Consider the following 280,822-nt stretch of genomic DNA (forward strand, 5'->3'; position numbering starts at 1 on the left):
CTAAAAGTAAAACTAGATTTAAAAAGATTACACTTCTTAAACCTTAAAAAGGGTATATGCGATTTTAAATGTCATTCAAGAATTTGAGAAGGAAGTATTTAGACAATTTAAAAGAGAGAATTTCCTATTTATATTATGTTATATTTATATTATATTCTTAATATGATATATGTATAACGCAACACATTAAATATTCTAAAAGGGCTAAGAACAGCCTAATTTACTATGTACTTTCTTAAAATATGTGAAATGTTTATGATGAAAAGAAAAAACTTTAATCGAAACTTTTTATTCTTCGAAACCTCGTGGAACGTTTAATATTCCTTCTTTGATATCTCCAGGCGACCAAGTTCAGACATAAATTTTCTCCCAACTGCACGTAATATTACGGTAGCGAAACGATTCCCCGATTAACTTCTTGAATTGCGCTGTAATTGTACGTCACTTGAATCGCTATTAAATAACGTTTCACTGATGATACTTATTAAATTATGCTTATTTAATCGTTCATATTATGATTATTGTGCTCATATAATTACACTTAAAACAAAATCATTACTTCAACTCTCAATTCTTCCAACAATGAATATCACATAATTGATTCATACGACAAAATTTAGATTAAAAAATGTCTCATCTATAATCAATATTCTCTTATGTATTTTATTTTTTATGTTTTACTTCCTCGTGTTTGTTTCTTTCATTATTTTGAATGCTTTATTTATATAACTGCCCTAAGCTTGGAAAAAAGCGAGTGTAGATAAAGCAAAATGTTTACCATTAAATATAATCCTGCCATAAGAATTTTGTAAAACTATATTATAAGTACTATATGTCATCCGAAAGAGAAGAGACGTGATTCCATTCTTGTGAATCGATTTGGACATAGATAATAGAAGATAAATTTTGACAGTGAACATGAAAAAGCAATTCAGAAGGTCCAATATATACTAGAAAATAATAACAGCGACATCGGGTAATTAACAGCGGGTAATTAATTTACTTATTCTGTCAAAAGAATCATCTGCGAATAATTTTATTATATTTGTGAGAAAAAGTTGTAACATATTATTCTCACGCGCAATAAAAGAAAGAACTTTTCATTACAAACAATTTGCTTAACTATTCGATTAAAAAAAAAAAAAAACAATTGAGATGTATTTAGCGTAGCAATTACTCAAAATTAAATTCCTGATCTATATTGGGAGCGATTATGTAATTTAAATTAATGAGTAGTATGCGTGATTTCTACGTCTGGACTCCCTTCTTTTACATAAGGTACAATACGTATCATCGAAAATACAGTAAAAAATACGATCAAACCATTTTAACCATTTAAACTGGAAAAATTTCGTGTCGATTATGGATACTTCATTTTCTTTGTTTGTGGGCGTGGCATCTACGTATGACATCTACTTATTGACATTAATCTGTAATTTTTGTGGTAATTATTGTTATTTAATGTTATAAACTGATGAAGGATATATTAATTATTATTTATTATTAGAATATATACATATAATATACGATACATGTAAAATTTCGATTATTTAAAATTTGCAGTACTCTGTACAGTATTGTATTTCGTGAGACACTTGATACGTGGTAATACTTAGCCGCTTTTACGGCTGGTGGCAGCACGAATCGGCATTACTCTGTCGGTACAATTTTCCCTGCCTTACCGACTTCTCAATCGGTACGTAACTTAATTTAAAGATTGCTTCTACCCACCAAGCAGAATATATTCAACAGTAGTTCGATGATCGCCCGTAACGCGCTTTATGGTTTGTTTTTATCGACGTGGTTATATAGTAACTCACGACCTTCCTGTTTCTCGGCGTGGTGAGTCGAAATCGACGCGACGCGCCCATGTGCGCGTATGTTAGTATTGGTATTAGTGATATAAAAGCGCGCCGCTGAGTCTGCAGGGCTATTCACATTTTCCCCGCGAATGCATTCCCGGAGCTATCGGTCAATAATCCAATAAACTCGACTCGCAGTTCCATGAAAAGGAAATAAAGTACCAACGCTATGTGATTTTATTGCGTAGTAAAGCGTGATTTCGACAGATCGATGCGCGATCACAGCCTCCTCTTGCACGCGTTCGCTTTCCCACTCGCCAAACGGGTAGGTCAGGGATCTTTATTGGCTGTAAAGGAAGACGTTTTACGATCCATAAAAGCGTTTATAGCGCTCAAGTAGTCTTACCTCGGTTCTTACATCCCGGTTATATCCATTACCCCTTCCGCGGCCTTTCCAAGGGCGGCCACTGGCACGCGTTCTCTCTCTCGACTGCCTTTGAGATTTACAGGTTACGCTCCCGGTAACACCTCGTAAACTTGGCTTAATGACTTTAACCGGGCCTAACTACTTCCTTCCTGCAATCAGACCCTGACCTACCTTACATGTCGTCCTAGAAAAATTCTGAGATACCTATTGCGCGTAGCACTGTGATTTGAATAATGTATCGAAAGATTTTAATACGATTTTTTATTCATCCAGATATGAGAATAATTCCGCGCAATTTGATTTTAGAATATTTATACAGATATATAATTGTTATATATTTTAAATATTTTTGAGTAATATAAAGGTATTGTATATTAAACAACACTTGTAATGTAACTTAAAAGTTCTGTGAATTAAAAGTGAATTAAAAGAATGTAGATAAGGAAAGCAAATATTACAAGAAAACATAATATTACAAGAAAAAGACTAAAACTTTTGTGAACTCTCTTTGCATATTTCTACTTTACCTTTTATAAAGTTTATATAGCCTAACAACTCGCGCTCATCAGCATGATTTACCCGTCTGGAGACGGGTTAAAATATCTTCCAGAGTAGGTCCTGTCTGTCATAAGAGGCAACTAACTTATCGGCTTTGTAGTAATCATTATAGATTGTATTATAGTTTATATTATATTTATATTATAGTTTGTTTTGAAAAAGTATTGTGGAATAAAATTCTGACGAGTGGTATCAACTTGATCGTGTATCATGTTTGTTACAAATAATAATTCCGAGTTTGTCATTGGCTATATCGAACTCGGAGGAATAGTAGGAATCGGAGCCATTTTAGAAGAAGAAAAAGAAGAAGACCAGCATGACTTTACAAGTAGTGTGCTCGTAACTAGGACGAGCATAGCAACACGCTGACCTTAATTTCCGCCATTTTACAACAGTATAGGCGCGCACATGAAATTATGCATATAATGTGACATAAACAAAGCGAAATTGGAAGGGTGCCGACGTGTTATGTAAAAGGTTGCAAAAGTCGCAGTGACCAGCGAGTAAAATATAAATCAGTAAGATTTTTTCATTTCCTAAAGATGAAAAATATGGACAAATATGGTTAGAAATGTCTCGTGCGAATAATATCGACTAAAATGAAAAGATGAATTAAGTCACGATGAGCAAACTGAATAAAAAAAATGAAAGCAGTGGTAAGAGTATGAATTTGTAAATATGTATATGTTACTACTGCAATTAATTGTAAGCTATGGTTATCCTTCATAGTAAAATATGATTATCCTTAATTGTAAAATATCTTCATCTTCATTCAATATTATCCAATATTTATTAAAAGTCTGAAACTGAGTTTTATTGGCATAATACGCGTATTGAAATGAAAGAATATTTATTTTATTGAATTACCGCTAACAAATGGTCGAATAAAAGACCAACCTCTGATTGGCTTTAATGCAAAATATAATACACAAGAACACACCATGTCTTGCATCATAACGTAGAGTATATCATGATTAGCTGGTACTTTTAATCTTCTACTACCATCATGCACGTATACTTAACTTTTCTACATATAAAATCTTTTTTCTTTATATATACAATCTATAAAACCGATACTAACAAATTCAATAAATTTTTACGCTTTACTTCAATATTGTAATAAGTAAATAATACTGTTATAGCATTATCAGAAATTTGTAAAAGTACACATAAATACATTTTTCGAAAGATATTTAATAAATTATATACTTAGATACAGAAATCATTGAGAATAAATTATAATTTTTTATTTGTTCTTGACAAAAAATTGAATTATAAATAAAATTATAAGAAATTATTTAGTATCTCAAATTAATACAGAAAATAATACAGAAACACACACATTATTTTATTAAAAAATTTTTACTACATATTAAAGCGACAAAATTATTTAGCAATAATCATAAATAACTATCTATCTATCTATATATATAAGCCAAATACCACTCACTCACTGACTCATCAACGTGCAGCCCGAACCACTGCACCTATCGACTTGAAATTTTAAGGGTGTATTCCTACTATCACGTAGGTGCTCACTAAGGGAGGGTTTTCCGAAATTCCACCCCTAACGGGTGAGAAGGTGTAAAATGTGTTTTTATTTAATTCTATACATAAATATCGCGGGCGAAGCCGGGACGGGGGATGCTAGTATGGAGAATATAATTGTAATTTAGAAAGATGGAGAAAATGAATGCCTAATCATTGTTGTTTTTCATTGGAGATGAAGTTACATAGTAGGAGGTGTTTTAAGGCAGTGAGTTTTGCCCTAGCTATACAAACTTAAGAAGTAGATGCGAAAAGGAGGGGATATAGCGGCAGCATAGTTAGTTATATGCCGTGCATGTTGGCAACAGCGCCGGTGTGTTTTTCATTTTCTTTATATCACCCTTGACGCTCGTAAAACCATTACCCATGACCGAGCGAACGCAACTTCTGTATAAGACCTATCGGTGTGCGCGTATAAACGCAGAGTCGAGACACACTCTTTGATGATACTGAAACTTCTTTTACTTGTGCACTCCTGTAGGTCCGTAAGACGAACCCAATTTCCTCGGCGACGGCAAGTCGACCCCTCAGATTTGTCCGACATGCCCACGGGAAGAATTCAGTTTTCTTCTCGGCGATTGGTTACATCTTCTCTTGGCTATTATCCTTTGGTAGCTCCTTGTTATCAATGATTTCATTGGTAGTAATTTCATTGGTATTGATCCTTGTTATAAGAATTTTATAAACTTGAAAATCATCGACAATTTTGTCATACTGACTGTTCTAATTCCTATTTAGGTATTAATTTGTTATTATATGTTTTTTACATCTGTGTGTTTTTGTATTTGTACAAGTACTTTTAACAATACTAAACTATATTTGACGAATACACTACTACATTCAAGTATAGTTAATGCCTAAAATCTTCAATATACAAGTGCTGCGTCACGCGTGGACCCAGGAGAACGAGTTGAATACTCTGATGTGTAGATAAGTCAGTTAGCGACTCGCTCTAGCGCGTTCCGATGTCTTTTTTGCATCTTTTTATTGCTTTTTCTTTTCTTTCTCTTTCATTCTCACTTCTAACAAGTGATACATCATCGGCGTTGCCTTCTCTTCTTTCTAGATGTCTGGGTTGGGCTGTTGGTCCCTGGATTTTTCTTGTTTTTTCTCTTCTATTTTCATTGCTTTAAAACTGCTTTAAGTATTTATTTCACTTCTACATTGGAGTTATATTAGTACGTAATTTTATTATAACTATGTTTTTAATATTTTAATTACTTTATCATTTGTATCCGTTTATTGCTTAACATTTTAATATATTTTAATCTATTGCAAATTTAAATTTTATTTAGACATTACAAAAGTTTATTTATTATATTAGTAGAATCTGCGATGTAAACACAGCAGGGTTAGAAACGTTAGAAGGAAACGTTTGAAAATCAATTTTATAATTATATCTTATTCAGTGACAATATTATATTAAATCTTCAAATGGGTGGAAAATGCATATTCAAGGTATCCATGCATTTTCATCAGTACCGAAGAAAAAGCGTCGTTCGTCTCAAAATGTCCACCTTCGGTCCGGAAGGTAGGATTCCAGTAATTCGGTCATGGAATGGATGGGCGACGATGAGAGGGAGTGAGACGAGATGAAGTGGGTCGGGTAAGGGGAGCAATGTAGGGATGGAAGGGCGTTCCACGGCACCCTGCATGGGGTAGCTTGCAACCTCACGCGACACTAGAGCCATCTATATCCTCGGAGATTTATGAGTTCCTGGTGCAGCGGCTGCTCGTAGCAACTACACGCTACACAATATCGGTATAGCGCGATGGTACTGCTGCCCCCTGTCGCGAGACGAGCGCACTGTTGCTCTGCGGGGGCTTCCCACACTCGCATTCGTTCAACGCCGTTCAAAGAAAAAAATTGGTGACTTGATCTCAATTCAAGCCTTTCTGTTTGAAACCTATCAGCTACAGCATCAGTACACATGCATTTCTAAATGTATCTGCTTTGCCCTTGAAAAATAATGTATCTTATATTACTCATTTTCTATATAATGCATATATACATAATGGCAATTATAAATTATATATTTTTGTAATCTCTCCACATACTTAATATGAACGTAAAATGAGAGTAGAAATTTGTTATCGTTTATTAAAGCTAATTTTTAAAACGTTTGAAAGATTAATTTTTATAATAAAGCACTGGTTTGTTTAAAATTATTTATATGTACTGATATGTATTTATTATTAAACCAATAAGACAAAAGAATACAGTAGACAGTTGTTGCATATAATTTTAAAAGTTTTATGGCACACAAGTGGAGTATCGGTCTTGACTTTCATTCACGATCGGCCAAGCGTGGAGAATCGCAAGCCGAGATTTTCGAACAGCCCCCCAGACACAGCCGTCCGTTCGCACTCCGCGTGATATTCTGCAGGGGTAATCAATGAATATGGTTAGGAGTGGGGGTTTACCCGTTGTGCTATGCGGGTTCGGGACGACGACGATATGAGTACTGGTATCTACCTACCTATGCTTCTGCACTCCATCCCGCTTCACCTCATCCCCTTGATGCGGCCGGTTTACGAGCAACCTGTGGTAACGAGAACGATAGATAATAACCGTTCCGTACTCATTCTTCTCGCACTTCTATCTTCTTCGTTTTCTTTTCTATCTTCTTTCAATTTCTTATAGATAATACATATAAATATATAGAAAAACAACTATATGCATATTACATGTACATACACATATACATATATATAGCTGCATTATTTTTATTTTATATATAATAAAAGAATAAGTAACAAAAATACAATTATATTCATTTCTACACAAAAAACATTTTGTACTTCTAGTAAGAATGGTTAAAAGTTAAAACTCGTTAAAAGTTTTATGTTAAGAACGCAATATATGTATTCATGTGTAAACTTAACAAATTGTGTTAATTGAACTTTATCTGTTAACTTTATAATCAACTACTTAATCCAAATGTTAAAATAACATATTTTATTAGGTTGTTCGGAAAGTTCGTGCGGTTTTTTAAGAGATGGATTAAAACATGTTTACTATGTCGTGAGTGACTTTAATCTATCACATATATACATATTCTGAAAGAGGATATTTCAACGCGTCATTTACGAATAAGGACATTGGATTGATTGAGTTTTGTTAATTTTTCATCAATTTAAAAATGGAAGAAAATAAGATGCATTTTCGACACATTATGTTATTTTATTTCAATAAACAATGTTATTTTGCATCACCATATTGAGAATTGTATCTCCAGTTTTTGCGAGTATTAAATATGAAAATTTATGGCGGCTTAAAAACTCTAGCTTCCTTTGAAAATCCTGATAAATGCGCGTAGGAAGAACACTTAGATATGTATGCCAGATTCAGGGTGCCGTGTACTCCTGGAAAGACAAAATAATTCTAGGCCGAACAGCAAACGGTGATACAAATGTAATATAAGCATATATAAACAATTTTCAAATAACAAGGATTATACAAATTATTATATAAAAAGAATGTTGAAGAACTTTTTCCAAGGTCGGAAAAGGCAAAAAGAGAGAAATATTTTATTAATCTTAGTTTACTGTCTTTTGTAACGAGATAATTGGTAAAACACAATTTAAAAATTTGATAATACATATATTTTTCAAAGAAATATTATAACTTCTAGCAGACAAGACTAGATTGTTGAATTAATATTGTATAAAATGACTATAAAATTATTCAATTTTTCTAAGATTATTGAGCATGAGTATATATCTATAACTAATACGTATTAATAAACTAGATATTAATAAATACTTTTTTCTCTCAAAAGATAGATAGTTTTAAATTTATAATCGTAAAGAGAAGAAAATGATAATAAAATAATAATATAAAGACAAAATTGATAATATAAAGTTCTGCTAACCTTCATATCTTATAAGACCTTCAAGACTAACCCTTTTCGCTCTTAACGTAAAATATTGATATCCCAGGATACTAATACTATTGAAACTTAGGCTCAACGTGCATGTGAGATCGAACAAGGCACCATCTGCATTTATCCTATTACAAAAGAAGCTGAACTAGCGTTCACAGTTCGATCCGCCGCGTCCCTATCACATTACATGTATGAATACACTAAATCAAATTTTCAAACACTTGATTTTACATCATGATCTTATACTTCAAAAGGAAATAAACTTTTAACAATTTTTTAAAGAAAGTCTTACATTTTGTGTTATATCAGTGAAATTATTAAGCAAATATTTAACTGTTTGAAAAAGAGGAGGTCAGAAAGAGAGAAAAAGAAATATTACAACTGTTAGAAATTTGTTAAGAATATTTTATACAAAGAAAACAAAATGTGAGGAAAAGTTAATATACCTTTTTCGGCATTTTGCGTTAATGTTCTATCTGCTGCGCATTATTAGGAGAGCATTGCTAAACATTTGACAATGTGTGGAATGAACTAATTCCGTCGTTTCTGTTTCTGTTGCAGGTGAGTGGCAGACTGCACCCACTGTCTCTGCAATGCCAAATAGATGGTCGATGTGCGTATCTGTCGATCGTCAATTTATCGGTTGCGGCGAATCGGATGCTGCACCCGGTGAGTGACGAACCTTCCCCACCATGGCTACTTCCCGTAGCTCACTTTGACCGATATGCTCCCAGACCAATCAGTATCCAAGTACACAGTATCATTCGTATAAGCCTAGTGCTGTTGTAGTCATTCCCCCCTTTCTGGTCTCTCTACCTGTAGTTTCTGCTTTGGTGCAGTAGCATGTAGATAGGGGTTGAATTATCCAGGGTGGCCAATCAACCAACATTCGCGGATACGGGATATCATTTGCGAAAAATCGACCGAAAACAGAGTCACATTTCTGACATATTGTGTTACGATAGGTTGTATGCAAGCTAGAAACTGAAATACGTAACGAAAAGGCTACAACTATTTCATAGGGTTAAAGTATAAGACGAAGAAGCATCTACAACTCTCTCGATAAGCGAGATCGAGTCGATGCGACGATTACTTTATGACGAGCTCAGCGGAGGCACGGATCTTATTTACGATTCAATGTACAAACAATCGCTATTAGTACATTTATTTAGAACTTTTTCCCTTATTATTATTTACTTAATACGGTTTTTCTCGAAAATGCGCACTCGGTACAGCCTCGCAAGAGAAGAGGGGGGAAAAAAGAGAGAGGGAGAGTGAAAAAGAGGAAAAGAGAAAGAAGAGAAAAGTTAAATAGAATTGCTGTTGATGTTATGTTTTTGTTATTTCTTTTTTATTATTTGTGAAGCAACACGAGAAGGCGTTTGTATTGTTACCAATTCCGCTTTGCTAATGGTAACTATTGCTCATCCGTTCGAGAAAGACTGTTTTATTTCGTTTTGTTATTAATTAGAATTCTTATTTGAAGATCAGTACCGGCGGCAAGCGAGATTTAATGATATGAAAACGTACTTCTTTTAATTGGTACAAAATATATATGTTGATATTCGATAATTTTGTTAATATTGTGTATAGAACAGTTTATGATGTGCGTTTGCTTAAGTACCTGCTAAAGCGGTCATGAGTGCGCGATCTCGAGATAGACATCTCCTTTGAAATCAATTTCGAAAGGATTCTTTGGAAAAAGAGTGTTTCTTTTTTTTATCGATACCAGTTTGTACTTGAGAGAAGTAAGACGGAGATAGATTTCAAACAAATATTATAACGTACGTATCTATCTAGTACCTATATAGACGCCTGCTCTAAAGAGATCTGTGGCGCTATCCTACACAGTAACTTTATTCTAGTTAATGAATGTATACGAATAACCGCTAAGAGAGGATGCGAGAGTAATACGTAAATGCAGTATTTCTAAGAGATATGTAATGTTAATAGTTATTTATTTTGTGGATCTCTCTCTCGGAACATATATTTCATTGCTCTGATGTGCTATACGTTATCAATTAGGCACGTAGTCCTGTTAGGGGTAGGCGTTACCTATGCGTAGTAATAGTAATTTGTGTAAATGTTCCGCGTGGCAAATTCTCTTCTTTTTTTGTAATATACTAGAATATTGATTGTCTACAAATTCGAGTCCTGATTGTATGTAACCCAACAGCCAGGGCCGCACCATCTGCCTATAACTAAGATTATATCTTGGCGTTCCTAGGGACGGTTGTGCCGTTTCGAACGCTATTGTAATATTACATTGATTATACGATTGCTAAAAAAAATAAATGCAATGTAAACTTAATCACACGTCTTACGCTTCTTTATCTGCGGCCCTGGCCGCAGCAATCCATGCCTTATCAGAACCTTTCCTTGATCCCGTCCATATTATCGTGATAAAAATTAATTTCGGATATTGAATTAAACTGATTATTATAAATACTAATAATTATAATTATCACTCTATTACATTGCTAGCATGATTAATTTTCTTAGTCATTATTATTTTTTAAATTGTTAGCACAACATATCAAATCATTAACTAAGTAATCCAGATCGCATTTAGATGGCAATGAATCACTAAACACTAAACATATACTTATGACAGTACAACACAGCTTGTCGTATATTAATTTTATAGCAAGATAGGCCATCTTTAAAAAACAAAAAAACAAAATTATCCAAAACATTTTTATATATCGCCAGCTAGACGCGACTAGAATTAGTTAGTGATTTAATATATATGTATTTGTTTTTAGATATCAGTATTTATTATCGACGAAAATATCACGCTGACGCGAGCAACATTTTCGTAGGGATCGTTATCAATTCTTTAACGATATCGCGAAATGGCGAACGGTGGACGTGCAACGCTTGCTTTACGGCACTTAAAGCACTCGTTAGACGATGTCATCGTGATACTACGAAACTGCCTTAACGGGCGCCACGTTGATCCAGAGTTGAGCTTTCCACGGACAGCCATAAGTCTCACGACGCTCCGGGATATTAATATGTTATTGCGGAAAGACTCCCTCATGAAAGTCGACAAGGACTGCAAAAATATGTCCCGCGCGTCTCGGCGTCTCCAGGGGTGGCGCACACGTTCAACGTGGTACGGTGGATGCCGCTATCGTTTGCTATTCGTACATATACGCGCCACATACGCACGACATACATAGCTACATATTCTACACACACAAACGGAAGCCCTCGTTACTATCGTACACGTAGCGGGGAGTGGTCGGGGGCAGAATTCAGCAGACGCCATTTGTATTAATGAAGCTCCCCGACAATGGTGCACGCTCGATGAATTATGTACCTATGTTCGAACCGAACGAAGGTACATAACCGATCTAGGCGTAAGTTTGCTATTGGCCTCACGCAAGACTTCCTGCTCTCCGATCCTTAGTTAGAATTTCGTCAGATCCTTAACTTCTTCATCCAAAGACAAAGCTAGTCCAGCCATTAAATTTACATTTAAAAAGTAGAAGTTACATTTTGGAAATTTACTCGTATTTATGTTTTCATGCTGAAAACGTTAATTTCATATTCGTTATCACAACATAAAGCTATATATATCTCCAGAATTAATATGCTGTTTGAAGGAACAATGATGTCAAATCATCGACATCGATGTCGTAAATCTCACGTGTATTTATATGTATTCTCGTAAATTATTAATTTTTGAACGTATCACGCATTTATAATTTTTATATTTTACATTGTGACTTCGTATTCTTCAATCGAATTTAATATTCTCAATTGTATCCTATAAAAAATATTACTTACTATTTATTATTACTGTCGAGTAATGAATAATGAATACATTTTTAAGAGAAATCACATTTTTAACTCGGCAGAAAATATAATTTTGATCAAAGCCGGGGGCGTTAGCTACATAGCTACAATCTATTACGTGAAAAGACGTAGCGAGACATCCATCTCGCCATGGCGCGGATAAAACGACCGCTTTACTTTGGATTACAGGGGGAGCAATTTACAGCAGGCGCAAGAGCACCTGTTCGTTCTTGAGGAGATGGAAAGGTGGGGACGCGCACAACGCGAGGGGTAGTCTTTTAAGGGTGTGGGAATAGCGTGCTTTGCAGACGTTGCGGTAATTGAATCCCAGTAAGTCCCTCTATATAGGTGTATCCACTTAAATGTATAACACTACTTTCTTCTCCTCATGCCATCTTTCTTTCGCTTCTTTAATCTTTTCATCTCTCTCTTCTATCTCGCGCAATGATTTTCTGCTGGCTGTTAGATATTATATCAGAAATTAATTGTACGTTTTGTTTTCGCGTAGGTAGTTTTGAGCGTTCACAGAGATTTTTTGATTCTACTTAATGAAATTTATGTTTTCTCCTAATTTATGTTTTTCTTCTAACACATTTAAGTTTTCTTCACATTTTTCTAAGTATCATTCTATAATCTCTCATCCTCCATTGAATAAATTTTTCTATTCCCTACGTCGTAAATGTATGCGTATATAATTAAAAGGTTTATATCTTTTTATTCTACAAAGAGAAATCAGAAATAGGTTCCATACATGCACTGGGTAGAAATTCAGTCTGCCATACTTCTCGAGAAGTTTACTATCCCGGCAACGAAATCCTGATGTATGAGCTTCACGTTTCAGCAGCTCCTTGGCTCGGACTGATATGAATGTGTTAGGTGTAGATGAGCCTAGCGTGCTCCGCCCTCATATAATTACTTCACGCTTCTCTCTCCGTAACCTGGTGCCCTCAGATACTTCCTCCCCTATCCCTTCCCCTTCCCTTGTCAGTGGTGTTCTAGCGGTGTTTCTATATCGTCGTGCTCTTGCAGGGTGGTTTGCCCGTAGTTGCATGCACCGCTCGCAAATACCATCGTATCCCGTGCGCTTGGTATAACAAGGAGGGGTTGGAGAAGGATTCAGTCGGGTTTGAGGGGGTTGTGCAAAGGGGAGGTTATTAGGCAACGCAGCACCTCATCTCTCATCCACGTAACCGCGCCGCAGCGTGTATTATGTAACAACACGGAAACGAACTGTGAGGTGGTTGGTTGGCCGAAAGAGAGATAGGGAACTGTCGAGTGGGGAATAGAGAAAGAGAGACCATGTGGAAGCTTCACTGATGTTGCTTTTGCTGTTACAAATATTACACGTATTCATAACTATGCGCGCGTAACTCTCGGTCAGTATCTGCTACTTCCACAAGTGCTGAATCATTTTCGATTTAAACACACATGACGCCTTCGTGCACATTTCAAGGAGAGAATTTATTAGGATTCGTTTATGTGAACTAAACATTATACGCGATTATCATACTAAACTTTAGTATCAAGTTTTATATTCTATAGTTTCTTTATATTATCTCTCATATAAAATATTGTTTCTTTGTTAAAATATTCGGAGATCCTTTAATTCATAGAAAAATATTGTTATATTCATAATTGCTTGAAGATTCTATGACATATACATACTTAAACTATATCCATATAAAATTTTTTCATACCATCATTGTTAAGACAAGTGTAATTACTTTCATTTGCACCATCGTTTTATTACCTAAGGCGAATATGATACTCCTCTTTGAATAGAATCGGTATGAATCTTTTCACTACCACGAATCTGGAACTTCCAGTTTAATAATGGCTGCTGAGTTTGGAACATATACATCTCACAGCATTATCAGAAATCTTAATTTACAATTGAGTTCTGGCGGTTTAACGGACATTTTGCGGCCAATATAATGTCTAATAATTCTAATAATTCGCCGGTTTAGAGATGAATGGTGGGAGGGAGGGGTAGTAGCGCATAGAGTGAGAACGTTCCCTGGAACTGTGCCCGGGAAGGTAGAGAAGTGAAACCGAGATGAGACGAGTGAAGAGAGGAAAGGAAGATACGGAGAGAAGGAGGTATAGAAGCGAGGGAGACGAGAAGAAGGAACAGGTCGACTGTGGGGGTATGGGCCGAGGAAATGGAGGGAAGGCCAATTAGAGGGCGGAAAGATTTATCTGCGGGCGACGGGTGTGCGGATGGTGAGGGGTAGGTTGGTCTCTTCTGCCCAGTGCACTTGTATTATTTCTTGGTTGGACCACCCCGTTCAAGACAACGGTGACATCCAGCTGCTATTGGCTGTTTCTGATCATTTGTGAATTTGTTATTCATTTAACTTTTTATATGCATTATAAAATGTAAAAACCGTGCTTCCAAGTTTTTCCCTTTTTCATGTATTTTTATAGATACGGTTTTTATATACATAGGTTATTAGATAAGTTTTGCAATACGCTAGTTATTGTCAGCGCAGTTGGCATCACTAAATACTATGCTTCAATAGAACACATGCTAAGTTAGATTAGTCTGAGTCAAACTTTAATCTGCTGTGCACGTTTGAATACTGCGAGTATGGCGACTTAGTCCAGAGACGAAAGTCGAACGATTTTAAAGTATAATTTTGTGAGGGGATTGTCAATCGATGAGTGCATGAACGAACTGAAAAATATTCTGGCCGATGATTGTCCTCATCAAACAATCGTGTTTCGTTGGTATTGAGAGTTTCGAAATTTCACGGAAATTTTTCCACTGGTGACATGCCGCGTTCAAAGCCGTCCGTCTGATATGGTGATTTCAGATATCATCGAAAAGGTAAAAAACCTAATTGTCAAAACAGGCGACTAACGAATCGACAGATTGAGGAAACATCGATGATTAGCATCAAGTGTTCATAGAATTTTACGTGTGCATTTACAAGTACGGAAGATTTGTACACTTTCCCTCATTCGCTCACAGAGGAGTAAATGACATGTAGAGTGACTTGGTACTAAAAGACTATGAAAACGGAGCTCAGCAGTATCTAAACAACTTTGTTCGAGTGACGAAATCTGGCTGTATTATTACGACGTTAGATCAAAGCGTAATAATCGAGTGTGGTTGTTCGAAAATGAAGAAATGTCAATGGAGGTGCGAAAATCGCGATTGATAAGGAAGAAGATAATTGTTATTTTTTACAAGGGGTATTTTAACACCTTAACAGCTTCTTGATGTGTGGAAGAATGTCTAACTCAAGTAGTTCAGAAGCTGAAAGAACTCTGCCCGCGTTCGAGAATGAGTATCTGTCATTCTCACCACGACAATGTTAGACCACATACGGCGCAGTGACACAAGATTTTTTGGCAAATTCTGGCTTGAAAGTGCCTAAGCACCTTCCCGACAGTCCTGATTTAGCGCTTTCTGACTTCGGTTTATTTTCATTAGTGAAGAAAAACTTAAGAGGACGGAATTTTAGCAGCGGTGAAGAGCTTTTAGCAGAATGGGACCAGATATGTGCAGATCTACTGGAAAAAAAGTGGCAGCAAAGTTTTACCGATTAGTTTATTCGTATGAAAAAGTGTAAAGATTGTAACGGAGATTATTTTGAACGAGAATAAATGAAGAGAGAACTGCATTAAAAAATTTATCTAGTAACCGATGTAATTATATGATATGTACGTAAACAGTGTTTAAATATTGAATGTATCTCAAATTTTCATTATAAAAATGTTCCACACATCGTACAAACTGTGCATAAAAGATTATTTCATGGTAAAGCTATGTGCGGATCTTAAACTATTTTAATAAGAAGCTCAGACGTCTTAAGCGTCTAGATAACGAGATCAAAGCGTTTCTTAGGTGATGTCAGTTTCTTTCAGTATTTACAAGGAAAACACCGCCCACTGGTAAATATACGAGGAGCAATTTTATCTTGGATGATACTTGGAAGCGACGTCGCATCTTTCGATGCTTTTATTGATTCACGTACGAAATTAGAATCACGGGGTTCTATTAAAAGAATTAAATCGAGAACATGAAGTTTTAGTGTCATATACTTACAATATAAATTTATAAAATAAACATACCTACATATAGTACAGTAATATATATCTATACACATATTGTATAAAGTGATATATTAGGTGCTTGTAAAAGTTCGTAAAGCCACAAATACATAGCTGTAACAGCGACTTAGTAATTTTTTTAGTAATCTTTTTTAGTAATTTTTAAGTTATTTTTTAGATTTGTGTTAACTATACTGGATTAGAATTGATTGGCAATTCATAATTCTGAACAAAACGCCACATTTAGCACGATTTAAGAGGGAATCGGATAAAGTTCATCTTCGCCATTGCGTACTTTATCACTTTAATCGAGACAAAACTGTTGCAACAACTAAGAGGCTGAGTTGGGACCTACGGAAAGAATATTATATCCGCTGCTGTCTGTGAGAAATAGTGTTTAAAAAGTAAAAGTGGCGTTTAAAAGGTAAAAGTGGTGTTTAAAAGGTTTAGATTAGGTGATTTCGATGTTAACGACAAGTCACTGGAAGTCACGTGTTTTGGTTATCGAACCGAGATGGAGGACAACGAATTGAAAGTATTGCTCGCCATTTGAAAGCAATGGAGAAGATCTAGAAGGAAAGAAGATGATTTCCCCATGAACTATCTGTGAATGCGATTTACCAATTTACCAAATCAATTTACCATTTGTCTCTCATTGCTTGCCAAATATAGAAATAGCTTTTTGTGGCGAATAGTTACGGGTAATGAAAAATGGATATATTTGACAATTCTAAACACAAAAAATCATGAGGTAATCCCGGCCAACCTTCGACATCCGTCACAAAGACATTCGACAACAAAGCGCAACATCTACGGTAATAAAATGTGGTGGGATCATGAAGGAGTGTTTTAATAAGAGTTATTATCACTTGGGCAGATAGTTATTCCTATAACTATCTGCCCAAGATCACTATAGTCAACAATTGATATTTGAACTTATGTTAGCCATGAACAAAAACCATCCTCAAATTGCCGTGAATCGACGCAAGTCATCCTACTTTACGTCCTACGACAACGTCAAGGCGCATTTACGACTAAAGGTGCTTTTTCATGCTGACGGTCGACGCTCATTTTCAGCGTCAAAACAGATCACGTGATCAAAATTGACCATTATCCAGCGTTAATTTTGATCACGTGACCTGTTTTGACGCTAAAAATGAGCGTCGAGCGTCAGCATGAAATAGCACCTTAAAGGGATTGTTCGAATTAGGTTAAGAAAGCCTGCCGTATTTAACGTATTCTCCAGACATTGCCCCATCTGAGTTTAATCTGATTCAAATCAATGCAGCAATCTACCTGATACACGATGTTTGAAAGTGCTGAAGAAGTGCGAAAATGAGTCGATAAATGGATTGCCTCGAAACATGAGTCATGCTATCGACACAGATCAAATTATTGCCCGGAAAATGGCAAAAGGTTATTGTGATAGCAATGACCAATACTTTAATTAAAATATTATGTCATCTCATTATTATTAATAAGTAAAAATAGCTTTAATATTATTAGGAACTTTTGTAAGCACCAAATATATTGGAGGAAGATATTGAATAGCTTATAAATTAAACAAAAATTAGAAGTAGTATATTAATATGTCTAAAATAACTTTCATACATGTAAAAAATTACACTTTCGTACAGTATAAATATTTGTTGGTGAATAATAATATAAATATTTTTCAATAGAAAGTTTTGGTGTTACGGGAAATTTCACAATATTTGACAATGGGAGGAGGATGTAGGAAGTGACCTGGACATTTCTTAGAATATGATGTTGGAATTTTTGGTCGTGTTTGTCGGTATATTGGGTTACGCCATAAAATTAAAGTGCATTGCGAAATTCTTACATTTATAAGATCCATAAATGGCCAATTTAAGGGTCTAGATAATTGTAGTAACCGTGACGTTAGGAAACTAATACTGAAACTGTCTAGACAGAAATCAGCTAAAAATGTTGCGGACAAGGACAGTGTCGTTCAGGACGTCATGCACACTAAAAATTTTATCTTTTATTGGTCTGCGTCTTTGTAAAATCTTTCGAACTTTCTTTCGAAAATCCGAATGTTGAAAGAAAACGTTGGCGCCTCCGTTTTAGTTTTGTTTGGGGTGTGAAGTGAATGGTCAATTTCAAAACTAGCGAAGGAGATACCATTTTATTCTTATTTATAGTTATTTTCTGTCTTGCTTTCTTTCTACATATTTCTTTCTTTACGAGAAAAATATATCCACAGCAGTGCTGCATTGTAACAAACTGATGAAATTTTAACGTAAGAATTAATTTTCAAAATTATTCTATATAAAATTATATTTATATGAGTTCGCTTATTTAGATAAGCGTTTACACACATTTCACACATATATTGTTTGAAATACTGTTTATATAATGTAAAATGATGTGTTCAAATATTTAGCAATTATTATTATTTCTATAGTAAATCATAAAACTACTTGAATTTGTTAACAAGTGTGATATTATTATGAAATTTATTTCGTTTTAAACTTGAAGAAACGAACGAGTTTACAATGTATAACTATATATAACATTCCGTGTAGTCGATCAAACTATTATAAAATGGCAGACTAATATAAAGTGGCAGATGAAGCGTCTTCCTAATTTAGTTTAAATTCGACTCAAGGGTGCAGAGACAAAAATAAGTGGTATTCATTTACCCTCTGGATAGGAAAGAGGGAAGTAGCTGCAATTGTGAAACAAAAGCTATGATAATTGTACTCGCTCCCTGGGGAGTGAGAAAGGGTGCGCGCAAGAGGGTTGAGAGGCGTTGCGGGAATTCATATTGAAGCGTGAAGAAACGTCACGTTAATTTGTAATCGCTTTTGCGGTTGGCTGATAGCCGCGCCTATTGAGTGGTCTCGAGTCACGGCAAAGGGCCGATCTACTATTGCTACCAGGACGCTCCATAGGGGAGACCATGATGGTTATGCAGATCAACGTGGGGTAGCGTGGCGGCTGACAGCAGTATAATAACTTGCCCCCAGCATCGTTTTGAAATAACGCTGAAATAAAGCATAACCCTTTTCTTTCCCCTCTCCGGTCTGCAGAAAATTACTCCTACCTAGTTTCGCACGAATGCACGTACAGCGAATCTTAACGGTAACGAATTTTATTCGCTCGGGAAACAAATCACTTCGCATAAAAGAAGTAATACTGTTTTTATTCAAAACCGCGCAATTTTTTTCAATCCTTATCGTGGACGCCTAATGGCGAAAAGTTTCAATCTGTGAATAGACGGCAGTTTGCCAAAGGAGAAAGGCGAAATGCCGTTTGGTAAGTTTGGAGTTAGATTTCCGTGTCCGCTGAAGGAAAGCGGGAAGAAAGAGGGATAGAAAGTCAACTGGCAACAGCGTGCACGTGATGTATCGCAGCATCCAGCATTCGAGCATTGGCCGACGAAGAAAAAGATCAAGAAGCGAAAGAAGTTAAAGTAGAGGACGGTGAACTGGATTCGGGTATGGGCGACGAGCGGGAGAGGATGTTTGAGTCGATCCCACGTGGGGGGGGGGGGAAGGGGAGGGGGGAAGCTACTTGGGCCGCGGACTAGGAAGGAGTAAAATAAGGGGTTGCTCGGCGCCGCCGCCCCATGCTTGGCTTGCAAACCGACTTCCGTCCTCTGCGCGCGAGTATTCAGACGCCGGCGGCGTTTTTACCAGGACGAAGCCCTGGCGGCGAAAAAAGAGAAGCGGAATATATATAGAGCGCGCCTCCGAGCTCTAGCATCAAACTTTCGGCTTGGCTAGAGCCAGCCAGCTAGCTATCACAGCCTCGTTCTGTATACTCGTACGCGACGGGACGGAGTCTATAATATATCTCCGCCTTATCTGCCGCACGCTGTTTACTGCCCGATAGACTTCGCAGATAGGAGGACCCTGTATCACCGCCCCGCGAGAGAGTCGAGTCACTTACTTTTATATATGTTGTTACTTACGTCAGTGAGAGAGCACGCGGGAGGGAATCCGTGAGACAAGTTGGAAAATACTGATGGCCGGGGTGAGATACGGGCGACGACCGTCGCCGTCTCGGCTGCGTGTGAGTTGGGGCCTTCTCTCGCCTCTGGAAGTCGTGCCTGTCACGAAAAATAATTCAGCCAATTCAAATCTATGCGGCATGCTGTGTCTGCCTGCCTTGGTACAACGCTAATCCCTTATCCTGGAATCTAGAAGCTCAACATTTTGAAAATGTGCTTTTATCGAGATTGGTTGTCGGATCTTACTTCACTTTGTGCATTTTTCACAATTTAATTTGTAAGTGATCAGAATTATGTTTTCTTCTTTTATCTACCGTAACTTTTCTTATATCCAAATAGAACTCTTTTGCATTTATGTGAACGTACATAATATCTATTTTAGATCTACTATTTGCGAGTTTTACTGATCTCACTTTCCGATACTTTTTAAACGTATTGAAGATATAATGCTGAATTAAATTTAATAAGCAATTCTTAATTAGCAGTGCTTGACTTCAGTGATCAGACAAGAATTGATATTTTCAACGTGATATGAACGTTAGCTACTAAGTAATTCTTAATCATACTGTTTTAGCTTCCAAAGTTTCCTCGTTAATTTCTAAGCTTTCAACCGATGATTTTGTGTTTTCCGTCGCGTGCGATGTAATGAGATACGTGCGAGATGGTATGCTACGTTTGAACTATCATAGATAGAAAGGATAGAGATTCGAACATCGTGTATACTCGTGGAAAGGTATCAAAGATACACAACGAGAGGACAAGCGTTTGTCCTTGTATAGGAACTTTCTTTGTTCCGGCTACTGATTGACGAGCCAAGTTTTCTCGTCCCTTGGATTTGGGTCGGGATACGCTGTCTTTTTCTCTTTCTTTTGTGCCATCTTCTGCTTGGTTCCACCCTCGCTTCCTTCCACGCGATGGTTTCCGAAATGAGCACTGACGTAAGTTGATAATTTCGTGGAAATTAAGTTTTTCCTGCTCAGCGACATCATTCGGAACGATATCATGAAAGTTTGATAACAAAAGCAGAAGTTAAAGAATTATGCACAACGAAATAACTCGATTTTATAAAAACTAATGAATAATTTATTTGTACTGCAGTAAGGAGTGACTGTGTTTTACTAGAATTGTCAACAAGAATAAAATGTTTTACGGATATAAAATGGCAATATAATTTCAAACGACTACTGTGCTCATGTTTTATATAAAAAATATGGGGTTAGAAATGGGGTTTTATGGTAAGCTTTTCAAGATAATAGCACAATTCGTGATACGAATTAAATCGACATTCAGAAACCACCTTCACGAAAGGCAACCGCCATATTTGATACAGAGGGGAAGAGATGGAATGCTATGGCGAGAAGGGAGACTTGAATTGTTCTGTTTCTCCCCGTTCTCTAACCGGAAGGGCCACTCGGAGCAGCTGTTATATCGCTGTCGTTGATAGCACCTTCTTAGACTGACGGGAAATAGGCCAAAGCAAGTTTTCTCTCTACATTTGAAACGTTCTCACCTTCTCAACTGTGGATTTTTAAAACGTGATGTCAATACTCTTTAATTATTAGTTACTCGAGCATGCGGTCAAGTCTTATTGCATCGTGATTTTGATTCTTGCATTATGCGTACGTTTAATTTATACTTCTTGCAACTGTATTTAGGAGTTGGATTTTGTTATGTTTATACCTATTTCACTTATTTTACGTATTATACCTATTAGTTAGTTTATACGAGATGATGTTTCGTCAACTAATAGTGTAATGTGACGTAATATCGATTTAAAGCGATAGGTGAATAGAAGAACGAATTTGCAGTGCATTGATGATGTAGAGAACCTCTTTTAACCTAACGCGCTGCCCTCCGTATTTACAGAATGGCGTCATGGAATTCTGGATGGTCATCATTTATGAATCATCCCCATTGGTATCCAACTTCTGGAGTTGAATAAAACACAATGCAATTAATGTAGAATACTCGTAGATTACAAAATCAAGAAATCTATTGTATAAAAGAATCAACAAGTTATTGTAAGTATATTTTTCTTTCCAAATATGTGTACTAATGTAAAAGAAACAATGACCGGAAGTTAAATGTGTATATGTTCGTTAGTATATAAATTAATAAATTATAATAATATTGAAATCAATTATATTACTCTCTCTAATAACATCATATTTTTAATTTTTATGGATACAATTCTCACTTCTGCGTACCATAGAATTTGCTACGAATGTTCTTTTCACAACTTTATTAATAACGTCCTAACTTAACAAAGAATGAATGGGAATATCTGAAATATGATAATAAATGTGAAATATCATGAGGACCGCAGAAAGTGCCCGGGTAGCTTGCGATCCCTCATCATACAAAGCCTTCGATAAGGCTGCTATTGGAATCTCGATAGAGCAGGTGGAGCGAGCGGGATGCGAGGAGGCGGAGGATTGAACTGGAGATCGGATTTGAACCGTCTCGGGGGAGAAGGGCGAATAGGAACCCTCATGATATGAGGAGCGGAGAAGAAGGAAGACTTTGAGGGTGTTTGTGCACGTTTCGGCTTCGTCTGTGTATTTGTATTCGCGTTCCTGCGTAGGTGTCTTGGTTCTCCAGGGATAAAATGTAGATGGATGAGCCATAGATTTATACCAATCCCCGTAATATCGTATCTACGCGGAACAGAAGAGAGGGGATGGTATGAGGACGAAGGGTGAAGAGTAGTTAGAGGGGTCTGTCAACGCTACGCCATGATGCATTGCGATCAGCTGCTGATAGCACACCAAAGATTTATTAAAGAGCTATTTACGGTCTGTTCCTGCCGCGAATGGTTAACAGCAAGGAAAAGAAGTACATGTAGCTCATTTCGCAAGACTTGTCATCTGTACATCTAAGAAAATAAAAATTATGAAAAACTTTTATTGTTTCCGAATTATGGTGATTAATTGGATAAGTTAAATTATTCATTAAAGCAGTAGATATACTTTTTGCTATCAAGTCGTGATGGCAAAATATGCCATTGCGAAAAACGTAACACTCAGAACACCGTAAACGATTCAGTATCCTTTCACGTATAGCGGAAAGAGTTAGGGAGTCATTGAAAAAGAGAGGTTTTGTCAGAATATAGGATATACCGGCGAGGATTCGGTCGGAATTGTGATGTGGTGGTGGAGGGGTAAAGGACGGAGGAGGGAGAAAGTTAGAGTAGGGATGGAAGCAGATATATATCCACGGCAATGCGTTACGGGTTCAGCTAAATCCGCCATGATGAATGTGTTGGCGGGAATAAATCCGCAATGCACACCCCCACCGCCTTCATCCTCCGCTGTGCCACCTCCCCCTGCCGCTACCACTTCTCTCGATTCCCCTCGTACCCCTTTGCGCCATCTTTCCCGCCCCTTAACGATTCGTTCTCATACACTCTCAAAACGCATCTCTCTCTCTTGCGCGATTATATTGCCGTTCCTTTTCTTTCTCTCTTTCCTTTCCTTTTCACACTATTCTACATACATCTTCACATTGCTGCAACTGTAACCGAACTCGCGTTATTGTTACCTTCTACAACGGCTCATGATAAAGTTACTGGAATCAAGCTTTTTTGCATCACGTGACACAATTATTACTCAATCTCTTTTACATAAATTTTCGCTTTTGGATTTTAGATCAAAATTTTTTATTTGTAATCTCTATATATATATATATATATATATATATAATCTTATATATAAGCCAGATTGCTGGTACAATAAATATGTGCTATTATATCATATATTGTGGTACCCATGATGAAGCTGTATAGCATGGTCGGATGTAGCGCATGTGCGGCGACGCACGTGACTACGCACACATACATGGTTAATACGTTGATCATGCTTTTCGAACACCGACGTTTTATTTATATATGCTGTGCGGGGCAGGTAGACGTTTATTAGGATTTATTGATCGTATTATTTCACGCCCACTATACATTTTTGCAGCTGCATCTTTTTGCATGTTGCACCTTTTAATACAGGGTGCAATAAGTACGACATGATAGAAGAAATGTAAATCAGAGTAGCAATGTGTTGAACAAGCATAAGATGGTAGCTGAACAGTGAAAATACTGATGATGTGAAACATAAATCTTAAGTAATAATTGATATATTATGGGATTAAAGATGTGACGTGGATTAAGGATGTAAAAAAGTAATTTAAAAAAGTACATACTGAGGATTACTGACTATCTTCTTCCGCGTATCTATATTATCGTCATCAATTTATTGATACATTTCTGTTTTTACGTGAAAATTAATTTTACATTGAAGTTACTGAATAATATATCTACATACACACACACACAAATGCTTTAATTTATGAAACATCTTTGCTAGCAAATTAGTAACAAAATAATATACAATAGAGAGTATTTTTTGAAATGACTAAACCATACACACGCATATAGCATAAGTAGGCTTTAAAGCTATTTCAGAGAAAACAGCAGGAGATCGTCCAGAAGAAGGAGGAGAAGGTGGAGGAAGACGAAGAAGAGGAGAAACGGGAGACGCAAGCTCAGACATACACCGGTTGGGTTATTTATTGTAACGAGGACTTATGGCGACAGATTTAGGAATTAGGGTATCGCAGCAGGCCCGGCCCCTAGCAAGGGTTTCCATGGAGAATCCGTGCGATACAAACACGTAGGTGTATTTCGCGGCATACAAATACGATGTCCTAGGGCATCCTACCCGTGAGCACGTATGGACCCACGTGATACTGCAATAATCCACGAGGATTATCCTCCGTGTTCAGGCGAACAGGCGGCGAGTGAGGGACTATCTGGCCACCGAACTGGCCGCATATTCGTATCGCCGGCGGATACCGTCCGGGAAATCTGGTTGGAAGCATGCACAAGTCCCTTGTAGCTGCGCAAATATCCTTTCTCTAACTCGTAGGAACGTAAAGAATAACTGCTATTTCCTCATCAAAATATGAATGTCCGACGAGAAACCAAAAACTCGATGCCACGCCAGTGGTTCTTGTTAATCCCGTTGGGATTTAGCCTTCGGAGAAAGTTTAATACAAAGTTTTAAATCAGATAACTGTGAAATATATAGCCTGCGAGAATCGTAAATCAACACTTGTCCTACTGGAAAGTTAAGCCGATATAGTTTTGCATTCACAAACGTGAGAGGAGGATATCACGAAACTTTGTACGCTTTTATTATTCTCGTTATGGCAACGGCCTCGAAGATATCCATTGACGTGCCATCCAGTCTCGAGTTATTTATAAATTAGCGTTTGATACGTGCCCATGTTGGGCAGAATCGAATAATCGAGTTATCGTGGCGCAAACATTGTATGGGAGACAATGTGATCCATGCCAAATTAAATTTGCGACGTTGCTTTGACTACACAACGTGATTCATTCACTGAAGAATTGGCAATGAAGAAATAAGTTGTGGAGAAAAGTAAAAGGAAAGAGAAGAAAACGAAAATCTTACGGACAGAACATAAGTGAGAACTGAGTAAATCTTAGGTGAGAACTGCGTGTAGTATACGTGAGTAGAAAGGATAAAAAATTGATTGCAATAAGCTCGCGTGAAATTATGAATCCTTGTCAGCCTCGATCTTTTATCTTTTATGTGGCATATCTCAAGACGAACCCTTTCAGTTATTGTTTTTTCGGGGAAAGAGTCGCGTGGGCAATCGCTTAACTAGAGATAGGGAAGATTACTATGCGGTAGATCTTAAATCCGCGCAAAGAAATAATTGTCGCCGTAAAAAGGCCCAAGTGCTAATATCTGAAACGGCGAAACACAGAAATACGTATCTGGACGCGCTTTCAATATTTAAAGTCATTACAAAGTGGATACAAAGTACTTGATAGTGAATGCAATTTAATAGTCGGCTTTGTGATAAAACGAGATACATCGCAAAATTTCAAAGAACGTGGGAACACATGATGCGCCAATCAGAAGTTTGCACACACACACACACACACACAAATGTTCAGGTTATATGATGCGGAGGATGTCACAGGATATAAAACCCATTCATACAAGTTTCGCAGGATCATCAACCCGGGAACTGTTTAGCCAATGTATCTCATATTTATTTATTGGTGGCTGGAGCGGTCGTCGTCGCGCGATTCTGGCGAGTGCACCCAGCGAGGGCAACGCCTACCAACGCCAGCAGTCGGTGTACATTTTCTTTTGCTCTTTTTTTCAAGGTTCTGCGATTCCAAGCGGCAGCCTGAATCGAGATAGGAACCGCGGAACCGGCGGGAACAGTCGCGAGACGAGACGGCGGAGGAAGCATGGAATAGGAGTAAGGGCGGAAGTGACGCCGGCGCCTCGACGGAGCCGAGGCAGGGCGCCGGTGCGCTCCGATGCCTTTCTATCGTGCTCTCCGCTTTCTGGCAGCACTATGTCTCCGTTACGTCATCTCTTCGATTCTCTCGCTTTTCTCTCGCCTTCGTTAAGCCTTCGTAGCGAATAAGTGCTTCTGAATTCAAGGAACGGATATATTAGATATGAAAAAATGATGGATTTTATTACCATAAAATACAAAATCTGTACTTTCCTATAATTCCATCCTATCATTAGTAACATCAAGAACATAGTATAACTAGTACGGGTACTCAGTCATTTGTTTGACTTTGCGTCGATCCTTTCTGCACATCGCCATTTTTGGGGTAGCGATCAATGAGAGAATTGTTGCATGCGTAGTAGTATAAAATCAGTGAGTGTGTGACACGCTCTAACGAATCAAACGCTGGATGACCTACCGAAAACATGGCGAAATACCACGTGATCGAGAACGAAAAGATCAAAGGGCCGACAGAGAGTGACCCTACTGATTATACTGTGATCAAAAATATAACTTTATGACTTTATATTCACGTGTCGAAAGTAAGTGCATTCTGTATCGCTTTTTGCGATATTAACATTTAAAAAATAACCGTTCTTTTGAATTCGAGAAAAATATGGAAAAGGGGGCAAAAATCCGAATATCCTCTTTGCGATGAGTAATATACTGTCATCGGCGCCGCGGTACATCACGCGTAGCGCACTAAAGCGTTCGTGATTGTGATTTCCTGGCCCGATACGAATGTGTTTACGAACGCGTGCTCGCATTAAGGCGCCTTCTTATTATGTGCGGCCAGTCACCGCCTTCGATCGCCGTGTGCGACATCGCGATGCGATGAGGATGATGTACATATGGAAGAGCTGGCGTAACGATGCCTTTTTGCAAAATTAAAGTACCCTAACGTGAAAAATGCTGCATAAGTATTATTTCGGTGGTTGCGCTTTATGTTGGATGAATAATCCAACTTTATGAGTACTTGTTTTATACGACCATTAGGAAGTCCCTTTACAATTACTTATCAAGTCGGAATTCCTGCACGTGACACATCCACTCACGACGCGTATGGCAGTCACGAACTCTTCACGCATGGCACGCAGCTAGAAGTCTCCTCGTGCAAAGACGTCTGCTATATCGATACGAGCTTTGCACGTGTACGTACATAAAGATCTGCGGCACGGATCTCTTTGCTCCCTCGCCTTAACGCTTCGTATCGTTTGTACGTTTGACGTGTGAAAGATTAACTACAAGCACGTAGCCTCATCTGTCTATCTCACAGCATGTAATCACGTGTACGCGACTAAGTGCATCGCAAGAGCAATCAGCACCGGCCGCCGACTCAGCTTTGATTAATTGAATCCGCCCTAAGAGACGTGGGTATACTTGTTGGCACGCACGCATATTTACCAGAGCGCGATGATGAAAACGAGAGACCCCGCAAACAGTGATATCCACTTTCAATAATATCTCGTTATTTATTTGTTACAGTTTGTGAATATCAATAATTAAATGCAGTCTATAATTTCTGATGATAAACAGATAAGAATATTACTTGCATAATTCGTTTGCATCAATGTAATCGGATTATATTTTTACTTATAACACAATAAATAATAAAACGCAATAATATAATAAATAATGTATATTATGTAAGCAAATATAACTCAGTAAACTTTAGCTCTGATGGGCGTTAACTATATAGGCAGTAATTAAATTCGCTATCTTATAAATGGTATGTATCTGTTTAACATTCATACTCGGAAACGTTAATTTATGATGAATAACGTTGAATTTATGGAATATTATGAGTCTAATAATTGATTAATATCGTAATTCCTAAGTCATTCTAAATAAAAAATGATTGAAGTATTTTAAAGAACTGCTAACAACATTCTCTAGAACGATAACATTAGTTCCGTAACGAACATTTGTTAGTCCAATCGTTTGTCCCCCAATCACATTACATGGTTAGCCCGGTTCGCCGGTAATTAACAGGTAATTATTTATAATGGAACAATGGAATTTAAATTAATAGTTTAGTTTCATTAATAACTGCGCGTAATTTTGGCCCAGTGTGTGTCAGTGTTAAATAAAATATATGAACCGGTGAGCCCGACGCCGCATTACGGTCTGGTAATGTGCGTGCTGCATCACAAAACAGCGCCTCCGCCACCTCCGACCACCTCCAGCCATCTCCACGCGAGCGCGTCGTGGTCCTGCCGACCTCCACCCTACGCACACGCCCCGCTAGAATATAACCACTCTACGTCACGTCTGTTATAAACGCGTAAACACGTGCTGGTGCCCCTGGAACCCCTTGTCCACTATCAAGTAAATAATGGCGCATTAAGCTTTTTCATTCGTATTTGGGTATACATATGTTGGGATGCGATGCACGCGTACCGACATACATGCGCGTGCGTGTGCATGTGCAAGAAATCGTGTTGGCGCGACTGCCGCGTGAATTGCGCGATGTACACCATCAGGAGCTGTTGAAACTCATACTACACGAGTAAAAAATATAATAGCTCCTTATTGTGAAAAAACTAATGGATGATGGCAATTACTCTTCTTGAATCTGCTGCGAATAACGGATTATGGTAACATGTGTATATGAAGAGCAACATAAGACACATTGAACACTCTTTCCAAACTACGTAACTACTGATTAAGGACGTGAATCGTTTGCGTATAGTTGAATCTTATGTAAAGCCCTAAATGCGTTATCCTGACTATGCTGAAAGAGATCTGCTTGGGTACGGTGCATGCAAGCTTGCGGACCGGAATGGAGTCGTAGGATAGCAATTTCGACCGAGCAGTAATAAAGCACGTCTGCGCGCCGAAATCCTGATGAATGGCCGCGCTTAGGCTTGAAATGGAGAAGCGACGAGCCCTCGCACTTACTCATTCTGCCATACTCTGCTCTCTTATATATCCTCTTCCCTCTCTCTCTCTCTTGCGCTTTTAAAATATATATATTCGTACTATTTTTATATTTAACCCTCTTTTTTACAGTTTTCGTAATAGTCTTACTTCTCATATGCTCAATATACTACTTGATCACATCAATAATCATATCAATTAATGAGGGAGTTTTTAGTGTTTTTCCATTCCAACATATACTTCATATTATGGTGTCACAAAATTAAGTAACTTTTTTTAAATTCCCAGCTTTATTATGTTACCTATATGTTAACAAATGAAAACTTAATCTCGCAAACAATTGAAAATATATTTTCATGGAATATGTAGCTGCAGAAACAGAAAAACTGTTGAGGAAGGTGGATGGAATTGGGCGCTGAAGCTCAATAAATCTGCTCATCCTGAATTGAGAATGTAAAATATATGCAGTTTGTGTCTGCGAGGACGCGCACGGAAATTTATCAGTACCATGCCTTCGATGGGCAGGTACTGGTTCTAATTTATTCGTTCGTTTCGCAGTCTTGAGTCCGAATAACGCTTACGCTTAATCGTTATTTTATTGGGATAATATCGAGTACTGTTAGTAATTATAATAATTAATAAATATTTTTAATGGTATGTATTACATATACAATGTTACAGTATTGTAACATTTGGGTTTATGTCAATAAAGTCCATGCACACAAATACACACTTTTTATAAGAGAAGGAATGTATAAAGAAGTTTGATGAAGAGATCTCACGAATGATTTAATCTCACTATACTGAATGATTTAACAAGGATTTAAAGAAAAAATCTTCGATTGCAGGTATTTATTCTTTATATATCGATTTCATACTTATATGGAGTGTAAAATTAACTTGATAATATTAACTGTATTTTGAGATTTTCACGTATAAGATCCATTAGGATATACTCTACAGCAGGTTCACCTGGAGGTTACAGGCGGCAGCTAGTACCTATAGTGGCAACTTCTGGGCCTCTAAATCAGCCTCTGTGTCGTGATTCATGGAGGGCAACCTCTTGCCCCTTTCTCCGCTCACTCCTCTTGAACACCGCTACCCCTCTACCCTTCTGTGTTTCCTCCACCCGCTTTCCTCACCCTCTTACGACTCCTTCGGCAGTGACCTCCTGACGACCCTTTTACCACCATGCTCCTACTTTCCACAGCTTCCACCAATCCGCCACAATCCTCGGCTTACGCGTTCAGGTAGTTTTAATTTTCTTTGACTTTTTCACGATTTTGACTGGTCCAATCCTAAAATTTTACATTTGGAAAAAAACAATAGAAAACGGGAGATAGTAGAAATGTTTTTTATTAAGAAAAATTTTAACTCTAATAACTTACAAAAGGACCTTATTATGTTTTTCTTCTTTTTAATTTGTATTTATTATTTTTAGTCCATAGAATATGATACATTGCTGCCACAATTCTTGTGCTCTTTGAATGTTTTTAAGAATATTGTACACTTGAAAAGGACCAGAAAATTTGTGGTCGAAACGTTGTGTCTGTAATCAACCATTATATTGCCAGGTCGGTCAATTAAATGAAAGTCGATTTAAATAAATACTGACGAAGATAAGGAATTATACTGTTGTTTTTCATGACTTCTTTTACATTTTAATTGGAATTTGTTATTAAAAAAATTAACCCACATACACGTTTAAATCCGCTTAATCAATAACGAAAAATTTAGACAATAGAATGGCAAATAAATATTTGTTGAGAATTATTCTGTATTATGTTAGAGTAATTTGTGTATGATTTAATTTATAAAATTATGTTTATAGCATTTTAAATTAGACAATACATACGATTTTATTAACATTTAATATTAATATAATTAACGTTTAATAATACGAACACGAGATGTTAGAAGTACAGCAGGGTCATGCGCCTTCATAAAATATGCCATTCCGTGAAATCCCATGAGATATCTATAGAAGAAGGCTATTTTCGAGCTCATTGAATAGACAGCCATGATTCTATGACCACAGAGCGTGCCAACTCCATTGTAGCGCTCTTCACCATTTTAGTGCCTTATTCTCTTTTCTACTGAACGTACCCATATATTTCAGTACGGTAGTTTGGCTTTAAGGCCTACACTCTAATGAGAATGATGTTCGCTGCAGTCCTTTCCCATAGTGTCAAAAATTAACTTCCGTCTTCTCCATTTTACCCTTTCTACATTTTTTATATCTTTTCAGGCTTATTTGTCTTATAATCCGAAGACATATTTAACTAATCTTTTCGACAATTTTGAAACAAACATAAATCACTCTCACGCTAACCTCAAATCACTACTGATGTTGTATCACTTAACCTATTTAATTTCTTTTCACTGTTACATACTCATTACGACACATGAGTGAGAAAGTCTTGCCAAGCATGCCTAATTTATTGCGTAAGATAAGATGTTCTCTTTATCTGAAATTATCGTATCGTTGCGAGCATATCTTTCTAGCATTACAGTGAAGATGCATTATGTGATGGATGTGACGGAAACACGAGAGAGTAGTTTCTAATTAATGGGCCTACTTCACTTAGGGGGCAGACTCAATTATTGTCGATATTGCAACGGCGTAGAAAGTGGTGGTGTACGAATTCAATGTGAGCACATGCGTTTATACCGTATCGCTACGTGTATAAGCAACATGTACGCGAGTCTGTGGCGCTGAGTGTGCCTTTCGCGCGCCTTTGTATATGTATATGGCTGGAAATGCGTAAGGAAGCAGGGCATGAGCAATGGCTGGCAGCGTTCCGTAATAATGTTGTCTTCGTCGGTTCGTTTTATTTGCCCGCGGCACAAGAATGTAGCCTACAGTCCGCCTCAAAATTCATACCTGCGTTGCGGAATGCGATTGGTTGGGTTATTTCGTGACCACTTACTTTCTTTTTGCGAAACGGGGTACGAAACGAGATATGAAATTCAAGGACACTTACCAACTATTTTATATTTCATTGTATAATAGTACAGACTTTTCAGATCTTGAATATGTCCATAAAATTCTTAAAGTGATTCACGGACAACTAAACATAAAACGTTGAGAGAAAATCTAATAAGAACTATGATAATTATTTTGGGCTGAACTTCCGAAAACCTCCCACGTCCGATTTACGTATTCTTTGGTGAAAATGTTTTTAAATGACTCAAAATGAATAAATACTTGATTAAATTATATTATAAATTATAGATTAAAAATATAGATTTTCTCAAAAGACCTAACATACATATATATATATATAATAATTGTAACGTCATAATTGCAACCTGTACGGAACAATGGAAATTGACGTAAAAAAACATTAAGTGATTTATTAAACAAGGAAATGAAAAGGTAGGATAAACAGAAGGAAGATAAAACCGAGCCGAAAGCAGAATGAGTGAGCTGATATCATTGCAATATTCTTGAACGAGTAAGAAAGTCAGGAAACGAACAACGACAAACAGATAAAGTGGAAAAGTCGTCACCATTCCTTTCGTCTCTTTTACAGCCCTCGAGTGGATGTAGGTACCTGGGTGGAGTGGCACCGAAAAAGTATAAATTTCTTTAATGGCGCTAATAATTTCATATCGCATAATTTACTTACTGCGAAACGTAACGCCAGTAGCTACCAGAGGCATTAACGAGGAGCCTAATATTTATGTTGGTACTCGGTCCTCCGCCACCCAGATAACACCCTTACTTTCAACCCCCTCTGCCAACCCCGCACCATCCCCTGGGCAACCTCCTTGTACTACCGACAGAAAGTCTCCCTCGGTTGGTTTGCGACGCGCCTTCGCATCTCCGTAACTAGATAAAAAAACGAAGGTGCTCCCTTTTCCTTCTCGAGATAAGTAGAACCTGTCACGGCTTGCTGGTTCTACGATCGACTAAGGACAAAGGAGAAGAGCAACGGACCAAGTACCGGTGATTTAATACATCTTTTTAGAAGATATACTTAAGAAGATATACCCTGTCTTGATATCAGGAGAACAGTGTTATGTAAAATTAATTCCACATTAAGTTGCTTGAGCTTTGATATTCATGAAAAGTAGAGGAGATAGAGAGATATTGAAGCCATGAAGTCTTTATCGTGTGTCGTGATACTATCTTTAATTATCTATCGATTATAATTAGTATCCCACATGTTTTAAATATTACTCAAGTTATTAATAAGATGTGCTTTCCTAAGAAATTATCGCTTTCAATATATCTATAATTACATAATACCTTTCTCGCAAAATTTTGGTTCCTTTGCAATCTCTGTTGATTTTTTAGATCCGGTAATGTGCTCAGATAAGTGGGAAACTCTTATCTCCCTAAGTGCATTACCAGCACGGCATACATTACTCCTTTACACACTTTCACAGGTATTAAGTACATACAGCCATGAGGAAGTTTATGAGAGGAGGTTCTCAACTAGAATATTTTAAATGTATGCAAGAACACGTTCCGCCCTTCTCCTAAAGCAACCACTGCGAAGTAATCTCCCTTTCATCGTTATGAAGAACTGACTCATGTCACTATGTCCTATACAAGCGTATGTCTGCCGTCTTTCCATTACTGCAAATATTTTAATACGCTGATGTGCAGTAACAGCTGAAAAAAAGATAGAAAATTATAGAAAACTTTAAATGTTATAGTAAGGAGAAAAATATTAAGAAGTACATGGACATAAAAACGTAGTACGTACATAAAATCATGCGGGCAGTCGCCACCATGGCGATGACGGTGTCTCGCTACTATCAAATACGTCAGATATGATATCCTTGCCTGAACCACTAATGTGACAGGCAGCGTATTCGCGGCCATCCACAGGATCGCAATAACAATAATTTTGTGCAGAATCGTGAAAATGGTAAATGTAGGCAACGGCGTAGCGGAAAGCAACCGAGCAGTGATGAAGATTTGGAAGAGTTGTGGAAAGACTCTCCTTGTTTAAACCCCTTCGAATGTTTCCTCTTTTCTTCTTGCCTTATTTTCTTCCATTTCTCGATTCTCCTGTTGGCTTCGAGAGAAACCGACCGGGTGAAGAATAAGATACCAGACACATATTTTACGCCGAAGCTCTTCACGAATGGAGCAAAGCGTACGCGGCGAACGACGACGTCGTGCTTCTGAGTTATCGTTATATGAAGTAGTGTCTTAAAATGTGTATGCATCCACCTTTGGTATTCCTTTGTCGGCTGTAGCACGCAATGTTCATGTGCGGAGTATCATGAAACTAGGAAACAATGTATTATATATATATAATGTATTTTATATATATATATAGAAATTTATTTTATATATAAAGTATTTTATATATAAAGATTTACTATTAAAGAAAAATACAACTCTTCATTTTATATTAAAAATATTAATTAATTTATTTATACAGGTATATAAAATATGCGTGTATGTATGATATATATGCGATATGATTGTCCTTTTGGAATCAACGTACAAACTAATGACGCTTCGCGTTCATAAATTCATACACATACAAGCGCCAATTTCGTTCCTCATCGCATCTCCACGCCCTACTGTCGGTACTTGATATACGGTGTCATTGTCATTCATTTGTTTTCTGTTCCACGCAGGCAGTGCATTGATCGTAGCGAAAACTGAATTATACGATGAATTCTAACGTATCATACCAGATATACCTGCTAATTTTTCAAAAAGTGATTGAAGTTGTCATGGTATCACTAGAGAGAGTTATTTTCAATACTTTTCATTAAGAAAAGTTTTGGAGAAGATTTTTTAGCTATTCCTTATAATCTGCTAATGTAATTTCTTGATACACAAATGCAGTACAATATATTGTAATTGATGTTGTTCGTTTCACATGTTTTACATTTCATTCATAAATCATCTGTTTCGCATACTATCACAAAATTTCTCCCTGCCTTGATGCGTCGCACGGGTTATCCATTCTGATGACGGCGGGGGAGGTTGAAGATGGAACATCGTAGCACGAAAGAAGTGCGAAGAATGTTAATACGAATATTATGATTTATTGATGGAACATCGGTCGGTAAGGCTCTGAGGGTTGTTCGGCGTGCCTGCCAGTGTCCGTAAGGGTGGCAAAATGAAGAAAAGGAAGAATAAGAAGGTGGAAACCCTGAGGGTACCGTTGCACATATACACACGCGCAAGCGTTCGCACGCGCGCACCTACTACACAGATGCAACGCACACATACGTACATATATATTTACCAGCTCACGTGAGTAACGTAGGGCACGGCGTTTTTCTCAGCCCGCCTGAGCCACCAAAGATTTATTCCCAGGTCCCGCAAGACAAATGGTAAGATTGTGTCCAAAATTTTAACAGCGCATTTGGGTGAGCACGTCTCTGCAGCGCGAAGATACTCTACAACTGCACAACTGCTGGGGGGAGGGGGCGGGGGGAGGGGGGAGGAAGGAAAAAGAGAGTATAGATAGAGACACGCGGGCGGGTTAGAGCAAGAGTGTTGTTAAGAAGGGGATAGCTCTGAGTTAGGTGTGCGTTGGATGAGGAGGCAGTTGCGCAGAAAAGAAGTTTTCTAGTTATCCCTTCGGCGTGAATGTGGTACCGAAACTGCTCGTTCGCTTCGTGACAGAATCGAGCCGTGAAACGAGATTCGCTGGGAAACGCTGCCTGGCGTAGCGTTATTCCAATCAATGGCCTCCTCCCTATCAGTTTATTCTACTGTTAAACATGCGCAATGTTTGACAAAATGAAATACTGACTGATTAAACATAATAATATGTTTTCTCTATAGTTACTTTAAGAGAAATTATCAGTTTTCAGAGATTTTATTGCACGTGGATATTGTATTTTAATGATTTTTGTCTGTCGACATTTCGCATATGAAAATTTTCTCACGTCCAAAGAGGCATATAAGAGGCATATACGCGAGATACACACGTACGACTTGACAGTGCGTGCCTAACATGCTTGGATACCAATTTCATCTGCGTATAAATAATACACTGGAGGATGTGTGTGCATGTGTGTGTGACGAATCTCGATGCTACCCCTAAGGTTGAGAATTAGAGTCCCTATCTATTTAACGTATGCTGTGAACTCAGCTTCTCATTTTCGCGAAATATTTCATGTTTCTAAAGGCCATTTTACAATGGCAGTAAACAATAAGAAGAAATAGGTAGTAAAATAGTAGAAATTGAAATCAGTCACAGTAGAGTGTGAAAAAGGAAGGATAGACTGTGGTCAGTTTCTAATATTTTACTCCCTACTTCTTACTGCTTACTGCCATTGGAGAATGACCATAAAAGTCATTCTACTGCCATTGGAGATGACCATAAAAGTCATTCTACAATGACAGAAAGCAGTAAGAAGTAAGAGTTTTAATTGGTCAGTTTTTGAAATAATCGATTTCTATTGGTCATTTCTTACTACTTACTGCCATTGTAGAATGGACTTTAAAGTAACGTAATAACATAGTATAAGTAATATGTTCAGTCTCTATTGGCTCTTTGATCTTTTTATTCTTGATCATGTGGTATTCCGCCATATTTTTGGGGGGGCCATCCCAGCACTTGATTCGTCAAAGTGTGTCACAGTCTCACTGATTTTATACTACCACACATACGACAATTCTCTTCATTGGTGTCTCTCAAACCAATGACGATGTGCAGAAGGAATCGAAGCGAAACCCAAAAAAGCACAGAGTGGTCATACTAGTTCTACTATAGTTGTATTATAATAACAACGTTAAACATTGAATTTGTAATATTTAGATTTCCAATTTCTTCCCTAAATTACTGAACAAGAAGTGAATCTGGTAGAAAAAAAGAAATGGTAAAGAAGGCGAAACCAAAAATAGGGTTGGCACATTTGCGAGCTGAGAGGAGGGGATGATATACACGTTTGGAGATAAACGAGCGCTACCGTTCAATGAAGTCAACTATAAGGGTGGTCCTACACACAGATTCTTGTTACTGGTAGATGACTAGTGAACTAGGAATATTCGTACTCGTCAAAAGTAGATAAATTGATAGATCGACTGCAAAATGAATAAATTAATGAATGACGTGCAATATTATATATACACGCGCTTAATTGTCTCGACTGTTAAATATTGATGTTATATAAGATAATCAAAATGTGATTATGATATACAAAGATATTGTAGATATTGTATTTTTTAATAACTTTATGTTAATAATTGTTTCTTTACTTATATCAAATCTTTCGTTAGGTATATCTTTCGTTAGTTATATTATATGTTATAATCAATGTGAAATTTCTTCCAAATAAGATCATTTTGCTATAACATGTATCTTCTCCTTTACGTTATCTGTAGGCTGAAATATTGATCAACGATTGTTAAATATGATATCAATCGTAATAGCGGCGTTGTCATCGCGTTCATAAAACTCACCGCCGAGACGGCACAATTTTAAGTTTTACGCCATTTACAAAATGAGTCGCCATTATTTTCGTGCAGTAGATTTATCGCTACATACATTTGGACCCAGCGACAATCCAATTTATGTGGGAGTCCCGTAATAGTCTGCCACCGCAACGCGAGAAACCTCTACCCCCGCCGTCCCTCTCTTTCTCACCCCTTCTTGTTCTACCATCTATTCTGCAGCATCCACCCTACTGACGCTCACCACCCACGGCACTGATTAAATAAAAGAACAAATGGAGGTAACTCCTAATTAGTGCACTAGTTCCTTGCATTCTTGCTAGCCATACCAACGTTCGCCGGATTAATTGCAGTCGTGCGTTTATTGCGAGCGTGACGCTTATTCGCGCATGAACTTGTCGTTTTTCCTCGGAAATGCCTTACTGCACTTGAAGTGAAAAGAAAACTGTAAGACTAGTGCGAAGAACGTAATATTGAAGCGTAATTTCCTCTGCGAGGAATAAAGAGACCACTGTGTTCATATATCGAGGACTTATTGATTCTTGATCAATATATAATTCGAGCTTCCCAGTTGAATAAATCAGATACTGTCACCTCTTTATTGCGTTAACGGCATTATTTATCATATCAGATTAGAGTTTAATTGAGAATGATAAATAGGAGATACACGCATTTGCGTTCCGGAATCTACCTGATGTTAATTAAGACCTATTCGACGGATAGAAACGAGTTTCTTCATACCTGACTGCGGAAGGATTGTGTTGTTTATTTTTCGTCTGATGTATCTGATGCTACATTATACAATTTTAGCACATTTTACTGTTTCAAGCAAATTTTTAACTAAACATTTAAACAGAATTTAAGAGAAGAAATCAATCATTGCATAAATGTCATACATGTACTATTGATATAAAATTATATTATCCAAGTATTAAAAAATCATACATAAAACATTAATTTCGCCTTCGCAAAAATATATACATTTCATATTATTTATGCATACATACTTATTATTTATGATAACTTGTATTATATTTCCATTTATAAAATGTTAATTGCTACTTCACATCATTATAAAGCATTGTTATTTATATTCGATGATCGATGATCGTATCGAGAACTGTAGTACGGACGAAAAGGGAAGTGAAAAGTTCGAATATACGAGGGATGGTAGGAGAAATGAGCGTTATCGGGCGATAGGGGCTGCTGGGAGGCTGAGAAAGGCGGAGGCGCGGCTGCGTCTGAGTTGCTCGCAATGTATGAGTCTACCACCTCTCGTCCCACCCTTACCTCATCTTTCTGACCTCCCCCTCCACCAGCTAGCAGCAATTTTTTGTTCGTGGTCCGCTTGTATCAAATTACGATAAATATTACGATGCTGACGTGAACCTCAGTAAGGGGCGCCTATTCGCCTAATACCACAACTTAACTTCACGTAAGAAGAGAGGAGAGAAGGAGAGAGAAAGAGAGAGAAGAAAAGAACGAAAAAAAAGCATTAAGATGTGCCTTAAAGATATTTCCATGTTCTGCTATGTAAAAAATATATAAATTAAAAATGATCGCAGAAGAATGATCAGAAAAACATCACGTGAACTAAGAAAAATTTACTTGCGTGAAAGATTCTTGACGGTCCTCCTGAAGAAAGACTGAACGGGGGTAAGTGGGTGGGACTAAGTATTATATATTGTATAGCCGGTACACCCTTGCCAGTTGCGTGCGGAGGATAGAAAACACGTGGATGCGCGGAGAGGAGTATGGCGGGAGGTGAATTGAGGGATAGTGGTAGATGAGGTGCAGAGAAGGGTGAACTGGAGGGAGAAATCGGAAGAAAGAGCGACAGTGGAGCGCACGAGAGAGAGAAAGGGAGTGGAAAGAGAGGCGGATGGAGACACGTGGTGGGGGATGACAGAGATGAATTCGTTTCATTTCACGCTGGGAAGCTCTCGCGTTCCCCGCGTCCGATGATTTACTGGGCTACAATGTGGTAACCCATGATTTATCGCCAACACGCTGGCTTGCCACTGCGCTATACCTGATACCATGGTTGCGTATGCGCCGTGCCCGTGTACCCAAAGAACTTTATACTCTTTCTCTGTCTCTAACCTATCTTCGCCCCCTCTCGTTACCTTGAAGTACCTGGGCACGTCTTCGCGAGTGGGCGGCGAGAAGTGGGAAAGATGAAGACCCTCGCGCGACCGAAGCCGTGGAATATACACTATCTGCCTACGATGTTGACGGTGGCAGCTCGGAACCGATAATTCCATGCTCCGCTATCATTTATTTATGCGCGAGAAACACACTCTCTGCGTTTGATCGTGGCCCGCACATTTTGTCACCTTTGATGTAGCCATGTTTGTACGTGTGACATTATGAACACTCTGATTTTCCCGGCACACTTCGAATTATGATATTATCTATTTCAAAATATGGTAAAAGATAAAGGTAAAGATTTTTGGATTAATGCTATTAATTTTATTAAATTACGGAGAAAAGGTTACTAAAAAATCCAATTTGTATATAGTTGGCATATTTAAAAAGATTTATACATTTATACAAATTTATACAGATGTGCTGGCAACTATAAAACTATGTGAACATTAACGTTAGCTCATGGCTACATTTGCGGTCACAACATCAAATCGTTTGGTCAACCGTAATGTAACCAACTCGTAACCATCATGGCGAAAATGGGCATAGCCAACAAGTATAACTATAATTACGTTACGTCCGAGTACGAACGGTAAAGCTTATAGGAAAACATTATTAGCTAACATTCTATCGAAACTTGCAAATGTAATTTTCAATTATACTCATACATGTTTAAACAAAATCAATTATGTATATATATATATATATATATATATATATATATTTCATATTTATTATTTTCATTGCTCAAAATATTAAATGCATAAAGGACAAAACGTAGAATAAAAAGATTGTTTGAAGCTAAAAACAATGTTCCTTCTCGACATTGTTAATGAAAATAAGATAAAATAATAAAGAATATCATGAGAAGAAAAAACGATATAAAGCATATTGATTTGTGAATGATGAAGAAACCACACAGTTTCCGTGTAGTTGAAAGTGAAGTGTGGGTAAATGTGAACATTCAAAAGTTTATGGAACATGGAAAGCGCTCTTTGGTTCGTTGGAAACTCGGGACCAAGTCTTGGCTACCGCGAGACCAACATCTGAGCCGAAGTTGGCTGTGTCCTCTTAAAAGTCAAGATCCCGACTCTCGAGGGTCCTTTGCCTAGATTCATTAGGGATCTTGCTGATCCTGACGCCATTTGGAAACCCCACGGACGCCTTGCTCGAAGATTAATTCCAACCGCGTAAACTTTGTTTCCCATTGTAAACAAGAAGCAGTTCCGGTAGCGTTTCGAGAAACACCCTTTCTCCAGTTGCCTCGAGCCAAAGTACTTAAAACCTCATTTCTTCCTGCTCTCTATAATGACTATCACAAAGGTAACTCTTAAAAGGTTTTTCTTGAGATAACATTTATTTCTAACAATCATATTAATTTATAATAACGAGGAAAAGAATGTAAATTACAATCAAAATATTATTCTTCTGGAAAATATAATATATACGTTGTACATTATATATATAACGTATATACGGTAATGTATTGTTAAAGATTGATTTCCATGTGAAGTGAAACTACTAAATTAGGTATTTTTACTACTAGGAGGTATTTTTGAAGAATTGATTTAGTTATAAATATTACGAATTTGTAACACGATAATCACATATATAATAATTTTTGACTCATATTGCAATTTATGTAATCGATACGCAAGGTTAGGTTAGGCAATAAATTTACTCATTTCATAGGACAACTTTTAAAATGAGAAGTATCATTGTTATTACGCGTAATTCGACACATTTCGCGATATAACGAGTAGCGTTTCTAACTACACAGGTGGACTGTGAACTCATGATTTGTAGGAGAATGCGAATCTACGCATTCGTCACGTTTAGCGGTCGTGAAGCGAGAGTCAAGTTGTAAAACACGGCAGACAAATGAGGATATACGTAGCGGAAGAAGTGTCGCTAGGTTATCGTGGTGTGGAGACTCGTGGAGGGTTACTCCACAGAGCGGACGGCAACAGGGATGAGTGCCGCGTGCCACCAGAATCCAGATTTTATTGCGGTGTTAGGTTAACCCGACGATTTTCAAAACTCATATGATTGCTTGCAGTAAAAATGGCGGCGTGTAATGGCTCGGAAAATAAATATGTTTTAGGTATGAGAAATGATATTTTTACAGCAAGCAAAAGTGTTCCACATATACAATTTATTTTAAACGCGATAAACGTTATTAAAACATTTTCATTATGTTTTAAGAATTACGCGAAGAAATATTAAGTGTTTGTGATATCAGAATGAATACCTTTTAGTTTTCCAATTCTATATGTAGGAGGGTCAGAGGTGATATTATAGGGAAGATTGCATACCACACATACATACATACATACATACACATACATATACACAAAACGGCGCTTTTCGTCGTTCTGTCTCGCAATCGTAAGTCTGTAAGGACACAGAGTGGTGAGAGGGGTTGGATTCTGAATGACGGAACTCATGCCATGCCCGTGAATTCAGAGATACGGTGAATGGAGCTGGCGGAAGGGCTTTGGAAATTAAACGTCCTGTGGATGGCCTTTTTTTGCACGTGGTAATATACGACTGCTCCTTAGAGGAGTGAACATTTGCCCGCCTCGTCATCGTTCTTTCCTACTGCTTGCTTCCCTCTGCTCTTCTTTTTCCTCTTTTTTTTCACAACTGAAAAAACCAGAGGATCTGTCACTACAACCAGGACAATTTCTTTCTTGATAAGAAAGTAGATTAAGGTGGGAGATACATTGGAAATATTTTATGTATATTATATGTTCTCTTTTTGCGTATTATTCGTGACTTCTACGTGCAAGTGTAAATAAATTCGTACAAAACAGATATGATGATGATGAGCTGTATACTTGTGCTCGACATTGGTTCGATTGAGACATAGCAAGAACCTAGAGTGCGACATATAAGGAAATATTTTTTTTAATTTTAATGTTTAACAGTTATTTATTGCTGTAAGTGCTATCTACTGCGCTACTAATATTTCTTTAACCAGTTCAGTGGTGGACTCGAAGTCAACGTTTTGTGCCAAAAGTGGTAAGAGCGAATAATTATATATTTTACATGAAAGCTTACCTATAAGGGGTTTTTTGGGTCACTGAATATGAATTCGGAGTCAAAATTGAGAAATTCAAAATGGCGGATCCAACATGGCGGCTTCAGGTGGCTAACTTTGTAATTCCATAATGGAAATGTATCACTCGGTATGCTCCTTTGGTCGCAGATAACGGATTGGTTCAAGACATTCAAACTGTATTTCAAACGTTTTTTAAAAAATTAAAAAAAATTTTTAAAACAAAAATTAAAAATATATAAAAAAACATGGAGTGTAAAATCCTACCGTAGCCTCCCTGTGGCGCACTCTGGGGTCGTGATAATATTTCACCAGCTAATAACAGAGATAAGATTATCCATAATGGAATACCGTTAGTCACTAGAAGCCACCATATTGGGTCCGCCATTTTGAATTTCTCAATTTTGACTCCGGATTCATATTCAGCGATCTAAAAAACCTAAGTATAGCAAGTTTCACGCAAATCCCTTCAAAATTGGCAGAGTTATTCAAGCTGCCCATATATGAGTCATTACCACTCGTGGCGCTTCTTTTTTTCGCCCATATGAGTCATTACCACTGAACTGGTTAAGCTTACATTGTTACGTGTTTGTAAAAATAATTTTTTTCATTTAAATTACTGTTTTCTTTAAATGTGACATTTTGTTCGGAACTATGAATCAACCATCAATTCTGACTATGAATTGATGAACTATCAATTGTCAACCATCATGGCCAACACTTAAAAAGTAGAAAGTAATTTAAAGGAAAAATATTATTAAATCGCTGCTACAATAAGTTATTTGTGATCTTACGAACTTTTACAAGCACACCTAATGTTATCATATAAAATATTTTTGAAAATATTTCCCAAATATTACCAGAATTTCTGTCATTTATTGTTGAGTTTAGAGTTATACGTATTTACAATTTTCTGTTTTTTTTTATATTATATTAACTCTCATGTTTCTTTTCTAGACTATACATACATGTATCATTTTGTAAATAAGATTAATATTAACTTGATTAAGTTTGATATAAATTTCATGTAACTTAAAATATATTGAAAAATAAATAATGATGACTGTTGCAGAAAGAAAAAGATGATACGATGATTAAACAGTCATTCATTGAAGTGTCAAAATATTGACAGTTTCGTAGCCATTAGCGTTATAAACGACTGATACTGGATCAGTGCCGGTTGGCTTGCTTGCCTGCCTGTTTAGTTATTGTTTCCGTCAGATTATAGGGATGGGGTCTTTATTGCCCTATGGCGATAATATAGGTACAGCAACTCGCAGACATACTACTACAAACTCACACATACATTCATGTAGGCTTGTGCGGACTCGCACCTGTTGGTGCCTACAATTATAGCCGCAATAACATTCCGTCAATGGTGAATGCCTAGTCGGGTTTCCTAACTGTACTGTGACTTCCAGAAATGTCTTTGCACCCACAGAGTTTCACAATTTCTTACCTATGATTAACTATGTTCATCTCATGTCAGACTTAAAAATGTTTAAATATAATAGGAAAAAACAATAAATTACATGAAGGAATTTTTGTCTAATCTAATAATTAGTTGAAAGGATTTGATATTGATTTATAAATAATTGAATAGTTCTAATTCCTTAATATATTGTTCACAAAATTTATGACTGTTGCATAAATATATGAATATATGTGTTATATACCATATATATCATTTATACCATTTATTAAATATATATTTCTCTCGCATCATTTAGCGATTGGAATTATTAAGATAGATTTCATGTATCTATATTTATGTTTCTTTTCTGCAAATATGTATTAGCCTATTTGTTTTTGCGGATTTACACGTTTTACGGATTTAATATTATCTAGCAAAACAAATACACATGGGAAGAAAAGAGTCCGGGCTCCGATTCATCGATTTTATGTCTTGGCTATTATTTATTGTTCAATATATCGGACTTGTCCCGCGCGATACCATTCGTTGCGTCATACGCCATAATAACGGTATCTTCTCCAAAACTGTTCATTGCTGTAGCTGGACGAAAAAAGTAGGAGCTTCCACACGCTTTAAATTCTTCAGGAAGAGCGACAAATAAATATCGGATGATGTATGCGCCGGCGGCGACTGCAGCGCGCGCATGGTCCACCGGGCACTTCCAGCTCTAAATTCGGTGCCGGGAGTTTAGGTGGGCTCGATTTAAATTTCGCTAGAAGCGGAATTGGCCGCATGGCGAAACGCAATTTCGCAGCGCAGAGTTTATTCTCGTGCGAATTCAAATTAATGGGACGTCGTGTGAATTGACTTTTCTAAATTATTCAAGCTGCGCCGAATGAGGTTTCAGTAGACATCACGTTTACTGATTCATAGCATTCTTTGAATGCTACACCAAGCCTTCTTTAATTTATACAAAAATACGTCATGTTAGTAGAGATTTATTTTATTTCGTTCATATATCGATTCAAAATTATATCCGGGAACAATATGATTGAAGGTAAACCACTATGATATAATGAAACTTTATAAATGCATATTTATAAATGAAATGTGTGAATATGAAGACAAAAGCATTAAGATATTGTCCAATGTTGCGCGTGATACTCTGTTCAAAAATCTATATAGCAGCAGTGTATATATGTAGCATGTTTATGGGGCTACAGAGAGAATTGAGTATGTATATGTACGGAGAAGCGGCTACAAATCACCATTACTCGATGTGTATCGTGACGCTATATAATTATACCTATAACGCCAAGCACCAGGTAATGGCTCAATCCTGCATGTACATTCGATGATAACCAGCCCTGAAGGTGAATCGCTAGGTGGGATTATTGGTGCCCGCGATATTTGAATGAACTGCCTGCCATTGGTTAAACGATAGTCACGTGTTTTGTTACGTCATCGTTGGCCATCCTTGCAAGTGTGCGAAGTCGGCGGCGAAGGGGGATAAAGAGAGAGATAACAAGGGAACGGCAAAGAGGGGGAAGACGTACGCGCGCGCGCATACGACAGAGAGACATCGAACTTATCCTTGGAGAGCTCGAGCGTAATATCGAAGAGGGATGAAAATACTGCCCGTGAGAAAGAGGGACGGCTATATAGTAGAAGAAGAGAGATATTTAAAAAAAGAGGGTAAAAACATTTCACAACAGAAACGGAAGAACGAGAGCGAGAATAGCGGAATAGAGATAGAATGAAGTAGAAAAGAGGCAGCAAACCTACACCCTTCGCCATACTCTCTCCCGCCATTAACAACGCCCTTGCATATAAATTCGCCCCTTATGCGTGTGAGTCGATCATGCGTGGGTATGTGTGGGGATTCGTTATCTCTGTTCTTTTCTCGTGTTCTATGATGTCACTGTCTCTTTCTGGAATCAGTTCTCTCCCTTCCACTAATACGCTCTTGCTTCCACGGTCCGAATTCCCCGCCTTTGCGCTGGCCGCAGAATAGCCGAGGCGCAGGCAGGGATGTGAGGAGAGTTAGAGACTCATAGAACGAAGCAAGATACAACGACAGGGTACCGTGCACGTGGAAGGGACAACACGAGTACGAGAGACAGGGGCGAGTTAGAGTGAGAAAGGAATAGAAGAAGGGATGAGAACGAGAGAGATCTCCAGCTGGTAGTGGAACGAAAGCACGAGGTGCGAGGCAGAAAGAGAGAGAGAACGCAGGCAGCGCCGCGTGGCGGCATGAGGTGGGGACTATCGGGCCGTAAACCATCCGCGGTGAACATTTAACTCACGTATTGCCATCCAACAAGTTTGCTTTGCCCGGCGAAAGAGCATCCCGAAGATCTCGGAACTGGCGTTGAAGATCAAACCTTCACGAAACGCGCGGGAAGGTGAACAATACTCGTTTCGATACACGCGACCCTGATCCTGTGCAAGGACGTTTTGGTCCTTCGGCCGGGCACACAATTCGGGCAATCTCATGAGGACAACTCTGCTTGTAATCAGCGATATACGACGGCGAGATCAATTTTTGACCGACCCGAGAGTTTCATCCGCGTTCTGAACACATGTCCGGGTGAGAAAGCGAGACGGCGCAAGGACTAGATCTCGTTAATTGAGGCAACGAGATGGAGCAAGCATTTCGGGAGAACGGTTTCGAATGACTGCTATCATGAGCAAGAACGTGCGCGGACTACCCTTTCGCAAAGTCCATTCTGCAAGCATTGATCTGTTGGCCGCTACGCTAACGGTAAGTCGTTATGTAATTTCACATTACCCAGATGTGTACACAAACAAGTGTTACTTCATTTATACGATATATTCGTCGACGATTATATCGACAATTATTCGTCTAACATACCAACACATAATTGTACCACAAGTCAAACCTGTTAATCGAGATTGTAGAAACTATCATCCCGCCAAAATATCACGTAGCGCACATGCTCCGTCAGTTAGAGCATCTACAGCAGAGTGAGCCCTTATTCCTTTTTCTGATCGTTTTCTATTGATTTGAAATCGGATATTATCATATCCATATATTAAAATATGACTCTTACTTTTGTATATGTGAATTTGTTCTTGATTATCCTACATAAATTCTCATTCAGAGGGTATATATGCATGTATACAGACGTAATCAACAGTGTAATTGTGATTGAAGACAAATAACGTTCGAAGTGCCAGTTCCAGAAGCTATTTACAAACAGTAATACTAGTAACGACTAGGACACGTGCCAGACGGTTAATAATCTTTAGGTCAAGTTTACTAGTTCATTCCTGTTCATGCTATCTTTGCCAATATTTAGATTTCCTTCTCGACCAACATATACATATTGTAAAAATCATGGTGGATTTAACAGATCCTTCCTTTATTTATGGAAAACTTATCAAAATTGTAATTCTTGCTATTATGCCAATAAAATGTACAGAAAATGAATTTTATAATCATTGTGTGTAATGAGTTTAATTTTCTGATAGTCTACTGATGTTTAGCGAGCATTTTTGATTTTTCCAAAAAAGGGATGGTATCTGTTCGAAAATAAAGCGAGTTTAGTATCATACCTAGGGGTAAAATAGGTAGTGTATAGCGCACCGACGCCTGACGGAGGCGATAAATAAGGATCCGACGGTCGGCGCGGCTGCAGGCGGTGATAAGCGTTCCTTTGCCCCCACCAGAGTAACCCGTTAAACTTTCTCGTACGTCATCTTCTTCTTACCGAGCACCCTCAAGCCCATCTATGCAATACCCTACAGAAAGATATCAAACTATAATTCGGATAGATATGTCAAATACTTACATTGAGCAGTTTCATGACGCTGTCATGATAATTTAGTGGAGAAAGCGTGTAGTGGATCAAAGTTTGTTATATCAAAAACAAGTCGTCAAAAAGTGATATTTATATCTTTCCTTTATTTTTCAAAATTTTCTTAGTTCTATATAACTTTGATTCGTGTATCCATGCATATTGTATATGTACATATTATATTATTGCGATGCGAATAATAGATTTTATTACGTTATTATATTATTATAAAATTATAAAAATTATTATAAAACTGTATATGTATGTCATTGAAAGACACACTATTCTATATCCACATTTTAGATTTAATCGATTGCTAAGTTATATATTATAGAAATATAACACTTGTGATATTTATGTATGATAAATGCGCTGTGCACACTGAATTTACATTCATTGAAATAATTTCATTAATTAAAATGTTTCTGATGAACTAGTGTTCAACAAAAACATTTAAGATACCGTACATTTACATTCAGAGAAACCAATGAATAGTGATTCCTCCTGATATTGGTAGAAGTAGAGTTGTGGCTTATTCTTGTATCGGATGAAAGGGTTTACGAACATTTTAGGTGCTGGAGCGTTTCCTGACCGTATAACGAATAGGTATAGCCAGGCCCTTCATCCCCTACGGGTAGCACGAAGCGGCCATTTCTCATATCAGTTTAGCCGACACTTTCGAGAACTTGCTCAGGGAGCCTCGGGCGTTGCGATGTCATCCGATGCCTCTTGCCCTCTCGCGTTCTTGCCCGCCCTGAATCTTCCATCCCTCTTCTAACTCTGTGACGCCTTAGCGACTCTCCCTCTTTGACCGAAGAAACCCCCTTTTGTCGTGTCTCTACTCGTGGTCCGCGATCGTCCTTTCCCGGTTTCGCAACCCCCAAAGTGCCGGCCGAGTGCCCGCGGCCTGAAGATAAGTGTCGCCCAAAACTTAACAAACCTTGGATGATAAAAGAGCCCGCTAAGTCTTGCATCATCCCGGAAAAGAAATGGCGCATGACCGAGTATCTATCTCTTTCTATTTATCAACTACTAATTCGTAGTTGAATGTCATTTTAGATTGATAAATTTTGTATTTTCTATTAGAATCTTCCTACGAATCAATAGATATATGTCGAAATAAGTAACGTGTAATAATGTTAATACGATTTCGTATACTTATTTTGTCATAGATTACATTGTATTTGCAATCTTTATTGCAATATATCAATTTTTATATAGTTACTTATATACTAATTCGTTAATCAAAAGTTTCATTAGTAATTTGAGCAACTCAGAGTTTTGCGTTATGGCATAGCTACCGTCGGATACACACATGCACAGTTCACTTCTCATGTTCTTCTCAGTATCTCATGATACAAAGAAGAAATATATAAACTTATGATTTTAAAATGAGATCAGAACAATTTATATTATAGAAGTGCTTTTTAAGTTGATATACTAATATATAATATGTCTTGTTCTAGACAGTGAGACTTATCTGTTTGAATTCGTTTGTCTAATTATTGGGTCTCCTTCTGCAAAAGGTGATCCTTTGTTAAGATTTTCACACTTGATAAGGACCGAAAACTACGGTCGAAACGTTGTGTGGTTTTTACTAAATATTGCCAGCTTGGTCGAATAAAGAAGATTTGGAATATAATATATAACATACATAACATATATTCGTAATTTCTTGCGATACTTATTTGTTTATCTATAAATTTGTTCTTTCTGATTTTAAAATAAAACTTCTTGCGTAAGTTCTTGCGATGTGGCCTTACTCATCCCATAAACTCACAAAAGAAAACGATTTTGCTTTTCAAAATTTCATGTAATCTTACTTAGTAAAAGAAGCGTGACTAACATATGAAAGACGTGTCGAGCGAGGGTGCAAAATGTTTTCGGAACAAGGCCGAAAGAAGGATCACCTGTATTGTTTCTGCCCTACCTGATGTGTTAACGTATAAAAATGACCTTCGTGACATACCGTCTCGTAAATTAGGCACAGCCATAAAAAACATCATGAGAATGAAAGTACGAATCGAACAGTGAGATTCCGTTCTTTTTACACCTCAAGGCTATTGACGTTAGTTTCTTTGAATCGGAATACCGCGGCGATTCGTTCTCATCCCTCTTTTCTAACATTATCGTTGAAATTATGAGAAGAATCATCTATACGAAAATTTAAGTACTTTCTATACGAAAGTACTTATCTACTACTACGTCTATACAACAATTTTAAGTCTTTAATTATGACAGTGATTACACACTTGATGATATTTAATTATATTTAGAAGATAAACCATATAAATTTAACGACATACGATTTGATACATGATATAAGGAAGTTTTTGCTTAAAGCATAAAACTATGATTATGTAAAATAATTGTTATTGTGTCATTAGTTTTTGCTGGAAGCCGTTGATTTATAAGTTCAGTTCTAAACGGGCAATAGTTTTGTTGGAATGTTTCTTTTGGCCGAAAGAGAGTACGTGCACGGACTGCTAGATGAATGCAAGGTGAACATAGGTGGCTGATGATGTCACTCCCTTAGTTGTTGTGAGAAGGATGATCACCAATATATAATAGTAAAAGAGGGAGACAGGTCCGGACGGCGTACCGGACATCAACTACATGGAGCCTAGTTTAAGCTGGGTTGTCGCGATGGCACACAGAGATTATGCGATACACCGTGGCATATACTTAAAGTATTGCCAACGGTTTCTAGATACATCAAGATTCGAATTGCTCCCTAATGCACAAATTGCATTGCTATTTCGATCTCATGTTGATATAAAACAATAAATGCGTAATTCAATTTTAATGATATTTATATAACAAAATATGATAATATTAAAATAACATAAAACTTAAGTCAGCCAGGAGAGATCAATCAATACAATGATATTAGTTTCAACCAAACTGGCCATATATTTGTCGGGAAAAACACAACGTTTCGACCAACTTTGTGGTCCTCTTCAGGTGTACAAAATCTTCCCTCTCTAAATTAACAATACAATGAATACATCTGAGAAAAAGAGAGATTGTGGAAATGATTTACATTAAAAGGAATAGTAATTCGATTAATTTACAGAAAGATACCGATCGATTACCCGGTATATATATGATCATGTTTTGACTAGTATCGGGCCTTCTCCTTCACTTGCTTGTTGACGACCGTCAAGTACAGTCCTATTTCTCCGTCATTTATTCTTGTAATTTTTTGGGTTTTATCTTTCCTTTTCTGGCAAGTAAGTTTTTGTATTATTATTTTTGTTTGTTTTAATTTGCAATTTGCTGCGGTTTGTCAATCTTTTTCATTGTATTGTTAATTTAGAGAGGAAAGAGTTTGTACACCTGAAGAGGACCACAAAGTTGGTCGAAACGTTGTGTTTTTCCTGACAAATATATGGCCAGTTTGGTTGAAACTAATATCATTGTATTGAATGATAATATTAGTTTTGATACAAGTTGATTTGCGTATACATTCGTAGTACGAACAAATTGAAAGTACTTAAATTTTCTGATTGCAACGACGCAAATCGTAGAGATAAAACGGAGAACAATTTGTTAGAAATTAATAATGACGAAACGCCATCACGATACGTTCAAGGTGCACCAGCATGTTGAAACTCATTACAACCTTGCATGCTTACTCGGTGCGATATCTATTTTAAAAGTCGAATTAAGTAACGCCACACTGCGCGGCTAGTATAATTATTTTATTGGGAGTTTACTCGTAGATAAGAAGCATTAAAGAAAAAGAATTATGCAGTGCGCGTGTAAGTTTTACCATACTTTCGATGCGTGAAATATTGTGGAATACACATGTGCGCATGTGGAAACTTATTTTGCATATTCTTTTGCCACATACATTACTACAGAACACGCACGAGCGTAAAGGTGCGCGTGTGCATGAACGGAGCATGCAGTGTCTGATTAACATGAGAAGCCTGAAACACCTGTGCCTTTGGCTCCGTATAATTATTCGCCTCTTCGGCTCGCGAGAAGTTTGCACAATCATTTTATAAATATCATACCTTCTGTAGAGAAATGCAATTGATTGTTATATCCGTGCGTCAAATCAATAATTTTATTTCATTAATTATGGGCTAATAATTTGATAATTACATAATTATACAGCTTTTCATTAATATTAAGTATAAATGAATAATTCCAATTTTTTGGTTAAATTCAAGGTTTATTTTGAAAAGTAAAACAAATCCTTTAATCAAAACATTCGCTGTTGCTTTCTATAATTTTAAGTCATCTTGCAAGCAACTTATGAGTTCCATTTCGGAAAAATGCTTTGCCATTGGACACGATAAAGCCATTTTTTGATCTATTGATTGGAAATGTGTATCGGACAAAGACGTGTTGCATCGACCGGAACAGGTGGTAATCGAAAGAAGCTGTCTGGTGAATGCCGAGTGTTCCAGTGCAAGACGTTCCAGTAAAGATTTATTATGATTATGATGTCTTTTGTCTTAGAAGCAATGTGTGGCCTGGCGTTATCATACAGCAATTTTATAGGACGTTCTCCTTTGCCAGTTTTCGTTCCAATGCCTGATTCAGTGAATTAATTAACGTTGGTAGCAGTTCGCAGTAATTGTTTCACTCGGTTCCAACAGATCATAGTAAATTACGCCCTTAATATCCTACTAAATGCAAAGCAGAACTTTTTTTCCAAAGCATTTGGGTTGATATTTCATCAAGTGCAGAGAATCTTCCGAAGCTTTGTGATCGATGTCGGTGGTTCACTGGGATTTACCCATGACTTTCTATATTTGGATTGTTAGAATATTTTTCATTATATTTTTTATCACCTGTAACGATTTTCAATAAGAAAGATTTTTACGTTGTTTATTGAGAAGAGAAAAACACGCTGCCACTCGTTGATTTTTGTTGGTTTCAGTGAGTTCATGCGAAATATACACATAATATACACATTTTCGAAATCATCTTGTACCAGTAATAATCATCCAACATAAATCAGTGTTCTCACATCTAGAATAGCTTAAAAAAACAGTCTGCTAATTATTAGATCGTATAGTGATACATCGTTGTGATGAGAATCATGAATTATGAATTGTTCCGATGCAACACACACGAAGTACAACATGTACGCATAACTTTTACATTAATATATCTCCGTTCATGCCAAAGCTATTAATTCTCCTTTCAAATTTGTTTAAAAAATTATTAAAGTTTGTTAAAATTTTATTTTCTTTTAATTGATGAAGAACTATGGAGTCTCTCTAAGATAATAGATAATAAGTATTTAAAACAATAGATAAACGACGAGTTAATAGATTTAATATCTATGTTAGAATTCGCGAATATTATCAAACTTATATTATACTTATCTAAATCTTAAGTAATTAAATTCTTACTATATATATACATATATAATAATAATAATAATGTTGTATATAGAAACGCTTAAATCGTTTTACAAACAGGTAGCATCGATAATGACAATAATTACTTCGCTACTCGATTGCGTATTACCTGCGGTGGCCATGATAAAAGGAGAAACTGGTTTGAAGAGCATGCATGTGTGATAGAGCCGTTAACGATAAATCGAAATGTGCGGATTCAGAAGTAAAAGACCACAGTTCACAGCCTATACACAACACACACGTATATACACTTCTGTGTTATATATATTGATGATCATCCTTCTCGCAACAACAACTATCTTGTTTTTCTTAAGTCATTTAGATTTGCATATCCTTATATTATTCTTGGGGATCAGCTTAATTAAGCGTTTAAGAATGAAACTAGTTTTGCAGTCTTTATCTTTTTTCTTATAGTTCTTTAGAATACATATTGTCATTGCACAACTGCACCTCTTACTACTTTGAAAAAGTACTATGAATTAAGTTGTTGCCACCTTCAAATAGAAATATATTCTATTCATTCACCGGAACAGAGTATTAAGCCCATAGCAAAGAAGCACACATTCTTTAAAAAATTCTAGATTGCTCTAGAATTTGTTGAAATACGTGTTCAATTCGTTGTTATAATATTTGCACATTTGTTATAGGTCTCCCATAAATTCTATTGTCTTTAAATGTCCTTATAACTAAAAATCAAAGCTAAATTAAGTGATCGTACAGACTAATCAATAGGATCTCCAAGACCGATCCATTGTTCTCCAAAAATTTATGTTAAATGTTCTTGCATGTTACGACGAAAATTACATAGTGTTCCACCATGCATAAACCATATGGTCTGTTTTTGCTGAAGAAGAATATCTTCGAGTAAAATAATTTATTCACTAGGAAATTGAGATAAACAGCACTTGTAATAGGTAAATTATTTTATATAGCCACTATTATTTCTGCCCAAATATTAAGATGAAATTGGTATTGGATAACATGTGGATTCTTATCTGATAGATACGAATATTATGAAAATTTATAATACCATCCTTTGTAAATCATTCATTAAATAATAAATATCTACTAAATAATAAATATCTATCTAAAATGCCTCAAACACAAAAATGACTTAACTTAACCCATAACTTTTTAAGAATTGGTTTTAAGATCCAAGTTTATTAAAATTGTTTCTTGTCTTAATCCATACTACTATAGTTTCCCCAAAGTTTATAACTTTTTTCCTGGGACATCCGGTATATATCTGTAATGATATAAATTTTACCGTGATTAAGATGATCCGTCATTTTTTTCACAACTAGAAAAGTTAATTCTATACGAAAAATATAAATTGAAAATGCTATCTTTTCGATTCTAATAAATTCGATTCTAAAAATTGGAAAATTACTATCATCTCTCTTTTAAATTTGAATAATCTGTAATACATAATATGTGATCGTACAGAATATGTTACGGAGCACATTGCAATGTTGGTAAAGTAGTTTACATTGCAAATGAAGCAACCAATCTTCTATTATGAGTGTTAAAAGAGAAGAAGAACGCATGCAGGTGAACGAGAGAGAAAAAGAGAGATAAGTGGGAGTAGACAAGCAGCGATGTAGGTGTAAAGCAAACGTGATCGTGCGGTGGATGAGCGAGAGGTACCAAGGGGGAGTGGTCACCGTGCTGAAGCCTCGTGCTGACCTATTCCTTTCTGTGCCTCCGCAGTGCATTATGGCTGCTCGATAAAGGCTCTCGGTTTTAGCTTCCCTGATCATCATAGATCGGTGTTTCTTCAACGCCCCGTCGTGCTATCGGTTCTCCGCAAGAAACTATACGAAACTCTGTGGTGCGAATGAGCGTTTTGTGTGTGAAATTGCGGGCGGTCGGCCTAGCATTGGCGTCGATAGTAGTATTTCTTCATGCCGTTGGTGTCTGTGCTATGTGTGTGTGCGTGTACGTGAATAGGAGTGTAGTAGAATATCGAGACTGCAAAGCACAACGGTGAGGTTACCTGAAAGCAGAGGACTTGTGTCGTTATGGCACATTATGAGACCATTGCTGCAAAGCTGTAAGTACTTTGAAGCTTAGATACTGATCTCTCTTTTCTCTTCCTATTTCTCTTCCTTTCCTTCCTCTCTTTCTCTGATTCTTCTCGCTTCTCCCTCTTTCTCGCATTCATGTTTTCGTTACGTTTATATCTCTCACGCTTTCATTTTTGCGATGTTTTCGTTACGCTCTCAAAGCAATGAGAGCTTTTGCAAGCGGCTTTGCCCAGTCGGCGACGATGCAGCGCTTATGGGGTATTTGTGGGATTAAGAACTCTTGCAGGACAAGGCACTGGGCCAAGCACGGCGGCGCGACCAACGAAGATTTCAGAAAATATAAATGCTACTCTGGCGACAATGCACATAACTAGTTTCGCAGACGCCGCGTTACAATTGCAGCGTCACGCTCAAATGATAACATCAATAAATTTCGGGATATCGGTTTACAACTGACAGATTTATTACACTGCCAGCAAAGTGCATAACGCGGACGAAAATGCATTGCAAAATCCTTGCAAAAATAATGCGGCATGCAGGATTGTGCGTATAATAGATATACGAGCGACATTTCCGTCGCATTGCGCGAGCAATCACAATCGGACGAGATCGCAAACATGGTCATTGACATGTGATGAGTCGCGACAATTAATTGTCAAGTCCTGCATAAATCGTCTACGAAATATCACATAAAATCCTGTTGAAACAATCAGCGAAGTCCCGTTCGCAAATCTTGCGCGTTTATTTTTAACCCGAAAATAACGGTTACGTGAGAATGAGCGTTAATTGTAAAATATATATTCACTCGTCCAAACTGGATTTACAGTACCAGAGGCGTCGCGGTGAACGTGGGAGAATCTAGAGAGATGGACCAACCGGTTAACGACTTTGGCGGCCGCCATCTTTCCCTTCTTGTCCGTCTCTTTCGCCCCGCGTGAGAACCTGCTCGCTATATGCCTACCTTTCTACTCTGCGAGACTACTCGCTACGAGAGTTCCGCTTATAGGATTTTTTCTTGTCTCTTGATCAACGTGGCGCATCGAGAAGGGACGGCCTACTCCTAGCCGAAAATACTCCTTCTTTGTACCATACATTGAACACACCATCGCGACGACATAGGGTCATGGGTCTCTTTCGTCTCATTCTTCGGTGCTACGAAATGGGTTGTCGTCCTTTTCTGTTTCCCTTTGTGACATTCTCTTGCATGATATTTATTCCGGTTTTCGCATGCGCTTCGCACTGTTCCTTAAGTGTCGATTTTCATTGCCATTTCATTTGTTTCTGTATGTCGCTTGCAGAGGTTGCCAGATCTACGCATCAGACAATGTTTCAGCGTAAATGGTCCATGGGCTCGCAGATTTATTCACGATCTTTCAAGTTGACGTAAAAAGCACGTGGAGCGCCGCGGAATTCGCAGGCGAAAAAGAAAATGCGTGCGATTTTTATGCTTCGTGAGCCGTGATACTGTACGTTCTACTTGCATTAATAACTCATGTCGCTATACGCCGGTTTTAATATTTTGCTTTAATACATTCTCAAGTAATGAAATATTCATTACAGGATTGCGTTTACCATTTGCAGTTTTGTACTTGCGTGCTACTAGACTGGACGCGAATAAAATTACATAAGACGATCTGTACAAAATTACCGCGACGTGCTCAGACTAACGATGAAATATATGTAAATCTTTTTATTCGTGTAAAATTAATTCTTATTCCTTTTTATACATATATATATATATATATATATATATATATATATATTTCTTATTGCCGAATGTATTTCAAAACGCGTGCGCATCTGTGATAATTACATGCTTGTACACACGCTTTATCACTATTACATGGCTAGTCAAGAAGCAAACTGCAGATTTAATGCGCATAAATCAGTATCGATGACGAAAGGCTAGATATCTATTCTAGCTAAAGGTTTTCTAGGTCGCGCGCTAGCCAACTTTACGGCGTATATTATCAGGACTCGAGACATGGGCATTTGCGTAAGAATTCTCTGAAACCGGTAGAGCAGGAACGGACACGTTGAATATCGTGTGATTAAAATCCTATAAAATGATAACCTTGCGGACGCCACATTGGTACAGAATTTACTGGCAACCCTTTGATGTGTTTAATTCAGTAATTTATGATATCCTTAATCTACGCATTGCATTTCTCGCAGCTTCTACTCTCTTCTAATAAAGCTTACCGAATGTGACCAAAAAGGATCGTTCTCAACGACTATAAAGATAATCCTGAAATGGCTCACATTCTTGTTATCACCGCTTTATCTATTCATCAGGAATAGTTAGCATAACACTGATTAATGAGCTTGTTAAATGCGTACCTACCTATTAATCCGGCGGAATATGTATATTACATGTATATTCATCGCTAGAACCACTGATCGTACACGTACCTGTTAAATAAGATTGACTGAGTTAAAAATACTACACCATACACTCCGATAGTCTGTTCGCAAAAACTGTTCTCGTTGAGCGCTTACGTGGTCTCCATTCACCTGAAAAAAATTGATCGAGATTAGAATTTCTGCGCGCAGAATGTTCTCTTATCAATCGACCGCTGCGTCGCGGAATTAATTACGTGGCGAGTTGCGGGGTGCGAAAATCAAGCAACGGGCGCTTGTGAACGCGCCCTAAGGTTGCGCGCTCGCGCGGCTCCGTTTTCTGCGGTGGTAGGCATGGGAGGGAAGGCGTGACGAGACTGCAAAGTAAAAGGAACCAGGCATAGAATCACCCGCGCAAGAGGGTGACATGCTGCCGAGCCGGTTACGGGCCGCATCGGTCGGGGCCCGACCGACCGCCAAGGCAGGTGAACATAACCCGCTGCTAACAGAAACCCGGCTTGCTGTTCTGCGCCGCGGACGCTATAGGCGGCAGTTGCGGTGCCTGTATACCGTACGCTTTATGTATGTATACAGTACACACCAAGTATGTCATTCGTGCGACGTCGACGCGCCGATGCAACAGGGCTGCAACTGATGTCCATCTCTTCCCGTTTTCTTTAAATTGATTTAGAAATCGAGGTTATGTCTATTAATAGTTGTAAATAATCGCCGCTAGGATGTAATCGGCTGTGCGATAGAGCAGTCATAACTGAATTTGCATTTTTGCATTTTTGTTATAGATAACCTTCCTACAACGCGGATCAGAAAATGAGGAAATTCTCCTATAACGCAGTACTTCTATAACATGGTTTCGCTACAACGCGATTCAGAAAATGCCGAAATTCTGATCCTACAATAGTACTTCTATAACGCAATTTATATTTTGTGGCGAATCATGCTATAAAATATACACATATGCGCCTCACCGCGCGGCGCGATCGATCGATTTGTCCCAATCGCCGATTGTTTTAAAAGAAAATTTATCTCGCTTCAGATCAAAAAATTTTGGATCGACTTAAAAATCAGTAACATTTTTTTCTTATTTAGAACCCCGAGTTTTGTATGAAATTAATGTCTCCTATAACGCAATTTCCTACAACGCGGCGTTTTCTACGAACGTATCTACCGCGTTGTAGGAGAGTTACCTGTATATCGTAAAATACCAGTATCGGGTCACACGACTAGTTTTTGATTCTGTGATGCTCAACTGTTATGTGTAAGTTTGCGTTAATAACACTGGGAACGCGGATGTAATATCAAATTCTAATTATTTAATGTGATTTAATTTCATCAAAATGATAGTATCGTTTTATTTATATTCTAAAGGTTGTGTGTGATTATATAAAAGATATTATTGTATGAATCTCAATAATGTTGAAGTTTTCAAACAACGAGAGAAAGATGATGTTCAATAAAAAATCTCAGAAAATTTTCTATATAGGTCGTTTCGCAATGTTTTTGTACTCTTGGCTACATTCTTATGAACAACGTTGACTTATGTACAAGATATACATGATAGTCTTGCCCATTTATATAAGCACGTATTTAGAAATTACGCACTGGAACATTCACGTATCGTCGGAGATTGTGCACGAGTAGGAACGGCGAGCACACGCGTACCGGTTTCATAACGAGGATTACTTCATTCTTCTTCGTCCTTCGGAGAGCCACTGACTCTGCTAAGATTCACATGATACATAACTTAAAACAATCTTATATTGCGTAATATAAATAAATAATTCAAAATAAAGCAAAAATTTAACTGTTTTCAAGGATGAAAAAAAACAATGTGAATTGTAAAATTAATTAAAAAATTAATTTAACAAACATTCTCTCTCTCTCTCTCTCACTCAATATTTTTTTTTTTAATTTGTGAGTGTGTTCTCTATTTTTACGTTTTTCCGTGAGTAAATCTTATCTTTCCGGGAGAGTTTTGTGCATAATCTTAGTCTGTCTATTGTTTTACGTTAAGGACAACGCGTGTCACAAGTCGAGCGCTGTTATGCAAATATGAAAAAGGTTGTTGATTCATGTATAAACAGGACATGAAACTCGTTGTCTTGTCCAACGAACCGTGAAACTGACGCATTTGTATCACTAAAGTGGAACCGCACTTGCTACACAATAACTCGCATGCATATTATAAACTTATACATGTGCATTTATGCATATAACATGCTCTCTTATTTATGAAATATATGGACGTACGTGCGCGCGTGCATGCTGTGTTTTATACAATATTTAGAAATATTTAAGTTTATATTACTACGATTTTACATAATCATATTTTTAAATAATATATTTCATGAAATATTGAACGCGCGCAACATAAAGATGGTTGTCGTATTAGAGAAATGAGAGGAAGTGAAATGAAACTAATGCAAATATAAATCAACATTACCGTGCATTAGAGTTACTGTGCCGTAGGTAACTACTAGAGTTTACCACAGAGGTAAACTGTGGCTACAGGTAGATACCCCACATTAATATATATATATATATATATATATATATACACACACACAAACACACACACACATTAAACATCAGAAATTCTATGTGCATTTACATGTGTCGTGTATGTATTGGCTTCATGGAAGTAAGTACGATCCCCCAAGTTATTTGTCTACTTGCCACTTAGATCCTCGACCAGTGTCTACCAGACTCCACCAATAATTCACTGTCAAGTTTACAATGCTAGATTCAAACATAGATCTCCTTGTAAAGAGCTCTTTATAAGAGCCAATTATGATTCCATAATAACTAACATTCCTCACAAGTTTCTGAGACACGAGAAATAATTAGCAAGTTATATAAAAAACCGTTTAATATACACCAAAGTGAAAATATATAAGAGTATTTTACATTATTATAGAATTAAATGAATATTATATGTAAGACATAAATATGCTTATCAAAGTTTTCAAGAACGAGAGGACAGTCTAGTATCAATATCGTGGATACGTACATCTCTTCCTAATCATCTAATTTGCATCCACTGCGATTAACATAATCTGTATTCCGAATATTTATTTGGAATTAGCCGCGGTTTGCTCGTAACTCATGCGGGAATTAGTTAAGCTCAAGGATTTGGGGCTTACCAATCTCCCACCCTCTTTCACGCTCACGCTTCCACCGTCAGTACATTCGCGTTATCACGTAGCCCTTCTTGTTTTATACAAGCTTTTTGTTCCGCCGAAGTTTTCTAAGAAAATGTCAAAAATGTTATAATTAACATTTTAATAAGAACAAATACAAGAAATGCATACGTTCGGAGCATGTTGCAAAACTGCAATATATAATATTTGCATAAATGAACTCCATTGAGAACTTAAGACGCATCACGGAGAAAGAAGATTATGAATTACGAATGATGGATCTTTGCCAATTATGAAGGCAACATTGTTTTGTCGTCCGACAGACAACATTGATTGATTGCTGCCACAACCGAATAACTGCCTTGACTTTCTTGCGGTATAAATCTACACATTCCTTAACTTGGATCAACGTTATTAGCGGACTATGTGCATATTGAGATACACGTCACTAGCACGTCGAAACAGTTCAGTATAAGGTCATAAAATTGTGAATTACAAGAATTAAAAATAAGAAATAAGACACTTGCAATTTTATAAACTACGACAAGAAAATGTATTTTTAATATTAGTGATAGAAAATGTTAGTTTGAATTTCGAAATCGATAGAATTAAGATAAGAAAAAGAAAAATATCAGTTGCTAAAATAATTAGAAGTTATGTACCCACAAGAAGATTTCCAAGTACATAGTCCTTTTTTGTTTCTAAAATGAATGCGGTTCCTGCTACTTCGAGTCTATTTCGACACAGAACGGCCCGTTCATCAGTTGACTTGTTAAAGACAAACGCTTAGTATTCAAACAGTCCATTCTGGAATTAGCTGTCAAAATACCAAGCGTTAATAAATATTGTATATTGTCGCGCGATTCGGATAAATGCAAAGTCATCGCTGACTCACTTTCAGATGATATGGAATGCATCGTCAAACGATCCATAGGCGAAAAACATTGTCAAAAGAACATATTCATTTCATACTTATTTCTTTTAATATTGTGTGTGGGTCATCGTTTATTGATAATGCTTGAGCAGGCAGTTCTTCCTTACGGAAAGTGTGTGACGTTACACTAATATATCGTGAACTGCCTATGTGCAGGTGGTACAAATCCAACTGATCCCTTTCTCTCTGCTCATACTTATATGCATGAAATCGTCTTGTGTCGTTATAGGCGATAAGTTTCAACTGCACACCGATACGGTCAACCTGCAAGATATCCCTGGGGGAAGATATCACGTTGTATTCTTATTGCCTCCTCTTTCTATGCCAAGTTTCGCTTTCTCTCTCGCTGCTGGCATTATTCTTCTCTGCCTTTCTGAGAACTTGTCTTAAATTAAACGTAATAAAGCAGATGATTATCGAATGTTGAATGAAGTTATCACAGTGATTTCGATTAATTTACGCTATATAAAATTATTAGTATATAAAAAAATCTATACTTACTACAATCTATAATCACTATCACTATAATATCTATAATCATTGAATGCTGATAGTATATTTTATCCCATTAAAAAACTTTATATGTATATACGTGTATATGTATACAAAGTTTTTTAATGAGATAAAATTTAAAGAAATTATTTATTTTTATGCTCTTTTCGTAATTCACACACACACACACACACAATGTACAGAAATTTTTTTTACTGTGATCGCGATATGCTAAAGCTATTTATATTAAAGATAAAATCATTATTTTACAGATCACACAGGAAAAAAATAATTAGACGACAAAGCTCTATTGCATTACAATCCTTTAAAATTAAATTTAGAATCAATGATAGTCTTACGATTCACTCCGCTGTATTATAATGATTTAATTGTAAGACATTGCTCTGTATCATCAGGAATATATTTTCGTAAGTTCGCATACATGTATTAATAATTCATTTTTGTTTGCCTCAGCTACTAGGAAAGTATGCTGCGCAAATTTATTAATAAAACACACCAGATTAATATCAATTCAGATTAGCATAACATTACATATTTCAGCTAATTAGAATAGCAAATATGGTAAAAGATATTGAAAATGACGCGTATCTAATGTCTTGAAACACCAAATGCGCAATCATATTTGAAGTTTGCAAGTATCGATCTAGACATACAGGCAACAAATGAATAGAAAAGTGAGAAATAAATAGAAAATATATCACATTAGAATCAAAGTATGTAGCCACATATGTTGTGGTTGCTAGTTCTTAAGATGAAAACAAGAAAAGAACAAAACCAAAATTGTTACAAGAACAGTAGTCGGAAGTACAGCCTATAGAGGCCTATAGAGGCGTATGAAGAAAAGAAGGCGGGACCAAGGCGGACCTAGGCAATCGCAGTGACGATGAAACGATGTAGTGATATTATGGCATTCATATAATAATGGATATGATGAACGAGTTTTCAGCTTATTCTTGGCAGTGGCTTCGCGAGCTTAGACCAAGTATCAAATGGAGAGCAGAGGGTGGCGATAGTACGGGGGGATGAAGGGGTTGCATTCGAACAAGCAACAATATTAACGGCGGGTGGTGTGGGTTGTTGGCTCAACTGTACGGACTCGTAAGATCGGTAGGCGAAGTCGAGGGCGAGGTTGCCTACGCTACTAGATTCGCGGTTGCCGATATACATATATATATATATATATATATATATATATCCTGAGCGCGAATCTCCAACGACCAAAGCAAATATTTGGAGTCTCGCCACTAAAAACTCGAGACGGGCCAACAGACGAGTTGATTTGTTTCCCCACAACGGCGTTTTCCTCGCCTTCTTTTTTCGACTATCTGCCTTTCGTTGCCTCCTTCTTCCCCCAGGATGCTTACGTAGCCGAGAATATTCGAGCATCTATCTGAAAATGACTCCTATAACTCAAGTTAAGTATACGTGCGCCCTCATTTGCTGTTTATCGATGTAAACCTTTTTCATCGCAAAGTTCCGGCCCGCCATTACATATTCATGTCTCCGCATTCTCATTCTTTATGACTGTTTTAAATGTGCGATTCGCGTTAAGATCATATGCACATGACTTCATTAAATCGTGTTGAACACATAGGATATTTAATTCTATGATTTAAATTATATTTATTGTGAAAGCAATGACTGTAAAATGTTGAAACTTTTCTTCGTTTAAAACATGTGATATATGCAACATCTCTTTTATAATGCATATAAATTTTTAAAGAATAATTTAATGTTTAATTAGAAGTTATAAATACAGTATTACATCGCATTAATTTTGTTTGAAGTTTTTCTGTTTGTACTGATTTGTTTTTCTCATCTTACGTTCACTTCTCGTGAGCGCACTCAACTCTTACGTCTCTGGAGTTTTTCAAAATCCAGCATCCCGTACTTATTCTCGTCTGTGCTGAGCAAGCAGCTTCCTTATTCCGTGCGGTACAGGCATATGTTTTATAGAATGCAAATCTGGTCTACCTCGGCCATCGTTTTTTGCGCTATCCCTGGTGTTGGTGTTGGAAGGGTGTTCTTCTTTGTCTTATCATTATTGATGGTCTAACACGAATTTATTTCTACGAAACAATATATTATATATTATTATAACATATAATATATTGTAATATAATATATATTTGTGAATTATATTATTCTGCGATAATTGCAAGAAATAAGCAGTGACTAGGTTTTGTGCACGGATATTCGAGATACTTCATGCCAGATGTTGATAAATGAAGTATCTTTGGCATAGATATTTGGAGTGTCCATGGACGTTTTACATCAAATATACACGAGTTGACTCGTTTACACTAAAATTTATTGCCAAGCTGCAGTATGAACTAACATTTATCAGTAGGAGTTATATATGACTTTGTAAACACATCTTTGTATTTCTTTTATTCGCTCAATTTTATAAACCGCGATCGAGACAGCTATTGCACGTCAGAATCATTAAAGGACGACAAGCGGTATCTCTTCGTTTTTATCCGACGTGAAATTAATTAGTTAATTAATCATCGCGAGATGGCGTCCATCCAATTAAATCCGCTCATCCTGTCTACGATTGCGCAGACGCGACATTCAAGAGAGAAAGAGAAAGAGAGTCTCGTGTTATACCGAGAACTACCACGGCATAGCTCTTCCTTCTTTTAACTCATTCCACTTCCTCTCTGCTTCTCGCATTTCCATCTTCTCCGCTTAGCCTTCACTCTTGTCGTGACACATCATTATTTGTCTTGATATTTTTCTTCTCTATCATATATCGGTTATTGTATTTAATTCTAAATGCAATTTTATATATTAAACAAATCATACACATTAAGCAAGAATGTTTTGACCGAAAAGTCCGTTTTTTCATTGATGGACTTTCCGGTCAATCCAAATAAAGCATAATATAATAATTTATATTTTACATTTTATTTTATATTATATGTATTTTACTTAATTTACTTTAAGAAAAAAACTCTAAATGTATTTTAAGTTTTATAAACGTGATCAATGATTATCTTTATGCTGCAACTTTCCGTTATTTCTTCTCAATTAAATGATGTGCCGATTCTGTACAAATTAATTTTAGTACTTGATTTAGCAATCAAAGTTATTGATGCGAATGCGCGTTAATTACGTCTCTGAAAACGTTTTTCTGCGCAGGTGCATAACATACTTGTTACGCCTTCTATATCGACGGAAGAATTATTACTACTCCAGGCACTTCGGATACGCTGTACTTGTCATTGCGATGCTTACACGAAATGGTCAATTTATCATCCTTAATTACGGTTTAACACCCGTTGTAGAATAAAAAACATTTCAGTGACGAGAAACGTTACACGTATGTCACGATTCTACGTTGGATTCAACTACATCATCGATTACATCGATTATGTTTTGTTACTAAGCGCTCCATGGTACCGCGATGGCGCGAAAAGCAAGAAATTCGATAACTGACGATCGGGCAGGGCGTAAAAACCGCGCGAATGAAACATACTCAAATCTACGCGAAACAGTGTGTAAATTTGAGCGTGAAGAAACAAAGCGTTTGTCGGTGGACGAGAGGAGAATGAAGAGTGCATGAGACCGGGGGTGGGTGGCGGAGGGGGTGGCGCCGGGGAAGGGAGGATCGCGGATCGGTGGAGCGATTTGTCCCGTCTGTTAATTAGTGAAAAAACGGACTATGAATCTCGAGCGATCGTATATTACGGCGAGCGTAATGGATGGGATTACAGCTGCTGTGTTAAATTAAACCGGCCGCCGGCCGCGGATACGATACAGTACGTTATGTGGATATAGATGCACACACCGACCCGTGACATAGAAGGGGGAGGGGCAGTGTCCCTTCCTCCGTGTATATGTACTATCCGTGTACAGCAAGTACAGTTACCTATGGTACTTCTACACTTACTCCCGTCTCGCTCCCTTTTTCTCTCACTCTCTCGCAGTACTTACTCGTTGAGCATGAGAGTATCCTCTTCTCTACGAAACGTGGTACATTACACATAATCGTGTCCAGCAACATGTCGGTCGTGACTCTTTTGCAGTTTAAACAACGTGCTAGATATAACTGCGAAATATGGACGGACGGGCAAACGCAAATTTCTGCAATATAATTCTATGTTTCAATTAGTTTAGATTATTGTTATTCAATGGGAACGTTCAACGGGAGCAGGGTTGGTTTGAAAATGTTACTAAAAACAGTACTTTGTATTTCACACTCATTATCGAGTCAAGTGTATACGAGTCGTTTATTGCCTTCCCTTGTTTCCTTTCTAAGTATGATTCGAATGCTTCTAAATAAATCTGAATTCTGAATAAATCACATCCAGTAATTGCACATGTTTATCGGCCCGTTATTCATTCCGGCAAGATGAAAGACGTGGATGGAAAATGACGATAAAACAGGTCGGATGAATGGCCATGGCAATCTTCCGTGTAATTATTGCGCGATAAGAGGGTTGAATCACTCTCATTCCGACTACCTTATGATTTGTGTAATCTTCTCTCTTAATTAATTTATCAATAATGTACATCATAGAAATAAATTCATAGAAACAATCTATCAATTTTTATAAAACACGCAAATAAGAAAACCACTGATCGCAGCTGTTTTGATCATTCCACACGACAGCTAACAGATCGCTTTCTTATCTCAATAACACAATTAGGAGATAACGGCGGCTTGAAGCGGAAGGACAAATCCCTTTTATCTATACGGAAAAAGTAGCAGTATCTTCTTCTTTTTGTGAGCATGTATGGGTCGTGCACATATAAGTGTCTACTATCTGCGCACATGTGCAAGAAGAAGGGCGCTCAGGAAAGGGAACCTGGGAAAAGAAGAGAGAGCCCATAGAGGCAAGGAGAGATAGATTACTCCGCCATTCTTGCAATTTCCCTGTCGTATCGAGGCTCGTAAATTCCCGGTGAAATATGCGAAGGGGCGCCTGGTGCGGGCAGCACGCTGCTGCTCCTGCCCTGCTCTCCACTCACCCGCACACTCGTCCACCCTCCGCCACCGCCCTTTACTCCCTCAATAGGGGCTGCTGTAGCAAGGGGTTTGTCTCTGCCGGAGCAGAGTGGTCCGCGCTTCAACGTATCGCGGTGGGGTGCGAAATACCCGGAATTAGCCTTATCTGTCCCATCACCTTCGCAGATTCCCGAAGTTTCACACAGCTCGTGAAGAAACGCGACATCTCTGCAAAAAAACATAAAATTGCCAGATTTAGAGCCACTAAATTTCAAGAAAATCTCTAGTCAAGTGTTGTATCTGTTATCCAGCAATTTACTCTTGCAACATGATTTAATATATCTTGTTAAATCAAGATCTAATCTTTTTATTTATGTGATATTTTTTCCGAATATAATATCAGATTGATTGTGTTTTGATATTACTTAATAAAAAATTTAATTAAATGTTTTTTATTAATACATTTGAATACTAAATGTCAATTAATCATCTTGTATGAAATACAAGTTTGTTTTTAAATTCATTTAATAGAAATCTCTCCATGTTTTGAGATTCAAATTTGTTTTGCGCGCCCCTCTTTCACGGTGATGGCTGACAAGCTATAGAATCCGGTATCTATGTAAATCCAAGGAGTGCACTAGTTTTCAAATGCAAGGGATAAGTGTTTATCAGACTGAAAATAGAGGGGAAAGTTTGCGATAACAGATAAGGATAAAAAAATAGTAACCGGAAGATAAAACAGTAAAAGCATCCTTCTACGTTGATATGAAGAAGAAAAAGAGGAAGGAGAAGAAAAAGTAGAAGACGAAGAGAAACTTATATCACCGCAGACTGGGACTGCAATTCGACCGCTATATTTAATTTCACTACTTTGGAGAGTCTGTGGGGATGGTGGAAACGAAAGCAGAAGAGGAGGAGGAATAGACGTTTAATCTAACCGCGCGATCCTATCTCCCTCAAATTTATCATTCGATAAATTGCATCCCCGGGTAATATATAGGGGATTTTCCAACCGTTGTCCTGTCAATATCTCAGGAGTTCCGTTCATTATCAACTTGCGTTTTCTATAAACGAGATATAATTTTCGATATTCCAAGAAAGTTGATAAAACTCTAACAGCTTTGATAAGTGTAAACATGATTTCATGAAACAAAGAAAATATTTTTAAAAGGAATTTAGTTTTAAAAGGATTTTGGTGAATATAAAACCAACTTGTGTTTGTGGTTTCCCGTATTTAAATTTTAAAATCACAGCGTAACGAATGTGAATGTTTCATGAGATATATATATCATGGTATTATAAATCTGGTGTTTCCAGTCGTAAAACTAAATGCAAAATGGAGTATTATTAGGATTTGGTGTTTTGCATCTTCAGCTTTACTCGAGAAATACATAACCGCATGATACTTCGAAGATCGCATGCTGTTTTGTGGACTGGCAACAGGGTAATTGCTGGTTTATGAATTGTATTCTACCCCTCTTCACATCGCTCCTATGGCAGCTACAGTTATTTCCGTGTAATTCTCACACCCTGCTTTGCTCTTAACTTAATGTTGTTTCCCTCACTCCATTAAAAGCCACGCCACTCGGCTCGTTTCACTTCCCACACTGCGGTTGTAGCCTTGCGGTCGCATTTGGCTATAGCCTCCTCACTCTTTCGAGTGCACAGCGGTCGCGTTCCATTACCCTCTTAGCCAACTAATTCTTATCTGCTTCTTACGCTGCCACTAAAAGAGTTCGAAATTAATTTGTATTTTCTTATGCGAAAACTTGTCTTAATAACGAATATTAAAGCTACTAATTATATATATATTATTAACAAATTTTAAGTTCTATAAAAAATAAAATTTTTACTCTTTCCAAAAGATACCATTAAAATAAAATTTGCATTATTGGATTATTAAATAAATTATGATGTAGGAGTCATGTTACCTAGTTATAAAACGATTACGTTAAAACTAGTTTAATGATTTGTTTCATCATCAAGTACATAATCTAAGATCCATCATTGGCAACATTTCAATCACTCGGCACGTTTCACGAATTTCCCATCCTGTCGACGCGAAACGGAGAGGCAATCTGAATTCTCCCAGATCTAGTTTAGAAGTGATGACAGTTATGGATTTCGCCATTGTAGCGCCGTGCCAACCGATGATGTCGTTTGTCATCCCCTCTTCGTCACACGACTCCCCCGCGAACATTAGTGACAGCAACTCTCAAAAGCAATGTAAACGCGAGTAAGGATAGCAGCAATTAAAATACCATTAATCTGTAAAATTTAATATACAATCTATAGTGTCCATCTTCGTTAACACATTTTATAATACGGTGTAAGTATAATTATATAGCTTACAAATTGGATACAATAACAAATTTCAGCATCAAATAAATAACAACATCTGTCATAACTGTTTATTATTTCGGATTTGCCGCTTGATTGATATTGGAAGTTTTATTTGAATTCAATCTCTGTCGATTATATTTAATAATATGTAACAACAGATATTTGTTATTTATGTTTAGAATTTTCAGGCGATTAGACATTCAAATACGCGATTCAGGCGTTTAGACATTCAAATAATTCAAATTAAACCTTCGAATTAATGTCCCGTGACACTTTTTAAAAAATCCTTTCATACACGTATATATTTGCATCCTTTTCACGGAAAAAGTCCCCATTTATCATGTCACCATGAAGGAAACAGCACTAGCATACAAATGCCATTAATTTTCCTAAAGGAATCTACTGGTCTGTGAAAAAGTACCGAAAGAAATAAAAAAGGAAATTATGCCACACGCCCTTCGCATACCTATGTGAACTGTAGGGTCGCACCCCAGGAACTATTGTTATATAGACGCCATGGCAGTAGACACCATGCAACTTAACCCAACCCAAAAACCTTAACCTAAAAAAAGGGCGGGTTATACATAGTTAAAATATCATCCCATTGGTGCAACATAACACATGCATAAGAGTATACAATAGAGATTACGAATTTGTGAATAATCGTTAAATAGATCTTCTATTTTGACTTCAAAGTTAGCTTCCAAATAAAATCATAAAGCATAAATATTAAATTCTTATAATGTAACGAAACTAACGAATACAAATCAGATTTCATAAGGACCCCAATTAAGTATGCAGTGAGCATTCGCAAATAATTTCGACTAAGCTAAAAAATGACAACTGGAAAAATTCAAGAAACGCTGAGCATAAATAAATGCAGGAATGTTACACTTCAAGTTTCACGCATTGCATTGCAGTGCGAAGTGCAGCTATGCCGGGAAAATGTAGACAAGAATTTACGATTGCGCGCGTACGGTCGTTGTTTCATGGTTCAAGCGTAAACTCTGTTTAGAAGTTGCATTTTCCTGAATAAGGGATAATCGCTTACACAAACGGGGCATTTTACCGTTTAAAAAAGATTTATTCACGCGATACGCAATTCCGTCTTATCTATTTTTCAACTTGTGATAATTAATATATGACTTATAATATAAGTATATATATAAATATAGAAACAATAGGCATATAGGCCTACATTTGACTACTGACACAAAAATTTGGAAATAACACATTATGCTAATATTTTTTATCTTTTCTTATTTGTAGTAAACGTAAATTATGTACGACATACACTGACATACGGTTTAACATGCTTCATTAAGGCCTTTGTCGTTTTCCTCCATAATTAGGTAAGGAACGACAATAAGACGAGGAAAACGGACACGTATCCATTGACATGCTAAAGTAGGAAACTCCCAAAGCCGCTCTTCACACAAGCCCCACCTCACAATCACTCCTATCCCTCTGCCCTAGCCCGTCCCCCTTTTACCCCCGTCACAAAATCCTGTCGTACCACAGGCAGGGTAGAGCGGACCCCTAGGAACGCTCGGTCCACCATAGTAAATCAGACAGTTGCAGGCGGTCCTTCTGATCTATCCGGTGCGGAGGTGCCGTGAGACGCATCAAACTTAGCCCGTCCCACTCTCTCCATCTTGAAAGTAGTGAAATAACTCCTCTAAGTAACTCTATCTAGCCCGTAGAATCGCTTATGGCTCATAAACGCCTCGTAACTTAGCGCGGTGGCACGCGCCCCTCGAGAAATACTGCCGTACAGTTCCGTCCATGGTGCTCGGGAGATGACTTCGTCTTGAAGTGGCGCGAAAGTGAATTACTCTGATTGATGACAATGGCTGTGGACGAGATCTTCGTTTTTTAATTACACGATTACACGCTAGCATGGAGGGTTTCCTGGTCAGTCGGAAAAACTGCAGGTAATTCGGCAACCGTTTATCTTTATTTCTTGTAAATTATTACTGCGATAGATAATGTCGGATAACGGATAATACACCGGTAATAATGTGAATTATTACACCCGTGTTCTGCGAATCATGCTTTTACTAGCGTAAGCAGGTTTGTGAAAATAAAGCAGGTTGCAAATTTATCCTGTGGATACCATTTATGATCTAGAAATGTTAATAATCAGTTGTATACGATTAATAAATCAAAGTGTCGTGCAACAATATCAGCAAATAGCTATAAACGGTAAATAGCGGACGACAATAGCAATTATATTCTTTGCTGAAAGGTGTAAGTTAGCTACAATTATGCAATTTAATCTCCTAAGAGTAATTATTACTGTCGCGGCTTAACGCGCGACACACATGACACAAAGAAAAAATATCGATTTCTTTACGGTTGAATAGCGAGAATAGTAACTTGAAACCTCGGTAACGGCTCGTGAATCTCAAACATAATTTACAAAGTCAATTTACAATGGATTAATTAAAAACATTGATAATGCCCCGATTTTAATTAATCATGCTCGGCGCGAGCAGCGGTAATAAACGACATCGAAATTAATTAAAATTAATGAAGCATAAACGGAAGTAGCGATAACATGACGAATCGGTGCAACCATTCGCGGCCCCGTCGCAGCGCTAGCGTCGCGTCGAAGTGCGCACACGAAGCGTTATCCAAAACTAAATCTCCCGCTATTGACAAAACACTACGGCGTTGGCTCTCGTCTGGCGTAGGCAGACGCATGCTAAACAAACGCCAATTTTCGTGCGGCGCTGCCGTCGGCTGCAATTTAAACTAAAACGAAAACGCATTATTTCCCGACAGAGCGACGCGGTGCTGTACTGCGGCCTCCGGGGTTAAATCGACGAAAATAGCGAAATGCTCTGAAATGCAATGTTACACGTATAGTCACGCATACTGTGATGCGCGATCCGCGGATGTACACGTAGAGACGATACGCGTCCTGAGTTTACATCGTTGATGTATGTTCTCGGCGGCTATCGATCTCTCTCACACGAACTGCTAATTGTGCGGCGTCATAACTCTCCGCGCGAGTCTCATCCCCTGTCTGTATCTCTCTACCCCTCCTGCATCTACGCCACCGCGCGCCGCCAGCTCACTCATCTCCACTCTGTACAAGCGCGTTAGAAATACGCGCTTGTGCACGTTTGCCGGCAGTGACGGACGAGTATGCATTATCGCGTGTACGGTTTACCAGAGGAGTTTATTTCAAACCTTCCGCTTTTCTATTACAAATCTTCGCGAACAATTCATTTTGAATAATGCACTTTGAATGATCTGTGTTAAACGAAAAAAGTGTATCATATTCTCCCCATTCATATTAGTATCGTTCATTATTTTTTTCGTGATTGCGAAGAGAAGATCGGCGATAACTGAAGGTGTGAGGAAGCATATGAATACATTATATCAACGTTGTTTATGACGGTCCGCCAGTCTTTCGGACCATTAGCGATTAGCGGTTGACACAGTGCACTTTATCACGTGAGCCAACGACAGAATCCGTTATGCAGCATAAACGGATGCTCTGCGAATTGTAGTTGCTTATTGATTGTCTGTCGCGCGAATTTTGAAACTTACTTTTGTTATTGGATATTTACATAAACAATGCATAGTTTCAATGCGCCATTTAACTTAATGACTATATTTTTGCGTTGAATTAAGGTCCCATAATTCCTTATTGTACACATTGTCTGTGTCTGTTATATAAATCTGTGCGCAATCCTTCTTCTATTTGTACTTGATAACGCCGGCAAGAGCAGTGAATGAAGTTAGATGGCACGCCTTAAAGAGCAGTATAGAGAGAATCGCTGTAGTAGCTCTAATGTCACCCCAGTGTTGAGATAAGAAGCTCAGGCAACCTCCCATTCCCTTTTGCCTTTCTTCCACCCCACGCTGAGGCACATGGTGTGAGTTATGAGGCCGATTTTTATTATTCGCGTACCTCCGCCATCTCCTCCTCCGTCTTACAGCCACCCAGCTCGCTTTTTCCTATCTCCGAGTGCTCATAGGCGCCGGCTGCGCAACCGGCGGAAACTTTCTCGGCGACAAGGAAGGGGTGGGGCCAAGCATCACACTGAAGTTGCGTTATAAGAAAGACGCGCGAAAAATCGAAAGAAAAATGCAACTTCTTTTTACAGCTAGGAAGTCATAACGCGATAAATATTCGTTTGCCAGGAAAAGTATAGTTGGATGAAAAATTCAGCTCGAAAATGCGTCTCGTGTAAAAAACCTAGTACTAATTTTTGAAATCGGTAATGCCGGCTTACAATGCGATTACTTTTCTAACATATTTCTATGAAAGGAAGATAGTTCTATTATTATTTATAATATTTAAATTAATAATGCTCGTATTTGTAATATAATTTATGATTATTTAAAATGTATTCTGTTTATAATTATCTAATACAATTATTTAAGAATTTTTCCGAAACTCGAATTTCGTGAAATTAAATTATGTTTTTAACTGGTGAATCGTTGTATAATGCAATGTTAAGTAGCACAAATTCTCTCGTACATCTCTCTACTAGAAAAGAGATGCAAAAATATCGATGGTCCTCCACGAAGAGACGAACGAAATGAGTTGAGTCTGTGCGTTTTCGTAGCCCGACGGACCGCATTCTTCCTGGTAACTTTAGGCATTGTTCCTTCTGGTTCCCTTCTTCAAGCCCATCCCCCTTTAGATCCCACGTCATCCTATGGTTTGGCATCCACCTAACCAGAGACCGCTTATAACAAGCTGTGGAAGTTTTTTGCCCTGATACCTTCTTTTTCTTCACCTTTTTTTTGTCCGGTATCGAAGGTATTGAACAAAAACCATCAGCCGTCGATTTATGGCTGGGCAGATGACCGACAGTTGTCCACATCTACTTATGATTACATAGTTGCCCAACCTTGAAAAGACTACTGGTCATAAGAACGATTTTTTTCCGAAACTGACCAAAGCGAGATTTGTGCAACTGTATTTATTTGATCTTTAGGGATATATATTCGATATTAAAACTAGTTAATAATAAATATTTTGGCTAATAGCATGATACATATGAACACAGAGTCTTTTAAGACTTTAAAATAAAACTTTTAAGACTGATATAAAATATTTTATATTGGATAAAATATTATCGAAAAATATTAAGAAACAATTTTATTACTTTATTTTTGATGCTGACTTTAAGGCTTTCACGGCTATTACTTACGTCAGTACTGATGGCTTCCGGATAGATACCGCGTTCCATGACAGCTTGGTGCCGATGTTTCGCAGACATTGCAGTCCGCATCATCAAGGCTGAGCTCCTTTGGTTTGCAATAGTCCTTACACATCCACATTAATTAATCGATTCGATCAACGTTTCTCTCTTTCGAGTTCGAGGAAAGATTCTTCTCCGAGTTTTCGTTAAATTTCCTTTGGGGTTTGTTTTAATGCTTTTTGTCTGATGCGAGAGTGCTTTTTATGTTCGAATCGAGGTGGAGGGTTTCAATTATTTATTGTAAATAAAATGAAAAATAGTTGTTAAATAGAGCTATTTTTTCTACAAAACTTTTGTATAAAATATTTTTTGATATTTTATTTGGTTTATGAGATATATTGAAAAAAATTGAAAGCCTCTGTATCTTTGAAGGATGGTTTCACCCCTTCAAACCGATTTTTAGCTGCAACAGAAAATTTCTAAATTCATCTATTTACCTAGCCTACATTTATGCACAAGTGTCATTAAAATCGGAATTTTCGGGTGTAAAAAGTTCCTTTGTACGTAATCCGGATTGTAAGATATTGCGTCTATGACTCATAGCGATAAATCAAATTAAACACATACTTATAACAGTATAAGACAGCTTGTCATATATCAATTTTATAGCAGGATAGACAATCTTCCAAAAACATAAAATAAAATTCTTCAAAACGTCGTTTCGTAACGTTGTCGGCGCCAATCCGGGTTGTAGAGGCAACTCGGAGTTTTTAGGTAAACCTAATACAAAGAGAAAGGTCCGACGCGAATTTGATGGTTTTATAGTTTCAAATTGTGGTCTGTTTCCGTTTAAACTGGGTCCGAAAAAGATCACAGCTATCGACAGGAAATGTTCTTTTTGAAACTTTTTTTCTGCTTGCTGAAACGTCCTCGACCTACAACAATGAAAGGAAATGGTGAACATCTCACCATTGTATGTTTTTTATTGGTATAATAAAATCTAAGTGGCACTTTCGCTATTACTATTTTCCAATACATATATCTTACACCGTCTCCGAGATGAGTCTTCAGAGCGTCTCCGAGTGCTCCGAAAGAAATTCGAAAGTCTCTTTTACAACACGTAGTACGTTTTTATATTAGATCAGTAATAAAGTAATCCAGATTGCATCTATGAATCATAGCGATGAATCAAACTAAACACATACTTATACCTAACAGTATAAAACAGCTTGACATATATCAATTTTATATATAAATTTTTATTTTACATTTTTATATCTTTAGATGAAAATAATTTAAACTATATTAATATGTACCCAAAAAAGTATGTAATAATTTCGAGAATCCTTCTATATGTCTGAAAAACACTCGCAGAAAAAGATATATCTTCTCTTTATAACAAATTTAAATCGTTTGCTGGCGCAACAATACAATTTTCTTAAACATGTAGGAGCATGTTTGATACAAGTTCTCGTAATGATCGCTCAAGCGTATACACAGTACTTATAATTAGTCGTAAAAGTTCGTGTGCCGCCTAATAATGGATTTGCTCACGAAGAACAAATTAGCGAAACGATATATCTTTCTGGCGCCCCTTGCGACTGCGTGTGCTCTTACACGTAAACGATTGCTTGATATTTAATCTATCTACATACACGCTATGAGGATATAGCATCTCATTATTTCCGTATAAATGAAAAAAATTTCGTATGTTTCGCATCACTATTCGATTACTTATATCGTAAAGTTTATTAATCCTAATAATTCTGTGAATTTAGTCATATTTGTTTCTCTTCTTTTCACTACTAAAATAAAATATACATACGTCAATATTTACCGTTATATAATTAAAAAATATTTATATTCAAAATTATAATTTTTATATTTCATTTATGTCAATAATTTATTCCGTCACAATGTGAGTTAAATTGATGCAATATTTAACACGTGGAACATTATCAACTGAACTCTGTAATATATTTTTTACATTTTAATAAATATTTTATTTTACTCTCTCTTTCACACACAGACACACAGACACACGCGCGCACGCGCACACGCGACTGATGTATAGCCATTTCATATACACATATATATACACGAGTTTATTATTCTTACATATGTATATTTTAGTTTTCATCGTAGACGTACGAAACACTTGAGTGAAACACAAAATACTTTACGTAACTCGTAAAAAGCTTTTAAGTCAATAACTTGACATAAATAGGTGTTGAGGCGCGTCACTGATTGCAGATAATCATATCAACGACAACGATGGGAAAATTACAATGCGCGCAAGAGAGCGGAAGCGAAACAAACGGCGTACGGTAGAAAGGAGTATGAGCAACGTACACGCGCTCGCGGATTAAAGAGTTATTTGATTCTCGGAGGCGGCCATAATTCTCTTGGGCTATTCCCGTCCCGCGCGCACTCGCTCGGTCGCCCACCGGAATATTTTAACATCAGGGGTGGGTGGCAGCCCGGCTGATTCTGTGCCTGGATGAGTTTAGGTTGGGACACAAGACACATGTACCAACGCACACATATACATAGAATAGAATGTAGGAGGGTTGGTGGGTGAGAGTTGCGGGTCCGCAACTCCACGCAGCTGACAGCTGTTTCCTCGGTGGGCCGACCAGGTTGGTGGGGAGGATTCAGCCTAGTCGCGCCCCTTCTATAATGGCTCCCTTTTCTTCCTTCCCCTACCTACAACAGCATGGCTGGCGCGATCGTCTCTTTCTCTCTCTCTCTCTCTCTTTCTCTCTAGATCCAGTTACGTCACGTCTACCAGTCGTTGTTCTTTCTCTATACTACTGATGACGTCAACCCCGTGACGTAGAAGCGTGGCGTCATCGTCGATAGAGCATTTGTCGATAAAACGTTGGCCGCTAGAGGCGCGCTAATCGTGACCCGAAACCATTACTTCGCAATGTGATATGCATATTTGTACACGATGTAGGAAATGAATTAATAGGTGTTGATATATTAATAAGAACTGTCAGCAATAACTAAGTAATGATATGTACAATAATTCTATTGTTAAGGCGTATCTTTATTTGCATGAAAAGTATTAACGTGCAATAATTATATTGTTAATGATAGAAGTACAAGGAGGAGAATCTAGTGTTTGATAAATTGAATCTTGATATACACAAATTTCTGAGTTATCGAACAGTCGAGAAAATCTAACTTAGTGACCTTGTTCATCTTCAAGGTCGATTGCATGTATGTCAGTGACCTTGGCACTCAATTGAGCACAAGAATAGAAAGGGAAAGGATCGGAAAACGAGATAAAATAACGAACTCAGATAACATGCTGAATACTTTCACTACGCTAACGGTGGCATCGTCAACGATAGACAGCAATCGTAAAACAAGCGTTTTACGAGGCTGCACAGCAGAAGGGAAAACGCCGCTACAGCGCCGAACGTTGAGTGGGGCTCTCACGGTTTACGAGCGCATAACAGACGCGTTTATGGCCGCGATCACATAGCCCGCGCATACCTACGGCTATATAACCGGGTCCCATAACCCAGTACGGAGTAAACAAATCGTAAAGCTCGGTTTCGGATTTACTGACCTGCCGCAATGCACGGAAAGCGATACGGAGAGCTAGCCAGCCAGCCGGCAGTGATAACCAGCCACTTCCCCTCTTCAGTTCTCTGGTTGAATAAGAGGGGAACTGTCATGCTGATGGCATGCGATCGAGATATCGTAACAAGCATGCGCGCAGAAGGGTTACGAGCCCGTAATTGTGACAAATGAAGTAGATGATAGCCCGAGATAAACTGTATTAGGACATTGACTGAAAAGATAGATTTGGTTTATTCGTTCGCTCGTGTCTGACATCTTCTATCAATATGTTTTTTATAAAATTACTTTATAAAAATTTATAAAAGTAATATTTTATAATTTTATCTTTTTTGTTTAATATATATTTTTTATTGACAAAATATAAATTACACATCTATAATATATGCAGAAAATAAATTTAATAAATTAATAAAAATATATACAAATCAGATTACTTCAATTTTGTGTAACAGATGCGTTCTTCTGACCAATCGGTCACATGATATGTGTGTGTATATGTACAATTCATATTATATAAGCTTTCATACATTAGAAGAATTTTGTGATAAAACCAGTCGCTAAAATATACAGAATTATTTATTATTAATAAATATAATGTTGTTATTATTGCGAATACGACTTATTTATTATTGCGGGCATTTTTTATCTTATGTTTAATCTTTATATATGTTTAATCTTTACATCTATAGTTCTAATCTATGATGTACAATACAAAGCTAATGTTCGATTTGAAAATGTCTAATTTTAAATTAATAAAATATGTACGTATAATGCTAACAATAAGTGTAAATGTATTTCACATTGTTTCATTCGTTTCTACATAGATGTCGACATTACTTTACGACTTCTCAAACACCAATAATTAATACCTTAATCATTTATTATACAATTTTCAAATTATGCGATGCCTTTATTAATTTCATATGCGCTATATTTTCTGCATTTGATAATACTGAGAATTTAATATCCTTAATACAATTAACATAATCTTAGTTTAGGAAGTTTCTTTACACGAAAAGAAAAGATTTCTTATATTATAGTGAAATATTATTCAAATCCTTTTCATTACCATTAATTAACAATATTTATATTTTATTAACTTGCTCAAAAAAGATTTTTAAAAAATTAAATGACTGCAATATTGTATTGTATTAAATGAAATTTTAACTTCGCGAAGCGGAAACACGAAGGAAGCTCTTGCGTACCAGTACAGAGCCGCTGAGGTGATTTATTCGAGTTAATTCCAATTCCATTGGAGCCGTGGGGGCAGTCAGGGGGAGGAGCAGAGAGGAGGCAGCCTGTGGGGTGGAGGGTGGATATTCTTATGCAATTTGCCAGAAAGGTTCAAGAACCCGGGAGATCCCGCAATTTATCTTGCCTTATGTTACGCCGAGCCAAGGCAACGGAAGATAGATAGCGTCACTGCTTCCAACCCCTCCTGCGTCTCGCACCGCACCACCACGGGTCAACCACCCAAACCCCGTACAGACCCCTGCGACCCTTCCCCCAGCCAATGAGGGACGACCGCGGTGGCCATCTTGGATGGAGAGTTATTGAACGAAAAAGATGAGTAAGAAACTTGTTATGGGGGTGCGTTCTCTCCGCGCCGTTGGGACTTGGACGAAAGAAAGTGGAGGAAGGGGCAGACGGAGCTTGGAAGCTGCGGAGGGGTAGCTGTAAGGGATTGTTGGCGCTATATTGATCAATTGCTTTACCGTGCTTCGCGCTACTTTATACTGATATAAAGTACAATACCCTTGGAGGCGTGATACCCGCTGCGAAACCAAGTGCGCTAATTATGTGACGATTATGCTCCTCAGAACGCCACGATTGTGTGACTCTTTATTTTTAATATTGCATATCATCGTAGATATTTTATGATTAAAATAGTATTTTATATATTCCTAATGATTTTCACGCGCAAAATACTTTACACGTGATACTATATTCTAAAAATAATAATATATATATATTATACACACAGTATTTTAAAATATACAATATCAAACTCAAATTTTTTAAATAATATAATTACTTATTTTGTATAGATAGCATATACTTTTTTTTAATATGACTTATATTCTTTTCTTTAACTATTTTTATCGATGAGTGTGGAAACAATACGTTAGTGGGTGTGTAAAAGGAGCTTTAGCATATGGGTGGTCCAATAGTTGCATTTCATGAATGCTTCACGCGTCCTCAGTTTATGGGCACGTGCGCATGAGGCGTCGCGTACCTAAATTTCACCTTGAGGTTTCAACAAATCGTCTAGTCAGGAGGTAACTGCATTACTCCACGCATCTACGGCAGCCGATCGTGAATGATTTAATAATGCGACAATTAACTTGAGGACTGTGATACGCATCAACAAATAAGAAGTGCACTCTCATTATATAAACACTTCAATATTTATAAATCAATATGTATTGATTAAGCTTCACAAAACCTAATTAGATATAGAATGTTATAATTTTACAAAGTGTTTTAAAATACATTTTATTTTAATTGATCAATAGAATTTATTTAATTCATTTAAATTGCTTATTTATTTTACTTTTTAAAGTATATTTATCATACAATTGTTTACATAATTAATAATAAAAAGTAAGTTAAATTTAAATTATGACAGGTAATACTGAATGAACATTAGCATCCTTTTCTGTCTGAATTATCGGCTTCCCAATGAGATCGAGTTTTATCGAACATGTTCACCAGTTCATTGTAGGATGGCGCTGTTGGCCTAAATGCGCAGCCCGCCATCTATGAACTGTTGCGTAAAACTCCTTATAGAGATCCATGTGCATCGTGCCCACCAGACGGCGTGGCGCACTCGTCAATGTCCGAGAGGGGGATTCCCACTGCCTTTCTGTGTGAGTAGTGAGTAGTGGGGGGGTGTACCCATGCCATGCTCGCAACGGCGCAGAATCCCATCGATCATTTGTGCCGTTTCCCCGTGTTCCACGCCGTCGTGTATTGCGCAGCGTAGAGAGAGGAGTCGGCCACTGATGCCCCGCCGACCCCGCGCAACCACCACTTTGCCTCTGACACGTCCACCCATCTCACCCTACCCGCGTGAATTCCCCCTTCCTGCAGGACATGCTGAGTCCGTGACGGTTCGGCGGGCAATGCCGGCCGACCATCACGAGGCCTTACCTTCTCTATTATATTTATGTGGCGGCTTGCGGGCGAGAAGGTTTATGTGGTGTCTCCACTCACAGTCTTGTGCTGCTCCTTTTTTTTCCTCTTCACCTTCTCTGCCTTTTACATCCATTTTCTCCGTAAAATTATTCTGCGATAATTTCAATCGCGCGTCATAAATACGTGTTACCCATAATTATTGGTAAAGTTACATCAAGTAAATCAACAAAAGATTTGTGATTGGATTTGTGTACGTAATTAAAATCTAAACAAATTCGAGATTTCAAATAGTGTGTTATTGTGCGCGTTATCCATGTATTTCGTGAACGTTTGAAATCAGTAAAGTGGTGGATGATAACCACGTGTCGGGCGAGACCTATAAGTGTGCGCGTGGATGCTGAGTATCAACCAATGAGAATTTAAAGATGCTGGACGGTGCTCCGAATACCGACACCATCGTTGTGCAAGAAATGTGACCTTATCGCGCGCGCATTGGATGAACATCTTGATTCGGCCGGTAAATGATTTCGTGATCATTTGATTGTCCATATCACAAGTTTGATTATTCCCAACTTCAGATTTTATTCGTATTTCTTAAGTTGTACATCAGGTGTTAATAAATGTTTACAATGTTAATATAATATAGTACATAGAAAAATTGAAGATGTAACGTCTTTTAAGAAGTTACAACCTTTAACAAATTTTTTTAGCTTATACATGCTTCATTTTATATCGCTTTATGCTATATATTGCTTGTATAATATTTATAAAATAAATAAAACATTTTATATATATAATTGTTTAAATAATATATTGATATTTAATTGCTACTAACATCTAATTTTGACACATGTGCGACTGTTAATTGTGCATAATGTGTGTAAAAGAAAACGAATGAGATAAGCTCATATCGCATATGAGCAGGATATGTACACCTAGGAATATAAGAAGTTACACACATATGCACATATACGTATAATCATATAATCATATATACGATAATTTTTTCCTTCTGTATAATAAAATAATATATGTATATATAATTTTCACACATATATATATATATATATATATATAACAGTATATAATTTATTTTTCCAGGTAAGTGACGACAGTTGAAATGAAGTCTTATGGAGCATCTATCTACTCTGGTGTAATGTAAGCAATTTTTCTATTATAATACTTTAATTTAAAAAATGCATTTACTTGAAAATAATGCATGCTTTTGCAAACTTCTAATAACATTGCCAAATCTCATGTTTTTCATAAATTAAATAATGAATACAAAAAACCAAGCTCAGCGAAAATGTAAATATGAAAATAAACTGATGCAAGAGCGAAGCTGGATGTAAGTGCTTATTATTTAAGATTGAAGATACATCAATCGTGAATTACAAACGTTTCGGTCTATACGTTAGATCATCCTCAGTAAAATAATGAATGTATGAAGACTAATGGTCACATATTTTACTATAATTTATTATAGTATATATTATAGTATATATGTGCATAATCTGTGTGCGCAACACATATATACGAAAAAGAGAAGTCACCACGCCCTGTCAAGGGCAATAGGACTGAGGAGAGGAGATATTATAGTATATATTATAGTATACATATATATAGACATAGTATATTACTATAACTTTTTGCCGTTTTCTTTTCTTATTGTGTAAGAACTGCCTTATTGTTTATCTTGCAATAAATATAATCAGCGTTATAAAAAGATCCAAACTTGTTCGTAAGTTTGTTGCTATAAGTCATCAACGCCATCAGTAAAGTAATAGTTACTTAAAAAAATTAAAATTAAAATTGATTTAAAAAAAGAAAAAATCAAAGACAAAGACAATAAAAGACAGAATCATCGTATTACATAATATCGTTATATTAACTATAGGCTTCAGGACACACGACTAATATATAACGTATAATAATATTTCATCGTAAAAATATAAATACGTCTAAACAAAAAACATTTATTATATGTAAGAAAATAAAAATAGAAAAGCAAAACTGAAGAAAAAACGAAGAAAACTGAAAAGTAGATAAAGAGAAAAGACAAAGAAGAAAATTAAAATAAAGTTTAGAAAGGAGCCGAAAAGACAGTGCTGAGAAATTCTCGTCAACAACGGGGAATCAGGATAGGCCACACACCTGGCGGCTTGTAAAACACGCTGCGAGATTAAATGCTTCATTAATATGATTAAAGTAAAAAGCTGCTTGAGTAACGAGGAACAGTGAATCATCCGTTAGTTTAAGTTCACTGAACCAGTGTGTTAGTCTTACAATACAGGTTTACAATTGGTACTTTTACATTTCGTTTGGGATTTATTATTCTAGAATAAAAGAGCAATATAAAAAAATACTTCATATGTTTACATTTTATGAGTATTTATATTTTTTAGAATGATTATTTTAATAAGCCGAAATCAATTTAGACAATTTGATAATGATTACATCTAAGTTCAAAAATATCATTACACGTCACTGGAAGGTATCGCTTTATTTACATGTAAACATTACATGTCACATTGGTGCTTGATGACATGCAAGGTGCCGTGGCTTGACGCAAAGTGCAAGCAGATGCGATCGACGATTATGCACTTACAGCGTTACCGTGTATAAACGGTGCTGGTATAAGCTACAGTAGATACGCATACGCCACAGGTATGTACATATAATGCGGTCCAAGGCACGAAGGTAATGCATCTTCCATGTGACAGCGAAGCCTACACTAATCGTGCGACAATCTTCACTGCGGTGAGAAAAGAGGAATAAGAAGGACAAAGGGAAGAAAATCACACGTGTCTCTGTACTTGGTGCGTCTTGCAAAGAAAGGAGTAGAAGAGACAGTGTCACAAATGCAGGGAAAGTGTGAAGAAGGATGTAGACGAGAGAGATAAGAATAAGAAGATTAAGAATGGAGAACTAGGTTGTATTCTGCGGGCCCTATCTCCACGACAGTAGAAGTAAAAGAACGAGATAGATGATAGTGGAGACATGCGGAAGTGTCAGATATCTCAAATTGTAAAAACAGAAAGAAAAAACAAAATATTTGCACATATTAGTAAAAAAGGGTATAAAAGTGAGTATGAGAACCATCAAACGTCGATTGCTTGATTCTGGTTATAAATGGCGAGGTACAATACTGACCACTTTTGAACCCGAAACACGTTAAAGACCGATTGAGTCTTCCAGAGACTTTGGCTGAAAATCCTATCAAAAGCATGCCTCGACGTTGCCAGGCCGTAATCGACAATGCAGGAGACTGGGCATCATATTAGGCAAACGCATTTTAGTTCAAAGTTCGTAGAACAAAGTTATACATTTGATTCTCATCACTTTTTTTCAGGAGAAACAAACAATAACACAGTACGCTCTTGTGCCACTTACTTATTTATAATCTAAATCACAATCTTTTAACTAAGAATTTTAAAATCTTTTAACTGTTAATCATCACTCATAGCCATTGAATAGATACATTTTATTATCCAGATTTTATCATGTGATATAATCCGATTTTCTATAAGATTACGATATTGATAGCAATCCTTGATACTTCGCACTGCTATCTTTCACCATGAAGCAAACATATTATTTCTCTTATAACTGTTAAGTTGTAAGTTAAAGTTCAGGTGTCAAGAGTTGAAAACATACGATGGCCATATTAGCGGCAATAAGAAATTGCGAAAATAGCAGTTGCAGTGGCGCTCTCTGTCGCATGAAATATCGCGATACGCATCTATCGAACGAACCTATGCTACTATGTCGACCGCACACAGCAAGCAAACCTGTAATTTATCCCTCGGCGGCCGCGTACAACCCAACTTCAATATAATCATTATAATTATTGTCTCCCCCTCAAATGGGTTTCGATGATAATCGTTCGTATTTGTTACACAGCTCGCACCATGGCTCGACCATATTCATAGAATCCAGAAACGATTTCTTCGAATTGCGCGAGTCACTATTCTCATATTTATACCGCCAACAACTTTCAATTGAAATTTCTGCACTCTAGCAAACTTTTGTTCGCGTAATACGTAATATTATCTACTCCATGTGATTTTTATTGATCTTAAAATTTATTTCTCTAAAATTATACAAAACAAATATATTTTGTTTTCTATTTAAAAATCAGGAAAATTTGTTCTATTTTTTTGGATAAATTTAAAGATAATATATAAATGTGGACAAATATTAAGATGATTTTTGATGAAGTTTCGTCTAATCTTAAACTAATCCTTTTCATCATTTTTGATTAACAACCTATATCTTTGGGCAATCGTATTACATTCGCAAACCCATTGTTGCAGACGTGGCATTATAAATTGCAGCGATCTGTTTACTGTGTTAATTTGTCCGCTTTTCAATTAGCGACTGAACGTGTTCGGCGGCATCGAATAAATTGAGTGCCGGCGGACGGCGGTCGCGGGACCATTCGCGACTTTCTAAATCTGCCACATGTGTCGACCCCTGCCGGCTGAATCGTTGATGCTGCATCAGTGATCGTGTTTTTAAAATATCGCTTATGGAAGAAACGATATGTTACAATACTACTAATTGCTTGTTACGAAGCTTCTCAAAATTAATTCGTAAAAATCCTCGAATTTCTAGATGATTATCTGTGATAACGTGTTTATTTTATAATCATAATCGGAATTTGTTTATTTATGAAATCGAGAATTTCGATTGTAGATGACGCGTTATCTCATGACGACATTGAAGTACTTGGAGTGACCCGGGTCGCATTAGACATGTATTCTTGTAAATTTGTACAGTATCTTGATTAGTACTGTAACTTGTATGTTGATGATTTTCAATAATGACACGTTTACAGTTTTACATAGATATCTGAAAAAAAACAAAAACGAAATTTCGCTGAACTTAAGTTGGGAACTATACTTCAATTGCCAGGTTCTGATATATAATGGAGTTCGCCGTATGAACAAACGTATCACTAATTTCGAGGGAAATGTATATGTAATATTCCGTCATTCAAAAAGGAATACCGTGCTGAAGGCGAAGGTAACCTCGTGCCGGCTACCTATAGGTAACTTGGGAGCGTCACGACGCCGCCGTCGCGGCGAGTTATTGCCACAAATCACGCGATTTGTAATTGCTACTATCAACTACACGATTTCACGTGGCGGTTTCTAGCTGCACATATGGATGCAAATCCATAAACATCGATTGTTCTGACTTCGCAGGACTTAATGTCGAACCTGGATGAAAAGTTAAATGTGATTTGTTTCTACGAAGTTACAATTTCCTATAACGCCATGATCAAATACAAAAAGAAATTGTAATAAACATCAAAATTTACAAAAGATCTAGAAAAGTTAAACGATTTCCTGAATACTACATTACGTAATCACGTACATTTATTGATTATTTGAGATGTTATGAAGTATTCAAAACATGATAATAGGAACAAAATGGCGTGCAATACTATGATTTTTGTCTCTTATAGAAATAAATAGAAATTGTTGATTACGCATATCTCTCGAATCCTTTGTTAGTTTGCGATGACTGTACACGCATAGGCGTTTCTAGTTCACATCACCATGTAGTATATCACGTAACGTGACAGAACGCGTTACCATTGTAACACGCTTGTTCCTGTGGCGATACATTACGTTACGTCCACATCCCAGGTATTACTTCGACTTCCCTCATGGTCAGTAACTTCGTACATGTTAGTAAGGTATATTTGATTCTTTCGTCGGCGGTCATGGTGCACTACGTTAAAAGCTTTCTGGCCATCAAAGTAATTGCCGATATATAGTCTACTGCGAGAAAATTACGAAGCTTAAAAACTCGATCGAACCTTAAATATATCAATCATTCAAATACATCATAGCATATAAAAGTTATTAGCTCAAATGTAATTGTCAACATTTTAATTACGTTTAATTATACATTCATTTGTTACATCCATCTTATTTTTTAATAGACGAAGTAGCTTTTTCATAATATAATAATATATAGTATCATATTATTGTAATCATATACAAACCCACATACAAAAAAGTTAAAATGTTATAATACTTAATTCTTTTAAAATAGTACAGTTTTAAAGTTTGTACTATAACTATATTATAAATATAAATTATAAATATACGGTTAATAACTATTATATATACGTAATAACTATTAACATTAAAAAGTATTCCAAATATTGTTCACCGTTTCCACGATATGTCGCAAGTAATGTTCATTCTGTGGCATCCTACAAGTTGTATGGGTGCACACAGTGTTTCCCGCGTTTCCTTCAGCGGCGCTGCCTGCCATCGTATCAACATCGCACTTCATAATCCTATAGCAGTGTTTCTGCGCGTCTCGATCTGTTAGCTTATCCGATCAGTCCGTTCCATCTTCCTGTCTCGTTGCTATCATTAAAAATAGAGTGTTACAATTGTCGCCAGTTATTAATCATGTTTTTTATTATGCGTTTCGAGTTGGTAACACATACCGGAAGTCATTATTCTCAGACATCAATCGTCTGCTCTTTAGTGCTTTCGGACAATTGTAGCCTTACGTTTCCGCTCACGGCATCTGACTTTTGTTTTGTGTGTGAACGCAATATTTAGCTTGTGATATTATCTACATTGTTGACCTCACGTTATATTTTGAACTCTAATAAACTATTAAAGATATTTTTATACATGTAGTTACAACAATAATTTGTAACTATTGTTGTTACATTTCCAGCATAAATATATCATAAAAATTCATAACGTATAGTGTTACATAAAACATTCAGTAATGATCTCAACAACAAATTTTTTTTACATTCTATTAGTTCTGATGTCGACCGCGCAATTGGTATTTGTAAACATTGATCACTTCAGTAAACTGGTTTCTTACGTCACAGAGAATCGCGAAGATTCCGCTTAGGATATATGTATAATTAATTCATCCAATACGTTGTTAGTAATCATATGAATCATAATGAGTATTTTTTTACATTTTGTTTATTTATTTTTTTCTTTATTTATTTGTTTATTTATTTATTTGCATTTTTCACGTGGAGCACGCCACAATCATTTTTTATATTATTAAAACGCAAAATTAAACACGCTAAGATGTTAATTATGTATTTTTCGTGTATGTCTGAAAGTGAATTGAATATTCTACGAAGGTAACAATTGCTACTAAGGGAAATCAAAAAATTGGTAAGTAAACGCTATTCGTACTTTGCAGTATAATTTTTGTCATATTTGTCAGTTATTCCATTTATAACGATAATTTATTTGTGAAATATTTTTGTAAAAAATAATATTGTTTATAACAATAATAAATAATAGATAATGATGTATATTTACTAAACATATGTCTGTTTGCATTTTTTTCAATTTTTCGCGAAGAAAAATGGCAAAAATAATGGAGATAACAAAAGAATTCCTGGATGCTTTGATGGATAGAGTAAAAGGAACAAGGAAAGAGAAAGGAAGAGGTTGAAGAAGCGAGATTGGGTAGAAGGCTAGGTGTAATTTACCCTTGAGGTCCCGTGGGTGGTTGCTTCGTTCTTGGTTCTACCGTACAGGATTGGTCGGACGTTTGACAGTTGACGGATGATGAGGCGGCCTTTCAGTCCCCCTTTTGTCCCCCTTTTACGCCCTCAACGTGCTGATTTAGTCTCGGGTTCGGTTTCTGGTGCGTCCATTATGTGCCGCGAGGCAAATTCGAACCGGGCATAACGGGATTATTAGCTGAAATAGACACATATGTCATCCATCCCGAGCTTTTTTTCATTCCTTATCTTTTCTGACCAGAAATTATTAAATGATGCATCAACATGATGTATTTTGGTCTAATTTTTTTTCATCTCTGGCACACATTATCGAATGTGAAATGTTTGTAATAATTCTGAACGCTGTTTTAACATTCTATATAAATCATTTTTTCCCCTTAAATAAAGAAATTGATATTATTTATTATTATTTATGTAACTAATTGCGTGGGGGAGGGGGAGGTTATCATTTTCTAATTTATACAATTTAATCCACAGTAAAAAAATATACAATTCTAGAAAATATATTCACATATGTCTTTGTTCGTTAGAAGACAGATAGTGAGATAGATATCGTGATATTCTTCATTTTAACGGGAATTTTAGTCAGAATTTTAATCTTATATAAGACACAGAATGAACATCCAAGGCATAGCTTGTCGCAGCGTAACGCTTCGATGCATAGCTTGAGATAAGCTATCCTCTCACCGAGAAGATGTGGATCTAAGAACGATGTGCGAACGTCCAAGTGTAGTTTCTGTACTTCGTGCTGGATGTTAAAACCACAGCACACGAGCGCCACGGTGTCGTGTTTATCTATTCTGCGATCTACTACGCAACGTGATTGCGCGAACTACTGCGCGGTGCTCGAATGTTCAGAGATCTCTACTGCGTGAAACCAAAGAACCGGTTGAGTTCTACGCAGGTTTCTTATCTCTCCACAAAATTTTTAATTTTTTTTATACGCTAATATTGTATTATTATTTATTATATCATTTATATGGCAAAATGTGGAAAGAAAAACAAATATATAATTTTAATATTCGTATCTGAGAAAAATTATATTCAAAAATATCAAAAAAGAATTATTTTGTCTTATCTTCAAACTGGCTTATATAAAATTGATCTGTACTTTAAATTTTACAGTATAATTTTTTCAAATTCTTGCATTGATTATGCGGTAATATATATTTACATGTATTATTTGAATAATGTATAGAATCACTAAAACAATTTTAAGAGAGATTCTGTTAGAATTTAACTATTACTACATCCATACTAACAAGTTAGGGAAAAGCAGATTAGTCCGGTGCAATCTTGATAGTCTGGTTTGCGGAAATGGATGATCTAAGGCATTTAAGAAACTAATTAAGATGATTGTACGAGTTTATCACTGCATACGCGAGTAATAGACCGGCTATTCGTTTTACACGTTTTGGGAGGAAGTTTGCTATGCGTGAGAAAACAGACATACATCCTTCTCATAGCGCGATTAAATCTTACTTTTCCATGAGTGGGACGGATATACTAGCAAAATGGTTATGTAGGCTAATTGGTCATCGTCGATCTCTGCCTTTCACCTCAATTTTTTCCCAACGTTTTACTCCAGATTATTGCTTTTGATCGTCACATCACTATTTTCTCGAGTTTCAAAGGAGTATGAGTTACAGCCTCTACAAGGAGTATTATTACCTGTCCAACCAGACTCGCACATTCGAGCTTAGCCTGCTATTTATCATCTGATTTTATGATCAACCAAACTTGAATATTGTGGATAACGTCCAATGACTTTTTCTTCATTTTTCGCCCTTTTTGGGAGAACTATTCACAAAAGAATATCATAAGTTTATATAGTTTTTTCTTCTTATATTTTGAGAAAGATTAAGTAAAAATTTTTGTTGCTTTGCTGAAAGTTTAGGTCGCTAAAATTTTAATTTCTGATTTTAAATAAATATGGAACCTTAATCTGTCTTAATTTGAATTTCCTCACAAAAACATTTAGCTTTGTATTCGTCAAATAACGCATTACTGAAATTTCACATAACTTACGGAACTATATATACACACACACCTGCAGAACAGGTTACTTGGTGAATCGTTCAATCAATATTTGACCGAGCCGTTTGCCCGAGGTTTCTTAACGAATAATCACGACAACGTGCCTTCACGTGTTTGTTACCCTACTCTGTCGCTAATAATAGACCTTGGCACCTCGCTAGCTCGATTCACAGACCACCCAAACGATCGCGCACGAGGCGAAAGGATTGACTCTGTGGGGCTGATTGGTATTACGAGAACGGTGGACGTCGACGCGAGCGGACCAAACAGTAGGTTGATCCGAGTGATTGATAAGCAGTGCCACGCGCCAGTACGCCAGACAAATACGTTCACAATGAAGACGACAAAATCGTGTATTGCATGTATCGCACATGCATCGTAACTCGTGATCGAATCTTTTATTAAGAAAGTTGAGAAAGAATAGATGCACAAGGAAATCTCATTATATCTTTTCTTCAATTCTTTTTAAAATGCTTTTTTATTTTTATATCTTTATAGTATTATTAAGAGTTATATATATATATATGTATTTTTATATAACTATGATACATCACTTAAAAACCTTGTATGATAGCATAATCAATATCCTTTACGTTTGCGCAATAGACATTAAAATATGAATGTTTATCTTTGTTGGAATTTGTTATAACGCGCAGGCAATACAAGTAATGATACGATTAATTATTTTTGCGTAATAGCATTTCATAAATATAATCTCAGTATCGTTATTGTTACAATCTTCTTTAAGTCTTAAGTTTAGAGGTTTGAGAATTATTGTTTTTCCCGCCAAATGCAGAGAAGCCCTCTGTCCTATTTCGCTAGAACCTAAAAGTATTCGAGCTTCCGACAAAGTTCAGTAGATGGCGGTATATGTAGTGCTATCTCAAGGCCGTTGCCCGCGTGCGGCAGTTGTTTCCGTGGTGCTGCCACCTTCCGCACCCCGCTCGGAATAATGGCAATACTGACCTGCGCATGTCCCACACCATTATAACACAGCTCGAACGCCATGGATCCCTGCAAATTTATGACCCGTATCATGGCACGGCATCTAGACGATTATTTGCCGTTAAACGTAAACAGCTTATAAAAATGGGTCTATATAATAGAGTAAATATAGGTTTGGTGTTCACGCCGTGATAAATTTATAGTTCCACTTATATGAAGATTTCTTATTAGCTGACTAAAAGCCTTAACTATAAAGATCACTTTTACTGAATTTTATTTGTGCACTATTTAAAAAATGACCGATTTTTAAATTTCTTTTGATTATTACAGATTTAATAACGAACACTGACATGCGAATACCATCACATCTGCTATGTGAAATAACCATTTAATATATTATCTAAAATATTATCATCCACTTTTTATGTATCAATGTTCTCTTTGTCATTTAAAGTTAGAAAAACATAAAGTATTATTATTTAAAGTAACGAATTATATACAAATTTGTTTACTTTTTAATGCTAGCTTGTGAAGATTTTCTTTCTAATTGAAAGACTAGATTTATAGAAATATTAATCTCTTTTATCTTAAAACAAGCAAAAGTATATTAATGCACTTTATCTTTGTTTGAAGTTCTCTGTAATCGAAAATGATTACTAATATACGAATATTATGGAATGTAATATTACATATTAATTGGAAAAAATATGAACTATTGTCTTTATACCATCATATAGTTTTTATCAATTTTAATAGCATATTATCTAGACATTCTAGTCACAGGGAAATCTCTTCATGTTCTATTCTTATATTTTGCGGCATCGCCCAATCTCTTGTGAACTTAGTATAACCTGGCTCCAAGAAGATTTTAATTAAACCCGCCCTTCCAATGTTATGTCTGATTGAATGAACTAATCCTCTTCGTAGCAAATTTAGGGTTTCCTTCTCGAAAAACAAGCCTCCGAGACTACATAAAAATTTTTCACAACAAAGTGGAAAAAGTATAATTATTGACATAGCCGTAAATACATTCTTTATATTCTAAAAATGCGAGGCATGTATTTTATGATTAGCATCTTTTTTATATTTTACACAGAATTCTCAAATTTTTTAGTAAATGGAATATATTGTATCATGTACGAATTACATATTATTATTATTATTTCTCATTATCATAATTATTTCCAAATGAAGGAAAATAATAATAATTTCATGATCTAACATAATAAATATTAGATTTTAACAAAATTTGTCCTTTGACGAATTTTTAGATCGAGTAGAGAAATTTGATTGTGTTATGAGGAAAGGAACTGCCACGTAGGAGGAGCAGAAGGAAAGCACAATGTCAAGGGGATGACATCTAAATCTTGCTTTCCGTTTCACGCTGACTGCCCGCCCTTTCGCTGGCTATGCTTAGAGTCAAAATACCCTTAGCTTTTGAAGGGGTGGATCCTCAAACTACATTCAAGAACAAAAGTTAAAATATCTGCTATATCATCTCTGAAATAGCTCGCTCTCCACATGCACACATATACATATAATATACAATAATAATAATCTGTTGAAAACTTGGAAATATCCATCTGTTATATATATAATAAAAAATATTAGATAATAGATATAAAGCTTTCAATAATGTTTGTTATCCTTCTTCTTTTCTTTAAGTAATGCTTTTTGTAAGCATTATATAGAAGTAGAATACCTAACATCATCTTTCAAACACTATCTTTTGAAACAACGTGATGTCCATTCGGCTCCTAGACAAAGATTTCTTCTTGGAAGATATATAGATGATACCATATAGCCGTACCATGGTATATATAATGTGCTAAAATGACGAAGCTTTTATACTTTTGATAGTAAGAGTCTACTATAGATGGACTATAAGAAGGAATGTAGTAGTAGTGAGGTTGTTCCGGGATCCTTAAATTTCATCAGGTCAGGAAAATAAAATCGGCCAATTTTACTGTTCTTTCTCTATTTCCTTGTGCAAAAAAAAATCGACTTTTAAAACAGTCCCAGTACTCGTGAAGAAACTTTCTTAAAATAATATAAAAAATTCTTTAACTAGTATAATAGTAAAAATTAATAAAATTGTACAGTTGCGAATTAGTATGAATTATTTTACAGAAAAACGATTGACTTTCTAGTTTGTGAATCTAGCGTAGATTTCCATAGCCATTGATATCACTAGTCGCGAGTTTCCACGTAAAGCGCCGCCCATTCCACGAAATCGTGCACGTGTGCAACGCCGGATTCAGCTGCCTCGTTCGGTTCAGGAATGAATTATCGCCTGTTCGGTGCGGAGCTCTTTCATTTCCAGTCTACGCGGTAGTCCCATCCTTTTCTTTCCTTCGTATCGGCCGAGGCTGCAGACAGCAACGCTTTTTTCTCATCCCTCTGTGCGCGATACCTCTCTCCCTCTATTTCTCTCTCCGTTTTCTTTTTCAATTTCCATCGGAGATACATCGTATCGTTTTTGTTCCCGCATATCTATTTGTGTACTTAAATAATTTGTATCTGCATAATTTTAACAAATTATGTAATTGTATAATAGTTTATATATTGATCACATTTTACACTAAATTATTTTTTCACTTGAATTCGCATACAAATTGGGTTATAAAAGAGTTTCTCTTCTCTATCATAATAATAGTAACAAAATGTTTGAATTTGTTGGAATACTAAATTACCCATTTCAATCTTGATACAAATTACAAACATAAAATTGTATTATATTAATTAAATTGTAATAGATCGAATTGATAATCCAGAATATTTTATAGAATTTGATTATGATCACACAAGGCTTTCAATTTTTATATCGCCTAAATTGCGAAAACTTCCAAAGCGAAATGGCTCCAAAAGGAAAATCTTTCGCGTAATTTGAGGAACGAGAAATAGTATGCGAGAGTATCGGGGACACAATCAATTGGGTGTTTTCGTTTTGAACTGTGCTCCACGATCTAGGATGAAAGAAGGCACGAGGAGGGTAAATTGGAATTCCGCGATGCGGAGGATGATGTCGCTCCGCTTGGCCAGGATAAGAGGGGCATGTTGGAGCGCGAAAGAAGAAGGAAACGATGGTGGAAAAAGGATAGAGAAGGAAAGTAGGGAGGAGAGTAGCATCCAAGGAATATTTACTGCCATCTTCTTCACCACTTACCCACAGATTCACTGCCTGAAGTTGTAAACACCTCTTAACTATATGGAGATAGTATCTCGGTTTCCCTCCTCGTGTGCCCTAAACTGTTACGTGAGTGTTGCGACTATCATTAATTAGATTATCATATGATTGCAACATTATATCTCTCTTTCTTTATGTGATTCATAACTACAAGCATATAGATATAATCCTATAATATATCTTTTTATAAATCAATTATGTAATTTAAACGTATTTATGTGTGTGTAATTAGTTAATTAGAACATAAACTAAAATTACACTCTGTATATTACAACAATAATCAATCTAAATTAAATAAAATATTGTTAGAAGACTGATGTTTCTTTTGTTACTTACACACGATATTGCGTAATGTATCATTTATTAACGCACTAGAACAACACTGCTGCCTATTCGTAGCTCAGTGTTTATTGAACAAACGATTTACATATTCATTAACGCTTGGATCAACATTTGTCGCACGGCGAAGAAATGTCATATTTAAATAGCCTTGTGACATCAAGTTAAACGCGGCATCTTTTAATCTGCTAATCCATGTGAAAATGTGACGTTTCATGTGAATATCGAAATAACGATTTATGTCATCCTGAACTTGACTCGTTTTCGAAACTGGTTTTACCTTCTTGGACCGATCACGGATTATTCTCAATCTAACTGTTGATAACTGTTTCTGTAGTTATATATATGTTGAACTTTTAATGATACTTATATACCGTGATTTAATAGGGAAGTCTCAACATGTGAAAACATGATATCAATATGCTAAAAGTATATTATTACCGATTCTTTTAAAATGATCTTGACATAATGTCGTTTTAAAAATATCACAACTATATGTTACCAATCATCATATTATATTATATTATACTATATTATATTATATTGTATTATATTACATTATATTCTTCATCACCTACCCACAGATTCACTGCCTGAAGTTGTAAACACCTCTTAACCATATGGAGATAGTATCTCGATTTCCCTCCTCATGTGCCCTAATATGATACAATGTATGGCACACATTATATCATATTATATTCATTAAAAATGTTTAACTTTCTTTGATATAATTTTAACCTGCAAATTTAAGGACAATATGCTTCGAGAAAAATTATGAAATAGGTGAACGTAATATTAATAGCTCGTTTACGGAATTCTATTATTAATTGAGCTATGGTTATCGATTTCATGAAAACAGCACATATCCCGCCAGCTAAGAAACGGCAGTACCGAAACAATGAGCTGATGCGTTTTCTGCTTCGACTATAGACGGTGGAGACGTGAAGATATAGAACGAGAGGGACAAATAGAAGGAGACGGTGAAACCCACTAAATCAATACTCTGCCATCGCTCCAACTCTGGCTCATCCCCTCACCTACCCCCTTAGCCCCCCTCCACCCCCCCCCGAGTCGTCAGCCCGCTTCTCTCCCCCGGCGTTCCTCCTTCACCAGCGTTTCTCCGTTCCGTTCGTTCCACGCCACCCTTCGTTCCACCTCCGTCATGCTCTCGAGGCGAAACTTCTCTGGCTCCGCTTCTACGGGCTACTCCCGCAGAGAGTTTCCAGCCATAGCACTGAATTTTCCCTTATGCGTCAGTATAATCTATCTGATGCCCATGCGAGACGTTGGTGACGCGTGGAAAACATATTTGTACATTAAATATTAAATGTACAATTTTTTCTCTTTGATCACATTCCTAATATTGGATTTAATGAGAAGAAACTTTGCGCTTTACTTGATGTTAGAACGCTACATAAAAATTTTAGTGGGCAATCAGTTGGGAGGCAGTATAGTAAAGCAAGGCAATCAAAGCATTCTTCAATTGTCATGCAGCTTCATTTGTTTCACGTGAGCATCACGCGCCTCATCAGCAAACTAGGTCACGTGATTCTAGTGGCACACACTCACTTAGCAACCATCCCTGACCATTATTCGCAGACGAATACCAAGCGTATCTTACAATCATAAGATATGGTCTACTATGTGAACCATGAAAGAAGGAGAAGAAGAAAGAGGTTACTAATTGTGAGAAGGGACCCCATGCATGTATGAGCGCTTGCGTGTGTGGGATTGCCCCAAGACGAGGGTATTGTAGTAGCACCAATGCGGCTGCAATCGAAAGCTAACTGGACAAATGAACGGTTGGCTGCTTCTTACGGCCCACGATATTGCCTTTGCTATTGATGACGGCGTCATTACATGCTAACTTACGACGTTGCAAACATGGGGATTTTTATCATTGAGAATTACATAATTTGAAGAACGATTCTCTGAAAACAGTAATTTTTAATGATAAATGGTCTTTAAATAAAATTTATCACATGTATATAGATAATATACATACAGATATTCAATAAGTAACTGGAGAGATTTCGATTAATAACTTGAGAAAATCCTATTCTACTTCCTGCATCTTCTTAAAAAGAGTATCAAGTCCCAAAAAGTCCAATTACACGGCCGACAACTCCTGCTTTGTTTCACGGCCGCTGCCCGTTAGTTTATCTTCTTCTTCTCTCTCTCTTTCTTTATTTATCTATCTACTTTGTTCTTTGGATTTTTCTCTTTGTTTTTCTTTTCTCCTCCAACGACGTGCGAACTTTTGCTGTCTCGGTAGCTGCCTAGTTTGTGATTTCTCGATGCTACTTCCTTACACTCTACAACTTGGTGTCCCGTTAATTTCTTGCGATCCGCAGAACGATTACCGCACTGTCCGAAAATTTAGCACCTTCAGTGTCCCTTAAATCTCTCGCAGTGAGTTAAACTTGCAATGGCAATTTGGCCGTTCTGAAAACACATTTTCGTACATACATCATAGACATATGTTTTTTCTTTAGTTCATATTCCGGGAATTTATACGTAAGGATCTATATTCAGTTTATGAAAAGTATTCTTACACGTGCTTATATCCATGATCCATATAATTAATTACACAAAAATTGAGTTTACTTTTAAAATAAATATACATCAATTTGCATATTTTTTGCACAATTTTCTCACGATATATACACATTATCTATACGAATATAATCGGATTGGCATACGTATTCAGCTACATCCATGACGCATCGTTCTCCTGAATGCATTTTAGTTCTATCCGCCTTACGCGAATCGAGGTTGGTAGTCGTCTGATAGGATTACGATGGCTGTTGAAAGATTGACGGTCGAATCCGTCAGCGGCTTTCTACGGCGTGGACGGACTCGAGATTTTCTGCAATTTTCTTCGCGGCCTTCGGCGTTGTAGGCCGTGCACGTCTCGAGGCTCGAAAGCTCGGCATTCAATTCGAATCGCGTACGCTTGCGGTTGATAGAAGCTTGAATGAGTGGCACGTGGATGCTATGTGCGCGGATACGTACGGTTTAGTTAGCGTCAGCAATACCATTTCGAACATTTCTGAGGATGAAAACTGATTGGGGAAGAAATAGATTCGTGATAGATGTAGCCCACCTTGTAAATTGCTTCTTCCTCGGTTGAATATGATGTGCAATAAATTATATGATTAAGCATGATTCAATAGTTTAATAAAAATGAAAACCATCGTATATTAGCTTCTGATACTGAAATAGAAAATAAAATCTGGTAGATCCAGATTTAACTTGCGAGATGATGTTAACGACAAAAACATCATTTATCTTATATTAAATTTACGATTATAATCCAAATATTTATCCAGAATAGGATTCATCACGTATCCACAAAATATTCTAAAACGTAACGCAACGATGTGGAGCATTAAATCTTAAGATTTCTTTTCTAATCGTGTGATGATCCTATTTTGATCTCATCAGATTACATTATACGAATCGCAATTAGTAACGAGAAATATCAAGGAAATGTAAAACCCTGTCCTGTTGACGCAGAAAGGACGGCGCGTGACGGTATATATACGGTGGACGCCTCGAGTGTCCCGTGGTGCCCCTCGAGTCTCCCCGTATCCCGAAGACGGACGCAGGGGAGACGCAAGGGACTCTCGGTGCTGTACACAACCACCACCGTGTTGGATCACGGGGGCGTCAAGAGAAATAAGAGATGGACGGCTAAGGGGGTAACGGGTGTATCGGGGGAGTGAAGCTTAACGCATGTGCACAGGGCGCCTCGCGTCGCGGCGCTCCGGTCCCGCCGGTCGGAGGCTGCGAAACCGAGCGGGCGGTATTCGCGGATCAGAGTCGTCGCATCTCTCGTTTAAGATATACATCACCGCGGCACCGTCCGCGGTTTTTCATGGATAACGGCGAGCGCAGAGGCTTTCCGACGCTGGCCGACACGCAGCATCAAACGCTCGTGAGGACCGTCAATTGCGGACGGGATGCCGTGTACGGAATTCGCTCGGTGACGAATATCATACAAAATTACGACTTTTCGTGCGACGCAACACATGTGCAGTACACCCTGAAGTGCGACGATCAGTTCGCCGAAGAACGTGCGGCAGCGAAACGGAATTCCGAACCGACACGACAATCGAGTTCCAGTTAACAGATATTGAAGGATTGGTATCCATCTTCCTGGTATTCTGAGAAGGAAACAACTTTGGGGAACACATCATGCTTTAACTCGAGCTGAGGGTGCATGTTGCGACTGGAAAGAACGTTAGTGTGATATCGCAAGAGCTGATCCCCATGAATAGGAACGGTTTTATCTGCTGATAAGTCGACCTATTCTGTCGTCAACTTCTATGGTGTATATTAAGCAACAAGAAGACGCGAGGCCTTAACTTAGAAGGCGACGCTTGAATTTGTGCTGGTAAAAGTTTACTCGAGGACTGCACTGTTTTGCACCATTAATTTTCAACATTGTAGACTTTGCAGATCAATGTTAAATTGCAGCTCCTTGATTACAGCGTGCTGTACATTGTCCTTTTCTCCTCGCTATGTCTTGAAGAAATCTGATTAATAAATTAGATCCTCGTCGGCGATTTCATCCAAATAAAGCTGCTACGTGAACGAAGATAATTTCGGATGATCTGATCCGCCTTATGTTGCACTAAGCCAACCGCCCGCTTATTTTTTCTTGTTGTTCATCGGCTTTGTCGGTTGGGAAGATAAGGTTGTCCTGCGATATCCTCTTGAGACAATCCAATAATAAGGCTCACCTCGAAGCATTGTACCAGGCGGTCCGAGTGCGTCATAAGAGTTCACAGCTTGTTTGCGCGACTTGTCCGGTTCACAGGATCGTGTGAAAAAGTATCGCGAAGGCAAAGTGAGGAAAGGGTGATGGTGAATGGACTCACATGGTTGCTCTACCCAATAGACAGTGAGTCTGCTCGACGGACACATGATTCGTCGACGGTGTTGGGTTTTTCTGATCCGACGCAGTTTCCTGTCGTACCTGGCTCGGTGACTGTCGGCGAATTTGTTCGCCCTTCGTGGACAAAGACTTGCGAGAAAGTGGTGCGTGAAGGGAAGTACCAGCCACGACGGGGCCCAGCGCCGGGGCGGAGACAAGGCCCCCGGTGCAGGGAAGAAGCGAGACAGGGGAAGAAGTCGAGCTTAGCGTAGCAGCAACGGCCCTGAAACTACAGGGGAGAGCAACTACCCCCTTGAACAGGGGGGAAACTAGGAGGCGACCTCGCCGACGGAGGCGACGGAAAAAGAAGCGACGGAGGTGAGCGGATAGTCAAATCGTTCAAATCGCGCTCTGAGTTGTTGTTAAATATTAAACATGCTTTATTTTGGAAAACGATGATTGCAATAGGAATTATGATATAAAAATTTGGATTTGAGCGAGAGAAAAAAAAGAGAAAGAAATTTAACAAACTGTGTGCAATTTATAATCATGTTTGTTAGAGAATAGGTACAATATCAATTTTCAAAATATAATGTAACAGTCATCTCGCTAGCTCGATCAATTTAAAACTTGAAATGTACGAATATATAATGTTCGCGAATGAGCAGCCTGCCGAAACAAAAGCTTCTTACAAAATTTGGATCACACAAGTGACGGAGTTATGATAAATCGCCAGACATACAAGAGAGAACATGACATTTGAATTAACGTCGAATCATAGTATGAAACACATTTTGAGCGTCATATTACAAAATCCACGGCCGATCAATAATTCTGCCAAAATTCGTTATCTGCTTATTCATCAAAATTTACATGGCCATCGGTAAAACATACGGACGATCAATAATATTACAATACTTTCAAGATCTTCCTTATACTTTTTTCCACTGCATATATAACCATTTCATATTAAATTAGTGATAAAAGTACATGTCAATGTCAAGTAAATTTTAGTGATAAAAGTACATGCTAATGTACAAGTAACTTTTTAGGACATGTGATTGTGTATGTACGCTGTACATATGTTGCACATACGTTAAACACATAATTGTCTCTAATTTAAAACTTATATCTATAATATAATTGGTAAGATTCATATACAATGTAACAGAGAATTACGATAATATGCGTATATTTTTATTAATTTTTGCAACCGATTTTTAGCTAAGTCAAATGAGATCATGCATTGACGCAGTTCGTAGACTGAGCTATTCACACTAAACCCGCAGCAAAAGATTAATGTGAAATTATGGTTTCCGAGAAAGTTCAAGCTACGCATGGGGCGTGGAATACATCCGCACTGCATGCTTGAAACGTTTGGTAATTCGCTAACCGCTCTTAATTGTAATTGATCCGCAGTAGATTTCAAAGCGGCTTGTGCGGTCGACGTAAAAACACAGATTCCAGTGTTAACTGCAATTTATCCAGCTTCTTATAGCGGCCTAACTGCCGGTGGTCGTTTGGCCATTTCGCTCCGGCGTTTTACAATGCGCCACAATTTCGTTTTTCGTTAGGTACATCAACAAATTTTATCGACATACCGATCAGATGCTTGTGATTACTCTCGACTCCTCAACGCGTAGTACGCGAGAAATTTCTTACAAAAACAGGTTTGAGATGTTTTTTCGTTTCGTAGTTGGTTTAGGCTAGAAGGCTTCTGTAAGTTTTACTTTTAATAATATTATGTTGATATAATTAAGCTCCTTTACTTTTATGCACTTTTTATTTGATCGAAAGTGATGTAGTTTGAGCCATTTTTACAAGCGTATCATCTGTGAATGAAATCATTTACTTTACAATGTTATTAAAATGTAATGTAAACGTAATTTAATAAATGTATGATAAAGTAACATTTTAGTTAAAAAGAATCATAAAGAGATTGTTAATTTTGAGAATTTATTTCACTCGAATACATAAAATATACATGAATACAAAACATTAATATATGAAATGGCATATTTATTATATCTTATCGCAATTTGTGATAAACGTTTATCAATTTATATCGTACAAACTTGATGAAAATTTTATTTCTTGCATCAACCTGGGAAAGGATAACATCGTTGAACATAGTAACTGTTATTCTCTATCTTTAACTATCGACATTGTGACATCTTTCGTTACAATACTTTTTCTCCATCGGCGTGAAAAAAGGGCTTGGGTACGGTATAGATAGAATTCTTATCCCTGAAAGCGACGACGCTGGTTGGCCGTGGGTCCCCCTCGCTCATATTACGTCCCTTCCGTTCACGATAGAAGGGAGGAGGAAGAGGGAGCCAGTACAGGGACGAGCAGGGGGATCGTCGGGGCAGGAAATGAAGGGAGTAGTCTGGGGTGATAGGAAAATTTGATGGAGGGTGGCAGAGTGACGGGAGGAATGGGAAGGGGAAGGAGGAAGAGGAGGGAGGGCTATCAATGACGCGTTAGAGCACGTCACGCTGCGCAATGCATCTGCCGCCATATGCCATCATATATATTATCTTGGCGATACGTCAATTCGGCCACTGATCATTATACTGATTACCGCAGCACGCGAACCACTCCGCTCATGTGTGGCCGTTCTCATGACTCCGTTATTAATAAGCAACGTCCACTCTTGATATCGAAACATCGGCGGCAAGCAACAATGCTAAGGGCTAAGACAACACTAAGCGCAAACACTAAGATAAAGCGCTTACATCTTTTGTAGCATGCTAATCCACAGCCTTAATCGGGAAAGGACATTTGTCTTCCTGAAAGTTACATCAGCCAGTTGAGCACGGCGTTCAACGAAAGAATGAATATTGAAATGTGAAGAAAGATATGTATTAGATAATTAATTAATCCGGATCGCGTTTAAATGATGAAATGATGACAATTCAATATAACGTTTTGGATAAGTCTGTTCTTTATTTTTTAAAAACATTGCCTATTTAAAAATTAGCTATAAAATTAATACACAACAAGCTGTTGTTATAAGTATTAGGTACCAAACTTAATTTCCGACTCTCATAAATAGATGGCACCAGCAATGTTGTGACTTTGACAGCTGAAAAGAAGGCTTGACATTTCTCAATAAAATTCAGTACACAATGATTTTTATTCGATAGAAAATGGGATGTGATAAAGAGTTTTTTCGACATGTGCTTCTTCACTACTTTGATTTGAAGAGAAATCCAAATGAAACTCATCGATTGCTCAGTGAAGCTTATGGTGATGCTGAATGCTTCCATCGAAAACAATTTTCACGGAATGGTTTCAACGATTTAAAAGTGGTAATTTTAGCGTGAAAGACAAACAACCAGGTCTGCCAAAAAAGTTTGAAGATGCAAGCATTATTGAATGAAAATCTATCTCAAACGACCAAAGAATTGGCAGAAGCATTAAATGTCACTGACAGAAGTGTTTCCAAACGTTTACACACCATGGGAAAGATTCATAAAGAAGGAAAATGAGTGCCACACGAATTGACTGATGCTGCAATCTCTAATCGTCTTTCCATCGCTAGTTCGTTGCTTGCAAGACATTAAAAAAAGAGTTTTTTGTGGCGTATCGTGACTGGCGACGAAAAATGGATCTATTACGATAATCCGAAACGCAAAAAGTCATGGGAAAAGTCGGGCTAATCATCAACTTCGACGCCCAAACGGAATATTCATGGTCATAAGATAATGCTGCGTATTTGGTGAGATCAGGAAAGGGTAGTGTACCATGAGCTACTGAAACCAAATGAAACAGTCACAACCAACCGCTACCAATAACAATTGAAACGTTTGAACGAGGAATTGATGCAAAAAAGCTATCAATCGCCAGTAATCGACAAAAAGTAATTCTTTTGCACGACAATGCTCGACCACATGTTGCAAGAACCGTTCAACAAGCACTGATAAAGCTTGAATGGGAGGTTCTCCCACACCCAGCCTATTCTCCAGACCTGGCCTCAACAGATTATCACTTGTTCCGATCGATGCAACACGCTATTGAAGATACACACTTAATTAATCTAATTTTCAAGATGTGCAAAAAGGGGTCAAATTAGATCGCTTCAAAAGACAAGAAGTTCTATCGACGCGGAATTTAACTTTTGCCACAAAAATGGGAGTCAGAAAATAATGAAAAATATTTTGATTAATATATTCATTCATTTTGTCATTGAAATAAATGCGTTTTTTAAGCAGAAAAAAGTCGGAAATTAAATTCGGTACCTAATATGTGTTTAGTTTGATTCATTGCTATCTAGACGCGATTGGGATTACTTAATTAATGAACTAATATGTATAATATTTCAAATGTCTAAAATGTTGTAAAATCTAAAAAGAAATCTAAAGAGAAAGAATCTGTGATATTGATAGGATGCGGAAACGAATCGGAAAAGAAGGAGGCGAAAGACTTGCTGAACAGAAGCAGTTCAGATCAGCTACAGCTACATCAGACCTGGAATAGTTCAAGTCATAAATTTTGATATTATACATGAGGCCTCTTCGGTTTGCCACGGAAAAGAAGAAGGAAGAAAGAGGAATAGCCCGACGGTGACGCAACCAACAATGCTCTCATGAGATTTTAACTTTCTTTTTTCATTCTACCAGCCTACAATGGTGGCGCAAACTTTCCCTGGTTTCCCCTGACAAGCTCGCGTACAAAGGACAAAGTTAATACGACGAGAAGAACGCGCGAGCCTCAACTGATCTTTCGACCTCGCCTCTTTTTCCCGTTTCACACTTCCGTGCTGTTGCATTTCAAGGTTGACAGGAATGATCGTACAGATCGTGAATTCGCATATTCTTGGCTAATGAGCAGTAAGATTATTGTTAAAAAATACATTAATACTTTGCATAATCTGATATAAATGATATACAGTTGTGGAATTAATGAAAACTTTATGTTAAATAGGTAAAATGTGTTTACCGTTCTAATTTACTAGTAAAATTAGTTAGTAGTTAAATTATTATCATTTATTCAATTTAAATTAATTTGATGTTTATGTTTGAAAATTTATTTCTTTTATTTATGTAATTTTGTATTTATTATACATATCGCTTATATACATTTTCATGAGAGATATTCTATCTACTCTTTCAAATTCTTCATAATTAAATTTTGCGATTTCAGTTTTAGATAATTCATTAAAAAATAAAAAGATAAAACATTCGAGAAGATTAATGTAACGAGAAAAAACTAATTACTGTCCGAGAACTAAACTTTCTGAAAAAAATATTTGATTCATTTATATTGGTCAAAAATTGCCCGGTTATAACGGGTTTGCGGATCCAAAGTACATTTTTATTCTGGGATAGAGCGAAGCGTATAACGCAGAGCCGACATCCCTTGTTATTTCTCCTATTTTCCGTTGCGATAAATCACGAATGCCGACAGACGGACTAAGGAAGTAGGGCCAACCAGCAGAGGGGGATCTCGTTGCCGGACGCAAAACCAAAACCGTAGCGGAGGACGTCAATATTCCCAAGTAATTTATAGAAGACAACATTTCAAATAAAAAAAATTGTAATCTATTTTTATAACGAATATGATACACGATTTTGACACAATTTGAGAATTACGATATTTTCGCGAATTTTGAGCAATTGCACGCGAACAACTGGGTGATCGATTTTGTCGCAACGTGGTTGCTGCTCGTCGTGGTGCAATTAGTGCGCCATACATTACACGTATAACAAGACATGGCGCCCCGAAGGCGTCGCGCGGCACTCTTGGACACGCGGAGAAAAAGAAGAGACAACGCGGGAATAAAAGAGGGAGGGCGACATACGGGGGCGAGGCGGTAGCGACGTGCCGTTCGCCGTCTCGAGCGACGCTCCTCAAGAACAACTTCTAACTTTTTCTTGGAGGAGAGAAGGTAGAGGATGAACTCACCCTCATATCCTTCTTCCGTCGCCTCGTTTTCTTTCACGATTTCTCTATTCTAGTTCCCCCCGTAGATGCCTCTCGTTGTTGCCAGAAAACCCGCATGCCATTCATCTTACGACACAGGACGAAAATAACACGAATTTAAGAAGCTCACGCTCGTAAACAATAAGGGGAACGCGCGCGCGCGCGCGCTCCCTCTTACATAATGGCGCTGTCCGAAAGTGAAGAAATCGTCTACGTTGGTGACATTATTTATAGTTTCGACGAAACTCAGTTAGCTCAGTTAGCGATTTCGATTGTTAACGTTCGATTATCCGCCGCTGTACTGCAAAACTGGGAACATTGAATATTGTGATATGCGTACTGACAATCAGTTATTCGAATTCAAACGGGTACCGGCGGGTTGGGATATGCTGGAGCACGTGACTCCGAAGACCAAGAGCTGGCGGGGTACACCTGGTGCGTTCTCATGAATTCACTGCCGTTCCTCTCCCCTCCTCTCGAACTTTACACATGTAGCTAACAACGTTCTCAGTTCCGCGCGTCCGCGCGTCCTGCGCATAGGGCGCCGTGTTGAGCTTGTTGGTTATGCTAATGACGTTCGCACGCATGTAGGCCATAATATCGTGGTGGAAATTCATGCTCAGGCACAATGTCGTCCCGATTTGTTGCTATAAAAGTCATCGAGCGTGACGTAACGGCGCATTAAGCACACCGACGTCTCAATAAGTTACGAGCTCAATTGGAGACCGAGACAGTCCAGCAATTATGCTCCCTTAACGTAGCGCTTTTAACGCTACGTTTATGTTAAACGTCATTATTTAAACGTTTTTATTTAAACAGATCTTTAATAAGATTATTATCGCGAACGTTCCCTACGGTCAGAAAGAGTCCCGGTGTACTTTATTATATTTCATTATTAATCAAGGCAATTTGACGGCCATTACGAAATACTTGCGTTAGATTGTGCTTCGTGGGAGAACCAGCGTAACAAGTGGACCGTAGGGAATCGTAAGGATACTACCGAGTCCTTCGTTCGATATATACGACCACCATCGCCACACAATCAAGGGCAGATTTCTGATTGCCACACGCGAGTCCATGCATAATACAAATCTTTCCCTCCCCTGATGCTTTGTCGACCAATTAACTCAAACAATTTTTATCGAATTACATGAAATCGCGTTTGTTATTCTGTTGTAACTTACTTGCGTAGCTTACATTGATAAAACTTATTGTTTCGATTCGTTATATCTCAACCAGTGAAATTTCCAGAATAATTTAGGAAAATTATCTTGTGTCACCGTAAGACTCTCCTAATTATTTATGAAGTGAATAGTTGTTAATAAAATCTGTAGATAGAATGCGCAGAGGGAAGTCCTTTTAGATCTTCAGGCATATGGCACAAAGAAATTGCACGTATTAACGATCGACCTTCGATCAAGGCAATTACTTTCCGACTCTTCTGAAATACCGGAACGTATCGATCGAACCGATCGATGAGTCAAGAGAAGCGTATGGTTGATGTGCGTGTGGTTACGTTAGAGGTCGGCTGTTCGAAGTTCGTCGGCAGGCGTAGGATATCATCTACCGTACCTTTCGTTCCTTTCGTACAATGTACAGGAGGGAGCGGCTATGGAGAAGCATATAATTATCGGTACCGTAATGGCGATCATAAGTCATGGGCGCTTCTCTCCCTCACCCGGTTTCTCCTCTTTCTTCCCCGGATAGGACTGCGGGTCAGCCTGCGGGCAGAAAACGAATACGGATGAAAAATCGAGTGAGTCAATTGGATAAAGTCATCACTTCGCCGCTCGGACGTAGGCCAACTCCATTTTCTTCGAACAAAATTTTCATTCTCATCCCAATAAATCTGGGAATGATCCAAAAGGTTTCTATTAATAAACGTTGGAAATATAATGTGAAAAGGATTGTATAATACTTCATTTTGTGTGTTATTCAGACGATAATCGTCTCTGCACATAATGTATTCAATTTATATTAATATACAGGGTGTCCCGGGTTTTAACCGACAAACTGCGGGAGCATATTCTACTAGTGGAAATAAGAAAAAATTCTTATATCGAGTTTGCTTAGAAATGCTTTATTACAAAGTTATAAACCAATATTGAAAAGAAATATGAGATAAGTAACAACGAAACATAGTGTAGAATTTGAAAGGTCGAAGATGTTTATGTTACGTGTATTCACGTGTATTCATGTTCACTATGTTGAAACGATTCAGTATGATTGTTACTTTCACAAGAGTAGCTGTTAGATTTCAATCGTCGTGTCAACTAGCAATTACTATCAGAATGCCAAAAGTGTTTTCAAATGAGGAATACACCGATATTCATTTCGTGTACGGATTCTGTGACGGAAATGCACGAGCTGCCGTACGAGAGTATCAACGTAGATTTCCTAACAGGAGAGTACCAGATAGATTTAAAGCAACGAGTTACTAATTCAGTTACTGAGATGCAACCAAATTTTCAGGAATGTCGTACTGTAACAAATTCTGTACTACGTCGATGTCTAGCTTGTATCGATGCGCAAAGACAACATTTTGAAATGCGTTACTAAATCATTGCGTAGATAATTTTTATTTTTGTGAAAAAATCCGTTGTTACTTATCTCATATTTCTTTTCAATATTGGTTTATAACTTTGTAATAAAGCATTTCTAAGCAAACTCGATATAAGAATTTTTTCTTATTTCCACTAGTAGAATATGCTCCCGCAGTTTGTCGGTTAAAACCCGGGACACCCTGTATAATACAATATACCCAATTCATGTATGTAATATCTATTGATACTGTGCATTGCTTCAATAGTTTTAATCAAAGTTAAAGTTTTGGTTAAAGTATTTCGACTTCAACATTTTTTTATCTTTTTATTTCCGTTATTTTACATAAGCATATTTGTTTTTCTTAAACTGTACACGCGGCTTCCAATAAGAACAGATTTACATTATAATGATTTCACACATAGTGAGAAATATTATAACATGAAGGATAAATTATGCGGAAACTTTGTAGAAACTAGGCGTGAACGTAAAAGTCATGGCCGTGTTAGCAAAATTGACTTTTCGTGTCTGGCTCATTGAAAGGTCAGCCTCCAAACATCGAACAATGGCGGATCCTTCATTGCTCTCTCAGTGACAAACCCTCGGTTCTAATGTCGTCCGCTCTCGTACTCCTTGATCCACGCGTGCACGCACGTTCCATTATAATACCTGTCCCTAGTTACCTAGTTGCCTTACCAAACCGGTCCTTTAATTGATATTCTTGTGGATTGAGACATGGCCATGCGGTCAGTAGCGGAGTAAATGAAATTATACGAACAATAAGCATGAAAATAAATGTTAAATTACACGTTCAAAAAGTTTTAGAGTTAAATAAACATTACAAAGTATCCAATTTTGCGTAGAAGCAATAATCTCTTCTATAGAGTGTGCTCTTTCTACGATTATTTCATGTTTCGAAGTGAGGTAATTGGGATGAAAATGAACAAAACTGAGATTAAAGCAGAAGATCAGAAAAAAATCATAAGGGAGAGTAGAAGTTTCGCGCTGGATGAGAAGAATTACTATTCATTTACATTGGCAGAAGTAGAAGGAAGATCATATCGCTTCTCCCACATTCATACGCAAGATATTTTAATGCCTCACGCACTCCCCTTTATCTCTTCTCCACTCATTCCTTTCGTTCTCGTGTCAAACACGTTAGAGTAAACGTTCAATTTCCTCAGAAATAATAAACGGCAGAACAAAGTGATAACTTTGATTGCGTATTCAGTTCTTGTTAGCAAAATCAGAAGACAATTTTCATTCTCGTCGATAACAGTTCCTACTTTCGCTTTCGTGCAAGGCACACGGTTCCTCGATGTTGTCACAGCCGGGGGGTTGTACGAAGAGGGATGGAGGGATGACTAGAGCCAAGGGAAAGAGCCTGCGACGTAGAGAAAGAGGGGGGAGGCTTCGTCACGATGGGAGGGGTTGGTTTCAAAGGGGATCTCGGGGTGGGGTGCGCTGACAGCTCGACGCTCTCGTCCGTTCTACGCTCGACGGGAGGATACGCTTCTCTGCACACATTCACGTCCATCCACACACGTACACACGCATACGCGATACTCGCAGAATTGGTTAGCGTGTGGTGGATATATCCCGCGTTCTGCCGTCGTTCTGTGTGTGTTCTCTCTCTTTTTTTTCCGCTCTCTCGCCTTCTCTGTCGGTTCCTCCATTCCTGTCTCCTCTCCCCTGCATGTATACACGTGAACACGCACACGCATAGTTCACGTCTGTTTGCCGCTCTGTACGCTGTTAGTTCACGTTGTGTAGTTTCGTTTCTGTCTGTGCTTCTGGCCGAGTCAGAAGCTCTGACACACGCGGCCTCGCACGAGCATTCGGGACGCGCATTCTGCTGTCAGCTCGTGGCGAACGGGAGTGCAAGGAAGCTTCGCGGGTCGATGCAGTGAAAGTTCGCCGAACAATGTTGTAATCGCTATCACTGTCGTGCACCTATCGGAAAGCGTTATTTGATGATAGTCTCTCTTCTTGCACGTATAGACGTATTGCACGTATGTGTCTCATAGAGAGCCACAGTTGATCATCTCGTTGATTGAGATCAACAGACAATACAGACGTTGCTTTTAGATAAAAGACAAGAAGAAAAGTTCAGTTTTTATCATCACCGAAGTGCAATAAGTGTGTAAACGTCAAATGAAATTAAAAAACTGGTATGCGTTAAATCTGTACGCATATTCCAGAATGTTTCAATCATTCAACATCATCTCATCTCCATGGAATTCTAGATCTCCATGAAAACATAATATCATTTGATTATGTGTAGTGTGTATAAAAGCGCGAAAAAATGGATATTAATTGATTAATCTACGAACACTGGTCCAAGAATATTTCTTCTTATCTAACGAGTAAGTATCGTCTGAGACTCGTGACATCAGTGGATCGATCGCACCTGGCCTCCAGTGGTTTAATTTAGCGTTGTGAGCGAAGATCGTAAAGGGGATAAGTGTTCATCAGAAGCTCGAGCATTTCCTAGGCCGACAACCAGGCTGTTCCGGAACTGACGCGCCGCGTAGTCGGTCGGCTGGTCCGTTATACCGGCGAGTGCACTGGGACTAATTACCGTCGTCACGCGGTTGCATCGCGATGCGAATCACCTAAACGCGAGCGCGAAAATTGCTCCGTTCTCGCCCGGAGATTCTTCGGTCGCGTTGCTCGCGATATGAAAGCGTGACGGGGGACACCGACAAATTGACACCTGTGTACACTTAATTGGCACCGTTTGCACAGTCTGCCGACAGCCGCCTGTCGGTTTTTCGCGGTTGACAACGACCCGATAAGGACACTACGGCCACGACGATCGCGTCCGGTACGCGTAATTGCCGGTCTGCCTGTGACTCGCGCTGCCTGTAATGTTAATTAGCTGATAGCTAACGCGAAGAGTAGCTGCGCTGCGGGAGTATGTGCCGGGAGACGGTAGTGTGCGTAAGTCGTGTGAATTGACGATCTTGGCTACGAGAAACCAACGTGACGACGGATCATGTGGCGAAAGGTATGTTTCGCATAATTACGTTTGCAAAAGAAACATGTGAAGAAATCGTCAAATTGCGAAAATCCGCATGATCAAGACAACTCGATTGTTTAGTAAACCTTACCTAGTTTCTGATCCTTGCTCAAGGATTGATAATTATAAAGAAAGGAAAGATTTATAATTATAAATAGTTGATCACTTTATCGATACAGCGCTTGGTAAATTGCTGATACTTCAGTTTGCAATTCGTTTGAGATGATTCAAGTAAGTCATCATGTGTGGTTGGTGCAGCTATATGGGCGGGTAACTTCTAACATTTGGAACGTGGAAATAAATGTCCTGCTAAGTGCGACGCCCCCATATTATCACGGATTAAGATCTTAAGAACCGAACGTTTCAGATTCGGGGATTTCGTTAGTGGCGAACAGGAGAGCGCAGAGGTAACCCGGTAGGGAGAGCATGACAGGTTTTGGTTACCTGCAGAGATAAGAGAGTCATCTTGTATAATAGTTGACCGGACCCCACTCTCCGGTTTTTCGTTTCGTCACGCACGCGATCTCCACATCGTTCTTTCCTGCTTTTTTTTGTTGGGCAACACGATGGCGATCGAACGATAAAATACGAAACTGGGTGGTCTCCACTGCGTTGGGGTAAACCGCATCATCGATTGACAAACGTATTTTCAAGTGTCGCTAAGTGTCTATTGTCATAACCGGTGTACGATCACATCGGACATAAGAGGCGTTTCGATATGGTATCGGAGCCCTAAGAATACCTAATGAGCCACGAACCCTCTGATTTGACAAGGGTCCGCCGCCAAAGGATTAATATTATCATAAATGATCACATTTTCCTTTGTAATAAGAAAGATTCATGTACAATCAGAAGAAGTTAGGTAATATATATATATGTGTAGAGGAGGGATCATCTTTAGTAATTTTTAGTAATTTTTTCATACGTCTTGCTAACATATCTTCAAGCATTTTAGATATATGAATAAATGTTTGCAATCATTGTTTTGTTGTTCACTGTCTTAGCGTATGTCAATTTTTAGCTAATAAAGTCTGATTTTTCTTTCTTATATTTTATTATCTTATTTCTTATCTTCATTATTTGTCGTTTCTGAATTCAAAGTTGTATAAAATGTGAATTGTATCTTGGAATTTGATCAAGCATCTTTCATTTCTATCGTTGTTACTACATTTTAAGCAAATCTTATTAACCTCTTTGAAAAATCTATAAGGAAAACCTTATTTCATTTTTTGAATCGAGTTCCATGCATTTACCCTATCTACCATCCCAGACAGTGAATCTACAACCCTATGGTATGGAGGGATGATTCGCAGTACCGCGGCGCGACGGGAACGAAAGACGCTTCGCTGCGTTTCTGATTTAGTGGCTGCGCAGGTATGAGGTTAGCGACATATAGTGTGGAAGAGAAGCATAAAGAAGAGCAGAAAGCAAAAGAGGTAATCTCGCGCGAACAAACGCGTCAGTATCATATCCTTTAATCCCATATAACCCCATTTAATGCTTAAACCTTATCGTTTTTGCTTGCATAATGTAATGTTGTATCATTTATCATATATTTGTAATTGTACAACAATTTGGTCAAATATTATACATTCGATAACAAAATTATTAACACTATTATCATAATTTAAATATCAATTCACATCTCTTTAATCATAAATGGTTCATTATCAAGTAAAACATCCATTTAAATAATATTTATAATATTTTATTTATAATTTTTTATTTATAATAATAATATTTATAATGATTGTATTATAAGCTATTAAAGTAAAAAGTAAAATTATTATATATGTGTATATGATATTTTTGAAATACTGTGTTATAACTTGAAACTTAAATTCTTCTTTTATTTTGTGTTTTAGAAACTTTAAATTTAACAAATTTTTCTTTTTGTTTTCTCTTTACTCTTTCCCCGAAGTCTTCACGGAAGCGCATAAGACATATATCAATAACGCAAATTAACTACACTTGGGATGAAAGGGTCGAACAGGGGCGGCGCGTGAATCATTGAATTACTTCGGGTACAGAATGATAGACGTTCCGAGGTACGAATGATGTTTCTAATGACGGCGTGCAGTATTTTCAAGCGCGATAAATCACGGCGGCGGCTCGTAAACCATAAGGGAGTCGATATGTGTATCAATGTAGGCCGAAGCGCGGTGACGAAGGGGGTACGGAAACGGGAAGAATCGGTGCCCACGCTAACGTTATACTGCGGTATGAATGGAACGCTTTTGCGGAGGCTGCCTTACAGAAGGTGGTTAGCGATGATATTTATTGCCGTTTGAACAGTTATCGGCATACGGCTATAGCGTTCCATTGTGAAAAATTGTCAGCGTTTTCACGGGCGTGAACCATATTCTTTTCGCTCCCTGCTTCCTTTCAAGGTTGGAGAAATGGAATTTTGCAAAATCATATCAGATGACAAGTTTTGCTTCTGCCTATTATTTTTGAGAAACCTTCTAATATTGATTTAACTGAAGAAATTACAAGATTTAATGATAAATACAATTGATTCTAAAAACATTTCTATTTTCAACAATTTTTACATCATTTATTGATGTTGGCATCTATCTATATTACAGGACTAACCGTGTGCATTTAAATTTTCGCTTATTTTCAATTGACGTATGAAAATCAGGTTGCCTAGTGCCATGTTCTGATCTTCGCCGCTCAGGGAGCAACGATTATCTCGTATAGTCTTCCGATTTAATTAAGCACGAGCTTCAGTTTCGCCCTTAACTCTCGATATTAGGCCCGCGGCGTATCTATCGGGTCTGTTGAGCCAATCCAAACTCGCCTATGCTCACGCATATACATACACGCGCGCGCGCGCGCGCGCATGTTCATGACTCCCAAGTATAGGTGATCTCGTTCCCAACTCCGGTATTCAGTGGAGTGAGCCACCCTTTGTTCGTATCGTCGGGTCTACGGGGGTTTCGGGCTCCCCGCCATCCGGCAATCTACCGCCGCTGAGCGTCGCGGAGTGCCTCCTACCACCATTCTAACCTATACTCACCCTCCACGCGTTTGCCCCTTCCTTTCTTGCTGCTCGCTCGAGGGTGTCTGCCACGGCCTTTGTGCTCTTGTCAACTTGTCAAACTACCCCCTACCGTGGGTCTTCGTTCTCGGTAGCATCCAATACCATGTCCGTATCGCCGGCCCCTCTTCACCTTCGGCCGAATCCTCGATTTCACCCTCTTAGGACGGGTACCCCTTCCCCTCTCCAAATGGTAACTTCTCTTTTCGTTTCTGTTGCATTCTAGGTTTTATTTGCCCGTTTTCGCATTCGAGACATCGAGACTATGTAAGTTAAAAACAGCTGCGATTTCCACCTTTTGAAGATATTCTTCACAGCGATTTCTTCCATCAATCGCAGTTTTCCTCTCATAGGCTGCCGTCCATTGACGCAAACACAAATAACGAATTCAATTGTATGCAAATCTCTATTTTTACATATCTCTTTTTGAATCGAGTAAATTGCAATTTTTTCCAATAATATTATTAATATCTATATAGGTCATCAAAAAATAATATTTTATACAAAATGTGATTTTACGGGTTGCGTGAAAAAACACCAATTTTCGAGTTTACTGTTGATATGTTAAACGTTTAATGTTAAAAACACGATAGCTCTAATCTCCTACATAAGATAGCCGTGAACGCGTTTAGTAATAACCAGCCATTACCATCGGTAATTATACACGCTCACAAAGACGTGTAGCGTAATTCCGAAATAAACTGATTATGCTTCCTACACGGACATACGGTATATGTGATCAAGATTTGTGATAAGCCGGCTTCTTATTTCCTAATTGTATAATATTTATGCACTTCTATTTTTATTCTGTCTCGTGGGGAGTACGTCCGCGCATATGAACGGCTGCAGACACACGCAAAAGCCTAAACATTTTCTTCGCAGCAGACATATTACCATGACTATCATATATCTATACGCGATATCTGTATGCCGTAGGAAGTATAGCGTTCTCTTTTACATTGTATAGACTCCTCGCCGATGTAACGCATTGAGCAATTTTAAAGTCACCTTATTTTCCTTTGCCGCTTTTGTTATTGCAAATTTCTTCACTAATTTTAAATAAGGGATCATTATTTACTATCGTAACGCTTCCGGAATTTCATAAAATTATTGTTTTAGTAATTATATTAAACTTAAAATATTTTAAGTTTATTATTATTTTAATTTACAAATTATGAGGCTTCTGACTTTTTATAATATATTTTATAACATTTTTTATATTTGTATCATAGTATACACGTATATTCTGAATTGGCAAATTTCACTTTAATTGACATGTTTGGTTAAACAAGTAATTTTTAATTTTAACTAATTTTTGCTCGAAACTTTAGTGATTTCAATTCGTTATCGCACCAACGAATTTAATTCAAGGGTACGTCGCATATTTTCTCGTCTCGCGGCCGTTATATAAATTACCTCGAGATAATTTCAAAGTTGTGCCGACAGTGTTGGCTGTCGCGGTGCCACGATGCCAAAATTTTTCACTAGACAGAATCAACTCCAATGTCGCTGTTTATTTTGACATTCCAATGTTCTTCCTGCGTACGTGTCACATAGGTCTTTTCTACGTCGCTCCTTCGCGTGTTAAATTCGTACGTCATATTTCAATCCCATTCCTTAATTCCTCTCCCGCACTCTTTTCAATTCTTTAAGTAACATCATAAATTTCTCGACTGTTTCAACATATACACTTATATTAGCTTAAATAATGCCGCAACTTTCGATGTGAGGACGCGATATGTGGTTTAAGGTATACAAGACGCTGCCGAAATTTTTGACTCACCGTATACAGGTTGTCTGTGTTGAGAGCAGGGGAGACATACGGTGAGCGAAACTTCAACCCGAGGTGCGTTCGTGTAACGTCTTGAGCAAGTGAGTGTTGGTTGATTTATAGGGTGACGTCAAAACTTTGTACTCTCCGCCGTTTCGGCGGCTTTATAGATACCCCCTCGCGCCTGCGACGAAATAAAGGCACGGCTTCGTAATTTCGAGTTTGCTCTGTGTCGCCATTGTGTATAAAAACATGGTCACAACTTTCATCACTTTTTCATAGTAGAATAGTTTATAAAAAATTAGGATAATCATGAGAACCATCAGATGTTTATCTGGCCACCTGTGGAAAAGAAAATCCAGATTCGTTACTTTCTCGGACACACGGATAGAACATAATATGTTAACTTTAAAACCATTATAACAAAGGGTTCCCTTGGTGTGTTATGTAGCTCTCGTCTCATCGGTCACCCACATACGCGTAAATTATGAATTATCCGAGTGTCTGCTCTTCTCCCCACGTTGTCCCTCCGGAAAGTAACTAGTTTGCATCATGAATCTTGATTATCTAATTTAAATCACGGGAAGGTGCGTTGCAATGAGTGAGAAAGGTCGATTTAATACCTACAAGATAGGCCGTGATATTAATAAAAAAAATTTCCTTAAAACGATGGTAAAAACTAACCGGTTGCCTAAAAGAACTATAAAAACGTATTTAATTTGAAAAATTTAATACGTAGAAGTTTTACGTAGAGATTTAACTTAATCCAGTCACACGAGCGTGCACATGCACAAGTTATCTTCGGTGTCTGGTGAAACTTTTATGACTTTTTTAAGGAAAGGACTTTTACCACCTTGGAAACATTTAGAGATAATTCATCTAGAAATAATTCAGCTTCCACTAATTCTTACGTTAATTAAGTGAAATCTGGAACAATTAACCCTTGACATTTCTAGATCCAACATAGCACACATCTAACAACGTTTATGGGATGCAAAGTCTTTTACACGTGATGACATATCAGTAGTAATCTACTTTCATTCGACGACTCGTAAAACCGTTAACCGTTGACCGCTAATCTCCTTTCTATTTTGCACTAAAAACCATGTCACAAGGTGATTTCGTTACCGAGTAATTAAGTTCTACTCGTCTTTAAGAACATACTTAATATATACAAAATAATTAATTAATGTATGCAAAAGTTTTTGCCATGTTTTGCATGTTCTTCGTTTTAGGTGCATGATATGTGCAATACAATTCAGTCATAAAAATATTTGCCTTCGTTTTTTACCATTTTCTGCCATCTCTCGAGTAAATTTCGACTTCTTTTACGAAAAAAAGTTGTTCGTATCTGTCATATCTTGAAAGTATTATTCAATTAGAAAATACTACATCAAATAAGTGGTAATGGCGCCAAGCGCGCGCTGAGCGAATATGTCGCGTGCGGAAAAACTTTCCAGTCCAAGTTCAAAATGGTTTGCTAAATACGAAAAGCATATGTAGCTTTTCTTTGCTTATCACATTGTTTGTTAAAGTCTATCGTTAAATCATGACGTTTTACAAATTTCGATGCTAATTGTTAAGAAACGTAAAAAAGCGAGAATTTATTTAAAGTTTGAATAATAATTGAGAGCTCTGAAAAAAAGTTTTCTATGCACCTAGTAAATAATTCTCCTCACGTGTTCTTCTTTAGTGATAATCTAGTACATGTGTCTTGCGTCATTGAAGAAATATTGAGAACAAAAGATTTGACACACTCTAGTTAGTACTTTACAGCTGATTTCTTTTTTGAATGAGCTTGTGATTTTCGACCCAAAAAGAGAAAGCTGACTGTTCTGACAACACAAATCCTGAACAAAAAAAAGACGTTTGTACTTGGAAAAAATGTGAAAGTCGCTAAATCGCGGAACGACAGCCGAAATTCATGACATTTCTCGCTTTAAATGCTACAGGCCAAACTTACCTAGGTCGTTTGAAAACGCCGAGGCTGATAGAAAGTTATAAAGGGAGTCAAATGTCCCGTAGAGAAAAAGTCACGCAAAATTCTGAAGATACATTTTACGGAAATCATGTATCGTCAGAGTTTGCATTGTTCTATTATGCTATGCTCTTTTTTTTTCTTTTATGATATTTATTGTACACTCAAACAATCAATCGGACAAAAATAAATAAGCAATTTTTGTTAATTATTTAATAGCAGTATATGTTAAATATTTAACATCATATATTTAATATAATAAATTTTTATTTAATGTTTTATTAACATTCGAAGATTCCAGATTGTAAATCTCTTATATTCTCTTCTTCATTTACAATTCTTTGTTAAATTATGGTTAATAATCGTTAATAAGAAAAATATTAAACTGACAGTTGTGGACATAAAACATTAAAAGTTATATTGCTTGATGCGATTAACGGAATAAATTAAATTGGATTAAAGCTGCAATATAGTAATTATATTTACACATTCAAGGTAAATTTGTCCGATGTTGATAATAGTAATTATTTTCTCATGGATAGTCTATGAGATTCTCTGCACGGGTGTGCGTGTGTATGTGCAATTATTCAATAGGTATGGTTTTGATCTTCTTAGATTAGAAAGATATACTACTAATTGCTTTTAATAGGTTAATAAATTCTGTAAAATTAAAGCAGCACAGTATGTTAAACACGGAAGTCAAGTTATCGAACCTTGTTTATCACGTCACCTCTTGCATTCTTAAATCATTTGCCTGTATGTGTACTATGTACACGTATATAGCTTTATAATATAAGTATAATTAATACAGCATTATGTGAATGACATGTACTAGGATATCTATATAAAGAAACATTAAAATTTTAACGAAATGATAATATTTATTTATGCAATGCATGATAGTGCAGCATAAATGCATTCCGTGCTGTATCTATATATCAGAATCTGCACGGTTAAATACGAATTAAATTACTTCGATAGCACATTTAAAGTTCGGCCAAACAAGAACACATAATGTAACCGATACACTCATATACGTGTAACGTACGTACCGGTGTACACCACGGTAGAACACCAAGTGTTGGCAAAAGTTATGTATGATGTTCGCAGGCGATAATTTTAATTCGCACGCGCACGATGCCCCCATATCTTTCAAACCAGAAATGTTTCGTGCTCGGCCAAAACCCATATGCACGCAATATCTCCGTTCATTAGACATATGTACGCATCAGATCGTTGGTAACATAATTAATAAATCAAAGTCTCTATTAGTATTAACAAAAACACACTTATAAACACTTATATTTTAAACAATAATACATAAGTCGTTCACACCACGAACTTTGGCTCAATCCCTCGAACCAGAAGAAATATGGTCTCACATAACAGTGCCTCTTATGCTCTCTCAGACACGTCCGTTCGCTATCTTAGCCAAAATGTTTCTCTCTTCTTAAACTCCGAAATTGTGCAAGGAATCGCTACTGGAACACCACTGCGATCACGCTATCTCGCGATAATCTGATAAACCTTTTCATTCGGTGTACATTTGAGCGCTTAGACTCTAATCACCATCTATTGCTTACACGTATTAGCGTATCGAAGTTGAAGTGTACACGGCGATGATACTTTTTAACCGTCGACATGATTAATTTCTGCTGCTGCTAATTTCTATAGATTGCCACACAAGGCTCGAAAGATTAGATCAGACCCACCCAAGTTTTGCCCGTGCAGCTCATATCACGCACAAATTACACATGCACATAAATAGCGCCATTATGCGGTATTAAATAGCAGTTACGCGATCAGGTTTTTATCGAAGCCTCGTAATTCGAGAGAAAGCTCGCATAACATCCGCGTACAGTTGCGACCCATGGCGAATGTATCGGCATCATCATCCTCGTTCTCGCATTCAGCTGACGTTATCGGTGTTACGGATGGATCGTGTGTTCGCCGGTAGACAGAGAATGGCATAAGCGGCCGGCCGGCCGGCCGGCTTTTCAGTGGCCTTGCAAACTGGTTCCCTGCAGCCCGACTCGATTATGCTAATCGCATATGCGTGTTAGCATTCGACTGATCTGCTCGCACACACTTGCATACACGTACACACATACACGCGGCGCGCGTGGCTCGTGTGTTTATCATTGCACCATCCTCTTACATGAACGCACACAAGCGCCCCGATGTACATAAGCACGCGTCGTCGCACACGGCGAATGCTAAGAAGCAGGATACCGATGCCGTTCGAGTGTGCTGGAATCCTTGATCGCAAACACCCTTTAATACCGCCTCGACCTCCCGCCAACTGGACATCCAATGCGCGTAACGGTATCTCTGAGCTGCACCCGCTATGTGATCGGATTTCTTGCCGAATTGGTTATTTTTAACATTTGGCGTATTTTAATTATTTAATAATTTGGTATTGCGAAAATTCTTAGAATGCAAATACTCGATTATATCGAATATTGAGAACGAAATTTATATATTTTCCAGTTGTGCTCGATATAATTACTTGCAAATGAATACCATGAATTAATATTTTCAGATAATACAAAATGAAATACTTGGACTGGTAATTTAATCTGTCTTTTGTTCTTGTTATACACATAATTTTCAGCATTATTAAAAATTGTGATATATGCGTAATAATACGTTAAAATGTAAATTCATTGTACAATGGTTACTAACCCAGACAGGTTTAATGCCCGAGAACTTCCGCCAGGCGAATAAATCACGTGACGGCAATATCGAACATACATAACAAATTCGATTACGGCTTAATATAAGGTTTAAAAAATATTGTCATCCGGTTTCTCTATAGAATAGATTATTTTACATAATAAGTACTTCGAAATCGCGATATCTTATGAATATGCATCAGTTTCAATTTTTCAATACATTAATCGCCTCGTTCTTTGCGATGAGCTATCTTATTCAAAATTATATGTTGCATATAATGATAGCTATTACTGCGTCCGCTTCGCGCCCACCATATGTAATTGCCTATAGCGTGTGGGCTATATTATGAAAGTAGTCAGATATCACATTAACATCTTATTTATAAAATAAAACGATAATCGCGATATTAGCGAAAGATTTATATATAAATTAATTTTAATAATATATAATATAATAGTACAGTGTGTGTTGTAGCTTTTATTATATATTATTAGCGCTAATTATTGCATTACGTTGCGTTAATTTTATGTATGTTTTACTACGCACCGAATGTAACTTAATTTTTTACTTCGCAGAAGATCGTAATGTGTTGACTTAAAAACGATGCATGCACCAAGAACTGTCAACTTAAGCGTGCTAATGTTATATAGTACAAGGTTAGGAACTCGTAAATATTTAATGTAAACGCTGCTGCTGTACGTGGCGTCAGAAGTGCGTTCAGTTTACGACTGTTTTACGAGGCGCGAACGACCGACACGAGCTACGGCTTCCATAACTGTCAAATCCAAGTGCCATTTATGACCCAATCTTTAGGGATACAGCTGTCCGTAACGACATCGTTTATCTAATCCAACTATTTTATCTACATCAGCCAACGATACATAGGATTACTCAATACCTCTTACTTTTCCTACACTGCAGTGTATGAGAACGTTGATAGGTTTTTACTATTTTACTATTATTAAGTCAAATCAAAACAATCCTTTAGTATCGCCAGAAAAATTAATCAATAAACGAAGACTCCTTCTGCTTGACCAAACCTGCAGTTTATTAGTTAACCGTTACACTACATTTCGGCTAGGTTCAGTCCCTTATCAAGTGAAATATTCAGTCATTTTCTAAAAAATTTTTTTAAAGACATTAATAAAAATAAAAATACTAATAATAAGCTAAGAATTCGTAAAATTAAGTCAATGCATAAGTTCTTGCCGCTTTTACAATTTTTCTTTATTGAAATGAAACAATCGATAAAGCAATTAAAGTTTCTATTGTTTTCTACAACTTTTTTCCATCTTTTTGGTAATATACTAATACCACGTCAAAAGGAGTCATCTTTTGAGGGGATTCATTCATCGACCCATCGGCAAGAACTTATGCACCGACCTAATACTTTCATCTAGTTAGCAAAATTTATTTATTGTAACGTCAATCCTCTTATCTCGCTTATTTTATCTCAAGATTGAATGCTTTTAACTAGATTTGAATCTTTGGCTAATATTATTTTTAATAAAACATTTTTTTATTCTTCAAAAGCAATAGAGAAATATGGTAAATATTCACAATCTACTTCTTCCGGCATTTAACGTACGACATAATTAGCATGTCAACTATTTTCTATACATTAAAGAACTAGATCAGAGACTGGAAGACAAAGAAACCTCTAACCAGGGGCCATTTTGCTAACTAGAGGCCATCGTAGTTATGTGACGTCACTTCCATATCCAACCATGGCGTCACATGACGCTCCACCCTATTTTCAATCACCTTGGATCCGAACCCACCCAGCTGTCAGACACGCTCCACCCCGTTTTTTCCTCTTCTTCTGGTGCTATCACTATCGCCATCTACCGGCTATATTATGCACTTCTTAAACCCTTAAATACCGAGTTGGTTTATGATCTCTCCAATCGATGTCACTACTAAATGAAACATATGAATATCTACTGAGTATAAACGTCTTCAATTTACAACTGTGACGACAGATTCAAAATCTTCCGCATGCCAAAATAACAGAAATTGGAAACAGCATCTCACGTGATGTGCCATAAAGTATGTCATAAAAAAGCACTTAGATTATGTATATTTTCATTATATTACCTTTAAAATAATTGACAGACGTACTATCAACTTGCCCATAATCAGTTTAGAAGAATTTTCATATATTGTTCTTAGAAAGAAGAACACGATTATGAAAGATATCTTATATTCTTTTATCTCTTTCAATTATTTTAATTAATTAATTAAATTTAATTTTAAAACTATTTTTATATCTTTCAAAATTTTTGAGGTCCTTAGGATGATATCTCGCAAGCAATAGAAGGCTGCGAAAAAATGTGCCGTTTACGTCAATAGAATCCGGATACTTGCGCTTCTCGAAGGAGGATACATAAAGGGAAATTTACGGGGCGGGAATTGAGTTCAAATCCTGCGAGAGGTTGAATTTATACGCGAGGGACGAGAAGAGAAGAGTAGGGGGCAGTGAACGCGTGGAATCGCTATCGGCGGCCATTCATCAATCCATGGAATCAATACGCTGGAATTAATGAAAGCGCCGCGCGAACAGCAAGCTAGCGGCCGGAATGTTAATCGCGATCGTCCCGCGTCCGACCCGTTCCCGTGTACAGCCAACTCCCAAGGGCTGCACCTCTCATCCTCTCTCGTACCCTTCAGCCTACCATGCTGCCCGTTGCACATTCAAACCCGATACTAACCCCATGTCTAGCGTCACCCACACTCTTATGCCACACGTAACAGCACTATATGTGTTTCTATACAGACTTTATATATTTTTTTCTTTTTTATGAAATATAGTTTTTGCAACTTAGCAAAAATTTAGTCTTAATTAACAAACTTAAAAAATAAACCCGATAAAACTGTTAATTTTAATAAATCATGTTTTTGTAACTAAATATTTATTAATATTTTAAAGTTTTTCTTGATTTATGATTCAAGTATTAATAAAATTTCTAAATATAATTAAATAAACAATTATAATATGTAACGTTTCAGAAATTTTTCTCTAAAAACATGCAAGTTTTAAATAATTTTTTATTATTTATTTGAAATATGAAAGAAAAGATTGCAAAATAGACAAATATGTGTCAGACGTTTTTACGTTAAGGAGACAATGTTATGTGTTTTTGAGAAGTATGTCATAAACGTATGTCAGTATGTCATAAAAGATATATATAAGATTCCGACTTTAAGGCTTTCACGGCTATTACTTACGTCAGTACTGATGTAGGATAATACTACAGAATATAATAGAAATGTTATTATTTATTACCTATGAGTTTTTAAATGGCGAAGATCAATATTGCTTAGCTTCTTATTGTAATATACATAATATTTATTTATCTTTCTTTCTGATATCTAGTTAAATCCTTTCTTGATTTTTCATGATATTATAAAATGTTAAAAGTGTTCAAGTTATCTCATTATAAGAATATGAATACTGCTCATAGTCTACATAGTTTACACGTAAGCGTAGACTATTATAATTTACGGATAAATGCTCAACCCTGATCTCAATATACGGTCGGTATAGAAGGTTTTGATTTCGAATCGACAGATCGACATGTTCTCTCAAAGAAAAAACACTTCATGCTTCCGTCGATAAGAATCTATAATAATATAACCATATTATTGTTTTATTGACAAAATGATCTTTTTAAATATCTTTCAAGTAAAATAAAAAATATAAGAGAGAGAGAGAGAGAAGGAGAGATTTATATTATTAAAAATATTAATTTTATATTAATTTTTGTGAAATGTTAGAGATTAAACCATAATTCTTAATTACTATGTATGTATAAATGGAATTAGGAATTATTAATTGTGTTGTATTTTTTTTATTGTTTTCTCTTTAATATTTTACAGTTATATGAGAATTAATAATAATGTATATATCTAAACAAACAAAGTGTAGATGTAACTGTTTTGTTTCTCTAAGTTTAGGATATTATACAAAATGTCGGGTTAAGTTCTAGTCAACGCTCATTTAAAGTAGAGTACGTTGAAACCGAAAAATCCTATATCATTTTATGATCTTCATAATAATTAAAAATTATTAATTGATTAAGATTAGCAAATTAGATTTTATTTTGCGCGCTGGTGCGGAGGCTCTAGGTGAAGTATGGTGCTCGTATTAGACGTATTAGAAACTAAGATACCAGCGACGCATTATTCTTCTTCTTGTCATGTGTTTATGCCTTGTTACGAGATATGGTTACCGCCGTGCCTAGAACACTCCGCTTATTGCCTTGATGCGTGAGGCGTGCTCTGATTTGAATTTTAATCAATTAATAACTTTTTTATTATTACGAAGATTGTAAAATGATATATAGTATTTTTCGGTTCAATTCAACCACTCTACCTCCATATGAGCATTGACTAGAACTTTATCGGATATCTTATATATGGGTGTCTATATAATTTTATTTTATTATATATATATTAAACAAATATAAAATATAAGTATGGACACCCATATATTGTAATACTTGTGACATAATGTAACAAGTTAATTAATATGATTGTTCTACGAAATATAAACTCGAATCGCTTGTTACATCGAGCTTTAGTTACTTATTAAACACTTTTGCACTTCTAACTTAATAAATACATACCGAATTAAATATGAATAAGTTACGTTCATCTTACTAATTTCATATGATATATTTAAGCTTCCGAAAAAGAGATTGATGAGGGGAAGGTTTCAGTGGGAAGTGGCCATGTTGCCTAATGGATGGAAATTTTTCCAAATTTAACGATCGCTTAGCCCGCCCACACAGAACACTGTAACAAGTTTGGCGTCTGTGCGATGGCCGTCACCGTGACGAGCACATGTGTAACTTGCCTTCTGTCATTCAGAGCTAAACTTCACTCAGTTCATTCAGTTCGCTTGACAAAGATCATGCAAAGAGAGTTTTCAACTGCGTTCGCGACGCTATATGTTTAGATATCGTGAAATCTTTGAAACATTATTGCAACAGTAATAGTCGCAAAGTTTTATCTACTACTCTAATAATAAAAAAGACAGAGTTTATATAACATTATTATATAATAATATTATTAATATTAAAAACATATCTCTTTTTCTTCATTAATTTTTGTTAGTACTACGTTGTTTGTCAATTGCGAATTGTTACAAAAAACATATCCTACTTTTACATATTTATGTGTATTATCCATATAAATTGAATATTTTTGATATAATTGTTTTGCGTATCCAAGCAAATTTTTTATTTTTTACTCTTGATATTTATGGTAAAACAATGATTCAAATACATCTGCTCTAATGTAATATAACATATTGTTTTCTTTATGTTACAGGTGCGGCGTAACTTCAATTGTAGGGCGGACAGAGGAACGAAACGGGTCTGGAGTGGCTTGGCGCTTTGAACGAAGGTGTCACCCCGAGGAAGACGAAGAACTCTGATTACTATCTCCCGCCACCACCTCGTATACGTCGTGTACTCTCCTCTCTCTTCTCACTTGCTAATTAAAAGTTCTATAGTGCTCTAGTTTATAATTTTATCCTCCTATGGTAGTGAGCCCAGTGTGATAAAAAATCAAATGATGTACATATAATCCATGATGATGGTAATTTGATACATATATTATATATATGTATCATGTGTGCTTGTGCTGTCTAAGAGTGCGTTGTGTGAAATGAGAAGATTTAAGTGAGAGAATAAAAGCTTCGTGGGGAAATGCAATCTTGAAGTGATAAATTTGTATCTATGTAAAGACGTGTGCCAGTGTATCCGCGCGTACGAAAAGTACAAAACAGGATAAATTTACAAAAAAAAAAACAAAGGACAAAAAGAACTAGCCGAGGATAATCAAAGTCAGTCGGCAACGTAGAAAAGTGGCATTAGCAGGTGAGACAGGTGGGACAGTAGCATGAGTTCGTACTTTGCGAATTCGTACATCCCAGACCTGCGAAATGGCGGGGTGGAACACCCACATCAGCATCAGCAGCACTATGGTACGGCCGTGCAAGTACCTCAGCAAACACAATCGGTTCAGCAACAGTCCCAGCAAGCTGGTGATCCCTGCGACCCGAGTTTGTTACGTCAAGGAGTCTCCGCCCACCATTATGGAACCGCAGGAGGTCAACAGGACATGCCTTATCCAAGGTTTCCCCCATACAATCGACTTGACATGCGAAATGCAACCTACTATCAACATCAACAGGAACACGGAAGTATGGATGGAAGTATGGCTGGCTACAGGTCGACTTCACCGAATACCAGTATGGGTCACATGGGACATACACCAACTCCCAACGGACACGTCGCCGTATATGCCAGTTGCAAAGTTCAGGCGGCCGCTGTCGATCATCAAGGCAGCGTACTCGATGGACCGGACAGTCCACCTATCGTTGAACCGCAGATGCATCATCAAATGCATAGCCAGCATCCGCACATGCAGACACAGCAATCGCAGCATCCACAACAGCAATCGCAGCATCAGCATCTTCAAACGCAGCAACAACATATGATGTATCAACAACAATCGCAAACCGTATCACAGCAGGGACAGAGTGGGATACATCCACAGCAACAACAACAAAATCAACAGCATCAAGGCGTCGTTGCGTCGTCGCTCAGTCAACAACAACAAGGCGCGTCACAGGGTACGGCGAGCTCAAACTTACCGAGCCCATTATATCCTTGGATGAGGAGTCAATTTGGTAAGTTTGATATCTTCTATTTAAACTACTTAAAACTCTATTTTATTTTTTTATTAAAACCGAAATGGTTATTACAATTAAATGGGAAATTAATATGTACAACAGTATATGTTATGAAATGTTTAATAATGTTTAATTGTAAATTAAATGCATTAAGTTTGCGATTATATTACAATCCTAGCTCGAAGAATTTTACATATTACATACTTAGCTTTCCAATAAGATACAATAGATTAATACTTAATCAAAGATTACTTTTTACATGACATTCTTCATTGTCGATTAAATAAAATACGTGTTACTGCTTTCGAGAATAGAATGAAAGTTTTTCTTTATACGTGACCAGGAGGTTTCGTAGAAAGTTAATTTCTATTAAGGTTCTTCAGGTAGTAGGTTAATTTTTGTATTTAAAACGCACAAAATTCAAATTTCTATGGCAATAGATTCAGGATTAACACAATGTCTTTACGTACACCACGTTACGTTATTTATTACGTTAGCTTTTTAGCTTTAGTCTATTAATTGCACCATTCACTCACAAATTCATAATAAGCATTGTCTTTCACCTTTTTGTCTTCCTACATTTGCACATACTGCTTAAATTTGCAAGGATCATACACATCATGGAATCATTTTTTTTCATGAAATAATACATCTTATCATTGATCTAGGCATCTATCACGTAACTTTTCCCCTAGGATGGAAAATGAAAAATGAAAATTTCTTCATCTCAGCAGCAAATCATAACGTAAAAGTTCACGCGAAATTTTCATTTTTCATTTTCCATCCTAGGGGAAAAGTTACGTGATAGATGCCCTAGTTACTTCCATTTGTGTTGTCAGTATTATTAGATTGTCTTTTTTTCATTTTAAATTGTTTTAAGATTTATATCACTCTATATATATCGCATGTCTTCACTTAGATTTCAAAATATATAAGTATGTACATATTTTATACATACATAACACTGAATCCGATATTCTCGTATGCATTTATATTTTCGAGAATAGTTTGACAAATTTTTGTCACATTTTTCAAACCACTCAACACTTTTCGGACTTATGGACATAATTAAGTAACAATGGAACTGCTGTCACTAGTTAGGTGAAAAAGGTCGTGGTTGCAACTAGGTGAACAAGTTGTGGAACCCTGCTGTTTCGACGTCCGCTTTTTCCTTTTTGTTATTGACCTACGGTTTCCGTCCCGAGAAGATTTTGTATTATCTAATCCCGCAAGATTGCATTCTTTTGCAAAGCTATGGCAAGAACTAGGTTTACTTTCCTTAGGTTTTCAATCGTACGTTGTTTCTTGTAGAAGCAGTTATTCCTCCTCGTATCTTTCCGTTTAAACATAAATAGATTAAACAAGTATAAGTTAGGCATTATTAATATCGCAATTGACGTGATTAAATGTTTTATACGACAATGCTTGTTATAAAATTATATTTAATTGTAAGATCAATAGAAAGATATTAATACGTTAATAAGTTCAAATATTCAAAAGTAATTATTGGAATTTTTTTCAATATTTTGTTATATTTTTGGAGCGCATTTAATAAGATCAGTTTAATCGAAAGAGATTATCGAAAATTATACTTCCGAAAATTATATTTTTAACTGATTTAACTAATCAAAATGTATTTAATGCGGGTTATTTTTCATGATTATTTTTTTATTTATCTAAAAATTAAATTATACATGATTATTTTGTACATATATAATCATATAAATTTAAAAATAGTTATGTTTGTAATTGTTTCATCTTTCCGTACCATCTTCCGGTGACGGTCAGAAACTGATCCCAAGTATCTGCTTCGGCATTGGCCGATAAACAGTAGAGTTATAACGACGCCATAGCTTGTAGTTTACTGCCAGTTAAACGAAGAAAACGGTTTGAGTCCCTGAATGTGCTCACAGATGTCGGCACATTTAAGAATGCTTCGTCTTGTTCATTTGATTCGTCTTTCTTATGAAATTATTTTTGTGCCTATATCCATTCTCTTCTATAAGGATTTTGTAAATAACTCTCTTTGCACAACAAATATGTGAAAGTACAATATATTGACATATATAAAGAACAAAATAAATATTATTGATATATCCAATTTAAAAAAGCGGCAATATCAATTTGATGATTTTTAATTACCTTAGAAACTATTGTGCCAATATAATTTAATACTGATAAGTATCACATTCAGTATACTGATATAAGATTAAAAAATTCCAATATATCTTTTTTATTTTCGACGACTGCGAAGCTTACCACATTATTGTAACCCAATGTTAAGCATTTTGATTCTATGTGTTGACTCAAGAGAAAAAGACCAACCATCGATACCAGTGATATCTTTAATGCATCAGATAATTGTGATCCTTTGTGCGAAAAGATTTATGATATCTCCACCCTTCTCCCCACGTATTCTCAATCAGTGAGTAAGCATGTCGTGATACAGTTATACACGTGTACAGCTTCCGCAATTATATGTATACGTATACATACGCTCATATATTATACCTTTATATAACGTGCATTCTGAGACAAAGTTAGCACATATATAATATTGCAAGGAAATTAACGCGAACCGAATATATATTATTAACATATATTATACGGTTAAAACTGTTTTAGATGAAATATATCTCGATTATAAAGATAAGATTGTATAAGTATACAATTGCATATAAAAGTTTTATAAAAAATGAATAAAGCGAACTACATTTAATATATCAAGTGTATGGAATGTTTACAATTGTCATTTGAAAAACGGATCAGTAAATCTAGATAAAATAAATCAGAGGAAATCGACATTTTGAATTTGAAATGCATTTCATTATAATCTAACTAACCGTTCGTGGGATTGGTAGCCATAATGATGGCGACTTCGTTCGAAAAGCGATGGAGTTCAAAAGATAGGAGAGGGGGAGCGTAAAAAAAGAAAAGGAAAGCCGAAAGGGATACATGAGAGGGAAAGAGAAATAGAGGCAGTAGGAGGAGATAGAAGGGACGGATGATGATGATGAATGAATCCACAGAAATTCTGGGACCGTTCGCTTTTAGAGCTCCGCCATGGAGGTAATTATGAACGACATAGAGGTCGTGGTTTAATTTTCTATTCGATGTCTGCCTTCAGCCTGGAACATAAAATTATATTTACTTTATTGAATATTGATGTGACTTATTCGTTTATTGGAGTAAATGATGCGAGTTCTTATATATATTTTATCTCTAGTGTTGTGAGATTTAATCTTGAGTTTTGCAAGACCGCCATACTGGTTGGAAAGCAGGTGCAAGAGAAAATAAATTTTAATGCTTCGAATAACATACCGTAAAGATGCATATGTCGTAGTAAACCATCCTCGCTGCTCATTATCTCGACCTTTCACCTCAGAACTCTTTCAGACTCCATTTTCTTGTCAAACCGTCTGTTCGTCGGTTTAGAAGACAAAAAAACACGAAAACGAGGAGAAAACCACCTATCAGATGCTTCGGTCTCTCCATGGGGATTTCTAAATCCTCTCTATGAGTGTCAGCTGACCCGACGGTTTTCTTCTTTGCTGACAACTTCTGTAGAATTTAGTCAGTTTCGATCTAGCTAAAATATTTACATTGTGTCAATTTCATGTTGAAATCAAAATTATCTGCATATGTAACTGAAATCGAGCAGTGAAAGCAGTGAGAATTAATGTTTATACTTCAGGATTTAATTTTCTGCAAATCTGAAAGAATCCTCAATATGTTTAAAAAAACTCTGTTAACAAACAGGATTCCAAACGGGACGCCGACTTCGTTGCATTAGAACGATCTTCCAAGAAAATATTTAGACGAGCTCTGAAGGATATTGTGCAATTAATATGGATGTCTGTCAACGGTGTAGATATAATCCAAGGCTCGTACCATGAGCGCGAATGATAAAATTAATGATACTTCTAGGGTGTCTAATCGAAGAGCATTTCAAGGTCTAGCCTTACGGTGCCCACGTAAAGCTTAGCTTAATTGGGCAGCGAGTAGTGGCCGCACCTTATTAGCGGGTTACAACATCCGGCTAGCTGTTAATCTGAAAAGTCCTGCGTGTATCCTGCGGCGGGCCTGAAAGACCAGTCAGACAGGAGGGGAAGTGGAGATGCGGAGCAACTAGCCTATAATAAGCCGCACGGTTGTGTACGTTCTGTTCTGTTTCGTTCCTTCATGCTGCGCCAGTGAAGGCAGACCCATAAATCTCCCGGGCATACTCCAGGGGACATTTGATCCTTGCGTAACCCAACGCCGTTAATTTATTGCCCCGCGTTTAAAGTCACCTCCATCCGCGAGAACCGTGGCAGCGCCGGTCCGGCGCAAACTTAGGCCGTCGGTACGATTTTCTTATTATAAAAGTCTTTTCCATGTGTATGTATGCGTGCATACATGCCATATTATATATATTGGTCCAATCAGTTAATGTAAATTAGGATTTACGAAATTATCGCGAATTATTAATATCATTGTGCATTATCAACGAAGCCTTTTCTGCACTAATGCCAGTACTACAAGCATGCTTTGTCATATGTGCACACAAGATACGCGTACGATCAGAAGCGATTAGAAGCACAACATAACATTGTCTCCCTAATTAGGTCTATCGTATTAGCATCGAAAGACTCGGTACTCACAATATCACTGTTTGCCACCTAATTTTCGTAATCAATCAACCTGATTGGTTTGAAAACTCTAAGTTTTAGCTCATAAATAATATAAATCCGTGGATACCATGTTTAATAATTCATTTCTTTGCTTTGCAACATCTAGTGGCACGAGAGGATTTATGCGCGAAATGACCTTTCGAAACAAGCCTGATTGTTATACTACGTCGGCACAGGGTTTCTTTATTTGAAATAGTCTTTTGTAAAGACTTTTATAAGAATGAAACATTTATTATCATCGTTTTCAGTTACTTTTCCTTCTCACCTACAAATCGATAATTACTTTTTTATAATATTCATTGCATTTTTGGCGAAATAGTAAATGACCAACCACTTAAAAGGAAAGAGTCGAGGCAGTTGCCTAAATCGTTAAAGCTTATAAGAGCGCCAGAGATTGGTATGTTGTTAATTTGAGAGCGTAGCCCAAGAGAGAGAACAAGGGGGGATGTTCTCAACTTTCTCTATTCTCTTCCCGCTTCTCTCTTTCTCTCTCTCTTTCTTGCTTTCTCTAATGCTTTTTCTCTTCCTTCTCCGTATCCGCTTCTCTTCGTCTTATAAACGAACGGTTCAGGAACCTACGCGATCTCTCTATCTCTCTCTAGAGCAGAACCGCCATCCATCTTCATCGGTCGACAGCGCGACGGGCGGCGTTTGCCTCGAATGCTCGCCAAGGAGTTTTCTTCTTCTTCTTCACCTCTCCCTTCCTTACTTTCCAGTTCTCATCTCGCCTCCTCTTTCTTTTTCCCTCCCTCATACCATTCTAAAACATTCTCGTTTTGCTCTTTCACACTCGTGTGGCGGGGTCTAACCCTTTGAGGTTATATCTCGTAAAGTTGTAAGACTTCTCACACAGTCAAATATATATATGTGTGTGTGTGCGTGTCTGTCTTTTGGTACCTCCCTCTGTTTTCTCTGTTTCTCTCGCCCTCTCGGCAACTATAATTAATATTCTTGTTCGGAATTTATATATCGCGCACTGACCGCAGATCATATTGCGGATATCGCTAAGATATTACTCACATACGGAATTGCGCTTATGATTCCACGATTTTTCTTCAGTCATAGTCTTCAGTGATATTTTCGTTTCGTTACAATAATTCCTTCTGATTGATTAAATTGCGATGTAGGTATTTATTAAATAGGTTAGTTAACTAGTAGTTCGCGCTTGTAGTTCAAGGATGAACGAAGGAGCAACTTGTTCGTTATAGCCTCTTTATCTATGAAAGCATAGTATTATTTGTCAAAAAGTATATATATTATACATTCTGATATTTTATAATGTGTTAAAGAAAAAGAAAGAGAGGGAATAATCTATACGATATGTGTGACATCACATAATTATTTTGACTAATTTCCTCTATATATAAAGGATATATGTCTATGGGGTTTATAGTAGTAATTTTACTCCTCCTCAGAGATATATTCCGAATAGTGAATGTCTATGATTTATATTTAATAATGTATATATAATAATTTTAGGAATGTATACAATTTATTCTAATTCGAAATTTTGATTTTTGTTCTAGAGAGGAAACGAGGTCGGCAGACGTACACGCGATACCAAACACTAGAACTGGAAAAGGAGTTTCACTTCAACCGATATCTCACTAGGCGGCGGCGTATTGAGATCGCGCATGCGTTATGCTTAACGGAACGTCAGATAAAGATTTGGTTTCAAAACAGACGAATGAAGTGGAAGAAAGAGAACAAAACGAAAGGTGAACCAGGCTCGGGCGATGTCGATACCGAAATCTCGCCGCAAACGTCCCCGCAGGGTTAAAAGAGCTCCGAGGAGTGGAAGAATTTATTTTCCATCCCTCTCAAGGTCGTTAATACCTTGTTTCCAGCACTACCTCCTCCCCATCCAAAACTCCAATCCTTGTCGATGACCTCCAAATGGCCCCTCTAAGCAATGACGCTTATTTTGTCGTGTTTATCATGTTGCTTGTACCAAAAAGAAAGCAGGATAAAGGAAGCAAAGAAGTTATAGAAGGTGCACTCGATGAAGAAGACAGATGAGGATAAGACAGCAAAAGACTACAGTGAAAGAGACTGAAAAAGAGCAAACGGGAGTGAAACGGAGCGAAGACGCAGAAATACACCAGCAGAGGATTTGCAGAAATGCAGAAATCGTGTGTGTGCAGAAATCAAGAATTTATTAATAAAGAAGAAACCCAGAGAGAGAGAAACGCGCAAACGAAACCTAGATCGCATGCTAATCAGAACCGCGTTAACCTCTATTATCTTTAACTGTGAAAATCATTCTCTTAAAGTCTATGGATATATGTATGCGTGTGTGTATATATATATATACATATACATGTATATATATATATATATATATATATGTACATATATACACAGGCATATATATCTCTATATGTGAATAAAAATGTACGTAGTTTAAGCAAAAATTCGAGAGCGTGTGACAGATCGGCAGTAATACAATACAAGCAGAATGCGCGAAAACGTGGTATGCAGAGTTGCATTAAGTATAGAGTTCAGTCTGTCGAAAAAGTGAAATGGGCGAATTTTATTGAGAACGATAGGAAACGAAAGGAAAATGAAAGAATCATAGGAGAATCATTTTATTATTTATTCTCTTACATCTTAACAGCAAAACTAGTAAATAAAGTAGAGTTCTAGGTACTACTAATAGAAACTAGCAGTACGAAAATGTCCGTCGCGTCTGTATTTAGCGATAAATAAACGGTTTAGTGTTCTTAGAGGATTGTTTAGATAGATCTTTCGTTAGTACCGCGGTGGCTCCAACAAGTATACTTATGATCGTGCCAAGTGTGATCTTCGAACGTGTTTTAAAATTTCGAGGAAGAGTCCGAGTAATGGTGGAGTACAGCAGGTGAGAAGAAACAAACATAGTGCAACGGAAGTGAAGAATCGCGGAGTTCACATCCATCTCTGATCATTCTCTGATACCAGTGATAGCAGTGCGTGCAAAACTAATCTCAGAAAAAGTGAATTTGATGTATAAATGTAACAACGGCATTTTTTGGAAATTAAATGGAGAGAACGGTGCCAGACTAACCGTAAACGAAACGGATTGAGTGTTGAATGATAATGTGAATTTGAAAAAAAAACAGCGCCCTTCGGCGGAGCAGAGAGTCAAACTGACTTGGCATTTCTTCATCAGCGTCATCGCAGGTTAGTCTTATTAAAGATTAATAGTGATATGCGATTGTCAGCAGCATTAGTTTATTTTTCGCTGAATTGTCATGCCTGCATTTGAAATAAAGATAGCGAGTTTTAAGTTCCAATGGGAGAAGATTACGGGAATTACATTTCTATGTACTTTATTCAACATGACTGCACTAAATTATAGATAATAATTTATACGATTATTGACAGATAGTTGAGAAAGAAATTCGTTCCTATAATGTATGCATTGCTCAAAGTAACAAATATATAATATGTATAAGCAGTTCTCTTCTAAAAGCGCGTCCGCTTTGGTGAAGATATATTTCTTTCTTATAGTTTCTTGCATTACGATTGAGAATTTCAAAATATACTTTATTTGGATAACGATGTACATTTTTTCTAAGCAAGGTTTCACAAATATTTCTACATACTTTATTCTTAAAATAGTTTTAATAATTTTAAAAAATTATTATTTGATGTATGTTAGAATGTATAAATATGTAAACAATATAACGCAGTATCTTTTATGACGGCGTGCACATGACACGCAATGTGATCTCGAATAAATTATTTCCTTTAGAATTGCTTTGAAGGTAAATACAGTAATCATATTTGTATTCGTTATCTATTCTTCTTCTCTGTACATATTAAGAAAGGAACAATTCACAAGAGATAAAAGTTTAATTTTGCATTTTAATAATTATTAAAAATTTACTCTTGCTCCGCGCGACATGACGCCAAGTTACCAAGTGTATTGTAATTTACTACTGTAATACATATAATGTATTTTTGGGAATAATTTGTAAAAAGAATGCTTTCGGCATAAGACCGCTTGGCACCTTAATGGTAGCTTGGAATAAAGTCAACTAAAGGGAATTTTATATATATATATATATATATATATATATACATCTTAATACAGCTGTTATTATTCCAATAATTACATCAATTTTTAAGACTAAATATGCATAAAATAACACACGTCACTTTTATCGCTACTTAGATAAGTTAAGAGAGAGGGAGGGGGAAGGTTTTCTGAGTAATTCTCCGCAAGAACCAAGTGGGGATTGGTTTAGGAGATACAACAAATTGAAGTTCTAAAATTGGCATTTTTAAATGTATTTTTCCATTCGCTCTATGATAATACAAAACAATATATGTTTTCCTAGTAAAAAATATTAATGACCTTGGAAAAACTCGATAAAAATGGTGATACAAAAGAATGTTTCTTCCACGGCAATCAAATTGTGTCAGAAACATCCTACGTCATTAAGGGGCGAATCCCGGTTCTTTGGGGTCAAAAAATCAATTTTTTTGTGAAGTTTATAGTCTTAAAAATACTTTAAACGCGTTTTTCTCGAAACTACTTTTTTTTAACTTAGGACCATGATATCTCGGCAACCAATGAAGCGATTGACTTCAAATTTTATGGGCTTATTAATGACATCTGGCTATCGTCCCTACCTCGGACAACTTTTAAATCTGAAAATTACGATTTATAGGGAATTAATAAGGCTTGCAAAAAAAGAAAATTTTGATATTTTTCATTAATCATGCGGCCATTTTGTTAAAAATTTTTTTTTAATATGAAGATGTCTGCCAGGCTATTCGCCAAATTCCAGGGATATTCGAAAGAAGAAGAGCTTCCTTTCTGCGACGATGTGAAGCTTGTGTACAAATGGAAGGTGGACATGTAGAACATCTTCTTTAAGTATTTTTCGTTGAAACATCTTGTATTATTTAGCTATTAGCGCGTTTACTGTTTGTTTTTTAATAATAATGCCATTTGACAAACAAAAAACAAAAAATACAAAAAAATTAAAACAAAAATACAAAAATAAAACAAAAAATAAATCCAAAAAGATACAAAATCAACTCTAGCTCTGAAACAGTTGATTTGCGGACCTATGTTGCCGAAGACTTTTTTGCTTCTTTTCATGAGTACTACACGTGGATAAAATATCCGACCTTGTTTTTTAAACACCCTGTATATTCATGATGTTAAAATAAACTAATCAATATTGTTTTTATTTATATATAAAATATGTAATGGTAGATATGATGGTAGGGACGATAGAGGCTCGTCTTGCGGTTATAAATATGCCCGATTTTTTTTAAGATTATTAGAACGGGCGCAATCATGGTTTCAATCGTTCAGCAACCTCTTCAAGATAGCTTTGTATCCTCCTTAATAAATCAACATTAATCGATATAAAAATTTGTATACGATGTATGAACATAAGTAAATATACTCACAAACTTTTATTGTAATAAATCTAACACTTCCCTTAAAAAAAAATTCATGAAAATACACAAAAAACGCCCAAAGAAACGGGATTCTCCCCTTAAAAACAAAAGAGATATTTAGGTCTCCTTTAACTGGGACACCCTGTATAATACATACAGATTGAGGAATAATTTTTTAAAATTTAGTTCTTCTAAGCGAGTAATAAATTAGCGAGTATTAAGTTTTTTATAAATTATATTCTTCAGTGGGCATATAGGCATATGGGGGCATGAATGTTTATGTAACAATTATAATATGTGATGGAAAATATTTGACAGAACTTTCTTATTAGTAAGTCTAATTTGTTACTGATATTGAAACAAGCACGTTAAGCGTGACAAGCGGTATCAGAACACTCGTCAACTTAATTGTCTGATTTGGTTCGATGAATCAATTCGATTATGCCGTATGGGGAAATTCAGGAAAGCCCGGCTATGTTGTAGCCAGGCGAGTCGATATAGGGAATACTTTTGTGCTGTGTTGTAAACTTTATAATTAGATTTGACATAATTATTTAATGTATATCTCTTGTGTACACGACAATTAATGATATACGTAATAAACAATATTAATAACTGCGTCCTAGAATTATGGTTAAAAATGCCTGATGGTAGCCAATCTTTTACATTCTTGCAGCAGATATCGGCTCGTTACCATCTTTGCATTAAAACTTTGCATAAAATATAAACGGATAAACTGACAAAGGGAGCGAATCTAACGTAAACGTATAACCGATATACGTAATATAAGGTCCAGCTCGTGCTTACGTGTCGATCGAGCAACGACCAGCCTTTCCTTCTCGAGAGATTTATTTATGTAAAACCCTTTGTCCTTGAGGAGCAACGAACTGTATGAAACGGAAAATCCGCGGCGGTCGCTCGCTGCCGCGCATTTCTTGTAACATCTGTGTAATATAGCCCTTTATTTTTTTAAATCAAAGAAAGATATTCTTCATTAAGTTCTGTTATATATTTGTCCAGCACCATTAGCACAAAGATAACGAAAGGATATTTTTTTAAACTCCTTTCATTACTAAAGCCGATTACAGTCACCCACCGCTAAATATATCTTGTATATTAAAGGTGGCTGTAGGCACCCATCAAAATTGTATTAGTTAAGAACTTTGATTGAGCCTAGCAATATCGCTGAATTGTTGACATGTGTTTGTTTAGAATTTATTATGTATTATTTTGAAATAACTGAATAAAAAGACCAATAATTTACATAAAACGGCAAAGTAGCACATGTTACTGTTTGCGGCAAAACGTAGACTCGCGGCTCAACTGTCCAGTGGCAGCATACTGGCAATTAACTTTGTCATAACGAAAGAGTTACTTTTCCACAAAGCGAAAAGATATCTTTAAGACATCTTAAAAAAGAGATATTTTTGACATCTTCTTTTGTTGTTTTTTCGGCATAGCGACATTAAGTCATCTTTTCTAAATACTTTTACTAAAAGACGGAAATATATCGAGATTTAATGATCTTTTTAGACGAATTGATGTTATATGAATCGCTACTATTTTATGCGACTTACGTATATATGAATATTATTTTAAGACATTTCGTCGTTTTTAATTAGAAGAGCCTTGAGTTCAAGAAGTCTTGAGTTTTTTTAGATTATATTAAAATGCTTGATGTTTATATTCCCAAAAATATGCCAAAAGTATGCTTTGATTTCTTTTAAATATATACTTTTATTTATCGTTAACAAATGGCGCAATATTAAATAAACAAATTGAGTTTTTGCTTGTCTCAATATAACGTGATTAATTACGCGTTAATTTTAAATACATTCAGCGATAATACGATCTATGTGAATCAGATAATTGTAAATTGCATTTGGATTGTAAAGGATGCGGCCCACATACCAGACAAAAGATATTTATTGCCCATGATATCAACAACTATGACCATCGCAAAGATTTAACATATTGTAATAAACCTAACACTTCCCTTAAAAAAAATTCATGAAAATACACAAAAAACGCCCAAAGAAACGGGATTCTCCCCTTAAAAACAATTAGTGCTAGAGTTGATAAGAAGTTTTATTTGACTGTGTATGTACATGACTGTATATGTATGTAATGGAAGGAAGTATGTACCTAATGACTCAAAATTATGATAATTTCTCGTGATATTCACCAGTCCAAATTATTTTAATTTTTATCGGAGTTATACGTTTACAATTTAATTTCGATACGCCAGTTATTTCGATATGTCAGCCTGCTAAGTCGAGAATTATCCATAAACATACGAGTTGGTAATATATAAAGTACCGAATAGTGCAATAAAAAAAAATGTACGATGAACCTCGGTGCTGTAAAAGTACTCATCGTGAGCGATCGCCGTGAATACGAATATAATTAAAAGACAAAGAAATTTTGTACCACTCATGGATAGCGCATTATTGGATAACTGATTATTTAGATTATAGAAATAAATGTATACATATATGTGTGTGTGTGTATATATGTATACATGTATATATATATACATATATATATACATATATATACATATATGTATATATACGTATACATAGATATATTAGATCGATGCATAAGTTCTTACCAATGGGTCGATGAATCGATCGCCTCAAAAGATGACTCCTTCTTTCGACATAGCATTCACATGTCGGAAAAATGGGAAAAAGTCGTACAAAATATTTGTTGGAAAATATTTTCATTGATTTATGTTATGTCGATTGTTTTATTTCAAAAAAGAAACATTACAAAATCGGCAAGAACTTATGCACCTTATATATATATATATATATCCACACACACATATACATACATACATACATACATACATACATACATACATACATATATGTATGTATGTATGTATATATACCGCGAAAAGGGAAACTCATAGCATTACCAGGAAGAATAAAATACAAAATATATATATTTTATCTTTACTCATATATATTCGCGCATAGCAATTATAAATATTGTATACTTAAATTAAGTCAAGTCCCGTGTATGTCTGCTATAGTAGAAGTAAAAATGAACGTTAATGCAACGTGTGTACGTACGAAGCATGTCTCTACGATAATATGTATCTGAGCGTAATACTTAAAGTTTAATTCGACGAATAGAAAATAACGAATAGAATTAAAAAAACATGTCGGAGTCATTTAGTGGATGAAGATGATGATCGTGAATTTGAATTGCATTTTTGCTTGGCTAAAGAATTGTATCCACCATTCAGCGTATACCATCGGAGACGCGCAATTCAAATCTTATTTATTGTCCACGATAAAAATGTGAAAAAGGCACTTTTAAAACTAATACATAATGTACATAATAAGTCCGATCTTTTTAACTAGGCTATCAACAAAATGCTATCGAATAAGTAGAACAGAAAAAAGAGCGAAGAGATATAGATAAACAAGAAGTTCGTTAATGGCAAACTAACTTTCAAGCTGTAATCATTTAGTTCAATAATATTTATTGATTCTCTCATATAAATATTATTTATATCGTGAAGTGAATCTTTCTGTTTGTTTGATTATATAATAAATATTTTTTATAATGTACTAGATAATTGTAGGTTTTGTATGTACCATCATTCTAACACTTCCTTGAACATCTCTACGAAAGTTAGATGAATCAATAGAAATTACGAAATTCTATGCTGATGTACTCTCTCATATCCAATCGGATAACACAAAAACGACTCAAAGATACGTTTTACGTAATTGTATCTTGATGTTTGTTTCATGCTTAATCTGAAATCCTTATAAAGAATCCGTTTATAAAATGTTACGCTTTTAATTATGTGAATCAAGCTGTAAAATCTTAGCCTCATTTGTGTATGCGCCGCAGAGTTCCTTACTTCCTATCTCATCTCAGAGAGAAATCGTTTTATATCTCTTTTATTCATATACCTCTCTTTTAGTTTCATATATCTTTTAAGTGTATATTTCTATACATAAAACATGCGAATCATTCAAGCGGAAGTCTCTTGTTATTTTACTTTGATATCTATCGAACTGAAATTTATGATTATGAAAAGATTTCTTTAAATAATAAATAATTTTGTAATTGCAAAAAACTTCTAAACTGCATGTCAAAATATGTTTTACCAATTTTATTTTTTTCTGTATTGTGGGAACAATTTCTATAAATTTTGTAATGTACTTCACTGATTAATAAATATTTTATGTGTATATATTTCTTTTGTTTAATACTTAAACTATATTTTTCTGTGTACATGAGAATGTAAAAAACATTATAAGCAAATTGCTTATGCAATGGCAGTTAGGTGACATTAACATTAACCACACGCAATCTGAAAGCCGATCTTTTGCTATTTCAAAAGAAGAAATCCGTGAGATATATGGTCTCATTGATTTTAGGTTCCGCCATGTAAAGACTGATAGACTTCGTAATGTGAGACAAGAATATTGTATACTACAATAGTTGCTAAAAAAGAACAAGACATCCAGACCGATGTAATTATTTATCGATAGGTAGAAATAATTATTTAATGGTATATGGTGTGTTCGAATCGACTAATTATTCCCGAAAAATCTCGCAGATTAAGAATCAATTTAGAGTGACTTCGGACTTTACAAAAAGTAAAGTTTTGTCTTTTGTAAATCAAGTTGTGACATCCGAATATAAGCAATAAAAGCATCATTATATATAAATATATATATATGAAAGCTACCGAAGTTGCTCTAACTTCTTTTCTGACAAACTCCCTCTCAGAGGGTACGTGACATACAAGATGCATTTGTATATAATTAGTCATGAAAAATATGGAAGAAATAATGTGAAGAAAAGTATCTTCATTTTTTTTTATTATCGGCAGGGCAATGTGAAGAGCGACGTCTGACGTTGCGGCATCGAATCGCGAGTCGCGACTTGTATACGATACCATGTAGGTAAAGTAGGTACCTGTTTAATAGAATAAAAAAGAAAAAACCTTACAAAGTAAAAAGATAGCAGAGGTCTAATTAATTACTATTTATTGATACGATATAATAACGACATGCACACGCATGAGTTTCTTGAGTAACTTCATTACTCAGTGACTCAACGAATAACTAGAGTAAGAGGATGACAATATTTCGAGAGCCGCTACGTTGTCGTCCAGTGATGTATTCTTGGTCATTCCAGTGTGTTGCATATGGATTTAACAGTTTAATGGTTGTAACAGATTCTTTATCGAAATTTCATACAAAACTGATTTTTCCTAGATATTTTGTCCATCTATTATTTCTTCTTCTCAAATATCCTAAAGAGACTCAACAGTTATATAGTAGACCAAGCAACCAAAAAGAAATACCCTTCTAGTTGGCACACCAAAGCAGATAAGTTTAATAGCTTCAGTATTATAGAAATTCGGTTTTGGTTTTAGTAATAATATATTAAATACCTACATGCGGTACCTATACGGTTTTTGCAAAATATATTTGTGCCAAGGTCATGTAACCGACTTGTAAGTGCAAAGAATGTTCCGGGTACACACATGTTTCCGAGATAAGAATTTCAGAGACAAATCACAGTTTATTTAAATGAAAGGAATGACGCGTCGTATTCTATCAAAGTTCGCGTTAACATGTTTTCTTGAAACGTGACATACGATCCGCGATTACGTTCGCTATCTCGTAACTGCACACTTGAGTCACCACGATTACGTGGACGCATTGCCCCGACCGAAAGCAAAGTGTATGTATCATATATTCTACATATTATGCACATGTACACACATACACGCACACGCACGTGCAGAAATTCACACACGGTAAACACGTAGCCTATTTACAAAAGACCGGGTACAATGCATTTGTTCCATGTGGTTCCAACGAGAAAGATCGTGCGGAAGAAATACTTATATACAGGTGTGCCTAGCAGCCGAAAACAAACATGGGCAACACTACTTTATCGAACGATAAATTGAAAAAAGAAAGATATAAATAAAGATAAATATATATATATATATAAAATATATATATAAATATATATACATATAAATTATATATAAATATATTTAAATATAAATATATGATACTATTATACAGCTACAACAAACGTATATAATTATTTTGTAGTGTCTTGCATTATGTAAACTACGTGTACACATAAAAAGTATGACAGTGATGATGTTGATAACGATTGCAATGATAAACGATATTTACGCGAATGAAGTATGTATTATGTATAATGACGAGGACGATGACGATGACGAGGGATAATAGTATTATATGCTATCACGTGTCGACGAATCTCAACTGTATTGTATTATATTATATAAGAGTCTGTCCATAATAATAATAATTATATTAATTATAATAGCTGTGTTTGAAAACGAGAAATAAATTGTGGTTGAATATGAAGTAGGATGTGATGAAAACGGATATCTACATATATATCGTGTCTCCCTCTCATCATGATATTACAACGTATGTGCGGCTACACGTTGCGTTACGTTACGTACATATAAATCTAGTTTTCTTCGCAGTCAATGGACAGATCAATGAGATCATCTGTCGGATGATTCTCGGCATGAAATCACGATTTCTACGCTCGAAGATATCGTGATCAGTACGCCACTGGTTTCCTTTCGAGAGGGTAACTCAACATACCCGGAGGTTGCGTTTATACGAATTGCAGCGGAAGGAACCATTGTATAATCCAAGATGGCCTCCACCTCGGAGAGGATTATTATTGGCTAATACGAAGCAAGAGGCCCCGCCTTGGCTCACGGCTCGTGACGGGATGATTTATTGGGATTTCTGTCTGTTCGCCCCTGCGCTGCAACGAACACATCGTGCCTAGCTCGCCTAGACGGTAGGTATGCTCGGATTCGCGATATTGGATTTCGACATCCCGACAAAGTGCAGCTGTAACCGTCCCTCGGACGACGAACGTCTTGATTCCACATGTCCACGTGTAGTCCAGTACGCTTCAAGTGTCAATGCCGGATCCAATTTCTTACAAGTTCTGTCTTGTTTTATTGATTACGTATATGTTTAGTACTTCTTGATGCTATATAAATTAGTATCCATTTCTTCCTTTTTGGTCGAATCTCATGCAGAAATTTGCGAAAGATGCACCTGTTGGATTCGGCTTGCGTTATCTACTAAATGTCGATAATTGCAATATTGGAACAGGAACGATTTCCTCACAGACGATTAACAAACAAAAGGACAGATATTGCTTCTCCTAAAGAATATATCTACATTATCTATGAAATAATAGCGCAATTTCGATGTTTCCTATATCTGATATGTAAACTGCGTAAAAGTTCAACACTGATTTATTTCTGCCTTGCTTACGCATCATGCACTCATGTCGAAGTATGTTCTCTCTTACACATGGTATCATCGCTACTCTAATGTTCTGCGTTGATTAGGGATGTTAAATGTGAATTAATTGATGTATTAAATGTATTCGTTCGCTCTTTGCTGTGAAGAGATCAATGAGTTAATGCGAACGTCTGCCGCGTACGTAGACGTGAACGAGAGGTGAGTATAACAATGGAAATCTCGTAATCCATCGCATTTCTGGAATTGCGCAGCAGATCAGGGTCACAAGAGACGAAGGAGTGGAGGGATTCATCGCTGTGTGAGTATCGCGAAAATTGTGCGTACATGCAGCTTGGGGCAACGAGATACGCGGTGACCTTTGTCAATTTGGTTGTTGCAGGTGCATTCAGGTTACAAACACGCGAGGTAAAGAAAGAGAAAGAGAAAACCTATAGGCAGAATGAGTGGAGAAAGCGAGGTAGAAGCAAGAGAGAGCGAAGAGTCGGCGGAGTAGAGACCTGGCAAGATAGAGGAGCCGGTGGGAGGATGGCGGTTAGAATTTATGGCCGCTTTATCACTTTACCGGCCTTGCCGCGTCTCCTTTAGCCGTGAGGAGGGCAGGATCTCACGATGAACTTTGGCACTCGACTACGCTGCACTCGACGAGCGGTGAGCCCGTTAACTTTCTTGTTTACTCGCATTTCGCAAGAGATTACAAGTGCACCTGTTTTCTCTCTCTCTCTCTCTCACTTTCTCTCTCTCTTATTCTCTCTTTCTCTCATCCTTCCTCTTTATTATTTCGGTAATGTAATTTTGCATAAATTGAAACGGTACAATTATTGCAGTACTTCAAAACGGTTGTTCGAACAATTATATCGAACGAATTATAAATATTTTGATAATAAAAATTTAACGGTATCACTTTGCCAAATCGCATGTCATGTCTTTAATTTAAAAAATTAATTAACTGCATTTTGCTATATACAAATAGCGATGAATTTCTGAATTGGACAGTTTTATTGGTTCATTGTAATAAATAAGAGCAATATTGAAGTGAGAAATTTTTAGATCCTAGATATTAATACGCAATATTTCAGAAAAACAATAAGGGATAGAAGCCGGAGGGTATACAAGCCTCCGTATCTTCTAGTCTCGACGGGATGTTATCCCTACGTCTCACCGATTCAAATTTATGTCTTCATATATTTGGTGCGGGCTGGTTCTTCGGCTCTTTGGCATATGCCGTTACACTTATGGCCATTTGAGTAGTCGGATTTTAATTTACTACGGTCTACTACGGGAGATTGTGCCGGCAATTAACAGGAAAAGTGGCGCCGACCGAATCCACCAGAATAGTGTAAACACATTAATAACTGGTCTCACGAGTAACTTATTGCATACACGGACGCTCCACCGCGCGCTCGCGCGCGCGTGAGGCCTCGTAAAATTTACGTCATACTACCTGTCGCGGCATGACGACAACAACTACATAACGCATAAAGTAACCCCCATTAATAGACCATAAATTCTATCCCCGCGGCGCGCCGGTTGTTATGTATGAGCGTCGTTAGTGTTAATAGAGTGTTAACGGCTTTTGTGCCGCTCTCGATTCTGTCCAGGACGTAGGTGACGGAGGTGGTGATGTAGGTAGAAGCTTGTGTGACAAGGGAGAAGAGAGAATGGTAAGCGGTTGCCATAAAGGAATTCTGGTTGCGTGTTGCCCGGCTACTATTAGCCTCGCGCTTCTGCTATTTTGCATAGAGAATGCATCAATTTTCGGCGCTTCTCGCTCACTGACTCCCCACTATCGCCACCTTCGACGATTTTGTCTCCTCGTCACTCCTCCCCCCGCCTGGCTTTCCACCTCCCTCCACCCTTCTCCCTCTGCTCAATTTCCATCACGCATCATTTGACTCGATTCCTCGTGCACGCTGCTTCGTACAATGTAAATCGTATCGAAGATAATTGATATCACGAACGTTTATTTCCCGGGAAATGCATGGTGTGCAATGGACGCTCGTCCATCCCGACTGTTTCCGCGGCGTTCGTTTCCGTTGACGATGATAAGCTTCGATTTGCACTCCGGAGATGTCCAATAATATAGACAATCACCAAGAGTTTATAGAGAATTTAGCGTCTGTATGTAGAAATGTTCAGCCCAAATGTAGACTTTGTAAAGCAAATCTGCATGAATAAAATCAGACGCATTTTATTTGCTTGTTGTATCATTTACGTGCAAAGAAACTGATAACAAATTTTAGAGTTGACGGAGCATAATTATATTTTGTATTAGTTCTTTTATTAGGTTTTACATTAAGAGTTACATATTAAGATTTTGTTGATTGTTTTGTGAATTATGTAAAGGAAAAACGGATTAATAAGTATACACTTATTATTTTCGCGATAATTTGATAGTAGCTTACTATATTTTATTCTTAGGTGTAAATAGTATGTGCTTTGGGTGGATCATTGTATGGTGCAGAGAAGGCTGTGGATACATAACGTATAACGGCACATAAATCAATAATATCGCTACCCCCTCTCCTTTCTTCCCTCCCTAGGATACACTCACTATCCCCGAACACCGTTACTGTTCTGCAAACCACCAAGCGAAGCCGACATCTCTTCCGCAATCAATGTTCATGTCTAAAACATCACGAACAGTATATAATCTCTAGCATTCGACCGATCAATCCGTCCGTTAAAATGTTCAAACCAGTATACGACTCACTTAACTAATCTATTATCAATCTAATGCATGCTTGTAAAGTACTAATACCATTATTGAATACTCAGCTTTGAGACCATACAGCAACAAGAGTAATATCTGTATCGATATTCGAATCGAACATGGCTGTTCGATATAATCTTTTACAAACACGATTAAACGTATCTCAACACTTGTATCATTCTTTAAAACCAGTTATATATAATAAGTATTCTTATATTAAAATATTCTTTAATATTCATGATGAATTAATTATAATGTTCTTAATTAAATCCAGAGATTCACAGATATTACGCCAATTATAACTGTTTTCCTGCACGCATAGTGAAGTATGATCTGACATTTGTCAAAGCATTAATGTGAATTTATTTCGTCTGTGGCATGTTTCCACGTGTTTTAGGAAGTTTGGGTCTGGACACGTCGCCGATATAGAAAGGCTAAATGCAAAACCTTGTAAGGGGCGAGACTCGCGCATACTCCGAGAAACTAACAAAACATCCTCGCAATTAGCCGGATGTCCCGATGACATCAACGGGGGCATCCCCCGAGACCGCCAACCGTGCTACGTAGCCTCGCGACAGAAATTTCGCCGCTGCGCCACTCTGCCGACCTCGAGTCCCCTACCGCCCTCCACCAGTCGTGTTGTTCCTACCAAGCGGCCGTTCGCGGCCTCTCAACGGGATTCTAGGTGACGACGCCGTGCTCTCTCCTGCTACACAGATATGCTAAATAATAAAAACTTATCGGATCTGTGTCGTCCAGAATTGGATACGGACGGACGGCGGGAGAAAAAGGTGCGCGCGGCCGGGAGCGGAGGTGCTCGTCGAATGAAATTGAAAAGTAGCCGGGAGATATGGCCTTACCGACGAATATCGGTAGACAGACGAATGGCGTGGGAATGAGCAAGGGGTTGGAGCGAGTAAACGGGACATGAAAAACTGCCGCGCAAGGGCTGATAGACTGAAAAGTGTTTGTTCGATGGACGGACGTTTTTTAAAATCTTTTGCCGCCTCTGTTTCACTCGAGGTCATTGGGATGCATTGTACGCGAGATTGGTGCAAATACATTTGCTTCATTGTTCCTCGTTAAAAATATCGCGATTTAGGTCGATACATTTTCACAAGGATTTAGGAGACGTAAGTAACATTGCTCGGGTATTGCATCGGACAAATTGAAAAGGTTCTCTATTTGTTAACACTATGTTATATTATTCCAACATTAGTTGTTATACACTTGCATATTTTCAATTATTATATTCTTTACAGTAATTTCTCCATTTTTTATCTTTTTACTTCTAACGATTATGAATTACAGTAATAATTTAAAATATCTGTTTCTTCTTTCAGGTTCCATTAAATTCCTGATCAAGCATCAGCATGAATTTTAACAGAATTAAAAACAATTATCTCGTCTGATGAAAGAGTGGATGTCCTTTTATCACTAATCACATTTTTCGAATCAAGTGATACATGAGTATGAAGCTTATGCCAATTAAGACCAATGCCTTTGGATCTCGTCTAAAAGAAGAAAATAATACAAGCAACAAGATGCAAGAACATTATATTATTAATCTGCTGATCATACCAGAATCGCTCAAGAATTGATAGAATCTGACTCTCGAAGCGGAGAAGTATACTGCGACATCTGCGGCGACCGATGGAGAAGTGGAACCGGAAAGGAGGACTGTAATCAGAAGAGGAATTGGTCATTGAATACTATAATTAAATGACATAACCAAACAGTTTGTTCGCTTGAATCTCTATTCGAAATTGGCGCCTTTTCAAGAGGACCGGCAACCATTAGATTGCCTCCGTGACATCCAAGGTGGAGTATGATGGTTCCATCGAGTAGGTAGTGCCTAGACGGGGCTCCACCCAGCACTTAGTTTACGTCGCGATTGCGGCCCCGGGCACGGCCGTTTCCAGGGTACAGTCACGCCCCTGCCATGCGAGTACTGTACTCCCATTCGCTGGCCCATATCTCATCTGGTCCATCGCATTAGCCTAATCTGCCAGCAACGCGAACGCAAGAGAAAAAAAAAAGATACGGCCATCGACGTTGCCACTGACGAGAGAAATCGCGGCGAGGTGCTGCCACCTTTACGACAGATCAGTTGATGTTGACCGGTTGTTGAATCGATTTTTTCCTTATAAGCAACGTTGTTTCGTTCTTGTTTCGGCTAGTGGTCCGTTTTAATTGTTTGCGTATTACTAGAGTCGATACATTAATCTTTAATATGTTATTTTACTCTTCGCGTCGGTCATACATTTCATCATCTTTCCGCTATTTGCTTCACTACGAAAGTGATCAGAATGCTGGGTAAGAAAAAATTGACTTTTAATCATAAATAAATTCATGCTTAAATATAAATAAAAATTCATGATTATAAATAATTTTAGATCATTATAAATTCAATTTTTAATCAAACTTTCGTTTTTGTGTTAGTTATTAAATATACGATTTTTATATGTAGTAGATATCTACTCTAGCAATCCTTATCTTGATTGAAATATTCGTATTATTGAAATGTGTAGCTAACATCTTGTTGACATCTGCATTTTTGTTCTTATCTTTAATCAATTTTTCCTTAATAAAAATATCAAGCTAATATTGCATTTGAAGTAGCAAAACTCTAAAGACTACTTAAAGATACAAAAATTTTTAAGATCCTATTATTTAATTTGCGTTTTCTGTTATAGTTATTTCCATCGTCGGACGCAATCCACCGACGTTGAGTCGTTCTTGCAGATCTTCACGAAGACTGCAGGATAGGTAAGTAATTTGATGCATGTGTAAAATTACAACAATGTGAGTTGTAATACCAATTTTTATCAAATCTTTCTTTCATGTTGAACTAAAAAACATTACATGCATGCAATATAATAATTTTATTTCATATTCCCAATGTCTCTGTTATTTGTCGAATCATTGCGCGTTGATTACTTTGGACTAATGTTTTGATTTGGAAAATCTATCTATTGAAACATCCGAAATTGCCTATCAGATAATATTTTAATGTCTTGTTTAAAAAACATTTTCCTATATCTATCTATCTTTCTTTCTTCTACTATGTTATTAATTAGAATATGCGATATGTGCAGAAATTCAATAAAATAAATTCTGTTATTAGAATCGCTAATCATCAATTACGATCACATTTAATATTAGGTCGTTCGGAAAGTTCGTGCGGTTTTTTAAGAGATGACGTTAAAACATGTTTATCTATATCGTGAGTGACTTTAATCTATAACATACATACATAAAGCGGACATTTCAACGCGTCATTTACGAATAAGAACATTTGGATCTATTGAGGTTTGTTAATTATCAATTTAAAAATGGAAGAAAATATGCATCTTCGACACAGTATGTTATTTTATTTCAAAAAAGGTAAGAATGTCGTTCAGACAACAAAAAAGGTTTGTGCCGTTTATGGAAGTGATGCAGTAGCTGAAAGAACTGTTCAGAAGTGGTTTGCTCGCTTTAAACAAGGTGATTTTAACGTCGCAGATGAAGAACGCTCAGGTAAGCCTTCAGCGGTAGATGATGACCAAATTGCAACATTAATTGAAAGTAATCCACGCTCCGCGACGCGAGACATCGCGAAGATACTCCACATATCTAATTCGACCGTTGCACAGCATCTTTCAAATTCGTCTTTGAATTTTACTTAAAAAACCGCACGAACTTTCCGAACAACCCAATATAAGATATTTGTAGAAGCAACACGTTTTATATGATAACAGGATTTTCTCTTAGCTCTGTTTTTACAACTTTTGTTATCGCGGCGTTTGCAATATGTAAAATAGTCTCGACGATAGTGAAACTAAAGTTAATCTTATGTGTAAAGATCGCCCGTTGTAGTCGTGTTTCGTCGGACCCACATAGGCCATAGGCGATCTTTGAACTCACATGGGCACGTTGCGAGACATAAATTGTCATTTTGTTTAAAAATACGTGGCACGAAAGGTCAGAAATTCGGTGCATACGAAAACCTGACTTGGTAGGCTACCTTCTGTGAAGGACATGTATAGTGAAGTCGAATATTGCACTCATTCTCTGGCGCCATAAATTGCCCTAGTTTTCGAAAAGAAATCGCAACATATGTTCGTACGCAGAAACTAGCAAGCTAGAAGCTTTCTTTATTGTGAAAATGTTACGGCGGTATTGTTACCGAGACTGAAAAGACTAAGGTTTTGTCTGACCTTGCAAAATGCGCAGGTAAGATTCTTTTTGCTGTATAACTGTATGTTGCCTGCATGTGCATGTAACGGCATATCAGAAACACAAAGCATTTCTATTCGCTTGACTTAAGTCACATTGTTAATTGTTAAAAATGAGAGCTTGAAAATGAGAAAGTTGGTTGTGGATATACCGTGAAGGAAATTTCTCTTTTTATTTTGCTATATTTTTTTGATGAGCTGAGAAAATTGAGTTAGAATTATTATTTCTATATCATGTGGCCAGTTTGTTGTTAATAAAATCAATATTTTTCTTGTTAGATCAAATATTCAATAATGTTTTACTAATTTTGTTACATCTCATAAAAAAGTAACTTTAAAAAACATGATAAAAGATGAATATATATAAAATAGCGTTTAGTTGCGCACAAACTTTTCTTTGTAGTTAAATATTACAGCTTTGATATTCTCAAACTCAGAGCAATTATTTTATTGCAATTATATTTTATTGTAACAATATAATAAGGATAATATAAGGCAATATATGGATGGTATTGCAAAATACACAAGAAAGAAAAAAATACTTTCTTGCAGATATTACTTTTTGTTAAAAATTAGGCATTTAAAATCATTTATCAATTTTATAAACTATTTTATTTTCTGTAGCAATTACCTAATAATAGGGACGTTGTCAAACATAAAAGACCATAAAAGACCAACCTGCATATATTTGTTTTGCCTTGGTCTGCTAGACAATTTGTTTATTCTTGAACGTATCATCGTCTACATTGTTCCATAATTGAGTTAATGATGTTGGCATACCTAGGTATAGCACCTGTCCTAACAGTAAGTTTATTGTTGTATACATAAGAAAAGCATAAGATTAATGATACCTTAATGACTATACGAACCATTTTGAAGAGTGATTGTCTGCTAAAATACAACTCAATTCCACATGATGGATATTGGTGCCCTTTTATACCTCGTAAAAGTTTATGTGGTATGTAATGTAGATCCGAAAATTATTATTTACACGAATATTCGTGAGTCATTTTAAATAAGTCTTGTTTGGCTACAATTATGAAATTAATTGTAGCCAAAAGTCTTAAAAAAGTCTAATAAATTGCATAAAATCCACAAATATAATCGTTTGTATGATATATAATACTTAAGACATAAATTACAGGGTATGCCATCAGAGTATAATTATAATAGAACATAGAATATGTGAAAAGATATTGCGTTTGTTATCATAATAATTTGAAGTAAAAGTTCAAAAAAGTCTTTAACAATCAAGAATGTGGCATCTAGCGCCAAGCATATTTTAACAATATAGCGACTCTATGATATTGATTTTTTTAGTAGGATCTCATTTCTTCTTGTAAAAATTTATATTTTTCCTGTAAAAAATATATATAATGCATTTTTAGCATTTCAGGGCCAACTACACTTTTTGTATTTTTGAATCATTTATTAATTGCCATTCGATACTTCTAGCACGTACCATGTTTGTATAATGTCCATCAATTGTATTTTTACCTTGTATAATTGAAATCTTGAAATCTTTGAAAATTGAACTCTCATTAATAATTAAATAAATACTTTCCGATAAACACAGCATAGATTGCAATTTGCGTGTGCGGATTAATTATTAAAATATCAAGGTTGATAATGTTTAGAGAATAATTTCTATATAGAAAGTGCTTGATCTAATTAATATATTATTTTAATTACGCAATTTCTACCACGGTTTAATTATATTACGGTGAAAAATTTCCATCACGTTTCTTCCACATTTCTCGTTATATATTAAAAGTCTTGTATTATATAAATTATTAAATTATGCGTTTTCTCCGGAGAAAAGTGTGAACAAAATTATTAAATAAAAGACTTGACGTTATTAATAATCTGTATCTTCATCGGTATATATTTTGCACGCTTGAAATGTACAGTTTATAATTATAATAGTACAAACGGATAAGATATCAAAGGAAACATAATTTAATTATTAATATTAAATTTTTGCTGCAAGATACTGATGTATTGATGATAAATTATAGTTTTAAAAACTTGGTAGGTAGGTGCAAGTAAGAATGGACGCATGAGAAAATACTGCGGCAATCTAAAAGTTCCATGGAATAATTCTCGTTACGCCACGATCATTCCTGCCTCTTGTAAAGAACAATCTCTTCAACAATATATAACTATTATAGTTCGGTTCGCATGATTGATCCGTTTATACTCGTGTCTCGATCTTCTTATATTTCTTCCGCGTCCATTAATCAACGTTTAGCGAAAGTGCTGGAATATTGTGCAACTTTGATCGTGTCGCCTTTCTTCTTTTGCTGTTTGGCCTGTATTTCGTCGGTTACAAGTTCGACAATGATTACGAGCGCACTCGTTCTTGCCGAATGCATCATTATCCATAAAAAGACTATTATTATCATTCCGATTGCAAATTTGGCTTGCACATAATTATATTAATTAATATTATTATAATTTTTTTAATCATTAATATATATTAATATAATATCTATTGATTGTATTTTATTGGGAAACAATTGAATTGCGATATATTCAGTTAATGTAATACAATTAACGGAGATCAGTTTAAGACAAAGTTTATGCAGAATAAACTCTTTTTCTTATTCTCTCTCTCTTTCTGTCTTTCTCTCATTTGCCTAAGGAAAAAATCAAACGAAAAAATCAAGTCGCATTCTTTGACGATGAGTTTCATACGTGCTACGCGCAGGGGGTACGAGATTTGATTTGTAGGGAACAGAATGGGTCGCCACGATGTCCGCATCAACACGAAATGACAAAGTACTGAACTAACGTTTTCGGTACAGGATCATCAAGTAAATGAACAATTCTAATATCCTATATGATATTTATTTCTTTAATGTTCGCGTCGGCACGATGAAACGTAGCACAACGTGGCGAGAGAGAAGCGGCACGACTGACATTAGTAATGCTATAAACTTGGAAATATTTCCGACTTCTACCATAAATGTGAGTGGCGCACGATAACGATGTATAATTTCAAATATTTAGTAATACTGTTATAAAGTAATGCCACATGCGACGTATGTTTTATTTTCTCCGAAGGTTCGTTACACGTATTATATATTACTCAATATTTTATAATTTGCTTCCTTTTTTACATTTAAGCGCGAAATGAACCGCGGCGGAGGGCGAGTACTATTAATAATCTAGCGAAGTTAAAAACGCTTCCTGCCATTTACAGTTTACATGCACGAGACTTGCGCGGTGATAACGACGGTGTAATTTCGAACACTGCTTCGTACTTTACGCCTCGTATTTGACATTTTGACATTACAATCGTGGGCTTTGCACGTGTGCGGAAGCGCGGAGGATGCTTAAGCTTCCTCCCAAACTTCTTGCCAAAGTCGTACTGAATATCATGTCGCGGCGATGTCAAACATTGTGCAAGTTTCACATGACGTATGTATAATATGACGGGCGACAAAAAAGTAATATACAGTATGAGAGAAAAGTTGCGAAACGTACGGGAACGGACGTGCAATTAATATTAATAACGTGGCAAAGTTAAAAATGTTTACTGTGTATTACGGCTGATATGAGGGCCACGAGCATGGCAGCAGGGTCCCTTGTGATTGATCGCATGTCTCTACGTCTCTCCCTCTGACGGGGTGTTCCTATGGATATTGCCTTGGCACGGCCCTGCACGCTACGATCCCCTCGCCCCCCATGCTTACCCCACCTTCCTGTCTATAGAGACACCATACCGATCTATTCTATCCTCCCATGAATCTCTCGAATCGCCCTTCACCTCTCCTCTGTTCTCTTTTCTTCTTATGATAAAAATTAAAATCGTCTTTAGAAAGTACGATGGAATAAACTCGTCAGACAGAGGAGGAGACAAGGAGGGATATTATTTTCTTATATTAATCAGTTTGAGAAAAAATTGAGATGACGCGTACACCCTGGAAAATATTGTTATTTGTGCGATGTTAAGTGCACGTTGGAAGAACATTTTATGCAAAAGAAGACATATTTAAATGCACGATATATAATAATGTTAAAATACGCGGAATAATTGTGCATTAAAATGTTAATAACCGGCTATAAATTCGAGGACACATGTCGCGATGTAGTTATCGTGATGATTGTGTCAAGGCTTTAATGATTTAATCGCTTCTGAAGTTTATTAAATTGACATTATATAATTATGCGCACTCTTTGCGCATCGCACATGCATCTCGCGTTCAGCTAGTTTTTGCCGAGTTAATAAATGGTCTAGCTACTCTAATTAAGGTTTTATTATGGACTGCTGCTTGGCAAAACAAATCGGTTGCAGGTAGAAAAAGCAGTGATGTAATTGCCAAGCAAAATGCTCTTGAATATAAAGATTCCAGAAGAAAATAACTAGACGCTAAGTCATTTAATTAAACTGAAAAACGCGGGTATTAACGACTTGAGAAACGTATTCTTGAGTAACATTATAATTAAGTGTCATTATATAGAAATTTTTTTACAAAAACCTTGCAGCTCTCCTTTTCTCTATTCTTATTATTACTTTGGAAAAATTATAACAGTTTTTCTGTACTATTAGTACTCACGTTGTGCTTGTACTTTATAGGTTTATAGTTCTAAATTGTTTCACAATCATCTGTTGTAAAAAAACCAGAGACATGCCTTTAACAACTTCCTTCAATTTTATTCTTATATCAGGAAGATTAAAAAAAGGGTGCAGCGGTTACGTCTGATTCTGTTATTAATAGCAGATAAGAAGAGATATGCTTGTCTTCAAGATGTATTCCTCAATCAAATTCAACGGCACGAACGAGATGATTTCTTATAGTCTGCCCTTATTACGCTTTTAATCACCGAGTAAGTTCGCGAGAGGAATCTCATTAACACATGTGTATTTCTTACTCAACGCGTGTACGCAGGGCGGTTCCTTGACCTTTGTGAAGCCTCTCCACGCGTATATAGTAGCAACTGGTTGCAGTGGCAAGAATTAGCAATTAATCTTTAGCCTGATGTTAAGAATACGGGAAGCTATCTAGGTGCACAGAGGAAGAATGCGGGAAGACCGTAATAAAGAAAGGAATGAGAAAGGGAAGCAGATAGTAGAAGGGCATAAGACACACTTACGGATCACGTATCGTGCGAACCGTGCAACAATTACACCGTGATTTTTTGCCAGTTACTTAGCGCTTAATTCAAATCACTCTGCTCATTTTTATTTAACTCGTACATTTGCAGATTCTGTTGCCAGTTCTCAGTATATTATTTACATGTTTGGCTACATACTTAGAATGCTCGAACAGCGAAGCGTTGAAAGCTAATTGCCGAACAGATTAGCTTCTCTTTGTTACGCACCGTGCATTAAACAATTCGTTATGATAGGGATTTTCAATGGGATAACACGCGGTGTTCCCTTCATCTCATCGACAGCCTGGCGCTGTCTTACAAAGAAATGGGTGGCGATGGTGATGGTGGTGGCGGTGGTGGTAGTAGTGGTGGAGGTGGTGGTGGTGGTAGTGGTGGTGGTAGGTAGGTCCCTCGGGATGCTGCGATCCTTCCTTTCTCGCTCCCCCGTACGGCGTACGGAAAGGCGCGCGAAGCCACGTAGAAGGAGGGACCGCATCTTGCTCCGCAGGACTCCCTCTCTCGCCACCGGGGTCTCGCTATTTATTTTCCAGGATTTCAGAGTCCGAAGCCATTAATCTCCGCTCCGCAGCGTCAGTAGAGCGCGTCAGGGCGACGTCGGGGTGCGTGGCGTCGCCAACGTCGCTCTGCTCTTAGCCGCAGCCTCGTGTACAGCGTTTGGAACCGCGGCAGTGAGGGACGGAAGGAAAGGGGTGGCAGGGGGGAGAGAAGGGAGAGCCGAGAGATGAGGTGTCGGTAGGAGAGGTCGTGGAAGTTGGTCAGAGTGGAGGGAAAAGGGACGTGTGGTCGGGAACGAGTGGGGATCTAGGCTGGCTTGCTGAAGGGCGGGAGAAGAGAGAGAGAGAGAAGGGTAAAGACAGAGAGAGATAACTCAGAGAGGGAGGTGCTGATGGCGGCGACGAGGGGAATAGTCGTATGGTAGAGTTATGCAAAAAATATCTACCCACAAAAAAATCGGATAAAGAAGGTACGGGATATTAGTGTATTAGGATCCGGCCCTTTCTATCTCGCTCTTTCTCTTGTTGGCTGTTACCAATCGATGATTTAGCTTATAACTGTTACGCATGAGATCATACAAGATCAATTATTATTTTACCTCACTGTCGCAGCGACGACATGTTCGCTAAGTAAAGCTAGACAGGTGATTTGGACAAACTTTGGTAGTGAAATGTTGGCGCTCGTGAATAATTTGCATAACGCAATCAAAGCATCAGCATGTTCCTTTTGTTGGAGTCGCAGCCTCATGAACGCCACCGTTGATTGAGAATCACGAACGTTCGCCAAGCCGCTCCCCGCCCGTTAATTAACATTGTGCTCTTTACGCGCAAAAGGGAGACGTCAAAGCTCCTGTTAAATCCAAACTCTGAACCCTCTTTGTCCACAGAGAGACACGAGGCGCAACCCTCGCGCTCTTTCAACCCTTTTATTGTTTATCCCGCCTACTTATTATGTCAGCGTCATACCACCAAACTGTACTATTCTCTTGATATTCTAATCGGCCAATTCTCATCCACGCTTCTTGTCACTTCCCCTCTTGTCGTTTGCCCGGCATTTCTAACCGGAGATTCCCGGAATTCCTGACGTCGGCGATAACTCTTAAATTCCTGCAGGATGAAAGAAGCGCAACGCCGTCGGCAAAACGCCCGGAAGAAATAGTGTTCTCCTGTTGGAGGGCCGATTCTTTCATGTAGGGACGAGAGAAATTCCACCTCTCGACAATCGCGAGGATAAAATGGAGGCAAGAAATCGATAATGCTATTTTTGCTGATGGCTGGTATTATATACTTGGTCGTTATAATGTCAGGCGATCTGTTTTAACAAAAGTTTATCGAGAATTGCTTTGAATTCCAATACATCACTCGCGCTTGTAGCTCGAAGTCGGTAATATTGTTTTGCCACACTTGCACTTTTTCTCTGTCAAAACTGTTTTCTCAACTGAACTAAAAAAGGATTTAATTATCCAAGAACGATGTTGCAATATTGCTCGATATTCTTGCAAAAACAAGGCGACTTTTACCTTGCTCGTGCTTTCAACCTCGTAGCTTTAAAGCGTAGTTCAGAATCTCGATATTATTACTATGTAAATCACCCCTTCTCTACGGTATGCTGACGCTCACGGTGACAGCCCCTGGAGTGCTCCACGGTACGATGGATGAGCTCTAGGTTCTTATTAGATATTCCCGCGCACCAACCTCCGATCTGCAAACTTGTTCTATCGGCCTGCGTCGATACAAGTTACACCCTTACTGAGAAGAGCGCTTCTTTTCACCATGGGCGGCATGTAATTGAATGCAAAATTGCATTTGGTTCTCAGGCAATGGCGGCACATATTATTGTAGATCTGCTCTGGCATCGTTGTCTAGAATTTAATTTATCTTTATGTATTCCCTCACGTGTTATCTCATGCATATTTATGTATATATTATTATTATTATACTTTATATGTTGATTATATGTTGATTGAAAAAGTGTTTTCTTTCTAGTTTGAGTCAGATAATCTAGAACGTGTCAGTCTCGTTGAATGTATCTTTGTAGTGCCGACTAAAGGATAAAAATAAAATTTCCCGAACGGAAACCGAATTTCAAGGGTTCCCTTCAGCTGCCACGGGTTTCGGAGAAACAGAACACGCAATTTCGGCGAAATTAATGTAAAGCTTTCGTGAGAGAAGAAATGGGGCAGAATGGGTGGGCCAGGGAATTGTGTAGCAAGCTATAGTTAGAGTACATTAATGCACTTTTAATGCGATGTAATAAGAAATGTATAATAATTTCTTTACATGATGGAGGGAATACTTTTCCTGTGTTCCTCGCAAAGAATGATACATTTTTGATACCTATTATTCGTCCATTACGATTATACTTTATGACCACATAAAAGTCTAACAAAAGACTATTTGAAAGTACTTATATAAAAAGATAGATAAAAGTAGTATTTATTCCACGAAATCAGCTAAGTGAGAGTCACGCGGGGCAGAAACGAGAGAACAGACTTGAAGAAGCCGTCTCATGAATACAGTAAGGAATAAGAACACACAGCCGGAAGGCAGGTAGCATAGCTCTTTTGTTGGTATCGGTGAAGAGCGAATCAAACGGGCGACGCGGTCGAAAACGATTCAACCTACGGAGAGAGGGTGAAATTCTTCGATAGGACGTTGGGTGATGCCGCCGCCCCGATCCAGCCCCAGCGAGCGAGTGACTACCAACATTAGTCCACTGACATCATTGACACTTTTATTAATGACGCCGCGTTGCCCGAGGCATTTCCCTCTACCGGCACTCTCCTCGACCCCTTGTTCACCACCAGGTTTTCCATCGCCGTGGATGCAGTCACGATAGCGCCCGAGATTCGTCCGTTTCTTCCCATCTCGTACTTCCCTCCTTTTTTTCTTCCTCTTCTCTTTTTTTTGAGCATTATTGTATTCCCCCGCGGGAGGAATAAGGCCTGGCCTTTTCTCTTTCCGCGTCTATCTCGTCTCCCTTACGATTGTCCTCCTTTTCTCTTATCCTACGCTGTTCTTGTCGCCACGACCCCCGTGCTACCCTCTCTCCTCGTCTGTTCATCCATTCCTACGCCCTGGGACCTCGCGAGGGAGCGGCTCTCAAGTTACATTGAAAAATCTAGCGGACGGGAGAAAAATTGGCGATACCTATATCATCCATTGTGCTCTCTTTCCCTACCACGTAAAGTGTATCGTGCAGAAAAACCTGTGTATTAAACTAATTGCTCGCAGTCGTATCGACAAATTCTCTCTCGTAGTATATTCTGCTGAATTTTTATTGAAATTATTTGTTCTGGTACATTAATGTATTAATCATTAATGAAACAGCATTAATCGACAATACATGATCAAGGCGATAACCTTCGCTTGTCGATGTCGATTGTAGGAAATATAACGTAATATTATGCGAATTTATATTTCCGATATCTGATGCGAACATACGCTGTCGCGAAACAAATTAGAAGTTTGTTGACGGTAATACTAACTTCAAGCGGCTACGTGATTGGTGTAATTTCTGACGCGCGTGGACATGGAAAATATCTGAGTTATCAGCAGGCCGGGGATAGTATCACGAACAAGTAAGGCAATCGATACATAACAAGCAATATATATACAGCGGCACATGCCTCAAATTGTCGGGTCGTTTGTAATGATGATTCGATCAGACCGTTCATTCTCCTTGCAGCTTTCTACCCTTCGGTTTATCCCCAATGTATACTGCATTCCGGTCAACACCAACCTCGACAACAGGACTTTCGTTTCCGATGGCTTATCCGCGGATTTGTGACCGCCGCTTGTATCGTGAACTGCCTACTTATAAGATTTATTTCCCGAGAGTTTAAGTTCCTTTCTTTTTCTCCATCCGCTGTTAATCGTCCATTGTAACCCGCGTTATACTTGACCAAAGACGCTTCTTAGATGCCAATTGTATCCATTTCCAGATATCATATAAAACTAATGTACTGTATGCTACAATGTAATATATTAATTTGCGGGATAAATAATACCGGATAAAATGTTTCTAATTCCAATGACATTCTTAACAACATAGCCTCCGTGATAACTGTTCGCGAGTGAACATTCATGAATATTTTAATTATTCTCAGAAATATTCCGTGTATCGTGTAACGTTGAATAGCGACAAGAAGAATGATAAGTACCATACAATAAGGCCAAGTGGAATCGGGCTCTCTTGTGCAATCTTGCGTAGATAGGACCGTGTGCTGATGGATGACAAATGGCTTCTCCACGACGCGTCACTCTAGACGCTGCTAGAAGCTCCTCCTATACGTGATCAACCATAGCTCTGGGTGATGTGAGAAGAGTAGGGGGATGACGTTGGGGGGTAGAAACCGGAGCGCAACGGGGGCTGCAGTAGGATAGAACGCGGGTCGAAGGGAAGTAGAACCAGGGTGATGGGGGAGGGATAGGGGTTGAACGGGTCGTCGGAGATAAAGTGGGACGTCTGATCCTCCGCCGAGGCGAGCAAAAAGATCCTCGCGCTTCGCGTCCCAGGAGACGGAAGCCGGGAACGAGAAAAACTCCCCCAAGCCACGTCGACCACCCCCTCCCGTCTCGTCCTCTTCCTCGCTCCCCCGTCACCCTTCTTTCTCTTCTTTCAACTCACACCATCGGCCAACACCGTCCTAGCCGATGCTTTCATCCACCTTTCCCGCGACGAACCGTCTCTGAGCACGAAGAAAGAAACTTCGAAGGGAAAGAATCTGCGTTATACCTTATCTCCAGCGGCAGGTCATTAATTAGCAGTGATTGGTCGGTCGAAAGTCATGTACGTGCACATGCACAAGTGTTATCACGAATATTTCACGTTTTTTTTCAAAATATATTTCTTATTTAATTCAAAAAAATAAAAATTTGGATGCCATGTAAGTGTGAAGGAAATCGATGATTTCTCTTTTCTACTATTTTTTAGATTGTCGTCATTTTTATAAATTGTTCGCACATACTCTTTCGGAGAAATCTCATAAATAAACTTTGTGTAAAAAAGTCCAGAGAACGGAACTGAAATTTTCGCCATATGCCGCGTCACATACTGCTGCGAAGACTTTGAAAGATGGATGATACGTAGCCTGGACCTCCATCATGAGCGACACGTCAGGCGTATGAATTCTTCTTGATTGCTGGGCGGGCTGTAAGCATAACGAGCCACCCGCTACGTCCATCAACTACGCACCGGTCAATTCATTTTGGATACATGCTCGCGCCCGCATACACAGACACGCACACTCGCGTGCACGAACACGTGTACACAAACGTCAGTATACAGACACCGTATATGCGCATGGGAGATATGTATCGATTGGTGCATTCCGTGGTCCCGACATACTCGCAGCGTGTACTTACGTGCCGGATAGACCTGCTGGGTTGACGCCTGGCCTGTCTACCGGCAGTATGTGGCATTTATTTTGTTTGATTTCTTGATTTAAATCTTCAGCAAACGCGCGCGCGCTCTCCTCTTAGTCATGGTAGACGTGTGCTTGATCGACGACTTGTCTCGTCAAAAGATGAGCGGTGGTTGTGGCCAAAACTAGGGTTCCTCCAATGACACCGAAGCTGCCTACGAAGAGAAGAATGACGTGCCCGCCTGCGCGTTTCGAAACAGTTACGCAAAATTGATGGGACATGCGGAATTTTTCAGGTCCGCAATATCTTTTCGCATCACGAATTCCTCGACAAATTAGGAGGTTCGTTGTAAAAGAAAGAGAAGGATTTTTTAAGTAGCAAGATGTGTGCGCACACCCCTCGCCGTATGTTTCTTCATCCAGTCACGATCATCTTGTATTCCACGTGAGTGATTGAGAATTCACCGTAATGACGTGACTGACACTTGCTTCCGTAGAAGATTAAGATTCAGCCCAAGCAGCGGATGAGATTCTTTAGCCGAGAATCAAGCCGTTACAAAACTAGTCATTAAATACTTATCTGTCCTTTTAACGCAAGCATCTCGCGTGTAATTCGCAGACGGGACACGGCACTAGCGCACTACGTCTTTCGGTTTGCTCATATCAATTACCCCGTACACACAGCGCACTAACCGCAGAAACGCAATAAAGACATTTAACATTGAGGTTTATTACAGAGGTGAATGGTGTATAAAAGGGGCTCCACCACACTCGATCCCGGCGAAGGACTTAACATTTTACCCGTCTCATTTTCGCTGCTCGTAAACTATTCATTTACCGCGGCTATAATCTTGATCGAGACTACGGATTATTATCCTTCTTGTACCATCATCTTACCTTTTTCCGCCTTTCTACCCGATACTCATCCGCACCCTACCAATCTTTCCGCACGTTGTACGCGTTTAATTTTTCTTCGGGGGCACATGCACACCGTCCGAAAGAACATGCGCCGCTTACGGCTAGCTCGTATTTTGACCAGCCCATTCACGGCAGCTCATGAAAAAATGTACGTTAAATATATTATTTACGAATTACACAAAAGAATACGTAAAATTTTTCGCTTCTTTCTCTCATTCGCTCTGTATAACACTCCTACTACGTATTAATTATATGTGGCAACATATAATATATATGTGCAGGTTTTAAAAAGGTAATAAGAATGATAATAATACACCAAAAACATTGAACGATTAACATAAGCAGGGATCTTCAATTTTATGCTACGCACGATCACATTTATTGATAAAATTATATCAGAAAGAGAGATACGGATAAAATGTGTGTGCACCAGTTTAACAGCAATCTGCATAATATATATTAAAGTTTATTATTACGAGAATCGATGCTACGCGGTCTTTACTTACTGGTCTGGCTTTCGTCTAAATTATACACGTCGCCTAATGTCTTAACTGAAAACGGCTCGGAATCATTATCATAATTTTGGCATTTTCTGTTGTTCTTGTTTTCGCGTCCGCACCCTCAATCTTCCTTCTGGGTGGTGTTGCAAGTTATTGCTGGCTTTATCGGCGATTGAGATATTGCACATGTTTATTTTTTTTAACTGCGATATCTCTCTTTTCATATAAGAAAATAAGGAACACAATATTCGGTTTGCAGTTTTTTTGTAATTATTTTGCAGTGCATATTAATATAGATTTATTATCTTGATGTCACGACAAGAACAATGGCATTATATTATATGCGATATATTAATATAATTGTTTTAGTTTTATTTACGTAATTTACCTATATAGTTTATTGGTCAGACATTTGCTATTGTACATCGTTCACTAAAAATCAGTTATTATTATAATTTCTTCCTGTAAAGATTTATATTTATGTTCTCCATGTATGCATATGTAATAATTAGCAGGAAATAAAATTTATGACCGGTTCATGTACATTTAGGAAAGTAGAACATAGCAAAATACTAAATTGTAATAAAATAATTATTGATACGTAAAATAAGATTACTTTAACTCTCGTTTCTGCAATAGCAAAATCATTTATCATTTCTATGATAGTATAGAACAACTTAATGCAAAGTTTTCAATTTACATCTTCTTCTCACATGCAGCTCGTAACGGAAGTAAGATCTATACACATGCGAGCCCCAACTATGCAAATTCCATCCCCGTCTGAAGGTCCCCTTGCTCGGTCAGACATGATTAAACACAGAACGCTGTTGTTTCAACCCTTCCCGTGCCGTCCCCGCAAATACCACGGCAGGATTCGGTGGTGTACTCACCCGATCTCTAGGATCCAATCCCCAGTTTAATCACTAACCCCGAAAACTCGATGGCATCGCCTTTTCCGCCATTCAATAATACCTACAGTCATCCCTCCTGGCGATCCTCTCGCTTTTATTAAATCTCCCAACATCTTTCGCGCCTGATGTAAATTTATCCCGTCGCGTTTTGATTTCATCCAACATTCCTCGACGCACCCCTTAATTGCTATTCTTCGGATGGTGCTTGCTTATTGATAAATCTCCGTCGTTAATTAAAATTATTACGTAGCGAGTTAAGTTATCAGATAAGCGTACCGCGGTGATTTATTATTTGTTACGAAGGCGGAAGTTAAGCGCGTGTTTGTCGAAGGGTAAATCAGCGTTTTTGGTTATTTCCCTTTATACAAGATTTATACAGGAGATGTCACAAAATTACAGATACAAATCGTGAGGTTGCGTTGGGATGCAAGAACAAGAAGAACGGTTTCCCCTTCTCTCTTTCTATCCTTCCATGAGCATTGACTCATGCAGCTCGAGTTTTGAGTCATAAATAATCGATTCAAGAGTAAAAACGGGAGATAAGTCTTTTATTACGCCACGTGTGTGTTACTAAAACCGCAACCTGTTTGGCGAGAATGAATAAATTTTGTTACTTGTTGCAAGGAAAAAGTTTCAAAAGAAGTTTTAAAATGTTCAAAAGAAAACATTAAGAAAGCATACTTTACATTTACTTTGGAGCGTAGGATTAATTATGTGCATACGTACGCACATGAGGCCGTTTGCCGCGGTAATCTAACATTTCGCTTCGCCCGTTCTAAATCTCACGACACGTGTCCAGATATTCAGGAGCAGATTGTTTCGTTGTAAACGGCGATATAACGGCCCCGTTTAAACCGCTAAATGGATCGTCTCTCTCTCTCTCTCTCTCTCTCTCTCTCTCTCTCTCTCTCTATACATATACATGTATCTCTTTAACTGTTATGCCATGGTGACTCCCCGGTTGCGCCGCTGTGCATCCCCTTATAGCATCGCGTTTACGTTTACGAGCACCACCGCTGACGTTTACGAGCCACCGGCTGACGTACGAGCCACTTGCTGCTCTCTTGCTTTCATTGCTCGAGCTCACGCTTTAGCGTTTCGCCACCGTCGCTTCTGATCTCCGGAACGGATAGCGATTTTATTGCCATCGTATTAAATTCCGACCGCATTATCGCAGCTGGTCCAGGTTAAGAATCGAAGGGACAGTGTCACTTCGACGCGTTACTCTTGCCTCCGAGTGTCTGACAAATGTCCTGCGGTAAGGAGCTCTCGATCGAGAGTTCCCTCATTTATACCATGGCAAAAAGCATTGCGTAAGGTCGCTCTAAAACAATCGGTTTGCGGCTGGAAAGAACGTAAGGCAGAAAGGAGAAATCAGATTTGAAAGAAACTGACCTCGAGACACATCCGTGCGATCAGTCTGCGGGCGTTACGCTTCAAATTTGTGCGATTTATGGCTCAGGGAGCATCTCGTTGCCCCACTGTGCCCTGCGTAGCAGGTTCGTAAGACCTTTTAGCTCCTATGACGTAACCCAGTGAGAATTGAGGGCCTACCTACCTACCTATCCCACAACAAGACACAGCAACACACGGTACGCGCGCCACACACACACATATATACATTTCCCGTTTTTATTATCCGCTCTGTGCCGGTCCACTAAAATTTATCACCAGTAGCTACCCGGGCAAAAACAAGAGGATTGTTCGAAATTATGTACACATCTCTGTGTGGTCGTGAAACAATGGCAAGGAAGAATAAGTGCCTAGAATCAGGGACGGACCTGGCGTGACGCCATTTTGTTAAAATATGGTCGCATCCACCACTGTAGCTCTCGCTGTTGCGACCTGATGCTCGATTTCTTGATCGTGATCACATGTGATTTTCAAGTACCACGCAATCATATCGAGATATTCCTCCTAAGTTTTGTTTCAAATTAAAAGATAATTATATATAAATGTTTACTGAAGCTTTATAAATGTATTTGAAAGTATCATCTTAGACTCTCTTGTCTTCTAAGTGTTCTACATAATTTATATCCGTCGCTAAAACCCGCATATTATATCATTAATTAATTAATTAGCTTTCTACAAAGTGGCTCTCTCGAGGTTACTAATCATTATCGCCGTAAACAGAGTGCGCGATACGTAATCATCATGTCGAGGTTAATTAGCTGTCATTAGTACGCGGCATAGTTAAATTAATAATCGCCCTGCCAGGACAACCATCCTTGCTTGCCTCAAATAAAGATACGACAGGTCGTGTCCTTGGATATGGCGGATCCGAGGGGTTAGTTTCTTGACTGATGTAGCATCCTCAACGTTAATTACCCTCCTTGCTGTTAACCGTCCGACGCGTGACGTCGTCATTCCCGTCGTCATATCGCGCCGTCTGCCTGCACTTCTTCTATCATTAACTCACGAGACGTGAAAAGCTCGCTTAAAAGTGCATCTTTCGCGCGGCGACGCGTCTCAACAACATAGTAGGTCACGCTTCATCCAGTCGCAGTATGCTCGTCGCAGTGCGCTATTTTCCAAATGCACTCGTTCCACGCAATTACCGTATATTAAGACTCCGCTCGTTTCTCGCATCATAATGATCCGCGATGCAGTCGAGCGATCTCGATCAATGCTTAAAACGCAACGCGTCATTAATACTCTCAGGACCCTATTGTGCCACTTCGCTGCCATTATACGATTAATGAGGTATTTGTAGACTTTTTAATCATAATCGGTCATAACTAATGGAAAAATATGGATAGGTAGCGCGAGCAATTTCACAAAGTTCGAGTTTCATTCGGTCGGTCTCGTTACCAGATTTATGACAATGAAGGGTCGAGGAAGAAAGGGACCGTCAAAGTGAAATGTCGATGAAACGGACTTTTTCTTTCCCCGGCACTGATAAATCGCGAAGAAATACGGACGATTGATTCACTCCTACGTTACGCGGATTCTCTCTCGTGAAAACAGTGGGGACACCGCACGAGGGTGGGACAAAAGTGATAATATTTTCTTTGGTTCTATGGTGACGTTCTTTCAACAGAGACTCAACCGAGGTATATAGACTCATCCACGCATACGCGTATATGTGTACGCGCATATCCACCCTTCGTAAGCCTATTCACAAGCTACACGTCTACGCAAACAGTCGGAAGATCCAAACAATGAGCCGACACTGTGGTCGCTTTTATTTTTTGAAAAATGGAGAAATACGGGTGGTACGTCGGATGTACTTCCGGAGGATTCCAGCCTCCGTCCCCGTATCTTCGTTCTCTGCTTTTCCTGTTCCAGCCCTTGCTATTCATCATCATATCTTCGTTCTGTTTTATCTTGCATGTATTCTTTTCTTTTAGTATAGCATTAATTTTTACTCAGTGTCAAATTATCCTCCGATCAATTGCCGAATTTACGATGCATTTAAGCGATTGCCTGTACATCTTATTTTTCACTAGTTCTATTAATAGAATTTTACTTTTACATGGAATATTCTGAATTAGACTGAGATATCATTTGTTCTTAGTAGCTTTTATTCAGCTCAGTTATTGTTTTGCGAAATTTACCGCGTTCATCTATATTATGTTAATTAATGATTAAACGGTTACTTTATCTTTATCGCGAAACTGAGATCTTTCTTTTTTTACATAGGAATATGTTTTTCTGATATATCCGACTCTTTTTATCCGTTTTGTATCTATCTCCCATATCTCGTGCCACTTGACGTCCGTTTCTCTTTCGTTTGCCTTCGTCTCTCGCAACGTTGGTTCTCTAGTAAGCTGTCCTAGCCATCTCATGATTCATCGCTGCCACTATGAATGATCCATCTCTTTCCTTGGCGCATCGTCTCGAGGCCGGCACCGAGACTATGCCGGACACTAAGCCGAAGATGACCGTCACCGACATATACCATATTCTCGATCGGTCGAACTGTTATTTCTCTCCGTGGCTCTCCGTGTGAACGCCGACAATGTAAGAGAAAACGTTCTCCAGATCCTGCACCGTTGTTCACATTTGGCATTTTCATTAAAGCGCAGAACCGTTTGTGCGTATGGTATCTCGATAGACAGATTAATCCTCCCACGATGAATCTTTGTAACATTTAGCGAAATATGTCCGTCGACGTTTTTCTAGCATCGTGATATCGAACATCGGTTTTGTCGCCCCTCTTCGTCGTATCTCCGCTTTCTAGTTGGTGACATTAACTCGGTGATTTATTCGAACCGTCTATGATCTACGTCTTCCGCTGATATCCACACACCAATCTGGGACCGAAGGATCGATCAAACCGTTCCGAAAATCGAAGCGAAACCAAGCGATAGGTGATGCGCGGCACGTCCGCGATGATATATAATATTCCTTCGGCAGAAAATATTAATCTGAGAGAAGATTCTGTGATTTAATTTTTGATATTCGAGTGAATGTGTTATACGAAGTAGAAATAAGCTGTTTTATAATTAATATTATTTTTTTAACGTGTTCGGTATTTCGTTATAAAGATACATTTATAATATTACAATTTAAGTGATACGAGTTAATTTATTAATGCCATTAATGCGATAAAAGTTTCTGTGATATTAACAGCAAAAGATAGTCGTATAATATCGCTCGGCATTTCATTGAATCCTACTTGGGCAGACTGATCAAGGTGCATCGTACAAAGCCGGTTAACTGCCGGATCGCTGCTGCAGACCGGTCACGCGGGGTGCTGTATTTTCAATACCTGTTATTTTCTTTCGTTTCTATACGAAACAACTGCCTGAAGCTCACGAAGTTTCAACCATCGCCATTTTACTTCGAAAAATTAACGTTTCGAGTGTCGTAAATAAAGCATCATTATAAGCATTATTTCAATTGGTGCTAATAGTGCAACATTATGTAACCCTAGTAATGCATCTAGTTGAAATTTACTGACAATTCTATTTATTAAGAAATTAAAACCTGCCATGTTTATTCATAAGGAGCCTAGAATTATCTGTCTCTCATTCTCTCTCTCTCTTTCCCTCTAAAATATCTAACGATCTCCGAGTAATCAATAGACCGCTCGGTCGTGTCACGAGACACACGCATGGTAGACCAAGTCCGAGCTACAAAGTGTAGATTATTACGTGGGCTGCAATTTTGCAAAATGGATTGGTCTCGGATAAGAAAATTTCGCCGGCCGTTCGTCCACAATGCAATTTTCTCCCCACCCCGGCGTCGTCGCCGCAGAAATTACCAGGTGGGAAATTTTTTTCGAGCCTTCCGCAGATTGGCTGCCTCGACAACAGGTAGAAACCGACATCACCACCGAAAAGCACGCTTAACGATTTGCCTAGGTGATCGTCCTTAATCGGCGTCCGGCTGATTTCGATGATTAATTTTCGGTCGGAGCCGGCTAAGCTGTGCAAGTGGCTGTTAGTATGTGCTCGGGACCAAGCGCGAAGCGTGTAGATGGTATTAAGTAGTAGATCGTATATACCCCGGGCGTATACTTCTGACCATACTTTATCACAGCTGCGCGCATTCTCGTCTCGAGAAGTATCGTGCTGATTTTATCGGGTGATTGCACCAGTCCCGACGCTTCTGGCCATTGACGATTAGCCGATACGTAAGTATATGAATTCACCGACGAATGTCTCTATTTCGAAGAGCCATCGATTTGCGTCCGGCTATCCTGCCTTGATGTTGAGATACGTAAAACTGAATTTTTAAAAGGGAAGCTTTCAGCTTCAGTCAAGCCATTCTTCTTCTCTTCTGCGTTGAATCCGTCGTATGTCGATTTACAATTCCTGAAACATGACGCTTAATCGCTGTGAAAGAATAGGAAACTAGTAAGATAGCAACTTGTAACTTCTGCTAAGCATGTTAACGACTGAAATACTATGACGTTTGGAAAGAGGGACCAAAATCGGTTTGGCGCGCAATGGAGATACATGTTGTTTCGAATCGTGCATCGGATAAAAGAGAAAAGCAAGATTTGCACGCGCGCCTCAACGGGCGACAGGATCTTCCTTATTCGGGCATGAAGACGGCGCCATTAATCAATGTACATACATTGTCGTGCTATACGACCCACATCTAACACGGCGTATTATTATCTGGAATAAAGTATCACGCGACAAATCGCTTCCTTGTCAGGAGTTGTTTAACCGGCCCGCACATAGAATTACGGTTACATTGTACATTATAATATCGCATAGGCGTGGCGCGAAACGCGTCGTGCGATGCATCGTTATTACTTAATTGTGGTTAGGAATCCCTATATTGCTCGCCATTATTGTATATCACGCGGCTCCAAAGTGTCCTTTACTCGAGACATCTGCCTTCCTTTATTCGCACAATTCGACGCGACTTAATCTCCTCGAAGCTCTCAACAAAAAACCATAAAGCAACATCAAGAGTCAGAGAAATAGTTTGATTGTGCATGATAACCGATAGCGGATTGCCGCGTGATGGATTCTCACGAGTTCTCTCTAGCTCCGTTAGACTTTGCCATGCTTAATTGGCGAAGGACGAATACTCTTTCCGCGATACTATACGTACATATATGCCTATTTACATACGTGTTGTACATGCATTTTTTTGCTGAGGCCCACGGCCGTCAGACGCACGGTGGTCATTTGTCGTGTGCGCGCATGTGAAAATACGACGTAGGAATATTTCACTTTTCGTAGCGTTCACGCGCCCCGACGACAGCGTCGCGGTGCCACGTCACGAGGCATTCATTTCGAAATACGTATACCGGTGCGTCCAGAGTCCCGAGAGTAGCCTTAATAAATGTAGAAGCATTTATAAAGGCAGCAAGATGCGAATGTTCCTGCTCTCTCTCCCCTTTCTACCCTATCCCTTCTAACCCTCCCCGTCTCTCTCTCTCTCTCTTTATTTCTCTCTTCCTCTCTTTTTGCGTTCCCCTGGCACGATGGAAAATACGCGTGGCGTACTGCAAAACCCTACGTCGAAAAACGTCGATAAGGTATGACGTTCGAGAAGGATGAAAAGAATTTTTCTCTCCTGCATGCTTCTTTTTTTCTCTTTTTCCTTCCCCGTTTTTGACATAATACGTTATACTCGCGAGCTCGCGTGCATTGTTGTAAATCTCTTATAAATCTTCTCAGACAGGGAGACAACTATGATGCGGGAGATTCAAATTGAATGAGAGTACTCGCTCCTTTAACGATAAGAGTTTACTGGCTAGAGAGTGTTGTGTGCAACGGCCAGCGATAAACTTGAAAGGGAGAGAAAGAGCATGGTGCAATTAGCACTTCCCAACGAATGTAAAATATTTGATTGACTGGTTGATAGGTTGATTCTATCGCAGGCGTTGAGTAACGATTCACGGGAGAATTATAGCCGCGTGCAAATTTATGGTGCTTTTCTTACGTGCATTATGCAAATATAGATGCACCGCGCGCGCAAATTACTTTTTTGCCACGGCTATTTGACTTTTTACGTAATTGCTCTAAGTCGACAGGTTATCGCGCGCTTGGAAATACATAAACGAATTTAAAACGACCGCAATGAATGCAAATGCATTTATAATTGTTGCGATACCGCGCCGTCCTCGCACGCTATGTCCGACGCTGCCGTAAATGGAGATTTGGATGAAGACCTCACTTATTGCGTCGTACAAGCCAGTAGGGTGCAGGTGTAGCTCTGTTCAATTCTTTTTTTTATTTTGGCAATGAATGCACCTGTTATTTCAACAACGTACTTATTATTCGTACAGCGGCGAATCAAATTCCAGCAAACGTCCATATTTTGGCTACGTAAGGAATGATCGTTCCTCGCGATAAGCAAGAGCCTCGAAACTTTCGCTACGCTCGTCAGAAATATGCGAGATTTCGTGTAATTCTAATTGTGCAATCACGTGGAATCGTGATGTCACACAACGCTATTGCCGCCTGCGGATTCTGAGTGTAATCTTTCATAGTTGGCAGCGTGTCCCATCGAAACGGCGGATGGCCGTCGAAAAATAACGAAAACCCGCTCGTCCGTGCGACGCGGTGTCGGCGCGACGATTCATTTTGGAATAGTTAAATCAGAATCGCCGGTACGCCAGTCATCGAAAACGCGTCGAACGCACATGCACGTAACACCAGCGCGGCATATACGCATGACACGTACTCCACGCGCACACCACGGGCGTGCGCACCAGCGCAGTATAAACGTGTACATTTACGCACACATAAGTATATACGGCCAGACAGAACGAGTCGGTATTAATAGAAGTGTAGTTCGATGCGGAGTATTGCCAGCCATCAGCCAATGTTTGTGTATACTGAAAAATATGTATTCGCGCGTGTACATGCAAGTGCAAGCGCGTAGAGGTACTTCGGCGACGCCGACGGGCAATACTCGCACCCGGGAATCCAACTAATAATCGAAACATAGTCCTGCACGTGATGACTAGTTGTAGTTGTCGACGACCGTTAAGCGATCCTCCAACGAGTATCAACGGAATCGTTGATATGAAACAATTTTTTGGAACCAATCGACTGAATGCGAGCGCTGAAGCGATGCGAGCGCGAGGCCCGCCGTCGCCATGTTCCGACGGCCGACGGTGCGCCATGTTGGAACGTTCCGCCACTCCAATCCAATCTCGTCCGATCGAGTGCATTGGGCTCCCTTCGCTGGTAGCAGGCGCGTTTTTTTAAGAGAATAATTATTGTCTCCTAGAAATGAATGTTGCGTTACATGTAGTAACTTTTTTTTGGTGAAGTGCGTATATTTTTATATTATATATGTTTGAAGAACATAATGATTTTTGTATATAGAGTTATCTTCTTTTTAAATTTGAATTTATTTCAGCAATTGTTAACTTTATTCTTTTAAATTGTTTACTACCGCTCTCTAATAAATGAGACTCCATTAAGTTATATTGTGTATGTTCTCATATTTTCTATTCCGGTATATTTTTGGTGTTAAAAAAGTTTTAAATGTTGCGTATTTAATTAATTTTTCTTCTGTAAAATATTCACTTTTCTCTTAGTAATAGAACGTAATTTCCCTAAATACGCTCGCATTTCTTCCGATTTTTATTTTGTTATTAGCATTTTGTTTCACGAATCGAGTGCGACTTGCATTTAATAAATGTAATGATGATAATATTGTACAGAAGTAGTTATTAAAGTAAAAATGAAATATTTTAAAATAATTATTCTGCTGTTTTCTGTGTGAGGGAGCTACTTGAATCTCTGACTAGTACGTTCAACATGATCCGACGGTCAAGCGTTGCGCGTACAACCAGTTTGAAACGGACATAAAAATTGTTAGCAGAATATTTATTTTTATATTATTATACATGTGCATGTAACATCAATTTTGTACATACAATGAGAAGAAGATTAGAGAATATCCAATCTCTATTAATCTTAATTGGGAAACATTAAAAAGCACAATGAAAATGGACATGATCCTAAGATATAAAATACGCTTCACACGAATAATATGTTAAGAGAAACAGTGCAGATAATATTAACTATATTTTTGCAAAAGCTTATTGCATTGATATTCAGAAACAATTTATAATTACACTGGTCTGATGTCAAATAATATTAAAACAAAGGAACGTATTTCATTCGCCATTACTTCAAATGCATACGCACCTGTACAACAACGATAGTAATTTGACCATTCATTTTACCTTGCAAAATACAATGTCGCATCACGCTGATAATTTTGTGATCGCCACGAGACCAGAATAGCCGACTGAATACTGTGTTTCAAAATATTAATCAAGACCGAGCCCCTCAACAAATGTATATGCCTGTGCAAAAACGAATAAAGGAAGAATATTTACGAAAGCAGTACGTACCACGTGTGCGTCATAAATCATTTCGCTGACTCCTCTAATTATAAGTATGACTATCGCCGCTATCGCATCGTCGCGCGTATAATGCTGGAGGGCAGAGTAACAGTGAGTTTTCTTGTGATAACTTTGCCTTTTTCTTCTGGACGACTGAAACAAAAAGTGCTTAAAAAGTACCGACAGAAGAATCCTACATGAGCGAAAGATTGCTGCAAGCACGAGTAATTGGTTTACTGAGAATGTCAAAACATTTTCTTGTAATTGCTTTTCTTTCTGGCAATCCTTTTGGCACGTAATAATATTTTTACGCATACTTTCTTTCATGGCTCCTTCGTTGCGGGATTGATAAATGTTTGCTACATGGTTTCCGGCATTACCTTATAGCGTCAAAATATATGTACTCTTTATATGTCAGCTCTTTTTTAAATAAAAACAATTTACGCGCGTGTACTTGACATTGAAATTAATAGCTTGTTTGAAAAGGAAAAGAGAGAGAGAGAGAAAGAAAGAAAGAGAAAGGAATAGAGTTACATTGTTATAGTATGAATAATGAAAGATGATTAGAAATAGATTATATTATAAATATAACTTTTTCTTTGACAAACGGAGAAATAAATCGTCGCATTTCTTTTCCGTAACTGGAGGACTCTCGAAATATGAAATTTCAAGTTGCAATGTATTCGGCTCATATGTAAATTTGGCTTTGAACTTGCCAGATTTCAATAAAAGAAGCATAAAAGACTGACGTTATATACATCATAGATTTGAAAATATTTTCGATAACCGTGATATCAGCATCATGAAGCAACGCTGCTGGAAGATATATCGCTAGTACCTCCCAAAATATTACTTCCCGTACATCATGTGTATACATAGGTACTCACATAGATATCACGTGCCATTATCGACATCCCCCGCATCGATTCCTAACGCCAAAACTCTAATCGTTGGTATTTCGAATGAAAATGAACTGCCAATGCTGTTTTATTATTTTCCGAGTGCACTTCTAATCTTTCGCGTCCACTAAGCACGTAAGTGTCTAAATACATCTATTCTATTTATTATATAATTACTTTATATAATACTTAACTCGTAATGTCGATGTTTTTGATGATACAGTTAGTTTTAGAGAGATTCCAGAAATTTGTGTTTTCTTGCGTAATTTCAGTATTTGAGGAAAGAGAACTCGTACACCACACGTTTTGCACATTGTATAATAATATGCCGGAATAGAAATTAGAAAACGAATTATCGGAGACGAATATGCGGATCTTTAAAGTGGACGTTCGTGCGACCGCGAATTTTACGTGCGACTGAGTCAGGTAATATGCGTTTCTCGCCTTTAGTTCCAGGGCAGATTTCTTGAGTTTCAGTAACCTTGTGTTTCGCAATTCGCATATTCAAAGTATTCTCGGCGGCACAATGAACGAGCCTTATGAGGTTGACCGGCAGTAAATCAAAATGTAGACGATTCTGTCTATTCTGGTTGGCCGGAACTAACGGAGACTAGGGTAAGGTGCATACGCGAAGAATAGAAATAAAAGAAAATTGGGATTGAGAATCGAGGAAGGCAGACTAGGAAATCAACATGAACAATACAGGTATTAAAATAGGCTGAACGAAAAGGGTATAAAATTCGCAGACACGTTGCGCAAAAGAGAGAGATAAAGAAACGAAAAATCGAAAGTAATTTTCTAAATTGAAGCAAACTGTTCAACAATCTTGTGTAAAATTGATATTGGTGACTTTTATCTTATGCTATTGCGTCTTGTGACGCAAGAGAGATCTTTCGCGCTTATGTTTTATAACAATTATTTTAAACGTCGTGAATGGAAACTACAGTTCTAAAGCTTTTCTGTTACGTTAAACATTTTACGTCCGTTATTTCTGTTTCGACCGTGGTCTGGACCGTGGAAATAAACTCAACATATTCCAAGTAGCTTCTCTCGACCTCGTCAAACAGCTGCGGCGAGAAACTCGTAAAGAGCCCGCCGTAGCCTTGAATCTTGCACTTTGCGTATTTGGAATTCGGGTGAGCTTTTACGGGCATCCGGCAATAAATCAGTGTGTGCAAATCTGCTCACTTTGACGCCTCGTACGTAAAAGGGACAACGTGAACTGAATACGGGAACAACCTGTCCCTTCGCTCTTCTCGACTTCTGGTCGGTCGTCACACTTCTCAAGCATCAAAACTGGACCGGAGCAGGTACTCTCCTGCACTTATTTTGCATAACTGTTGGTAACCCCATGTAAACGAACCCAGTCTAGGGTCTGGAAGTCACCATCCTTGGGATGTAAGCTGGCTGAAGTCACAGAACGTTCCTCCGAGATTCTGTTCTCGTTTCATTGGCACCCTGCAGATTCTCAAGTCGTAAAACCTGATCGTCGGATTCGCTCTGCTTCAGTTACGATGAATGTCGAACGCCGTCGGAAGTCTTTGCGGATTCGGGCACCGAATGGCGATAGGTGGTGGTTCTTGAAGGGAAGTTTGCGGATGTGGTGTATTTCGAGACCCACGTGGAACCTACCGCGACGAAACTGTATTCTGTGTTCCAAGTGACATGGAAGCTATTAACGTTCAACGGATATCACTGAACTCAAAACGGTCCACGTGGAGAGATAGTTCTTCTTGATTAATGAACAGCTTGTCTTTTGTAACTTTTCAACAACGTGTCAACAGTGATAGAAGGAAAGAATAGCTGCTTAAGAGTGTCACATAAATGTGTTTACTATACGTAAGTTTTATTGATTTGTAAAACTGCTGATATATATATTTTTTTAGATTATATTTCGCAAATATTTCTACTTTAAACATGCTTAGTTCTTTATTTAGCAGCGAAGTTACCGCCTATGTCAAAATCGCGTTGAAAAAGGCATATAACGCCCTATTATCCGTTGAACCATCCAATGGAAAGTTGCGTGTCGTGTACGGCTCGTGAAAAAATTGCATATTGCGCGTATCGCGCGTAGATAAAGTATTTCCTCGCCTTTTTAACGGCACGCTCGTTATTGCACGAGTGCGCAGCGGACTGTAATTTTCACGAAATGGGGAGATATATTATTGCGTGTCTACATTTTTAAAAAGCTGTAACATCTTATTTTGGCCTCCTGTTAATTGCTCAATATCGCTCGTGTACTTCGCGCATCATAATTATATCTTGGCACAACAAGATATAATTTGAATTCTTCCTTCTCGTATCTTTATTTAAATAAAAAAAAGAAAAAGAAGAGAAACGGGTATGTGTGCTACGGTAGCCTTGAAAGGGCGGCGAAGTCTGGTAGCCTAAAGAGAAGATTCCGTTGTGTGAAAAGATAAACTGTTGGCAGATAGTGGCGATCATCGCAACAGATGTTCCTAAGCACTAATAATGATAAATGAATAAGTGGCAAAATGAGTTTCTTTAACGGTCTCATTGATTCCATTTGATTAATGATTCCCTGCAGTCTTTGTGTTTTTGTACACGGTAGAAATCATCACCGTGCTACGTTCATTAAGTGCACCTCCCGCTTGTTTGCACCACAGTTGTGCTAATGTCATAGTAATGGCGTTAAACTTTTGACACGAGCCGTGCACAATGCGTTAAAATAATCCTTGATTGATTACCGTGACGTGTATTTTCCCTAAACCACCATCGAAATCTTGCATTTAGTAATACGATTTATTTTATAAAAACATTGCATAGATTAAATTATATCTGTTCTATAAAAATTATTTGATACATTCGTGAAAAAAGGCACGAGTAGGGAACAATTGTCTGAAAATCTGGATTGTTTAGGTAAGATGAAGCGCAAGTCTGACGGGAGAGTTGAAACGTCGCGTAACAAACGGCGGCGAGTATATACCAAAACGTAAGAGGAAATGAATGAGAACGGAGCAAACAGGATGGCGTAGAGTGAACAGAATGAGTAGCGCGGAATTCGAGGGTGAAAGTGGGCTAGAATTCAGGGTAAGGGGTAGTTCAGCTAATGCGTGATGATTAAACTAACGGGTGCTACCCATCACCCTGCCACGGAAACCCCTGATCTTCCCTGCTGCACGTTCAAACTCCGCCTCTGCTCATCTTTCGAATATTCATTCTTTTTTGTTTCTACCTTTTCCTTGCCGTCATGCTTGGCGTGCTTTCCACGAAACTTTCCTCAAAATCGCAGGATCAGCAGCTAATGTTGAGCTCATTAATATCGGCGTCTAATTTCTTGATAAAATTAAATCGTTGCCATAAAATTTTTCATCATATTTTTAAAATGATGTAAAGTATAACATATAACGATAAATTGATAAAAACACTTTTAGTCGCAACTGTTTATTCAATTTATTTTATTTAAATGGTAATTACAATTTAGTGATTTTCCTATTTCGTTTCTGAAGCAATGGAAAAAAGCGTATGATTCGGGAAAAGCAAAGTTTTCTCTTGGTATTCTCAATTTTTATGTCAGTGTTTTGCGGATTTATAGTTATATTTATCGAAGTGGTATGAAAGATATCAGAGAAACTACGACCCTTGAGAGTGAAAGAGCATGGAAGAGTCAAAGCAAAAACGATGATAGATGCGACAAGCCAGAGATGCTCAGCAAGTTCGTAATAAAATCTTTTTCTAGATTTACATTGTGCACTTTGCTTCCTCATACTTAATTGCAAATATGCATCGCTTGTAAAATACAAATATTAGCAAATTTATTTTGTGTCTGTACGTGTGTGTTTGTCCGTTCATTAAAACTCACGATGGAAAAATCCATGATGATGATTTAATGATAAACAAGATACATCATTTGAGACATAAAACTTTTTCAAAGTGACGTTTCTCTTAGATCTCCAAGTTATTTAAAATTTGTTATTCCAAGCATTTCAATTTATATTTATGTTTGTGTACAGATGTATCGCGCAATGCTTCTAACATCAAAGCACTCTCTTATTTTTCCTCTTTTTTTTTGGCCTCAACATATCCTAAGTGAGGATTACAAACGTTCGTAGAACGAAGCTCTGAAGGGAGAATACGTCAGAGGAAGATGGTAACCAGAGGTAGAAAAAGATGAGGGAAGAAAGCGTCATCTGTGGTGGTTCCCAATCCTTTTTCGGCCGCAGTCTCCGCGAGTAGGAAAGAAAAATGGTCCTCCTGGATTTTCAACCAGTTAGACTCTCGCCTCTTACCTCCGTTCAACCTGTTTCCAATATATATATATATATACATGCTTTGTTACGTCCACAGTTTTAGAAAATTTCCGGACTCTTTCAAATTTATAAGAAAAGCAAAATTATAAGAGCTTTCTTTTCAAAAAGCAATTTCTCTCTTTAACACTTTGTTTCATCTGCTGTATTTTAATAAATCTGGTATTCTATTCGTATTTTTACTCGTACTTATTCGTATTTTTTAGTGTACAATAAAGGCGCAATGTAACCGATCAATACACAATGTGAAGTATTATATTATACACCGCGAGAGTGTTCGAAAAAGACACAATCAGCGTAATTGCAGCCACAGTATGCACTTACACGAATATTTTTCGCTTGCGTCGAAACTTACAAAGTAGCGTATCCACCAGGCCGCAGCGTTTCGGTGGTAGTTACAGTGCGGTGATGGGGAAAGAGCGAAGCAAAGCTAGAGTTCCCCGGCGTTGTTCGCCTCGCGTCCCAACGCGTAACAAAAGCGTGATAAATCGAGTACATTAATTCGCATTTTACCTTTGTTTGCGTTATGGAATACAATATTAAATGGAATGGGTGCACAATAGATAATACTGGGCGCCATCATTTACGTTGGAGCGCCGGGCGGACGAGAGCGAGACGTTGCTTAAGTTGTCCAGGGGGTGGCCTGAAATTTCGTTCCAACAATTGCCGGTTTGCTTGTTTCGTCGCCGTTAAAATTTCTTTGCTTCGCTCGACGTTTGTTCAAAGCGATAATGGCAATGATTTGATGACGTGTATACGTAATTAAGAGAAATTTTTTTGCTTCCACAATATATATCGCATCGCGCAATTTCCGATTTATATCTTATTTATCGACCAGTTGCCGATTTTTGCTCGCTGGTAGATGACATTCCACTCTGCGCCTGCCACCGAAACTTAAGGTCTGTGGAACTCGCTAGCTGCAGATGGTGTTGGCAGGCTCGGGTGACGCATGGATTCGATTTCTGGGAGCTCGTGATTCCGCTCGGTTAGCTCCCGCGTCACTCCCAGCAAACCCCATTACCCGACCCCTCGCCACCGCCATACCGCCATTTCTATCCCGCTCAGTGTCGTGGAATCTAGCTTCCTACGCAGGCTAGCATAGTATCCATAGTATCCACCTAACGTACATATGAATTATATCATTGCCACATGCATAAACAGACATCGAGAAAAAGAGTCCGAGAAATAGTGACAGTTTTGCTGTGCGTATTTATTTCTTATGCTTTTTTATTTGTATCATTTTCCAATCGAATCTGTTTCTTATTTAAATATTCAACATTTGATATATCCTTTTGCAAGTATTTTATGTCTAAAAGATATATTAACATATATTAATTTTATATTAATTAATAAATAACAGTTGTTATTATTATGTAGCTTATAAAGAAGTAAAGATTATTCTATAATATTTTAAGAAATGTAGTCGAATTTAAAAATAAAAATAAATATATATACATTGAATCTCTGTAACAGCGCGTAGCGAAAGTAATTGCAAGCGGCACGACTCATTATATGCACGAATAAACTCAACTTTCGAGACCAATCGATTATCTGCCCGCACCCCGCAATGCTTGTCGTTCAGGATCCTCCGCCACTTCCTGCCACCCCACCGATATTCATTACTCCCAGCAATGGTGAAGTAATTTAATTTGTTGCAGGATTTGTGGAATGTTAATGAAAACAGGCATCCCTATACCAATTTCTGATTAAACTTTGGAGTGAACAGAGCATTGGAGGATGTGGCAAACTGGCTCGTAGACTTTCGACAGGCAATTCTTTTCCTTTTGAAAAATCATGATGTACATCCAGCACAATATCCTTCAGTTGTTGGTCAAATTTTGCACAAAAGCGCAGTAATTTCTGAAGCTTAAATTTATTCAAACCTTTACAATATCGTACCATAGATTTTAATTTTTTTTAAGTGCTCATAAAAGAAGACATTAATAGAGTATGCGTAAAGTATTTAAACTATAAATAAAATGTCTCATTTATATATAATAGCCTGGAAATTGTTTTTCAGTATAATAGTTTGAAGGAATAACATTTAATGTCCATCTCTGTTGGACCAGAGGTCACAGATGCTCGTTTGCATGTCGATGTCCGGTCGCGTGTATGCGCGAGCCTTGGTCGAGAACAGGGTAGCACGACGTCCGGCAGTTTAGAAGGAGGGTGGAACAGGGATGAGGGTACTCGCTCAGCCCGGTAATGGAATACCTTCGCGAAGGAACGCAATCACGCTGATGTTTCGGAACCCCAAGGCTGCCACGAGGGATTTCTGCGTTCATGAACAGATCAGGCCTGCGCGTTCCTCCTTCCTTTCCTGCTCGTTTCTCTAATTCTTCCTCTCTGTTTCCTCGATTTGATCAATGCGGTGAGTCGAACAGCTCTCTCCATAGTATCTTCCTTTGCATACATTAATAGATACAATCGTATCTATTATTTCGAATAATAATTTTGATGAATTTGCAATTTCTCAAAGTTTAATAGAAATACAGCGATACAAAGTATTTACTGATGCTATTATATTATATATTATGGTCTCTTTCTCATGCAGGTCAGTTTTTGACGAATTTTGTATTTTTGTACTTTTGCGAATATGAATCAACGAGTCGCTCGAGCTCGCCTCTTCCCAACTTCTTTCTAGCATTTTTCTCCCTATGCTGAGCAACATAACCCATCTTATCCCCGGGACACCACTACACACGAGGCGCGAAATCTTCCTCACTAAGACTCCGTCAAAGTTATGAATTCTTTCGAAAATCTTGGTGGTGATCCTTCGAAGTTGCGCGCTCGACAGGGATCAAAGAACTTGGCGTGGCGATGTCTGAGAGATGGGAAGGGGGGTGGATCAACTCGCCTTAGGATGAAGCTTCAGGCATCTTCAGCGGAAGAGCTGGACGAAGACGAAGACAACGACGAAGAAAAAGGAAAGGGGAGGAGAAAAGGAGGACGAGGACGCGAGTATAAGATGAGGGTTTTTGGTGAGAAGGACATAGGAGAGGGGTGGCGGGGGATCAGTGGAAAGGGATGAGAAAATCGTGGAGTTTGAGACGACGTTGAGGAAGAAAGGGGGAAGGCGCAAGCAAACGCGGAATACAAAGCAGCGGCCGAAGAACCATCGGGTAGGAGGCAGAAGAGAGGAAGTGGGAGGGGGATGAGTAGGTGGAGAGAGAGAAAGAGAGAGAGGGTGCACGGGGAGCCCAGAGCGCGCCTTCCCAAAGACCAGACCTCCTGCTGTCTATTCAAACCGCATATGATTTACCGCTGTGGATAATCTGTAAATATATTTATTTTGATTTTGTACACAACATGATTTTATTTTGTCCTGCGTGTTGCACACCCCTTTTTTCTTTTAGATTAGATTTACTCCGGGGCAAAAGAAGCGAGATAGAGTCGCTGGATCTGCTAAATCTGAAAAATTATCTATTTGTTTCTGTCACTCTTTCTGCCATATTCTTAAATTGTAAAATAAAATACTAATATTTTTACATGTGTGTGTACGTATGTGGAACGATATGAAAGCCTTAAAGTGAAAACTGAGACACTCAGCTTGTAAAATCTTATTGCACATAATTAGATGTTATGTACAAATAAAAACATATATGCAAAGCAAGACTCTCTCTTATTTTCTTTAATCCAACAAATATTGTTGCCAAATTAGAAAAAGTTTATTCATCCTTGGAGGTCTTTATCCTGTTTTTAATCTAGACTAACCGTTCGTATGAACAGATAACGCCTGAAATCATTCGTGGTATGCTCTCCATAAACTGATCCTCGATCATAGGCGCTAATCAAAGGAACGCCAGATTTATCGTCCGCCATTCCACATTTGCGCGGACACTGTGCACCCGTAGCTCCCGGACGGTTTGACGAAGGAGATGCGAGAGAAGGTCGAATCGAGGGCAAGGGGATGAACAGAGACGATCCGTGCGACAGCCACGAGGGAGCAGAGAACAGGGAGATGGGAAACATAGGCGGAGGGAACGAAGAGAGGAACGAAGGCCGCCATGATATCAGTCTTGCTTGCGCCGACAGTTCGTCATTTGTCACTGTCGCGGCCATTAATAACTCCGCCATTCTGTCACTGTGGATAATACGAGTAGGTCTCCGCACTTGGGCTGTTGTAGCTGTTGGCTCCGGGTAGGGGTGGTGTTCCGTTCAATTCAGTTCAGTTTAAGGGGTCGCTACGACGGATTGGAAGGGCACGCTATTTAAGGGGATGTCACTCATATCGGACCATCATGGCGTGCACTCTCCACGTCCGATGTTGCTCGATGCCGCCGATGCGGATGATGCCCCGTATCTTCACGCGTGAAGTACGGATTTCTTTCCTCCCTGCTTTGCCGGAGTGTCCCTTCGGACTTTGACCCGGAGATCGAGATACTGCGTATTAGATTACGATATCGGTGTAGCGTTCCTATACGAGTCATAGGCTAAAATTTCCGCAGTGCGACACGATGAAAAAAATATAAAAAAAACAAAAGAGAGGAAGAAAAAAATTGCGAGGACTCCTACATCACACTTGCCCGCCAAACTGTCTCGCTAGAGTTTTTATTGTGTCCGAATTGCGAAAGGTGCGGAGAATTATTGTGAAAGCACCAACGTGTGGGCGTTAACACCGGGGAGCTCGCGTGGTACAGACGAGCAGGGTTGGGGATGGTTCTGCAGCTTGTTGGTATTATATAAGCGCGCACGACGAGCAGCCATTTCAAAAATGAAAAAAAATAACGAAAAAAAAGGTTACGTCCTGGGGTCTTCCATGATGCCGTTGCCGACACGGCTTTTTAATTAGAGCCGGCAACGCACCAACACCTGACATTGTGCAACACCGACTCCTTTATCAAAGTATCATTCTCGTTTCGACGAATTTCAGCAAGAATGGCGTGCGTGCGGACCAATAAAAAAAGATAGAAAAAAAGCATTTTACCGGTAACAACTTTCGATCGAACATTAATCGTACGGCATTTAACGGATGAAAGGTAAGTAATCGTTTGATTGGTCGCTCCATTTTCCTGATGAAGGGAGAAGTACATTTTTTAGTAGAGCTTTAATATTTTCTGTGTCTAGATTATCATCTTATCATGTAACATGTTGATCAAAAATTAATATCCAATATTGATTCTCACGCATCGAACGGAATTAGTTGAACTGCTTGTAGGAATTTGATTACATTAAAGAGATAGATATTGCAATTTTGGGACTGGAAATTGTTTCCATCAAACATTTTATACTTGACTCCGTTTCACTTTCCGCGTGGGAGCGCCGGCATGATTTATCGCGGCTTGCGATTTTCTTAAAATTTTCGCCGCTCTTCCGGGGGTGGCTCGCGGATGAAAGACGGTGGTGATAGTATAGGATTGGTTCATCGGGGCGTGTAGCGCGCGGGGAACCCCCCGTCGATCCAACGTTCGGCCGCGACGCGGAAGCGAAGGGAAATAAATTACACAGCGGCGTCCAGCGGCTACGTCTATTCGCTTCACCCTCCTGAGGCCTCGCAAGATTCTCCCCGTGCCTCCCTGCCGCCCTCCTCCCTTCATCGTTCTTCATGGTTCATCCGAGCTTCCTCCGTGACACTCACACACCCACAGATTGCTCCTCATCCCAACTTCACCTCCAACCTCCCACTAGAGCGCGAGTTCAACCGAGAGCAGTCCAACGATTATTAATGCCGTTCAATTTTCAGACTTTACCGTTATCCCCCGGTAGAAACAAACGCACGAGCAAATAATGCAATCAGGACTCATCTTCATCAATCCAATGCAGAATTAACGGTGGTCCGTTTTAGCTGTTTCACGGACGGTACGTGACACGTTTTCAATTTCGGTAGCGGTTATCTGTGACGCACACGCGATTAATAATCGGCTCACATTGACTATCCGTCGCCGTTCTCTCGTTTGCCAACTTGCATCTCGGCGATTGACCCGGCCGTTATTGGCGTCCTTTGGCTTCCGAGCAGTTTACCGTTATCCTATGCAATAGCAGAGAAGAGGAGCATGAGAAGATATGCAAGTTGAATAAAACGAACCGAAGAAAATTCCTGGAAACCTGGCATAATACGCGTTACCAAGTTCGAACGTAGATAGCGGTCAATTAATCCATTTAATGCCATTTTCCAGAAATGTTATCACAACGAACATGATGATCGATCATTTTCGAGATCGGGATTAATACATGGCGGTAGCCAGCCATTTCGCAGTCACGCGTTGAATGGTTGCCTCTTAGCGTCCTTGTAAAGCATTGATCGCCGAATATTTGCGATACCAGTTCTGGGGCTGATTGCAAATGCAGTTTCTACTTTCGGCCGGGTTACAACAGTATCATTAAGATCTCATTATTCAAATTCGACCGTTGCATATTTAATGACCTACTGTACCTCCTTTGTATCCGCGCATATAACTACTATACAAGAAGTGCTACTGAGATAAAGCATAATATTGCGATTCTTGGCAACGTAATGATGATGACCGGTTTGCTCCTGCGCGGATAGGTAGGTAAGGCCGGATACATAATATGCCGGATACATAATGTGAAAAGAGCCCATTTTGTTCATGCCTAAAGCAGGCGTAAGTAAAACAACTGGTTACTAAATTTCAGTAATCATATCTAAATAGGCGGCAGAGATAAAGATGCTGGAAGCAGCGAAATTGTTTCGCGACTCCGAGCGATTGCCACATGCAGACGCATGCCGCAAGGAAAACAGATCGGAGATGACAATGATATGAACATAATATGTTTATTTAGAGTTGTAGCCAGAAAACTTGAAAACCAAATTAAGCTCTACGTAGAAACTTGCGTGAGATCGCGGAGGTCTTCCTAAAGTTTTTCTTATCTTCGTGTCAGTTCTATATGTTTCTAGTTAAAAGTTCGTGATGGCATTTTAGGACATCATAATTACTTTTCCTCAGAGCCATCGCGGAAAGTGATTAATAGTCCTCCTCGTGCTGACAGTGAAGTGTTCTCAGCGTCACAGTACGGTCTTCAGACGACGATCGCGAATTGAAAATAATTTTATTTATTATTGTATACACAAAATATAAAATGCATTTTGCATTTATGCATTTATAAGTATGTTATGAATTAAAATAAGTATATTAATACTTACACTCGAATATACTTATTTAATTTAAAATATGAATAAAATTTCAAGATGATCCGATGTACTATATTTATCAACCTGACGTCTTTGTTTTGAACTGTAGCTATGATTCACAGGGATAGACGAGTGTGGCTCAAGTCGGCTGAAGGCCGAGAGAGGCTATAAGCGTAGAAAAACAGAGCATCCCCTTTGTTATAGTGACGATCTGTCAAACGTCACGCATTGCTTTTTTTTTATTTTGAACAGCTCGTGCTCGAGCTTCGAATCTGCCGTTCCCGGGCCAGCTGCCGCAACCTTCTTCATCCGACCATCATCTTCCGTTCCTCCAAGCAGCTGTGATGGAGCTTTAGCCATGAAATCCGACGAACTTTGACGAGGATCGACAGACTCAAAGGCAAATGCGTTGGAATCTGTCGCTTCAACCATTATGGCGTATCCATGGTCGACCACCATTTTTCAAAAGTATCATCTAGTATGCTAGTTGATACGCTTTCACACTCGACCAACATGATATGAACAAATACGTTATTACGTAACGTGTAAAGTGAATGTGACTATTTCAGCTGGGTTGATAAATTTAATTATTTTAGATGTAATATTATTTATGCAAAATTTGTGCAATATTTATTTTATTAATATAGCTGTTACTTATGTAGTTAATGTATCTTTATCGTATCATAGTAAATATTTTCGTGACAAAATGAACTTTTACTTGCTTTATCCATCCACGAGAGATAGCAATATTCCTTTGCGGCAAGATTAATCTAGAATGACGACTGGAGCGGCATTTGTAAGTGTTTGTATTTGTCACACGCAAGAATGCTTTGAGAACCTTTCATGCTCGTGTACCCAATAAGGTCGTGTTCCGCCAAGCGAACAGCAAAAGGAGCAAAGATTAATTTTTCTAGGAGATAAAATAGCGACCGTTGTAATCGAAAATAGATTAATTTTTCTGTTGTAATTGGAAAAGTATTAAATTATTACGAATTAAAATCCAGTCCATGTACAAATAGTGCTGCATTTTTATTATTCCATTCTTTCTTTATATAAATATATCTATGTACATTCTTAAATATTTCATACAAAAGCTATTCCTTTCGACTTAACTCAACTTGTACTATACGTGTAAAAATATCATATCGCAGAATTTATCATTGCTATATCATTGTTTCACAGTATTCAGCGTCATCTGACAAATGGCGTGTTTAAAAAACATCTCTTGTACCCGCGAACATTTTAGACGCTCTTTTGGGGTTGCGTCCGCCGCGCGCAAGAGTGTTTGAAAGCAGCCGCCTGTGCGACGAGTTTGCATAGGGGACACGGGGGTGAAATCGAGGGGTGCTCTGCTGCCAACACAGGACAGAACCGTATGAGAGCAGAATACGTAATACGGGGAATATTCGGAGCTCTGGTACGCAGAAGAGGGATCGCGAGGCCGCGGGGGAGGGCAGATAGCGGGTGGAGGTGCTGAATGTGGGCTGCGGGGGCGGTCGAGAACTCCCATGAGGGGGAGGGACTGGAGAGGGTAACGAGCCGCGGCAATTAATATCGTCGGGTTTCCACAATGCGCTTGCAAATGAAAGGCCTTTGTGACGTATGATTGCGTTACCGAGTGAATAGTTGAGTAATGGCGGTCGGTGCTGCCACCAGCCGAATCGCGTGGACGATGCAAAAGCTCAGTCTCACTGCCAGCCGATAGTCAGACTATCCTCCCTCACGAGTATTCCATCGCGAGAGTAATTTTGGCTCGCACCCTCCGCGTATAATTGATTAATTTTTAAGGATCATGGAAAAATATCGCATGTCTGTAATGATAATTTTATCAAGACAACGAAAATTCACAGAAAAATGGTAAAGTTTAATCGTAATGTGTCAACACTTTATAATTGCTATTATTATTTACGTTGTTTGTTTTTAAGAAAAGGAAAGTAATATATCTGAGAATAATTTCAACTATGGAGATTTATTTATGCAGCAGTATTACTTCGATTTATATGTGTACTTAATTCTTACATAAATTCATTATATAATATTATTTTCAAGTACCAATTCGCCACGTATAAGTGGAAAAAGCACTTACAAATAAAATTATACGCGTAAATGTACATAGATAGTTTAATAATATTATGAAAATTAGTTTGATATTACTGCAGACACGTTACGAATCTTGTTCCTACGTGAAAATGACGTTTAGACAAGTTGTCGTTCGATACTTTTCAAATTTACTCATCGAAAAGTCAGAACCGTAAAAGCGATGCGTAATTCCGATCAATGCTCGTTGCCCAATCATACGTTCTGCAAACATGTCAGACGGATGACGGGAATCCGCTGCAACGCAAGCTTATAATTTATCGGATCAAAAAAGGTAGGTGTAAAACGTATGGGTTTTGCATCAGACAACAAATAAATATAGGGATTTGTTGGTGACTCGTTGGCTAACAGATTTGTCGTATAACGCACAAGATTGCACGACGAGGCAAACATTTTTATAACAATAACGTATAAAAGAATTTTATCACTGTCATTGTGAGATTTTAGCTGAAAAACGTAAGCATGGATGAATATAAATAAAACGCTCACTTCATCGCTTAAAAGGGATTGAATCGATTAAATGAAACAATTTATTGCCAGTTAATTTTACATCAATACCGTAATTAATTGATATCCCTCTGATTAATGTATTCTTCTTCAGTTTCGTGCTACACAGTGTACGGCGCAAGTAAGCGATGTCTGTGCTAATAACGCGTTATCGTACTTTTTAAGAAGGCATTCCTCCTCGAAGGTTTCATCGAAGGTTCGAAATTGCAATCCGAAGAATCGCAAAATTGGATGTTATTTTCAGAAAATCGACTATGAATAAATAATCTGAGCCTAGAGCTCCCTGATATTCACGGTAACGACGACGGTGGTTGGAGGTATGGCGAACGTAATGCGCTACGCCAGAGGAACGGAGACGGAGAAAAAGGGAGAAACAGAGAGAAAAGCGAGGCCCACCGACTATGAGTAATATTGCGGGGCTTTTCCACCCCTGGGAGCGCGAGCCTGAACGTGGAGGGTGGCTCACAGGGGTGGAAGTCGGCGGGGGTTGGAAGCAAGAGAGCCGCGAGAGGGTGCAACGGAGGGAGGAGCACCGATCCATCAGCGTCCCTCCACCCTCGCCTTTCCGCCACTCTCATTTTTCTCCACGGTCCGCGCTCCATCATTCCGCGTCACATCCGCCCTCTTTCGTCCCCCTTTCCTTCCTGCTTCCTCTGCTTCTGAAACGGAGCTACTTTACCCTCCTCGTTCCGTGAGCGTCGCCGGAGAGCAGGGCGCGCTGCTTTCCGACTCTGAAGACATCCCTGCCGGCGTGCTCTACTGATTGCTCTTTCCGAATTCATTACCGAGGCCCTTGTCAGAGGTTTGCCGGAGTTTAAGTACTAGATACTGCTGTCCGTCAGTATGTAGATCTAAGTGGGCTGGCACAGTAGGGACATTTTGATGACAATCCCAATCCGATACGCGTTGAAAATTGTTCCAAACAAGCGTTTAAATCGATATGGTTCCGAAAGGTTTAGATTTTACACATATACGTACATGTTAAAACATTTCTCGATGCACTAATAAAAACATGATAAATAAAATTTGACGTAATTCTAATAGTAAAAGTTTTAGTTGGAATTCATTGGAATAAAGTTTAAACATCACATCGTTACGTCAGTCACATTTATGCATTTGAATAATATACAAGAATCTCAATTGATTTTGTATGAAGCAGTAAAACCATTTATCAGTATGCTTACGTCACTGATATTGGGCTTAATAAATACGCGACGCAATTCGTTCATTCTAGACAGTAATTATAATATCATCACTTTTGAATAGCCCGCGGTTGGATCCCGAAGTACATTTATTTTCATTCGAGTTTAATTAGCTATGCATTGCATACTGTAATGCCGAGCAATTAAATTAATAAGAACAGGCATCCGTTAGTATATCCAAAATAATGTCCGCCATCTATCTTACCGCGCTACCGTCTTGAATCGCTTTGGAGCCATATACATAACCCACAACGTGAAATAATGTCCACTGCTTTAAATCGTTCTCTTTTCGTCCGTCCACTGACACTGTGCGCTCGATGCAAAAATGTTCCTGTTTCATTGCGAACGAGCGATTATACGCCCGCGGCCCGAGTTACAACAATCAGGCGGAAAAGAGAGAAGCCATTCAGATTCAAGGTACGATTTACCTGTTAATGGACGATCATCTTTTATACGTCACAGAGAATGTGTTCGGGAATGCATGTTGATGCGCAGTAATTCACTTTCGTACGTGTTAATATTGGCAGCTCGACGACGGAGAGAAATGCCCTAGACTAATGTACAGATAAATCTTGGCTGTTCTATTAAAGTGGTACACACATTTAGCATTCGATCTTGCTACCGACAAATTCTATTATACGGCGCAAATAGCACCTTCAGCCGAGATGACAAACTAAGTAATACTAGAGGCTTAAAGCATCACGCAAAAAGCGGTATCCGCGGGCTCTCAGCGGAGTATCATAATGCTTTTATAATTATCTGGCGTAATATAGGAACGAAAACGTTGTAACGTGCCCCTTCGTAAGGTAATATCAAATATTTTGCTGCGTGTAATAAATCATAGGCGCGCATTAGCAAAATTCTTCACGCGTAATGTCTCCTTTCTCAAGTTGTACCCGCGGAAATTGCGGAGAGTTAACATGACGATGCGCCACCATGGTAACGATCATCAACATTATCATCATTATCGTTCCTCCTCTCGTCCCATTTCGCTTTACCCCGTTTGCTAGGAACATCGCACGATGTTTGCGGTCATGATTACAATGTATGGTAAAAAAATACCACCAAAGTTAATATTTCCTATTATTATCGGATTGATATCACTAGGAAAATAAATTCTTAACGCAGTAGAACATTTTTGCATAAGAAAGTTATTAACGTGATTGTCATTACAATTTCTTTTAATGTATTGAATATATTACATTTACAAAGCGTATAGTCAATGAGGATCGCTTAAAATGGCTGGCCCGAAGTTCGGAACGCTGTAATCAAATGCGCATTACCAGAATATCCTCCCCACGTCGCGTGTCTATAACCTAGCCTTCTCCCTTCCACCCTGTGTTTCCATAACGCCGCGTACACATGTAGATACGCGGACGAGTGTTTCTTGAGTACTACTCCTATATCCACATCTGTCTACGATGTGACGTGTACTGACGTTATACACCAATAGGCAATGACGTGTCTACACCATATAAATCAAGACACGCAACTCAACTATCACGATCATGAACCCCTTATTTTTTAGAGTTGTAAAAAGTATGTGTATTTTGTGGAAAAAAATTAAGAACTTTAGAGAACGTGGATACATTGAAATTACACATTTTTACATGTTTTACGTACTGTAAATTCAATGTGGCATCTATTGCAACATTAGGTAAAAAATTATTTGATCATATACCAAACTAATATTATAACTACATTGTAAGCGTTTTTATCAACAAATAATAGCAAAGATACATAAAATATAAAATATTGATTACAGAATGCTAAATGAATACATGCTGAGTATTCTTTTAAGCATTCGATTTCATTCATCTACAATACAATATGTTCCATTGAATTGGCCCCACATACCAATAGACGATAACGTGTCTACAGTACATAAATTGTTACACGCGAAGCAGCCATTATCGTCATGAACCTGGATCAGACATGAAGCGTCGAAAGAAACAGTGTGCACGTGATAAAATATTTTCACGGAAGGATGGAAATGGTTACGTGCTATAAAGTTAGTGAGCGCTCTCGGACATATCGAGCGCAAAACGTGGTCTCTCTATGTATATTTATAGTAGCAAAAACTTGAAACAAATTTTTTGAAATTTTCAAAGTAGAAAAACGAATACCGATAGCAAGAATACAAATTTTAGCTATATTGGTATCGCAAGCGAGCGTCATATATGCACATGTCATTGTAAGGGTTGAACGAAAATGATACTGGACGTTACTGTAAAACGGTAAAAACCGCAGAAACGTAAGTTCGGCGCGTGCGATCACATGGAAAGCTAACCTATAATTATTTCACGCAGAAAAGATCCGGTTAATCTGAAAATTTCGTGATTAATTTTACTACTCCCCTACGGAATTACCCTGATGATGTGCCTTATAATTTAGGCTCATGAAGCGCCTTTTCTTCGTGATGCTACTTAACAATGTGCAAGTATAATGAGAGCTGTTATTAACATCGCTTGTAATATTTTCTACATATTTATTGAGCAATTTTTTTATGCAGCGTACTGTAAACGCATTTGTAAAACTGCTCTCCGGCTGTTATCATATCTGATCCAAGTCAGACCAACAATTATCTTTATATTCGGTGTACAATCTACGAGGAGACTTGATCAAAGATAAGTATTGTTCCTTCTTTCTCTCCTTCTTTTCTCTTTTCTCTTCTTTCGTTCTAGAATTCTCAAGAACAGGATCTGCATACGTGTCACTTCGCATTCTTACTCCAAATGCTGCCTATCAGCTAACAAACACAAACACAACGGTATGCTCGAGCAACAAATAACAGGTTGGCCGGCGCGATATGAAATATGATTACTCCGATTTGGTGTACGGATCGCATTGGTCAGCCGCGTTGGAGTTTTCAGCATGTCGGTTTGTCAGGGCGTGCCAGTATCCATGGATGGATCGGTAACACGTTCAGAATTTTCAACCGTGTCGCGCGTCCGACGAGAGACAGAAACAGGGGATGAAGGGAAGAAGAGAGAAAGAGAATGACCACGAGAGGGTGTGCGATAGAGAAGAGAAAGCAAGAGAACGAAAGAGTCTGAGAGAGACAGAAGGAGAGGAAAGGGGAGAGAGAGTAGAGAAGTGATACGAGCAGAGAGGCATCGTGCGCACAGGAGTGTACACACAGCACGAACTTGTTCGGGTTGGGATAGAATAGGATAGGTGGGGCCGTTATTAATCTGGTGTCGAGTTGAGCACAAAGTTATATAGGAGCTCAGGAAATGAAACACGAGAAACCTCCCTCTCCGCCTCCCGCGGCCTTTCCATTCTCCTCCTCCCCTTCTCCCCCAGATTCTCCTCCATCGTGTCCACCTACTTCACCGCTTGCCTCTATCTCCACCTCTTTCCAACACCATCCGCGAGAGTCTCCGCATCCCCCTTTTCGTCCCTGCGCAGTGTCCCCGCATCCAACTTTGAATGTATTACCGGACCGCCACTAACCCTCTCCATCCCTCCGTCGGTCTCCGGTCAGATGGAGATATAACGATCACCGGCACATGAGCCATGGGCCCGCGGAGACATGCATATTTATGTCGCCTGCCTGTATTCTAAGGCCGTCGGTGACACTCGGCTTGTCCTTCCTGAACTCTTCCGCCACGCGCAAACAATAGTAGTTGTGTAACTGTCTCGGTCAATGTGCTTCGGACAGATCCAGAAGCAGTGGATCAGCAATTAATGTTCAATGCGTTATTAACTCTTACGATGCAATGTGGAATACCCTTAGGAGAAATTTGTTATTAAAACATAGAAGTAGGGAAACAATATTGAAACGATCGAGCACACAATCGTGGAGAAACGATAGGTTCATCACCCTTCAATTAGTTCGCTACTCTTTGCCCCTAATTACGGGCAATAAAAGATTAAAAGATCACCCGAGCAAAAAGTCATGAAATATGAATGCGCGAATTGTCACCCAGCTTTCAGAAGTTCCTTTGATGTCCGACTGCGTGCAGGGTAGAGCAATGAAATTAATCGGTTTTACACCGGCGTAGCGAGGGGGTTGGACTTGGAAATGTTGTTGGCAGCCGAGGCCTTCAGCCGCGGGCGGAGAAAAAGCGAGAGAGGGGTGTCCATGATTAAAATCGCATCAGACCGTCCTTGATGCACGAAATGCCCGCGTTACCGCGTCGCTGATGCCTCTTGAGTAGCCAACGTGATCGCTGTACGTGGAAGTGTATATGTGCGCACTACACCACGTACGTTATCTTTCATGCTTTCGTCCCTGTCTACCTTATTTCCAGTCCACTCTGTACCAGCCGTCACAAAAACACGAAGCTTCGTTTGCCGCTGATGGGCTTATAATTGCGGAAACGCTGCTTTCGGTATGGCCGCTCCACGGTGATAGTATGGACGACTTTCGTTCTATTTTGTCTTCTCAGACTGAATTGTCATCTCCCCTTTCTTTAGACACGAGTAATGTGAACGAACTCGATTAGAAGCTCACGATACCGATAAAGACTTCGACAATCCCATGTACTAAGTCTCATGCCTCCGAGGAAAGCGCAAATTTTAATGCCCAAATGCGATGGCGAAATTTAACATATGAAGGTTAGTTGAGCAACGATCATGACGTACTCGTAGTCGATCGCGCTTTTTCCCAAGGGTAGCAAGAAAGAGGAAGGCAGTAGTGAAAGACGCGTGTTCAGAGACCGAAAGAAGGAGAACGGGGAAGGAACAGAGTGAAGACAAATGCGAGGGCCATCAGAGCACCAAGCCATTTCTGCCTCATTGTGGACTCCATTTGCGACTCTTAGATTGTCGGTGAAATATCTTGCCGCGGTGATGGAAAAATCGCTAACGTAGGGAACTGGCAAAATAAAACTAGCGGCATTTCTCACTAGTAGGGACGGACTTCGAGTGCCCGCTATCCGGCACGGTAAGGAGGGCAAAAACCGAAAAACGATAGAGTGGCCCGGAATACAACTTAACCGAAGAAAACTTCGCAGATGTTGATAGCTTCATGTGTATTTGCTCTGCACCCCATAAACATCTCACTATCACTTATCTTACTGAGGACTTGTCTTCAATCTTACAACTTTACTTATCCACTCTGATGAGTTTCATGTACACGTGTTTTGCATATTGTTAATTGCAGATAAGTACTGACACTAAATCTGAACTAATCTGAAAAACAATATCCTGCGAAAATATTTGACAGATTTCGATAAATTTGTTCCAAGTTCAGAAATGTGATACTACTGGTTCATAACTGAGACGTATACGAATTATAAACGATATTCGCGTTTTAAAACACGTTTCAGAAACGGGAGGGAAGCTGAAGAGAGTACTAGTAATAGATGACAATGTAGAAAGAAGCGAACGGCATTTCTACTAGCACGATATAAAGAGACTTTTTTCACTTGGTGATGGATCGCTCGTGGCCGAACTGGTGTAACAGAAAGAAGAGAGAAAGAAATCACGAGCGAACGAAGGTTCCCTATGGGGATGTGGTGGCGTCATTAGGCTGATTCGAGCGAGCTAATGCACCATCCGTCGGATTTCGCCGGAGGCCTTTGGAAAAACCGAGTGAGGTCAGCATATAAGTCCAACATGAAGAACGATGAGCGCGTAAATGGTGTCTGTAAAAGTTGCCACACTTAGCGATTCCTACGATTGTTCTATATTGAAAGAAACTTGCAATTTTAGAAATGAAATTCAATAAAAAGGAAAAATAGTTACATAGAAATAAAGAACTACGTATCAAGAAGATAATGAAGTATTTATATGCGGATAAAATGAATATTGTACTACATAAAAATAATTTTAATTTTTGTATTTTTTATAAATTTTTCATTCTAATTTGCATCTTTTATACATGCTTTTTACGTATCACGTATAAAGCATATAAAAATTTTGTTTCATATTTTAGTTTTAAGCAAGTAATTAGTATCAACTTAATAACGGTCGAATTTATGACTCTTTGAATCAGCTTCGGGTTAGCTTCGGGAAAATTATTGTTTTTGATAACTGATCGATTAACGAATACGTTCGAAGCAAACACAATTTGACAACGGATGCTTATCGACATAAGACGAAACATTGTCCAGAGCAGAATAAAGTTCGATTAATTTAGTATACGACGATTCTACCTTCTTGTTTACCTTCCAAGAGTCTGCAGCTCAGTATAAAATTTCAAAGGTCTATATCTCGTTTGCGTCGCTTGCGGAGAACCCAAGAATTACACGCAAAATACGCAACAAATTTTGTTACGCAAACTTTATATATATATATATATATATATATATCAAATTTGTAATACAACTTGGAAAGGAACTTGTAAGCTTTCTGAAATGCAAGTGCGTTATTCATAGCGAGATTTCAATGCTTGGATACCAGTTTTCTTTCGACAGCAGGACAAGCAAAACCGCGCTGAATCCGGCTGAAAGAAGGAGACAGTGGGCGAGTGAAGAAGAAAGGAGGAGGAAGATGAACGGGGTTGTGCAGGGGGTTAAGCGCTGAAGGGATACAAGGAGGAAAGTGTAATCCCAAACGATCAGCGTGCGGCAGATTCGGCCTTAATGAGCTCCCGCAATGATAAATGATACCGTGGGCCGCGCCTCTCTCTTACCGCGTTTATCCACCAGTCGGAATAGGGTGTATCCTTGTACGGGGTACAGGTCGGCGTACACGGTTCCACTGCGCCTGTACCAACGTACGACGGCATCCATCCTACCAGCGAGGAGCCCTGATCTCTCGTTCTCGTTCCTCCGCGCCGCGTGAAGCCTTCATCTCCGCCTACGATTCCTCAAACTCAGCCTCGGGATTGACCACTGCGGAGGAATTCAAAATGGCAACCTCAGACTCGGTCAGAGCTCTCCCGTGCGAGTGACAACTATTTATCTCAGGCTCCTGGACGTTTCAATTGAAACGTCCTCGGGCAATGAGATTCTATACTGAATCGCATGCAAATGAGTGTTGTATTCGTCAAGAAAACATGCTTTTCGCGTAACATTCTGGGATCGTACTATTTTATGATGATACCAATATATTGTTGACTTAAATAATTATATTTATTTGTTATAAATAAATTGAGATTTTCATGAAAATTATTATATTATATATAATTGTCTTTATAATATTATATGCTATATATAATAATACTTTTTATACATATATATAAATAAATAATTTTGTGTACATGTGTGTTATATTATAGTTGTATTATTTCCAAACAAACTCTTTAATAAATTAGTTTGATTTTTAATAATTACAAGAATTTTTTGAATACATTGTCGAGGTAAATTATATAAAATAATAAAATTTCAATAAAGAGAAATAAAGAGAACATTTGTTTAGGTTGATACCATTATGCTTACGTTGGCCTTGTCATTCTTTGAACGCTATTCATCATGTAGGATTCATCCTTTTCCCGAAGGTCGAAGCGCTTGTAACTATTAATAGTCCACTTCCAAACTGACGACGAGTTATCCATTTTCGAGACATTTCAATTTTCAGGCGGCCCTTTGGACAGTTAGAAGATAAAGATAGAGATCGATTGCCCACTGTTTTCAAATCATGTATCATGAAGAGTTTCTGAAAAGAACAAAATTCACCAAATTCTTTACTGATCTTGTGTAAATGGCTCACGGGATATTATAATAACGATGAAATATAAATGTGATAAAGTAATTCTTTTTACTTTACTCGAGCTTTTTATAAAATGTATTAAAAAGAACGAATTATTTATATCGAGTTGTCTACATTATGTTACATTAAAACTTTAATATGTTATTTTGAGTGTTATACTAATGCTCTTCTTCTTTTAAAGACAACATTCTGGAGGATCAACTTGGCACAGCTGCCGTCGATGACTAGCTGACAGGTGATCTCGTCTCGGTGAAAGAAGTTGATTGCCTCATTACAGCAACTAACTATAAGCAGATATTATCCCACAATTTCGCTCTTTTCTTTTACTACTCCGCAATAATTATATACAAGCAGTAAAGTAAGTGAGTTGTCACGCATATATAAGAGTGGAACGCTTGTCGAGGACTGAAATCACCTTATCGAGTAAAAAGAGTTTTGCATTTAATGAGCATTTATATTTCCTCGCAATTCGTGCACACGAGCTTATTATGTGGCGTTACGTATCTTCCATATCTCATTTTTATTATTACTATGCTATTGCACTTTCGAAATAAAATATACTTGGTGAATCTGTTGTCATTGCTGACATTGCGCCTAATCTGAAAACAAAAAAATATAAGACGTCGTTAGAATTGTTTTGCCAGAATTGCTTCTTAAGCTATATTTACGACTCCGAAGATCCGTTGTTTGGCTAAAAATTAATATATCGAGAAATGCAGACATCGAGAAGCGAACATATCGATACTCGAGTCATAACGATGATCTGCTAGTGCTTGCCACTGACGCAGTGGAAAAGGCGAACGCAATTTCCGACGCATCCCCCGAGTGCAAGAACGTACAAAGAGCGAGGAATCTTTTCGTTCCTGTGAATGCCGTGCATTAATCAAGCACCGCGGGCGCCTGACGTCTTAATCTGCTTAATCCTCGGTGGCCTACGCAACATCCTGCACGCCCACGATTCTATGTACGTACTAAACGCCAAGTACATCCACGACGCAGTCTTTGTCAGGACTTAAGATTCTTGTCGTGAGATCGGCTGTAATAACGCACACGGTAACGGTACCTCACGCGGGTCGGTACAAAGTTGCATGGCGGATGAATAATTGGCACGATATCGATATTCACGTGGAATGGAGAACGGCCGGACACGCTCGCGCGAGAGGACTATTCATTGCTTGAACGAGAGAAACAGTTATCCTGCGCAGATTCCTGAAATGATTAAAAATATACGTGCGAACGTGCTTTCTTAATTTCGCGGTAACGAGCTCGATTGTCGTAGTCAGACGAGAGATTAATGAATACGAAATATAAATAAATTTTGATTGGATATTATGCGGTAACATTTGTAAGCGTACGCGAAGGAATCAGTGTACAAAATGCTGTTCACAAACAGTCGTTTACGAAGTGGACGAGTATATCCCGATTAATGAATGTCTGCCTCGCGAGCACATTTGTAACGTATTAATGAGCAAAGATTTAAATCCTTAATTAAAGGATCCTTTAGGAGAATTGTCGCCGTAATGGAGATAATTCAATGATCGGACAAGCCAAAAAAGACGAAGCGCGAGAAACAGGGCCTAATCTTATACGACCAACATCGTTTCGTGGGTGTCATGCTTTCTCTTCGAAGCTGCTTGACTGCAAGAGGTGATTGGTTCTTGCAGGGCTCCTCCCAGAAGCTATTAGGAGCCGAAACGGAGAAACAGCATTAATTTTAAAACCAATCCTAAAGAAGAAATCGGGCATTGCCCGCCATTCGTGCGAGTCCACGATGAGGAGAAAATCTTCCGAAAAAAGTCGTCTTAATTGCTTGTTCGTTTTATCTCTTGCTCTTGAGAAACAAGCGATTCACTTCAATTAAAAAATTGGATCATGTCTAAGTTTTTAAATCAGACTGCTTTGAGATCATTTGGTCGCGTATTGAATGGAAAACATTTTTCGTGAGACTGGAAGAAACCTTCGCGAAACAAGCAGTCCTTCAGCTATTGTCGAATATGAAAATGACATAGCGTCTAGCTGATCGTAAAGATGTTCCATCGATTTCTGTTAGCACCCACGCACTTAACTGGTTACTTTAATAACTGATAAGGTCGATTATATAAGATATCCAAGAAGCAGCGGAGAAAATCGATGATGGAGGAAAAGGAAGCGTATAGTCGAGTACAAGAGAGATGAGGAGGGATAAGGAACAGAGACGTGGAATAAGAAGAGAGTAAGGTTTAGGTAGCTACTCTCGGGTTGAAACGGAGGGAGCCGCCTTGTGTTTGTGCTCTCGCCGGGGAGCACAAAGAGAAATGGCGAGGTATTTATCAGTGCTCACCCCCTCTATACCCTTTTGTCCCCTTTTCCATCGGTTCTCCGTTTCTCTCTACCGATCTTGCCGTCCTCGTCCGTCTCTCCTACTATTACCTTGCCTCCATTCTACATCCAAATCCATTCGCCCGGCTGCCAAACCCCTCTTTCCTCTCTTCCGTAAGCTCTCTGATGCCCTTTCGCGCACCACATATATGAGTACTCCATCTTCTCCTACAGAGGACTTTGACAGCTGTCTAATTCACGTTTCGCATACGGTTACTTGGATACATGAATTTTCTCATGTTTTTTTTTTATGGCTGAGTATCACGGATTTCGGCGCGCCATGCATGAGAAGGGTTATAAACCTGTTTTTAAAACAAAAACTTTTGAACAGGTTCTTCCTATATCCGAACGCTAAGCGTGAGACGTAACTGTCTCAAATATTGCAGAGGATTGACGAATTTATGTTTCAAACAGCTATTTTAATTTATACTATTTGTCTCCTCTATTTGTTGGACGAAATCTAAAATATAATAATTTATTTGTATTAACATTTTACATTTCGTATCACCCGATATTGTATTAACTTTTGCTACAGAACTACAGAATTAGTAAAAAGATATATTTTACATAAGATGAAACTTCGTGATCAATTGATGTCATCAGTGAACAAAAGCTTGGTGACCGATAAAAGTGGCCATAGGTCAGCGTCAGTTACAACTTCACCTTTCTTACTAGAAGAAATGTTTCAGCAGCAGACATTTTCATGTGAGTGTAAATACAGTTACCAAAAATCCATGAGACTCAAAGTAGCATCCAATCAAAAGAAAGCGAATAATATACTGTAAAATCTATATTTGCTCTGTAAGAAATATAATAGAATCATTCTCATATATTTATTCCTTGACTAAAATATATAATAGAATGCGTTCTATTACTCGACATCGATGACTTTTCTTCGTCACGAACTACAAGCAAGAGATGGAACAAAGGGGAGCGAGAAAATCGGTATTTTTAAAACCCCTTTTTTAAAGGGCGATTCGCTAAATCGACTTTACCGTTCTACCGTAATTTCTTATCCCTCCTGCATTGAAAGCTCCTAGCTTTCTTATGGTGTGCTCGCCGTCCTACTTCGAAACTCTCTTCTCGACCCCTCGTTCGACCCCAGTCGAGGGGTCTTATCGGTTTCGATTATTGTTTGTTATCAGGATTTAAACGTTTATGGTTTCTCGGGCTTTGTTGCAGATATGCCGGAATAAATTGCGAGCCATTGAGCTTCAGAGGGCACGAGTCATTGTTCGTTCGCCACAACTATACTGCAAGTATTCAATGGTACGTTGTTATAGAATGCCTATTTCACACAATACCTGCATGCAAAAGCCATACTCAAAAATGAAATTCTTTAATTTGTGAAGATAATTTATGTCGCGTGTCGTGCAACGAACAGGAATATCGGGTGATACGAAATAATCGTAGCAAACATAATGTACCGCACGATCAGTCTTGTGGTCGCAAAATCCAAATAGAGTCGCAAAAATTGTCTGCTTACACGATGCTTATTTGCAGCAACATTAGCGGGTGCATACGCGAGTCAAAACATTATGCAAAGTTTTTTGAAAGAGGTGGGGAAGACTAATAATCTCGAAATAATGTAAACATAATAAATGGCTGGGCATTAGCGAAGCGCTCGGCAGCCGACTCATATTTTTGGTGGCGCTGGGTTTGACGTAACATTACTCCAAAGTGCGTTACATATTACTACCATATATATGTATTTGTATTTTCGCGCGCATAGGCTACGCAATGTATTCCTCGGCGAGTCGCACCAGCATAGTATATTATTCCACCGTTTTCATCAACCGTTTTCTTGGCACCCATTAACGAATGTCTTCTAATCAGAAATTGTGGGAAATAAATGTTCCCGAGATATAAATAACGCTCACAAATTATTAACATTATATGAGAATCAATAATTTACGAAAGTATATAAAAGTATTGTGTGCAGCATAAAAACTACTCACTATTCTCTATTAATTTAATGGCATAAAATTACTTTTTGCCAAGTATATTCTTCTTTTCACAATGCAGGTTCATGCGATGCATCCGTCACATACGGTTACCTTTAAAATTTACCTAATTGTCTATAATTAATGCACATGTAATCAGTTAATAATTATATGCTCTTAACGAATTATACAAGCAGGAAATTATTTCTAGGTACGCGGGTAATTATGCCAGGAATTTCTACGCCTTAATTGATTCGCGGAACTACTAGGAGCACTCGGGGTTTATATACCATATCGCGGAATCAAGCATTAAAAATTATTGCTTGCATTGATTACTTCCGGGTTATTACAAAACACAGATTTTTCTCGCCGTGGCGAGATTACGATCTTTTTATTTCACGGCCAAACATAAAAGAAAAAAGACGTACGATGCAAGAAAACTCATTTCTAAAATTTCATTATTTTTTCTTTGTATAATCAGTTTTTTATGCACAAAACAATAATTGTACCAAAACTAATCGATTATTCATTATTTATGGGTTATAGTAAACAAAAATTTCATTATCGTCACTCCACGTTTTGAAACATAACGACACTATTGAATCTATCGTTATGTGAACATTTCCAATAGAGTTGCTCATATTTTAGTGATTAGTCCTGTAGCGATCAATCCTGGCAATAATCTCGATGTGTGAGATGTTATAAAACTTTCTAACCGAAGCAACTGTGCGCCAACGGGATTTGTTGGACTTTAAAACACAGCTATTATTCTAATTAGAATCAATATGAATCAATATGAATCAATATGAATTACGTTCGCAGCGAATGTAATTTATTCATATTGATTCATTGATACTAATCACTAAAATATGAGCAATTTTAATGATTCTACTGGTGAACTAATAATTTTTATAGTAATTTCCAATAGAGATTTTTCACTACTGTCAGTAATTGGGAAACGCATCATACATAAAAATAATATGTACTGGACATTTGACAAAATAATAGAGGGAAATATAAGAAAAAGGATAAGGCTATCTCCTAAAGTCGCGTTCGCATTACGCACGCGACTTCTTCGGCACGGTTGGAACAGAGGCCAGCCCCAAAGGAAAATAAGGACGAAGACAGAGGTAGAAGAGGAAGGGAAAGCAACGGGGCACGCAGTCAACGACTACAGAGACTATCCGAGGTGCTGGTTGACAGCAACAAATGCCTCGGTGCAGGCAAGACGGGGAGCTCGCGCCCGGGATGCCGGTTGCAGGACCGGCTTGAGATATTACCAGGCAGATGCGGTCGCGCGCTGATCAAAGAAACGCTCCTCACTGAGAGAGATTAAATGGATACTGGTGCGCGCCGGCAACCACCACACTGTGGCTACAAATAATAAGTCGAGAAGAAGAAGAAGAAGAAGAAGAAGAAGAAGAGAAGACTGCACACTGCTCGCGCGCGCGCGCTCGCGTTCGCTCGCTCGCTCGCGCGGCTCGGCCGGACCCTAACTCGGACTTGATGCATTCCCATCTTGTGAAGCGTTGCTCCTGGTGCTGGCCCCGGCTTCGTAACTCTCACCCACGTCACGTCATAACATCATTACGGTCGCGATTGGTCATGAATGAATGATTCCTGCGTTATTTCTGCGTCGCGCGACATGTTATGAGACAGGCCAATGTATCTCGACGAGATGTCGGATTCAAAGGCACATGTAAGTTGCAAGTTTTGCCTATTCCCGCAATACTTCATGCTCGAGCCTAAGGTTATCACGGTGCACGAAGTAGACGTTTGTTTGTAGCCGTGGGATGTGTAGCCATTTCTCACGTTGAGGATTTTGATTTGGGGTCTTATCGAGCTCATATTAATGCTTCTTATGTTCTCGGAATATCCTACGGTTCCTGAAACGGCCTTTGACCAGTTTGATCAATGAAGAAATGCAAGAACGCTGCGTTGCCGATCGAATCGGAACGCGCGCAGATACGGCCAGGGAAATAAGTCTTCGGAATGCCTGTGTAGCTAAAACGATATTCTCCTGCTTAAAATTCAATTAATTTGGCGGCGATGATTATCTGGTAGAATAATGAGAATGCGTCTCAACAAGTGTTATCACCGTCGGATCTCCCTGACATCCCCCTTATTTGGGAGATAACGACGGCTGTTCGCTACAGTCACTCTCCTTGAATGGTGTTGTCATTCGTCGCTTACTCCCTACTGTCTGGGCTTCTAGAGGGTCTCTAGATACCAAGTAAACTAGCCAATGAGAGGTCCTCGTGCTTCTTGTTCTCTTCGTTCTACACCGTTATTTCTCCCCTACGCTTATACCTCTTTCTTTTTCTTTCTTTACATTGGGTTTCTCACCGGTGAAATATGACTGTCACATTATCACCTGATTATGTTATCACTTTGCATCGCACGTTCTTTTACCACATAGACTGAAGCCCATCACAGCCATGAGACTCCGCTTTTGTTGATTAATGTAGATTGAAACATAGTTTTCAATATTTGAGCGGAATAATAATTATTTATATTGCAATCATTATTATCCTAAAACAATTAATTCTAAGGATAATGAAAATGTAGTAATCAACACTTACTGGATAAAACAATAAAACGTAATCATCGGATTAAATCATCATGACCGTTTCTCCAGTAAATTTCTCACTATAGTGACATTACTTGGTCGATCTTTCCCGTTTTATTCGCCGTTGTTAATTCGGGAAATTTAACGCTTGGACCGCGGATATTCCGGAGGTTACACGGAATAAGCACAGGCGGCAGTAACTGGATCCGGTATAGACGCAGTCGAGCAGACAGTTCAGGCGGGCATGGTACCGCTGCGGGACCATCAGGTCGCCCACAGCTCATCGCCGAGCGATCACATCTCATCGCCTCGCACCATCGCGGGCTATTACAAACAGAGCTCCCTTTGCACCTCTCGCTCTCTCTCTCTTCGTCCTGCCTGATCCGTGCCCTCTTTCTCCGTCGCGCTCTGACTTGTTCAGGTCCGTGTTTCAACCCCATCGCGATTCCACCTCCGGCCCGACGTATCACTGGCGCTCTATCAACATATCCGACCGCTTAGCACCTACTTCCCAGGAGTGCGATACCGCTCGTAACTCATTTGAATTACACATTTCCCTCAGTCCTGCGAAATAATACGTACGAGGATCCGCGTCAGCCGCGGGAATGCAAATGGCATCAGCCCGCGTGGTTGAACGAGCGCTCTCTCATCCCACTTGTAATCACCGATCGTGAATCCGCACAATTTTAACTGGGCCCCAGCGAGCACGATACTCGACACTTGGATCTGATCGGACCTGAGAAATAGCACGACGTATATGACAATCCGTGATTAAACTGTAAGTGAATTATACATTTCGCAGCGTTTGAAGTGTTAGGAGTTATAACATGTTTTATATTTACACTTTCACATTCGACTTTTGTTGACACATCTAAGAAGGATTTAAAAATAAGTAGATAAATGAGATATAAGAATGAGTGCCCAATTATTTGCAATTATAACAGATATGTCTAATGAAGAGTAATGTGCAACAATTTGTCACGAAAGCTACATTCGACAACTATGTTCCACAAAATGGAAAGAATATTGTTCATTAAACATGTAGTAACTAGAAATTGGCACATTAGAGATTCTACGAGTCCACGGAGAAACTTCGTTCTCCCAAGAGTATCGGTAACGTCGCTCGATCAAGAAACAGAACTGCGAAGGATATGTAAAAAGTGGTTTCTCGAGATTCTGCTGTCTACGGCTCCCTGGCGCCTCACTTTGCTAATCGCGGCCCATTAAAACGCCCTTCTTCCGCTCCCGAACCGTGAGTTTACCGTGCACCGCTTCCCCGCAAATTTTCTCGCCTTAATCTTGGCTGTAATGTCCTAACTTTCTAAACCTCAAAGACCAAGCGAACTTTCCCGGTGCGCAATAATGGGAGAATCGGACAAGCGGCGCTCTCATTTCTCGCAACAGTTCAGCTATTGGATCCCCAATGTATATCTAATCGTTCACTAATCATCTTCCTCTACTTTAATCGTCAAACTCAAAGAAATACGTACTGGCCATGCAGATGCGTGACAAAAATGAGATTATCTTGCTTCGATGTAGTGTAATACTGTTATGATTGACATCATGGTTTTTCATTTAATAAATCTTGATCATACAGTCGGTGACGTGGCAAATTTAATAACGTTCTATGGGAATTGTCATTAAGCATCGTAATTAGATCTGAATCTTCCTGATAATATCTGGAAGCTTCGATACTGATCTCATTATGACAAATATTATACCTGTACGTAAAACTATCGGCGCAAGTTCTTCCTTAATTTTGAAGTTTCACATCTTCTCTGAGACTTTCGGCTATCATCGAGCGGCGTTAAGCCATATAATTCGATGAAATAAAGGGAGATCAGCAATGAGAGAAGCTCGCTTGCAACGAGGACCAATTTCCGACGGCACAAGAATTTCCCTAATTATTATTGACCATTAAGACGATGGGCGTTATTATTTTAACGTCCGTGTCTGCCAACCGGCCCCGGCTAATTTGCCTCCGTGAAATCGATTGTGCCGCGTGCGTTTGCACGTTCATAAATAATCAGAGCGTGCTTATGGAATGAAAGATCATGCAGCCACGCTAGCGTCGGATATTGTAATGAATTGTTTCGGTTCCCTAACGAAAAGTAATTGATGCTGATTACATCGATTACACTGAACTAGATTCGGATGTTCTCGCAAACGGTGGGACAATGAGATTCCTAGTATCTAATTTCGCGCGATCTGCTGCAGAGCATCTTCTTCAATACGCATTCGGGTTTCATTTGCATTTCTTCTTGGCGATAACAGCGATGTTATATATAACGTAATTTGCTGGAGCGTGTACTTCGTGACTGAAAGTGAGTAATGATCGCTCTTAAATGTACGGTCAATCTAATATCTCGAGTTATTAACGAACAATCCGATAAATACCGCGTGCAAAACGTTCGCACGGCGTCATATATCGATCGTTATCAAGCATCTCGCGTGTAATCCTACAGCTCTCATTAACCACCCACCGATACACAATTCGTGACAGCGTTTTACCAGCTACGGGACACGCTCGAAACGTCGAAAGTCGCTTCACGCTTTGTCCGACAGATGGCCATCGATTTAGGCCACATCGTTTTCAACCCCCAAAGCCACATCCATGAGCGGTCTGTCCTCCTCTGGTCTATCTTGCGGTTCTCGTTGCTTGTGCGCCGGATGAATTACCGACGTGTCGTAGAGATTGGGGGTTGGGGGGATAAACTTTATGGCCTCTCATCTAAATAAATATGTACCACATTACGCACCCTCATGACTGTCAGAGAGTACTTTTTCCGATTCAACTTGATCTTACATCTTTTCGCATGCATGTTCCATAATTGATCACTTTACTATTACATACTTTGCCTGAATGTTGGCGCATATCTCTTGAATAATTATAACAAATATACTTAACACAGCTACAACGCTCCAAGTTCCAAGAAAACAGCATTTTACTGAATACATCGTTTACGACAAGATCAAATCAAATTTTTTTTCCAGAGTAATTTATAGCTTTGTATTATCTGTAAATTTGTATTTGTATAATTGTAGTATATATCTTTTGTTATTATAGTTCTTTTGCGAGGAATATTTTGTTTAATTAATGCTATTTTAGTATTAATACTTTTGATACGATGTGGGAATATTTTCTCATACATTAAGATAGTTCAGATAGTCGATCTAGAATTAGCGGAAGAATATGACGGTGAATTTCTTTGAAGATCCATCGAAAGCCGAAGACTTTAACTCCTATCCAAGGCGCTAGACCGCATGATTGCCGTAATTTTGACTCATTATAATTACGCTAATGCCCAGCTATCAATTAGCGGAGGGCTAAAGAGGCTCGCATTAAATATAATAGATAATATCGTCGTCGTTGCGAATCGTTCATTCGTTTGTTATGCCTGGGGTCAGCGCGGGAATAAACGATGATAGGAACGATGATGACTGCTATGAATTAAATTTCCACGGTAAATCTTAATAACTAAATTATACAAGCGGGACCGGGCGTTTTACTTTAAAAGCTATTGTTCTATTCGAATGTCCGGATTATTAGTTTGTAAAAATGTATAAATATATCCATGTCTATTAGAGTTGTGTTAATTACGTGAAAACATTTTGTGGATTAACTAATTTAAGAAGAATAATAAAGATTTTGTATATGTTTAGAATTACCTAAATTGTGTTATTGTATAACAAGTAGAGTTTAGTTAAAATTAATATTTAGCTATTATACGAAAAAATTATGTTAATTTTTAAGTACGTTAATAAGATTGCAAGAAAATGCTTTTTATTCGTAAACTAATCAAATTGATATTCAATGTTGGAACGTAAATAATGGAATTCTAGGCTGCGCAAGCCATTAATTTTCAGTACGTATGAATGACGGGCGAGTATCAGAAGATGTTCTTTTTACCACAGTTGGAAGATAAACGGAGAGAGGGTTCAACGTTTCAAAGCACGTGCTATAATTCCATTCGCGCGAAGATCTCGCCGAGTAGCGGCATGCGCGGGGATGAACTTGATTTTCCTTGGCCGCATCTTTTTGCCCCGTCGCATCTGCGATCGTGCATTCTTAAATTTAATCTTCCAGCATTCGTATGAGCTTCGGCACTCGTTGCACGTTATTCCCGTGCATCATAAATACGTAAAACAATAGATATGTTTTTCGAAGCTCGAGAGTTGCATTCGGCATTGTTATAATATTGATGAAGTCATCGTCGTTTTTGACGCCGTATTCAATCATCTATTCGCATAAATGCCTTAGATGACGTTAATTCAGGTACTAAACGTTATTCCTTTGCGTTCTATCATCGACTCATATTTTGATGATTTATTGCCTCACGTATGTGACGCAATACCCTCTCTTGAACCCATAAGTGCACGTTTAAACGATAAATCTTGGCAGTCAGCTTAGAAAGCTCTTTTCAGATCTTCAGGTACGGTGCAGATTCGTGTCACTTGCTTATCGATACTTTCTCAAATATCGATTTTGCGCGTGTTGCGCGTTATTAAATTTATAAGATACACAGAATTTACAATTAAGTGTACTTTTAAAATCAAGAGAATTTTTCAAATCTTGTGAGTCTGCGAGAGAAGAAATCAAATAAATATCAAAAACGATAAAGTTTCTTTGAGAGAAATAAGATTTGACGTACATATATGCAATTACTCCAATATTATATTTGAAAAAAAAATATTACATATATTATACAAATATTATACATAATACGTTAACTGATATTGATGTATCTGATACACATACGTATCAAGATGTACTTTCCATTTGGCGTTTCTGTTCGACGCAATGCTGCGATTTGACTTCAAACATCCTGTGTAGGTAGGTATAGATTTTGCCGGCCAAGATTTCCAGTCAGCTCGAAGTCAGGATTGACGCCAGTCGGAGCGATTTATCAGAATAATGCACACGCCATTACCCACGTGTCCCCACCTCAGCCGAGATCTTGATTTCGCGCAAAGTCCCATGTAAGGCTCCAAGTTTCCTTTACTCACTCCCTCGTAACTTTCAATCTACGAGTTACAAAATTATCGCGGATTGTTTTTTCGTGTGTCAGAATGTAAAAAGCGCGTCTAGAAATTCAACTGAAAATATTGGACACTTTGCTGTAAGCGTTTTAATTAATCATCAAAACCGCCGTTTATTTGAGCCGTAAACAGCCAAGCAATTTTATATCTTAATTATTATATACGAAAGCAAAAAGAGTTCCTCTGATCAGCGATTATCCTATGCACGCGTGTTGAAACCTCAGCACCTCGAAACGGTCAAACGAATGGGGATGTGTTCTGGACACGGCTACCGTGTATTTGTTCGGTCGTTCCGTCGACCGGATCATATTAATCTACTGCTAATGAACAGCCCTGATCAACCGTGGAGAAACGCACGAGTTTTATCTCCGAGATATAGAGGATGCCCTCATTACTGACCAAGTCGGATGTGCTTCGCGGTCAGCTTAATATTTAACGCGTCTCGGATCGCTCCATCACCTTTGATATTTCCCCAACCTGAGAAGAGAGGATTAGATCGCGGTCATAAGGGTACTTCAAAGGTACTTCAAAAGTCACTGAAACATAGAATAATGAGTTGAAGGAGGCTTTTCCTTCACGACAAATATCTCGGGAAAAAATCATTCTTTATTATTCTATCATTATTCTATTTAATATAGTAATAAAAAGTTCAAGTAAATTTATTTTTATCGTATCCTGCGAATATTTATTATTTGCCACCATTTTAGATGGTCACAAAAAAAAATAAAAAAATGTTTACTTCAAACTCGCAGAGCATTTTGCATTCAAGCTTGTGCTTCAAATTCATGATCCTGATATCCATTTCGCGATAAAATATGTATTGGACGTCTTATGCAGCTGCATAGTGCTTGTATTCTGTAAAAAGAACAACGCATTTTATGACCGAACGAGTTGCGGTTATAGTGGTTGATTCCTCATCGGGCTATGGGTAATTAGTTAATCGTTCTGCGCTAAGTTGTTTTATTCAAATGCACGAGAGAACGACGTGCAGGACCAACGTCTAACAAGCGGTTTCATGGCCGATCTGAACTGGCTGACTCTTACCCCCTGTCCCCTTACCCCATCCCATCCCCTTTCGCGCGCTTCTTCGTCTCTCTGTGGGACTTTTACACGTACCGTACCATTAATCGTTCGATTAAGTCGCCTGATAACTCCCTCTCGAGCTCAAATCTTGTTCGCGTACCACCAGCCGGCGCCATAACTCCCTAGTTGTAAGCCGCGTTATACGGCTTTAGAGAGGAATCATATAAAGGACCCTGTTGTCGGCAGAACTACGACCGCCTACCTGGAACATCACGGTCGCTTTTTCAGCCGCGATTCTGCGGTTTTCTTTTTCCCTGCAACGCACGCGTCGCGAAATTATTCTCGAGGGTGAAACATAGGGACATTCAGATAACACGAGAGTACACTCTTATAGGATTCAGCAGGGAAAGGCGGTCATTACTTCGGATGCAAATCTCATTAAGCCTCCGTAAATGGGCGTTTTTCGGTAGCTGATACCATTCGTGTCGTTCTATGAATAATAATGCTTCTTATGGGCGGCACACTCGCGTTTCCGATAACTCCATTTAACACACAACGGATGCAAGTGCGATGCGCGAATGTCGCCGGTTAAAAATAGTCTTTTGAAACGGAAGCAACAAATAAAATCGGTCGAGGTGTGGATGTAAACTGCGCGCGACGTGCTCGTCATACAGGAGAAAGAAGGAAATAGCAGGAGGAAGAGGACGAGAATGGATGCAAGTGGAGATCAGAGAGGACATAGAAAGAGACGGAAATATCCTGGGGAGCGCGCTTAGAAGAGTGTGTACGTGGACGCGCCCCATATAATCCCGACGATGTCTCTCTAGTCTTCTCTCCGCCTTGGAGATCATCCTTGATCCGCGTCGAGAAGTCATTTTCGTATAACTACGAATACTTGTCATGGTATTCGTAGCAGGCGCACGTGATTTTCATCAACGTCGGACAGGTTTCAGCATTAAATTGCGAATATGCATGTATATAAATATATATAAATGTCACAAACAGTTCAAACTTTTAACGTATGACGTATGACAATTTTCCTAAACTATTCTGCGTAAGAAAATATAATTTTTTTCATTATCTGTAAAGCTTTTTTAATAAACTGTATAAAGCACAATGAAAATAATAATAAATAATAAAATAAAGTTCTATACAAGATGTAGTTTTCCATTACTGTATTATTAGCAACGATCGGAAAGAGCACAAAAAGGAAAGTCTAACAATCGAGGGTTGAGTAATGGATTATATTCCTTCCCGATCGGAGGTATTAAAAAATGGTAAATGCTCTTAATGACGACATTAATAATTGTATTCACCAAACCGTCAGTATTGAACCTGAAGACACCCATACGTGGCACGCCCGCAGAATACCCTTGTAACGATCTGGTTCGCATTCATCTGGGCGGAGAGATCGTTTGTGAATGAGCGAACATTCAATGGCCACACTTTTGATCTCGGCATTATTAATTATCCGCAAGTAGCTGCGAACGTTTGAGTCTCTCTTCTCCTGCCCCTCTGAATTTCGTAAATCATCTAAGCCGCGGCTTGACGGGTTCATCGGCATCAACCGATCGTGTGATTTAACGCCTAATGCCCGTGGAGCGATCGATACGTGTATTTTATCCATTTACTCTGAACACTCTGAACTACTGGTAGCGTGATACATAAATGAGAGTTTTTCTCTGAGAGCTTTCGATTATTAAAATAATTTGTACGCAACGCGTGTATCAGATCGGCGGATGGAGGCGTCCCGCAGATTCCAGTTTGTTCCCTGATCGTTGACTTGAGCTAGATAACCGACTCGAGATCGCTCAAGGCGGTCAGAAATCGTTCGGTAGGTGACCCTTATCGCCTTATTAGAGGATGTGCTCCCTGTACTTTATACTTTACAATGGCTTTACTCTCCGTATATGCGCGCCCTTATCTCGATTCGGTATCGATACACACGGCTCCTTCCATGCCCTTCGGACCGGGCGTACTTAACACAGACCGTCATTACTTAACGGAGAGTAATAAAGTTGTATTACCAATTAGCCAGTCCTGTGTAAGCACGCGCATGAACGGCTCTCGCTGATAGTTGGTAGCTTATCGTAGCTGCGATCGTTGCGTTACCTCGTTCCGATCTCGCAAGACGGATAAAATCGGCGATCCGATAAGGGGTAATCATTGTTATCTCGCGAGGCGCAACGCTTGTTTCGACCCGCAACTGCGGACGGCCGTCACGTGAAGCGGCAGGTGAATGTAAATCGCGAACTTGGTCACCGTGAATATTAAATGAGAGTATTAAATTGGAATCGCGGCCAATTTCCTCGTTGTACAATGATGCGCAATAATTGTATGGCGTGCATCTCCGGCCGCGCAAAAATCCACTCATCACACCGCTCGATCGCCCGATCCGAAAAAAAGAATCCGGAAGTACGTGAGAGACACGAAGGAAAGGACCAGGGGGCTCGACTTGTAGTTTGCCGGAGCGATTTTTATTCACAACGGGTGGCGGTAACTGAGCGACCCACAAGCCGAGGGTGGCAAACAGGGAGAGGGGGGAGGGAGAGGGGGAGCGACGGAAAGACAAACAAATGGATAAGTGTGAGTGTGTCCAGGAACGTAATTAATGGGTAGTTTGGCGGTCGGCTGGACAGCTGTCCTCTTTTTTTCGCGGCGACGGACGGAATCGTACAGCGGCCGACGGAACGTCGCTGCAACCGAAAAGTGGAGAATGAGAAAGAGAAACGCGGAAACCTCCTCACGGTCCAACTTAGACACAGCTCCAGACATGGCGGAAGGAGCAAGATGGATTGCCTGACACTACCGGACAAGATCAATTGAATTTCTATTTGGACGTAACCGAACCCGCCTCTAGGTACCCCACCCCCGGCCCCTTCTCGACTCTAGGAGGCCCCCCCTCGCGCGAGCGTTAACATCTAATTCCTCTTCAGCCATCGTAAACCTCACGACTATCTTCCTGCGTGGTTTTTCTCTCACGACGAAGCGTAAACCGAATTTTGTGTATAAAGCTCACGTTTGAAATTGTTTCCTATAGGGACTTGTCCAGTGCGTATCACACTTGACAATTTAGCACTTCCTACATTTTCAGAGTTCTTGCTGGGAGTTTCCGTATAGTAAATGAGCTTGATAATTTTCGCGGTTCTTTCAATTTTTTACACATACGGGAGTCACGCATCCTTCTTTTGCTGTCTCTGATGGCCGAGTAATAATAAATGGCTTGGCAGTAGCCGTCTAATTACCTTCATGGACATCGCACAGATGCACGATGCGAGTACTGATAATTACGTAAACTTTTTTGCTTACCGGTTTTATTATGTCGGTTGAATGTAGCGTTCAGCTAATTAATAAAGTAAAAAAATTCTGTTCGTCTGAATCATGAACGATATCGGGAATATCTTACATGTCACAAACTTACAATTTTTATTCCTTTTAACAAACTCTTTTCCACTCTTGAGAATACTTTAAATCGCAATTAATTGCCTTGCCTAATCTTTACAAGCAAATTTCGTATTAAACGAAACAACATTATCAATTGAAACAGAAGCAGTTGTAAGTTAACACATGTAGATGTACGAATCAGACTATTCATGTGCCATTAACACAGTAACAGTACGACGATAACGCGTCATCTGAATTTGCAATCATGCCATTTTCTTCTGTATGCGTCACTCGTCTTAGCGAATGTCGTGTCATTGGCAGTACATCGCGCGATACAAGTGTAAGTATTTTTGCAGTCAATAACCGATTACCATTATCGCGTGCAATGCACGTACCGCCAGTACCGTCTATTGCCTTGTACAAAATTACTTTCCTCGACGATGCACGGACACTTACTACAATAATAACAAATAATCGCGCCGCGACGCCAAAGAACCACGACGAAGAAGCGTAATGATAAGGGACGAGCGACGAGTCTGATGCCAATCATCCCTTAATCCCGAGCGTAAACACGAGTGCATATCGACGCGTTGCATAACCGAATACGTGAATTGGGGTGTTAATGAGCCAGCTCGGTGATAATTCGCTAAATGCCGGCGCTGCACGCGTAGAGCCGCGACCGCTTATTTCTACCCCGAAGAACCCTCGCATCTGCATCTCGTACGAGTGCATTCGCGGCCTGGTATAGCAATGCCACGACTTCGTCCAACAAACCGGCAATGCATCGTTAGCCCGACTGGCTGGCAGATAAATGACGTGGTCGCCTCACATCTGACGTGAATGAAGCCACGATGGCTTACCCTCGTGTACCTATACGCGTATTTACCCCTGTGTGTGTGCGTGCCCAGCCGTCGATGTGCCAGCACAACCTACACCATTTCGCTCAACGATCGCAATAACTACCTGATGGTACATTGAACGCCATCGTCTAGCCATCGTGCATCGTGCGGCCGTCGACTTTCCGCGGCTCTCGTTCGGATCAATTAAACGTTTTGTCGATCCCATGCTGGATTTTCGCCCGGAGTGATTGTTCATGCGACTTGAGCAGCTCCCTCTCTCCCCTTTTACCAAGTGAGCTACATAATGATAATTGCAAGCATGATCATAAGCGAATTTAATGGAATATTTCGTCAACCTTGAAGCACCAAGCGAGATCGATCTAGATCTGCGTTGATTCCGCGAACACGCGGGATAAGATGATTCCATTTAACGCGGATAAATTTCAGAGAGGGGAAATATCGATCGGTGATCACTGTTATTCTTTAATGATCGCGTCCGGTCGTCAAAAAGATGATTTATGTAATGGTTTTCACAACGCGTTTATATCGCGGATGCCCTTAAGCGCTATTTCTGCAACCATTCATGCTGCAGCTTTTTCTTGCTGACACGTGGCTTCAAGCACGAAGCTTTAGACATCGTACGAATCAATGAAAGAATGCCTTGAAATATCGATAATATGAATAAAATTTTCACATACACGTAATAATAATCGTTGTATGTTACAAGATTCAGACATTAAAGTTGCATTCATATCATCATTTATCAAATATCAGTAAGTCATGTATTGGTGTGTCAAAAAATTAAGTGTTATAATTAGATTATTATCGGCATCTTAATCGTGTGAAATTATTTTTCGGCAGTCAGATGGCAGTTTCTTGAATGCATGAAGTATTTAATGTGCGTGCAAAATTTGGGAGTGGCCGTTACACACGTTACACAGCTTACAAGAGAGGGTGAAAGTTGTCTTCCCTAGCGGCAGAAGAGACCGCTGGTTTCCGGTACACGCAAAAGTCTCATTAACTTTTGCCACCCGATATACGTCCCCTTTTAAAATGGATCTACTGTTTTTCGTGCAAAAACGGTAAGGACGGTAATCGTAACCGGCCAAAGAAAGAAAACACATTCGCTCACGTAATGAAGATTAACATACGTGTAACAAGAGATTGATATAAATTGAATATTATTTCTATTTCACTTTTTAATTTCTATTTCACTATTTTAATTGATGCTATTTATTGATTTATGAATGAATGTCCGTTTGTCATAAATTTTCCATTAAAAACATGCCGATTAATATGCACATATCAGGTCATTAACTAAATAATTCGAGTCGCGTCTAGATGGTGATACAAATATTGTAACGATGTTTTGGAGAATATTGGATTTTATTTTTTAAAGATTACCTATCTTGCTATAAAATTAATATATGACAAGTTATGTTGTGCTCGTATAAGTATGCATTTAGTTTTATTCATCGCCCAGACACGACCCGAATTACTTAATTAGTTAATGAGCTAATAATTAAAACAAGGAAATGTCTCGTATTTAACAATGATCGGGCGCGTGTTGCTTTAATTTACAACGTTATGATGAAACATCCCACGCGCACGGAATGAGGAACGACGGTGCCACGGCGGATGAACAGCTAGCCAAGCATCGTGACGTCGGTGGACTATCATCGTATCAATGCGGCGGAGATTGACAGTCCTAGCCATGATAAATGATATTTCCAACGTTCTGCCCTCCCTCCGCGTTCCCGCTCTTTCCTTCCTCGTACCACTGCGGATCTATCCCTGCTGAGTTCGACTCGGCACCGAGGGTGCTCCGACCGAGTAGACCGAGCAGCAAGGAGGGAAGATATCCGCGGCGAGAGAAGTAAACACATTACGCAAACAAACGCTAGATCGATAATCTCTCTCTCCTCCTTCTGAAGTGCACTTTATCCGAGACGCAAGAATATTTTTTTATCGGATGATATCAATTCTTAACTAATCAGTTGAATGAAACATCTATTTCTCTGTGTCTGATTAAGTTTCGGTGAATGATCGTTGGAATGCATGCCAAGAGATACGTATGTCCCATTTACATGTATAAATGTGAAGTCACATGTAAAAAGAGAGTTAACAGAAAAATTTTTTAAAATCTGGCTAAGTCTAACTGCTTTCGTTTTTTTCTTGAATGAAAAATTGTTAAGAGAATGGTATATCTTGAGTAAAAGAAAGGAATTTTTCAAATTATGAAAATTTAGCTTGTTCTAGTTTTGTAGTTTTCGACCTTTTGTTAGCAGATTATATGTATAAAATAATATGCTCATACGTAATCCGCCGTGGCATGGTAATCTGCAAACGAAACATAAATCAATTGCACAATAATGGATGCTGCCTGACTCGATCCCGATATTCTCAATTTTCCCAATTGGCTGCAAATGGCGTTCTTGCAGCATCGAAAACTCTCCATTTCGATCGTTATTCACGCGACAGAGTATCGAATAGAGGGGCAAGCACATATGTCACCCTATGAGATTGTATGCCATTCCACACATTGCTGACCTAAAATGTGTTAACTATTCAGTTAAATAACAATTAATACACAACTGTTTTACAATTTAAAATATGTGATATAATTATTAGATTATGTTTAACACATGTTATGTGTAAAAGTCGAATTTAATAAACACTTTATACACATGTGGACGGCAGCGAAAACAAATGCGAAAGAATTTAAGGAAACTTTATTCTTCTCGAACTTTTTGATCTTCAACTTCAGTTTCTTAATAAAAAAACGTTACAAAAAAGTTATTGTTCAGAAAATATTGATCGGAAAAGGAACTCGATTTTCTTTACCAAAATTCAAATGCAAAGTTTTATATTAATTCTTAAAGTTTTGCGTTTGAATTTTACTGGAAAAATCGGCACGAATTATCCAATATATAAAAGTCTACTGTACATTGTGTCAATCTTCAAACTAACTTCTAAAACTAACAATCGATGAAGAAGTAAAGCAAACTACTTAAAACATATTTGTTTCTGTCATCTCGACATTTCGATAATTGTTTAAATCTATAAGTACACGTAAATCTTTTTGAGAGAATCTTTTTGTACCATACATAAACTAACAAAGACAGAGTCAGTAGCCAGTAAATAAACTAATATCGAATCCAGAACCCTCGTTTCTTCCCATCATCGCTCGTTGGTGGGAATAATTATTTATTACTGTCGTCTCAGTCGGCTAACATTGAATGCATTTCACATTCACAGGCACAAAGCATTCTTCTATTCTTCTAGTCAGTATTTGATTCGCTGCACGCCCAAACTTGACCGCGTATACGTACACGACGTATATGTATAACTAACTTACGTAAAAGTGTGCGCGTGTGCAGACGCGTGTCCATCCTCCGATCAGCCGTTTAGAATCCCCGTAGGTTTAGTCACTACTTCGAACACATCATTAATCACTTTTTTCGGCCGCACTTTACTATTTATAGTTTGTCCGCAAGGCCGTCTATTATCTTCCGTAAAGAACAGTGGAGGAATGGGGAGGGATAATTATTTTCAAACCGCTCTTCTAACCCTAGCCTCATCGTTGACGCCTTGTCCATCTTGTTTAATCGATACATCTCACTAAAGCGTCTTAATTTGTCTTTTATTATTATCTTATTTTAGCTATTCTTTTTATATAATAAGGAAAGTAAAAAATAGAAGAAGAATGGATAAAAATACAGAAAACGATGGAAATAAAAAATATATTAAATATATACAAAAAGACATTTGGAGACGCGGGTCAGAGAGCACAAAGCGGACATCAAAAAGCATGAGAATAGTCTGTCGGTTGTCAGTAAGCACAGACTAGATTGTAATCATGAATTTGATTGGTGCAATACAAAAATTTTGCATCATGAGCCTCACCGGCGGAAGAGAGAAATTGCAGAAATGTACTTTATCAAAGCAAATAATGACACCAACCTATAGAAAGACACAGAAGACCTTCCAGCTATTTACGATTTCATTTTCCAGAGCTCAGATTTTTTTTCAGAAGCTGGTGACTCAATCAGTTGAGTGCCGTCTTATGATTGTGTTCGCTCTGACATCTCCAGCCAGTGAGTTCGGGTTCGTCGTTTCGTCGTTAGTTTATATAGATTTATTGGTGATATTATTGTTTAAGTTATAGGTTTTGACTGAATTCTTTCACTTGAAGAGGACCTGAAATCCACAGGTCGAAACGTTGTGTATTTACTAGCAATAAAATAGCCAGTTCGGTCGGATCTACTTGACTTCTTTGAAAAAATATATTGTACATATTATGCACTTTAATATACTTGTGTCTATGTTGGTGTGTGTATTTATTCTCTTTTCCCTTCTTTCTCTCTTTTCTTCTTGCTTCCTCTTGCTTCTTCTCTTTCTATCTTTTCTTTTCCTTTATTCATAATAAAACAAATATTCATTACTTCTATAAATTGATGTAATAAAAGTCATTAATATTTTTATCAAGACATCATTCTTTACAGAGAAATTTGTCTCATAGAGCAACAAACCGGTTTCAAATTGATGCGAACCAGAACAACGGATCTGTAGCAAAGATGTCCCATACGTGCACATGGCAATACGTATTGTGCGAGGTCGGGTTGGAAGGGGAACCAGCGTGGGTTTTGTGTCAATAGCATTAATAGTGGGAGGGGACTTCGGCACGAACGGATCAAAAATCGAACGTATGTTGGGGGTGGCTTTAGCAGTGTACCAAGAGACGACTGACAGAGGCAAAGCCCCCCTGCGATACTTCGGGTTCGACTTATATCGAGGGTATAACGTATGCTCCCCCTACCTCCGAAACAGGCTCCTCTGACTTTGCAGCTATGGGTAGTACACGGTAGAAACGAAAACAATGAGTGCGTCATGGTTTGCAGGGCTGTCCCTTCGGCAGGCAAAAGGCCGCATTGGACGAGCAGTAAAAGGCATTTCTACAGAGGAACAGAGGAAAGAACTTTCATCTTTTGCTTTAGTTGCTACTAACCTGACTGTTATTTCGTTTCGTGAAGCAGTCTAACACGGATGTCGAAAGATCTAAAATTCGGTTCTGCTACTACGGATTACGTGTTTCTGAAAATAATGAGAAATGAAAGTTAATACCAAGTTCTTTTTGTTATTGTATCATTAAAATGACAAAAAAGCGTGACCCGAAAACCAGAACTGATAGTGCGCGGGACGGAAGTTTCAAATTGTTTTCGAATTAGATGCAGCATTGGAATGGAATCTACGGACTCGTTAGCTTATAACGGAAGCGAAATAGAGCAGTATATATTTCCTGAAGCGACGGAAGCTCAATTTGAGGGAAGACAAGCTGCGTATGATCACAACAACGTGCAACCTAACTGGAACTATTCTTCTCAGTTACCACCATGGTATGAACATCATAGTTCATCTGCCTATACTGATAGATTTGTCAAACGAAATATACCAGCATCTAGTGCGTCAGAAGATATTTTAACTCGCAAAAATAGCAGCCATCAAATTAGTCCATGTGGATCATATCAAGCTTCTTCGAATACTGCATCTGATCAATTATCAGTGGCGGACAAAGTTACTAATTTTAAGCAAATAACGCTACAGAATCAGCAAACAAACGTTCAAAATAATGCGCAATACACCATACACTCGAATATCTCAAGATCTAGCACACCGTTTCCACCAGTTACTACTTCATTAATAGAAACGCTACAGAATCAGCAAACAAACGTTCAAAATAATGCGCAATACACCATACACTCGAATATCTCAAGATCTAGCACACCGTTTTCACCAGTTACTACTTCATTAATAGAACAGGCGTCAATGCAACAATTATACAATTCTGTGGACAACAAAAATATTAATTATAAGAAACCAACAGAGAGAAGACCTAACAAATATAGAATCAAAACCAAAAACGAGTGTACTGTATCAAACAGTGTGTTGATTGCTGCTACCTATGCATGGATCCAAAAATCCAAAAACGGTAAGTTTATCATAATCTATATTGTAGTAAATGTGTGTGTGTGATTTTGCGAAAAATGTTCGAATAATTTTTCCGCATTTTGTATAAGTACCTCGTACATATAGTACACATTACATTATACACTGTGTTAAATAAAATATAATAAGAAAAATAATAGAAATATTATATATGTATATATGAGTAATAATGAGTAATAATATGTTGTAGATAAGGGAAAAAATAATAACCGGAGACGTATACGACAATCATACACTCGGCACCAACAGTTAGAATGCGAAAAACAATTCCACACATCTCAGTACATCTCGAAACAAGTTGTCAAAGAATTAGCTCTTCGTACCGATTTGTCAGAACGACAAGTTAAGGTCTGGTTCCAAAACAGGCGCATGAAACAAAAAAGGGAGACAAAGAACTATCAACAAAGAAAGTATCAAGAAATGCAAACTTCATCATTATTACACAACGGGTCTTGGCAAACAGCGCAAAACTTATCGTCTTCAAATTCGGAATCGTCTTCAATCTTCGATACATCAATTGAATCAAATGAAAGTATAAATAATGTTTTCTACATGCAATCGCAACAACCCAATCACGTGCAGACGCAACTGCATCCGACTGTGTCCATACAATCATCACAATTTATGCCATCGCAAGTACAAACAACCTTCAATATGCAACAGATTACGAATGAGCATAATCCACGATTATATGTGCAACAACAGCAATATGTGCATAGCCAACCGCAAAATGTTCTATATACTCAATCGCAGCCAGTTGTGCATACGCAATCCTCGTTTATGCAATTGCAAATGCCTACATATAGACGACAACCGATTACACAGCAACTGCAACAGCCGTCCACACATGTATTATCGCAATTGCAAATGCCTACATATAGATCATCGCACCCAATGATGCATATGCTACCACAAGCCATGAATGTACAGATACCACAGTGAGTATGATTTCATACATGTATATTGTATACGTGTAGATTCATCGCTTACATATACGCAGTCATAACCAATTATACAACTGATCGTGCACATGCAACTAAAGCAACTGGAACACGCGTCATTGCAGTTGCTAGTCATAAGAAATTAGTAAAAGCAATTGCAACCGAATATTCCGATGCATATACAAACAATGTAATTTCAGTAATGCCCAATTTCTTCACCTCTAGATAAGTATCTTCATCCAACAAGTAACTTTATCCAAAAGATATCGAGAACTCCCTCTCGTCTTATCGAGATATCTCCCTTTCTCTCTCCCCTCCCTCTCTCTCACTCTCTCTTTATCTGGAAAATAGCTACTGGGAGGTGTGAAGAAACCGGGCATAAGACAGATAAATATAATGCTAATAACAAATATAATTAATATAAGACTACTCAAAACTATTGTGATTTCGTGATGTAACTATATGGATGCAATTGTTGAATGTGTTCCAGCTAATGGCAGAAACAAAGGCCAGCACACATAAGAAGGACTTGCAAATTACCTACATCGAGCTGCGATATATTACTATTCATATTGTATCGTGTTTTTCTGAAAACTTTATATTGAATCCACATTGCCGGAGAGATCGCTTAAGTTGAAAACGCACTTGTATATTGATGCTTTAAAGCTAAGGTTAGCCGAGCTAACTTTAAGAAACGAAGTTATGGCGAATCGGCGACAAAGTTGGTCATGCCAGTCTGTAAAGACGGAATGCCGCGGCAGCCGAGATCGGGGCAGCTGACCTTGCAACCACTATGATTTATGGCCGAGCTAAACAGCGAGCATCCTACAACTCAGGTATCCAAAAGCTCGGCCGTTCACATCGCATTTTCTTCGGAACATTCTGTTGATAGCTTCGTATTTCAAAAGTAAAATTTGCTCGCAAATATTGCATACGTCATCGCTAAAAATATTTTGACGCATCTAACAAATTTTATGTAAAGTATGATTAATAGCACATTTGGGTCAGTATTATTTTGCTTATGCTGTCTAATTCTTTATTGTTTATTTTGCAATCAATATTATGCAATATAATGGGTAACATATATGTAACATATATTTAGCTCGTTTGCGTATGCTAGTTCTTTATTGTTTATTTTGCAATCAATATTATGCAATATAATGAGTAACATATATGTAACATATATTCGTCCCATTTGCTTATGCTAGTTTTTTATTGTTTATTTTGCAATCAATATTATGCAATACATATGTTCCATCCGTTTTTTATTCTATTTAAAATAATATATTTCTAAATTATACAATAAAACAACAAATACTTGACCACATAATATTAGATTTGTGGAAAATGTTAAAAACAAACTGATTTAAAATCTTATAGCAAGTTCAGAACGTTAGCATTTAGGGGATGAACAGATGAAGTGGGGAGAATCGTTGTGCAGCTGCGCTGTTCACACGAAACAAGATGGTCGAAAGTGTACAGCGTGCGTTCATAAGCATCCTTCTTTTAATTTCGTTTTATAATATTTTAAAGTGCTAGCTATAATGTGTAACAAACTATATTATAACATAAAATAAAATTTGAAGATTTTTAATGTATTATTAAGAAATGAATCAATAATAATGATAATGTAAACCAATTGTGATATCATACATGAAGTAACTCCAATATGTAGATGATAAAAGATTGAATGAAATAGTGTATTGGATTTTTAGTGTACAATAAAAAAATCTTCATAATTTAATCTTAGCATTTCTATATTGTGTACCCAAATTTCAGTACATTAATTATTATACTTTGTTGCCTGGCATATTATACTATTATATAAGAAAGTACAATTTTCTCAGGAAGGTTTTAATAAATAAAAATATTTGTAAAATGTTAATTTATAAACTCTTTCATATAACTCTTTTTGACAAATTTACATACCTAGATAATTATAATTTAAGAATAGAACAGTTATAAAAATATTCTTTTGTCGTCGAATAGAATTGTAAATTATAGCAAATGCAACTTTTCACTTTTTTCTCTTAGAGTACTTTACACAATATAGTATCCAAATGTCTTTTAAATATACGTGATTTGGTTAATTGGTATATTGAAATAATATTTTTTAAAACACACTAGGAAAGTATTACTATCCAAATAATTATAATAATTTCTTACAATTTTTCACAAACAACTTAATTTATATAAATTTGGAAATAGTTTAATTTTGCTGATCTTATTTAATTGCTATATGTAGTGTGGTTACTTTATTTGCAGAATAAACAAACAAAATTTATCAATAATACAACATATAACAATAGTAATACATGCAAAATATTATGGTAATGTAATTATTACGTATACGTTACGCATAATATGTAGCAATAGAATACTTTAAAGATGATAATGTTACATGTATACATATATTTTCGAAAAACACATAAAAAATTAATAACTTTATGCATATGTATTAGATTACGATATATTGCCAATTAAATAAGAAAAAACTGGAAAATAGAATGAAAAAGATGAGTTGTTTGCAAAAATGGTCGAAGATTTAGGCGAAAATGCAGGAGAGGGAGAAAAGGATGGAAACGGGAGGCTGAGAAAAGTTCGTATGGCAATGTGTAGGTAAACCCACATTGCAGAACGCACCCCCAGGAGGGACAGCGGCAACGAGAGTGAACCCCGAGTTCGCAGGGGTTGGACAGAGAGGACGAGGGTCGATATTGTGCTTGACAGATAGTTTCCCATAGCTCCGACAATCCATCATGGCCGGCACGCGGATACGTATTGGTTTTTGTGCAACGCGTCTTAGCTGTGAAAACCTCGAATTGAATATATTTTTTTTTCTCTACCAATTCTCTTGCGTAAAATTTATTTTTGTGTCACGTGCGAAAATTTTAGTGAAAAAAAATTAATATATTTATAATTATAGATGATCTATACATATATTATGAACTTACATTGATATGCAAATGATATAATGATATGATAGTATCATTATGTCACTCAATTAGAAGCGATATTAAAACTTTTATTTGACTTATTTCTTCATAATGTCATGTTAGTGGAGCTCAAACATTTACAACTGATTCAAATTATTATTACTCTTGTAAGATTAAAAATTTTAATTTCAATAATGAATATTAATTTAATAATTTCATAGAACAGTGCGCTAGATGAATGCGCAAGAAAAATTATAGCAGTGTTATAAGAAGAGAAAGGGAATAGACGAACGCGCGGGGTGCATAAACCATCTCGCGAATTACTGAGAGAAAGCATAACAGATACACGTGTCTTGGCGGCTCCGCTTTACGACACATGATTCATGGGGGTCTTGATACGTTTTTTACACCTGCGACAGCTTTATTGGAAATTCTAATGGAGAGGGTCTACGGTGAAGAGTGACATGAGGCCTCAAGGCAATGCACCTCAGATCCGACCAAAATAGGCCGATCAGGCCCTACTTCTTGTTGCGGAATTTCGTCATCATCAAACATCAAGTGTGTAAATCGAAATACATTGAATGAAACACGATGATACGAAAGATTCTTAGCAATTATAAATCTAAATGAATGCAATTATATACTATATAATATTATTTGGTACATTTTATTCTTTTGTTATATCTTGTTTTTTTCGTTTTTCTTTGTAATTTTAGTAATATTATTGTTACAACATGGTGATATAAATTTATAGTAACGATACAGATATTGTTACAATATTAGGGAGAAATAAGTTAATTATATTTGTAAAGAATTTTTTAATTATATTTCTTTTTAAATGACAGATGGAGCATCAGTCATTAAATGACATAACAGTATTTTGAACTTTTAGCGATTTTTGGATTGCGATTTTTTATCTATCGCGGAAAAGAAGAGGCCTAAGGTAATAGGAAGTGTAGCACAAACAGCAGACTCTGAAGTGGTGAATGCATGGATGTGGTGGGGATACGCAGCCGTGTACGTACACAGATGCGACGACTCAAAGTGGAAGAGATAGCCAGTTTTGTCTGGGCGGTGGGGCAGGCGATTTACGTGGTGGGAGACAGAAGAGGAAAGGGTAGGACGGCCGGGGGCGGGCGCGCGCCACAATTCAACGAGAACAGCCGCACTCGCCACATCTGGCGAGCAACTGCTACACTATCATCTCTATGTCAAAATCGGCTCTAGTTTTCTTTATAATTTCTTAATGTCGTAAATAAGTAATTTACATGATTACACGATGAAAAAGTAATTTATATAAAGAGTATTAGATTAGACAGAAAAAAATTATCGAGGTTTCCTAATACTTTTGATTATTATATAAGACTGCTGAATGATTATATTTTTATAACACTATTTTCTACTTGGACAATACTAATTTCAATAGTGTATATATTAAACAAAAATTTTCTTTTTTCTACACACTTTTGTACAATTCTGAGAAGATGAAACTCAGTAAATTGAGTGCATGCGAAAAAAGATATAGCAAAATGAACTTAAAATCCCAAAATAAATTTTGCTTAACGCAAAAAATTCATTAAAAATCTTATCTGCAACAAGCATAGAGAGCTCCGCCTCCTCAGCCGTCCCCCTCCTCCCTGTCGCTACCCGGTGTGCCCCCCGTTTGACCAACTGGCTACTACGTCACACATGCTTCTGCTTAGAGCCGCGAACTCTGAAGGCTCTCTCCTCTCGGCCGGCTCAGTCGGTTCAGTGAGTTACGAGTTGCGTCCGGGTTCGCCGTACGAGCGATAACGGGGGCGTCAATCGAATCGCGATTGGGAGAGGATTCCACCTCGTGCACGTTCGTTCCCTCCTTGTCTTTCTCGGCTATAGGCAACAGGTTTGAATTTATGGGACAATAAAGAGTGTGGTGCGTAGTGCGCGTGTCTCTGTCTCTCTCTATCTCACACTCTCTTTTTCTTTCTTCTTTTATGCCTTTCTTTCCCGCTCTAGGCCGCCCTTTCTCTCCCGCAAGACATCCTGTCCTTTCGTTGTGAAAAGAGGAGTGAGCGGCGAAGACTATCAAACTCTCATAAAACTGTCAGCCGCGGCCGCCGGGCTGACTTATGTGCGCTCCTTCCTTAGTTGCGGTTGGAGAACCACGCGCTTTCAGGTTTTGAGTCTGTGCTTTTCGCGCAACGATTCCAACGATTGCAGATTTCTTAACGAAAGATGAAATGCGCAATTCCCGCGGTCTCGAGGAAAAGCGGCCGGAAGTGAGTACAGCATGCTCGCATCTCCGAGTCGTGGTCCCGCGTTAGAACATGCGTATACAGGAATTTGCACTTTTGAAACATACGATTCTACTGTTTTCTGATCAAGAAGAGATATGATACGTATGATATCGAGCAAAAGGACGGATCCAAAACAATGAAATCAGCAGAGATACGACGATATTAATGGGCGAATCGTTTTCGGTCGATCAGTAGGGAACAATCGCGCTTTCGTGTGCCGTACCACCCCTTTTCTTTTTCATCTGTCTTCACCGCGAAGCTATACAGTAGGGGGCGCGTGCGCGCGTAGCCCCCCTCGCAAAGCGGACGGAAGACTGCTTCTTGGTGACGTCGCGGCTAGAAGGCTGCAGAGGAGAACGAGAGAGCGATCGAGATACTTCTCCCCCACCAACAGTTTCAGGGCTCCCGAATATCTCTCCATTAGCCCCCCTGACGGTGCTATCCCCTCTCCTTGACCCCTCTTGCGCCCTCTTTCTCTCTCTTACGCACACCCCTCTCATCGGTTCCTGTCACGTCGGGTAGGAGCCAGGCAACACCACCACACGACGAGCGCCAGCGGCACCGGAGACTCGACGGAGACGCAAGGAACGGGGTTGAAGAATCGTACGCCGACGGAGAGACCAATCAAGGTTTGACGAACGGCAGGGATTGGTCGAGGCGCTCCTCTGACACGCAGAGAGCGCGGGCACGTGACAAGCTACCGCACACACCGGCCCTCCGCTGGATCGTGGCGAGGCCTTCAGTACGATACCAACCACCCTTCGCGCACGCAACAGGAACGGCGAACCGCGCGATACTCTCTTCACCCTCTGTCGTGGTGATATGAGTACGAGCCTCCTTGGTGGCCGGACGCCTTTGTCGTTTCCGCGATACAAAATTGTCTGTTTAGTGCAACACACCTGTGACATTAGTTGAAGCGCTATTAATCACCGCGTGAATTAATTCTGTTGCCTTGCTTGCTGTATGTGTTACTACGTGTTACTACACGTATGTTATTTCATTGAGAAGGAACTTTACAAGGTCATTTTCAATGGGGCACCTCGATAAGCTGGTCGTTACGCGCTACTGCACGGTAGGTCCACACGAGTTCTCTGTAGGTAATCGCGACTCGTGAGGTCGTAAAGAAGCAGAAGACAGTTTTATAGCCCAGGCCCACGTGGCCCTCGTAAACTTGACTCGCAGGTCGGCTCGAATTCAGACTCGACCCGCCTGCCACCAGTCGTCTGCCTCTCTATTAGTTCTGAACCCCTCGTTCATTATCGAATCGCTTAGGGACGTGTTTCTCCGACGTGTAACAGGTCGTGATAGCTGTGAAACGTTCGACAAACAAGTGAAGCCTATCGCAGAAACCGATCACGTGTGTCGCGCGATTTTCAGTTGTCGCGAAGTTACCGGTACGATGACGGGTTTTTATAGCTAATGACGGCGAACGTTGATCGTCGATCGTTCAGCGCAACGTAATTGGTGTATTCGTGAATGATCGTAACGCAGACGTGCAAAAAGATTGGTACAGTGACGTCGACGGCAGGTGAAGGTACGTGAAGAATGAGTTCCTATCAATTCGTCAACTCGCTCGCATCATGCTACGCGGGTCAACAACAGCAACAGCCGAGACCAACACCGAATTCGCCTGGAGAACCGATGCAGGCAGCATCGCCAGCCGGTGGAGACTATTATAATCCGAATGCGGCGTCCACCAGCTATCCAACACCATGCTATTCGCCGCAGCAGCATTATCCTCAGCATCCTTACGCCACACCGGCATCGGGTATGCAGCATGCAGCACCAACTGGGATGATAGACTATACCCAATTACAACCGCAACCTCGGCTGAATGCGACCACGACGTCACAGCAACATGGTATGCACGCTCAGCATACAACGACCTCGCAACATCATCAGCAACCGCATCATCCTCAGCAACAGCTTCACACGGATCCAACGACACCTCTTCTGCAGGGTACCTCAGCACCGTCAGCGCCGTCAACATCCAGCTGTAAATATGCCGACTCGACATCGTCCACCGGCGTGGCATCACCTCAAGATTTGACCACGTCCACTTCGAGGAATAGCCCGACGCCCTTAGTGGCACCTGGCACGAGTAAAGCCGGGTCAGGATTGACTTCTCCACCTGGTAGTTCGTCAAGGTCGTCTGTAGCTGCGTCCGCTGCTTCACCGCCCAGTGGTAGCTCAAGGGGTGTCGGCGAGGGAAATTCAACGCTCACAACGGCATCTTCCGCTTCGTCGCCAGCTTCTTCCACGTCTAGTACCTCCAGCACGGGTAACAATTCATCCAACAAGGGGAATGCTTCCGGTTCTAACCCACCACAAATATACCCGTGGATGAAAAGAGTTCACATTGGTCAGAGTAAGTTGTCCCTACTGTATTTTATCATTTAGATCTTATTGTTAGTAAAAGCGGCGCAATCTTTTCTGTACCTTAAGACATGTCTCTCGCTTCCTTCAAAAACTTTTGTTTCTCTCGTTTCCATATTAAAGAATTTACTTTTAATCTTTTTGTCGAAGGAATAAGAGCAGCGAAAAATGAATAATAAATAGAGAAATAAAAAATAATAAAACTGAAAATTTAAAACGTTTTTACGAAGTCGCTTGAAATTAAAAATTACTTTGTTTTATTTAAAATTTAAGTTGAAATATAATTTGATGAAATGTGAATACGATTTGATGTTTGATTTAATGTAAAAATATGAACGCATTTAATTAGTATTTTTAACATTTAGAATATTATTAAAAATGTGAAACTACTAAAGTACAATTCAAATATGGTTGCTTTTATGCAAGAAAATTAGGAAGAGCTGCGGAAAAGGTTGACGTTACAAATATATCGTATAGATATGTATAATATGTATTCAGTACACATATATACATACGCGTGCGCATACAGAGAATTAAATAGAGGTGTTGCATAAGTGTAGCAAAATAATAATCAATAAGCAATGTGTGTGTAATAGAGGAAAATAGATATAAATTACATATATATGGCATAGAAACGATAAACATGCATTATATTGCATTATATATGTTTTAAATATGATAATTACACTTAATAATTTTCTTGAGACTAATATATGGATTTTATTACCAAGAATATTATTATTTCACAAAAATCTTATCTGGAGAACTCTATTAAATTATATAGAGCATCATCATACATATGATTAATAACACACACATTAAGAGCTAGAAAATATCCATGCATGAATTTTTCTAAAACATCAGTGAATTGCAAAACACTTGGCAGCTTTCTCACATTTTGTAATAAACATCTGTGCAAGGCTCAACAAAATATAAAGTAACGATTGTAAGACGCACGCGATATCATTTTGCTGCTATTTTTGCGGCATATCTTTGACGAGAACGAGGAAGTGAACAAGGAGCAAGGGATGAAGGAACAAAGAAAAAGCTGATAACTCAACACGGCCGGGTAAATGGCGAGTAAATTATGTAAACGCGGCTTCCTTCGCAACGGATACGTCAAAGACAAAAGATAGTGCGCGTAACGTATCGCGACTCGTATCTGCGTAGGGCCGAGCACGTATACGCGGAAATACTTCACGGGCACACGAGAAACAGTCGAAAAGCGATACAGAGCTGCGGCCGGAATTGGTAACAGTAATACAGCACGCGGACTAAGACTAGATCCACCTGCCCCCGCGGTTCAAAGAAGATAAAACAGCGCAGCGCGCTGGTCGCGCTCACATTAGTCGCCCCGCGTGATTTACTGCGCAGCCAGTATGATTCAGTCAGCGGGGAATTTGACGAAGAATTAATGGTATTATGATATCGTGTGTAACTCTATGTATGTGCGTCCGGGCCATAAATCAGGCTGCATTGTAAGGCGCGGGGGGTTGCCTTCTCCTTCTAGTTCTCTCGGGTTAGCTCGAATGAAGGCCTCGGACCGTTCGGCTCGGCCCCCAAACGGGCTACGCGGCCCAGCTCTTTCTTGTACACGTTTCGGCTTCCTCTCCCGATAGCACGCACCGTAACCGCCTGGTTAATGTAGCATCCTTTTACCTTAACGTGTGTCCCTTTACCTTAACCGTACGCTCGTTTTGCGACAAGCGTGAGCCATCGACAAATTTACACATTCTTTCGTATATAGAATAATTAATAAACATTAACGATAAAAATTGACAATGTTCAACAGTGATGCAGAAATTCGATATCGCTGGAATATTACGATTGATTACGATAATATCATTGCTAATTGAAGAAAGTAATTCAGAGGATTATGCGAGATTGTTTACAATTAAGATGAAATGACGAAACGCCGACATAGAATAGATTTAATTTTGAATTTTGAATTAATAATTACAAATTTAAGTACTTTTTAAACCTTATATAAAATAGAATGAAGAATACGTAGAATTAGAGATGTAAAATTACGGTCAGATTCAAAATGACAATTACTAACAGTAAAATTATAAAATGATAATTTATTTGTAATTTATTGGTATAATTTATTGGAAAAATGATAAGTTATTCGTAATTTTGATAAAATTTATTTATTTGACAGTTTTATGCACAAATACTGTTTGTTAAATAGGCTCTCTTCATGTTTTCCGTACTGCATAATGCATAAATTAAACAAATATTCTTTTTTTTTATATTCTCATGAAATGTACATCTGATAATCTCTGAAGTAGGTTTGAGATGAAAAAAAGGAAACTGTTTACAATCCTTCGAGAGTAATCGAGAGTATTAAAGTTCCGATTTCTTAAATCTGAAGTTTTGCCGTTCTGCTGTCCTGATATAAAAACCACTTAAAGTACGTAAGTTGAAATTCATATTCTCTTAAATTTCTATACATGGTATGTTCATATTTAATGCGATTCCGCGTTCTAAATAAATTATTTGAGCTGCAGTGAAACAAAGCCAAACAGTTGATAAACATAACCTGCAAATCTGTGATATATTTCATTTTTAGATGGCAAGACAGAAGAGATTTGACGTTTGTGAAGACATTTTGTTCTCGAGAAAAAAGAAGAAAATGTAACGACAGTTACTTGTCGAAACTGTTTGAAATATTATAACAATGTAAATATGGTTTAAAGGTTAAATGCTGCTTTTGAATTTTATATCAATATTTCATTATTTTTTTTCAAAATTACTATTTTACTGGCTTTCTAAAATTACCAGCTAATATACCGTAATTTATCGAGTAAATTATCGTCAGCTTGAGTTATTTTCATCTCTACGTAGAATATATAATGAGAAAAACATAGTTCTATAAATAAATATATTCTTTGACAATTGTGCCTCTTGCAGCTGACTCTGTCTTATGAAGTTATAAAAGTAGTTCAAAATACGTCCTTGCTGTTGGCAAAATCGTGCTACCATAAGCATATGGGTCAACCTTGGGGTAACTAACGAGTCGCAAGATAAGTAGGCATCGTTCGACGAGCGGCAAACACGAATAAACATACAATTGACGCGCGAAATGAACAGTTGTGCAGTTTATTTCCGAAATACGTGACTTGCGATCGTACGAGCAAGCCGCAGTCCCTATTTAGATAAGCAGAAGGAGTCGTTTTCGTCATGGAGTCTGTAATTATGGGTCGATCATTCCGCCATAAATAAGGATGTGCGGAGTGGCCGCGAGGAGAGGCACGTTTCTGTGTACCGATTGATAGATGGCTACCAACGTGATTCTCCCATAACACAAATCCCCCACGCCGAAAGGGTAGACAGTCGAACCAGTGAAACTGGATTTTGCTTAATATCCATAACACATTTACACGTCATAAATATGTGATGGTCAGCGGAACAATTTTCTTGTCAGGGAACGGTGGTGCATGCGAACAATTCAAATGAACCTAACCTCCCGTCATCCGGTTCCACTAATAGACTAATTAGATGACAATTTTACATTAGCAAAGCTTCACATAAAATTGACGCCAGTAGCAAACAAATAGAAAGTGACTTTTCGTTTACCACACCCGATATACTGGACTTCGATATGGTACAAGATAAAACAAGTACAGAGTGCCTTAAGCAAACATATGCACGCACGTACGGTTACGGCGCACTAACAGGAGGGAGAGATACGAGGACGCGCATCAAAGAACTGGTTTTACTAACCGCATAGCATACTGCATTTTTACGCCGACGAAAATCTTTTTATTATGAAAGCGCTTAATCAATCCACGCCATGCCACGTACGGCTGCTCCAAGACATACATGTTCCAGTAAATTCCACGGTTTCCGTGTCATCGTTTAAAAATGATTTCACGTATATCACGTTCGTTTGAGAAGCCCATAAATCGGCGATGAACTGACTATCTGAAAGGTCCAACAACTCATTTTCTAACTATCCCCGGTTGGCTCAGGTTTCCCTAATTATCATTAGCACGTGCGGCAGTAGTTGAGGCGAAACGTATCGCACAAAGGGAAGAGATTACCGTCATGCTGCAGTTTGCGTATAACCGCGGCAAGAGCGCGAATCACTTATTAGGACATAAATTTTCATTGCAAGCGCCTAGTGCAAACGGGATGAGCCGATGGGGTAATGGATGTGTGCCGAGGGCGAAGTGGGCCGCCTGTTGCTGCGTGGCCCGGTCGCTACGGGGATCCTTGATCCTTATGCTCTTGCAGTCGCCCTTTCAGCCGACAAACCCTCCCCGAGGAAGATTCCCTCTTCTGAAAATTTACGAGCCAACGCTGAATGGCGTAGCAAGGGCGCTGCCGCGGGTACACACATTTCGTGGTTTTGTCGCGACACGTGAATCGAAAAACTGCCGCGCGAAGATAACCGCAAGTATTTTGTCTCCCTTTGTCGTATATCACGAGATTTCCGCCCAGATTTGAAGAAGTCAAACCTCCATCACGCCCCATCTAATGCTGCACTGATTACATCTGTGAAAATAATTGTAAACACGGAAAAATAAAAGATATATGAAATTTTATAACTAATCCTTGAAGGCAAACAATTTTATATTACATATATATATTTTCTTAGCATTAGATCATAGATCAGAATAACTATATTAGATATACAAATGATTGCGCATCTATAATTCCGTGGGTTACCAGTATGCATTATTAATATCTTCTGATAACGCTTCACTATTCCCAAGAGTTTCACTAATGATTATTAACAACGTTTCGTTTCACGGCGGGCGATCACTGCGACCTAAAGCTAATGCAAGAATCGTGCGGCAAACGTCATTCCGTCGCGACAATTCGATTTAGAAGACACACAAGTTGTGCATGCAATGTGTAATAATCGCACGTAGAACGCTCGACCATGCCAGTGATAAATAAATCACGAGATCAACGGTCCTGTGTACTTACATCATCCTTTTAAAATGCACAACCTAATGTGATGTAATCAAATTCTCTCCGTTTTGCTCGTCGGCCGCCGCGAAACAAACTCTCGCCGTGAAATATATCCCATGCAAATTCCATATGGATATTTGCCGTTTGTTGCTATTAATCAGAATATTTATACGTTCTTACACATAGCATAAATTACACCGCGTTCCAATAGCCATCTCTAAGCTAAATAATTTCCAGTTTTTTAAGCGAGCATTGCACTATCGCTGCAATGCTTAATAATAAAGACTAATAACAAACTAATGAAGTTACGTTAAATATTGTGCAATCTGACGTTGCCGCGCGCAAATATGTGGATGCTATATTTCACATAATATTCTAACATACGTGTAGGGTGTATCAATCATTCATTATATATTGAAATTTTCAAAGAATTTACTTATATTTAATTAAGATATTTATGAAAAGAAGACTTTTATGAAATCTCGATGTAACTAAAAATATGAGAATTGTAGGTGTCAGTACTTTTCTCTTTTTTCATTGAGATCGATCGTTTTAAGAACCAACGTAAGTTTCTTCCGTCATAGTTATCTAATTATTCTAATACTTCAGACTTGAAGAACGTACAAGCGTACATTTTGTTAAGTGCCCCACACGGAATCGCGCTCGGCATAACTCCTTTTTTGCCTCTGGTGCAACTATTTCGGTCCTACTCGTTGAAGCCATCGAAAGTAGTAACGTGCACGAAAAAGAGATCTGCTTTGTTTCTTCATAAAAATCTAAATTTTCTGTCAACATTCTTCACATTGTAATGAATAAATTATTATTTGTATGAAATCTTTATAATTGTACTATATCTAATTTCTCTTCAACGAGAAAAACTTTTTCGATATAGAGAGAAATAATACATTACAATTATGTAAATTTTTTTATGACTGCCTGCATATTTCTGAAAAGCTTTCGGAAAAAGCTCGTGACGATAACTCTTTATTTCATGACTTCTTTTCGCTATTATGCTGTGAGAAAATCAAGGGCGGAGATAGATTTCAGAGGGGAACAGCTTTATTCCGCGTCTGATGCACTGGGCAAAGCATGTTTGGGTGGCGTAGAGGCGGTCCTACGTACACTCCAGCGACTTGGGACCATAAATAAATGCTTGCGCGAGGCTTATGTACTAGCACGAGGCGTTCTGAGAGCTTGCGGCACCACTCGTGTGGGGTAACCAGGAGGAACGCCATGGACGATCAAAACGGACAGCCTCCTAAGAGGAGCAACCCAACCTGGAACATAGGTATTGCATGATTCATAGAGGACGTGGCGTAGAGCTCGGAAAGGGATACGCGCTTCCGATGAGATTTATCCGCTCGCGCTGCGACGAATGCCGCACGAAATGAGGAATAAATGGCGTTCGTTGCGGTTGTCAATGATCGAAAATGGATTTTAGAAGCTGAAGATCCCTCGCGAATGAATCGTTACGCCGTGCAACAATCCCGCATGCAAGTATGCAATGTATTTTTGCAAAAAGAGAAATCATATCGCGTGCTGCTGTTAAAACATGGCATAATTATGCATCACGCTTTCACGCACGCTAGTCGCGATATTTTATCGCGTGAAGTAGGAAACTCGGCGCGTCATCGAAAAAGAAATTTGCATGAACGCGTAAGTCCATCCGTGTGAAAATTGTGCATTTGCATCTGCATTTTATCCTGTGTTACCTCTCGATGGGAATAAATCAATTCGCATAGGCGAAAGACATGCACGAGGCATACATGTACGTACGCATGTACACCTACACACGCACACGTGCCTATGTTTTTGTTCGACCTTAGGCAGCTCGCATCACCGCGACGCACTGTACTCAGACACGTAGAGAGTCGCAGCTGACTGTATTGTTCCCGTTGAAGGTAAGTCATTAATTTTCCCGATGGTAGAAACGCGTTCGCACACGGAACCAATACCCATGCACGTGCGTACATGTGCCCGTACGACATTTATGGAACGCTGATGTCTGCCTCGCGCCCGGCGATAGCGGTACATTTGAGCGCATGATTATTGTCAATTAACAGAAAGTCCCTAAATGGGTTATTGTTCCTTATTGGCCTCAGTATTCAGGATCATCGGAGGTCCAAAGTCGATTTTTTCATTCGATAATCCACATTGGTGAATACTATTCTCCCTAATCGATATCAATTATTAAGTTGTATCAATTTTGGAATGTCCGCTTCCATCATATTTCATTGCCGCCATTATTCGGAAAGGACGATGGCACTACAAAGAGGGACACAGTAAAACGGAACATTCGCGGAAGATCATCCGAAATCGAACGAGAGAGCCGTCGTCCAAATGATATGCGTACGTATCCCCGTAGAAGATAATGCATTCGGAAGGTTGTCGGTAGGTTTGAGTCGCGCGTGTTGGACGCGGCGGTCGGACTGTCGCCTGATGGATGGAGACGCGCGGCTCTTCGATCCCCATTCTTCCTCGATCCGAAGACCTGGTCCATCGTCCTCCCTCGACGTATATACGCGCGCGTCTTGTGGTTCTCTTTCATTCGGCTGTATAAAGTAACCCCTCCTGAAGACGACAGTTTCTTGCGCGCATCAAGAGTGACACAAGCGCGCGCGCACGAGCACGAGCACGAATTCAATCCACGCGCGGCGGCAGAATGGATAATACGTTATTCTTAGTCTTATCAAATCCGCGAAAATGACCCAGAGAAAGAAGATCTAATTTTAGTGGGATGGAGCGATTTGGCGAGAACACGCTTCGCTCGCCTAAAATTGATCGAAAGGCGATAGGGATCCGCATATTTTCGGCCGCTCTTCCTAATATTTAACCAGTGAAACGACTTGTGCCGCTTAAACTCTGCACGGTAACGCAGCCATATGCGAGCACACATTTACGCACACATGCTTGCCATTTCGCATTCGGCAGGACATTCCGGAGTTCAAGGTCATCAAGACTTCGAGGCACGTACCTCAATATTCTCATGGTTCATGCGCCATGTATAGAAGAGACGAAAGAAAGACTGTACCGGCTTTTGTATGCTGTCAGCGCGTACAAAGTACAAAATGAAGGAAGGGGAGTGGTGGACGTGCACGACGGTGGGGACGACGAGGCGTTAATTGAATTTGAGTCCGCGCGGATTATTGTGAAGCGTTTAAAGCGGCCAGAAACAAACCTATTTGCGTCAGAGAGCTTTCTCGTGGAAGATAACAAATGATCCGCGGCGCGTCCGCTGCGCAAACTTCGGCATAAAAGCTTCAGCAAGGCTGCCACTCTCTTTCTCCCCCTTTTCTGCATCCCCCTTTTCTCCTCCATTTTCGCACCCTCCGTTCTTTCGCCGTCTCCCGCTTCCAGGAGCTCTTCCAGCTGAATCCAGCCCTTGAAAACCACTTGCTACCCCATTTGGATTGAAAAGCAATAGTTTTTGAATCTATTTATAACTGTCCTATGCACACAGATACGTCCGGCAAAAGACGCCTCTGTTGACCCAATTCGCATATCGCGCCAATTCATATACCCTTCTCTTGTAAATGAATTTTCTGCTGTAGAAGAATTCCCATCCCGATTACATCGTCACCGTTTCACGTGACAGAATACGTCCGCTCGACCTACTTCAATCGCGTCTCGCTTTTAATTTTAGCGCCGCCGTTATAAAATCCCCGTAAAAATAACAAATGCGCGACATTCTCATTAACACGCGGGATCAGAGAGAGGATCCCCCTTCCCTGAACTATGATTGAGCGTAACAGTCGCCAATGAAAGGATCTCCATTCCTCACGAACAGGGCAGAAATTAATAGATCCTTTTGAAAGCGACTAGTTTCGTGTTTCCCCGAAGATTTATAACGAGCGACTTTCCGCGGTGTGGTCCGAGCGTGTCAGCTGTATACCGATCGAAATAGATCCCGCGGGTCTCGGTCCGAGCTTAAGACAGAGAGAAAGAGAGAGATATGTTTCTCTCGGTCTCGAAGCTGTCCAAACATTCGGTAACAGGTGGATCGTGGACACCTAGAAGCCGACGATCTCATATCCGATCCGGTGTATATCGCGCAATGCCGTTCCCCGGTCCGCCTATCCTCGTCACGGAATGTGCGACGTCTGCAGACCCGCGGACGTTGATTTTGCCAGTCGAAGTCGCGAAGGCTTGCGGAGCAGGCGATCTTCGGCTTGTGATTGGCCGTCAGCTGCGCAAGTACGAATAGGTCACAAATCAGCACGGAACGGAGGCTGACTGACGGAGCGCGCAGAACACGCGTAGATAAATTTAAATTGCGCGTGGATTACGCTCGTCGTACAGCCGGAGACGTTAGAGGGTCGACACGAGCTTTGACGGAAATTCATGAGCGCCACTGGCTATTCAAATTGGCGGCTGGCCAAACGGAGGCGTGTGTATCGGATAATCTCCTATCATTGCCCCGACGTCGGTGGATCTGTTACACGCAACTAAGTCTTTACTAGTCGCCGTATACAAATAAGTACCTATCTACGTTCGAGAAAAGACGAAAGAGCTGTATAAATTATTATTAGGACAATGATCTACATAACGTCGGCTAAGCATCTAGATGTTTATGGATATGCAAGCGTTTACGTCACAGTTTCTCGTGAAGGATCGAGTTTGCTAATGTATTTTATGCTTAAACATTTGTTTAACTCTTAATTAACTTTTAGTTACGTGACTCTTGTATGGGATAGGAAACTATTGTCAAGACTTGACGACTAATTTTGTTAAAGAAATAAAATGTTCTCAAAGAAATATGAGCATAAGGAAAAATGAATATTTAATATAGAGAAAACGTAAATAATTCGCAAATATAAATTAGTAAATTGTTAAATTCTTAAGTGCATATATGCATACCGCTGAAAGATAAAATGATATATAACGCATCTTGCCGTCGTATCCCGTGAATTTCGCGGGATAGAACCGCGAATTAAAGAGCACACGGACTGTACAAGCCTGTCATTAGTAACATAGAACTCAGGTAGAGTAGAAAACGAAGGATACGGCAGCCACGCGATACCACTAGCTGAATATCTCGGCTGAAACAACGACAACTTTTAAGAGACACTATCTTGCAGGGCCGAACACGAGATCTTGAAGCGTTAGACCACCTATGCTATAGAGATGCAATCGTAATTGCATAATAGCTGCGGTGAACTGCTCGGGTTATTTATGATCCTCTCCTTTTCTTCTTTTGTCAGCGGCGCTGATGCCGTTTAGATGTAAACGATGTTGGATATTGTAACGGGCTGAACGTCGCTGTTTCATCGCACGATTTACATTGTATAATAGATGAAATCGCGCGTATCACTTACGCAATTACACATTACATAATTAATATCTCCGTTTAGATGCACGGCTATCTGAGAAAGTCTTGAAGAACCCAAGAAGATGTAGAAATTACGAATCAAGAATAATCAAGCTTTCCAAACATGATTTCATTCGACATGGAACATTGGTATCCGACGTATGTAATGATGATTATAAGCGATTTGAAAGGATTTCCGTTATTCATTACGCCGCGCGAAACCCGCGGATTTTTACCGTCTTCAGGATTCTTCAATCGATCTCATAGATGGGAAGAATTGATACGATCGTGCTTGAGTCAGTATCAGATAACTATTCAAATTTACACTAGGGTTAGGGATGGTGTGCAAGCAAGAGTTCTATATATACTTTCGCAGAACTTGCTCCCGGCCGACATATTAAGCTTGTACACTCACACATGGACATGTCCACACATAACATACCTATCCGCATTCAAGCGAATGCAATAAACTGCAGCTATGATTGCGAGAGATTTTGATTCCTTTCTCAGCACCTAATCTGTGATATATTTATCACGAATAATTCCACGATATCCGATACATATCTCTTATAGTATTTCATTGCTGTGATATTAGATACAGCGTACACGCCTCGCATATGTAAATCAGCAAACAGACAGAGGAGCAAAATAAAAAAAAAATTAATAATTTGCTATTTGGCTCAAACATGTACAAAAATAAAAACTTCCGTATCAAGATCAATACGTGAATGCTTATTATGATCTTAGAGATATCTACGTCTCAGTGAGCAAAGAATTTCTTTCGAATGCGTCATCTTTCGCGAGACTGTAGAGTCTATTCCTGATTTAAAAAGGATTTAAACAGGATTTAGAAAGGATTTAAAAAGTATTACACTTTGCGATGCATGAAACTTGCATGTCCGAAGATTGGGAAGATTGGACGAGGAAAGAGAGCATACATGTTACACATGCATATTGAAAACCATGGAAAGATTGGAATCACGCACGCTGTGCGCTGAGTAGCGCGGGATCATCCCGATCACGTGTTACTCAGCCTCAACCAGCCGATCTGTCAGTCAGGCAGGCAAGACAGTCGTCGGGCTGACAGTCGGTGACACGTTTGGTACAGGGTTCGGTGCAAATACACGCGCGTTCTATTAAGAGAGAGGCACGAAAAGGCTAGACGACACGAGGTGACATCGAGATGGGTGACACGACATGGCCCTGCGCTTAGCCCGCCTCAGTCTTACAACGACGACGACTATGCGCACTTTGGCCTTCTCCGTCGTACATCTCACTGCACGATAGACGTTGAACGCTTTTATTTCGATTTTTTCTCCTCGCCCGAAGAGCGATGGAGAGAGCCTCGTGGATTTTTGCATAACGAGCTCGATCAATCGCCGTGGCAAATAATCCGCAGATACACGTTTTACTCCAATTATCGAAAGAATCTTCCGCGTCTTCGCCAGAGCGAGCCGCACGAAGTTGCTCTCGTTGCATCTGCTTAAGAGATCTGAATGTGATTACGGAATTTATTACCGGGAGATATATAACGCGGAGTCGTGCGTATGATTACGGAAATTCACGTTACAATAACATATCGGCTCGCGGCCGATGCTTTAGGATTTATAGCGCGAGAATAACTATCTGGCGAGATCGCGCGAGATAGAATCTAAATGCTAATTAAACAGGTGTGCCTGACACGCGTGAAATTTAATCGGGTCAGCGATTACCTCGGTGCTTTAATACGTCAAAGGCATAGGAAAAATAATAAATCACGCGCGCGAGCGTCGCGAAAATAAAATAACATTCAGCGATTTAACACACGCATGCACGCACACACGTTTCGCTCTAAGACCGCTGCTCCGATGCGTGTTTCTGCTGGGGATGATGAAAGCTCCCATCCTGTTACAAGCATCAAGCAAAGCCTTGTAAGCGAGTATCGAGGTATCTTCCTGCGGTATTAGCTGGAAGAATTAACATAGCGCGTCTAAGGAACATATTTCAATCGCGTATGATGAGCGCCGAGAACTTTCTCACCAGCCTTCAGCGAGTACATTCCTTTAGACATCGACGTGTGTTGTACGCGATGTCGACGAGACACCGATAGCGATTTATCAGCAGAAAGGATCGAGCATGCACGTTTTAGGAAGAAGTACCCTGAACATTCTTTTAGCTTACAACAATTTTACTCGTAACATTTTCAAAGTACCTAACAAATTCGTCAGTTTTGCAGTTTGCTTTCACCGTCGCTGCCTAGTTACTCCGAATTAGCAAACGGCAGTGTCGTGTAACAACGGACAGGCCGAACGAGGAATTTCGTTTGTCTGTTGCAAAACGGGTAGGTGCGCCGGATAAACGATATGCGAGTCCGAACGAGCCCATGTCCAGACAAGCAGAACACTATTTATTAAAAAGTCAGGCCGTGCGACCCAGCGACGTGTTACATCGGGAGGAAAGCGATAACACCGGACGAAGGGTCCTGTCATTAAGCCCGGTAGTGGCTTCGTTGTTCAACGTTCGGCGGTCGTGCCGTTCTCCGCAAAAGCGCATTTCGCTCTCTCCCATAGAAGCATCCCGCTGCTCAGAGCTGTGGAACGAATCTTTGGACGTTACCGGGACGAATATCTGGAGTTCCAACAGTAGTATACTGGCTAGAATGAAACGGAGAAATATTTATTCACGAGAACCGAGCTTCGATCTGTTGTATATTCCGTCGTTATGCGCGCGTTTTTGCGCGTATGAATCAGCCGAGCTGTAGTTTAAATGGCGCGTTTGTTATACGCGATTTTCTTGCTGCTCCGCGCGTACTCGGCTGCGTCTTTATCCGTACGACTCATCGGCTTCTTACCCTTATTCCGAGCTATTAATAGCCGTCCTCCATTATAACTGTAAATGAGCCGGCTCTTTAATATCCGCGATGACCCGCGCTCACAATAAACCTGAAAACCGACAACGAGTGGTACCCCTGGTCGCGCAGCACCTGCTGAAGCATCAGACCGAGGCTAATGTTAGGTTTTTGGGTGAAGGGTAGAAATGATTAGTATATTGATTGCATCGAAATGGCGATACGAGTGCTACGAAAGCGAATTTCGCGTACAAAATATTTCGCCGTGTAGAAACCGTAAAGCGATAAAATATTAAGTCATTAGCTAAGTAATCTGGGTCACATCTAGATGGAGATGAATCACATATACTTATGACAGCACAACATAGTTTGCCATATAGTAATTGCAATTTTTAAAAAACAAAAAACAAAATTCTCTCCAAAACATCATTACATTGAGTTATATCGTTATCTAGATGCGATAGATCCGAATTACTTCGTTGACTTAATATATTCGCTTCATCAAATTTGACGATTTTATGCTTTATTTTCAGTGTATTGTGCGAACCGTATGAATGCTTATTATCTCTTTAGGTTCCATGAATAGTATCACGCGTGTTATCTATTTTACATAAGAAATTACACAATAAAAATAACCTTCATTGGAAAAGATTAGAAAAATAAATTATCTAACAACGCAATATATTGGATTTGATTCATATGACGATTGTACTTTATGTATGTTATGCCTTGGAGGGAACCGAGGTCCACTTCGCTGGTGTTGTTCGGCAGTCGGTGGCAATTTTTGCAGCGCAACAGCACTAGGTAGTAATAGCGGGAGTGTATCGTAATAATAGCGTTGCAAAATTATTTATGGCTGAGGCGTGCAAGGCAAATAGGTAAAACAGCTGCCAAGTGACCAGTTCGCCATCCAGTAGCACTAGAGGAGGCATTAACCACGACTCGTTGAAATAATTAACGAGGTCGTCACGCGCAGCACGCCCGGGCCCTCGGTAATATGCATCGTCCGTGCTTTTTATCCCGTGCTCTTTATTCAGCCTCGCGTCTTCTCCACTCGTCGCCGGCTCGTGATAAAAATCCTCCGTTTTGAAAAACGACACGTTCCGAGCGTTTCATTAGACTATCCTAACGCTCCAAGTCTCCCACTGATACTTTGTCTATGCTGTTTTTTTTCTGCTAAAAGATAACCAAGATGACCTTTGACTTCCAGGTACGGTGAACGCGAACGGCGAGACGAAGCGACAGAGAACCTCGTACACCAGGTACCAGACCCTGGAGCTGGAAAAGGAGTTCCACTTCAACCGCTATCTGACGAGGCGGCGTCGCATTGAGATCGCGCATGCTCTCTGCCTTACGGAACGTCAGATAAAGATCTGGTTCCAGAATCGGCGTATGAAGTGGAAGAAGGAACACAAGATGGCGAGCATGAACATCGTGCCGTACCACATGTCGCCGTACGGGCACCCTTACCAGTTTGCGCCCCACCCCGGCCAGTTTGCCCACTTGGCCACATAGGACGAGTTCTCGCCCGCTGAGCTCGGAGCACACGCTGTCCGGTTTCCCGGGATGTACGGCGAGCAGAACTTCTAAAGGCTTTTTCCGCCTGAGACTCCGCGTTACGTCACGGATCCGTCACGTGACACGGCGGGGTGTCGAGGGAGGACTTCACTTCCAGTAGGACACGTGGTGCGTTCCGCCGCGTTTTGCCGCAATGCGCCGATGGTTGGCGACGGATTGTCGAGCCGAACAAGTCCCGAGAGAGATCATGTGTATCTCTCTCTCTTGCCCTTTCCCTAATGTTAATAAAACGTACTTAAATTATTTCGCGTGTCGTTGGCGCTCGCGCCTTTTTCAGCCTGGAGCAAAAGGAGAAGGCGCTCTCGCCCAGGCTGAACAAAGACGATCCGTGTTCCCACTTACTTTCGGCCTGCGGACACGCAAGCACCGTCACTGTACGAGGACTATTCGAAGTTGAAGGAAAGCCGAAATTTTCTGCACACGTAATGCCGTACATCCGACTCAATAGACTGGACGCGCTCCGAGGGACTCTCACGCATGAGATTATAAAATATTGATATTAAAGCGGATGAGAGGCCACCTCAGCGGGTGAGATAAAACCGAATCTCTAATTTAAGATATTAGAAATTAGCGATCTAAGTAATTCATCAAATAACAAATTAATTAATTATATCTCGTCTAGCTGCACACTGTTTCATTTTGAATCAACCGAAACAATAAATTGTAAAAGAATCTGCTCATATATCTATTTATTGTTTCTTCTTCTTTGCGTTATTTTCTAGTTTGGTCCGTTTCTTTTGAACGTATTCATAAGAGAAGACAAAAGACTCGGAATAGACTCAAGAGAAACTATTTGTACATTAAAGTCACCGTATCATATAGTTTATAGGACGCGTATTAATATTCGAGTTATTCCTCACTGGTTCTAGAAAGAAGAAGTGACCTTTAGAAATCCGCGATTGCGTATAAATTATGCTGGTATTAACAAGTATTTTAGAAAATAAGAAACGATTGAGGCAGATACACAACAACTACATTAATAGAATAATGATTCGAGAGGATGTCCTTACAGCATAATTCGCACGTGGTTGGAAAATAATATATTTTTTGTTGTAGTCTACAAAATTGAAACGACTGCATAATTAAAAATCCGTTAATTTGTGGATTTTTAATAAGAAATATTTTGTATGATTTATACATATTTTAATTATTTTTACGTCACGAATCATAATTACGTATATTATATGTGTAATTAAAAATTTTTAATTTGTGCACATTTTTAATATTTGTCACATCAAATGATCTGGAATGTTCATGTTTCTCACATCGCATTAATTTATATATTATGTCATGCAATACTAAACGAAATGTAAAACTAAAAAAAAATCGTTAAGATATATAAAAGTCTACTTTATTTGAAATCAAAATTACCTTTCGAATATTAATTTTCGTATCATATCGATCTGTCTTTGCTGTATGACCTTACGACCTTACGTCATCAACGAAACGGTGGGCAGCTTAGGCCCAACATCTCTCTCTGTACATAATTTGCAGCGTAATGTAACCAATGTTTCCCCGGAGCAGTCACGTTGTTCCTATATTGTGAATACATAAAAAGATCTCGTGCAGAGAATCTAATATTCAATTTTATTCTACCGCGTCAAGCATTTTATCGCGATCGATAGTGGATTACTATCTCTGTTCTACCTTTCATTGTCTCAGTTTTCCTTTTTTTTGCGTATCAATTGTAGTAACATTAATCCACATAGGAACTCGTTAGTTTCTCTGTATAACCATAGCTAAAATTCGAATTATTGAATAAAAAGACGAAAAAAAAGATGTTCCGTGAGAGATAGATAACCCCAGATGAGTGTATCTGACTTCGATGGTGCAATGTAGCGCTGGCTATCTAACGCAAATTGCATGCACGTGCCGTCTGATTATGCGTATTTATCGGCACAAGATATACATAGGTATGCGGTTGGATGGTACAGAAAAAACGTATTAACCCGCACATGAATCAGTGAAACGAAGATCCAGTAAGAAGGATTAAATGTCAACTAGTTAACCGGGAAACACGAGCGCAAGTGTGTAAACTAATTAGCTAGTACTCGGGTAATTGATTATCTTGTGATACGAGAGAGGAAGAAAAAGAGACAGAGAAAGAGAGAGTGCATGTGTATATGTGTGTGTGTGTGTGTGAGAGAGAGAGAGGGAGAGAGAGAGATAACGGTGAATCGCTCTCTAATGCTTATTGAATTGTCATAACCGCGCCGTTACGCGATGCAAATTCGGAAGAATACAGGGAATTTAATATGTCGAGAATTCTAAGCGACACAAGCGCGAAAAGAAACAAATAAAGAAGAGATCTTTTAACTAGACTAGTATTGAATTGTACATAATTATTAAATATATGTAACTCAAACCACACGCGATATTGAATGATGTTATCATCGTGTACGAGGCGTTGACGAAAGAAGATTCTTCTTTATTGTACAAATCGCCGAGCTAGTGAATGAAATCTAGACGAAAAGCTGCTACAACTTCTTTCCGCCTTGAATTGACTGAAATAAATGGCATGATTTCGACCTAATAATTTCAAGATGACTCGCACAAGATGCACAGAAGAGTACTCGTTTCTTACTTACATTTGCTACCAAGAGCAACGTAATTTCGTTATCGCCTGGTACACTACATGGATATTTAAATAAAGCATAGTGAGGATTATTATATTATTATTATTATCATTATTGAAATTCTTGATATATTATCTTTATTATTGTATTGAGAGTGAGTCTGTTGCTAACGACTTAGCCCAGTGTTAATAATTGTATTTTATTTGTTTCGTTATTATTATTTTTTTGTTGTTTACGCCGCGTGTCGTGCAACACGCACCTTCCGTACCTATGAATGATGTGCATAGATAATGCAAGATCTGCGTTACTCTTTTACACGAGATCCATCGCGGGACACCGTAGTTGTGCTATTTCGATGCTTATCGAAAATCGATTCGTCGGTCGGTGTCGGTCATAGTCTACGTAGTCTGGCATGAGAGATGAAATGAAATGAGAACTACAAATGTGTTTACTATTTATTCGCCAGGTGCAAAGAAACTGCGTTCTGTCCAGATTAAATTAAGCTCAAGTATTACGTTCGCCTAGCGTCATCCAGATGTTATTTCATTCCATGTAATATACGTAATAGTCTAACTAAAAAAAATACTTACTTATTACGTCTACGTAACCTAGAGCACCGTACGTGTAAGGTCGTATAATTATATAATTTAAATTGTAATTATTAAATATGGTATGACGTACAGGAATCACCGATGTTTATTTCTTTCTAGAACCTGCAAGAACCGGAGGAATTAGTAATTAGAACTTAAAACTTAAGTAAGTGCATTATAACAACTGCTAGCATTGAACAAAGAAAATTGGGCCAGCCTATGAAGCAGTGTTAATTATGACGTGGGACGATAATTATTATGTTGTTTATAATTGTCGATACACGCACACGCGTGATACTTTAGTACACATGTTTTATTACTGAAATACGATAACATTCAAGTTGAAAGAAAGATTGCGCGACGGACACGCGGGGTTATCTGGCTGCGATACAGATTCTTCTTTACTAATAACGCATCTCATTATTTTAATTATGTCTTGAACCGAATTGTCTTGGAGAAACTTTTACTAGTCAAGTTCCAATTAAAGGTTAACCTCTTAAATCGCAATAATCGCACATGAGAACGTAACTCATTATTGTTATACATTTTATTACTAAGTGTATACATCAAGTTTCTCTGTTTTTTTACATGTCAGATCAACGTGTAAAATTAATTAGTCTCGCGGCCGATCGCAGCGTGTTCAAGTGTCACCAGCCTGCCTTGATAAAACTTATGCGCTCGTGCATGATTAGCTTTATTCGGCCTGAAAGCGGCCGATAAGGATCACGTATCTGCAGCAGAAGGCTCGTGTGTGATAAAGCAGAGTCACACCCTCAAAAACTACCGAAGCAGACAGGAGTCATGTAACAAGAAAACAAGAGGAGACAAGACTTAACGCAAGTCACGATCCGTCGCAAGACTCACTCGAACGACTAAGATCGTCTAAGCTACCGACGATGACGCCGCGGATTCGATCAGCCCGTAGGTGCACCTTTGTTAGGGACGGTAACTGGGAAGGTAACCGTGACTTCTCTCTCGGCCCGTAACGGAGTACCGTATAAATGAGGAATAAACAAACTGTGGCGCCAGCCTACCCCGATAGACTCACGATCTTGCGATCGAATTGAGCTGCTTCCCCATTGGGAACCTGAAGACTGAAATATCCAAGTGTCGAACGTGCCTTGGTATCGTGACAAACTAAATCATCTGCCGTACTCGTTCGCGCGATTGAAGAAATTCGATCTTTACACGTATATAGCTACGCGTGGTGAAGAGCAGCAAGAGAAAAACGCTATTTTCACAGATAGGTCATTGAGCTGCACTGAAAAGCGCAAGAAAGTTTTCAGACAAGGCTTTTCCTTCCTCTTTCTCTCTCTTTCTCGTCAGTCTATCAGAGACGAGAGAGATCCCCACGACGAGCATCAGCATTCGCGCGAACACCGTAGGTATATAATACCTCTCGCCTGCCGTCAGTCACTCAGTCAGTCATTGATACCACGAGGTGATTAATGAAGAGTCAAGGTTCGGGATCACAGAACCGTGTGGGGAACAGAGGCGAGGAAGGAGAGAGGGGCTGAAAGGGGGAAAGACGGGGAAGGGGAGGCCCGCGGAACCCCGAGCACGACATCGCGAGGAATGTCGATACCACGCGGCTCTAAGAAATGAGTGCGCGTAGGTCGTCTATTGTGAAATTAAATCTTGTTCAAAGTGCAAGATTTATCGAGCAATCATATAATTCGACATGGCAGACGTTTGCGCGATGAAAGGCGCAACCACGGAAAAAGTCGCGGGAAAGAACTTCCGCGATTAGGATCTCTCATATCTTTTGTCCGACCGTTAAAAATTGACCTCGTCATCGCTCTCCGTTAATCACCTCTAATAAAAATGTATCTCGACTTCTCGTATGTAAATGTCTTTCACGCCTTTATGATGCATTCCGTCTCTCTTTGACGAGGCAAAATAAATGAACATTCCGACTGGGCAGGCAACAGTTTTAGAAATATATATCGACAGAAACAAGCGAGAGCAGTGTGAGCTATCTGTGCACGGATAAGACCCCTCTTCTACGTACTGACTGACAAGCATGGAGGGAGGAGGAGAGATGAAGGGGGAGCAGAGACCCAGCGCGCGCAAACTTGAAGCAGGCTGTTCGCGTTTATCCATCTGCGCTCACGTTCGTTCGGTCCGTCTGTTCATACGTCCGTCCGTGTCCGTCCGTCTGTCCGTCGATGTCCGAGTCGTCGTCGTCGTCGTCGATACCCGCCCTGTCCACAAACGGAGCGGAGCAAGACTTCAGCACTTTTATGTACAGAGTTTGAATAACAAATCTGTCCAATTCACATGTCGACATCAAAGAAGATAATATAAACACTACATCGATACATCGTCTACAAAACCTTAATGTTTTATTAATGCGGCCTCTATTCCCGCCGTCCCGTATCCAAGTACGTTCCATTCCAAGTCCCCAGTCGGGTGGAACCTCGCGGGGAGACAGACCTCCACGTCCACGGGCAAGAAGAGAGCTATTCGGGGAGTGCGGAGTATCGCGCTAGTGGAACACCCCGGGCCTCGGACCTGCTGCCTCTCGTGTTTTGTACGTTTTGCACTCGCTGTCCATTCGGCTGACCGCCCGAAATGTTTTGGTCGGCTATCGCACCGTGATATCAAGATTTCCATCTTGACACCCAGTACGTTCTCTGATGATCGCACGGCGGCAAATATGAGACAAGGGGGACAAACGTTGAGTTATGGCTCTCGAACCTGAGGATTCAAATTACTGATTATATTTTTTAATGCTGAATTAAATTACTTATTCTTTTTAGCATTGAATTGTCTAAATTTGGTAACCTGGACACATATTAACGTTTATATCATTATAGCATTACAGCAAAAGACATTTTTGTCGGCAAGTCTCTTCTTCGAAATATTCTTAAAGAGAAGTCACGTAATTCGTTATGGACAATTGTGGATACCTACTATGGTGCTTCGTGGAATGCTCTGCTTTCGAAAATTTGTGAAACAGGCCTGCTGTTACCTGCTGTTACCAGCAGTTTACAGTTAGGTATATGTATCAGCAGCAGAGTTAGATGTAAAACAAGTAAGCCAGCGTTACGAATGTAATTCGAAATACGCAGTCTCGTGTAATACGCAGGAATGCAGACAAGGTAGCGAAAACAGGGTGTAGGTGCTTGCTTGCTATGGGGAGGTTTGAAAACGAAAAAAAAAGAAAGAAGGAAAGAAAGGAAGGAAAGAAGGAAGAAAGCTGAGGGAGAGAGAGATAGATAGATAAAGGAGTACTGATCTGCGGCTGATGTGAGAGAAGACTGAGGAGAGTCCTGAAACTCTGAGTGACAGCCTCGCCACGTACGTGGGAGGCAAGTCCATAACAAAGGAAAGACGATAGCTTTATGCAAATACAGCCGATATCGAACGCGTCCGCTTCTTGGCTATTGCAAGATGAGGCCACCAAATGAGCATGAATTCAAGATTCTGAATCTATTTTTGCTATTGTCCAGCTTAATAAAAAGTACCTCAACTCGCAATATTTAATGGAAATAATTATTGTATATAATTGACTATTTTTCATAACATTCTTTTACGGTATATTTTCATTTATAATCAGACATGTACGAGACCTCATCAATGTTTCATTGGAAATTTCTTTGATAACAAATATTGAAACGGCAAGTATTCCGATTAATTTTTTTCGTAACGTCAATACGCGCTAGACAAGTGTCCAAGTAAGGATATTAACAAAAGCAGCGTCGGACATAGTTTCCTTTAACGTAAGAAACCGAGTTATCGGTTAAAGCACCAGCTCCCTTTAGACGTCACTTGGAATTCCAAATATCCGCGAGTTTCTACGATGTAATAACGAATGACACGGGCGGAGAACAAACGAAACGAGAAAGTCTGCCGGTGGTAAGAGGAGGTTCAGAGGGTTGAGTGCGCGAGAGGAATGAGGTGGTTGTATGAAGAACGAGGAAGGCCGGTGTGTGGAATGGGAAAAGCGAGGATGGTGGGGACGCTACAACCGAGTTCCAAAGGGTCTAGCGCTTTCCGACAAGAATTAATCATCCCTGCGGCAGTTCTCAATGTCCCTACCTACTACTTTCTTCGCATTCCCAATTATACGCTTATCTACCAAATCCGTTTTAAAACTGAAATATTAACAACTATCCCTCTCAAATGACATGAATCTTTTCATAGATTGCTACTGGTTAAACTATAATTATAATATAATTATCAAATTCAATTCTTTCTGCTATGGAAGAAATAATAAAATCAGACAGAGAAAAGTACTGCATAATAATCCATTATCTCAATATTTTATTATTATATATTTACACGGATATATGTAAATAATATGAATTTATATATATGTATGTATATATATATTTATTTATAATCTTATATCTCAATTATTAATCGAAATCACTTAATAAAATAAAAATACATGTAAAGAAAGACACATATGGTAATAACTAATAATGTATTTATTTTAAAAATCAAATTTTTATATATTGCATTGTATTGTGATAAGAATTAGGAAATTATTTAAGAAATTAATTTAGATTAATTTATTTATTAAACTACAATTATTAAGTGACATGAAAATTATATTTTGGAGGCAGATTATGTTAAAAAAAGATAGCGAACATAAGAAGTAAATGCTTCTACACATGGATGCAGGGAAGGAGCAGAACGGAATTTACGAGATAGCTACCTCACTTCATCCCCTTCATCCTACTTTCCTTGTCCTATCCTCAACAGGTGGTCGTTTTGCTCAGCTTCTGTATAGTAATTTATAATTTAATTGATTTATGCTCCCAAACATTCCCTTCGCAATCTCGAGATACTATTTTCGAGAAATGTACCGTTTCATTTATCGACATGTATAACAGTTTTGTTACAAATTTTATTTGTTGATGTACTTTAACTATTATGATTCTATCTTAATTTAGCTTATATCTTAAATATTATTATAACAGTAGTGCAATAAAGTTCTGACTTATCAAACATTATATAATTACCATAAACACTTGGTAGTTCGAAATTTTTGAATGTATTTAATTGTGGATTTTAGCGATCTTACAGTTTTGCGTAGTTCCATACGCAATACGGATTCTTTAGCAAAAGATTAACAAAAGAACTTAAGCTTTATGTATTCGTCCTAAAAGTTAAAATGGTGATGTTCACCATAATGTATAAGTGAGACTGTAACAAATTTCTCTTCAAGCGATAAAACGATTAGACGAAAAATACCGTGTCGTTGCCATGTAACAACTGTGTCACACAATTTCTGGAGAATTCCTACCATAAATCAAGCATTGAAGCTGCAGGAATTCTTACTATTGCCAATTTAAACTTAATCGGTAACAACAACATTACAATAACCATTAAGTTGTTAATATTGTAACAGACACAAAATATCTCCCTTATAAATTTTAATTTTAATTACTTCTTATTATATATTACATATTTTTTGATTATTTATATAATATTCTTTTTATATTTTTATAAAGATTCATATAATAAAGTAAAAATATTACTAAAACTTAAATTTATCGTAGCATTACGTAGTACACATAGTTGATAACATCTTTATCGATGTAACATCGGTAAATTAAAGGAGTGCCATTCGCGACGGATCATTAGAAGATAGATATAGAACGCTAGTCGAATCATGAGCGTCTTATCGAGCTCCTAAATCGCGGCAAAGAAACCAAGACTTACCTCAATCCAACTTACTTGATGAACTCACCGACGAGTTCATAGTTCACGTGCGACGACGATGCAGTCGACACCTGGGAAGTTTTGAGTCTTCTTGTTGCTTCTTAAGAATGTCTACTTCCAGTTTCTCTTATCGTAATTTGTTTGTGCTTTATTCCTCTTACTGCTTTAAGATTAAAAACTCATTTCAGAGAAAGTAGTTTCACTAAGTCATTAATAATATTCTCCTTAAGTATGCAGAAATATTTAACGTTATCATTTGATACACAATGTAAAGAAATTAACGAAATCTTTTAATTTAATATATTTTTATATATCTGTAATAACTTCAGGTGTCTTAATTATTTCTACTCTGTTAGGTCATTATTTTGATTCTGCCCAGGGTTCTAAAATTGCGAACATCTTTATAAACCTCTTTTCCGTGCAAAATGTCACGGTTACCGGTGGAGAATCCCTTCTACAATTTTCAAACCGTAGCGGAAGGGTTCGTTCGCGTCCCCGCATAACGCGAATCTTGAGTGACAGACCTTAACAAAAGCGGAAACCTCCCTTATTCCGGAATGGCACGGGCCAAGACAGAGCCACATCGTCCGATCTTCGGGTTCTTTCTATTCTCGCGGGGGCGCTCTCGCACACCGCGTTAACCCCTCTAGCAAAACTATTACAATTCCTGGTATGGCGAAGCGCGTTCCCCTTCTTCCCAGCATCCCCATTCCACCGCCTATCTATGCCACCTCCCTTCTTCGTTCTCGCAGTTCTCCGCAACCCATGTCCCAGCCCCCTTCCTCGCCATGTTGGCATCGCGCCCGTCAAGAGAGATTTATAGCAACTCGAATTCCTCGACTACTAGTCGGCCGTAGTTGAAGGAAGAGAGGCCGAAGAGACGCAAAGAGTGAAAGGGGGTGTTCCGCGGTTCCAGAGAAACTGGAGGGCCCTCTGAGGGTATGCGGCTGGCGGTGGTGGCGTTGGGTGACGTTGGGTGGCCGACGGGTGGATGGGTTCGGTAGGTGGTTGGGGAGAAGGCACTCGTCACTCCGACGTGACGGCCGTAGAACTCGGCTGGTACTCCATCGCCTGCTCACCTAACCCGCCGACGTTGCTGCTTGGCGTTACCTGAAACTGGCGTTGGGCGAAGCGTGCTAGTTTTCGCGATGCCGTTTCACGGAATGACATAAAACGTCCGCGGGAGAAACGATTTCGTTATATTATTATGTCATCACGACTCCTTTAAGTTCAGGCGTTTGACAGCAAATTTAATTCTAAGCATTACACTGTCTTCTTTGTGAAACTATTAACTACCTGTGTATCACACACGTGACACCAATTTTGATCAAGACTAATTATTTCAGGAGTATATATTTGAATGTTTTATGGTCGAGCAAAGCTGGAATTTGATCGTAAAAAAAGTGCGAACGAAATAGTTTTCTCTCTTCGTGATGCGAATTGTACGGATGAAGAAAAGGGGAAGGCAGATATCAATCACATGGGTAGTGACGGGCTGAGATTTGGTAGCAGCTTCCAAGCTGAAGAGTAGCATGGGGAAGTTCTACCCGCAAACAGTTCCGCCCATTCTATCATTATTTTTCTGAGAAGCTCGCTGTATTGATTCACAAGTTATCAGGTGTCAACAAGAGCTTTTCTCCTTAGAATACTTTATCATTAAATTATTAAACCGCGATCGCACGATACATAGCTGATATCATAATTATTATAAATAATGACGAATATTACCGAAATGGATAAACGCGTCTTGTACAAAATATTAGCTATTAAAAATAGAAAATAGATTTTTCTAAATAAAATTGTTCTCGCGATTTACAAATTGCATCCATTTTTTATACAAGATTTAAATAAAATATATATCTATTTACATGAAATATATTTTTATAGCCATTTGTTGGAGAGAAATTATAATTTGATCTGTGATGGATATATGGATAGTAACTGGACAATTGCTGCAAATATTAAAAATCTGAATGGTATAAGAACTATATATTTTATATATTTTAATTATTATTTTTATCATATAATAGTACAATATTAGTTTATAAACTGTTCACAGGAAGGAAATCATTTTTCTTAATGAATATCTTGTTATTAATATTAACACATTCTTGTTAATTGTATAGAACTTTCATTTACTATATGAAGTTGCATATTATAATCAGTATTCAAAATCTTATATTCTTATATTAAGGTCGTTTTAAAACTGATCTTAAGAAATTTGTTAACCAATCAGATAGCTGTATTAGTATTTAAACAATATATTTAACTATCTCGTTATAAGAATGAATCATTCTGTGATTAGTTTCTCTTCGGCAAAAAATATAGGCACTAAAGTACTCACTTTAGGGCCTCTAGCAAGAAATCAGAAACTGTGCCATCTATGATAAACAGCGAAACAATGTATTCCGACACTGTTCCCTCCTTGTGGTACATTGTCGGTAACAACTTATTGAGACTATTATTTTTATATCCGTTAACAAATATCACAATAGTTCATACAACTTCTGAAAGATGGCAATGTAAGTGGGACGCAGCCATCATGAATCAAATTGTGTTCAAAAGAAGTGGGGGATGATGGTGACGAGAGGTGGTCCTCTGCTGGTTAAGCCTACCACTCAAAGGGTGGAGTTTACTATGCGTGAGATACAGTAGCCGGCAGTTACAGAACATTGGCGTAGCATTTTAATATTATATAAATTACTTATTAAAGCTTATAATAAATATATATTATATAAAATATATACTATTTAATAATTTCTGAACGTATGTGTTAAAGTAAAATAATATATATAATATATAATTTACATATTAAAATTTTGATTAATTTCATAGATTTATTCATATTTAATACAAAAACAAACTAAATTACAAAAACTTTATATTACATCCAAAAAAATTTATTTGACATTATTACATATATTTTAATATTAATTTAATAATTATTACATATATTTAATTACACGATAATGTTTTATTTTAAAGTATATACTTTAGGAATTAGAATAACAATGAAATTGATAATATGCTGTCAGAACAAACATATAAAATTACATAAAACATATAACAAATTACATTGAAGCTACACACACAGATTGTGTAAATGAATTTTATTATACTATTTACCAATACAAATATATTTAAATATTATACTTTTCTGAATTTACATTAACAATAAATAAATATTGATAGTGTACTATTTTAAATCTATGTTTCTTTTTATGTTAGGATTCTACTATATCTACATCCAATTATAGAGTCTAGAAGAATATTATACCAACTAAAATTAAATTGGGAATTTTACCTTATTATTCGTTGATACAAACTAACGACGAGATATGTATAGAATAGAATTAAATGAATCGTTCGGTAATGTCGGCTTATTGGTGTCGATATGTCAGTTACTGATTAACAGACTAAATAATTCTTTTATTATATATTTGTGTTTGAATATTTAATAGTATTATATTATAAATGAAATTATATAACAGGTTCTGAGCACGTATGCATTATCAATAGAGCGTGTTTAAAACGTCAGCGATCTGTACTTATTAGGTTGTAACAACAGTTCATAATGTTTTCTAATAGATGGCATTAAAACGCGTGAACTTTGTAACGTGTGGCTAAACAATTGTATTTTGTGAGATGCGATTAGGTTAAGTCTACGCGCTACTCCTATAACAAATGGTACATATGTGTACCTAAAATTTATGTAGACAGATTAGACAAGATGTCTCTTCGTATAAATGTATAAATTAGATACTACATTTGTTAATTTATGTCTTAAGCAATTTAGTTATACATATATAAAATGTTTAAATGGTAGGATTTAACTTTCGATGTAATCTATTTAAATCATGTTGAAGTTTATTTGCGTTTCTGTTTTGCTAAGTTTATTATGCTAAAATTTGTTTGCGTTCTCGATATATAGTGCAGCTACGACCTTCAACCCACCAGCGTTTTTTTTCCGGTGCATTTTCAGGTAAAACTTCCTAGATAAGTGTTACCAACCTACGTTAATGTAACTACCACTTGTACCTGCTGGCCGGATGGCGACGCCAAGGCCCTCTCTTTTGTATAATAAAAACAAAAAAGTAACGTGTGGCTTGATCATCCAATATGTATATATTTTCTAAATGGTGACACTTCATCACATTTTTTAAGCATAAACACAATTCAGATCGATTCAGTTCTGTTCGTTGTAAACTCATTTGCAAATGGAAGAAGCTGCATTATCGACATCTTATGTTATTTTACTTCCGGTAAAAACACAGTACTAGCAACTAGAAAGATGTGTTGTTTATGGAGATAATGTAGCAGCTGAAAGTACTATTCGTAAGGTTTGTTCGATTCAAATGGCAATACCTTCGAACAGTTGATGTAAGATATGCAGTTAGAGAGCGGTTTGGAGTCAAAAAATACCGCAACGACCCATGGAGTCCACGTCGCCATCCGCGTACGAGCGCGGACACGCACATACACGTTACATATATATGTAATATAATTATATGTGAATATATTTTTGACCTAACATGTTTTAACACACATATAAATATTTTAATTGACGGTATGGATATGTTTGAATTTTGGTTTTAATGATACGCGTTTATATTAAGGTTGAAAACTGCTGATGCAATATTAATACAATAATTACACTACATAATGAAACTTTGAATATTTATACAGAATTAAATAAACTATAATGTTTAAATCTTTTATTGCAGTTACGACACTATTTGTATTGAATTTGAAGAATACTTGAAATGTTCACTGTACATTGAACTTGAAGAAATAAATTGCCATATTACTATTCGTAATCAATAAGAAGACAAGGATTATCAGACATAGCCAGAAATTAAAGCCTAATTATTTTAAACTAAATCTCGAAATAACTTAGATTTCAAACCAAACCATAATTTAATCAATGCATATTACAGTAGTAGATCCATTGCATCTTATTTATTGCAACAATAAATCCAACACGATCGGCAAATCTCCGTCGTGATGAGGTCGTGAGGAGTCCAAATCAGCTCAGAATAAAGGGTACAATGCTGGTTCTTTCCTACATTCAAGAACAGAAGAAGAGAAAGAGAGGCGTAGAGAGATTCCACATTTTCCCGTATTCATAGGTCCGCTTTCGTTCCTGCTTTTTTCTTTCCTTTTGTAAGAAATACGATTGTAAGTACGTCATGTTGACACACGCACACGACAATAGGCAGCACTTGCTGGATACCTTTGTCCAAGTAGCCGAAATACTTTACGCGAGGGCGCGTTGTCAGCGAGCGCTTGAGACGAGCTAGTCGCGGAAGTCGGAGCGAGCAGTCTGAGATCGATAATCAAATGAATAGGTAGTGCGAGAATCCATAACGAGCGAATCATCCTTTGTCTGTATCAAGTTCGGTATTAAATATAAGATATTGTCGGTGTTGCTAAATCACAAGTATTCTGACTATTCTCCATTCAAGCTCCCGATCCAAATCTACTCCAATAAGAAGAGATAATTTATAAGCATAATAACGGCTTATAGAGATAAAAAAAAAATATTACACTTTTAAATCTAAGATTTGTCATCCGCACATTACGTATCTTAATTTCGGGTTTAGAGACTGCGACTCAGTGCTCGAGATTGATTCAAAATTTAACGAATTTTGCTAATCACAGTTTCGTGGTTATACGTCTTTTTATAATGGGATTCGCCTGCGAGCAACCGCACGGCGTGTCTCGAGTGCGCTTGCCTTGTCGGTGTCCGGTGTTTTTCCACATCCACGTGGTGTCGGTCGGCGTTTGCAGTCGTCGAGAGTGTGATTTGTTGGTCGCCTACACGACCCTGTGTGCTTTCGTTATTATACGCGCTACTGGGCGAATCTTTCGCGTCGAAACATCGTGAGAGGCTATGGCCTCGCGCGCGGACCATGGCGGTTGTGATCCTCAATTGCCTTCTTTGTCCAGCTCTTCCTTTCCATCTTCTGCACCCGGTTCCCTTTCTCTCTCTGATGCATCACATCATTTGAGGGCACATAATACGTCTACGGACCTTCCTCAAGCAGGTCTTTCGGTACTGTTAGATCAGTTTATGGACTTTGAAAACTCATTAAACCAATCTTGTGGCAACAACAGCAGCGAATTCGCGGCATCTGCACTGCGCAGTTAAATCCTGCTCTTCTTTAAACAAGCCCGCCGGTCGGAAGCGTACATTGGATATCATGGATGCCGCGGACACGGAACCTTCGAACACTTTAGTGCACTCTTCTTCCAAGAAGCAGTATAATTCGCCAACTGGGGCATCGCCTTCCATGCTAGCAAATGAAAAGGACTTTGCACCGCCGCGTACGTTTCGCTATTCTGCGCAATGTAAGACCCCTTTTTACTGCATATTCGTTCTCAGGAAGAGACCTCGGCTAATTAATCCTCTGTCTGTCAATAGATTCCTTACGCACACTTCTTAAACCCCCTACACACGATCCGATCTACTGGTCCGATCTGTAAGATAGTTAGGAGGGGATAAATCGGGTGCTGCTCTCCACACGAGTCAATCTGTTGGTTCGCTCTGCTGTGTAAATATGTAAATCAGTATGACTCCTTCACTTTCCAAATCCCAAAAAATCGCGATTGCATTAACTTTACTGTCGCAAAACCAAATGTCAATACAAAAACGAAAAAGAAAATATTGGGCTAAAAAGTGGTTGTTGCAAAGACGAAAATTTAGTCAATAAATATTCTCAAAGAATTAAATTCAGTTGTAAGACGTGAGTCTATTCGACACGAGAATTATTTGTATAACGCGTGCCAGTACGGCCTATGACAGCACGGTCTAATCGATTTAAGGCGCATGCGAGACGAATAGTCCTATCTGCGCATGTATATCGATCGTCGATCGATAGTAATAAAAGGAGCGTAATCGCCTGCCACGTCCTCTTTCGTTTCGGGGTCCTGAGACGACAACATCATTCTCAGCAATTCTACATCAACGAAATATCAGCCATTTTTGGACAGCTATTTGGACTCTATTCCATCGGAATATCGGGATTGTGACGAGACTCGCAACGAGTATCATAAATGACGCCGTATCCTGGACAGGAGTGGATTTGGTTGATCACCGATTGAACAGTACGCTCTCAGCAAACACGAGAGATCAATTTCCGAGTCAAAGGACCCTGAAGCAGGTGAAAGAGCCAACGAGGGATCAAGCGCTCCGTTTTATTCGATAACTCAGATGAGTATTTCTATGAATTGAAACATAATTTCCGCGCGTTTATGTATTGAACAATGACTCGATTTATAATATGATTTCCGCACTTTTATTTTGAATAATAATACGACTTGTTCGATGATTTCCTCGATTACTTGTATTATATAACCGAAATATCATTATTCTCATCTGCTCATGGAATTTGAATATGTTTATTTGAAACGGATAATCGTTCGTCACCATCCTCTTGTTCGTATCTCGAGCCCCGAACTTTATAGTTAAAGTAACGAAAAGAATGCATAGTTACACAGTTAACTTTAAAAACTTTCTACGAATGGATAATGACACTTTCAATGAACTGCTTTATATGGTTGCACCTTTAATAACAAAACAAGAATGCACCTTTAATAACAAATACTACAATGAGGAAAAGTGTGAGTGAACAAGAACGATTAATCGTGACGTTAAAATTTTTAGTAACCGGTGCAAGTTACGAAACTTTGAAATTCAATCTTTATATAATTCTAATATTTCCTTCCAAACTTCTTTCTCCTTTTCCAACATTTTGATGCACAACAATAGGCAGTCGCACGGCAAATGTCGAGAAATCGGTTCAATTGTCCTACACACGATCCAACTTGAAGGAGACACAACACAATCTGCAGTGTTGGAGTGGGGAGTCGAGAAATCATATGGTCGACCCGAACAACTATCCGATATCGGAATAATCATAAATTGGTCGTTCCGACAAGCCTACACACCATCCGATCTGCAGGATCTCCTACAAATCGATCCTGCAGATCGGATCATGTGTAGGGAGTTTAACTAGGATCTTCTGGAGGTTAAAAAAGTTAGCCGCGGATAAATATCTGCGGAATTAGGAAGTGCTACTTCTGCTAATAAGTGCACTGCTGATCTGTCACTCAAGGCTTTCAGTCTGCGAGCATACGTTCCCGCTTATAAAACTCAGAGATCAGCATTATCAAGGATGTCCCTCAACGTTTTGATTCCACCTTTCTCCTTTCTTCCTTGGAATCTCCCGTCAAGTTGCAGGAGATTCATAGACTGAACAGCAGAGTTAAAACTGATAATTCATACAACTATCTAACGAAGCAATGTTATAAATGTAAAATTGAGACAATGTAGGAATCTGATGACGCAGTGTTATAAATGTAAAATTGAGACAATGTAGGAATCTGATAAAGCAGTGGTATAAATGTAAAATTGAGACAATGTAGGAATCTGACGAAGCAATGTTATAAATATAAAATTGAGACAATGTAGGAATCTGATGACGCAGTGTTATAAATGTAAAATTAAGAAAAGGAGGGAATCTGACGAAGCAATGTTATAAATGTAAAATTGAGACAATGTAGGAATCTGATGACGCAGTGTTATAAATATAAAATTGAGAGAAGGAGGGAATCAAACGAAAAATAAAAAAACAAAAAGATAAAAGTCGGACACTTCAATCGTTTCCCACGAATTGCACTTCGGCTACTCGATCCACCTTGGTGCAACACGGCGAGAAGCGAAGGAAGACTGAAAAGATGAATACAAAAAGATAAAATTGACGAACTATATGAATGTGACGAAGAAGTGTTATAAATGTGAAATTGAGAAACTGTAGGAATCTGACGAAGCAATGTTATAAATGTGACATTGAGAAATTGTAGGAATCTAACGAAGCAATCTTAAAAATATAAAAGTAACGAAACAGGAATCTGACGTAGCAATGTCATAAATGTATAATTGATAAAATGCAAGAATATAAAGGAAGAGAGCCTGAGAGATACACAAGTAATAAGTAACGAAACAGGAATCTGACGTAGCAATATCATAAATGTATAATTGAGAAAATGCAGGAATATAAAGGAAGAGAATCAGATTTGAGATACACAAGTAATAGAGCGTAGGAGTCGAACCAACAACGTGAGAACTGCTAAATTATATTCGGGTCTCGTTCTCACGATTATACAAGTAGTACCATCTTCCACGCACCATGGCGCCACAATTTTCAGCGTGATTTTTCCCCAACCCATACCTCTCTGCTTCATAACGTTTTTTGTGCTCGAGGGCGTCACATCTTATCGTGATTGTAGAAGAATTTTGAGAAGAATCTACGGGATATTTAGGTATTCAATATGTCAAAGAGAACAGTGAGCGAAGCGGATCTCGACGCAGTAAATAGGCAGATGAGAAGTCTGCGTAAGAAACTCAGGAGACTAAAGCGGGAGGCGGCCGAAGAGGTTACCGAACCTCGGGCCGCCATTGTTATCGACAAGCCACCGGATCGAGAGAACGCTACGGAAACGAGTAAGTATACGTGGTGAGCGTAAGCGTCCTAGCGATGAGCCTTCACGAGAGGGAGGACATGTCGCACATTGCTCGGCGATGAGCCTTCACTAGAGGAAGGACATATCGTTCATAATGCGAGTCGGCTGCTTTTTTTTCTAAAATCTTGTTTTTTCCGCTATGCAGCTGCCACAAGTAGTCTCGTAGATGACCTTGTGGAGGAGGACGCAAGTGAGGAGGACGAAAGATCAAATTCGTCTACCTCCGACGGAGAATCAGATGCGAGTGTGGAGGTTAAGGCGATGACAGGCGAGGCAGCAAAGGTGACGGAAAGCCTCAGCAATGAAACTCGAGAGAGGTTATGCTTAAAAACAGAACCAACGCAGTCGGCCGACATCACTCTACATCCAGTGCTGGTTACCAAATGGATGCATTGGATGCGTAAGGGGCTCTACGAAGGGGATGAAGAAGATCACAAAAAGAGGGAAGAAGAAGAGAAGAAATTACGCGAAGAGGTTATGAAGAAATTCCCTAGAAAGGGAATTTTGCATGTTGAAGCCCCTAAGTTAAATCCGAAAATCCTGGCTTATATATCCGGAAGAGCAAAGAGTAGAGACCAGCATTTTGTGTCTTCTCAGAATGCATTAGGTTCGGCGATGGTGTCTATAGCCACAGGTATCTCCTTAATTTTGGAACTTGAAGAAGGGGACATCTCGAGTGGGTACTTTTACAATATTTGGGTAATGCGGGCAAACTCTTAGCGGGTTTGCATTATCAACAATCGATCATGAGAAGAGCGTTTATTCTCCTCGGCATTGAAGAAAAATACAGGGAGTTATTGAAAAAGTCGGACATAACAGATGAGCTGTTTGGCAATGAATTGTTTAAACGACTTAAGCATACGAAATCCTTGGGTAAGGTCGTGGAGGACCTCACTCCTCACCAGCACGTTAAGAAGCCCCTGAGGTCGTCTAACTGGGGAAACAGGAAAAGCCTGCCGATGAAGTCAAAGGGCCACTCTCAGCAGGCGTGGAAAGAAGGCCCCCAACGGTCTCTGAGGTTCAAAGACCGCCCGAGAAACTCGCAGTGGAACAAAAGAGCGCCGACACGGTCGACGAGACCAGACCACCACAAGCGCTAGAGGTGAGAAAAACGGCGGGGCGTTTAAGATTTTTCATTCCGGAATGGTAATCGATTACTAGCAATAAGTTCGTTCTTAATTCTATCAAAGGATACAGGATTCAGTTTATGTCTCCGCCATTTCAAGCGCAAGTTCCGACAGCGCCATTACTAAAGGATTCCCAGTCTCTCGACGACGTTAAACGGTCAATAAATAAGCTTTTGGATATAGGAGCCATTAGATCCTGTGTCGCAGAAAGTACACAATTTGTTTCTTCGTATTTTTTAATCCCCAAACCAGATGGGTCGTTTCGATTTGTGTTTAATCTAAAGAAGCTTAATGAATTTATACAAACAAGGCACTTTAAATTGGAAGATGGTCGCACGGTAACGAGATTGATCTTCCAAGACGACTTCTTGGCAAAAATAGACTTAGAGAACGCATATTTTTTGGTACCGATAGACAAAAACTCGTCTAAGTATCTACAGTTCATTTTCCAGGGCCAGTATTTTGAATTTTTATGTCTGCCATTTGGTCTTAACGTAGCTCCGTATGTATTTACAAAGATTCTGAAGCCAATGGTGAACTATCTGCGTAAGAAGGGACTTTCTTCCGTTTTATATCTAGACGATATGCTCCTTGTCGCATCATCCAGACAGGAATGTGCTAGTAATGTAACGACGTCAATTAAGGTTTTGGAGAGATTAGGCTTTATCATTAACTATAATAAAAGTAGTTTGGAACTCAGCCAAAGGACGGAATTCTTAGGTATACTATATGACACTAGGAAAATGTCATTAGAATTGCCGACGGATAAAAGGGGCAAATTGCTCAGTCTTTTGGCAGAATTTAGTCCCGGAAAAGTGGTTTCTCTTAGGCAATGGTCTAGTTTCGTGGGCTCGATTAATGCAGCGTGTCCGGCAGTGAAATATGGCCGCTTATATACGAAACGGTTTGAACGGGTTCGGTATTTAGAATTATTGAAAAATAATGATAATTATGAGGCGAAAATTCTTATTCCAGAGAGTCTCAGTTCAGTTTTTGATTGGTGGAGAAGGAATATTCCTAGTTCCTCGAATCCGATTCGACAAGGCAATTATACACGCGAAATTTTCTCCGACGCGTCCACCACAGGATGGGGTGCGTTCTGTGACGGACATAAAGCTCGAGGGTTTTGGACAGAGAGAGAGCAAAAATTTCATATTAACCGGTTAGAACTCCTAGCAGCTTTGTTCGCGATAAAAAGCTTTGCGAAGGAAATTAAGAGTGCAGAAATCCTCCTGCGCATGGACAATACCACGGCAATAGCGTATGTCAATAAGATGGGGGGAGTGCAACATCCTAATTTACATAGGATTGCCGAGGAAATCTGGCAGTGGTGTGAGTCGCGAGATATCTGGTTAGTGGCCTCGTATATAAAATCCAAGGACAACGTGGAAGCTGACCAAGAGTCGCGGGTACAGAACATAGATACGGAGTGGGAGTTAGCAGACTATGCGTTTCGTCAGGCGGTCGAAACGTTTGGATATCCGGAGATTGATTTGTTTGCCACACGATGTAATACAAAATGCGAAAAATATTTCTCTTGGGACAACGATCCAGAAGCGTTAGCGGTTGACGCTTTCACTAAGGATTGGCATTCAATTGGGCTCTTTTGGGCGTTTCCGCCGTTCGCTCTTATTTTAAGAGTTCTAAAAAGGATCGTGATCGATAGGGCCACGGGCATAATGATAGTTCCCTTCTGGAGTGGCCAGCCTTGGTTTCCCTTATTTAGGAAGCTGTTGATAAAGAAGCCTTTAATCTTTAAGCCTTCGCCTACATTACTTAATTCCCCTTGTAGATCCATTCACCACCCGCTAGCAGGAAGACTGTCCCTGATGGTAGGCATATTATCAGGGAGTCTTTCAGAAGGAGGGGGCTGCCAGGACCAGCCTTAGATATCTTTGAAGCCTCAATAGCGGAGTCAACGCGTAAACAATACGCCGGTCCATTAACACAATGGTGGTGGGTCTTTTGCGTCGATCAGGGGATAGATCCCTATCAACCAAGAGAAGAAGAGGTCATCAAATTTCTGACTAAAAAATTCGAAGACGGAGCGGCGTATGGATCCTTGAACTCAATACGATCGGCGATTTCCCTAATTAGTGGGAGCAGCATTGGCCAGAATAGAAATATCTCCAGATTTTTTAAGGGAGTATTTATGCTTAGACCTACAAAACCAAAATACGACAGAATTTGGGATGTTAGCGTAGCCTTTCAGAAAATTGAGGAATGGTTTCCGTTGAATGAGTTGGCCCTTGATTGCTTAGGGGAGCGTCTTGTGCTGCTGCTTGCATTGGGCACTGCACATAGAGCGCAAACATTAGCCTTGATCAAGCTGTCTAATATGAAGCATAATGTAGAGGGATACGAAGTAGAAATATCGGATAGGATTAAGACCTCGCGGCCGGGAGCGTATCAACCGTTATTAATTCTACCTTATTTTTCGGAGAATCCTAAACTCTGTATTGCGTCAACCCTTGACGCTTATATCCAACAGACATCGCACTTGCGAGGAGACATAGATCATCTCTTTCTGACAACCAAAAGGCCGTTCCGGACAGCATCGGCGGCGACAATAGGTAGATAGATTAAGGCAGCTCTGGTTCGTTGTGGCATAAGCGAAAAATTCACTGCTCACTCCACAAGACATGCAGCTACATCAGCAGCGCTAAAGAAAGGGATCGATTTAGAGACCACTAGGAAAACGGCTAGCTGGTCAAAAGCTTCGCAAGTATTTGCAAAGCATTACAATAGAGTCATTGTTTCGACCAAGAAATCTTTTGCGGAAACACTTATGCAGAGTTGAGATGCAATATACAGGGTGTCCCAGGTTTTAACCGACAAACTGCGGGAGCATATTCTACTAGTGGAAATAAGAACAAATTCTTATATCGAGTTTGCTTAGAAATGCTTTATTACAAAGTTATAAACCAATATTGAAAAGAAATATGAGATAAGTAACAACGGAACATAGTGTTGAATTTGGAAGGTCGAAGATGTTTATGTTATGTGTATTCACATGTATTCATGTTCACTATGTTGAAACGATTCAGTATGATTGTTACTTTCACAACAGTAGCTGTTAGATTTCAATCGTCGTGTCAACTAGCAATTACTATCAGAATGCCAAAAGTGTTTTCAAATGAGGAATACACTGATATTCATTTCGTGTACGGATTCTATGACGGAAATGCACGAGCTGCCGTACGAGAGTATCAACGTAGATTTCCTAACAGGAGAGTACCAGATAGTTCTGTGTTTAGTAATACCCATTTGCAATTACGTAATTTGGGTTCATTTCGACCTATGAATGAATATGATGATGTTCGTTCAGCTCTAAGACACCGACGACGCTCGGAAAGAATCTTAAATCTTTTTGATAATACTCCTACACAAAGTGTTCGACGTGCTTCAGCTCAACTGCAGATATCACGAAACACTATTTGGAGAACATTGCGTGCTGATGACAGATTCGCATATCATTACACACCTGTACAAGAATTACTTCCAATCGATTATCAGAAACGAGTCGAATTTTGTAACTGGTATGTGAATGCAGTAGAAAGGGACAATCTTTTCTCATCAATGATATTATGGACAGATGAAGCGACCTTTACAAGACGAGGCATATTCAATTCTCATAATAGCCATGTATGGGCTCATAATAATCCACATACTACCAGACAAAGAAACTTTCAACACGAATTTCGATGTAATGTTTGGATGGGTATGCTTTATGACCGGCTTATTGGTCCGTTCTTTTTACCTGACCGATTGAACGGAGAATTTTTTCGAAGATTCCTATCAAACGATTTACCAATTTTGATGGAAAATGTGCCACTGCAGTTTCGCCAAAACAGCTGGATACAATTAGACGGTTGTCCATCGCACTATGCTAGACAAGTTAGAAACTGGTTAGATGAACATTATGCTCATAGGTGGATTGGTCGAGGAGGACCGGTTTTCTGGCCTCCAAGATCGCCCGATTTAACGCCTCTTGATTTTTATTTATGGGGAACTTTAAAAAATAAAGTTTACAGTACAGAAGTAATCTCGCTTGAAGATTTAGAGCAACGAATTACTAATTCAGTTACTGAGATGCAATAAAATTTTCAGGAATGTCGTACTGTAACAAATTCTGTACTACGTCGATGTCTAGCTTGTATCGATGTGCAAGGACAACATTTTGAAATGCGTCACTAAATCATTGCGTACATAATTTTTATTTTTGTGAAAAAATCCGTTGTTATTTATCTCATATTTCTTTTCAATATTGGTTTATAACTTTGTAATAAAGCATTTCTAAGCAAACTCGATATAAGAATTTTTTCTTATTTCCACTAGTAGAATATGCTCCCGTAGTTTGTCGGTTAAAACCCGAGACACCCTGTATATATGTATAGAAAAAAAAAACAAAAAGGCGAATGTTCTATATCAGTTTATGGTATTTACGTTACTCGCCTAAGAAGAAAGTGTGTTATTACAAATTTTATGTTATGAACCAAATTTTGTGTTATGAACCAAATTTTATGTTATAAACCGAATTTTATGTTATAAACCTAGTTGTTTATTTTGAAGCATTTAACAGAAAAATAAAAATTATTGCTCTAAACCTCTACTTCTATAATCGTGAGAACGAGACCCGAATATAACTGACAGATCAAACGATCTCATAGAGAGATGTTCGATCTTAATTATATGAAAGGTCTCGTTCGAGCGATTACTCCCACCCGCTGATTTTCATCGATCCCAACCCGTGTTAATAATTTTTAGTGACTACATCAAGCGCTAAACTATATGAAGCAGAGAGGTATGGGTTGGGGAAAAATCACGCTGAAAATTTTGGCGCCACGGTGCGTGGAAGACGGTACTACTTGTATACTCGCTCGAACGAGACCTTTTATATACTTACGATCGAACATCTCTCTACGAGATCGTCTGTCAATTAAAATATAATATTGGAACTCGACGAAACACTTGTAAAAATAAAGTGAAAACCATTATCTCAGTTGACATTGAGAATAACATTTTTGATCATCTTTTCTTCATGATAACACCCAGACGTACAATCCCCGAAGGGACGAACTGTCTCCTTGGCTGACTTATATGCGTGTAGTCTCACATCTTACGTACCAGTACGCCGTACGCCCCGTAGCCATCTGGTGGCGGCGCGAGTACTACGCTCCGTACTGCTATCGTATTCATAGATTTTGTATTTAAACATTCGATGCGTGCAAATGTGCTGCCGGAAGTATTTTCATGTACTCTATCTCGATATGTTACATCATTATAATTTCTATTTATGTAACATACCACTGCTATATACAATTTTTACACATATGTAGCACTCGTACGTAATAGGCATGTCAACGTTCCGATATTTCGAGGAGAGCTATTTTCGATAATATTTCATGCGGAGAACAATTTTAGAAGTGTATAACTTTAATGTCAACATATATTCTGGATGTTTAGTCTCGTATATAATTAACAAAACCTATGCATCGAACAAAAGACTGCAATAAATGTAACAAGTAGAAATATTCTTGGAGGAAACAAATAAAACATTAGAAACCATTATGAATACATTGTAGTTGTTTGTAGTGCTTTTCGTTTCGTTTCTAGATGAATTGTTCCAAAACTATTAACATTTGTTTAAACGGAAAATATCGAACTTTGCCATTTATCGAGATATCGCGAATCCGCTTTCGCAATCTTATTTAGAATCGTTTGCAGTTCCATTATTTCGAGTTCAGTTGTTCGGAAATCAGCAACAAACGATGCACTGGCCAAAAACTAATAATTGTTTAACAATTACATTACCACATTTTTCGTTCGTATGATCTAACCTACAGCAACAATTGCGAAATGCGATATGGAATGAGTCATATGTCAGTCGAAAGAGGAGCTTGCATATAGCAAAAGTGTAAAAGGATTTGAGTGCATGGGCCTTCGTTTACGAGAAATTTGCAACTAAAGATGGAAATATTTGCAGCTCTATGTCAATTTTAATAACTTAACCTCCAAATGTTTGAAACAGTATTAAAACCGTACGGCAACAATCCATTTTTGATAATCGTTGATTCTTCGGGAGATCGAAACAACATTCATATGTATAATGAACATTTTCTCGATGAGAACAATTAGCCGACATTTAATTTACAAATTTATACCTCCAAAATACACTCCAATTTGTCAACCGTGTGACGTGTATTTTTTACAGACAGGTGAAAATTATCATTAAACGAATTCAAAACTGTCCAGATATGGGTGAAGAAAAGACAGAATTGAATTCGCGATATGATGCTATAAGAATTCATATATTCAATATTAAGAAATTGCTTAATTATTTATACTTGTTGCACATATTTTATTTACTCATTTTATGTGTATAAATGATTGGTTTTAAATACAAGAAAACATATTTCTCATATTCAACCCGATCACTTACAAACACATAAATATGAGTAAATAAAATACGTCCAATAATTGTTATGAACAATTTCTCTCTTTCTTAATTGCCTGACAGTAATTAAGAAAGAGAGCAATTGTTTATAACTTATTGGACATATTTTATTTACTCATATTTATGTGTTTGTAACCCAGGCAGTACATGTTAACCTAATATATGTTTCTTAGACGTATCTAATGTCTAAGAAACATAAAGTACCATTTAAGAAACGGTTTAAATAGAAACCGTTTTTAGACCTAAATTTTAAAAACGTATTTTTCACGTTTCCACAGAAACGAAAAATGTGTTATTAAATTGATTCGAAATTATATAATTAATATAGAAAAAATAGTAATTTCTACTTAATTTGCGAGTATTAATTATTTTTACATCAGACATAATCGAGTACATTGAAACGTAAATGTACTCGATTATGGAACAAGAGACAAAAATCAACACAAGTGTGTGTGTTGATTCCCGCCTCTGATTCACCAAGCGACCGATAGATGGCCAGGCTAGGCGTGACGTTCTCGCAAGAAACATTTGCGTTATCACCTTATAAATAACCATCCGGAAAACCGATCCAGTACTCTTTTCTTCTTCTTTTCTTTTGAAACTTTTTCATAAAATACACATAAAATGAGTAAATAAAATATGTGCAACAAGTATGAATAATTAATAAATTTCTTAATATTTGTAAGTAAAGTTAAATTTCTATAGAAACAAACAAAACATCCAGTTAACGTCTATCTTTCATCCATCAAAGCTCCTTTAAATATCTACGATTGCTCTATATTACATCCACGAAACATCTATGGATACGTCTAATGGAGGTTGTATGGACGTTTCAAATGCGGAACTATGGATGTCTAGTAGATGTTTACTGGATGTTGTGTAGACGTCTAATGGAGGTTTCGAATCTCCATGATGGACGTCTAGTGGACGTCCATTGGAGGTTTTTGTTCCGTGTGGGGAGTAAGGAAGAATGATATTTTTTTGAATTAGCTTAAATAAAAAAAAGGATATTATAATTTTAATTTATAAAATTAATGTTTTAGAATTTAAACTATAAAGCTCAATTATTTATATCGATGTATTTATTTATTTGCAGTTATGTTTTCTATCTATAATGATATTAATATTAAGATATAAGTATTTGTTATTGATGTTGATTGTTATGGAATTAGTTGTCATAGGAATAGTTATACTTATATTTTCTAAGTTTTTGTATTGAAATTTAGAGGTTATTTTCATTTTGTATCTTGTATTTAGAGTTTGCGAAAGGGTTTTAGGGACAGTTATTTTAGTTAGAGTTATTCGGTATTATGGGGATGATTATTATAATTTATTTGATTTAAGTAAATCTTAAGGTAGGGGAAACGTTAAAATATTTGATGAATTTGCTGAATTAATAGGATAGACATATATGATAAAGATTTTAGTATTGTTTACATTTATAGCTATGATGGTTAATTTTAATTTGATTATTATATTTGATGTGAATTTATGTTTTATTATAGTATTTTATATATCTAATAGGAATAATTGTGTTGAGTTAAGTATATTTTGGAAGAGATAAATATTCAATTTTTATAGTTTTATTAAGAGTTTGAATTTTGGGGCTAATATTCTTATCACTAATGGATGAGAGAGATTTCTTAGGAGCAAACATATCTATGTTTAACTAGGCTTTATTGATTTTGGTTTTAGTTTTTAGGTCATTAAATTTTATGTTAATATATTTTTTCTTTGAAGTTAGGTTAATTCCTACTTTTTTTATTGTTTTATTATGAGGTAATAATATGGAGCGGTTGGAGGCTAGATTTGATCTAATAATATATATAATATTTATTTCCTTTCCCCTATTAATGTGTATTATGAAGATATATGGGATTAATAACACATTAGATATAAATATTACTATCATTAGAGAGGTGAATTTTTTAGATAAAATATCTGGGATCTGAGATTTTAAAATTATTTTTGGGGCTTTTTTCATTAAGTTATCTATTTATTTATTTCGTATATGATTTATATAATTTGTTGCTCATGTGATTTTGGTTCTAAATTATTCCTTACATCACGGGCTATCGCGAAAATATCAAAAACTGAATTTGTTGCTACCTCCAAAGTGAAAAAATACTCGCCTAAGTGGTCGCGGACTTTAACTGTAGCGCCTGGCCATCCGCCACAGTTAAAGTCAAGACGAATTGTTTAAACTGTCTAAGTAGTAGCATGTTATTAAACAATCAAAATTTAACTATTTAACAATCCGTAAAATATACACTAAAAGGTTTAATCATTATTATGTATTATTTTGCTAAATAGTAGGCACTTTTCGAACGTAATCTTACATATCGTGCATATCGTGAAAGCGTGAAACGTGAAAAGAGATACAACATTTCTTAACTCGTTCTTATTTATATAGTAACGCCATACTTACGCCCACACTTAACTCCGGCGGTCCCGAGCGCCACTGCAATTATCACGTAATTGATTTTAAACTAATTATATACGCGTCCAACCATCCCGTGCAATTTAATTGCATTTGCAAACGAAATTTAATTTCTTTACACATATCGCCAGTGATAATCCGTTAGTGTTTTACCATCAGTGCTTGTTATTGCTGCGGTACCAATATGAGTATTGTGCCTTATGTGCCTTTGTTATGTAATGTATTCCTGTTTTTCAAATATTGTGATTCAATCCTACATATTTTCTGCATTTACATTCTCATCTTCCTTCTGGTAATTATGCATTAAGCACTGCAATAATGGATCTAACGCATCATTCATTTCGATCTGTTTTCGCGCGGAACTAATGAGGATTTATTGGATACCCGGAAATATAATCGTCAGTGCCATGAATCGACGTTGCTGAGAGGTCGATTTCTTCTATGAATATCTTCTATGGATTTGCTCGAAGTGCGTTTAAAATAAATTGTTCGTGGGTGTTAAGCAAGAAAGAAGGAAAGAGAAAGTGAAAGAGGAGAAGAGCTATTAAAGCTTTTATCGGTTTTGAGTGACACTTCGAAGGGTGTCACCGGAAGAATTTAACGAATCATTCAAGAGTGAGAAGATATCAGATGACACGATATACAATACCGGACTTGTTTTAGATCCGAAGATACATATCTTTCTTCTGGGGATCCCATTTCGCACTTATATCACAACAATTTTAGTCGCGTATTTTAATGTTATGCGACATAAAAAGTTTTAATAAATGGGATAGATCTTAAAAACTTAATTGACTTCGTAAGTTGGTTCTTCGAGTATTGTATCGAGGAAACCTGCCAAGAACGACAAACATAGCGTGTCTTCTTATTTCGATCGATATTGCAATATTGCAGTCACGTACGAGGATCTAATTTTCTATCGACAGCAAAGAAGTGAGTTTTCGTATAAAATTGAACATTTACTTCATTGCGTTCTCTGATAAAATTCAATTATCGCGTTCGTCCTCATACAATTAATCTCATTATTAAATTTACTAGTTTTAGAGAAAGTTTTCAGTTCAAAAATTTGCAGGCTACTAATTTAACAAATGGAATATGCGAACAATTACTATGACCTCATGATCAGATATAATGATTATAACTTGTGCAACAGTGCGAAAAGATATTTTTGCAATACTGGAACGTGTGGGAGTAAAGCCGAAACGTGACTAGAACACTTGGCAATGAAACATCTACTCAAGAAGCGTGAGCGCAACAAGTCGATTACGATCCTTACGTGATACTTGTCCCAGCGTAAGATAGAATACGAGCTTTGCATGTACTTATGAACTACATGCGTATAATAAAATCACTCGCGATACACTTCTGATGAGGAGTGGCATTTCTTGTAAATCCCACATGAGCTATTCATCGCGATAAAAAAGAATTGACAATTGAATATATTTTTACATAAGATTTACACGAAGAATTAAATGTTATAACGCAATGTATTTCTTGCATAGCAAATTATTTGCAGATGCATTTTAAAATATAAATATACATGAAAATATGAGAAACCTAAGCAATAATGGGTTTCAAGATTGTTATAAAAATTTTATGAGCTATTTAATATAAAATACCAAAAATCGGTGAACAGAGATAATAATATCATTGAGAGCTTGATTTTTGTTAAGATATTTATTATATATATAGCATATGTTTATGCACTAACTGTATATTTAACGAATTTATATAAGAAACTTTAATATCGATATTTCATTAATATCGAAAGTATTCGCGTGCAATGATTTTTTGTACCCAAGGGATGATCGTATCGTTCGAGGGTCCCAAACGGACTCTTCGTTATCGTGTGAATAAATTCGAACCTCCTGTCAGAGGCATCGCCTGTTCTAGAAAGAAAGGGGCCCCAAGAACCCGCGCTAGAAAAATCTTCCCACCATTCGCGGATGTAAAGACATGCGTACAAACAGAGACAGAGATTTGCTATCATCCTGTCGCTAGCAGAAATCGAAAACTTATCACGCTGCCACCAACGTTCCCCACTTTTTAAAAGCGATTAAAACTCTATAAAATTACGTCGCCATATTTGACATTATATATTGAGGAACCATAGAAATCTTCGGTTAGAACCAATCGACTGTACAGTTCTCGTTACAAATCGTTTCATCCGACTCTGCGTTACGCTACAACTTTGCGATCGCGATGAAGTCATCTTGCAATCGATATTAGCCTTTTAACAGAGTGTAAAAGTTTCTTCATAAATTTTACTTTCACCAAATAACTCTGTTAGAAGGCAGCATGCGCCATATTTCATACGTTCTCGGCTGCAAACTCGTGTGATATACGCGCGGGTTTATCTGAATCAGATAACTATGTCTCAAGAGAGATTTCGAGAGAGAGCTGCCTTGCCGGCCATGGTTTTGTAAGCCATGGTCCGCAACCATTCGCCCGAATATCACAGTTCACGATGGTTACTGCGAATAAAACAGGAATACCTACACGTGATAGCGATGCAATTGCGATAATGATATTATAGTATATGTCGCGTAAATAAAAACTTGCGGGAAATGATATTTGAGCTTGATTTGGGATATTTGAATGCAAGTGTAAAAGTGTAAAATATTTAGTTCTTTCATTGTGAATCTTTCAGTGTGATTTACAAATTACTGCATGCGTTATTACTATTCTACAAGTGGTAAAATTGAGCACTCACGAATGAGCGATGACATCCTATAGAATCCATCACAGCCACTGATGAAATTGACCGACCATCTGTAACCTCTTCAGCTGGGAATCTCTCATCGGTTGCTCTTCAGTTTTCACTTCTTTTTGTACTTTGCACTTTTCACTTTGTTCTTTACACTTTATACTTTGCACATACGTGTTTATTCACGACGCGATACTATTGTTAACGGTATTTAAAGAATATTTATGTCGGCACAAAAGTCACTTCACTTTACTGGCGGAGATCGATGCGAAGTGCGATGATCCCACGACGAATTGCTCCATATTATGATGGCGAAGTTCATTTCGAACAATATATTGCGAACATTGCCTCGCACAATATTTGCGAAGACTACTTCGCAATGTCTATGCGAAGATTGCGCGGCTTATTTTAAAACGTAATTTAAATTTTAAGTAATTAAATTTATAATAATTTATATATTTATTTATAATAATTAAATAATTTAAATTTAATTGAACGTGTTTTACGTCTTTCTAATCGAAATGTATAATAATTTATAACGCGATTTCGAAATCGTTTAATATGTAGGTGAACGAAATATAATCGCGCCTATCAATGTAGTAAATGGAATATCAAGATAAAAGATTATGCAGTAAAATTGAATAATTAATTATAATTGTGATTACAAAATATATACTCTACTGAACGCGAATAAAATAATTCTTAAAACACTCCAATCCGATTTTTCTTTGCCCGCGTATCTCTAATCGCGAATATGTATATATAATTAATGAGAAAGAAAATATATAATTGCATCACAACGCGAGCAAATATTCGTGAAATCTATAATTCTCTATGACAGCAAATTAGTTCGCGATTTTGCCTCGCGAATTTGAAATATCATCCTTTTCGATGATATTTGAATTAAAAACCATGCATATCCAAAAAGATAAAATTATTCAATAAGATGATATAAATCAATAATATATACATATATTTTAAAGATATAATACTTAATTAAATAACCGAAGAACTTTTTCATTAAGAAAACATGTAATTTATAAGTTAGACTTAAAGACGAATAAGTTATGATTTATATCATTCTTTAATCAATAATTCATGCACAAAACTACGTAGAAAAGTATCTACTTCTATGTATTATACTAAAGCTATGTACTATACTACTGTAAATCACACTGATTATTGCAAAAAGACCATCACCATTATATACAAAATATTTTTACTTTTATTGTTTCAATTACTCACTCTACGATGCTTTGGCGTTGCACAATGCAAAAATCTCTTGCTCCTTTTAATTCTTGATAGCTCCCACGAAAAAATGGCACTCCTCAATTTCGCAGTCATATTCCTTTACAAATTTCAATATAAAATTAATTTTATTTAATTAATTTTATAGTTACTGTCTTATTCATATTTTATTGCATCGAATTATATGAAATATAATATAAATATAAGAATTAAGAAAGAGAGAAATTGTTCATAACAATTATTGGACAATTTTATTTACTCATATTTATGTGTTTGTAAGTGATCGGGTTGAATATGAGAAATATGTTTTCTTGTATTTAAAACCAATCATTTATACACATAAAATGAGTAAATAAAATATGTGCAACAAGTATAAATAATTAAGCAATTTCTTAATATTGAATATATGAATTCTTATAGCATCATATCGCGAATTCAATTCTGTCTTTTCTTCACCCATATCTGGACAGTTTTGAATTCGTTTAATGATAATTTTCACCTGTCTGTAAAAAATACACGTCACACGGTTGACAAATTGGAGTGTATTTTGGAGGTATAATTTGTAAATTAAATGTCGGCTAATTGTTCTCATCGAGAAAATGTTCATTATACATATGAATGTTGTTTTGACCTCCCGAAGAATCAACGATTATCAAAAATGGATTGTTGCCGTACGGTTTTAATACTGTTTCAAACATTTGGAGGTTAAGTTATTAAAATTGACATAGAGCTGCAAATATTTCCATCTTTAGTTGCAAATTTCTCGTAAACGAAGGCCCATGCACTCAAATCCTTTTACACTTTTGCTATATGCAAGCTCCTCTTTCGACTGACATATGACTCATTCCATATCGCATTTCGCAATTGTTGCTGTAGGTTAGATCATACGAACGAAAAATGTGGTAATGTAATTGTTAAACAATTATTAGTTTTTGGCCAGTGCATCGTTTGTTGCTGATTTCCGAACAACTGAACTCGAAATAATGGAACTGCAAACGATTCTAAATAAGATTGCGAAAGCGGATTCGCGATATCTCGATAAATGGCAAAGTTCGATATTTTCCGTTTAAACAAATGTTAATAGTTTTGGAACAATTCATCTAGAAACGAAACGAAAAGCACTACAAACAACTACAATGTATTCATAATGGTTTCTAATGTTTTATTTGTTTCCTCCAAGAATATTTCTACTTGTTACATTTATTGCAGTCTTTTGTTCGATGCATAGGTTTTGTTAATTATATACGAGACTAAACATCCAGAATATATGTTGACATTAAAGTTATACACTTCTAAAATTGTTCTCCGCATGAAATATTATCGAAAATAGCTCTCCTCGAAATATCGGAACGTTGACATGCCTATTACGTACGAGTGCTACATATGTGTAAAAATTGTATATAGCAGTGGTATGTTACATAAATAGAAATTATAATGATGTAACATATCGAGATAGAGTACATGAAAATACTTCCGGCAGCACATTTGCACGCATCGAATGTTTAAATACAAAATCTATGAATACGATAGCAGTACGGAGCGTAGTACTCGCGCCGCCACCAGATGGCTACGGGGCGTACGGCGTACTGGTACGTAAGATGTGAGACTACACGCATATAAGTCAGCCCAGGAGACGGCTCGTCCCTTTGGGGATTGTACGTCTCTGGGTGTTATCATGAAGAAAAGATAATCAAAAATGTTATTCTCAATGTCAACTGAGATAGTGGTTCTCACCTTATTTACAAGTGCTTCGTCGAATTCCAATATTATTTTAATTTAGCAGTTCTCACGTAATTGGTTCGACTCCTACGCTCTATTACTTGTGTATCTCAGATTCTCTTCCTTTATATTCTTGCATTTTCTCAATTATACATTTATGACATTGCTACGTCAGATTCCTGTTTCGTTACTTTTATATTTTTAAGATTGCTTCGTTAGATTTCTACAGTTTCTCAAGTTTACATTTATAACATTGCTTCGTCAGATTCCTACAGTTTCTCAATTTCACATTTATAACATTGCTTCGTCATATTCCTACATTGTCTCAATTTTACATTTATAACATTGCTTCGTCAGATTCCTACAGTTTCTCAATTTCACATTTATAACACTTCTTCGTCACATTCATATAGTTCGTCAATTTTATCTTTTTGTATTCATCTTTTCGGCCTTCCTTCGCTTCTCGCCGGGTTGCACCAAGGTGGATCGAGTAGCCGAAGTGCAATTTGTGGGAAACGATTGAAGTGTCCGACTTTTATCTTTTTGTTTTTTTTATTTTTCGTTTGATTCCCTCCTTTTCTCAATTTATAACACTGCGTCTTTAACACTTCTAAGGTGAATTTTCCTTTTTTTGTCGCATTGTTTCGTTAGATGCACAGATTTTCTTAATTATTTAGTAGACTTTACTTCTTGAATGTTTATTGATACCAATGACATGATTTGTAAATGTTCCATCTGTTTCTCTGTTGAATAATTTCTTCTTTTATATTTTTTATTTCTTTTTTTATCATGTTATTCTGGTAGATGCAGATAGAGTTCGTTATTTACATATGAGACTGTTCCTCATGAATACTTATTTATACCAATGACATAATGGTTTGTATATTTCTCATTTGTGTCCCGCAAATATAACTTTTTCTTTTAGAGTTATTACGGTATTTTGTTACATATATAGATTTTCTTAATTATATATGAGACTCTACCTTATGAATACTTACTTAAACCACTGACAGAATGTTTCGTAAATGTTTCATCTGTTTTCTCCAAGAGTAGTTGTTCCTTTTGTATTTATTATAATTGTTTGTTAGATGCAT

At 38.2% G+C, this 280,822-nt stretch overlaps 5 protein-coding genes and 2 long non-coding RNA genes across 9 annotated transcripts; 6 read left to right on the top strand and 1 right to left on the bottom strand.

Moving 5' to 3' along the window:
* The first annotated feature begins 46,592 nt into the window (after positions 1-46,592).
* Positions 46,593-136,382, top strand: LOC105282171 (homeotic protein antennapedia). 3 transcript variants are annotated; one of them, XM_011343938.3, is made up of 3 exons: positions 46,593-47,050; positions 126,881-128,246; positions 134,449-136,382. In XM_011343938.3, exons 2-3 carry the CDS (start codon positions 127,454-127,456, stop codon positions 134,700-134,702), a joined length of 1,047 nt encoding a protein of 348 aa, XP_011342240.3. In that variant the 5' UTR covers positions 46,593-47,050; positions 126,881-127,453; the 3' UTR covers positions 134,703-136,382. The 3 variants fall into 3 exon arrangements, with proteins under 3 accessions (XP_011342240.3, XP_026828929.1, XP_026828928.1); XM_026973128.1 differs by lacking the exon at positions 46,593-47,050 and adding an exon at positions 82,761-82,818; XM_026973127.1 differs by lacking the exon at positions 46,593-47,050 and adding an exon at positions 99,533-100,965.
* Positions 136,383-150,479: 14,097 nt separating this feature from the next.
* On the top strand, positions 150,480-184,451 carry LOC109611151. The gene is made up of 3 exons (XR_002193504.1): positions 150,480-150,679; positions 151,060-151,132; positions 182,497-184,451. It is a non-coding gene; the product is annotated as an uncharacterized LOC109611151 (long non-coding RNA).
* Positions 184,452-198,127: 13,676 nt separating this feature from the next.
* Positions 198,128-220,162, bottom strand: LOC105282167. Its single transcript, XR_002193500.2, has 3 exons — positions 219,851-220,162; positions 199,066-199,282; positions 198,128-198,519 (listed from the first exon to the last, which is right to left on the bottom strand). It is a non-coding gene; the product is annotated as an uncharacterized LOC105282167 (long non-coding RNA).
* A 1,571-nt stretch (positions 220,163-221,733) lies between these two features.
* Positions 221,734-225,179, top strand: LOC105282168 (homeobox protein Hox-A2). The gene is made up of 2 exons (XM_020032556.2): positions 221,734-222,481; positions 222,677-225,179. The coding sequence occupies exons 1-2, from the start codon at positions 221,734-221,736 to the stop codon at positions 223,438-223,440; spliced, it is 1,512 nt and encodes a 503-aa protein (XP_019888115.2). The 3' UTR covers positions 223,441-225,179.
* A 1,926-nt stretch (positions 225,180-227,105) lies between these two features.
* LOC105282169 (homeotic protein Sex combs reduced) lies at positions 227,106-248,925 on the top strand. The gene is made up of 2 exons (XM_011343934.3): positions 227,106-231,019; positions 245,296-248,925. The coding sequence occupies exons 1-2, from the start codon at positions 230,197-230,199 to the stop codon at positions 245,598-245,600; spliced, it is 1,128 nt and encodes a 375-aa protein (XP_011342236.1). The 5' UTR covers positions 227,106-230,196; the 3' UTR covers positions 245,601-248,925.
* A 14,902-nt stretch (positions 248,926-263,827) lies between these two features.
* On the top strand, positions 263,828-264,768 carry LOC113562783. Its single transcript, XM_026973228.1, has 2 exons — positions 263,828-264,010; positions 264,176-264,768. Exons 1-2 carry the CDS (start codon positions 263,839-263,841, stop codon positions 264,748-264,750), a joined length of 747 nt encoding a protein of 248 aa, XP_026829029.1. The 5' UTR covers positions 263,828-263,838; the 3' UTR covers positions 264,751-264,768.
* An 8-nt stretch (positions 264,769-264,776) lies between these two features.
* On the top strand, positions 264,777-267,738 carry LOC105282192. Its single transcript, XM_026972849.1, has 4 exons — positions 264,777-264,903; positions 265,017-265,132; positions 265,610-266,842; positions 266,950-267,738. Exons 1-4 carry the CDS (start codon positions 264,777-264,779, stop codon positions 267,736-267,738), a joined length of 2,265 nt encoding a protein of 754 aa, XP_026828650.1.
* Positions 267,739-280,822: the final 13,084 nt, after the last annotated feature.

This window comes from Ooceraea biroi, chromosome 10, assembly GCF_003672135.1.
Source record: "Ooceraea biroi isolate clonal line C1 chromosome 10, Obir_v5.4, whole genome shotgun sequence".
Lineage (NCBI taxonomy): Eukaryota > Metazoa > Arthropoda > Insecta > Hymenoptera > Formicidae > Ooceraea > Ooceraea biroi.

Excerpts from the sequence above, each read along its gene's own strand:
- LOC105282168 (XM_020032556.2), top strand. The coding sequence starts at position 221,734 with ATGGAATCTACGGACTCGTTAGCTTATAACGGAAGCGAAATAGAGCAG. Across the intron at positions 222,482-222,676 it reads GATCCAAAAATCCAAAAACG|AATATGTTGTAGATAAGGGA; the intron begins GTAAGTTTATCA and ends ATAATGAGTAAT.
- LOC105282171 (XM_011343938.3), top strand. The coding sequence starts at position 127,454 with ATGAGTTCGTACTTTGCGAATTCGTACATCCCAGACCTGCGAAATGGC. Across the intron at positions 128,247-134,448 it reads TTGGATGAGGAGTCAATTTG|AGAGGAAACGAGGTCGGCAG; the intron begins GTAAGTTTGATA and ends TTTTTGTTCTAG.
- LOC105282192 (XM_026972849.1), top strand. The coding sequence starts at position 264,777 with ATGAGAAGAGCGTTTATTCTCCTCGGCATTGAAGAAAAATACAGGGAG. Across the intron at positions 264,904-265,016 it reads TAAGCATACGAAATCCTTGG|GCGTGGAAAGAAGGCCCCCA; the intron begins GTAAGGTCGTGG and ends CACTCTCAGCAG. Across the intron at positions 265,133-265,609 it reads GACCACCACAAGCGCTAGAG|GGCCAGTATTTTGAATTTTT; the intron begins GTGAGAAAAACG and ends TTCATTTTCCAG.
- LOC105282169 (XM_011343934.3), top strand. The coding sequence starts at position 230,197 with ATGAGTTCCTATCAATTCGTCAACTCGCTCGCATCATGCTACGCGGGT. Across the intron at positions 231,020-245,295 it reads AAGAGTTCACATTGGTCAGA|GTACGGTGAACGCGAACGGC; the intron begins GTAAGTTGTCCC and ends TTTGACTTCCAG.
- LOC113562783 (XM_026973228.1), top strand. The coding sequence starts at position 263,839 with ATGTCAAAGAGAACAGTGAGCGAAGCGGATCTCGACGCAGTAAATAGG. Across the intron at positions 264,011-264,175 it reads AGAGAACGCTACGGAAACGA|CTGCCACAAGTAGTCTCGTA; the intron begins GTAAGTATACGT and ends TCCGCTATGCAG.